Source organism: Carcharodon carcharias, chromosome 9 (assembly GCF_017639515.1).
Source record: "Carcharodon carcharias isolate sCarCar2 chromosome 9, sCarCar2.pri, whole genome shotgun sequence".
Classification (NCBI taxonomy): Eukaryota; Metazoa; Chordata; class Chondrichthyes; order Lamniformes; family Lamnidae; genus Carcharodon; species Carcharodon carcharias.
In genome coordinates, this window is record NC_054475.1 from 26,084,588 (window position 1) to 26,372,945 (window position 288,358).

At 43.0% G+C, this 288,358-nt stretch overlaps 2 protein-coding genes across 3 annotated transcripts in view; both read left to right on the forward strand.

Moving 5' to 3' along the window:
• The first annotated feature begins 2,285 nt into the window (after positions 1-2,285).
• Positions 2,286-127,657, forward strand: elapor1 (endosome-lysosome associated apoptosis and autophagy regulator 1). Its single transcript, XM_041195811.1, has 22 exons — positions 2,286-2,539; positions 29,153-29,273; positions 36,701-36,887; positions 40,033-40,180; positions 46,469-46,552; positions 56,666-56,771; positions 60,974-61,123; positions 62,229-62,317; positions 67,844-68,027; positions 72,823-72,951; positions 78,089-78,179; positions 78,973-79,078; positions 81,628-81,765; positions 87,690-87,953; positions 92,302-92,475; positions 92,580-92,760; positions 93,798-93,897; positions 95,536-95,637; positions 96,969-97,095; positions 100,481-100,659; positions 102,620-102,785; positions 123,721-127,657. The coding sequence occupies exons 1-22, from the start codon at positions 2,417-2,419 to the stop codon at positions 123,787-123,789; spliced, it is 3,018 nt and encodes a 1,005-aa protein (XP_041051745.1). The 5' UTR covers positions 2,286-2,416; the 3' UTR covers positions 123,790-127,657.
• A 34,939-nt stretch (positions 127,658-162,596) lies between these two features.
• The window catches only part of LOC121281936 (semaphorin-3D-like), a 133,421-nt gene continuing 7,659 nt past the window's right edge, over positions 162,597-288,358 (forward strand). Inside the window, exons 1-16 of one of the 2 annotated variants that reach the window (XM_041195165.1) lie at positions 162,597-162,834; positions 194,738-194,898; positions 199,061-199,120; positions 200,111-200,230; positions 217,283-217,376; positions 233,949-234,077; positions 235,624-235,766; positions 263,288-263,402; positions 264,518-264,587; positions 265,300-265,444; positions 266,526-266,748; positions 266,828-266,916; positions 279,112-279,153; positions 281,700-281,857; positions 284,515-284,579; positions 286,051-286,190. In XM_041195165.1, coding sequence (XP_041051099.1) covers positions 162,693-162,834; positions 194,738-194,898; positions 199,061-199,120; positions 200,111-200,230; positions 217,283-217,376; positions 233,949-234,077; positions 235,624-235,766; positions 263,288-263,402; positions 264,518-264,587; positions 265,300-265,444; positions 266,526-266,748; positions 266,828-266,916; positions 279,112-279,153; positions 281,700-281,857; positions 284,515-284,579; positions 286,051-286,190 — 1,896 coding nt within the window. In that variant the 5' untranslated portion in view covers positions 162,597-162,692. Of the gene's footprint in view, positions 162,835-194,737; positions 194,899-199,060; positions 199,121-200,110; positions 200,231-217,282; positions 217,377-233,948; positions 234,078-235,623; positions 235,767-263,287; positions 263,403-264,517; positions 264,588-265,299; positions 265,445-266,525; positions 266,749-266,827; positions 266,917-279,111; positions 279,154-281,699; positions 281,858-284,514; positions 284,580-286,050; positions 286,191-288,358 lie in introns of those variants that run through there. The other variant, XM_041195166.1, reaches the window with a different exon arrangement.

A 288,358-nucleotide genomic window follows, 5' to 3' on the forward strand; every position in this document is an offset into this window, starting at 1 on the left:
GCCACAGGAGAGGTGCCAGAGGACTGGAGGTCAGCCAATGTGGAACCGTTATTCAAGATGGGAGGATGGGATAAATCAGGGAACTACAGGTCAGTCAGTCTAACCTCAGCGGTGTGGATACTATTGGAAGCAATTCTGAGGGACAGAATTAATCTACACTTGGAGAGGCAGGGATTAATCAAGGACAGTCAGCATGATTTTGTTAAGGGGAGGTCATGTCTGACCAATTTGATTGAATTTTTCGAAGAGGTGACCAGGTATCTAGATGAGGCAATGCATTTGATGTAGTCTACTTGGGCTTCAGCAAGGCTCTTGATAAGGCCCCATATGGGAGACAGATAACGAAGTTAAGAGCTCATGGGATCTAAGGCAATTAATTGGATCCAGAATTGGCTGAATGGCAGGAAGCAGAGGGTGATAGTCAAGGGGTGTTTTTGTGACTGGATGCCTGTGGCCAGTGGGGTTTCACAGGGATCGGTGTTGGGTCCCTTGCTGTTTGTGGTATATATAAATGATTTAGACTTGAATGTATGAGGGTTGATCAGTAAGTTCACAGATGACATGAAAATTGGTGGGGTGGTAAATATTGAGGAAGATAGCCTTAGATTACAGGAGGATATAGATGGGCTGGTCAGATGGACTGATGGAATGGAATTTAATCTGGATAAGTGTGAGGTGATGCACTTGGGCAGGACAAACAAGGCACGGGAATACATGATGAATAGTAGGACTCTTGGAAGTACCGAAGATCAGAGGGACCTTGGTGTACATGGCCCCTTAAGGTAGTGGGACAGGTAGATAAGGTGGTTAAGAAGGCATATGGGATACTTGCCTTTATTAGCCAAGGCATAGAATATAAGAGCAGGGAGGCTATGCTGGAACTGTATAAAATGATGGTTAGTCCACAGCTAGAGTATTGCGTGCAGTTCTGGAATCCGCATTATAGGAAAGTTGTGATTGCACTAGAGTGAGTGCAGAGGAGATTTACCAGGATGTTGCCTGGGCTTGAGAGTTTTAGTTATGAGGAGAGATTGGATAGACTGGGGTTATTTTCTCTGCAGCAGAGGAAATTGAGGGGGGACATGATTGAGGTGTATAAAATTATGAGATGCATTGATAGGGTACGGAGGAAGGAACTTTTCCCCTTGGTAGAGGGATCAATAACCAGCGGGCATAGATTTAAGATAAGGGGCGGGAGGTTTAGAGGGGATGTGAGGAAGATTTTTTTCACCCAGAGGGTGGTGGGAATCTGGAACTCACTGCCTGAAAGGGTGGTAGAGGCAGAAACCCTCATAACATTTAAGAAGTATTTGAATGTGCACTTGTGATTCCATGGCATACAAGGCTATGTATGGGCCTAGTGCTGGAAAATGGGATTAGAGTAGTTAGGTACTTGTTTGACCTGCGCAGACTCGATGGGCTGAAGGACCTTTTTCTGTGCCATAGACCTCTATGACTCTATGACTCTCGTCGTTCCTCATCAACCAGCCACTAACCTATCCCATTATCTGTTTTAAGCTAATTATATGTCTTCTAAACATATTTCTCATTTCTGACACAGCCTACAGAAATTAACAAAGCAACGTGGTATAAGACTTTTGAATGAAAATGCGATTGATTTTTTTAAAATGTTAAGAATAAATGGATTTGCAAAGATGTCTGATTAAAATGCTTGCTAGAAATAATGATCCAAACAACATCCTGACTCAGAGAAGAGAGCACTGTATCCCATTGTGATGTGTAATCACTTCGAACAAGGAGGATGTGTAACTTAGGAGCAGTTCAAATCTAAGCGGACAATGTCAGAACACTCTGTCAACAATTGTTTAGTTTTACATTTGTGCTTGTTTGGAATCGAAATAGAATTTCAAAAACGATCAGTTTAGATTCAGTGCTTCGAATGCGAATTATTTAAAGTACAGAACGTCGAATTCTTATTTTAAAGATTTAAAGCATTCACTTGTCATTTCTCTCTCGTCCGCACCTATAACACAATATTAGAATGATGTAGTGCAACAGTGTTTTACGCCGTCAGGCGTTTCAAGGTTATTTCCAAAATGAAACATAACTTTGCTGCGTTTGTTGGATGGCGTGGGTCACCAACAGGGAACGTGGACGGCCTGAACTGCTCTTTCTCTCCGCCTTTATAAGGTGGCGCACCTGTCACTTGTGCTTTGTGTCTTTGTGTGTGTATGTGTGTGGCTCGTCCCCGGTCGCAGGCTTCGGGCATTTCCGTGAGTTTCCGCAAACTGACGAACAGACGTGACTCGCCGACACCAGTTCATTCCCATCGTGTCCACACTTTGACAAGTCAGAAGCACGGCGTGGTAACAAGGAAGAAAAGAGAGGGTCTGGCATCACCCAGCTTCCCTGCATTTTAATTGTCCACTGCATTCATCTCTCAAGCTAACTAGCCATGAAGGGGAACACTTCGTCTTCTCGCTTGTTCTATTGTGTTTTGCTTTTCTCAACAGGTCTTTTATTATTGCCTCGATCAAGCCAGCAAACGCATCGAAAAGATCTTCCAATGTGCAAAGAGGTAAGGTGCTTTCTTTATTGTATTCTAGTTATTCCATATTTTTCTTAATGGTGCATCTAGGGCTCAAAATTAAAAAAAAAGTGTACAATTTGCTCCCAGTATTTAGTATTTTGAATTATTCTGTAAACAAGTATGCATAAGTATCAAGTTGTATATGACCTGTGATGCACAGTTCTGCTACAATATTAGTAACACGTTGATTTTAATTATTTATGCCTTAGGTGTAATGATTATTTTAATTTGTTGTGGACAAATCACTTAAATGAGACATTTGACTTGTTTTGTACCATGGATGCAATGTGTAGATATTTGTCCATATGGAAGATTTGCTTTTGACTTAACAGCTGTCACAAGCCTTATTAAAGGCCTTTAATGATGACCCATGGAGTTGTAGGTGCTGTAAGCTGCAGGTTTTATTCTCTACATATACTGACGATTGCAAGGTCTTGTGTAAAGAAGGTATTTTCCATTACAAAAACAGAATTACCTGGAAAAACTCAGCAGGTCTGGCAGCATCGGCGGAGAAGAAAAGAGTTGACGTTTCGAGTCCTCATGACCCTTCGACAGAACTTGCGTTCGAGTCCAAGAAAGAGTTGAAATATAAGCTGGTTTAAGGTGTGTGTGTGGGGGGCGGAGAGGTAGAGAGACAAAGAGGTGGAGGGGGTGGGGGTGTGTGGTTGTAGGGACAAACAAGCAGTGATACCTCCAGGTATTTTCCATTGTTGCCTCCTAGTTGAAAGCCATAATTCTCAGAAGTGTTTCTTCCAATCAAAAAAGCTTAAGCTGTTTAGACTCCTTCGAGTTACATCTCATTCTGTCAACGTGACCTGAAAATATTGTTGGCAAAGCTACCATTTGTTAAAAATCTGCTTATGTGCAGGTAGACGTTGCGTTCTTGAAGGTTCAGTAAAGATTCCTGTTGGCACCTGCTAAAGTCCGTGTATGTCAGTCACAAAGTTGATGTAAACCACTAGGTGGTGTGTGGAATGCTATGTATTGTAGTTGAACTAGGTTTTATGGTATGAGCTAGACAAGATTGTAAACCTGTGCAAAACTTGTTTCAGAAGTTATTTTTTCCGAAATGGAAAACACAATCCTGGCTGTTTTCAATATAGCAGAGCAACAAAGCTAAGAAATATGAGATTATGAACTATGGCACTTCAGTGAGATACCAATCGTAGCCTTTCCTTCAGGGTAGACAGTTATAATATTTGTTAATTTCTGATTCCATGTATTTGGATGCACATTATCTAGAACGTATTCAAATGTTGCTTGTTTTTTTGATCGAATATTAGCTCTATTTTAACGTTGAATATTAAAATATCTGCATCTGGAGCACATTTCCTCATTTCTACTGCAAAATAACAAGTGTGTACTTATTTCAATAAAGAGTGAAAACTCAGTAAATATCACAAACTTTGCCACAGCCCTGAAAAAGATGTAACACTCGAAGTTGTTTGACAAGCCTCCAGTCTGCTTTGCATATTGAACAACAGGTGCATCAGTGTGCTTCACTGTTGATGTAGTGAAGCAGGAGACTTGAGCTGTTGTTATATCTGTTTATCATAATTTTCAAACTTGACTGTAGCTTCTGGCAACATTTATGCATATTAAAATGGCAATGGGGCAACAAAGGCATTTGAATGTTTAACGCTAGATTGTGGTGACATTTATTTAACAGAAAAGGTCAGGGGAGTAACAGTTCTAGGCAAATTCACCCACTGCCTCTCCTTTCACATCATGGGGGGAGGGGGATGGTGGATTCCTTTGATGTGATGGATTAAAACAATGGTGAGAATTTGTCCACCTGGTTCCCTGTGGCCTGTGTTCACACAAGAAATTTCTTACGGAATTCTAGTGATTAGAGCCTAGATGGCTGAAGACACAATCACCAATAGTGGAATGATGGAAACCTGGGATGCGCAAGTGGCCAGAATTGGAGGAGTGCAGAGAGTTGTAGGGGTGGAAGAGGTGACAGAAATGGGGACATGACCACAGAGAGATTGAACACAAAGATGAGAATTGTAAAATTGAAGCAGTGTGGGACAGGGAGCCAATATACATTTGCAAGCACTGAGGTGAAGGATGAGTGGAACTTGGGCCAGGATTTTACAGCCCTGCCACAGCTTGTCTCGCCCTTGCGGATGCGGTGAGCCATTTAAATCTCCATTCAGTTCGGCAGGGCTATAATATCCTGTTGGGCAGGAGGGGCCATAAAATCCTGGCCTTGGTGTCAGTTTGGATATGGGCAAAGAGTTGTGGAGAACTCAAGTTTAATCAAGAATGGTATTTATTGCAACAACTCCCTTCACTTCTAAATGCACCTTGCCTGACATCCTTATATGCTATTCCTCCAGGAAAATCCTGCACGTCTCCGAGTCAAATATGATTCAGAACTCACAGGTCCTATGAGTTTCATGTTAATGTATGGATATTACTGTCCAAAACAAGTAAAGTTGATTTCATTTTTAAGGGCACAACCCAGCAAAGCTAAATACCAAATTTATATGAAAAAATAACACTGAGTCTGCTTCTGATATGAGGCTTAAAAATGCCATACAATGTTGCAATTTCCTGAACCAGGCATTCCTCCCTATTAGAAGTAAGTAACATGTAAATTGTGGGCAGAGATTTGCATACAGCTTCTTCTGCCTATCCATACTTCTTATTGTGTCAATTAGGGCATAAGCAAACCTAAAAGGCAACCCTGAAAAGCAACCCGAGTGAGTTTTGATTTCCAGAAGTCAATCAAAGATGGGCATGAAGAGGAAATAAGATGCTAGCTCAGATAAAAGAAGAGAGAAACAAGTATGAGTATGTGTTTGGTTACAGAAAACATTGTGATTTCCTGAGAACAGGTTCCTCCAGTCCTTCCACAACTTTTCCAGAAATGTTCATGTTAATAATATCATTGCACTAGTATGCACCTGTATGTAGGGTTCATATTCTCCAAAATGAAGAGTGAAACATTATTAACATTGAATTTGCCATTAAATAAAATCAGTAGACGTGGCTGTATAGTAATACATTTTCCAAGAAAGCCATATATTATGCAACATTGTTTCTGACTGAACCAAAATAAATTTCACGTGAGAACTACAGAGGCTAAGTTTCAGTGAAAATACTTCACCTATTCTTATTAGTGCTTCCCATTTGTGTGTCGACAACTAGAACAGAAGACTCTAGTTAAGATCATCACCATATGGGCAGGTGGTGATGTAGTGGTAATGTCACTGGCCTAGTAATCCAGAGGCCCAGGCTAATGCTCTGGGGACAGGGGTTTGAATTCAGTTAATAAATCTCGAAATAGAAAGTAATAGTGAACATGAAACCATTGTCGATTGTCATAAGAACCCATCTGTTTCACTAATATCCTTTAGGGAAGGAAATCTGCTGTCCTTACCTGCCTTGGCCTACATGTGATCCAGACCCATAGCAATGTTGTTGACTCTGAAGTGGCCTCTGAAATGGCCTAGTAAGCAACACAGTTGTAACAAACCACTACAAAGCCTACAAAAAAGAATCAAACCTGATGGATCACCTGGCATCGACCTAGGCATCGGAAACTACAATGGCAAACCCAGCCCTGCCGACCTTGTAAAGTCCTCCATACTACTACCTGGGGGCTTGTGCCAAATTTTGGAGAGCTGTCCCACAGACTGGTCAAGCAACAGCCTGAAATAGTCATACTCACAGAATCATACCTTACAGACAATGTCCCAGACACCACCATCACCATCAGTGGGACAGGACATACCCACCAGAGGTATACAGTCAGGAAGGAGTTATGCTGGGAGTTCGCAACATTGACTCTGTACCCCATAAGTCTCATGACATCAGGTCAAACATGGGAAGGAAACCTCCTGCTGATTACCAACTACCATTGCCCCTCAGCTAATGAATCAGTACTCCTCCATGTTGAACACTGCTTGAAGGAAACATTGGGGGTGGCTAGGGCACAGAATGTACTGTGGGTGGAGGACTTCCATATTCATCACCAAGATTGGCTGGGTAGCACCACTATTGACCGAACTAGCCGAGTCCTAAAGGACATAACTGCTAGACTGGGTCTGCAGTAGGTGGTGAGGGAACCAACAAGAGAGAAAAACATACTTGACCTCATCCTCACCAACCCACCTGCCGCAGATGCATCTGTCCATGATCGTATTGGTAGGAGTGACCACCGCACATTCCTTGCGGAGACGAAGCCCCGTCTTCACATTGATGATACCCTCCACCGTATTACGTGGCACTACCACCGTTCTAGATGGGATAGATCTGGGCATCCATGAGGTGCTGTGGGCCATCAGCAGCAGTAGAATTGTGTATAACCACAATCTGTATCCTTATGGCCCAGCATACCACCCACTCGACCATTACCATCAAGATGGAGATCAGTCCTGGTTCAATGAAGATTGTAGGTGGATATGCCAGCAGCAGCACTATGCATACCTAAAAGTGAGGTGTCAACCTGGTGAAGCTACAACACAGGACTATTTGCATGTCAAACAGCAAAAGCGGCATGCGACAGACAGAGGTAAGCAATCCCACAATCAATGGAACGGATCTTAGCTCTGCAGTCCTGCCACATCCAGTCATGAACAGTGGTGGACAATTAAAGAACTAGCTGAAGGAGGAAGATCCACAAATATCCCCATTCTCAATATTGGGGGGGCGCCCAGCACATGAGTGCAAAAGGCAAGGCTGAAGCATTTGCAACAATCTTTAGCCAGAAGTGCTGCATGGATGATCCATCTCAGCCTCCTCCTGATGTCCCTGACATCACAGATTGTTCTTCCGCCAATTCAATTCACTCCACATGATATCAAGAAATGACTGAAGGCACTGCATACTGCAAAGGCTTTGGGCCCTGACAAGATTCCACCAATAATACTGAAGACTTATGCTCCAGAACTAGCTGTGCCCTTAGCCAAGCTATTCCAGTACAGCTACAACAATGGCATCCACCTGACAATGTGAAAAATTGCCCAGGTATGTCCTGTACACAAAGAAAACAGGACTGATCCAATCTGCCCAGTTACTACCCTCGATCATCAGCATAGTGATGGAAGGGGTCATCGACAGTGCTATCAAGCAGCACCTACTCATCAATAACCTGCTCACTGATGTTCAGTTTGGGTTTCACGAGGGCCTGGCTGCTCCTGACCTCATTACAAAGAAGAAAGAAAAGTACAGCACAGGAACAGGCCCTTTGGCCCTCCAAGCCTGCGCCGATCATATTGCCCGTAAACTAAAACATTTTGCACTTCCCGGGTCCGTATCCCTCTATTCCCATCCTATTCATGTATTTGTCAAGCTGCCTCTTAAACACCACTATCGTACCTGCTTCCACCACCTCCTCTGGCAGCGAATTCCAGACACTCACTACCCTCTGCATAAAAAAACTTGCCCCGCACATCTCCTCCCTAGTTTTCTTCTCTCACCTTAAATCTATTTCCCATGTAATTGACTCTTCCACCCTGGGAAAAAGCTTCTGACTATCTACTCTGTCCATGCCATTACAGCTTTAGTCCAAACATAGACAAAAGATGAGGCGAGAGTGACTGCTCTTGACATCAAGGCAGCACTTGACTGAGTTGGCATCAAGGGACCCTACCGAAATTGGAATCAGGGGGAAAACTCTCCACTGGTTGGAGTCATACCTAGCCCAAAGGAAGATGGTTATGGTTGATGGAGGTCAGTCATCTCAGCTCCAGGACATCACTGCAGGAGTTCCTCAGGGTAGTGTCCTCAGCCCAACCATCTTCAGCTGCTTGCTCAATGATCTTCCCTCGATCATAATGTCAGAAGTGGGGATGTTTGCTGATGATTGCACAATGTTCAGCACCATTTGCCACTCCTGATACTGAAAAGTGGCAGGTAACATTTGCGCCACATGAGTGCGAGACAATGATCATCTCCAACAAGAGAGAATGCAACCATTGCCCCCCCCCCCGGCCATGACATTCAATGCCATTGCCATTACTGCATCCCCCACTGTGTACATACTGGGAATGCCAATGACCAGAAACTGAACTGGACCAGCTCTGTGGCTACAAGAGCAGGTCAGAGGTTGGGAATTGTGCAGAGAGTAACTCCCTTCTGACTCCCCAAAGCCTGTCAACTATCTACATGGCACAAGTTAGGAATTTGATGGAATACTCTCCACTTGCCTGGATAAGTGCAGTTCCAACAACGCTCAAGAAGCTCGATACCATTCGGGACAAAGCAGCCCACTTGATTGGCACCCCACCCACTATCTTCAACATTTATTCTGTCCACCACCGACACACAATGGCAGCAGTGTGTACCATCCACAAGATGCACTGCAGGAGCTCACCAAGCTTTCTCCGACAGCACCATCCAAACTCACAACCACTACCACCTAGAAGGACAAGGGCAGCAGATGCATGGGAACACCACTACTTGCAAGTTCCTCTCCAAGTCACACACCATCTTGACTTGGAACTATATTGCCGGTTCTTCAGTGTCGCTGGGTAAAAATCTTGGAATTCCCTTCCCTACACCATTATGGATGCACCTACAAGGTTCAAAGAAGGCAGCTCATCACCACCTTGTCAGAGGCAATTAAGGATGGGCAATAAAAATTCTGGGCTGGCCAGTGATGCCAATGTTCCGGGAAAAGAATTAAAAAAATATGGAGCAGAGTAGACTGATTAAATAAAATAATCCAGAACAGAAAATGAATAGAAAAGGCACATTTTAACAGATTCCTTTCACCCTGCCCACTTCCATTTCATCTCCAGAGGAAAGCTTTCGCACAGTTCTACAAATTCTCTCAATAGGAATCAATCAGTAGTAACCTGGTGATACTGCCTCTGTCTCTGTGTGTATCTCCATGCTTGTTGTGGCTCAAATCAAAAACTTGGCTGATTGGGGATTTAACTCTAGCCTCCCAGTTTGTGCCCTCACACCTTGTTGCTGGGGTATCCCATGTATGACGTTCAAGTCTTCTAATCTGGTCCCTGAAGGCCCGGAAATGAAATCCTGCTTGTGCTTAAACTTCTATTTCATGGTTTGTCCTGTTTGTATTTTGAATCCCTGGTAGTTTGGAAAACTGTTTCAGTACTATTACCTCATTAGGTGCAAAATCTCAAATGAGGATTCCAGAATCTGTCAGCATTAGCAACTTGCGATACATGTAAATGAACGGGAAAATAGATTTGAGTTTTACATGTGGTCTCCCACACTCGAATTGTACATATCTAAACAGCCCATAGGGATGAAAGCTTGGGTGACTGACCTCATTACAAAGAACAAAGAAAAGTACAGCACAGGAACAGGCCCTTTGGCCCTCCAAGCCTGCGCCGATCATATTGCCCGTCAACTAAAACATTTTGCACTTCCGGGGTCCGTATCCCTCTATTCCCATCCTATTCATGTATTTGTCAAGCTGGACTGATGGGCTGGCCTCAGTGCTACATTACAAGCATGGGTTGTACTTTTCCAGATCAGCCTTTATTAATTAACAAACAGGGTAAGCCTCTCCCAAGACCAGTACTACTGTATTAACTTTGTCCACTAGTTTTTGATAGTGAGGATACAATGAACTTAAAACTTGTGGCATGCCATGAAAATCTCCATTGCAATAGAAATGTACGAATGGAGATTATTAGTGCATCAGTAATTCACTTCCAAGGTGATTATGAGATAGAGGTGTTTTACTCATGAAGTAAACTCCACATTCCAGCTGCTGTGCTGACAAATATATAGGTAAGTGAAAGGGTGTGTATTGTTTGCATTAATATAATATTTAACTTGGAACAAATATTTTTTTAGTTAAACCCAAATGATATTTCAGAATGGAAAGTTCATAAAAGCAATAGAAGATCTCAAAATAGTTACCAAACTGCATTGTAAAAGAATTTGTTGAAAGTCTGAAATATGTTGCAATCAATACGTTATAAATAATGCATGGTACAATAATCTGTTGTATTTTCTGAAACTTGTAATCTCCACATGTGTAATTGAGAATGCAACTGAACCATGCACTGGAAGTTTACAGGGGGAACTATGTATGCTGTCAAATCAGAACAGGGTATTTTTGGCTCGGTCAACCACAAAATCTTATGCTCCATTAAAGTCGATGAAGGATAAAACAGGTGACATATATACAACAAGAGTAGCCAATTCATACGTGTCCCTTGCCCAGCAGATTGCTTAGATTAAAATTACCCTCAAAGTGTCACAGAGTGGAAGGTTGGAGGATCAGAATATGCAGATTATTTTTCTCCAAATGTCACACTTCTGCCAAACCATGTCTTTATGTCCTCCATGACGCCTTCATAAATTTTTGGTCAGTTCACTATAAGATAGTTAGGCATTATTGGAAATGAGAACATGGGAGGGAATTTCATGTATACATTAAACAAAAGAGGAGACAGTCAGGATTTAAGTTGGAACTAGTAACTTATCTGTGGAATTGCTAAGGTCATGGAGCCCTGAAAAATATCCTGTTATTTGAGGCACCTAGGTGCTGACCTCGGAATTTGTGTCAGTCTGGTTTGAAGGATGGCAAGTTGCCTCCTGCTCCAGGTACTTGACAGTGAAGGCGAGTCAGTGAAAAAAAAACTCATAGGTGCAGCATTATGCCAATAACAACCAAAAGACCCACAAATCCACAGTGGATTTTTGTAATCATGAAAATAACTGAGAAAAGGAAGAAGGGAAGATTATGAGGCAAGCTAGGGAAGAATAAACAAGTAAAATATTTGCATATTAAGGAACTGAATGACCTGACCCTGCCCTCTCACCACTGGGCAAATTTGATTAAAAAAAAATCAGGCCTTAAAAAAGTTAAAACCAGTTTCAGATGGCAGTTTCACAAGAATTTAGCTATAGCTTTGAAATCTGACTGCGCCAGGACTGAACATAACAAGTGCAGTTATTGTAAACGTAAGACTAAAGTAATTGAATTCATACATCATTGAACAATTACAATGTGTATTAGTATATTAAAAAGTCTGTCCCAAAATCTTTTAAGTATTATCTCAATTTATCTGGTGTGAGGTTTTTATTTCTAGCACAATAGTACAGATAATTTGTTGGGTTTGTAAAGTTGGCAGTTCAAAACCTAGTAAGTAAGTATAATTCTCTAGGAGTCATGGAAAGGCACCCAAGTAGCAAACAGTAATTTTTGGAGAGGCTAACCCCGACCTTTCACCTGAGTAAATAAATCTCATGCCTTCAGTGCATACATCTCCCTTAAGAAAATTTAAGTCCACCACTGTTTTGAGTTTGAGTATACAATGATCATTTTGCTTACTAGCTTACTCAACACATTTAACATTTTTCTTCTGTTGTCATCTCCCCATACCACCCTTACCAAGAGGATGCAGCATCCTCCATTTCTGATCAACCCAAATACATCCATGAGTTATGTTTCATTTCCCTGCCTATGTTTGTGCTGATCTTTCCAAACCATCCAATTGTTAAGCTGCCGCCAGGTGTGACTTCTTGTTAAGTGCTTACCTTTTGAAGAATGCTCAAAGTTATGTAATTCTGCATAAATTACCCTTGATGGCCTTTAACCAGTAGGATTCCACCCTATTTAAGAACATTTGTCGATCCATTTTTGGAGTATCAGCAGTCATTGCAGAAGCGCTGACTGCTGACAAATAAATCTTTCTCCTCGGCTGCTGCATTTTTAAGTCAACAAATATTTATCTTTTCAATAAATTTAGCAAATTGAGGAATAATTGGGCTCCTATCTTCAAATATCTGTTACAAACAAATCTACACTTCAAAAGTACTTCATGGCTATAAAACGCATTGAGATGTCCAGTGGTTGTGAAAGATGCTATGTAATGCAAGTCTTGCTCTTTTTAGATTTGGTTTCCATAATTTGTTCAAACCATTTTGACAGAAGCAGTTTTTGAATTGTAGGCATTAGTTTTCAGAATTTTTTTCCATGTATGAGAGTAATGTTGGTTAGTGATTAAGACATTGCAAAAGTTATTGCTCAGAAATCTTTAGAACAAAATCAAAGTAATTGACACTTGTTTTTGCATCTGAATTATTCCAAGCAATATTTTCTTTTAATTCTCCACCATCTAGGAGAGCATAAAATGTGCTAATTCATGTGGATTGTATCCAATTTTTGAGGTCTAAAGTAGACTTAGAGACTTTCCCACATCTAATGACACATGAAGCAGACAAAGCATTTGTTTACGTCTGTTACCATAGCTAGTTTTTGCTGAAACAGGTTGCCAGCCTATCATCAGAGGCTATAGGTTGAGGTGCAGTACTCTCCATCAAGCATGGCCGACCAGGAGACTCGCTTGCTCTTACCACCTACCATTGGTGTATTGGAACGATTTACAGGTTGATAATCAACCTGTTTGGCTGTGTTATAAATACACCTGCTGTGACCATCAATTCCTGAAGTGGGATTCAAACCCAGAACGTCTGGCTTGGAGGCAGGAACACTACCCACTGTGCCATAAGACTTCCTACCTGAAGTAGAGATGGAAAAGGATGGTGCAAAAAATTAATAAGAACGTTTTGGTGAGTGTTTTTTTTCTGTTTTGTAGTAATCTGGGCTAATCAAAATGAAATTAGTTTGAATGTTTCAAAATTTGCACAAGTATTTTACAGTGTTCAAAGAGTCAATTGATAAAGTGAACCTTAAATGCGGCTTATTAAGAGCGGATAAATGGAACTATACGTAAGAGCTGCAGGACCAAGTAAACTGAACAATTTATTTGAGATTCTGACCCACCCAAACTTTGCCTTAGTGCCCCTTATCCAATGCACCTTCATTTAAGCTTTTCTCCGCCACCCCCATCCCCACCCCCACCCGACCCACAGTTTTCACCTCTACCCTTGGGTGTATCACTCTTGAGAAAAGGATATGCAGCTCCTTCACAAAAATGTTTCAACTTTTTCTTTCTATTGACAATCTTTCTCTAACTTTTATAAAATGTCAATTAAGATAATGCATGTCAATTCTGTCAAAATCAAATTTGCAAAAGTGCTCCCTTTTTGAAGGTACACAACCAATAGATTCTAAATTCTAAGTAAAACCTCATGTTGTTGGTGTTGACTATACATTCCAGTCCCTCCAGTACCCACCAGCAGCAGTAGGCCTCAAATAAACTGGTGGACATTGTGTGTGGCTGTTCAGTGACAGCTGGGTACAGATATTGCTGTCAAAGAAATTCAGGCAGTCAAGTTGAACAAACACCTTGGCTGCACACTGCCTGGAACTGTGGGCGGCTACCTTGGCGAATCCCAACTGCAGTCAATGAGGAGGTTCTCCAACTCACTTTCTCCTGTCCTCCACACCAGGTGGCCTAGAATCAGATGTGCGATTCCTCCATTGCAGATCTCCACTTCCACCAGATGGCAGGATTGAATGGCAAGATGTGTTCGGTTTGGAAGATAATGGGTAATGGAGTGGAGAGTGTACAGGAACTGTCCATAAATGAAACCACTCCATGTAGAGGAGAAAGGCATGGAGGGATTTTCAAGAGATAGCTCTAGTTGTGAGGCATGGGTTCATGGTGGAGGTTTTGTGCCCTTGCACCAATGAGAAATTCCACTTGAATTGAGTAAGCTCGGATGGGATCACTCCATGTACTTGAGCCTCCTCAGCACACTTGGTGAATTAGGGCCGGGTCTATCTTTTAAGACCTGGATGGCTTTGGCGGCAAGATGGACTAAGCACCAGGTAATCTTTTTCAACCTGTAACCTTAGTTATCTACAGCTTTAAGTAAGGATAATTGATCTCCATTTGACCAATTAGCTCAATAAGCCTATAAGATCTGGAAGCAAAATGTTATCCTCCTTCAGGGGGTTAAGTTAAGTAGTGACTTTCATTACAATTGGGAAGGAATGTTACAATTCACACATAGTAATCATATGGCAATGAGAGTTTTTGCTCCCTTAAGCAAAGGTAGTCACTTTAATAGCAGATTATCTTGATGGGTGCAGGATTTTCTTTTTTTTAAACAGTTGAAGTTGACAGTCTCCCTGAGGAAAAGGAGAGTAATAGTCTTTAGTATTTCAACAGAATGCCTTGGGAATGAATTCTTGTTTCTCATGGAGTTAGGTTGAACTGTGAGTAGTTTTCTTTCATTATTTTTAATCCTCAAAGTGAGTTTTGGATAGTTAAAACAGAACTTAAAAAGTAAATTAATTATTTTTTCCCCAACAATAGCTTATCCACTGAAACTGGGACATAACTTTTCCTTATATTTTAGAACAACTTATTTGGGATTGAAATTCCTTTGAGATCGCCTGCTTTAACTCCTGTGGGTGATTGGCAGAATCTCCTGGAAGATGACAGAGGACCAGTTGTACCTTCATCCTGCACCCTTTTACTTGGGTATCTATATAAGTGTGCCTGGGATGAAGATACAGACATCCAATGTTGAAAGTTCCCATCATTTGGGTCTACAAGGGACCCACTAGTACAGCAAAGGGAAAAGAACTGTGCAGGCTTACAAACCTGGCATGTGTCAGTCATGATTTAGTGGTAGCACTTTTGCCTCCTTAGTCAGAAAGTTGTAGGTTCAAATTTAATTAAAGAAAATTTAAGGCATACTGTTCAGAGACATTTTATTCAAGCCATCGAGAGGCAGAAATTTGATGGGCTGAACTTCCTGCTAATAGTACAATATTCATTTTTGAAGGTGTGCTCGATCAGTCTGTCTCTCAGCAGTCTATCAGGTGTAGCTAGCCACCGCGCGTGCTTTCTGTTGTTCATGGGCTGGGTCTTCGGCATAAACTGCCATCATTAAGCTGCTCTTTTGCATCTGGAACATATGCAAAATTGTGAAGCACACAGCATACTAATGCAATTCATGAGATAACACTGGGCACAAACTGTAAGACACCTGAAGGTTCACGTTTGGAACAAGCAATGTCACATGGGTGCCAACAATTTCCTTGACAACTCTGGGGAATTCTAAAAGATATGATGGTTCTTTCAGTCTTCTATGTTAGAATACTGCCAGGTTGTGTAAATTAAGCTGCCTTGGCAAAGCAAGCATTGGTGACTTATCTTTTAGATAAATGCATGGCAAATGAGTTGATTTAGTAAAGGTCACCTGCCACTCCCTGAAATGAGCTTATGACCATAAAGGTGGAGAGTTACGGCCACTTTCCGTGGCGTAGTGTGTGCTGTGGATCTTGGTTACAATTGGGGCTACCGCAATCACAGAGCTCCCCCAAAGCTTCATTCTTGAAACACAATCTCCTGAGAAAGCTTCAGAATGTGCCCAGGTCGAGTAGTCCTGGGATATGCTGGCTCTTCTCCAGCATTGACTGATTAATTTACAGCTCCCTGTTGATCCTATTCCAGCACATAGATCATGTAAAGTGCGATTCCTAATGGAAGTCCATTGTGTCTGCCTCAGAACCTACCTCAGTAATTGTGTTGAAGCAGAATGTAGGGAAAAGCTTCCTGAATATTTATTCAACTTCTGCAGTGATACAGCCCAAAGGGTTCACAAACAAACTTAGTTAAACATTGCCACTTTAACCCGATACTTCCACTTTGTGAACAGGTGCTGGTAAACCACATATTTTAAACAGTGGCTTCCAATCTCAAGGGCAGATGGGAAGCCAGAAGTCATAGAATTTAGGATGGGTGATACAACCCTATTGTGTGCAAATGGTTGCAGTTTTGATGGTGGATTTTTTTTTTACCTGAATGGAATTCACGCAGCAGTGCTTGATTAGTAGAATTTCAGTGTATATTGGCTCTGTCAGAAATGTTTGTTTCCACAGTGGCAGAGTTATTTACTCACACATTTCATGGTCATCAACGTTCTTCTGACAACAAGTTGCATTTATTGCGGGAACTTATAATGCATTTTAAAATCTTAATTTTTCCTCCAATATAGTCATTTTGCATATTCTAAATAAAACTTTAATTTGTGATAAGGTACATCAATTTTGGTAGTGAATAAGGAATTGGTTGGGAGAAATTTAGCTAGTTAGGGAAGTATATTGGTTGAAGTGCCTGGGAAGCCAGCCTTTAAGGATCATTTTAATTTTTCCTGCTAGACAGAAACTGGATGGTAGTGGATCAGCATCCTGGATACCAAACAGGTGTAAAATACCTGTTTGATCATCTACTACCCATTGTCTCCTCAATGTTAATATTACTCTCATAGTATATCCTTGAGTAAAAGATTGGATGGGAGGTAAAACAGGTAGCCAATCCTTTACTGCCCATTTTCCGGCCTTGGTAAAAGTAAAAAAAACTGTGCTTTTAAATGTGAATGATCTAGCCTTTGATTGTGTGTCATGGACTGCAAATAATAGGCAATCTGGTAGCTTGCTGCTGTAATTGATAATACTGTAACTTCTGACCTTGATTGACAGGTGCCAGAAACAGTTGCGTCTGCCCATTCAGCTCGCACTGCATTCTCTGGCACACCAGCCTTTTCTCCCGCCACTGACTTCATTGATGGTCACCGTCAACCTGTGCCATTCAGATTTATGCCTGCACGAGTGGTGATATTGTTGGCTCTGCTGCTCTCTCCAGCGCTGGACTGCTCTCTACAACAACGAAGACAGCTGAGTAGGCTACTGTTCTACAAAGCAGTTTACCATGAAGTTGCTTTTGATATTCTGCCCTATATTAAACAAGCATATCTGTACAGTTTCATACCAAATACCATAAGAGACAGGAATAACCTTCCCCACCAGAAATAACTAACCAAACCATTTTACAGGCATTTAAAATATACATGGAAAGGGGGAGGCAAGAACAGATAGTCTAAGGCTAACGTGCAGTATGGAAGTTGCATCACCTCTGGACAATGATGCTGCACAGCGATGTCCAGATACTATTCTAAGATTCAAACATCCCTCCGCAGGCTCCTCTTGCCTACTGTCCACTGTTGGTCCACTCACCCCACAGCCCCCTCGCTGGTCCTCTCCTGAGCATTCAGGGTCCTCTCTGCAAGAAGTCCTCTAATATTTTTGTGGCATGTTTCTTCAGATATCCAATTTAAAATGGGCTTATTTGCACCTCGCAGAAAGACATCTTGCCTCAAAGCGCTGTCACATCATATTGGTGTAAGTGTGTTGGTCTGAGGAGTGCTACAATGGAGAATGCTGAGGAATTCAGTGTTTGGGAGTTGGCACCTAAATGTGGGATGCCACTCACCTTTACATCTCTAGTGAGGACTTTGAACCTCAATATAGCTGCGAGGTACCACGCTCCTGATGCTCACTTCTCCAGCCACTTCCCAGGATGCCTGTTGGTTTGAGAGGCTAGCCTTATCCTTCAAACAATACTTCTCTGTGACCCCTTGCAGTCTGTAGCCTGAATTCCAGAGAAGCATCAGAGAACTGAGTTGTGGGGTCTAGGGAATGAAACAGTCTTCCCATGTTGCACATCCATTCTTCTGGGTGCTGCATCCTCACTGCCAAGGTTCCTCTAAATAAAAGAGCCTTTCATGAGGGGTCTAGGTTGTCATCATGCCAGTCCAGACTCTGATTGGATTGAGAAGCCCAGAAGCAGGGTAATAACGCAGTGGCTGGGTTTAACAGTCAAGGTGAAGCCCACTCTAAGAATTGGGTTCCTGACCCACTGCTCTCCCAACCGCCCCCTCCAATCCCCAACCCCTGACATTATCACATGCTGTGAGTAGTTTGGTTTCTTTATAATTCTGTCCAAAGAGATTGGAGCAACACTGCCATGTATGTGCAATGGGCATGTTGTGAATTAAATCATTAAGATACATGTTACATGAAACCTGGTTGCTTATAATATGCTTGGTTAACAGAAAGAATAACTGATTTCTAATAGGTCCAGTGTATCATCTTTGGATAATTTTATAATATTGCCTGGAAGAGATCAGAGAACTAATGAAGGTTTCAACAGTGTAGTGTCAGGTCAAATCTCTGTGTCATTGATGTTAATAAGATGAGAGACTGCAAACTGAATTAACTAAAAGCTTCAAGGCATGCTTTTGATTTATTTCAGTTGTAGCAATGCAAAGCAGAACATTCTGAATATGTATGCCCTTTAGTTGAGGCAATAACACTTTTAATACACATAAGCTTGAATGGAGTAATTGTTTGGCCATGTCTATTTGTGTCAAGGTAGCATTCACTAGCTGATATTGAATTCTAAATTGAATCATTAAATAACTTTTAGCATTTCTCAGATAACGTCCAGATATTTGAGTACTACAATTGCTGCTTTCATGCACCTATTAGTAAAACTTGGAGTAGAGAATAATGAGTATTTTTTCTATCAACCCAGCTGCTTGTCCTTAGCTTTTTCCCTTACTCAGAATTAATACATTTTCTGAAATGATAATGAAAATTAGCAAGAACACTCCAGAGTTGCCTGGTGCAGATAATTGACAATCTTTGTGAAAGTAAACATGTGCTCTTGGATTTTAGAGGGCCTTTTAGATTGTAACATTAGCATCTGGCTGAGTTCACGTAACAATGGGCGGAGTCGTCCCAGATTTGCACTAAGTGCGGTAGTGGGCAGGAAAACGGATATTTTAGCCGCTGGTTACAATGGGGGGTTTTTGCACGGTATCGTCCCATTCCCACCTAATTAATTATGCATTCTTGGGAAACATGCTGAGTCACTGGCCTTCTGATTCACCTGCCCGCTGTCAGCTCAGGCCTTCAGTAAACCGGACACCATATTTAAAGTCTGTCCCTGCACAGAGCTAGCACTCTTCAAGGGATAGCTGCTGGGAACTGATGGCTGCCAAAGGGATTTAGCGACGCTCTCCTTGAGTGCCCACTGGACACGGTGGAGGCCCACCGTGATGTCCTCTAACCTCGCTTTGGGCAAAAGACAGCAAGCACGGTCACCAATTCAGCATGGACAGTGGTGGTCAGTGCCAATGCCTTGCAAAAGAGGACAGGCACCCAGTGCAGGAAGAGGGTGAATGGTCTCCTCTGTCCACCAGGGTAAGTTACTCTTCTCATCACTCTCAACTCTCTCACTCTCAAACCCATTACACATCCACAAGGATCTCACACCTCAAGGGACAACACCACTAACTCTCTCACGCACCCTCACATCTCCATCAGGCTCATATTCTCTCGAGCTCACATCCTTATCCCATGCATGGCTCTGCTCACCATGTAAACGTTCCATACAGTGCCACGTGTCCTGCTCACACTCTCTCCATCTATTTTCATACAGGGGAAGTTGGCTCACAACAGCAGGGAGAGGTCCCATCTGAAGGGGTGGCCCACATTAGAACCCTCACTCACTGTGAGGAGCATGCCATCGTACTGACTTGAGGACATGGACTGTGCCTGCAGTGACGGTGAGGTCGGTGGCGAACGCCCACATAAGGATCCTGCATCACATCTTCCCTCTCTCAACACAATTTGCTTTTGACTCTGCTGCCATGCATTAATTATCTCTACTTTGGTTCCCAGGAAGCTCTAGCAAGCGACTGACACCCTCAGCGAGCCAGTCCCTCAGCTTCATCCAGGTACACACCTCCAGCAAAAAGGACACCTCCTCCATTGAAGAGCTGGAAATAAACAGCGTGGAAGACCCGTCACTGCGGTGGGATCTAGATCTAGAACAGGCTTTCGTTCACAATCTGGTGGTCACCGCACGTACATGTGTCCACAGCAGGAGGAGGCAGGTTCAGCCGAGCTACTCAGCACTTGGGACTGCTGGGGATCAGGGATCTGTGAGGTCTGATTTGGATGACAAGCCCCTGGATTCGGCCTTCCAACTCATCGTGGAGATTCATCAGAAGGCGGGGGATCATCACGCAGGGCTGTTGGAAGCCTTCAACAGTGGCACGCAAGTTGGAGGAGTGCGTCCATCTGCCCTCTGTGGTGGCCACATGTGTGCACATGGAGGTCTCCATAAGAAGGATGGCAGACGCCATGGAGACCCTGGTCCAGCACAACATGGAGATGCACTCCATCGTAGTAGCTATGGGTGAGTACTTGCAGTGACAATACAAGAGGGAAACGGGGCACCTTGATGTCCCTCCAGGTGTTCCTTCCCCCAAGGAGTCAGGTTGGGGCTTTCACGCACCTGAAGGGACGAGGAGTGGCAGCTAGACACCCCTGGATCATCCACTCAGGAATCTCAGAGGCTGTCCTCTGCTTCTGAGTCCCCTTTGCCTGTGACCCCCTCAACCTTATCCTTTGTCACCGCAGAGAGAGCAGCTGGCACACAGGAGGACAGCCAAAGAAAGCTGGGGCCCTTGAGGCCTTGACTGTCTAGAGGATGCATGCCAAAGTCATCAAAGGTAACAGAGCCAACCATTATACAAGCTGTCTCGCAAGACAGCACTTAGAAGAAGTGGAAGGCCTTGAAAAGTTAAGAATTTCTGATCACAAGTGGTTGCATGGGTGAACACATTTTGTCACTTTATAATCTGAAAACATGTTCACTTTTACTGAATAATGTGTAATGTTGTCTTACAGCTTCATTTACACGCTTCGCAAGTCTTCCCCCTGAATCCCCCCACCACTAGCAGTTCAGCTGCATACTGCATCATGTGTGATTCTGGAGGGAGAAGAGTGTGTGTATGTGGCAGAGCCTTTTGGAGCCTTGTGCAAGCACACTCCCATGCACGCAGAGACTTCATCCATCACACTCATCTCAGTGTTCCGAGCATTTTTAATGCTACCTTCTGGGGCTCTCTTTCAGTTGTCCAACTGAGCTGACCGGTGTCTCTGCCCACCCACTGATTGCACTCCCAAGCAACACCTGGGGTTGTTAAGTATGTCTTCAGCTTCCCGTCCATTCCCCTCCCCCAGTCACCCGTGTCCTTTGCCCCAATCACTGTTGATCCCCCTGGCATCACCTTTCACCTTCCCATCATCATCTACAACCAGAACCCTTTTCTTTCCAAGATGTCCAGGTGAATTTGCATGTTCCTACCTTCCTGAGAATCCCATCCCCATCAATATTGACCTCCTCAACCTCCTCCCTCCCGCCTCCAGGGTCCGTGTCTGCTTCCGAATCCTCACCAACCACCCTCGCCATTCCTTCTACCGCTACTGTTGCACCCTCACCCTCCCACTCTTCCAGCTCGCCCTGCCCCCTCTCATTCTCACTATTACCTCCTACCATGCACACCCTCATTACGCTCCCCAGGAGGCAGCCATCGACTCTACAGACCCCCTCCTTGCATGTTCACTTGGACATCCCGCCCATTACTCCTTCCTCCATTATTTCTCCTTCCTCCACCCAGATTCCGTCCTCCACACTTTCTCCTTCCTCCACCCGGACCCCTCCTCAGATCTCTTACCAGCGTCATCCCTTACATCTTCCTACCTTCCTTCTCCCACTTAGGTCTACCTCCTCAGTTGCCACATTCTGCCCTGTTACACCCTCCTCTCCCGTACTCCCTCCCCCTGCATTCCCAACCTCATCCACTCCCCGACACCATCATTTCCACCCCCCCCTCCACCTCACCAACTTCATGCTACCCTGGTACATCTTCCCCTCCCAATCAAATCTAGCCCTTCCTTTCCACCCCCTTGACAATCATCTCTAACAGACCATGGCCAAGACACGCATGTCCTGAAGCAGACACCAGACATCAATGGTAACCTTCCACCTTCTATGAACTGCTTTGTGGTGGAGCCATGTCCATGAGGTTCCACCCACCATGCGATGCACATGTTCCTCCAGGGTCCGGTAGCTGTAGGGCACCAGCATCTTCTAGCAGTAAGTCCCGACTTCTGCATGTCACACTTGTCAAGATGTGTTCTGGGTGGGTGTGTTTTCCCACCAACGTGGGCGGTAAATTTGACATTGGGGGGGGGATGATTCTGACGAGCAGGTCTTATAATTAGATGCAAATGTATTAAAATGATGTTCTCAATGTGCAGCGACAGGAAAGGCGGTCTGCTATTCACAGCTGCAACGAACGATCGCCAATTTTTGGCTTCGCCTGCCATGACACCCAACGCCAACCGAGACAGATAATTCCAGCCAATGTAAAGAAACGTTCTTGTTGTATAGAACTTTTATTTGTACTTTTTCAACTTCAGCATTCATAAGATTATGTACATTTCTCTGCCAGACACAACAAAAACCAGTAGAGTAGAATTGAATTTATGATTCCCTCAGATTAAAATGATTAGCTGAAGAGCTGCTGGTTCGATAAAATGATTTTTCTCTTTCCTGTTAATAACACTAATGGACTTCAAAGACTGTGACCAATATGAGATAGTGTAGTTGGTTTGAGCCCTCAGTGTAGCTACAGAATTGATTTGCAGCTAGTGATACCTGGTTTATATTGCCTGGCTGAAAGGATGTACTTTCTCAAGCCATTAAAAAATCTGTTGACGTTTATGAAGTGCTCAAGATGGTTCAATGGGCAAACAATAAAATGCCTAACCCAGTCTGAGCTGTCCTCCCTTAATATGTTTAACACCAGCATCTCCTGGATTCTGATATGAACTTGATGCTGACATCTCAACTTACACCAATCGTACAAAGTTGCACCACTCCTCCAGCTTTCTGTTAGTAATTTGAATGGAAAGAATGTTAGGGGAGTGATGTGCCTTAATTCCTGATGCACTCCATGATAGGAAAGGCTTTGCATTGGGGAAAAAAATGTGCAAAATTACCATTTGTGCTCATTTTTCAGTCATGGTAAAATGGAATCTATTGTGTAATGATGCAAAAGGGGCAGTAGATTGGCACTTTTAACCTTTTGTGTATCATGTAAGCCGTTGTCCATAACCAACATCTAGATTTAGAAACGATAATAATTATATACCTAAGGTGTGAAATTTCATTTCTACCACTACCATTCTCAATCAATATTAGAAAATTGTACCATGTCATTTTGAAATTTGTATAAAGTTCAATTTTACAATTGGAATTTTATAAACAATGTTCTTAACATGTTAAAAAGAGGGCTTGAAAGAAAGTACATTCTGGCGTTGTTATGAACGAATTTGTTAAACTATTAAGTTACAAACCTGATGCACATATATGAATTAATCCTGCATTGATAAATTTTATTGACTATTTTTGTTCAATGACTCTTGATGGACATTTGACAAATTATTTATGTTGTAAGTAAGATCATTTATCTTGAGTACATAGCTTAAATCGCTGTTCCTGGCTAACAAGCAATAATAATGCTGTACATTTGTTCCTGGTCTACTGAGCATGAAAGAAAATAAAAGACTGGTCAAACTTATGGAGCTGATCTTTACACACTGGTTATATTTTGTGTGTTGCCTCACTGGTTCTTTCTCAGGAATTATTAGAGTAGGAAGAAAAGAATTTACTAATTTGTAACAAACAATAAAAATGGTGTTTTGAAGGAATTTATTATGTTTTAGCTTCTAAGTAAAAAAATAAATGTGAAAGTTTTTGCAAAGGTACAATTTACTTGAAATCAGCCAAACCAATGCAAAAGATAAAGGAATTGCAAACACAAGTTACTTCCAGGACAAATCAAGTTTCCGGCTGTTTTAAAAGCATTGTGCTGGAAGATGGTCCCACCCACAAAATTGGCCGTGCCCCCAGTTTGAATTAATCACCACAGTGAGTTTCTCCTAATTGCCCCTTTTTTGGAGACAGATTAGTTATAGCATAACTGCAGAGATAGAAATGTTTTATCTGTACTCCCTCTATGCTGTCGTATGTAACAGGCCATACAATAGCAACTTCAAAATTGATTGTTCCGAGCTTGCCTTCTGAAACCCCCTATCCAAATTTCCTTAATATAAAGCCAGATTTTGATGTTCAAATCCTGAATATTTTATGGCAGTATGTCCCTTGAATTTAGTTAAAGGTTAGGTTTAAAATGGGGCTGGGCCCTGACCTCTCAGTTACATCTGGTTTGCAGGTTTGAATAAATCAGAAAAAAAATACACCCCAAATTTGAAGGAGAATCACACCCATAAGCCTTAAAGATAGCTAAATTTTAATAATAGCGTCGACAATTCTGATCCAAATGTAGCTGTGTTGCTGTCACATTAACCTCTGTTCAGTAACTGCCTAATGAGTAAATACTGACTAAAGAATTATCAGGGCAGATTTTTTAACTTCATTGCCTAGGTGGAAACCAGGCTGAGCAATCGTCCACCCTTTACCAGAACCTACCTGATTTTTATTCCATTGAAATCAATGGGTTAATAGTCTTTCTCTTTCATTATTTTTGGAATGTGAGTGCCGCTGGCAAGGCCAACATTGGTTGCCCATTCCCATTCCTGTTCACCCTTGAGTCGTCTTCTTGAATCGCTACAGTCCATTTGGTGCAGATACACGTACAGTGCTGTTGGTTAGGGGAGTTCCAGGATTGTGATCCAGTGACAGTGAAGGAACAGCGAATGTAGTTCCAAGTCAGGTTGTGTATAGAGGGGAACTTGCAGATGGTGGTGATCCCATGTCTGCTGTCCTTGTCCTTCTAGGTGCTGTCGAGGGAGCATTGGTGAGTTGTTACAGTGTATCTTGTATATAGTATACAGTACTGCCACTGTGCATCAGTGATGGAGGGACTGAATGTTTCAGTTGGTGGAAGGGGTGTTGATCAGGTGGACTGCTTTGTCCTGGGTGGTGTTGAGCTTCTTGAGTGTTGTTGGAGCTGCATTAATCCAGACAAGAGGAGAGTATTCCATCACAGTCCTGATATGTGCCTTGTAGATGGTGAACAGGCTTTGGGGAGTCAGGAGGTGAGTTACTCACCGCAGAATTCCCAGACTCTGACCTGCTCTTGTAGCCACAATATTCATATGGCTGCTTTAGGTCAATTTCTGGGCAACGGTAACTCTCAGGCTGTTGATAGTGGGGGATTCAGCGATGGTTATTCCAGTGAATGTCAAGGGTAGATGGTTAGTTTCTCTCTTGTTGGGTGGTCATTGCCTGGCACTTTTGTGGTGAAAATGTTTCTTGCCACTTATCAGTCCAGGCTTAAATGTTGAACAGGTCCTGCTGCATTTGGACATGGACTGCTTCAGTATCTGAGGAGTTGTTAATGGTACCGAACATTGTGCAATCACTAGCGAACATCCCCACTTTTGCCCTTATGATGGAAGGAAGGTCATTGATGAAGCAGCTGAAGATGGTTTGACCCAAGACACGACCCTGAGGAACTCTTGCAGTGATGTCCTGGGACTGAGACGATTGGCCTTCAACACCCACAACCATTTTGCTTTTTGCTAGGTATGACTCCAATCAATGGAGAGTTTTCCTCCTGATTCCTATTGACTTCAATTTTGCCAGGACTCCTTGATGTCACACTCTGTCAAATGCTGCCTTGATGACAGGGGCAGTCATCCTCACCTCCCCTCTTGAGTTCAGCTCTTTTGTTCATATTTGTACCAAGGTTGTAATAATGTCAGGAGCCAAGTATCCCTGGCAGAACCAAACTTAGCATCAGTGGGCAGGTTACTGCTGTGTAAATGCTGCTTGAAAGCACTGTTTCCAACTCCTTCCAACACGTTGCTGGTGATCGCGAGGAGGCAGATTGGTCTGATTGGATTTGTCCTGCTTTTTGTGGACAGGGCATACATTTCTGGTAGATGCCAGTGTTCTGGCTGTACTGGAACTGCTTAGTTGGCTAGTTCCGGAGAACAAGTCTTTTGTACTGTTGCTGGAACGTTGTCAGGGCCCATAGCTTTTGCAGTATCTAGTGCCTTCAGCCATTTCCTGATATCATATGGAGTAAATCAAAATGGCTGAAGATTGGCATCTATGAAGCTGGGGACCTCATGAGGAGGCCAAGGTGGATCATCCACTCTTGGCTGAAGAATGTTGCAAATGCTTCAGACTTGTGTTTTGCACAGATGTGCTGGGGCCCCCTATCATAGAATACCTGGTAGGATTTACTTAGGGTGGGAATTCACACTGTCAGATAACCACGTAGATGATGAAGCTGAAAATCTACCCCACAGCTTATTACGTATCGAATTAATGACAACAGGAAATCTTTGATAAACCTTTACCAGTGTTGATAGATTTCTTGTTTGTCACTGCTGACGGTATATTTGAAACGCTGGCAGCAGCTGTTCTGCCATATGGATGAGAATCCGTTAAGGGTGGATGGGTTCAAAAATAAATATTTGAAACAGCAGACTTTGAAGATGCAGCAGGTTGACCTTTGTCCATATTTGACTGTTTAAAACTGGCAGATTTACTCACTGCAAAACATCATAGTTAACAAATAAATTAAGACACAACTAAATTGGCTAGCCAATTTGTAAAACATGTATAACTCCTCTTGTAATTACAGTATAAAGTTCAGTAGTATGTTGATGTCTTGTGTATTCTTCAAAATGGGAATTGCGTATGTCAACAAGTAGATTTTTCTAATTGAATCAAGGCAGTAATATTTATATTCATACATATACTCAGTCATTTTTATAAATAAGGAAGAACTTGCATAAATGCTTTGTCATGTGAAGTACCTCACGACTAATGAATTTATTTTGAAGTGAATTTAATGTAGGCAAGTGCAACAGCCATTTTATGCAGAGTAAAATTTATTTTCTCTTTATTCTTTCATGGAATGTGGCATCACTGACAAGACCAGCATTTATTGCCCATCCCTCATTGCCCTCAGCCAATGAAATATTTTGAAGTGTAGTCGCTGTTGTAATGTAGGAAATACAGCAGCCAAGTTTCAGACAGCAACTCCCACAAACAGCAATGTGATAATGACCCGATAAATTGTTTTTATGCTGTTGATTGAGGGATAAATATTGGCCAGGACACCAGGATTAACTTCCCTTCTCTTCAGAACACTGCCATGGAACCTTTGTATTCACCTTAGCAAGGGCCTCAGTTTAACACCTTAGCTGAAAGACAACATCTTTGACAATGCAAAACTCCTTCACTGGAGGGTCAGTCTTGATTTTTGTGCTCAAGTTCTGGAGTGGGACTTGATATAACCTTGTGTCCTAGAGCCATAGCTGACAACTAATATAAATAACATGGAAAAAAAAGATGAATGACCAGTTAATCTATGTATTATGACGGTTGAGAGCTCACTGCTCTAATTACTGCAAGGAAACTTTTATAGCAGCAGGAGTGGGGATATAAAGGGATATAAGTTGCACTGTCTCTAGAACTGTTATCCTAAATTTTAAACTCAAGTCCTGGACTGGATTTTGAACCCATTACATTATAATATGTTATGGCACAGCTGATGGTAAATGTTGAGATGTTCAAATCCCAAAGGGAAGCTTGAAACAACTACCACAATTTGTTTTGCATTTTGTATAAATTCTGAGATGCGTGCCTTGAATTCAGTAGTAATAAGACCACCAAGTCTTATAGGTTTTACAAAACTAGATTAACGTTTATTAGTAAGAGAAATTTTTAAATGCATACATAGACCTATGAATTACTACTGTGATAACTTCTAAATCCCCTAATCAATCTAACTGCCAGTTACACTTTCATTAAGGTAACAGTAAGACACATAGATATTAAAAAAACCCAGGCAAAGAAACATGACACCCTGAACAAGTCAAATTTAAAGTGAATTTTCTTAACTTCAGTCCTTTGAAGACAGCAGCTTGAGGCATAGATGCTGAAGGCTTTTCACACTTGTAAGATCTTAAAATGCCTTCCCTTACAAACAGTCTTCTCTGCTTTTATACATATTTTCCTCTTTGAATGCAAATATCCATTGTTTCACTATGTCTTTGGACATTAGCTTCCTGATAATAAAAATGTCTCATAGCACTAAGTTTTACCAGTAATCTTTGGGAAAAGTAAACACACTCTTTCTAAACTTACCTGGCTAGGTGACACATTTTGCTCCCTCTTTTGAAAACAATCTAGTTTGGTTTATTGAAAAATGTATATGTTCCCCTGACACCTATGTTTCTGAACTTCCCCATGTTTAACTAATTAACATTTCAAACCTAACTTCTCTTCTTACATTAAGCCCCCAGACAAGCTGCCTCTAATTCAATTAAGTCCCACATACACACAGACAAATTGACACATAGTCACATCCCAATATTACTCTATTTTCCAATAAATTCCAATAACATTCAGGAAATTATTATACCTTCCTGACACATGTCCATTGCCAATGGCTTAGAAGCAGCAGGTGTGCATACTCACCTCAAACCTTTAAGCCAATTTTTTTCTCCTTTGTAACTGTTATAAATCAGCTAATGGTTTCCATAACTGGTCAGCAATATATCTTAACAAGTAGCATTTGTTGACAATGTGTATGAGCTATTTTTTTCAGAATTTATTGACAAATTGGACAATGCTTCTCATTTTAATGGCTCAATGTGCTTAAACTTTCCAACTTGAGGACATAGCCTAATAATGATTCAATGAGAGAATTAGTTGATAAAATAATGGCTGACATGACATTACTTTGTGGCACTGGTGATTGGACCAAAGTGAATGTCTTGTGCTTGCTACATTGACAATAGTTTAGTTTTTGCTACCTCTGAACTACTGTTCTTAATGAGTTTCATATAATTTTGCATGCAATTTGGTTATCTTATTTTATATCTAATGTTTAGGCATTTTTAATTTGAATGCTACTGAAGGATTGGAGCAGACCTTCAAAGTCATTGATTAAATGTTTACCAGCTATTAATTTGTATGTGTTTTAAGCACTTTTACTGTGCAATTTTGTTTTGTACTGTGTTTAATATGGGATGTTTTTCATGTATTTCAGTCAGATTACTACTATGAATACACAGAATGTGACAATCTGGGCTCAAGATGGAGAGTAGCTGTGCCTCACACTCCAGGGACCTGCATAGGACTGCCAGACCCAGTCAAGGGCACAGAGTGCTGTAAGCTACTTGTTAAATTCAAATTTTAGCTTGAACATTTGTATACTTAAGTAAAATACCCTCAGGCATATGCAGTATTTGCCATGTAGTGTTTCTCGTCCAGAATTTTGTGTTTTACAAAAAAAAACCCAATACCAATAGCATGCCAGAGCAAACTTATAATATGCACCAAAGAACAAAATGTAAGTACGTTAATAAGTCTAAGGCAGGGGCTTTCTGGCCCTGTCGAAAGTCAATGGACTTTCGGTTGGCCTGCTGCATTCCTGCAGCGGGTCCCACCATGGCAGGGCCAGAAAATCCCAGCCTAATACTCAAATCGATTGTGATAAATTGCTAAACTGCTAATTTACTAACATATGAGAAATATAACTGATAGGATTGATTCTAATATCTTGATCAAGATGCTGCTCAAAACCAATGCAGCAATTGCTCTTTATTATCCCTGTACGGATGTTGTAGTCTTCACAAAGAGCAGATGTCACCAATCCAAAGTTTTAATTATTGACCATTACTGCAAAGGGAGCTTTACGCTCGTATTCAAATGGTGATGACCTGAATTTCAACTAATGGCAGCTTGCCTGAGACCTGATTTGTGTTGTATTTAATTTACTTGTGATCTCTGCAGACTTTGGGCTAAAGCAGGATATCGCTTTGGAAATGCAGGAACCTTTCACCTTTTTACTGTAGCCCAGCAATGACATAACTGGATCTGAAAAGGGCTAAAGCCTTAACTTGTATTCTACTATTTATACTGAGAGGAGACAGTGGCGTAGTAGTAATGTCCGTGGACTACTAATTTAGAGGCCCACCTTAATGCCTTGGGGACTTGGGTTCAATTCCTATCATGGGAGCTGGAATTGAAAGCTAGCCTCAGTAATGGTGACCATGAAACTGTCATTAATTGTTGTAAAAAAAACCATCTGTCCTTGCATGTGATTTTAGATCCATAGCAATGTGCTTAACTCTGAAATGGCTGAGCAAGCCATTCATTTGAAGGGCAGCAAATGCTGGCCTTGGTAATTTGTGTGCAAGTTTAACGTAACTCAAACATATGTCAAAGTTTAATTGTGATTTATTTAATATGGGAAAGAAAGCACTAGAGGATAGTACATATCTGGTCGTATCTCCCAATACGTCTTGTGAGATTTAGTATGTTTGACAACTGTCTGATCCTATTAAATTCCAAATTCATTTTGAATATACTCTTTTAAAATGTGCAGGAGAAAAGCACCAGTCTGCCCTGTCCATTTAATATCCAAAAATACAACTCAGCACTTTCAGGGGAGATGTGGAGAAACTGATATTTCAGTGCAGTAAAATTACTTGACTTGTGTCCCTGAATCATGTTTTAAAACTCAATTGTCAACTGTGTAACCTGTATAAAGTAGCACATATATATTTGCAAGGTTTCTTTTTAAACCTCTTCAGGGCTCTATGTATATTACCTTAAATGTTTTTGTCTCTAATAAAGGTTATTAAAGTACAATTTAACTGTAAGACATTATGAGCAATACATGTGCTATAAACCTCCAATAATTGTATAACAATGTATGTTTTCTTTATTAATTTCTTTAATTCCTTTTCATAATTGATTGGAAGTTGCAATTTTGCCAAGTGCTTTGAAATTGGAGTAAGAGAATCAGTGAAACTAAAGAGAAGCTGTGGATGTGGAATCTTCCATTCTGGAAGTCCGATGGTGGCTGTGAAAGTCGGTGTGATGGCGGGACGGCTAAACACGCTTGATCTTCTGCTTTTCAGCTCATTATGAGGATCCATGAGGAGCTCACTGAATGCTGTTGCAGGGCAGGCAGGAAATTGCCCGTACCACCTTTACCTCATGGGGTAGAAGGTCCTGGCGCCATATTTAAATGGCACCCGGACAGACATTGCAGGCCAGGTGCTGTTGATAAGACATCAGCTATGCCACCCAGACGGAAGCAATCTTTGGCCCCGGCTTTCAGCAAATCCTCCCTGGGGATTCTTCTCTAGGCCACCCAGGAAAGATGGGAGGATCTCTTTCCAAGGAATGGAAGCAGACGGCCCTCCCACCTGACCACTCCAGCCTAGGAGGAGGTTGCCAGGGAGGGTAGCGCGCCCATGGGGACCAAAGGAAGGACCACCTTGCAATGCAAGAACTGGATGAATGATCTTCTGCGCTCTGCCAGAGCAAGTGCAATATTTACTCACTGCAAACTCACACTCTCATAAGGGTATCAAGCAGATTAAGGGCTAGAGTTCACAGGGATATCACACATGGTGGGACATCAACACTAAATGTGTGCCAGCCCCTTTAAGCTCACCATCTCACGTAAGTTCCTGTACCAACAGCTTCTTCATCACTTACTGGGGAGGAATCAACAGAGACAATAGGCATGCATGCTTTAGAACTGCTGGTTCATCCATTGGGATCACAGTCAATTCTTATGTCTTTCTGCAGGGCAAAATTACCCATAACGAAAGAGTGTGCCAAGACCAGAGGTGGATCCCCTGAGATCCGTACCTTTTCAAGCTTCGAAGAACAGACTGCAGAGCTTGCAGGAGAGGAGAGAGATCATTCCTGTGAGGAAGATGAGATCGGCCTTCCCCAACAACGAGTGAGGATGTATCCAGTACACATTGACAAGTTGCGAGCAATGACTGCGACTGATTTTTATTGACTGAGCCTGCCCTGTCGATCACTAATTCTCTCTTCTCCCTATTCCAGGTACCAGCAAGAAAAGGCAGAGGATGTCGTCCTCCAGATAACACAGCCCCATCCCCCAGGCCACCTCTGAGGAGGAAGCCGCAGTATCCTCCGAGGATGCATTGTCACTGCGTTCACCTGCACCCTTCACCAGTGCAAATACATACACCTCAGCGGGGCTTAGTTCTACAATGGGCTCGGGTTCACAATCTGGTGATCACCTCACAGACACGGGTCCACAGCAAGTGGAGGCAATGACAACCGAGGTCTTTGAAACTCAAAGGGCTGCTGGAGACTGGGCAGCTCCTGAGACAGAGTCTGAAGACAAGCCTCTGGACTCGACCTTAACAGATCTTTTGGAGATGCAGAGACAGGCAGGGGAACATCAAGCAGAGTTGTCAGAAGACATTTGCAGACTGCACTGAAGGATGGAGGGGTCTGTCCATGTTCTCTCCAAAGCTGTGTCTCCGGCATGCGAGCGTTATGAAATCACCATTAGAAGGGTGGCAGCTATCTTGGAGACCCATGTCCAATAGTTCCTTCCAGATATGCACACCATTGCTTTAGCTTTGCGTGCATTTCAGCATTGGCTAGGCAAAAGGGGATCAGGGCATCTTGACCTCTGTCCAGGTGCCCCTTTTCCTCAAGGAGTTAGGGAGGGGCCATCAGGACCAAAGGAAGGAGGAGTGCCAGCCAGGAACCCCAAGGCCATCCACCCAGGGCACTCCAAGTGTGTTCTGCCATTCCAACTCCTGCCGCTCCCCCTGCCAGTGTCTCCTTCAACTTCAGCAGGTCAGGCTGAGGAGGGCGTGCCTACACCTGAGCTGGAGACCCTTGGCAGGTCGGGGTCCTCAAGGTCTTGGGCTACCAGAGCATGCCCATCAAAGACATCTCATACAGCAGTGAGTAGGCTGCCTCCACCTTGCCTGTCGGGGCCACACCTAGACATAGTGGTAGGGTTAGAAAGATTTAGAAGTAGTGAATGCATACTGGTGGCACAGGTGTTCACTCGTATATATTTTTTACTTTTGTAAACATATGTTGAATCTATTCTTCTCCAAGTCTCATGGATTCCATTTCTATTTAATTGACTTCACTGTTTTGCAGTCATTTGAGGGTCCAGAATGTTGCAATGAAATCCCATCAAGATCTTAACGCATAAATTCTCACATTTTTACCACAGTGAGCAGTCTAAAACTCCACATCAGCAACATCAGGCAATGTACATCATTTGTGATACTGCTGCCTGGCCAATACACTTGTCAGCCTCTTTTACTCAGGCAACTATGCTTTGGCCTTTGGAGAAGTGTTCATCGAGGTTATTCATTTAACTGATGCAGTTGCAATGATGCCTGTTGCTTGTGGTCGTCACTACTCACTTTATATTCATATGTCCGATGTGTCGTTTAGAATGGCTCTTACTTTGAGAATCTGTTTATGAAAAAGGTACTGTAAATCCTTGAAGCCTATAGGTTTCCATGCCTCTCTGCAGGAAGATGTACTGTCTGTGTTTAAGGCTGAACATCATTCCTTGGTGATTTCTCACTCTGCACGCATGACACTGAACTAGGCAAGTGAGGATCCAACGGAAACCTTAGACTTTACTGCAAGAGAGATTAGAGTGTGTGATGTAAGAGGTGTGTGTTCATCTTGATGAAGCCACTTCCTTGCCTCACACAATCTTTATTTGGCCTTGCATCGCTGCTTAGTGGGGCTTTAATTGCCCCACGGGTAAAGGCACAGCACTCAACTCGATGTGGAACTCATTGCATGACATTGCTCTCATTGAATTAGGATATGTAAACAGGAATGACGTTTGTGAGCTGAACGGTTTCGAGGACTGTGATGCTCTCAAAGCGTTGCGTATGCAGCTCTAATAAGGCTTTAGCAAAGTCCCTGAAGGAAAAAAATTAGCCATTGGCTGTTGTGTCAATAATGACTGGTCAAGGTTTTGCCCTGATGCAAAGGTTGTCAGGCTTCTGGCGACTGCAGGGTCCACAGGTGGTTGCACCTCAGCCATTGTCCTGATGAGGCACTCTCTATGAGGTCAGTGCAAACAACCCTTGAGACTTAACTGCATGATCTAGATGTTAATGGTTGCTGTTTCATGATGTGTGACTGGCGATTGGGGGACAGTAGCAAGGTGATGCCTTAACATTCTATATTGAGGAGAGCTGGCAATGGGACATATGGAGCTCTCATGATGCTGCTCCCTGCTGAGTCGTCCATGTGGTTATGCCTGATAAAGTGAGAAGTGTGGTCGGGCTGCCTTATTGAGCAGGTATCCAACTGACATGAGTGTATCCTGTGTAATTTGGAATTGTAGCAGCTTCTAACCTGCCATCCACATTGACTTGGTGAGATCATGGGTGAAAGGACTACACTGTGGCGTTGCTTAAGTATGTGCAAGAAGGGAGTGCTGTTCAGGTTCCATAGTGGCCAGATGTTGCCAAGGCTACTCCTTCCAAGGATGATCCTATCATTAGGGCATAAGGTGAGTACTGATATTTCCATAATCATTAGAAAAGCATCGAACTTTTGGGATATTTTCTCGCTGAAATTGAAGGTGATGGGGCGTTCCATGCAGCAATGGCTGAAGAAATGAGCACTTGTGAGAATTTATCAGCACTTTACTCCTTCTGGAATCTTGTAGCTATCAGGTTGTCATGGGCACATCTTCCAAGTCGTTCTCATGCGATGGCCTCTTCATGTGGCTCAGCTACATCCTCGTCCTCTTCAAATCCATCTCCTTCAATGTCCTTCTGATCTGAGGAGAAGTCTCACTCTTCTATTTCTCCCTTAGACAACACATCCCCTTTTGCAGCACATGGTTGTCAAGGCACAGCAAACAATGATGATGCGGGACACCCCTCCCATCTGGTCCTTTTTTCCCCAGCTCTCCTAGTCCTGCCTCTGTCTCACCCTTCCCCACTGGTCCATCTTCCCCCACTCCCTCCCCCCACAACCCTGAGTCCTCCCTCCATGTCATTCTTCCCTTCTGATCCTTCCCCCACACCTTATTCTTACCTCTGTCTCACCCTTTCCCTCTGGTCATGCCTCCCATCCCCAGCCTTGGCTTGTGCCACAGGCACATGATATATTTCAGTGATGCTGCTTTCACCTCCTTTTTGCATCCTCTATTGACCTTCAAGGCATGGATGAAATGAAGCTCAGTGGGTGTATGCCACAGTCATAAAACAAAATGTTCTAATTAGCCGCTGACAGGGAACTTAATTTGGAAGGGGAACATGATTCTGGCAAGTTGGCCTTTCAGTGAGCATTCATGAGGTGCTAATGAGTGCAAATGGGGTTTCCAATATTGCTCAGCGGGGAAACCTGCCCTGCCTTGACAGTCGGGAGAAGAAACTTCCAAACTAACTTTTCATTGGTGGGAAACTGACTTTTTCGTTCATGTCAAATTAAGGGCTCCAGCCCACCAGGATTCCCACTGCTGGCAGAATTGCAAGCTTCTGCCCAATGTATGAGACTGTGGTGATCATATTATTATGCATTTACTTGGCAAGAAGGTAAAATGACTTTATTTGGCTAGGTGGTTGATTTTAACGAGTAATTGACATGAGATATTAGAAATAGCCTCATGCTGAGGTTTGCAATTTCTATTGACCCCTTTTTATTTAAAAACCTTGCAAATTACTTTGCTCTTAATGATTTTTATTTGTTGCTTTCCTTATTGGCAATGATAATATACGTTGTGTAATCAACTCCAAAACACTTTAGGCTGATGCAGGATTATGTAAATCTGTGGCAGATGATTTTAGCAGATATTTCTCAGGAGAAGTGCAAATTATTGCAAAAATCCGTGTCTGGCAATGTATGTGTGAATTTGCTGTGAGATAAATTCTTGGTGCCATAACACGTTTACACGGTAGTAATGCCAAAGCACTCCAGTGGCCTGGAATTTCATGGAGTGGTGCAACTTGTCAAATTACACCAAAATCAATGACTATTTTTGTGAATAGATATGTATGCCGAAATTTCCTGCTGCTCTCCACTTGCCAGAATGTAACAACTAGGACAAATCAACAGATATCGGCATAAACAACCAAGACCTAAGGAAAGCGCAAACTTACACCATATTCTTTCTCTAAGTCCCACTTTATATATGAAAGTTAGACTTTGAAACCAACAAACTGTCATTTGTTTCAGATTTCCAGCATCCACAGTATTTTGCTTTTATCTAAACTGTCATTTGTGTACATTTGGATCAGTACATTTAAGAAAATGTAATTAAGGGTGCTTTTCAATTTTTTAATGTTGAGTTTTCTGATCCCATAAAGTGCATTAAAATGTATGAAGAAATACAAGGCAATTAGGAGAAATAATAATCAAAGAACTAGCATAAATGCAAGATATTTGCATTCTCTGGCCTTTTGTATGGAAATGCGGCTATGTTACCGTGTGACAGAGGGCTTTGGCAGACATTTTGCCAAAAGAACGAGAACATTTGGATACAGCTTCAGTTACTGACTATGCAAATGTTCTCAATGCTTTACACTAAAAATTGGCATTACCACATTTTTATGCCATTGTTTAGGTGTACGTTTTGAGGTTACTCCAGAATTAATAGATAAACATGCAAAAGTTTTTTTTAGTCAGTTTTTAATTATGATAATTGAATAGTAACTCTTTATAGATACATACGAGCCAGTTGAACATATGTAATACATTTCCTTGAGTTTTGACTTGTTCAAATTTCTGATGTTGGCTTTGTACATTTATATAGCATTTTCCTGTGGAGCTGGTCAGTTCTTAGACATGAGGAACCAATCATGCAAAGAATGTGTTGCTGGTACTTACTCTCTCGGCACTGGCATTGAATTCAATGAGTGGGATGGGCTGCCATCAGGATTTGTCAACACGGGGACAGCTTTAGAGTCTTCAGACAACGAGTTAACTGAGAATTGCACCATGTAGGTACATTTATGTATAGATCAACAACAGTCTTTAGCAAGTTACAGAAGGAACTGATAGTTCCCTCCCGATCTGTTTTAATATTTATTCATTATAATTTTTAGCTACAATATGTTATGCATTGCATTGTTACAGTTTAATGTGCAATACACATGGTGAATTGTGCATGTTACCATGTGATACCAAGAGAGTCTTGCAGAGTGTTAAATTTTAAAAATCCTGCCAATTAGCCTAAGTTTCATTGGGCTAGATATTCAATCATTTAATTGTTACACTTAAAAAGAGTAGTTTTCTAAATGCAATCTCCCAGCATGGATTCTCAACTACTGAGGGCACATACTGAAAAATCAGACACAATTCGCAGATAAATGTTTTCACTTGTGTAAACCGAAGGAAATATGGAAAATCTAGAAGAAATAGGGGAAAAATTTAATAATCTATGGACAAAAAGTTTCATTATGATTTGGGAGCACTATAGCTGGGTGTATAGTTAGGATCCTTCCTCTTCCTGATATAGGTTAATGGCCTAGACTGTGATGTGCAGGGCATGATTTCAAAATTTGCAGATGATACGAAGATTGGAAATGTTGTCAACTGTGATGGGAGTAGTCTTAAACTTCTAAAGGACATAGACATGTTGGTGGATTGGGCAGACAAGTGGCAGATGAAGTTCAATGCAGAGAAGTGTGAGATGATTCATTTTAGCAGGAAAAATATGGTGAAATATATAAAATAAAGGGAGAGCCTCTAAAGGAGATGCAGGAACCGAGGGACATCGGTGTATACATACATAGGTCATTGAAGATGGTAGGGCATGTTGAGAGACCAGTTAATAAAGCGTATAGTATCTTAGGCTTTATTAATAGGGACATTGAGTTGCAAGAGTACGAAGGTCACGTTGAACTTGTGTAAGACACTTGTCAGGCCTTATATGGGGTACCGTGTCCAGTTCTGGGCACCATACTTGAGCTAAGATGTGAAGACATTGGAGAGATTACAGAGCAGATTCACAAGAATGATTTCAGGGATAAAAAACTATAGGTATGAGGATAGATTGTAAGGTTGTGACTCTTTTCCTTGGAGAAAAGAAGGGGGAGAGGAGACTTGATAGAGGTATCCAAGATCCTGAGGGGTATGGACAGGGTAAATAGTGAGAAACTGTTCCCACTCAAGAGAGAGCACAAAATAATTGGCTAAAGGAGTAAATGTGGTGTGAGGAAAAAAAAATTCACCCAGAAGGGAGGGTTGGAGTCTGGAACAAACTTCCTGAAAGAGTGCTGGAGGCAGGTTCGATCGAGGTATTCAAAAGGGAATTGGATTGCTACCTGAAAAGAGAGAATGTGCAAGGTCTTGGGGATAAGGCAGAGGAGTGGGACTAGGTGGAATGTTCTTTCGGAGAGCCAGTGCAAACTCAATGGGCCAAATGGCCTCCTGCACTGCAAAGATACTGTGATACTGTGTCCTTTGGTAAATGCTACCAGCAATGGCTTATAAAGCAAACAGAATACTAAAAAACGTTGACCAGTATTTGCATAGATCACACTTAGGGAATTTGGGAAAGAAAATTGTTACCAAAATATGCAGGGTGTGAAAATCTTTCTCGCTCATCAGCTCTAATATTGGTGAAAAAGCATCAGAAAGCTGAAAAAATGGCGTAAACAGCATTTGTACCATTTTCCGTGGTTTCCGTGGTCTTCCACTGAACGAACAGGAAAAAATCACAACCCTTGCAGAAGTTCACCTCCTGTAATATACTGATTGATAGACAAATACAAATAGACACAAAATGACAGACAAAAATATTACAGTAGTTCAGACTGTGTTTTTAACTTTCCCTGCACCATTGAATAAATTTCTGATACGCCATGAACACAAGGCTTTTTGTGACCTACTGAATGTGATTGACTATTATTCAAGCAAATGTCCAACCTTTCCCTGAAAAAGAGTTACTTTCTCATGAAGTGCTAAGGTAGTTGTTGATTGAAACGGAATGGATTTAAACATATTGATTATTTGGTTCATATCTGCAACTAAATTAAAAAGAAGTATCTTTTAAACAAAGTGAATATGGAAGTCTTTTAAATTACCTGATTAAGTAATTTCTGTAAATAGAAATGTGCTAATCTAGGCGGGAGAGCACATGACCTTAACTATCTCGTGCAAGAGCATTCTAATCTAGGCAGCTGGAATCATTGATCCTGTAAGAAGCAGAAGAATTCCATACTTCGGTATCCTGACAAATATATTCCGGGGAAGCAGACTAATCCTCCATCTCCTTGCTTAGCTAGTTCCCAATCTCAACCACATGTGGCATTATGAGGAAGCCAAGTACCTTTGTACAAAGAGATAAAAATTATATAAAAACCTCCACTGGGCAATCCTCACAGCTCTGCTGATAGTTATGAGTGACTGAGCCACACAGACTAGAAAGATTTGGGGCCTGATTTTAAATCTGTGTAAGTGAATGGGTTAAGAGTGAGTTAAAATCTTGCCACTGATGTTTAATCCCACAGCAATTCTCACTAAAGTGGTGGGCAAGTTGAAGTTGGTAGAGCTGGGTTAGAAAGGTAAAAATCACCCAGGGGAATTGTAGTCCTAACCTCTGCTGGAATCCATGAGCTTGGATATCAAATAAGGAAACAATTAGATTTAGTGTGATATCATGTGTAGCTAAAAAGCCATCCACATTGTTAAAACTCATTTGTGAATAATGCCCATTCAGTAAGATATTAATGAGTGACTCGTGCTGGTGGAATAATACCCCAGTAAGAGCCAACACCTTTAGTGAGAGAGAGAAAGAAGAAGGCTGGTGAAAAAGAACAAGTATTTTTATAAAATATGAGTGCCTTTCCTTATCCTCAAAAGAACCAACCATAAGGACCCCCATGGGTCGAGTATAAAGTTACACTTGCTTTAGGAATAAGCGTATCTGTTTTCTTATTTTCTCCAATAGTTTCAGCTATACTTGCCATTTATGGCAATCACTTCTATACTAACAGCCCATACATCAGTATAATTACCAGTACCTGTTTGTTTGATTGCACAGATATTGCAGCTCAAAGATTTGTCAGTTATTGCTTTCAGCACACAACAGGATAGGACTATGTTAAACTAGAAATGAACTTTCCTATGTATTTTTGACAGGTCAAAATGGACACTTAAAGGTGATTTCATAGCATCTAACAGCGATGAGTGCACAGCGACTCTGATGTATGCGGTGAATCTGAAACAATCAGGCAGCATCTCGTTTGAATATCAGTATCCAGACACCAACATATACTTTGAATTTTTTGTAAGTATTAACAGCCGACTATTGAGCTAAGTTATGGACTTTTTATTTGTGCAGTGCTAATTTCTTTGAATATACGTCTAGAACAGAAAACGAATGTCGGTGGTCTCAGAACCTGTACAACTATTTTCATTGCCCTTCAGAAGAAAATAAAAGGAAACATACAAAAAAGAAACAGCCCTAGCTAGCAAGTGTGAATCCCATAAAAGTGCAAAGAAGAAAGGAGATTGTATTTTTATTCAAAATATACTTAATTGGGAAGGGAAATTTGTGACATGTAAAAGGATATTATTGCTGCCCTAATAAAATAATACCCAGTGTTACTTATATAAGAACAGTCAAGGATGAGCAAAATCTGTTTGATCCATCAAAGCTTGACCAATATTATCTTAATTCTCCTGACCTAGCACCCAATTGCAATTTTAACAAAAAAGCTACAGAACAATCAAGTATATTCCATTGAAGCTACATCCTTCCCTTCTTTCTGGGTAGTGCATCTGTTTGGCACCAAGGAATCTTAGCAAAACTGAAGTCAATGTGGATCAGAGGTAAGTCTCTCCACTGGCTGGAGTCACGCTTAGCAAAAAGGCTATGTTAAGGCCAATCTTCTTGGCCCCAGGACATCACGGCTGGTGCGCTCGTGGCATGTTTCTGGGACCATCACAATCAGTGAATAGTAATAATTTTGCAATATCATTGCCAATTGAGAATGCAAAAGTACCACAAAAAGTTAACCGAGTTAGTTCCCATTTTTTAAACAATAGCAATCATTCCTTTTTGAGTTCTGCCTGCTTCTGTTAATTTTTAAAAAAATTATGTTTGCACGGTCTGATTTGATCTGTAAGGTACTATTTATCGCACTTAAATTTCCATCAGTTGTTACAAGTTGAGCTAATTCACAGTACTGTTTGTGCTCTGGAAAAGTTAAATTCCATAGGCAAATCTGCCCTTCCTGCTGGACTGAAGCCTGATTTCAAGTGCTTGATACCTGAGATAGTGTTGCTGCGGGGTAAACATTGAATCATTCCTAATGCTTGTGCAGGCATGAAATGATTGGCTTGGGCTTTCCACCATATACAAAATGACTTACATACCAGGTGTTATAATAAAGACTTGGCAGAAGCAAGAGTGAAGCATCTGATAAACATAATGAATGCTGCACTTAATAAAAATGTTTGCTCCCCAAACAAACAACGTGTAAAAGTCTAGTCAACTTCTTTAGAACTTTTGCACATAAACCCAATAAAAAACTTTACATGAGAAATAAATCTCATTGAACAACTGTGCAACCAACTTGTATATTGTCACATTGAAGCAGGAAACTATAGAACACGAGATACCCAGCCTGGTTCATATTTCTGCTTTTTATTTCCAAACTAATACAAAGATAAAAACTATGTACTGCACAATTAATCAAAACTGTCAGTCAAAATGGACTTCCATAAGACAGAGGAGCAGAAATTAGGCCATTCGGCCCATCGAATCTGCTCCGCCTTTCAATCATGGCTGATAAGTTTCTCTGCAAGGCACAAAACACCTAAACCAGGAGGGAGACGGTGGTGTCATGGTATTGTTACCTAGATTGGTAATCCAGCGACCCAGGGCAATTTTCTGGGGTCCCAGGTTCGAATCCCACCATAGCAGATGGTAGAATTTGAATTCAATAAAAATCTGGAATTAAAAGCTGAGTGATGATCATGAAACCATTGTCAATTGTTGTAAAAACACATCTGGTTCATTAATGTACTTTAGGGAAGAAAATCTGCCATCCTTACCTGGTCTGGCCTACAACCAATGACTCTTAAATGCCCTCAAGGCAAAAAATGCTGGCCTAGTGTCAGACCCACACCCCAAGAATGAATTTTCCCCTCCCACCATTGGTAGGGTTTATGGCGAGTGGGGTCAGACAACATAGTGAACTGGCAAATGAGGTTAAGGGATAGGTTAATAGTGGTTCAGTGGTAGAATCAGAAGATTGGAAAGAATATAAAGAACAGTAATGAATGCCAAAATGATTCATAAGGAGGGAAAAATTTGAGTATGAGAAAAAGCTAGCTAGTAACATAAAGGCAGATATAGATATTTAAATAAGAAAAGAGTTAAAGTGAGCATTGGTCCTATAGAGAGTGCGTCTGGGAAAATGATAATGGAAAGTAGGGAGATGGCGGATGAATTAAACAGGTATTTTGCTTTGGTCTTCACTATAGAGGACACAAGTAACAAGTTGATGGTAATGAGGAGAGGATGTAGGTCACGGGTGGAAGGTAGAAGGTGTTTGAGCAAGCCTGAAATGCAACGCGGATCTTTGCTGCTGAAGCACTGACCACTACTTTGGTGTCCAGTTCACAAATGCTGGACGGGAGGAGGGTCATTGGGTGGGTGGAGCTGCAGGTCAGCTGAATTAGACAACTGAAGGGGATCCCCAACATTTATTCCTGACAAAGGAAAGATGTTTGAATGGAGTAGGGCTGTGAAGGGCAAGAGAATAGCCAATGCAGGAGGCTTCTTGCACATGGCTGACAAGGGTCTTGGCAAAGATCGATGTCTCCATGTACAGGCATGATTCAGGGGGACATAGACTCTGCCTGGGTTGTCCCCTTGAATTTGGGTGTGCGACAGGCATTAACACTAACAGAAGCAATAAAAACTGAGGAGACCTCAGACACATGTAAAGTACAACAATACATGTGTGTGCAGCAATAATGAACGGTAATATTGAACCCGTGCCACCAGAGTGAACTCATAGTTCCTGAATTTTATGTTGCCTACCACTGCGTCTTGGTGCTTCCCGTCATCTGCAGCAGGGATGGAAGCTGACCACTTTGCCCTCTGGAGGGAGGTTGAAATGCCCCCTCCCGCCATCGTGTAACCAGTGCAAAAGCTCATCCATGGCTACAGTGATGGAGTGCAGGTCTGCATACATCTCCGGCAGAAACTGGGTGTTCTGCTGGACCAGGTTCTCCGTGGCATTTGCCAGCACTGCCCCCCCCCCCCCCCCCCAACCCATGGAGGCCTTGATATGTGCACATGTTGGCACCACTACATCAGAGGTCAGGCGATGGACTTCTCTGCCTCACTTTGAGGGCCTCCAAAATCTCTGCCTGATGTTTACCCCACCTCTTGCTGCATGTCCAGCATCTTCTCCATGATTGCTCCCAGAGGCTTGTCATCTGTCTCTGACTGAGCAGAAGCCTGTTCCCCAGCATTCCTCTGAGAGGCCTTGGTTTTCCCTGCCTCTTCCTGCTGCGGAGACATGCAGTGACCACTAGCGCGTGAGGCTCAACCTAAACTAAATCTAATATCCACCTTGGTGTGTGTCTCTAAGGTGGTGGAGGGTGCGAGTGACTGCCGTGGTGGCTGTATGGGCGGGATTTTCTGTACCCGCCCACCGCCAGGACCTTCCGCTCCCGCCGCAAGTCAATGGGCGTGTGGCTGCCCGGGTCGGGGCTGGAAATTGAGAATTTGTCGTCGTTATCGTCGTCATCCTCCTCAGTCCTTTGTGGGCTTGGACTGCTGCTGGACACAGTTTCAGGGTCTGGCCTTGCCCTCTTCCTGCTGGCACCTGTAATGGAAAGAGGAGAGAATGGGTGACTGGGAGGGCTGCCTCCTACATTGCACTGAGCATCACCCTTAAGTTTCTGTGTACAGAGATTAAGCATGCTTCCTCATTGGATGGCTGGGGGAGGCCTGCCTCGCTCTCACCACATGAATGGTCATGGGCCTCCCCTTCCAGCTCGGCAGCCCATTCTTCGTATTCAGAAGGGGTGTTGATTGGGCACGCCACCTCCTGTCTTCTCTCCCTCAAGCTTGTTATTTGCTAACTTGTCTTGCATAAGGAAAAAGGATGGTTAGTGAGCACTTGTGATGCAGGTGATGTTTGCATGCTGCCAATCTTCACCATCAACCCACTGGCAACTATGTACCATGTGAAAGATGCACTGCTGCTGGTCCACAAGGGTACTTCAGCAGCACCCTCCCGAGCTGTGAGTTCCAGCAGCCAGAAGGACAAGGACAACATAGGCATGGCAGCAGCAGCATCTGCAGTTGCTCTCCATGCCAACTCCCCCCCCAAAAAATAATTTGCGCCCTTGATGTGGCTGGGTCAGCGACCCACAATTGTCTCCCTACCTACAAACTACATGGGCTGAAGAGGGGCTATGAGGCCCAGCAGATGATGGCCTTGCCACTGAGGCTATGTCCCAGCTCCCATTCAATGAGGTGAGTATGGGAAGTAGAGGATGTACTTATTCTGACCATGCGGATGAGGTCATTCATTCTTTTCCTGCACTGCAGGGCAGTCCTTCTGTGCGTGGAGTTGGCACTCACCACCCTGGTGACTCCTCCCATGCAGAGGTGGTGAGATGGGTGGCCCTCCTCCTCCTGGCTGAACCTTGGTGCTGTTGCTGGTTGGACCTAGGCCCTGGAGCGGACAACTCTGCCCATACGGTCTAATCAATAATTAAAGTGCAATTTTCCCCATTAAATTGACTTTAGAAATGCCAAATCTTTCATGTTTGATCATCAGATATGGGTAGGTTGGTATAGTGGCAATTGTACTAAACTAATAATCCAGAGGTTTGAAAGGATAATCTGGAGAAATTAGTTGAAATCCCCCCATGGTAGCTGGGGAATTTAAATTAAGTAAATAGTATCAGTAATAGTGGCCATAAAGCTACCAGATTTTCATAAAAACCCGTCTGATGTGATTGACCTGCTGGGTTCACTCATGCCTTTTAAGGAAGGAAATCTAGCATCCTTGCCTATGTATGAGTCCAGACATACAGCAATGTGGTTGACTTTTAACTAGCCTCTGAAATGGCTTAGCAAGCCAATCAGTTGTATTCAAGAAAGTGGCTCACCATCACTTCCTTAAGGGCAATTAGGAATGAGCAATAAGCTTTGGCCTTATCAGTGATGTCCACATCCTGTCAATTATTTTTTAAAAAAACATACAATTTTACTGAGTTGTAAAATTTTGATTTTAATAAATGTTTCACAGGGTCTATAAAGCCAAAATAGTTGAACAGGGAGCATTATACTGACAGAGAAGAGCTTTGCCCCTCAATGAGTGGTAATGGTTTTTCCAGTATCACTGTTGGTAGTATTTCTAGAAAACCCCTTCCTCCTGTAGTTCACATTTTCTCAACAGTAGATTTTATGCCTGGTGACACGTACTTTGCTGAGCAGTTTCTGGTATGAAGAAGTTTTCTTTGTGAAAAAGGTGCAGTGTTAGTCAAGCATTTGCAAAACTGGAGTTCCTCAGTTGAAGATCAGACCCTGTGATGTGTTCATCAGCACAAAGCCCACAAAACTCAGTCAACTTACTGGGATCAGACCAGCATTCGGTGCTTAATGTTCAGTAAGAATGACATTGACAAAAAAGGAAGCTTTGATATGCCAGTCTTTTTGTTAACTGTCATGTTCCTTTCCTCAATCTTGGAGTAACTTCTTAATTCCCTATACATTCATGCTTAGGTAAGTGTGATGGTTAATGTGAAAAACAAAAATAGAAAATATTGGTCATTCTGCAGGTCAGTCAATACCTGTGGAGATAACTGCTAGATTGAAGTTTCAGGTGTGGACTACAGATGTGATTGACCTCCTGAGTGGATTCCAGGATTTTCTGCTTTTGTTTCAGATTTCCAGTAGTTCATTGCATTTCGCAATGTTTGTTGTAGGTTGTATTGACACCGCCCAGAGGCAAGATTGCCATGTTCCAGAAATTAGGTTGTTAGACAAAATAGATGAATTCCAGTGCTCTGCTGCCTAATTTTGTTCCACAAGACAAGTATTCAGTTAAATTTGCTGCTCACATCTTCATTGTGTCTGCTGTAGTGAAATATTGAATTTTATACAAAAATAGAGTGCCATTAATTTAAAAAGTCTGATGGCAGATGGATATAAATATGGTCCACTGTGAGGTCCAGTTTGAAAACCTATGAAACCTATAAAATGTAAATAGAAACACAAGGCTGTTTATATATTCAACTACAAAATAAGGTGTAATAGTGAAACAAAAATGAATGAAATTTGGGATAATGTCAAAAAGACCATTAGAAAATCCTTCAAACCAGTGTAACTCACCAAAACTTAATGGAAATGATCATATTTGTAGATAACAATTGAGGTTTGGCAGCAGAATGCCACTACTGTTTGAATGAGCATCTTTTCCCCTTTAACAACTCCCATTATATTAAAAGAGTAAAAATTGCTATTGATTAGAGAAAAAATAGTTTAAGTTATTCCTGTAGTGTACAGCCCAAACTAAATAAAATAATCCTTTTTCCCCAGGTTCAGAATGATCAGTGTCAAGCAATGGATGATGACTCAAAATGGATAAGAAGAACAGAAAGATATGAATGGGACCATCATACAGTAGGTGTTGAGATCTGAAAATTGTGCTAAAATACTTTCAGTCCCTGTTCTTAGTCTTCCCTGCGGCTTTTTAGTTTTCACAAATATTTCTTGGGTATTGAAACTCTGCTCGATGCTCTATCACAAACAAGCTGACCAGCAGCAGTGGGAGTAGTAACGTTATTGAATTATTATTTGGCGGCATGTTACACTTATACATCATCTTGCTATTTATTATATTACTCCTCTACGTCTATAGATGTTGATTGATGCGGAAAGATTTTTTGCTATAGTGTAAGGGAAATATCTGTTAATATTATAAAACATTATCCCCTGCACTAAAAATGTGAGAACTCTGTGTTCTCCCAATTCTGGCTCTTTGTGCATTCCCCAGCTCCTTCACCTTACCATTGGCAACCATGTCTTCAGTCATCTAAGCTTTGAATTTCTTCTTCAAGCCTTTTGGCCTTTCCACCTCTCTCTCCTTTTATGAGATGCTGCTAAAAACCTACTTGTTTGTCCAATGTTTGACCACCTGTCCTAACATCTCCACCTTTGGATTGGTGCCAGTTTCTGCCTGATGATGCTGCTGTTAACAACTTGGGACATTTTAAAGGCATTAACCGGTGCTATATAATGCAAGTTGTTGTTGCAGTACACACAAAAAAGATGCAGTATTGAACACACAATATTCACTTTTTGTACAGAAGGAACTGTTGTTAGCTCCAGAGCTCCAACCTTTTTCTGTGAAAGTGGCCATCCATTCAAGGCATCTTGTTGAAGTGCCACAATTGCAGAATGCAAAGGGTGCCTGGAGATAAAAAAAAATGCTTATTCAGGAGAAATTGTGCCATTAGTTACACTTAAATGTTTAATAAGGAATGTGCTTGATGCACCAGAAGATCATTATCTGAACCTCAAAAAGGCAAATAAGATCAGAAAGAGATCAAACAAAACAAGAGAATCAAATTCAGAAACCAGCAAAGCATATCTACAAGTACATGTTTGGAAATTTGGAGTCTTGTATAACGGTCACCTTCCTTTTTCTCTGATCCAAGTGTTGCGCAGCCTCTGGATTAATTCTTACTGAAATTTACAGGCTGTATTTATATTTTCAGTTCAGGAAGAATCAATATTTCTCCTCTTTCTACCTGCAAGTGTAATTTACGCTGGTTAATGGTTTGTGTTTGGAAGCAGGTCGTGCAACATTAGGAATGGATACAGTGCCTTTGTCCACTGTTTCAAACCCTTTATTTTAAATAACCTCTTGCTTAAAATATTGGATAAGAAATTATATATGGCCATGCTAAAATATTTGTTACTAACATTATATAGTGCACTTCCAACCTGATGGCTTCATATGCCTCACAGATAAATATGTGTTGGTATTTTTTGTTTTGGAATTACTAATTTTGCATTCTTATAATTTTAAGTTTAGAAAAAAAAATGAAGAAATATGGATAAAAGAAGGAAACCAGTAGCAGCTTGCATTTATATTGCTCCCGAATTGTAATAACAATGTCCCAGGCTGCTTCAGGACACTGAGGAACAGTGATAGGTGAGCATGGAGTGAGAATCCAATGCTGACTGCCACTCCGAGGAAGTTGCGGCCCATAGTCAAAGAGATTGGTCACCTCAAAAGTCTCATCAATATCTGAGTGCAAACGATAAGTATGGATCACAGTGCAGACAAAAGAGTGGCACATGTATCATTTAGCTTCAGTGATAAGAATGGAAAGCAGAGTTCAATTTTCTAGGAAGGTTGAAAGTGCAGGTAGCTTTGTAGCTGCTGAGGATGTCAAAAGTGGCAAAATGGCTGTAGTAAGCGCTAACATTAGTAAAAGTTAGTCTGAGGAGATTGAAATAGCACAATGTGGAAGTATTTAATTAATATTTCAGAATGTACGACTAAAGTAGACAAAGGTTCCGTGACCAAAGGGCTTTTGACCAATTAGCGAAAGTAGAAAGAGAGGGGATGAAAAGGAAGTTAGAAATAGAACAGCAGAGGATGCATGCTGATTTGTATGTTTGGAGGATATCTGAGATAATGTGGGACAGGGTTATGAAGAAACTTAATTTTGAATAGATTCTGTGAACAATGGACAGCAGGTGGAACTGACTGAAGGAACCATACAGAATTTGAAGGCTCTCTGAAGCCATCAGGTGTTTTAGGTGGACAGCAATCTTTGACACCCAAGATCACAAACTACGTAGCAAAGTAGTTCAAAGTGCTTACAAGGCAGTAGAAAACCGTGTCAATGTACACCAGTACTACCCCCACTTAAGTAAAACCATGTAAGATTATGTATGTCACATTGTTCTATTTCAATTCTCTTTGAAGTACCAGTTTACTTCATGCCCTAGCTGAACAGTTAAAGAAAACTTTTAAAAGAAAGACACTTTGTGAGCAAATTTGAAGAGTATAGTCAGCTGATATAGTGTCCACTCTGCACTAACTGCTGATAGCCATGATGATGGTGTGTATAGATTTTATTGGTATAGGGGGAAAGGATGTATTCAGTCCACTGCAGGCCATCACAGAGCGTGTGGCAACTCCAGGGACATCTGCAGTGGAGCCTGCACCATCAGAGGCTTTATGCTCCACCCGAATGTGATCTAGAATGTGCTTTCCTGATTTCTAGATGCTGCTAGTCTGTATTCACTGAACTGTCACAAACGGTTCTATAGCTCTAATCGCTGTTTTAAATTTGCTGCCACACAGATCTTGGGTATAGAGGTCCAAGATCCCAGAACAAGACATTGCTAGAGTTAAGGTGGATAAGGGTGTTGGCTATTGGGACAGATCCACAGTGACCTTTTTTTAGCATGCCTCTTGCACTGTACAGATGTTAGTAATTGCAGAGAATCAGGCGGTCCCTTCTGGTGTGGACTTAGTTTTGCGATCAGATAATCATAGAAGCATGTGTCTGAATTTCTCACCTGTGTTCTGCTGACAGGATGAACTCAAAGTTGTTGTATTTTGTTCCCTACCATATCATTTCAGTAGGCATGGGTGGTCCTATCACGGCAGTTCTCCTAAAATTTTCGTCATTTGTTCCCATAACTTATGAATATGGGAGCTGATAAGCTCCAACATTGCCACCTTTACCTGGACATTTCTCATGGTGCTCCTGATAGGAAGATGCCTTTGAACTTTGAAGATGGCAATCCTTCTCCATATTCTGCAGCAGCAACTCAAATGCTGCATCCCCAGATGAACAGTTCTGCTCCAATGCTCTCTGCTTTCTATTGCCAACCAAGCAATTTTGTATTTTGCAAAGATTTATTGCAGTTTCCCTTTAAGTGTGAGTAGCCTTATTTTTAAGTGCTGCTGTTCTGTCAAGTTTCCTATTCCTGGAATCAGTGAGTTTCCTGCGCCTGAGTCAATTTGCATAGAAGGAATGATAATAAATTAATCCTGAGAAATTGCAGCAATCAACTCCACAGACAAAATTTACAGCACATGAGCAAATGGCATATGGTGCTGCCTGCACTGAATCACCAGAACATGTACCTTCCTGTTACCATGGTTCCCATTTAACATTCTGTTTATGCAAGAGATTCAAAGATTTCTGGACTTTACATTTTTAAAAGGAAAGCTGTTGTGGGGGTAATTTTGCATAGAAACCAGGAGCACAGTTGGTAATTGTCATGCTGTGAAGGTGCAGTGCTTTTTAAATTGTGGGGGGAAATGTGCAGCAAACTCCCCCATGTTGTTGCCATTTTCCTCCCATCTGCTTCAAACAATAAAAATGTTTCATGAAACTTTGTACATTAATTTCCATATCTCACTGGAAATGGAAGCTTAAATAAATAGATGTCTCCACAACAGTCTGGATAAACCAGTTTAAACACAAGAGGAATTTTCTCAGCTGCTACTCACATTGACTCTGTTCTTCATTTTGATCTTAGTACAAAATAAGCAGGGTATTGCTATTGAACAGTCCTTTACCATAGGGTTGTTTTTAACCCTAGTTCTATTGAGATTGCTAAGTGCTCCCTGGCAAAAGCCATTAACCTTAAATGAGTGTTAAATGGTACAAGTTGAACGGCAGTCAATATTTACTTTTATTACAATATGGCACAGTAAGTGTTTTATTGTCTTTTGGAAAAGCTGCCAATGGAGGAAATGTTTAACATGATGCACATAAACTCATTCTCCATTTCTTTTACGCAAAACTTTTAAAGTCGTGAGCCAGTTTACAATTTAAGAGGCCAGGCAAGAGACTAACTTATGATCATATTGCAAGTACTGCTTGTAAGTTCATCACCAGGAGGGACATGAGAGTTGTTCAGGGTGAAGGCATTCTTGTTTTTAAGTCTTTACTTACCGATCATGATTATACAGCTCAGGTTGGAAAAGGAAATGATGGACATTTTAATCATTTTGGATTAAAACTGTAAAATATTTACTTTCGCAGCATTTAGCAACTTATCTTTTTAACTGGGAATTTAAGTACATTTTGAGTCAAAAGAATGGCTGAATTATTACACTTTTTAAAGAAGACCGAACATTCTACAAGTTTTGTTTACACACATGGGGCAGAATTTTCCGCTCATCAGGTGGGTGTGTGCCTGACCTGAACGAGTGTAAAATGACGTGCAATAACGTTGGGTGTGTGTCCCGGCCCCAGTCACGCAATATTTCGGTCGGTGGGCGCTCATGGGAGTCGGAGCTTCACCCGCCATTAATTAAGGGGCCAGTTAAGGCCCTTGACAACTCAACTGATGGCAATTTAATGTTGCACATGTGATTTTTCACTCGTTGCATGGCAAAATGGGCAGGCAGGCCACAAATTGCAAAACCTCATCCAGGGGCAGGATAACAAGGGTCAGCAGCATTGCCAGTGTGAGTAGTGAGAAGTTTTGGTGATAGTTTGCTGCTGGTTGCTTCTCGGCACTTGGCAGCTTCAACTCTGTTCGGGGCTTCATTCTTAGCATATCCACGAGTCTTTCAGGACTCATTGGTGAGTCCAAGGCCCCCTGAGGATTTGGACCATGTGAACCCTTCCAGGTCTCAGACAGCCTTCCCTTACCCTGGTGGAGGCACCTCCTCTGAGGAAGAAGAGAAGAGTGGAAGGGAGAGGAGGCCATGTGTCCCAGTGCAGCTTCCAGGGGAGGGACCTGTGGGGGTAGAGGTGCAGGCACAAGGGGTGCAGGGCCAGCAGGTAGCCCAAGGCAGAAGGGCTGCAGGAGATGCCACTATCTTGCTGCCAGGGTTTACAGGCAGCGATGCAGCTACCTCAATATGTCCGATGTGCAATGCCAAAGGAGGCTCCAGCTCTCCAGGGAAACAGTGACCTCCATTTGTCAGATGAGCGGGCCTGAGGTCAGCTCCAACTGTGTGGGTGGACACCCCATCCAGTGGCTCTGAAGGTCACTGGGGCCCTCAACTTCTATGCCTCCGGCTCTCTCCAGGGATCAGTGGGGGGTCTATGTGGAGTCTACCAATCAGCTGTCCATCGTTGCATCAAGCTGGTGACAGAAGCTCTGTTCAGGTGGATATTACCTTTCCTTCATTTCCATATGGACGAGGCCAGCCAGGCTGAGTGAGCCAGAGACTTTGCAGCGATTGCTGGATTCCCCAGCATCCAAGGTGCCATCGACTGCACATGTTGCCATGAAGGCACCAGTGGGTCAGCCAGATGCCTTTATCAACAGGAAGGGATTCCACTTCATGAACGTTCAGATAGTGTGTGTGACCACAAGATGCAGATTCTGCAAGTCTGTGCAAGAGACCCTGGCAGCTCCCATGATGTGTACATCCTCAGACACTCCCAGGTGCCAAAGCTCTTCAGTGCTTCAGCCCAGTTGGATGAATGACAGGGGGTGACAAGGGCTATCCCCTGAAAGGGTGGCTCATGGCGCCTCTCCGCTACCCAAGAACAGAAGCTGAGCAGCAGTACAACAGGAGCCATGCCTCCACAAGGGCGGTGGTAGAGAAACCATAGGTCTTCAAAATGCGCTTCCAATGCCAGGACAGTTCAGGGATTGCACTAAAATACCCCCCCAGATCATGTGTCATTGATTGTGGTTGTATGTTGCGCTCTCCACCATTTGGCACTGGCAAATGGGGACCCACTGGAGGAAGAGGATCTTGATGCAGCTGCACAGGCCTCAGAGGATGAATCCAGTAGTGAGTCAGAAGAGGAGCATGGTGAGGAGAATGCTGAGGGCATGGAGGCAGACCTCAGTAACCTCCAGGAAGACAGGGACACCAGGGACACCTTGAGCCAACGTTTCTTCAGCTAGGCTGTCAAATAAGCGCCACCACCTCATGCCAGGGCTGCCATCACCATCCTGGATCTCAGAAATTGCCCTTTCCTTTGCCCTCAAGACACACTCAGTGCCTGTGCTATAAAGTTTTGAGCCACCCACATCCAGCATTACACACTGGTGTACCCTGCACCTACAAAACAAACAAAGCATACTCAGGCCAATAATACAAAAGCAAATGTAATAATGTTGACACTCAGATAATGAACAGATGGTCACATGGTAAAAAAAAATGGGAGAGCAAAAGATCACCTGTGATCCGTCCCTTTTGTGCTTAAAGTGTTTTAAACTTACATTTACGGGTGCTACACCTAGGTGCTCCCCCTTCGCTGGCACCAGCATTTGAGACAGCCAGCTGACTCTGCTATCTTGTTGGCCTTGATGACCTTGGTGGTTGTCATCTGGCCAGTGGAGCCAGTGCTGACCCTGCCTGGGAAGGAGTGGCCAGTGCCATGGCTGGCATTTCTCCAGTCACCACAGCCTCATCAGATGCCACGGTCACTGGCAGAGAGGCAGAGGAGCTGCTTCCATCATCCGGAGCGCCCTGAGAGGAGCCCGCAGAGACGACAAGCAGCTTGTGTGCCAATGTGAGGTTGCTGTGGACCTTCCTGCTTGCCATTGATGGATGGGCACCTAGCTGGGATACTGGGTGCCTTATCCATCCTGAGGTCAGTGCCTGTGTGAGGACTTGAAGGCCCGAGCGCAACACCAGGACCCCCTGATTCTGTTCCTGGAGCAGCCTCTCCATGAGAGTCGCCACTCTCTCAATGGAGGAGGCAGTACGCTCGGCCATGATGGTCAATGCAGTGCTTACACTTCGCCTGGATTCCTCCATCGTGGAGACCATGGCCGCATACCCTCATGGATCTCCGCCAGACCGCACACCCTGCTGGATATCCAGCATCTGTTGCCTAATGAACAATTCCAGAGGCTCATTATCCGCCTTCAACTGAACATCGTCTTGGTTTCCAGCAGTCCTCTGACAGCCAGTGCCCTGGGCACACTCTGCCTCCACCTGTACCTCAAGCGAGTGTGAAGTGCCCTCACCAATGTGCACCAATGTACTAGCTGCTGAACTAATGCCCATCAAGGTGCTTGTACCTTCGCTGTTTCCTGCTTCAGCGGGTGTGACACAGGTGCTTCTGGAGCCTGGTGGTCCTCTGGTGTCAGGGGTAGCTCTTGAAGGTCCTGCGCTTGGCTTCTTGGTGGTAGATCTAAGGAGAAGAAGGACATGTCATTAGTTTAAGTCACCGCACAGTCACTGTGCATGCCAGGCACCCTGGTGAGACACTGGAGACCTGCATCATGGTGACATCGTCTTTCAAGGATCAATGAGGAACCCAGTCTAGAGGCTCCCATCAGTGATGAGACTGCACAGGATTGTTTGCACCATCCGAAACTCTCATCTCAGTGCACTGCACTCTTACCTTCGTCTGACACCCCAGCCTCTCCTTGGCCAGTTGACCGAGGTCCGTGGTGCCTCTCCAGCTCCAAGGCATCCTGCTCGTATCTTGTAAGTTTTGGGAGGTTTGGGGGGCCTCTGCCAATCCACAACCTCTCAATATTGTTGTGGGATGTCTTCTCCTGAAAGGACAGAGGAGCATTGATTAGTCTCCTCTCTACGGCAGTGCCATTGCAGCCGGGCCAACCCCACCTGAGGAGCACCTGGCAGGGCACATCCGAGTCGTGGCCCTCGAGACACAAGGCACTCGGTCAAAGCAGCCAGGACTCACCCCCTTGGCCAGCTCTGGAGTCATTGCCATTTGGCACTCAGACTCTGACACCCCTGAGCTCCACAGAGGGGTGGCCAGCCTAAAACACTTCTGCACACTGACCCACGCCAACACAGTACTCACCCTTCCTGAGCGCAACAGGTCATTAAACCTCTTCGGCACTGCACCCACCTGCGCCGCACCACATTCTGGATGCTCACCCGGGCTGCCACCTACTCCCATGCCCTTTTTTGTGAGGTGCGGTGGCCTCCTCCTCCCATCTCTGAGGACAAGGTTGTCCCTTCTGGCAGCCACCTCCTCCAGGAGGGCGGTGAGGCACTCATCGGAAAAATGGGACGCCAAGTTTCCAGCCGACCTCACCTCCCGCCTGGCGTCTACATCTTCGCTTACAGCCATTTCATTGCAGCAACTCCAATGTGTGCAGCCTCCCTTGGGCTGCCCACGCATTCTTGAACCGGCTGCTGGGCTGCTATTGGACCCAGCGGCCGACAGGCCCTCGCCCCTGCCTGCCCCTTCTCAAACGTTCTGCAGCCAGCGTTCATGCTGGGCAGGCCTTAATTGGCCCGCCAGCATGAAATCGCGGTCGCAGCTTGATCGCGGATGGCAGTCGGCTTCCTGTTCACCCCGCCAAGCCCGTCCAATGAGGGCAAAATTCTGCCCATGGAATCCCTACACATCAGGCCATAAGGTGCCTAACTATCTCATCCCCCTATCCATGGATGACAGTGATGATGTTGTAAGGCTGCTCTCCAACAGCCATTGCACTGTTTGCAGTTAATTTTAACATTGAAGAACGTGTGTCATCATCATCAGAACATTTTTGCACAAAAAAATTAGTTACTGAATGATTGACGTTGGAATCTGTTTTTGTAAACTTTGCTCTTCTGACTAATTTCATTTTATGTTGTCTTGAACAACAATAGGGAACTGGGTTTAGGTTAAGTGGCTCCAGTTGAAGCACCTTCCCGAATTTGACGGGTCAAACAATGGCCATCTATGCTGTCATTTGTATTAAGACTTGAGCTTTAACTGTCCTGTTTCAGAACAAGCTTTCTGTATGGCAGGATATTTGCATGTGTAAAAATAGAGAAAAATGATATGTAATTATAATTAATCATGACCATTAAACATCTCAAGGTGTTTTAATGCATGTAGACATTGTAATGTAGGTAATGCAGCAACCAATTTGTACACAGCAAAATCCCACAAACAAGTATCTGGTAACAAAATATGTGATAGCAGAACACCTGTTTTTGTGATGTTGGTTGAGGGCTAAACATTGGCCAGGACACTGGGCATAATTCCCCAACTTTTATTCAAAATGGTGCCATAAGATCTTTTATATCCACCCAAGAGGGCAGTCAGGCCTTCACTTTAATGTCTGATCCAAAAGGCTGCACCTCCAGCAGTGCAGCACTCCCATACTACTGCATTGGAGTGTCAGCCTTCATTTTTTTTTGTGCCTAAGTCCTGAAGTGGGACTTGAACCCAGAGGCAAGAGTGCTCCCCACTGACCCTTGGCTGATATATAAGAGACTCGGAAGGAAATATCCCTGCTTTGTGGACATTTAATTTGAATTCAGATAGGTCAAATTGAGCCCTGAGGTCAAAAGAAGTTGAGCATATTGTAAAGCAGGTTTGACATCTCAATAAATTTATACTCCACGTAATGTCACACTGAATTCTTATGAAACTACTGCCTCCAAAAAGTCTCACTTCATTCTACTCCTATATCAGGTTGACCTTGACATTACGATTCCACTGCAAGTTTAGCATTGGTTCAAAGTCGCAATCAATTTCCTGCAAACCCACATTTGTAGTGTAACTGTATCTTTTTATTCTATGGGATAGATTTTCAACTTGCCTTGTAAGAGTAGCACTGGCATTGTGAATCAGCTGAAATCATTGGATTGAAAATTGGGTGTTTTTTCATAACTGGAGGCTGATCCACAATGCCAGTTTTATGCCCAGGCGCCACATTGAAAATTTGCCCCAATGTATGGTTCTTCAATCACAATATCCATGGTATTGCCATCTGACCTGTATAAATCTTGTCCTTTTATATTTTCAGAATCATGTTTTGGTATTTTTTCCAGATTTTGAAATGTGTTCTTTTTCTTAAAAGGTACATTTGAATCGTGGCAATAATGTCTTGTACTGGCGGACAACAGGGTTTTCAATGAGTACGAAAGTGCTAAAGCCTGCTCTCATCAGAAACATCTTTATCACAGGTACATTGAAAGCTAGACTGAACCAATGAAATAGCCTATTTAATAATAAATGTTTCATAATGTAAACAGTTCCTTTTACTAAGTGTTATGTGGTTCTGTGGGATAATTCCTGAATTATGGTCATCCGGGAAGGAAATGGATGGAAGTAATACAACAGAAAGCAATCCGACTTGCTTCAAGCTATTTGTTCTGGTTTCCTGAAAACCTCGGTTGCATTTAATTGTCTACCTCTTGGGAATCTATTAATAATGTATTTCATATAAATTGGGTGCAATAGTTTCGTGGTTATGAACAAGAAACCCACAGGCTGTGATTCCAAAATTGGATTGAACCAAGTTTGGGTTGGTACCAGGAAAATAAAATGATCAAGAAAGCTGCCAGATTGTTCTGATTAAAAACCCCACTGGTTCACCAATGCCCTTGAGGTGTGAATCTGCCTTTTTCTTCCAGGCCAGATGGCCCACATACCAAACTATGGGATTTAATTCAATTTTGACATGCGATGCACAATGGGTAGTACATCTCGCCCCATTTTCCTTTGCTTTGAAGTCAATGGAAAGGAAAATGAAATGGGTTGAATAAAAGATGGCTGATCTGCTATTGTCCATTGTGCGCTCTCACTGAAACAGACTTTAACTCCTATCTGGTTAATGCTAATGAAGAGATATTCTTGGAAGTGCCGATCACATGGGCAAATATTGGACAACTGGGCTGGTTGGAGTACGCATCTAGAAAGGAATCCCTCTGATTTTTCAAAGTTTGCTGCAGCCAAGTGATCCAGGATATCTTGACACAGTTCCCTTTTGTTGTCTTCTACAGTGGTCTTGCAAGTCCCTCTGCTATTAATGTCACTGGAATCTCAATGGCCACCACCAACTTCTCAGAGCAATGAGAGGTGGGCAATAAAGATGGCCCTCGCAGTGTTTTCCACCTCCTGAGAATAATTTTATTTTAAAAGGAGACAAATAAAACATTAGAAATATGAAAATATTTTAGTGATTGGAGAGGTCATTGAAGTTTGTAGGCAATGGATGTAATCAAGCTCGATGGATAACCTGGCATGACACTATGTAGTTGTGTTGTGTGGGGGCTTTTCTAATGCAGACCATACCTTTTTAATCCAGCAATGACCTGCTCAAAGAGGTTTTGTACAGACATTTGCTGTGCACTGATTCCTCATACCATTTTTCAGTGCTTTGGGATCTTAATCTCCAGTCACTAGAGCTTTATTCTGTTTGAATCCAAACATGGTGCCCTTTTCCATAAACAACAAGGCCAGCAGCAGCATGACCCAAGTTCTCAGTTAAAAGCCCTGCTTCTCAGGCATTTTTGACATATGAGACCCTGTGACTAGCAGAAAGGTACTATATATTGAATACTGGGTCACCCTGTTTCTCATACAGAATAACAGATTACTGAAATATATGGATTTTATGATGTCTAGAAATGGTAGGGGGGGAGGATTAAATGACTTTGATGGAAAATATTCTTTGAGACATAAAATCCTCCCTTGTTTGAAAGGTTTTGAAAGCATTTTTATTAATCCTCTTAATAGATGGTTTCTATATTTTATATTATGATGGTGAGATGTAGCATTTGCCTGTAGCAAGTTTGAAACTTTCTGAATGACCAAGTAGAATTTTGTTGGAATGACAATGTATTACTTTTGATCAGTATTTTATTGTTAATCACATTTTTGCGTGCTTTGTGCCAGTAACTTTGTATTCTTTAATGTGGGGAAATAATTGGCATCACACCGAGTAGGTTCAACTGAATAGGTTTTATCAAATTTAAATGCTGATTATTCTACACACAATTTGTCTTGATGCAATTTTGTAATATTCGTAATAATATCAATCTTTCTGCAGTTTACCATTTTCAATCAAGATGGACTAGAACTTAGTGAAGCAAAGCTAAATGAATAGTATTAAATATAAAAGCAAAAAACTGCGGATGCTAGAAATCCAAAACAAAAACAAAAATATCTGGAAAAACTCAGCAGGTCTGGCAGCATCAGTGGAGAGGAGCACAGTTAACGTTTCGAGTCAGCATGACTCTTCAACAGAACTAAGGAAAAATAGAAAAGGGGTGAAATATAAGCTGGTTTAAGAGATGGGGGCGGGGGGGGGGAAGAGACAAGAAAAGCTGGATAGAGGACCTATGGAGATAAACAAAAGATGTCACAGACAAAAGGACAAAGAGGTGTTGAAGGTGATGATATTATCTAAAGGAATGTGCTGTAACCAAAACAACTCCCAGGCTAAATTTTTCTATACTGGAATATTTTTCATAGTTAGCATTTTTTTAATGCAGCACAGTCTGTGACAGTATAGAGAATAAAACTTATTTTAAAATGCATGGAACATGGCTTTCCCCTTCAATTCTTTGCAAGACTCTTTGGAACGTAACCATGTACACTGTTCTTCAAAATAATTAGCCTTATGAACTTTGCACGCTAGGACTAAAATAAATTATAAATATTGTAGTCATGTCAAAGCACAGCTCAGCCACATAATTATCATTTGTTTGAGTTTACGATACAATGACGTCCCTGAATTATTTTTTTTTTCTTTCTACTAGCTTATTTTCCTTCAATGGCCCCTTTAATTTCCCCCCATACCCTTTCTGTCTTGAAGGCAGTGGTTCATGCTAGAATATAATTCCATGGGTGGTTTTAGACTTCTGGGACTTAATCCAAATGGCCATTCTTCACGTGGGAGGCAAGATGGTCTGTGTTAGTACATTATTAAACTATGGTGCCATCACAACTGAAACTGATTCTATCCTCACCTGGCACAGACTTCCAAAAGCAATCAAAGGTTAATGATCAGTCGCAGAAAATCTGGCTTTCATCTTCAAGGGTTTTACAAAAAATAATTGTAGCTGCTGTATGTCATCAATAGCTGAGATTGATCAATTTGGCAATGACTTAAGGATCAAAGCCGGGCAGTTCCTGGCTTTTCTAATTTAACATGTACAAAATGATGTATTTACTCATTAAACGAAAGTAATTTAAATAAGTATTGATCAAGATTTTCATCAGGCCCAATGGTTGTTTCTCCTGCTTAGAGAAAGTCGGAAAATTATTTGTTCAGAATTTTTTTAACCCGTCCACATTGCACATTATTTTAACAATAGTCAGCAGAAAATTTAGCCACTAAGAGCAAACGTGTATGTTAGACTAGCTCAGTTGGTAGCAATCTTGCTTCTGCATCAGAAGGTTGTGGTTGGAGCCCAGATTGAGTACACAGCCCAGTTCAGGGATCAGCAACCTTAACAAGAAGAATAGCCACTTTCTAAATGTCGTCAAAAATGCAGTACCTTAAAAGCCCCAATTGCTGCTACTCAAATGCAATAATAATGAAAACAGGACAGACACATTTCGACAACGGTTTAAAGGTTTTTACAAAAATGTTGCTAATTGAACGATACTTCCTCACATGTACACTCTTAAGAAATCACTGAAAATAATAAAATAAACCGTTTAATTACCATCAAAATGGGTTTGATTGATCAAGATCTGGAGCCGCACATGAGTCCTTAATAAGGTGCATGCAGCTCTGGAGCTGTAGGTTGCAGACCCCTGGTCCAGGCTGACATTCCAGTGTGCCATTGATAGCAGTGTTCAACTTGGGATAAAATATTCAACTTAAGTTCTGACTGCCCATTTTGATAGTTGAGCTATATTAAAAATCCCATAACATGGGCCAAAGAAGAGCAACAAGATTTCTTTATGTCCTGCACAACAGTACTCTCTCAACCAATACCATGTAAAAACAGATTGACTAATTATTCATCACATTGCTGTGAATGTGATGTTGTAACAGCAGAAGAATTGTCCTGTTTGACTACACTGGATTTCCAAGGTACTTGTGCAAAGCACTTTGACACAGGTTGATGAGAAGGATACAACATAAATCCAAATATGTTATTATAGCAAACATTTTTGAAATTGGGAACATAAATTGAATACAGATAGCACCGATTATATAGTAAGTTGCTGTAGGAGAAAGTACATTATGCATAAGGATACCATGACTGGGCTTTGTGTCCAGGCTCATTTCTGCACTGAAGTAAAAATTAGCCAATTAAATTTATATGACTATGTTGTTAAACACAAAAAAGATAGACATCTTACTTAATTGATGAGCCAACTTTTATCTTCCTTTGTCATCAGTTCTCTGGTTTTATTTGATTTTAAGGAGTGGCCTATACGTCGGAATGTTTTCCTTGTAAACCAGGTACATTCAATGCAAAACCTGGATCCTCCCATTGTGACTTATGTCCAAGAAACACCTATTCTCCAAGAGGAGCGACTTCATGTGTAAACTGTGATAAAGATCAATACTCAGGTAACATAGTATTGAAGTAGTAGGTGAACTCTTTATAGATTGTATAATGAACTTGTTACATTCATATATTACTTTGGCAGTTAAGCACCACCATCAGCAAAGGAACATGATTTTCTGCAAAGATAATAATGCAGACACGGAAAACTGTTATCTAGAATTGTTCCCTCCGATGGGGGTGTTGGTCCATTTATTTCAAATAGGTGAATGGTTCTTAAAATGGCAAAGAGAGAAGTTTCACAGAAATACATTGTAACTGCCAATCTAATATCCCACAACTGAATATTAGGGCTTTGGCTCTTTGTTCATTTGATGTGAAAATAGGAAAATAAAGGATGTTATTTCATATGTAAAAGGAGATTTATCAATTGAATGCCTTTAGTTACTCCTGGCATATACTACTTCAGAGTTTGCAAAAGGGGCCAACTGAGGTTTTTCTTTCTTTCTCCTTTTTATTTCATGAATGTTCTCATATATCCACTTCCTCTCCTGGATGTGTGTAGTTTTTCTGGGGCACAGTTTAGTACGACTGGAGTGCACTATAGAACTTCATCCAAATGGAACTACTTCACTTATAAGCCCTGAAAGTGAGAGCTGGCAGGTTACTTAACAATAGGAGCTCTTCACAATCACTCTGGCCCTATCCTTGTCTGACATTCACATAAACCTCATGAGATCTGTGTCAAAAGCGCTTACTTACTTGACTAAAAGGTCAATAATCCAATGGCTTGAGAACCCTGAGCCATAGTTCTTTGAATTCACCAGCAGTTTCTTTGTGAAACTGTCCCCTTTACTACAGTAACCACGAAGGCAGAGAATAAATGGTTGCTTCTCTTGTGACTCCTTGCGGTTTCTTTGTAATGTTTTATTCCCATGTGGTGCATGAGCTAATACTCCTGCTGTTACTGCTCTAAATTTAAATCCAAAGGCGTGAGGAATAAAATGGTTCAAAATTATCTGTGTATTCGCTTGCTCACTTCTCAAGTGTACTTGTATCAAAAGTAGTTTGAGATCTATTTGCTTGGTTTTATTCATCAAGATTGGATTTAGGTCATTGTGTAAATCTTGATTCTACAGCATTTATCTCTTTGTATCTTTTTTGATTCAGAGCACGGTTCAGGGACATGCAAACCACAACCTCCATGTTCCAACAAGGACTACTTCTCTACACATACAGCATGTGATTCTGAAGGAAAGGTAATTCTCTTGCATCGAATTTGTGGGATTTAAGCTGACCTTGTTATTTTTAAATATAAAGATGGACTACATCAAACAACCCTGCATAAATACTGCAACTTACTTAAACATATGAAATTTTAAAAGGCTTGTTAAAATTATTCTCCCAGGAATACATGTCAATTGAGTGAAGCTCATAACTCAGTGTGCCTGTTACACAGTAACACAGCAAGCACAGACTATCTGCATAATCAAGTGTAATGGCCTGAGGCTTACCATATGCTCCGCAAGCCCCAATGTGACCAGAGAGTACATAACCCCTGCAAAGAATGGGGCTGCCTGGTGGTTTAACAACTCATCCCTCAGACACCCTCGGTCCTGCAGTGGAATGTCAGCCTCGATTATATGATCAAGTCCTGGATTGAGACTTGAACCCAAAAGTTTTAGACTCAGAGTAAGAGTGCTACCACTGAGCCAAGACTGATATATTGGCCCTGCCATTTATAGGAACATGGGGAGGGAATGTGGTGACTGTTAGTGACCAGAATACCCAGAAATATGATCTCTTATGATTTCCTTTTTACTCCATTTCCTGCACACCAACTTGCCAGATTTGAAAGGCTGACTGGCTCCTGGACTGGAAAGCCTGCTGTGCAGGGCCACAGCCAGGAACTGCAGAGGAGGGAGGGAGAGATCACAAGGGATGGGACATCAGATTGTGAGGCCATCGGCTGATCATGGGGGCAAAGGTGGAGGTGGGGGCGCTGGCTGATTGTGGAAGGGAGGCAGATCGTGGCAGGTAAGATTAGGGAGTCAGAGGCAAGCATTCCTTCTCCATTTGGCCCACGAGGAGTGCTGAAAAAGCCTTATCCAGCAGTTCCCACCTCCCTTCAGCTGCTGATTTTCCAAGCCCTTAGAAAACTGGCCCATGGCCTTTAAGTCCATTTGGCTGCTGGAATCTGAGCAGGTTACTCACCACAACTCCCAGAAGAAAGCGTGTTTGCGATGGGCTGGGGTTGGATTTCCCATTTTTAAGAATTTAACCCCTAGACCCTCTCCTGATCATTTTGAGAGGTCAAAACTCGCTCCATTGGGTTTCCTTTCACTTCACTTTCTCCCCATTCCCTTGCAGTCTTGGCCATAAGAATTTTGACTTTCAATGCAATAGCTTTCCTTAAAATGGTGGTGTAAGCAAAATGTTATGTATCTCCCCCAAACCCAGAATTTGACTAGCTCCCTGCACAAAACAAAAGCTGCAGTGGGAGACAATTTGAAAAAAAAATAGTATTGCACTGAAATTTGGCCAATCTGAAATGAACAAGGACAAATAAACCTGTTCTCATGTGTGAATGTGTGAGAAAGAGAGAGAGAAAAAAACACCCATGAATGGTTCACATCTGGAGTACATAAAGTTATCTCTTTTTTTACATCAATTTTAAGTTTACTATTCAAGCTATCCAAATGGTGGCGTTAATTTTGACTTCTGTGTGAACAGATTATGTTAGCCATTCACTCACATTTGAAGTGATGAGATGATCACAATTTTAAAGCTTTGGCTTCATTAACATTTATGCTGTTGAACTGCGTGTTCTATTGAAGGATAAATTGCAGCCAATCCTTACTCAGTCTTACATTTATTTACAGAGTGATTAGAAGCATACACCTCCTAACTCAACAACACCACACATTCACTAAGAGTCTCTTATACGTGCTCGTGAAACTTGAATTAATGCTCTTCATCTGCACATAATTAAACACAATGGCTGTAACTCCCAATTAGCATCGGGAAGTGCTGGCCTCCAGGAATTACAAGAAATAAATGCACACTTATCTGGCCTTGAAAATTATGCTGACCCTTCCATTTGTCGGAGCTGCTTGGGGCCTGTACGGAAAGACTCCTTGTAGGTCCCGGTGATATGTAGTTTTGGTGGATTCCACCTCATTTGCTGCTGTAAAGCAGGTAAGTTTGAAGGGCCAGGGAATTGACAGGTCAGGGAGAAACGTCTAAGGTAAATGGTTAGGATTTGTGGGGTGGGAGTGTCCAGGGAGGTAGGGATCGCTGGAGGTCCAGGGGATGTCGAAAATTTGTGGGGAGTGGGGGAGGGGGCAGTCGGAAGTGTTGGGTGGGAGGGGGTGCTCTGAGGTCCAGAGATCTGGGTTGGTGGGGAGGGGAGGGTCGGAGGGTAGGGGTGTTGGAGGGAGTCGGATGTCCAGGAGCAGTGGGGGCGGAGTTCAACCTCCTGGGGGGTTGGGGGGGTGGGATCGGTCAGAGGTCCGGAGGGGTAAGGGGAGTCCAAGGTCCGGCAGGGAGGTTGGTGGGAGGTCCAGGTGTGGGAGTGGCGGTGTGTCCAAGGTCCGAGCGGGGGCACTCTGAGGTACGGCGGAGGGGGTTGGAAGGGTCTGGGAGCAGGGGATCCAAACACCGGGGGGCGGGGAGGGTGGCTAAAAGGTTGGAGGGTGGGGTTGTCGGAGGTTGGGGAGAGGGTGGAGATTGGAGGTCAGGGTCAGATGTGGGTAGGAGATCAGGGGTTGGGCGGGTCTGGGGCTGGGGGTTTGGGTGTGGGGAGAGTCCCGTGGGGTTGCGTTTTCGGATGATTCCCAGCGCAGCACAGTTGTCCAGAGGAAGTGTGCACTTCTGGGTAATTGCCATGCAAACCCTTATCTGGCAACATCCAAGAGGGATTTCCAACACATCTTTGGGCTACCCCCCAAATCCAATGCTAGGGAGCTCCAAAATTATGGCCCAATTTATATGCAAATACCACTGCAGACCTCCCCATCTACCAGAAAAGAAAATTCCAGGGAGCAGGAGGATCTCAGTCGAAGAGGTGGGAGGTTGTCTTGCAGAGGCAAGAATCCAGATTAATTTTGTGATCCAGCAGGTCTAACAGCATCTATTGCCAGAAAGACAGAGTTAATGTTTCGAGTCCATATGACTCTTATTCAGAGCTAAAGGGAAGTAAAAATGTGATGAAATTTATACTGTTGGAGGGGGATGGAGCAGATGAAGCTGGATAGAAGTCCAGCAAAAGGTGGAGGTAAAGGAGAGATTGACAAAAATGTCATGGTCAAAGCGGGAGTTAATGGTAGTGGTACTGGCTAAAGGAGGTGCTGATGGTGGGATTAAGATCAGTAAGCAGAATGTGGTAATAGCAGGACAAGTTGTTCTCTGGAAAGAACAACATGAACAAGTGACAGGTGGCCCTAGTGGGAGTGGGGTGGAGGAGGAGATGGTGGTGGGAAAAAAGATCAAAAAATAGGATAAAAGGTGGGGATAAAACAATGAATAAAAATTAAAATTTTTATTTCTCTTTAGCTCTGAAGAAGAGCCATATGGACTCGAAACGCTAACTCTGTCTTTCTCTCCACAGAAGCTATTGGACCTGCTGAGTTTTTCCAGCATTTTCTGTTTTTGTTTCAGATTCCCAGCATCCGCTGAACCTTGCTTTTAATTTTGTGATCCTCAGAGTAGGCTAGGTCTCTTCAGCCTCGTCACTCATGAAACTGATCAGAACCTATACAGTACAGGCTTCAACCAGTTCCAGCCTAAAATAGTCTTCGGAGTTCCATTTACATCATAGGGCTCTGGTTTGCACATTGTGAGGTGAGAGTGACTGCTCTTGACATCAAGGCTGCATTTGACGGAGTGTAGCATCAAGGCACCCTAGTAAAACTGGAGTCAGTGGGAATCATGGAGGAAACTGGTTGGAGTCATACCTAGCACAAAGGATTATGGTTATGATTGTTGGAGGTCAGATATCTCAGTTCCAGCACATCACTGCAGGAGTTCCTCAGGGCGGTGTTCTAGGCCCAACCATCTTCTGCTGCTTCATCAATGACCTTCCTTCCATCATAAGGTCAGAAGGGGGGTTGTTCGCTGATGCTGTTCGGCACCACCAATGACTCCTCAGATACTGAAGCAGTCCATGTCCAAATTCAGTAAGACCTGGACAATATCCAGGTTTAGGCTAACAAGTGGCAAGTAACTTCTGCGCCACACAAGGCCAGGCAATGACCATCTCCAACAAGAGAGGACCTAGCCATTGCCCCTTGTCATTTAATGGCATTACCATTGCTGAATCCCCCACTACAGCATCCTGGGGGTTACCATTGACCAGAAACTGTACTGGACTACTCATATAATTAGTGGCTATAAAAGCAGGTCAGAGGCTAGGAATCCTGTGAATAGAAACTCACCTCCTGACTTCCCAAAGCCCGTCCACCATCTATAAAGCACAAGTCAGGCTTGTGATGGAATACTTTCCACTTCCCTTGATGAGTGCATCTCCAACAACACTCAAAAAGCTGACACTATCCAGGACAAAGCAGCCCACTTGATTGACACCACATCCACAAACATTCACTCCCTCCACCACCAACACATGGTGACAGCAGTGTATACCATCTACAAGATGCACTGCAGGAACTCACTAAGCCTCCTTGGACAGCACATTCCAAACCAAGACCACTACCATCTAGAAGGACAAGGGCAGCAAATGAATGGGAACACCACCACCTGGAAGTTCTCCTCCAAGTCACTGACCATCCTGACTTGGAAATATATCGCTGTTCCTTCCCGTCACAGGTTTAAAATCCTGGAACTTTCTCCCTAACAGCACTGTGGGTGTACCTACAACACATGGACTGCCGTTGTTCAAGAAGGCAGCTCACCATAACCTTCTCAAGGGCAACTAGGGACGAGCAATAAATGCCCCATTGCCTAGTCAGCGATGCCCAGATCCCCTGAATTAATTTTTTAAAAACTAATAAAGGGACCTATTGACTGTTACAGGGAGGAACTTCGGACACCTGGCAGTAGACACCTTTCAATGGTGGCACCTGCATCATCAGGATTAATGGAACAGTAATGCTACTAACCACATTTTAAGGCAATTGATAGTTGGTGAAAAAGTTTAAAATCGATTCTAGTATCTTTCAGGGACTTTCCAAAGTTTGTTTTCACCTTGCTGCTGCTTTACTAGGTCCATCTCCCTGGCAACCCCAGATAAAATTCTAATTCAGTCTAAATTAATGGGGTGAAAATTTCTTCCCTCTGCCTGCTGTAAATATTTTATATAAATTAAACTCTAGCATGTCTACCTAACTTGCAAAGGGCTGGGCAAACCACAACACAAGGGCAGCTACAAGTTAACAATGCTGCTCAGAAAGGCCTGAAGGACAGTTAGTAATTAGGGGAGATAATCTGATTATCATTATCACACCCAGGCAGAGTACAAGGAGTTTTAGTCTAAATCTGGGCTGTAGGTACCTGACCCGGGAGTGTTTAATGAGTGCCAGTATTGGACGGGGTTGGGGGCCAATGGTTCCATATACGGCACTAATGCACTTTGATAACTACAGCTACTTAGCAAAAAAAAACTCTCTCAAAACTGAAGTTACTGAATGTTAACAAAACTTGTTAACAAACTTTTTAACAAAACAAATTGTATCTTCAATTAACTTTACATTTTTTCTTTAGGTTGGTTAGGTTTCAAGCTAGCGACACTAAAGGTAACTTTTTTCTTCTCCCGCTCTTTGATCTTCCAGACTCAGATTATGTACAAATGGATTGAGCCCAAACTCTGTAGTGAAGATCTGAAGGGAGCAGTGAAACTTCCTGCTTCAGGAGCCAAGAAATCATGTCAGCCTTGTAACCCGGGTTTTGTCCAAGTCAATGGTACTCATGACTGTCAGCCTTGTCAATATGGCTTTTACTCAGATGGATCTAGAGGTAAAATCAGTGCATTTTTTTCTGAGGTTTTTTAATCCAAGGATGCATGAAGTGTACCTTGTGTAAAAAGACTTTGTGACATAATAAAACTTTCTAAAGAGAGTGATACAGTTAGTATATATTTATCAGTTAGAATTAATGCATTAACTGAGTTTAATAACCCATGTGATCTGACCATATTATGGTTTGGGAATTGCTGTTTAATAAAATAAATTGGATCTGTGAGAAACTGCATAGGTACTGTTTGAGCACCTTTGCCTAGGCCTCATGCTCTGAAATTCTCTAATCCCCTCCCCCCCATTCCATCTCCTCTCCTCCAATAAGATCCTTCCTAAAGCCTCTCCTCTTTGACCACATTTTTGGCCATTTCTCCAATTAGCTTTGCCTTTCACTTGGCATTTGTCTTTTTTTTTGTTTATGCCTGTATGTGAAACCTTGTTTTTTTTTCTCTGTATTAAAGTACTACATACTGATGTACAGGTGCAAAGTTTATATTTTTTCTTCTATGTCATCAGATAATATCTAGCTGGATAGAGCTGAAACAAAGTCCAATCAAATTTAAATTCCCTAATTTGTTTCATGTAAGTGGCTAGTGGTTTTGGCTCTGTACTTACCCTTGGTAATTGTCTACTTTGTGTGCATGTAGTGCCGCCTTCTTCTTATGCGGTACCTTGGGAATACTTCCATTCTGGTAGAATAGGGCTTGGAAATAGTTAAGTCCAATGGGCGATCTGCAGACTCTGCCATATATGGTAGCTGGTGCTTGAAGGGATGGGTAAATGGGCTGTTTGGGGGTTTGTACACTCCCTCTGATGCCTCAATTTTGTCTCTGCACATTCCTGATGAAGTCTCTCAATGTGCTCGGTGCCCTCCTGAACGAGCTTTTTTCAATTTGATTGGTCCCATGAGTCAATGAGTATGTTTGACCTCTTCAGGAATACTTTGAGGACATCCCTTGTAGTGCCTAATAGCACTGCTTCTTTGTGATCCACTTTGCTGATTGGGATTGTGATGAGCCTTCTTACAGGAATGTAATGCCCTCCCCTATGGCAAGTTTGGTGATGGGGGCACTTAATCAGGTGGGAGAGTGGCAAGTGGGCACCCTGCTGCCTTCTTAACTCTGCCCCGATAAAGTCCATGACGGGAAGGCCCATGTACAGCCTTCCTGCCCTACCACAAATTGCAGCCCTTAAATAGACAATTAATGCCCACTTAAGAGCTCATCCTGGGGCTGCTGGTATTAACCCAGTGGCAGGCAGGGAACTTGCCATACGTGGAGCATGACGAGCAAACCAGTGCAGAGCTCCTGGTGGTGGTGGGCAAGGAGATTTCCTCAGTGCCTGATCAAGGGACCTGGCATCAGGCAGGGAAGGGACCCCTTGAGGGCTACTCCCTGTCCTTGCTGTTGACTCCCACCTTTGCTTCAACAACACCACCGCCCCCCCCCAACCCCCACCCCACCCTCCCCCAACTCACTTGGCCTGGGGTCCAGCAACAATACTAGACCTCAGATGTGTGTTGTATCAGCAGCAGCCGCCACCTCCCCAATGTCACATCCATTCAGTAGACCTGCCGGCCGGGGTCCTTGTCCCTGGAATGGCCTGTTGTTGTCCAATTAAAAGTGCATAAATTGCACTTAACACAGCAGGTCTTCCCAAAAAGAGGTGATGTGGAGGCTCTCATACGCTCTCCAGCTTGCGGATGAGACCCCTGTTTCCTCCATTAAATAACCTGCCCTTGTTTTGGGTCACAAGATGGCCCTAACCCACTGATGCTGTGGCTGCCTCCTTGGGCCTGGCTGCTTTCTGGAGAACGTACTGACATTTGAGCTGGGTGACCAGATGTTCTGAATGTTTCATCACCCCAGCAGGCAGTAGCCTTATTTTTGCCTGCTCCATCCAGCCTTAGGGCAGGATCTTCCGGTTGGCGAGCAGGGGCGGGGCCCGCTCACCGATGCATAAAATGACGCGGGATGACATTGGGTGGAACTCCCGACAACACCCCGCGTCATTTCCATTTTCAGGTCGGCGAGGGAGCAACTGAGTCAGCTGCGCCCTCGCTGACCTGTCAACGACCTATTGAGGCCACTGAAAAACTACTAAAGTCATTAATGGACCTGCCCGTCCAACCTTAAGGTTGGAGGGCAGGCAGGGAGCCCTCACGGGCTTCAGAAAAAGCATGAAATCTCATCTACGGGCGGGATGAGATTTCATGAGGGTGTTTAAATTTTTAATAATAGTTTCAATAAAAGTTATGGACATGTCCCAACTCATGTGACAGTGTCATATGAGGGGACGTGTCAGGGAAATTTTTTTTATCATTTGTATTGCAAATTTTAATTTGGAGCCGATCTCCCTGAGACAGCACTTAGCCCCAGGGAGATTTGTGTGCTCTTTCACGTGCACATGCGCGAAAGAGCGCATTCCCGGCTGAGAGAATTCCCCCCCAGCCCGTGCACAGGGAGCGCATAGCACTTCCTGGTGGACGTCACGTAAAAGGGTGGTGCGCTCCCAATCAGGGGCACCGATCAGAGGCGCGTCCACTCCTGCACTCCCCCCCCACCCCTCCCCCAAATGGGGAGGAAAATTTTTCCCTTAGTGCATCCTGAGTAGAAGCAGACCTAAGCCAGAAATGAGGACAGTGAACCTATCCCATTCCGATCTACAGCTTCTTAAAGCCTGAATGTACAGCCTTTTTGATGATTAGAGCTCAAGGCCCCCATAGCGCAGTCACAAAGCATTCAGCAAAGATCCTTCCGCCATGGAAAGGTCCCAGCTGGTGGGAGTGGAAGTTCCTGTCTTTTCCAAAAGCAACAATTATTTTGTCACACATCTATCTTTTTCTCACTGCAGTCAAATCGGGTACAAATATCTTCAAGTATATTATATATATTTATGTGCAGCATTACAGGAGTTAACCTCTGTTGAACACTTAAGCCACAATTGTAAATATAGCAGCAAAAATACGTTTGAGCCCAATGGCTATCAGTAATTACCTCAAGCTTTCAAATTGAATGAATTTGTGTGGGTTTTCCCATTGGGGTTTTTAGAAAGTAATTAAAGGAAAGTCAGCTAGAAACAGAGAGCTCGGCAGAAAATTGTTCTATTACCGAGGGGGAAATTTGATTGCAGTTGTACTGAAGCATAGCATGCTGCTGGTAGTCCATTCTCATTGAGCTCTCTGTGTGTTTGGGATCATGTGCAATGCTTTCTTCCCTGGCCAACTCATTTTTAATAGAAGATAAGATGAATACAGCAACACCTGCCATTGCAAAAAACTTTTGGATGTGCAAAACTGATGAATCGGATCACAGAATACTTGAGTTATGATACCAATGTCTCATGCTGATTACAGCAGGTGTAATATAACTCCAGCAAAACAAAATAAGTAGGCAGTTCAACCTTGTGAGCCTGCTCCGCTATTCAATTAGATCATCACCCATCTGTGCCCATCTTTGTTCCATGTTACGTGATACCCTTACCAACAAAAATACATCTCCGTTTTGAAAGTTTCAGCTGGCACAGCATCCACAACCAACAGTGACCAGATGATCCAGCGGACCTTATGGGAATTTTATAAAAGTATCTTTGACACATTTCCTCGTTGTGAGAAGTGCTGCATCCAATTGATCTTTTACTAAAAATGAGCTGCCCAAGGAAGAAAGTATTGCACGTGATCCCAGGCATGCACTGAACTCAACGCTACTGAACTGCCGGCTGCATGCTATGCTTCAGTATAACTGCAATTTAACTTCTTCCTCAGTAATAGGATAAAACAATTTTCTACCTTGCTCTCTGTCTCTAGTGGACTTTCCCTCATATAATTACTTTCGGAAAACCCACACAAATCCATTCAAATTGAAAGCTTGAGGTAATGACGAATAGCCATTGGGCACAAATTTATTTTTGCTGCTATAATGAGCTGAAAAATAATACTTCTACATAACATCCAATCTCGATCTCTACTTTTTCATTGTTGCTTTTCTTTCTCATGACACCAACTCTTTATTAGTTTGAACAGGTGTGTCAGCCTTGACTACAACCTTGAACTTTTTGTACTGCAAGCATTGCTGCTGTTGGTCGCTATTATTTTGATAATTTCCTTCAATAATGTGAGAGTCTTGTTTAATTCATACGTTTTCTATTCCAAATGAATGTTGCAGGATTCTATCAAGAGTAAAGATTTAGAAAAGACAGAATACAATTTTCAGATGATCAAACTACAATTCTTTCAATTCTCCTCATGCTGAGACATCTTGTCGCAATTGTTCTGTTCCATGCAGACAAATCATAAAGGGCACTGCCGCTCACTGGCTTTTAAAGGATAGTTTCAAGGGCCTGTGTAGCTGCTGGGGAGCCTCACTCAGCAACAGTGCATATCGGAAACTCATGTTTCCATTTAGTATTCCATTAGTAACCAAAACTTCATGGTCAACGTGCACCAGAGTTTGTATGTGGACCTGATGCTGGGGAAGGTACCTTTTACTGCAGACTCATAAAATGATCCCTTTGGCATCAGTAACATTGTGAGAAAAGAGTACATCTTGGAAATTCCACTCCTGGAATCAAGAATTGGCAGAGTCATCAGTGCTCCTGATTGTTCTAATAATGATGGTACAAGGTCTTGGAAACCTTGCACAAATTGATTGTTGCCGAAGTACCACTCTCAAAGAAATGGAGTGTGAGCAGGCATATGTCGGTAATTTTATAGAGCACAGCTAGTTGCAGCACTGAAGAAAAGTATAACAGATATATCCGGTTGGTTAAATAACTTCCTTATATTTGATTTTGTTCAGAATGTACTAAGTGTCCTGTTGGAACTGAACCAGTATTGGGATTTGAATACAAATGGTGGAATACTTTGCCAAAAAATATGTTCAGTTCATGTTTCAGTGGAATAAATCAAGATTGTGGAGAAACAACAGGTAAACAAAATAAGTATATAAGATAATATATTATCATTTGTCAGTCATGAGATAAATAGTCTGTCCAAACCATTCATACAATATTTGCCTCGGTGATTGGTTATAGCTTTTCCATTCAATATGTACAATTATACATTTTGAATTGTTACCTAACATCTCTTCACATATCCATCACATATGTTTAAACTGTAAAACAAAAATCCAAGGATCTTTGTCCTGTGTTAGTCCTCTGGTCTTAAAATAGATTTAATTCTGCCTGGTCAGTGTTTTCTATTGTCTAGCCAACTGTGATCCTTTTACTTCCCTCCTTCGCTAAATTTATGATTCCTTACCGATGTCTTCTATAAGTTCTTCATAACCTCCCTGCTCTTGTATTATATGCCCCTATTAATGAAGCCTAGAAAACTGTATGCTTTAGAAACAGCTCTCTACCTGTCCTGCCACCTTTGTTGACTTATTTACATATATACACAGGTCTCTAAGCTCCTGCACACCTTTTAGAATAGTATCCTTTATTTTATACTGTCTCTCCACATTCTTTGTATCAAATTGTATCACCTCACCCTTCTCCACATTGAACTTCATCTGCCACCTACATGCCCACTCCACCAATGTGTCAATGTCCTTTTGAAGTTTTACACTGTCTTCCTCACAGTTTACAATTCTCCCAAGTTTTGTGCGGTCTGCAAACTTTGAAATTGTCCCCTGCACACCAAGATCTAGATGATTTATATACATAAATCAGGAAAAGCAAGGGTCCCAGTACTGACCCTGGGAACTCCACTACAAACCTTCTTCCAGCCAGAAAAAGACCCGTTAACCATTACTCTCTGTTTCCTATCCTTCAGCCAATTTGCATCCACATTGCTGCTGTCCCTTTTATTCCATGGCCTATAACTTTCCTCACAAGACTGTTGTGTGGCACTGTATTGAACACCTTTTGGAAGTCCATGTACACCACATCAATGGCCTGCCCTCATCAATCATCTGTTACCTCTTGAAAAAACTCCAGGTTAGTTAGACAAGATTTTTCTTTAACATATCCATGCTGACTCTTCCAAATCAATCCACATTTTTCCATATGACTATTAATTCTACCCCGAATAATTGTTTCTATAAGTTTCCCCACCACTGAAGTTAAACTGACTGGTCTGTAATTGCAGGGCAGATCTTTACAACCTTTCTTGAACAAGAGCATAGTGTTTGTAATTCTCCAGTCCTCTGGCACCTCCCCCGAATCCAGGGAACATTGAAAGATTATTGCCAGTGCCTCTGCAATTTCCACTCTCACTTCCTTCAATATTCTTAGATGCATCTCATCTGGTCCCAGTGCCTTATCAACTTTAAATACTGATAGCTTATCCAAGACCTCCTCCTTATCAATTTGAAACCCTTCTAGTGGCTGAATTTCCTCCTCTATCACCATGGCCTGGACAGCCTTGTAGGTGAAGACAGATACGAAGTATTTATTTAACACCTCAGCCATACTTCTTGCCTCTGTGTAAATCTCCTTTTTGGTCCCTAATCGGCCCTACTCCCCCTTTTGCCACCCTTTCACTATTGATGTGCTTACAGAATACTTTGGAATTTCCTTTTATGTTAGCTGCCAGTCTTTTCTCATCATCCCACTTTGCTTCTCATATTTGCTTTTTCACATCCCTTCTGAACCTTCTGCATTCAGCTTGGTTCTCAATTGTATTTGCTACACCTGTCATAAGCACACTTTTTCTTCCTTAACTTAATTTCTATTTCCTTTGTCATCCAGGGAGGTCTGGATTTGTTTGTCCTACTCTTCCCTTTTGAGGGAACATAGCTTGACTGTGCCCAAACCATCTCCTCTTTGAAGATGGCCCATTGTTCAGCTACTATTTTTCCCACCAGGCTTTGGTTCCAGTTTATCCAGCCCAGGTCTGTTCTTGCCCCATTGAAGAGCACTCTCTGCCAGTTGATTATTCTTAATCTGGATTGAGCAATGTCATTTTCCACCCTCGTTCTAAACCTTATGATACAATGATCACTGTGCCCCAAATGTTCCCCCACTGTCTACTTGGCCCATCTCATTCTCAAGAACCAGGTCTAGCAGTGCCTCCTTTCTTGTTAGATTGGACACATACTGCTGTAGGAAATTCTCCTGAACACAATCTAGGAACAATTGTCCCTCACTGCCCCTTAGACTACCACTATCCCAGTTTATACACGGGTAATTAAAGTCCCCCATTATAACTACTCTATGATGTTTACACATCTCTGTAATTCCCTTGCACATTTGTTCCTCCATATCCTTCCCACCAGCTGGTGGTCTATATGTTATACTAAGCAATGTAACTGCACCCTTGTTATTCCTTAGCTCTAGCCAAATCGATTCTGTCTTTGAATCCTCATACACATCCTCTTCCTCCAGTAACAGCAATACTCTCCTTAACCAAAAATGCCACCCTTCCTCCAGTTTTCCCTTTCTTAGCTTTTCTGAAAACCTTGTAACTAGGGGCAGGATTTTTGGATCTTTGGGCGGGTGCAGCAGGTGGGCCTGGGAGCAGCCGGCAAACGATTGGCCCCCGACCGCAATTTCGGGCTGGCTGGCCAATTAACGGCCAGCCAGCGTGAAAAGTGTTCTGAGTAGCTTAGTGCTGCCTGATTGAGGGTGGGAAGAGGGCGAGCGCCTAATTCTGCGAATGTGCGGAGGAGCGCACAATGAAAACTCCCTGAAGGCAGACAGCTGCCTCAGGGAGCTGAAGAATATAAAACCCTTAAATAAAGATGTGGAAAATGTGAAAAAAATGTCTCCACATAGGACTCACTCACATGAACGTCGACATAATAAAAAATCTGTCGAAACATTTTTTAAAAATTAATGTCGGAAACCTCATCCCGCCTGTGGATGAGGTTTCCTCAAAAATGAAAAGGCCGCCTGGCTGATTCACCCACATGCTAACCGTAAGGTTGGATGGGCAGTGAAAAATATAATTTAATTAATTGATTAATGGCCTAAATAGGCCTCTTAATTGTCAGTGGGCACGCTGCCAGCTCTTGAGCTCTCCTGCCAACTGAAATATCGCACACTATTTTGTGTCCGTTTGGGTCAGGCTTGTGCCCGCCTGGGGGACATAAAATTCTGCCCCAGGAATATTTACCACCCAGCTCTGCCCTTCCTTAAGCCAGGTCTCTGTTATCGCCACGACATCATAATCCCACAAGGCAATCTGTGCCTGTAACTCCCCAATTTTACTAACTATACTCCACGCATATACATACATGCAGTGTAACCCTGATTGAGACTTCATTACTTGCACCCTTACTCCGACTCCATCTATTAACCTACTGTTCTCTATTTTAGTGCTATCTGCCTCTCTCAGCATTCCATGCACCCTGGTATTATTTCTGATATTCTCTTCTGGTTCCCTCACTGCTGCTAAATTAATTTAAACCCTCCCCAACAGCACTAGCCAAACAACCCGCAAGGAACTCAGTCCTGTCTCTATTCAGATGCAACCCGTCTGGCTTGTACTGGTGCCACCTCCCCCAGAGCCAGTCCCAGTGTCCCAGAAATCTAAAGCCCCCCCCACCCCCCACCATCTTTCCAACCACGCTTTCATCTGCCTTGTCTTCCTATTCCTGTACTCACTTGCACATGGCACTGGGCGTAATCCGGAGATTACTACTTCAGTGGTCCTGCTTGTTAATTTTCTACCTAGCTCCCTAAATTCCAGTTGCAGGACCGCACCCCCCTTCCTACCTATGTCATTAGTACCAACGTGTACCACAACCTCTGGCTGTTTGCCCTCCACCAGAAGAATGTCCTGCAACCGTTCTGTGACATCCTTGACCCTAGCATCGGGGAGGTAACAAATCATCCTAGAGTCCCGTTGACGGTCGCAGAAATGCTTGTCTGCTCCCTTAACTAAAGTATCCCCTATCAGTATTGCGCTTCCCCTCTTCTTCCTCCCCTGCTAAACAGCTGGGCCAACCGTGCTGCCATGGGCTTGGCTGTTGCTCAACTCCTCCAAGGATCCATTGCCCTCCCAATATCTAGAATGGAAAACCGGTTAATGAGCGGGACCTCTAGGGACTCCTGCACTAGCTGCCCGTTTCTCTTGGACTGCCTGGCGGTTACCCATTCCCTATCTACAAGCTTACCCCTAACGCGGGGTGACCACCTCTCTGAACGTGCTAACCACATAGTTCTCTGCCTCACGGGTGTACCTCAGTGTCTCCAGCCGCTGCTCAAGCTCTGAAACGCGGAGCTCAAGCTTGTACAGCCAGTGACACTTCCTGCACATGGTCTCGTCTGGGTCACAAGAAGTGTCCATGACTCCGCACATGCCACAGGATGGGCATTCTGCTTGGCTGAGCTATCCTGCTATGCCTTAACCTTAAACTTTTAAATCACTTTTTTACTTAAACTTTAGTTACTATTACTTACTTTAACTTACTTTAACCTTATTCTTGTACTGTTAACTATAAACTGGCGATTAGCAGAAAGTAGAAATTCTTCACCCGCACTCATAAATTAGCTCCCTCTCCTGTGCCCATAAATTCTTACTTTCCATGTGCTTGTTTAGAAATTTACGTTTCTGTATTCACACTGTTTTCAATCTCCTGACTGTCTGTCCACTCGTGCTGTTTTACGCCCTAAAATCGTGCTGTTTTATCCAAGTGGAGAGTTATTTTAATTGGCCCTACTTAATAAACCTTACCAAAAAAGTACAGTTCCTACTTTGTTCTAAACCTTATGAATAGAATAAACCTTAAACACTTACTAGACACTCACCAAACAGCAAGCTTTTTCTCCAACCAATCAAATTGCTTCTTTCCTGTGATGTCACAATTTGTTATTTTTCTCCACTCTCCTTTCGAACTCAGTGCAGGCCGGTTCTGAGCAGCTGACAGGAACGCCTCTCCGACTGCTCTTCCCGAAGATTTGCAGAGAGGGCAGAAACTTGGCATCGTGAATCTCCTTTGTTCTTTGCTGCACAACGGAACTGAGGAGAGGAATGCTCATGCCGATAGCATGAATGTACCTTTTTGAGTGTTTAACTAAAAATTATGTTGGAGGGAGAAACTGGTATTTGTAAGACGTGAGTTGTTTATTCTGTGGAGAATCAACTGCAGTTCTTTTAAAGAAATACCTTTGTTTCAGGGTGGGAGGTGGCTGGAGACCATATACGTAGTTCAGTGGCAAGTGCGAGCAATAATTACTTGATGCTGATGATGCACGTTGCTGGATTTAGGTAAGAAAAGATCTTTATACCATATTACTTGTATAGCATAAACAAGGACTTCATGAAGTTCAGGATCTCTTTTGTGCTGATTTTTAATAATTAGATAGATTATTAAAATATGTATATTTCTACAGTCTCCCCTTTTTCCCTTGTATTTTCCTCACCAAGTGATACACATACATAATAGATGCTATTATCATTTGCTGTAATGCAAAATGGTTCAGTGCAGTTACTTCCAGGCAGATTGCCCAAGTGCGGCTTCTTTGTCCAAGAATCAGAAGGTGAGCAATGTTGGAGAATCCTCCGTTGATGGTGATTACTCTGTACTGTACTGCAGACATTTTGCTCAGGTCTGGCAAAAGAGCTTTAGTTTTAGGTTTAAGTGTTAGGTGAGGGTAGGGTTCACACTTAGGTTTCCTAGCTGACTGTCTATGGAAGTATGGTTGTAGGTGTGAGGGCATGAGTTCAAACAAGTCTCCTTAAATGAAAGTTCACTCGTAATAGCAAACTTCTTGATGATAAGGCCCAAATGCTCGGAAAAAATACATATTTCATTTCCTTCAACTTAATTATATTTCAAAAGGAAAATGTGTGAAAGGAATATGAATTCATGTGGTTGCTTTAAGTATGACCGCATAAAAGAGAGAACCACTTTTTAAAAAAATCTAAGTTTTATCTTTTTTCTTGTTGAGGCACGAAATTAGCCATGATCATATTGAATGGAGGAGCAGGCTCGACAGGTCGTATGGTCCTTTTCTGCTCCTATTTCTTATGCTCTTATCATGTTTGATTTATTTCACAGGCCACCAGAGTCAACAATAGAGAATTTAGACAACCCAGAAGTTGCTCGGATCACTTTTATCTTTGAGACGGTGTGCACTGCAGACTGCGAGTTATATTTCTTGGTGGTAAGCTATACTCCATTTATTTTTGGACTAAGGTTAAATGGCTTTGAGGGGTGCGGATTAATGTAAGGTGTGGAGAGGGATATAGTTAACTCATCAAGGAGCCTTGAATGAATTTGAGCTTTCTGTTGTGGAAGATCTTCAGGATACTGGTGTAACGTGCCCTTCGGAGATAGCAGCATGCCATCACTAGAAGGGAAGTGTCATGTGATCCAGTCTCAGTTTCACTTTGACCTGTGACCCAGAACATAGCACACACACAGCTCTGCTGCCGATGTCCTCAAGTTTTCTACCTTTGTATAAATGTTCTCATGTGTCTAGTCTTAGTATATGAACACAATGTGTTTACACAATCCCTTATGAGTGATTGGTGTCTTTATATTATTGTAAAAACATGGCATGGTAGTCATTCTTGGATGTTGTTCCTGGTTGGTTTTGGGATCTTGTCCTAGGTGCAGTAGAATTGCACATTGTTTGAGGAACTGGAATGGATTTGATTTGTCCTTGGTCAAACTTCACCATTGCGCCTTTGTGTGTAATGACTTCATAGGAACTTGATTCCAAATGAATCCTTGCCACCCCGGCGGGTTGCTACATACCTTCTGTGGGATCCTGGATGCAAACTTGTAGTCCCAATGTAAACTTGTCAATTCTGTACCTGTATTTTTATCGTGCACATTGGTCATCTTCTCTTATGATTTTAAAAGCTGCTGTCTAGTATCTGAGAGAGTTTTTCAGTGCACCAGTACAAAAGACAAGGTGAAGCATTTGCATCAATCTTCAGCCATGAGTGCCAAGTGGAAGATCCATCTTGGTCTGCTCCGGAGGTCCCCAGCATCACAGATGCCAGTCTCCAGGCAATTTGATTCACTCCACATGATATCAAGAAATGGCTGAATGCACTGGATACTGCAAAGGCTATGGGCCTTGACAACATTTCAGCAATAGTACTGAAGACTTATGCTCCAGAACTATCCATACCCTTAACCAAACTGTTCTAGTACAGCTACATCACTGGGATCTACCCGGCTATGTGGAAAATTGCCCAGTATGTCCTGTACACAAAAAGCAGGATAAATCCAACCTGTCCAATTACTACCCCACCAGTCTACTTTCAAACATCAGTAAAGTAATGGAAGGGGTCATCAACAGTGTTATCAAGCGGCACTTGCTTATCAATCACCTGCTCACTGACGCCCAGTTTGGGTTCCGCATGGGCCACTCAGCTCCTGACCTCATTACAGCCACAGTACAAACACGGACAAAAGAGTTGAACTCCCGAGGTGACGTGAGTATGACGGCCTTTGATATCAAGGCTGCATTTGACCAAGTGTGGTATCAAGGAACCCTAGCAAAACTGGAATCAATGGGAATCAGGGGGAAAACTCTCCATTAGTTGGAGTCATACCTTGCACAAAGGAAGGTCGTTGTGGTTGTTGGAGCTTAATTATCTCAGCTTCAGGACATCACTGCAGGAGTCCCTCAGGATAGTGTCCTAGGCCTACCATTTTCTGCTGCTTCATCAATGATCTTCCTTCCATCATAAGGTCAGAAGTGGGGATGTTCGCTGATGATTGCACAATGTCCAGCACCATTCGCAACTCCGCAGATGCTGAAGCAGTCCATGTCCAAAAGCAACGAGACCTGGATAATATCCAGGCTAACATGTGGCAAGTAACATTCACGCCACACAAATGCCAGGGCAATGACCATCTTCAACAAGGAAGAATATAACCATTGCCCCTTGACGTTCAATGGCATTTCCATCACTGAATCCCCCACTATCAACATCCTTGAGGTTACCATTGACTAGAAACTGAACTAGACTAGCCATTTAAATACTGTGGCTACAAGAGCAGGTCAGAGTTTGAAATTCTGCGACGAGTAACTTACCTCCTGATTCCCCAAAGCCTGTCCACCATCTACAAGGCACAAGTCAGGAGTGTGATGTAGCAGCTCCCACAACACTCAAGAAAATTGACACCATCCAGGACAAAACAGCCCACTTGATAGGCACCATATCCACAAACATTCACTCCCTCCACCACTGACACACAGTAGCAGCAGTGTGCACCATCTACAAGGTGCACTGCAGGAATTCACCAAGGATCCTTAGGTAGCACCTACCAAACCCATGACCGCTACCATCTATAAGGACAAGGGCAGCAGATAGAAGGGAACACCACCACCTGGAAGTTCCCCTCCAAGTCATTCACCATCCTGACTTGGAAATATATCGCTGTTCCTTCACTGTCGCTGGGTTAAAATCCTGGAATTCCCTCCCTAACAGCACTGTGGGTGTAGCTACACCATATGAACTGCAGCGGTTCAAGAAGGCAGTTCACCACCACCTTCTCCAGGGTAACCAGGGATAGGCAATGAATGCTGGCCCAGCAGCCAAACCCACATCCCATGAATGAATGAAAAAAAAAAAATCACCATGACAATGAACATTTATTATACTTCAGATCATGGATCAGTTCAATAAAATGTAACAGCTTGTTTGTAGTAATTCTTGTCACAAATCCTTAAATAATATGCAAATATTTCAGGGACCTACTAAAGAAAGTACAAGATCAGTGGAAGCTTGGAATGGCTCCAGAGAAAAACAGCCATACACGTATATTATTGAAAGAAATACATCCCTTGCTTTCGTGTGGGCATTCCAACGAACGACTTCATTTGAACAGGTACACCCTTATACTGGTACCTACATTATGTTTTCTATATTATTGATTTTTTTTTATGGCATCAGAATCTGATACATTAACAATTGCATTTTCTTAAACATGCTGTGCTTAATGTGCAGAAATGATGAGATGATGGCTTTAATCTTCAATTTTCACAGCATCAGTAAGACAAAGAAGAAAAATGGTATTTGTTCCACGCTTTCCTCAGGCTTTAGTTGTTTATCCTATTTTTCAATTATTTTACGCCTGATTTTACTTTGCTGTATGCTAATCAGATTCTCAGGAAATCTCATCATAAATTGATGTTAGTAAGATTGGTACAGAACCAGCGTAAATTTTGGTTTGAGTCATATCAAGTCAATTCCAGCCCACAGTTTCTCTTTGTTTTGGGACTCTCATCATCTCGATAACTTTCTTTCAAGTATGAGAAGTAAGCCATAGCGTCGGTTTTCACCAGATTTTATGTCTAGCGTGTGGGGGCCATGGGGGATGTCAAAACAGGCTTATCTCCTGCCAGTCTGGTGGCCCTGCACCAATTTAATGTCCGTTGGGATGGTAAATTGAGGGGAGACTTCCATCTCCGTCTGGAGAGGAAGTTCCTTCCTCCAAGCGCTGCTGACCATCATTGCTGGGTGGCCGGCAGATCTCTAGTCCCAGCAGTGCCACCGGGAGTTGTGGCCAATGCTGGGACTGCAGCCAGTCCCCAACAACGTTCATTGCTGGAGCCAGGAGAGGGGAGGGGAGTATGCTGGCTGTCCAGGTTGAGAGAAACTGGGGTGGGGGCTGGTAGTGAACAGGAATGGTTGCGGGGGAGGAGGGGAAATAGGGGCTGACTGGAAATTGGTAGGATGCCTCCAATTGAAACAGGGAGTAGAAGAGGCATCTCTCCCCAACCCCTTTCCCACCCCAAGCCTAAGCAGTGTTACCTGCCGTATTTCCGACCCATCACCAGGCTAAGTTGCCTGCCACCTGAGAAATACATGTGGAGGCAGGAAGTGGCCCTTAACTGGGCATTAATTGCCACATGGGTGAGTTGGCCACTCACCACCACTGCTGTAAAATTGTGACAGGGGCAGGGGCAGGTGGGTAGGCACCAAGAAAGGTGCCAGGCCATTTTACTCACCCTCCCCCCACCCCTCCACAACCCCGGCCACCAACACCACCTGGAAACCTACCCACAAGGGAGGGTAAAATTCTGCCCTGTATTTTAAGAAATTTTTGGATTAACAGTTTCAAAGATTCCCCTGTCTTTTTTTTCCCTAACATAATTACTGCTGTTAAGACTGTTGATCATGTTCACCCTTTCAGGATGATTGGTTAATTCTCAAAGCCTGAGGCAGGGCTTCTGTGAGTCACCCTCCTTTGTGACTGTTTCAGCAGCTGCGCTCCTCTGGCTGCAAAGTTTTGATTTAAACATTCACGTCATGGGCGGAACTTTTCACTGAGCAGGTGGGTGCGCGCCTGACCAACCCTCTCGAGCATAAAATAGCACGTGATGACATCAGGTGAACATCCCGACATCATCCCACACTCTCACCATATTTCAGTTGGCAGGCGAGGGTGGGAGTCTGAGCTGTGCCCGCCATCAATTACGAGGCCAGCTAAGGCCATTAAAAAGGCAAAGAAGCTGTAGTTTATATTGCCCGTGTGATTTCGCACTCGTCGCACAGGTAAAATGGGCAGGCGGGCAGCCGACAATCTGCTGAACCTCATCCAAATGCAGGATAAAAAGGGTCAGTAGCATTGCCAGCCTGAGTTGTGAGGAGCCTTGGAGATAGTTTACAGCTGGTTGCTTATTGGCACTTGGCACCTTAACCTTTATTTGGGGCGTCCTGCTCAAACCTGGTCAGCAGCAGCAGGTTGGGCGAGCCTCTGCCTGTATGTGACACCTCGGCTTGGTTATGGCCTGTCTTCTCCTGAAAGGACAGAGGAGCATTGATTAGTCCACTCTCTACCTGCAACACTATTGGCCAACCCCAGCTAAGGAACACCTCGCAGGGCACATCTGAGTTACGGCCCTTAAACTATAAAGCACTCAGTCTAAGCCATCTGGGCTCACCCCTTGGCCAGCCCCAGCATCAATGACAGTTAGCACTCAGACTCAAGCACCTCTGAGGTCTACAGGGGAACGGCCATACCTTAACACTTCTGCACACTGACCCATGCCAGCATGGTACTCACCCTTCCTGAGCGCAGCAGGTCATTGAACATTTTCTGGCACTGCACCCATGTGCACCGCACAATGCCATGGCTGCTAACCAACACTGCCACCTCCTCCAATGCCCTCTTTGTGAGGTGCAGTGGCCTCCTCCTCCCATCTCTGGGGACAATGGTGTCTCTCCTGGCAGCCACCTCCTCCAGGAGGACCATGAGGCACTCATCTGAAAAGCGGGGGTCCGAGTGCCCACCTGACCTTCCCTCCCACCTGGCGCCTCCAGCCGCACTCAACTCCATCACTTTGCTAATGCAGAACAGCCGTTCTTCCGTGGCAGTGTTCCTGGGGCTGCCTGGGACATTTTTAAACCAGCTGCTCCTGGGCCCACCGACCACACCCACCTGCCAATCTCAAAATTCTGCCCCAAATTTGAAATCAAGTGTAGAATTCAACTCTGCTTTGCTTACCCTGGATATAAATGTTTTCTGCAGTTGGGATAGCATGCTACCTCAGGGACATTGCTTCACTGTGTCTTCATACGCTGTATTATTATCTGTTATTCCAGCATCCAACATTCATTCCCAAGTTAACTTTCACCAGAACCAGGACAATGATAATGGTCAGGCCTATGTGACATACTGGATTGTTTCAAAGTGCATTCCTATGTAGCAGGCATGTAATATTGGCATCATCTCTTTTTTTAAACTGACATTATCCAATATTATTTAGTGTTGAACAAGTTTTACCTTGTTAATAAATGTTATTTGCTTGGAATTGCTGACATTGATACTTACAAACTCCCACAGGTGGTGCAAACAGATACCACAGGGTCCCAAGCTATTCAGTTCAACGAGTTTGAGACTTTCCCACTTACATGCCATCCATGGTGGCCTCTTAATTCCATACAATTGTTCATTGGAGAAAAACATCCATACTTTATAAAGATCATGCCCCTGAGGGACATGGACAGATCTCACACTCAGTCTATATCCAACCTATAATAAAAGACCCTGCTTTCAGTTGAAACCTACATTGGGGGTTGCTGCAGCGCAGCAGCCTCCCCATGTTAACAGACTCCATGCACAAGTTCTGGCAAGCACCAGCCTCACTTCCAGGGGCTGCTAGAGAGAGAGAGACACACACACAGATATTGGGGGAGCTGAAAAAAGAGGTACGTTGCACTTCTTAGTTCAAAGTAGCATAGATAATTTTTATTGTTTTTTTCTTCATTCTCACATTTTTACCTAACCATTTCAAAATCAGTTGTACAGGCACGTAAGGGGAAATTTTAACCTTTCATACCAGTGAAAATCTCCCAAGAGGTTTACCCTGTGATATCGCGTTCCTTTCTCGCAGTCTTCGACTTTAACCTGCTCTTCTGAGCAGGCATGAAGGATACCTGGTGGAAGCGGAGAGGTTCTTCTATAAAATATATAGATCAGACTTCAATCATACCAGAAAAAGAACAAGAGGGTGTCAGTCCGAGTGACTGTCATCCACCAGCTGAAACCCAGTTAAAGATTTTGGTCGAATCCTATGAACATATAATATTTCAGCAGGAAAATGGTAATTAAAGCTTGTGGAATATGAATTGGGCAAAGATCATTTTCATAATTGGCAATAAGAATTGTTTCAATAAGGACCAGAAATGTACTTATATGAAATACAAGCAGATCAGAGGCTGGGAATTCTGCAGTGAATAACTCACCTCCTTACTCCCCAAATGCTGTCCGCCATCTACAAGGCACAAGTCAGGATTGTGATGGAATACTCTCCACTTGCCTGGAGCAGCTCCATCAACACTCAAGAAGCTCGACACCAGCCAGGACAAAGCAGCCCTCTTGATTGGCACCCCATCCATCACCTCCAACATCCACTCCCTCCACCACCAACGCACAGTGGCAGCAGTGTGTGCCAACTACAATATGCATTGCAGCAACTTATCTCCTTCAACAGCACCTTGCAAACCCATAACGTCCAACACCTAGAAGGACAAATGCAGCAGATACATAGGAACACCACCACCTGGAGGTTGCTCTCCAAGCTGCTCACCATCCTGACTTGGAACTATAATCGCTGTTCCTTCACTGTTGCTGAGTCAAAATGCTGGACTTCCCTTCCTAACAGCCCTATGAGTGTACTTACACCACATGGACTACAGCAGTTCAAGAAGGTGGCTCACCGCCTACTTCTCAAGGGCCATTAGGGGTAGGTATTAAATGCTGGCTTAGCCAGCAATGTCCACATCCCATGAATTTTTTTTTAAAAATGAACGCAACATTAAAAGTAATTTTATGGACATTCAAATTTTTCCACTGTGTCCATTTTGAATTCCTCATGATTTTGCTCTGCCTGAAAGAACAGGCAGGTGCCATGCTTTCTGGGCTCTTTATTGAAGTAACCTATTAACCAGGCAGCGTGTGAGAGTCACCTTAACTCATTACTAACTGTGGTCTCAATTCCCCTACCACATATATGTATCACTTTGGCATTGGACCTCACCTTCAGGATTTGGCAAAGATTAGAATTCCAGTATTTGGAGAGACTCTAGTACAAAGCATATTGTATCATTATGGTAACTCACGTTGGAGATCCAGTGAGATATCAAGTATTTGGAGCAAGAGGAAACAGCTTTGACCTCAGCTACTATTTCATTTACTGTCCATGCCACATTACTATCATTGCAGTCTCAATGAATGAGGAACATTACATCTAATGAATTTGCATTTTATGCTGCCATGCATATAGGCAGCCCCAAGTGTGTGAGCGTATTAGGCAGAATTTTAGTCTTCCCCCAGGAGGTGGGCTGAGAGGCAGAGCACTTTAATCGGGCAGGAAGGTACAGTTTGGATGACTCATCACCTTCCTGACTCCCTCCAAATAAATCTGGTCTCAGGAACAGCCTTACCACCCAGAAGATAACTGAAACCCTTAAGTGGCCACTTAACCCTGACAGGTATGCCTGCAGTCTGGTGGGGGTCCCTTCTACTTGTGGAATCCAACAGAGATACCTGCCAGAGACATGGACACCCAAAGGTAAAGACCCCCATCTTCCCTAAATACTAACCCTCTCTACCTCCTCGCCTGGGCCCTCCTGACTGCCTCAGTGAGCCCGCCTTACCAGCCTTCACTTCAGTCTCTAAAGATGGTCCTACAGCCTGGGCATCCAGTAGTAGCAGCAGTGGCCACACTCCATACTCTCAATGGCACTGCCGATACTGGAGAGCTACCAGCCTCCTGATTGGCTAGCAGCTTTCAGGGGCAGGAAATTCACTACGAGGATGATGAGAACCCTGACTCCAAATAAGGTAAGTGCCTGGGTGGCACTATATCAGGTTGGTGGGGACAGGGGTGGAATGGTCGCAGGTGTCTTGTCTATCACCAGCTCTCTAAGTCAGTGAAAGGACCCACCACCATGAGCATTAAGGTGTATGTTTGTGTGTGTGTGTGTGTGTATGTACACATGCGCATGCGTGTGTGTGTGTGTGCATCTGCGTGTATAAATGCCTATTGAATGAATCAGGAGTGCTGTAGCAACTATTCCTTTGTGAAAAACCTTTTTAATGAGATGGAAATCAAGTGTGCCCTACAATGGGAATGCAATTCAATTTGCCAGATTACTTCCCAGTTTGTGAAGGTAAAAATTACTCTCTCTGTTTTATTTGAAAAGATATCCAATATTATGAAGTTTCTACACAGCAGCAAAGCATCTTGTGTTCCATTTTAATAAAGGCTAGTAGATATTTAAGTTATGGCCTCTATATTTCAGAGTCGAGTGTATTCACCTGATGTTGCCAAAATTTACTCCATCAATGTGACCAATGTCATAGGAGGGGTCTCATCATATTGTGTACCATGCGCGATGGAATTGAACTCCTCAGGATCATCTTGTGTATCATGTGCACCAGGACAGTACATAGACAAGGAGTCCAATAAATGCCTGTCATGTCCACCAATTACACACCTCAAAGCTCATCATCACTATGGAAAGGAGTCTTGCATCCCATGTGGACCTGGCACCCAAAATAATTTGGTAATCATTGTTATTTATATTTGTGGATGAAAATATGTGTGGGACATCAACATTGATGAATATGATAATACCCAATTACAGCATTAAGTATTTTCAGGTCTGGCATTGCATAGGATAGCTATTGACAGACATAGAAATAGGCCTTAACCCAATTCTCAGAAGAGCACCCCCACTTTTAAATTAATACTGTAATGTAGACGGCTTTTGTGCTGTAGAATGATGTATGTTTGGAAATATGTTGCCAGTTCTGAAACTCAAATGGCATCCATATAGAAAGGAAAAAAAAACAATGTGCCTCATTCAGTGAGTTATTGGCACCCTGAGGCCTGTTCTTTGATGATAGGAGCACCATTTTATTAGGTGTGGGGATTTGAGGTTTACCATCCACCTAGTACAATCAGTGCTTACCTATGAGGTCAGCTAGCCCATGCACTTTGTGTAAGATGCACTAAGGCCCCAGAATGATATAACTTAAAATAACTCCCTATAATTTAGCCACAGTGTTTGAACTGAAAAGGTGGCTGACTTGAAAAAAAATCATTTTAATCCTGGCTGGCTTCTGTTTCTTATAGAAGCACCTTAATTTTGCTGCTTCTCATTTTTTTTCAACGACCTCGCTGACCAATTTTTCAAATAGGGCTTCCAAATATTTCCCTTTCTGGTTGCCAAGCTACATATATATCTAACAATATCAAAGCAGTAAGTGTAGCCCCGACATTGCATGTCAGTATATTGAGCTGCAGTAACATGGAATGTCAGAGTATCCTCCACCAGTGATCTCGACTTACTCCACAGACTGAGTGAGGCGACATCCATTCCCCGAGGGAGGGGAATTTGGACATTCATTATTGTATCAAAGCAGTTTCATCTGGTGTCCAAGAACAAGTTGGCTGCACATCTTCACAGTTGGAGAAAGGGTGGAGGAGACTACTGGGGATACGAGGAGATTATGAGATTGAGAATGAGAGAGGGTAAAAATGTATGTTTAGCTACAATAACAACATTTCTGTCCAACACCTTATTTATATTGTTATGACCAGGATTGGAGGAATGTGCAGTTTATCTAGCGCCACTACTCCACAGGGTCATACCATTAGTTTACAAAATGGCCAATTATTTACGTTTGCTGCTGTTAGACCCAGAATAAAAGAGACTTTAACCAGACTTCTTTCAATAAACTCTGAATGATTGACTTATTATTAAGCAAAACTACTTCTGGAAGTATAACTATTTATCCATTTTAAAAATACCCCAGCATGCACATACACACACAGAAAAAAAGGACAAACAGATAGGGACTCTCTGCTTATATGAGCTTTAGAGGATATGCATTATAAAATAAAGGATAAAGTTTGCAGGGTCTCAATGCTGTCGATCTGAAGCTCCTTCATGTGAAGATGGGCCGCTGGTCCTGGTAGATCTCTGGAGATTCTCACCAACAGAGCTTCGGCATGGTGGAGAATACAGCCAGGTTAATCCCTCATCTCAGGCTCTCAGGTTTCCAAAAAACAGACAAGCTCCAATGAGCTGAGGATTCTTAGCTGGAGACTGACAACCACTTTATTTCAAGCAAGGCAAGAAGGCAAGCTGAGCAGCTTTTACTTTCTCAGTTTAGTCCCAACTGAACTCAAAAACGTAAGTCCAAAACTTAAAGCTGATCTCTGTCATATGGTTTCCAGTAACTCACAAGTTTTTTTAGCCTTTAAACCAGTTTTTTTACCCCATCAGTTAAAGTAATTGCAATACAAACAAACACACAGCTCTTCTACCCCACCCCTGCCCCTCAAGTAGCATGCTAATCAGGTGATTTCTTGGAAAAGGCATGCTTGTTGACAGTTCCAAGGTGAACTTATGACCTTTTTTATGAAAACTCCAGGTCAGCACCCAAAGGTCCAGATAATGCAACGTCCTTCTAAATTTTAAAGGAAAAATCCTGTTTGTGAAGATATGGATTTCCCAAAAATATAATTTCTGAAGATCAAAAATGATTTAACAATTAATCACACGGGCACAGAGTTTTCATTTTTGTGCTACAGTATGAAGTAGTAACTACAGAAACAAAGCAGTTATACTGACCCTGCTGTTTCAGGTACTTAAAAATTCAATATGTTCTGAAAAATTAAACCAAGGTGAATGCCCATGGGTTGAAGTGAGAAAATGAGGTGAATTAGGAGATAATGATGAGATAATAGATGCCGTGGGTTTTAATAGCCTGAAGGTTTCAAGAGGTAGGAAAGACAGAGAGGAATGTGTTAAAGTTTTGAAGTCTTGGGAGATTATCAAATGGGATCTGCAACAAGTCAGAATTTCAACACATTGGAGATCTGAGCAGTGGAAAGAAGGTCTAAGACTGTGCATTTGGAACTTAGAAGAAATATGAGAGGAATACTCAGGGGAAATAAAAAAAGAATTTGCATTTATAGTGCCTTTTCACATCCTCAGGATATCTTGAAGTGCTTTTAAGCTAATGAATAATTTTTGAAGTGTAGCCAGTGTTAGTTGATGTTTTTAAGGATTCTCTCTCTTCAGGCACTGTCCACCCTCCCTCCACATCTACCATCATTACCCCTTTCTATAAAACCCACCTTTGACTCCACTATCCTCGCAAACTACAGGACAATCTCCAACATCTCTTTCCTCTCCAAAGTCCTTGAATGTGTTGTTGCCTCCCAAATCCACGGCCAACTTTCCTGCAAATCGATGTTTGGACCCTTCTGGCAGAGAAAATGTTAATTTATTTTTACATCTCTGGTGACCAAAAGGTACAGAGGGACTAGTGCAAAGGTGAAGGTATATTGCTCTTCACATTTCTAAACTTGATCATTAGAACATCCTTTTCATCATACATACCATGAAAAAATGTTTTTGTTTATAAATTCCATAAACAAAGTAGTCTATGGATGTGAAAATTGGTGTGAGGAATATCTTGCATCTGGGAACAATTAGTGAGGTTAAGTGGTTTTCTCCAAGTCAGAAATTTGTGGGTTTAGGCTCCACTCCAGGGATTGGAGCACATGATTTAGCTGAGTCTTCAGTACAGTAGTGAGGGAGTAGCATATTGTAAGCACTGATGTGGTGAATCTTAACATTTTGACCAACTGGGAACTGAAGGATAGGGTAAAACGTGGGAAACACGGAAGCTAGGGTTTCTCCACTTGCAGTGGAGACCATGGGTGGAGGCCTAAGGGGAATCAGGCCAGGAAGGACAGGGGCTAGAGATCAGAGGCCTATATTTTTTTTTCATACCAGGTGCAGTGGGGTGTATGGTCAGAGGCCTTGGGTGGGAGATTGGAAGGGTACAAAGTCCAAATATGGGAGAATTGATGAGGCAGATATGCTGAATCCAGCTGGTAAGTGGACAGGCACTTACCTCTTGGATCCAGCAGTTCTTCCCTCCCTTTAGGAAGTGAGTTTTATGAAACCCAGGATACCCAGCTGCCCAGAGTTAAAACTGAATAAGAATGAGGCATGCAGCTTCATTATAATAATTAAATTTTCAACCCAACTCCTGTGTGTGAGTTGGTTACCCCCAGCCTCGGTCCTGCCTCCGTTAAAGTTGAAAGTGGGTAGGTTAAATCGGTATTCAAACCTGCCGCTTCTTTCGGTTGAAAGTCAAAAGAAGCAATGGTCCAGGTCTTGCGATCAGCAGTGAAGCGGAGGCGTTTACAGCTGACTGCATGAAAAAGTATGACCCTCCCTTTTCTGCAGGCTGCAGCAGAAACTTGCTGTCCAGGCTGCAACATTGGGCCAGTGGCAAAGTGAGTGGAGAGGTCTAGCAGCATGGCACATTGCCAGGGAAGCACTTTGAATATTACAAGCTGGAGCCATGCCCCTTGAGTCTATGTTCAGCTAAATGTCAGGTAAGGATTGTTTCTTTGCTATTTTTTCATTTGATGTAGTTTTAATTACACAACTCTCTGGGCCCCCTCCCAGATCCACCCCCCCTCCCCCCGGCTTCCCTCGACCCTTGCTCCTCAGTCTCACCAATATCCGAAACAGTACTTGATCTTCCTGTTTGGGACAATGTTGTCAATACTACACCATTATTGGAAGAAGAGCAGGGGAATTCTCCTCATATTCTGGCCAATGTTTATCCCTCAACCAGTAACACAAAAGCAAGTTACCCAGGTCAATTCATCTGATTGACATATGTGGGGCCTTGTTTCTTTTTAAGTTGGCCGTTCCATTTGCCTGTATAACAACCTGTATAACATTTTGGAAGTCATTTATTGATTGTGAAGATTTATTGAAAAAATGTGAAAGGTTTTAAATAAAATTGATTTTAATGGTTTTAAATAAAAATGAAATCTCTCTACGTTGATGTTTTTCATGGACGTCTCTTTCTCAGAACCACACTCTCTGTTACAACGATTGCAAATTTGTATATCACAAAGAACATAGGACTTGGCAGTATGACTTCAGCCTTCTCAACGACTCAACTTCGCTTACAAGTGGTCCTCATTTCACTCCAAAAGGAGTGCGATACTTCTACCATTTCAATATTGGTCTCTGTGGAAATCAGGTAGGGATGAAAACCCTTTGATGCCAGGAATGATTTTATTTTCTCACTTCTACAAAACAAATAATTGCATTCATTCATTAAATATTTGCACTGTTTTTCACAAGGGAAGGAAATTGGCCTCTTGTGTGGATAATGTAACAGTTGAAAGTGCCATCGATCGTGATGAAGGCTTTGCCAGAGTTGTCACATCTTATATCTGCCAGTCTACACTCGTTCCATCAGATGTAACAGGATTCAGGACTATCATGTCATCCCATCCCATCAATTTAGCAGATCATTTGATAGGTGAGTTTTTTCTGAAAGGCTACATTTATATCGTGCATATATATCACAATGATTTGCTGGAATGGATATGTTAATAGGAATCTTAAAGCTTTTGAAAATTATGCAGATCAGTGTGGTGGGCTACTGTCTGTTGGATTACAGATAAAATGAAAAGGTAACAATGAGCTGTAGCTATATCCTGATGTTAAATGAATAAGAACGAAGGCTTTGCTTTTAAGCTGAATAGGCATGATTTTATTTGGCAGGTTAGAATTTCAATCTATTTTATTGTGTGCTGCAGAAGACATCATATTTTTACACATTGTCATCTATAAGAGATATAAAAGTGTTGAATTACACTCTGCGGGTATTAGCCTGTTGGAACTTAAACACATGCTGATGTATGGATTTGAAATTTCTTTGCCCATTATCTAAACTCATTTATTTAATTTTAATGCCAAAGTGTCTTTTATCTTGAAATGCATAACTTCTTTAAATCTTAATTCAAATACCATGAACATTGAAATATATACTTAAATATGCATTGGATTTTCTGACACCTTGTCATTTTTATTATAAACCTATCAGGAGCCAATATCCCTACAACTGATTATGACAGGTTAAATAGCCAAAATATTTAACTGAAAGTATATTGTCTGCCTCCCAATACACTCCACACAACACTACAACATTACACAACTACTACATGAAGTATAAAAGGAAGATGTTACCCTACCTTCTTATGTTCTAATAATCAGTGTATTTATAAACCAAATATGAACTTTGACTTAGGAGCAGTATTTCTAATAAAATAATCATTTTTAGTATCTTTCATTTTATCGAGGAAAATTCAAAGTTAAAAGAATCAGGGGGCATCTTTGCAGTAAAGGGCCTGTATGGTGAATGTGTCTCAGAACTTAGCCTAGATAACTCTGAGTTAGATTTATCTTAAAAATACAAAACTTTTTTCTCTCATTAATGACAAATTAATCCCATCCAGTCGTCAGTATCTGGTACTAAAATGAATACTTTAAGGACATTTTCTTTCATAATTTCAGGAGTGACCACTCAAAAAACACTGGATAATATCACTGCTGTCGCTGATCTGTTTTCTGCTGAAAAAGATAGAATACTACCTGATATAATCTTCTTTTATAGGTAAATGATTTATGTTTACTTAGAGAATTGTTAAATTCGAGTTTCACAGAAATAATGGGGGTAGAATTGGGCATCATTGCACTCGTTTTCGGGGCAGAAGATAAGTGCAAACTCGTTCAAATTTGCTGCCAATCTTCCATGTCTGAATGTGTCCCTGTCCTCTATTGATTCACGCATTGCTGAGGCATCCTGGGCAGTCACCTTAAACAAGGGTCAGGATCTTTGAATTTGCGAATAAGGGGCCTTGCCCTTGTTTTAGAAACCAATCCAGAAACTATTTTTGCCTGAATGCAGCAGGCATTGAGCCTGCATATTCAGGATTACCTGATGTACGTATGGCCTAAACAGTAGCAGTTCTTAAAGGAGCTGTTGGAGGCTGTCGCCATTAAGGTAAGCTTTAAAAAAAAAAGTTACCTTAATGTGGTGCCAGGAGGAGCCAGAGTGCTGGTTCTGACTCATGCAGGTAAGAAAGGGCTATCTTGTTGTACTGGTCTATAGAGGCAGGTATAACCAAAGCCAATGACTTTGGCTGTTTAATCTGCTAATAGCCAAAGATCATGGATGCTTTCACTTTGGGTGACATGCTTTTCAAAACGGTGATGTGATATGAGAACAGTAACCTCAGAAGTCCAAAGGAAAATCACCTTCTTTGCTGATTTTCAGAGGAAGCAGAGAATCAAAGCATTTTACAACACAGAAGGAAGACATTCAGGCCTTTGTTAGCTTTCTGGAAGAGCTATCCACTTTGTCATACCCCATTACCAAACTCTTTTTTAAAAACAAACTTCAAATACTTATTCATTTCCCTTTAAATGCTGTTATTGTTTCTGCTTTCACCAGTATTTTCTGATGGGGAATTCCAGGTCCCAAGAAAAGACGAGAGTTAGGGGCCTCTTAACAGAGGCTTCAAAATTATGAAAGGGTTTTGTAGTATAAGAGTCTGGCACATATAGGACATGCAGGACCAGTGTACAGTACCACCCACAGAGATGTAAGAGAACACATGACCTGCACCTAGCAGTGTTGGGCAGAGCCGTGTGCACAAGCAAGTATGGAGACAGTTCCTTTACTGTACATAGTTCTTGTAGTTAACCTACTTAAGACTACAAAGATTACATTAAAACCTACCAAATAATATCCAACACCCTATAACAGGCTTGACAGGGTAAGCTTGGAGAAAATGTTTTCAGTGGTGGGGGAATCCAAAATTAGTGGTCATAAATATATGATAGTTACCACTAAATTCAGTAGGTAATTCATGATAAACTTTTTAACCCAGAGTGGTTAGAATGTGGAATTTGCTACCACACAAGAGTAATTAAGGCACATAGCATAGGTGAAGTTAAAAGGATAGCTGGATAAGCACATGAAGGAGAAATACTTTATGTACAATCACTCAAGGTTTTCTGTTCCTTTTCCGTCTACATCCGCACTTCCCACTGTGGCTGCGTACACATCTGAATATGTTGGGAGTGCAGCACTTATTGCACTGTGTAAGCTCTCTGCCAACTCCCATTCCAACTGTTAGCTTAGTGCTGCCACTGGTTCACTTCATGTTTCCAAATGACTGCTCAATCTGAGCTCATCATTAACATGTTGCAGAACAGATTTAATTGGATGAGACTTTGTATTGTGCAGGTCTACTGAATCAACACAGACTTGTAAGAATGGGAGAGCATCCACAGTAAGATTGAGATGCAGCCCTGCAAATGTTGGCTCGGGAGTCATTTCAGTGCCAAGGTAATGCCTCTGATTCTTAAATAACATTTTTAAGGTTGCTGCAAGCACCCTAACCTCAAAATCAGACATTTAATAAACATGCACTATATTGTATCTCCTGATCAAATCGGGTGTTAAATTAAAAAAAACACCAACAATAAACCATCAGTTCTCAGCTGTCCAGGTACCGATGTGTGAAAAGGGAATTTTGTTTATGAGGAATCATTCATATGTAAAAAGAGTATACCATTTACTGCTCTGTATCATAGCAACTGAAGTGCTTGCTCCAAATCACAATGAAACAGGGTTTGTATTCAGGTAGTGGATGACAACCTATCAGCCAAGAGTATTAATGATGAATCTGTGAATACTCAGATGAGATGTTTCGCCCTGGGGGAAAAACTACTACTTCACAATTGTCACTTTAATAATCAGCAACAGGAGCAGAACATTGAACAGGGAATAGGAAATTTAAAGATTGTGTTCAGTTGTATAATTAATGCACTGGAAATGATAAGATATAACTTACAAGCACAGCATCAAAAAAAATAGCTTATCAGCTTGAGACAATCACAGGTTTCAGTTAAAGTGACCTCTAGTGGCAACTTCAGAATGGAACAGGATTTTGTTTTAAATCCTGTTCAGACTGACTCAAGATTGCTAAATGCCACAGATCTAAATTCTCAAATGTGTCAACTTCAAGGAAATGTTAGGAATGAGATTTATGAACAAAAAAAAGGACAAAATATTGATCTGCTTAAATAAATGGAGCTCTATTCATCTTAGGCATTGAATATATGAAAATAGGCCACATTTGAAAACCAAACTGAGAGACTGGGTAAATCTTCAATGGCAGTGGAAACTGGCTGGTTTCTGTATTGGACAACGATCTGCAATTCAAGTTTATACCCACATGGCAGATTGGAAAATCTACTCCAATGATTCCAAATGATTGTGTGTTATAATTCAGATAGCCAGACAGTAAAGAATAGAACTGGAGTCTAATTTTTGATGCACTTACAAGCTCTCTTTTTAAAAAAGCAGAGACACAGCTTACATATTGTGCACCTCCAATCCAGCAACCACAGTTTCAACCTGCATCTATATAATTCCTGTTGAGAAAAATAACTCTTGTTGAGCCTGCATCTATATATATGAAAACAGGTGAATCCGCAGTTAATGTCCACCTCCTGAGAACAATTAAACTCCCAATTAATATATAATTAACAATGTGTTGTATGCTCTGGCGGTGTCACCATAAGCTAGCTGTTTTGCGGGTGAAAATGATCACAATTCACTTGTGTAAAATATTTTTCTTAATGTTTGCTCTAATAATTTTATCACGTTGACAGAAAATGCCTTGAAGGAACATGTGACGGATGTACCTTTCACTTCCTGTGGGAAACAGCAGAGGCCTGCCCTCTTTGTTCAAAGAGTGATTACCACAAGATAGTGGGAGCCTGTATTAATGGAATTCAGGTATCAAAGTGGAATTGCTCCGTCATTGTGGATGAATTGAAATGCTAATTGCTAAACAGTAAACATTTAATTCTTGTAGAAAAACACCAGGGTAGATTTTCCAATTGGTGATGCCCAATTAATAGGCACCAGCCATAGGAAAAATGCGTAGAGATCCATTTTGCCATATTTCCTCCCATTTAGCTCCCATGCAGTGTTCTGTTTGAATAGGGAAGTATCTGTCCTTTTGGGTAAGGAATTATCTGTCCATTTGGAGTTCGTTATATTATTTAAGTCCCCTACACCTCCATATTTTCTCAATTTTGAGCAGTCAGTCATCTACCTCCACCTCCCATATAAAATGAGCACCTCGAGCATGTGCTAGTAATGGAAGTACATTTAAAGAACCCTATGCTAACATTTGTGGCAACATTTTGATGCAATTTCAGAATGATTTTTTTGCTTTCTTTTCCTGGAGCTTCAATTGAGTTGGTCAGGAGGCTTTTCACCAGGTGTTTGTCACTGCCATATTTTAGCTGTGTCCATGATCATGGGATAGTGAATTTACTAGAGAGGATCTTTCCTCACATAGAGTTTTTAAAGGTAGAAGACTAGGCAAATCTGGCTGCACTACCTGACAATACGTGTCTACCCACATTTCCAGGCAATGCCATGCACTTCTGGCAGCGGCCTCTGGAACTGGCTACACTGGCTCTGAGTAAGTAGTCAAATGGAGAGCAGTTCCACCTTCACTGTAGAGCTGCAATTGTGAGTGACGTGATCTCTGACCCCCATCCTTAAGTAGAAACTCAATGTTACCTCCCAGAGATGCAGACTGCCATTGTGATTGGTGGCCTTGCATACGGACTCGCCTTAAATGCCCTCTTGTTGGTCAAAAGGAGGAGAGGGCAATTATTGTCTAGCCCTACCCTTCCTAGTGTGAACAGTTTGAATTCAGTCATGACAGTAAATAAGTTGCTATTTGAGAACAGGAGACAATTCTTGTTCATGGCAGTAAATGCCAACAAGACTATAAGGACCTGGCAGTGGGATTGCTTAAATGATAGTATACTCGTTGTGATCCCATCTCTAGCTGTTCACCAATGCAGTGATTGAGTCAGCCAATCAGCTCAGGAGTTTTGAATCATTTGTTTACCAGCAATTCTATTCTTCCTGGCCCTTACCTCAGGTTGAATCTGACTGTTTGCAGCCTCAGTCTCTCATTGAACCCCAAGCTGACCCTACCTCAGCCCATTTGTTGCTAAAATCCTCAATCATACCTTTGCCACCTCAAGACCTAACTATTTCAATAGTGCCCTCCCACCCTCCACTCTCTGTAAACTTTGTCTCATCCAAAATACAGCTGCCTGTATCCTATTTGAGACATCAAATCCTGTTCACCCATCATCTCTCTTTTTTTGAGGATCTATATTCGCTTGAGGTCACCCAATCACTCCAATTTGGAGTTCTCATCTTCACATTTAAATCTTTTTATAGCCTCACCAGTGCCTGTCACCTCCTCCAATCCCACAACCCTTCCCCATGCCTTCCACCCTCTCCCCACCACCCCCGCCCACACCCCCAACCTCACCAACTGAACTCTCCATTCATCTAAGTTCAGCCTTCTGTGCATTCACTTTCCCTATCATCGTAGGCTGTGGCATCAGCTGCCTTGTCTTATTCCCTCCACCACTCCACTTCATCTTTACCCCTACCTCTTTGATCAAGTTTTTGATCATCTCTCCTTGTATCTCATTCTTTTAGTGTCCATTTATTTTTATGTCTCTGCAAAACACTTAAGGGATGTTTTATATTAAATATGCTATTAAATATTGTTAATACATTTAAGGAAACATCTATTCTATCAAATTTTAATTTTCTATAAATATGTTACTTTTACACGTCAGCTATATTCTTATTCAGCAACCTATTAAGAAGGGCTTAATGGTTAAACCATTCAAATAAGCACCTTTCTACATGTGATAAGTTTGATGTTACTGTAGTTCCAGTTATAAAGTTTGACTGAAGTAAGTGCTCTTGTCTGGTGCGGCAAAAAAACTAGAGGCAGACACTGACACTTGATGGCAGAGAGTTTTAAAAGAAAAATCTTTCATTTAACTCTGAGAGGAAGAGGAGTTTCTTCTCTCAGAGGGTCAATAGTCTTTGGAATTCTCTTTAGAGAGCAGTGGAGGCTGGGTCATTGAATATATTGCAGGCTGTGTTGTACAGATTTTTGATTTAAAAGGGAGTCAAGGGTTATGGGGGATGGGGGAAGGGGGGTAGACAAGCAGAAAAGTGGAGTTAAGGCCAAAATCAGATCAGTCATGACCTCATTGAATGGGGGAGCAGGTTCAAGGGGTCGAATGGGGCCTGAAGCATAAAAAGGCAAATAACTGGTTATTTTGACAGCCACTGATAAAGCTTTCCCCTTTCTGGAAATGGCTTCTCGATCTCATTGCAGGACAGGGGAAGGTTCTGTCAGGACCTCCTTGGGGAATAGTGGTCTTCATGTGAAAATTTTGTCAGACGTATCCACTTTCATTTAGAATTGGACAGAATAATTTTGGTGTGGAGACATGCTGAGGCACTCTTGGGTCCTTTCCAGTGGCAGTTGTGGTTTATTTAGCCAGGGTATTCATTTTTTTATTTTATGTATTTTGTTTGTTTATATGAGTGTGAGTGTAAATGAAGATGAAATTACAACTGTGAAGCATGCTTCTCCTCATTCAGCACCTGCTAATTAGGAGGGATATCCAGGTCAATTGAAATGGCTCTTATAAACAATGATGGGTCCCTGGCCAAACAGTAACAGGGAGCAGATTGGGTGACCTGTATGGAAGCACAGCTGAAAGAAGCACTCACAGGGAAATAGAGCAGCCATTCGCTACAAGTATCTGAACATGAAGAACCTAGCATGGTGACCAAGCCTCCCATGAAGCACCCATTTCATATGGTTACTGAATGTCTAGTGTGCTGTCCAAACACAGACTGCAGTATCCTATTATCAGAACTTAATATTTTAAAGAGATATTGCAATGGGTTAGACATAAGCCTTTCATCTCTGGGTCCAGAGTTAAAATGATGTGTCAACTGATCAGACAAAAGGATCTGCAGGTTGAAAGAAGCCCACATGAAATGGCTTTGGGTACTTAAGTCCAATTCCTCAATGTCATACGCAAACATTTACGTCAAATTTGACACCCTTGGGTATAGTTGCCAATATTGCTCAGCAAGACCCTTGTTGACTTGCGTGATAGAAAATGTTATGCGAATGCATTGGAGAATGCTGACCTGAAGTGAGAAACATTATAGGAACCTATTTAATAAAAACTTAAATTGGTAAGTAATTGAGATGATAACATAAACACTATTTGTAATACCTGTTGCTTGCCATTTCCGCTTGCAGAAAACTACTTATGTGTGGTCGGAGCCAAAATTTTGTAAAGAAGGTGTTGCATTGCCAGAGCAAAAGGTGACAACATGCAAGTCAGTAGACTTCTTCTTGAAGATTGGAATAATCACAGGGACATTTACAGCCTGCTTATTAATTGTTACAACATGCTACTTTTATAAGAAAAATCAGAAGTGAGTAAAAAAGCATTATTCTTTAGGAAGCTTCTGTTAAATGTTTGCAGATTAACAGCATTAGAGTTAAGGAATAGGAAGAGAAAAAAACAATTCTGTGTTACAGGCTTCCAAACAATGGAGATTAGATGTTTGGGTGGCATGGGGGCAGGGTGGAATTTGTTCAGAGCACTAGGCAGGAACAGAGAAGTAATTGTGGGTGATTCTGTCTCAAGGTACATTTGAATAAAGGTAATGCAAATGCTCAAGATGGAAAATATTCCTAAGAACACATGAAAGACTTCTTCCTAGATCAGTATATTTCTAGTCCAACAAGTGCTTATCTTATTATGGGAAATAATATGGGATAAACAATTGACATGAAATTATGGGAACAATTGAGAAATCATGGTCAAAGCATAGCTAGGTTTAATGTAAAAATAAAGGAGGCTTATGAAAAGTTTATGATAAAGGTGCTAGACTGGAGAAAAGGCAATGTTCAGTGAGATAAGAAGGTGGTCCAATTTTACTTGGCTGAAAAGTTACCATACAGGATAACAGATTTAACTTGGGTATCTTCAAATTTGAAATCGATGAAGTACGAAATATTAGCCATATTTAAGGAATAGGAAGGATAGAGCTTGTAAGGAAAAATGAGGAATAGGCTTTTACATTCAAAAATGCTAAAAGATGTGGAGGACGATATAGAGCGGTGAAAAATACATATTTCTTTGAAAATGCAAATGCATGAAGATTAAGACAAAAAGTCCCAATTGCATTTTATAAATAGGGACACAGAGTACAGAGCAATAATGTGATGATAAATGTGTACCAGGCAATCATTGGGCCACTAACATAGTGTGCATTGTTTTGGATGCCCCATTAAAACCATATAATGCATACAGTGTAAATTCACCAGGATAATACCAGAAATGGGAAACTACAGTGAAAAGAAAGCTTGAGATACTGGGACTAATTCCACTGAAGCAAAGAAGACTAAAAGGTTATTAAATTAAAGCTTTTAAATGTTTTGATAGACTGAACAGGAAAAAGAAAATTCCTCTGACCTGTGGGCCAGTAATGGAAGGTCATAAATTTAAAATAATCACTGAGAGGGGTCAGAAATGAGGAAAAATCTCTTTACCCAGTAAGTTGATCGAGCATAGAATACTTTGTCATAGTGAGTGGTTTCAGCAGACACCGTTGCATTTTAAAGAAAAGTTGGGATAACAGTTGAAGCAGAGGGAATTATAAGGCTGGGAAAGTGCAGGGCAGCAGAATTAGTTTTGGAGGGCTGTAACAAAGAGCCAGTACAAATCCAATGGGTCAATTAGCTTCCTTCTGTGCTGTATATCTTAGGGTTTCTATTTGGGAATTGCTCCATGATTGATTTATTTATTTACAGACATCTAAAATGTCATAAACCCAAATCTCACAAAACATTTTAATAACAAATTTGCGCATATCTGGTAGTTGGCTTGATTTGGTTAAAGTAATGCATGGAACAGTAACATTATAAGAAAGCAATACAGATAATCAGCTACTGTAGTGGCAAAAAAATTGAATAAGCCAATTGTGTAAATGTTCTTTGGTGTGGTATAGACTATTGAACAAAGTATCTGCCAGGGGTATCAAATACTAAATATTAAATGATTTGAACAGTTAAATCACCATCTTGAGTTAGGCTCTCTTGTATACGTAATGTTATAATCAGCTGCTTTAACATAGTACAGATTTCAATAAGTAAATATCATTCAATCCAAAAATTCTAAGTAGGATAACAGAAAGATTGCATGCTGCTTGTAATTTCCTAATTTATATAAAATATTTGCCTTCAATGTTCTTAGAAAACACTGTAATGAGAGATGTCTAATTTCCAATACGACTTATGGTTAAGCATTATTGTTTGGTATAAGTTATAAAAGCTATATAAAGTATGATTTTTATATACATTCCACACTTGTACTCGAATTATGTTTAGGTTAGAGTACAAGTACTCCAAACTGGTGATGAATGCCAATGCTAAGGATGGTGAACTGCCAGCAGTGGATAGCTGTGCTATAATGGAAGGTGAAGATCTGGAAGATGATCTGATTTTTATGAGCAAAAAATCATTGTTTGGCAAGATAAAGTCAATTACTACTAAGGTATGTTGGTATTTAATGATTTAACTATAGTGGTGAGTACTTGTTTAGTAATACTAATATAAGTTTTTCATTTTACATACGAACAAGGTTCACCAGTAGACCACTTAGTCCTTCAAACCTGCTCCGCCATTCAATAAGATCATGGCTGATCTGACTGTAACTTCCCACCTAACCCCAGTAACCTTGTATCCCATTGTTTAATCAAGAATCTACCTACCTCTCCCTTGGAAACATTCAAAGATTCTGCTTCCACTGCCTTTTGAGGAAAGGAGTTCCAAAGACTCACTATCCTCAGAATTTTTTTTCCCATGTTTTAAATGGGCAACCCCTTATTTTTAAACAGTGATCCCTAGTTCTAGATTCTCCCATAAGAGGAGACATCCACTTCACAGCCAGTTGTCAAAACCCCTTAGGATCTTAAATGTTTCAACTAGGTTACCTCTTACTCTTCTAAACTCCAGCAGATACATGTCTAGCCTATCCAATCTTTCCTCATAAGACAACCTGCCCATTACTGATATTAGTAAACCTCGGAACTGCTTCTAATGCATTTATGTCCTTCCTTAAATAAGGAGATCAATACTGTACACAGTATTCCAAATGTGGTCTCACCAATACCCTGTGCAACTGAAGCATAACCTCCCTACTTTTATATTCAATTTCCCTAACAATAAATGATAACATTACTATTAGCTGTCCTAATTACTTCCTGTACCTGCATACCCACCTTTTGTGATTCATGCACTACAACACCCAAATCCCTCAATCTCAGAGCTCTGCATTTCTCACCATTTGGATGATATACTTTTTTATTCTTCCTGCCAAAATGGACAATTTCATATTTGGCCACATTATACACTATTTGTTAGATCTTTGCCCACATACTTAACCTATCTATATCCCCAGTAGCCTCCTTAAGTCCTTTTGACAACTTACTTTCCTAGCTATCTTTACATCATCAGCAAATTTAGCAACCATACTTTCAATCCCTTCATCCAAGTTATTTATCTAAATTGTAAAAAGTTGAGGGCCGAGCACTGATCCCTGTAGCATGCCATTCATCACATCCTGCCAACCAGGAAAAAGACCCATTTATGGGTACCTTGCTTACTGTTAGCCAGCCAATCTTCTATCCATGCCAATATGTTACCCCCTACACCATGAGCTTTTACTTTCAGCAGTAACCTTTGCTGTGGCACCTTATCAAATGCCTCCTGGAAACCTAAGTACAGTACATCCACTGGTTCCCTTTTATCCACAGAACCTATGACTCCTTCAAGGAACGCTAGTAGCTTGATTAAACATGATTTCCCTTTCAGAAAACCATGTTGACTCTGCCTGTGCCTTGAATTTTTCTAAGTGCCCTGCCATAACATCTTTAATAATAGCTTCCAATGTTTCCCAAATGACAGATGTTAAGCTAGCTGGCCTGTAGTTTCTTGCTTTCTGTTTCCTTCTCTTTTTGAATAAAGGAGTAATATTTGCTATTTTCCAATCTAATGGAACCTTCCCCGTATCCAGGGAATTTTGGAAAAATTAAAACCAACACATCAACTATCTTACTCGCCATTTCTTTTCAGACTCTAGGATGAAGTCCATCAGGACCCAGGGATTTGTCAGCCTGCAGCTCCAACAGTTTGCTAAGTACCACTTCCCTGGTGACTGTTATTTTCCTGAGTTCCTCCCTCCTTTCCAGTTCCTGATTACAGCTATTCCTGGGATGTTACTTGTAGCTTCTATAGTGAAGTCTGGTGCAAAATACCTGTTTATTTCATCCGCCATCTGCTTATTTTCCATTATTAGTTCCCCTGGCTCACTTTCTATAGGTCCACTCTCACTTTGTTAACTCTCCTTCTAGTATCTTTAGAAACTCTTACTATCCGAGCTTTCTCTCATACTCTAATTTTTCCCTCTTTATTAATCTTTTTGTCAATCCTCGCTATTCTTCATATTCTGTCCAACTTTCTGACCTACCCACTCGTCTTTGCGCAATTATATGCTTTTTCTTTAAGTTTGATACTGTCTTTAACTTTTTTTAGTTCACCATGGATGGTGGATTCTCCCCTTGGAATTTTTCTCTCTCATTGGAATGTATCTATTCTATATGTTCTGAAATATCCTTATAAATGTCTGTCACTGCATCTCTATTGACCTATCCCTTAACCTGATTTCCCAGCTCACTTTAGCTATCTCTGCTTTCATTCCCACATAATTGCCTTCATTTAAGTTTAAAATAAGTCTTGGATCCATTCATCTTTCCCTCAAACTGAATGTAAAATTCAATCGTATTATGATCAGTTCCAACCATGGGTGCCTTCACTTTGAGGTTCTCAATTAATCCTATCTCATTGGATAAGGCCAGGTCTAGAATAGCCTGCTCTCTATTGGCCCCAGAACGTGTTGTTCTAAGAAACTATCCCAAACACCTTCTGTGAATTCCTCATCTACGCTACCTATGCTCATCTGAGTTTTCCAGTCTGTATGTAGATCAAAATCCCCCATGATTATCACCAAACCTTTCTGACAAGCTCCCATTACCTCCTCCATTATACTCTGTCCTACCATGTAGCTACAATTAGGAATCCTATTCATCACTCCCACAAGTGACTTCTTGCCTTTATCATTTCTCACCTTGACCCAAACTGCTTCTACATCCTGAACTGAGGTCATCCCCCTTACTGCACTAATACCAAAATTAATTAGCAGAGCCACCCATCCACCTTTTCCTAACTTCCTGTCCTTCCTAAAAGTCATGTACCCTTCAATATTCAGGACCCAATCTATGTCATTCTGCAGAACTTTTCTCTAAAATGGTTATCAGATCATATTTCTTTCTTTCTATTTGTGCTATCAGTTCTTCTGTTTTGCTTCAAATGCTGTATTCATTCAGATACAGAGGCTTTAGTTTTGTCCTTTTATTATTTTTGTAAACTCTAGCTTTTACTGCCGTTTTATGCTTAGATTTGTATACTTTATCCCTTCCTGTCATATTCTGCTTATCATTTCCCATATTAATACTTTTCTCTCTTGTCTTGTCTCTACTCTTTGGTTTACCGCATCATTCCAAATTTTATCCCTTTCCCCCACTACTTAGTTTAAAACCTTCTCTACATCCGTAGTAATGCAGCTCGCTAGAACATCGGTCCCAGCAGAGTCCCAATGGTACAGATCCCACTTTCCCCAATTCTGGTGCTCCATGAACTGGAACCCACTTATCTCACACCAGGGGCTGAATTTTCCATTCATTGGGTGGGCGGAGCTGACCCAATCGTGGGTGGGCATGGACTCGATCACCGCCGGCAATCTAGGCTGCGCTGCCATCTTGTGTGGGCAGGCCAATTAAGGCCCACCCAGCGCATTTCACATTCCCGTGGAGAGCAGGATTTTTAAAGTTGTGGTGGGCGTGTACAGATCACCGGTTCCAATGGGGAACTGGCAGTCTGGAAAAAGAGGTGCCAGTCAATCTCCTTTAGGCTGATCACCATGGCCAGCTCCAGGTGCAGGGGGTCTGCACAGCAAACTCAGGTGGAGGGAAGGCCAGAGGAAGAGAGCAGGCCAGAGGAGGAGGGCAGGCTGCACGGTAGGCCAGCAGGGGGCCAATGTGCCCCTTGCTCCTCTGATGACTGCCTTGCTGCCCTTGTTGAGGAGGTGACACCACGGTGAAAGGTCCTGTTTCCCCAGGATGGGAGGAGGAGGGACCCCTATGTGATGAGGCGAGCCTGGCAGGAGGTGGCGGAGGTGGTCAGCTCCATGGATGCTGTGCAGCGATCATGGATCCAGTGCCGCAAGAGCTTCATTGATTTGTTGGGCTCCGGAAGGGTGAGGACCATGTTGGCCTTGGCCATTTAACCCAGCAGGTAGCCTTAGCCTTTGAGGCACCCCCACCCCTGTCTTCATGTTGTTACTGCTTTGGGAATTCGGCGCACGCTGGGTGGGCAAACAGATAGTGACCATGCTTACATCAGCCTGAGTGGTTGATGGGAAGATGGGTTCTCCCCGCAGTATATGTTGGTGTTTGTCACATTTGAGTAGTCTGGGGGCAACCTGCAGGGGAGGCAGCTAGACACAAACTGAGAACTCCAACACATGTCTTATTGACAGTGATGAGATGGTGGAAGGGGAGCTTCAAGGTGTCGTAGCCAAGAGCCGTCTGCTGGCCTCAGCACCGCACCTAGTTACACCTCCTTGTCATGGGCGCTAAGACCCATGTGTTGTTGAAAGTGATGGACGGCGAATGTGTCCAAGTTGGCTATTGGGGGAGGGGGTTGGGAGCATCCTTACTATCTTTTAGTGACTGATCACCAGTAGTGTGGACAGGAGCCGCTGGAGGCCTCAGATGGGCCTCTGTGGTTGGGGTGCGGTGTGCGTGCAGAGAACATGAGTGATCAGCCCCAATAAATGGTGTTCTCTGTTCTGCAGGTGAAAACTGCGCGCAACACCCATGAGTGTTTGTGCACCGGTGGTGAGAGTGCGAGTGTGCTTCACTTGGTCTCTGTGGTGGAGGAATCCAGGCAGAGTGTCAGCGATGGCATGAACCTCATGTCAGAGATTGGCGACTCTCATGGAGAGGGGCTTCCAATAGATTGAACAGCCTCTGATGGGGTTACGCTCGGACCTGCAAACCCTCACAGCGCTAATGGCCACAGGTGGTCATTGGCAATTTGGGAGATGTTCTGGGCACCTAGTGTCCCAGCTCGGTGCCCATCCATCTGCAGTGAGCAGGGAGGTCCAAAGTGACCTCACGTCAGCGCAGCAGCTGCCCGTCGTCACTGCGAGCTCCTCTCAGGGCGCTCTGCCAGTGACCATTGCATCCATTGAGGCTGCAACAATGGGGGAGGTGCCAGTTCTGGAACTGGCCATTCCTTCCCAGGCTGGGCCAGCACTGGCTCCACAGGCCAGAGGACGTCCGCCAATGTCATTGAGGCCAACAGGACACTAGAGTCAGCAGGCTGTCTCACAAGCCACTCCGAGCGATGGGGCGGCACCAAGACGAAGCACCCACAAACATAAGCATAAGGCATGTTAGGCACTCCACGGGTTTCTCACTGGTGCTTTTCTGTTGCCCCTAGATTAGGGAATTTATATTTGTCAACTTCAGAGCAACATTTTGTTCTGTTTTATGTGGCACCATCTGATGGATGGGAATAAAGTCCAAATTTGTTACCATGGCTGAGGGTGTCTCCTTTGTGCTGCATTTTTCTTTTGCACAGACATGTCATGAGTGTTTGAGTGGACATTGATGTTTATGTACTAAGCCCTTAGTTGCAGCTGATGAAGTAGAAGATGTAGCACTTAAGTGCCGCGTATGGATGCGCCAGGCAATGCTGGTCCTGCAGATCCAATTGTGTGGAGCTAGCTGAAGGTTCGTTGGATTAAAGTCTCCCGGATGTCCCTGCCTCCTTGGTGTAGTAGCGGGTCAGCGTGCTACCCCTCATCATCGCCCTATACTTCCTCATCCTCTGAACCACTGCTGGATACATCGTGTGCAGCCGCATCCATTGCGTCAAGGTCTTCATCGTCCACTGCGTCCCCCATTTTCCAGAGCAAGATTGTGCAGAGCGCAGCATGCTACCACTATCACAGACGCGATCTGAAGGGTACTGGAGTGCGCCCCCTGAGCGGTCCAGGCATTGGAAGCACACCTTGAGAAGACCGATGGCTCTCTCCACCACAGCCCTTGTGGTGCCGTGGCTCCTATTGTAGCGCTGCTCAGCTTCTGTCCTTGGATAGCGGAGAGGCATCATGAGCCACCTTCTGAGGGGATAGCCCTTGTCACCCAGCGGCCATCCATCCAGCCGGGCTGGAGCACTGAAGAGCCCCGGCACCTGGAGTATCTGAGGATGTAGGCGTTGTGGGAGCTGCCTGGGTACCTTGCACAGACTTGTAGAATCTGCATCCTGTGATCATACACTATCTGCACGTTCATGGAGTGGAAGCCCTTCCTGTTGACGAAGGCACCGGGCTCACCTGCTGGTGCCACGATGGCCACATGTGTGCAGTCTATAGCATCCTGGACGCAGGGGAAGCCAGCAATGGCCGCAAAGCGTCTGGCTTACTGTGTCTGACTTGCCTGGTCGCAGCAGAAGTGGATGAAGGTCAATGCACGTCTGATCAGAGCATCTGTAACCTGCTTGACACAAGTGTGGACAGCTGATTGGGAGACACTGCAAAGATCACCCACCGAGCCCTGGAAGAAGCCAGAGGCATAGAAGTGGAGGGCAGCTGTGACCTTCAGAGCTGCTGGCATGGGGTGTCCACCCACACAGTTAGGAGAGATCTCAGAGCCAATCATCTGTTGGATGTAGTTGACTGTTTCCTTTGACAGTTGGAGCCTCCTTTGGCACTGCACCTCAGACATATTGAGGTAGCTGCTTCGCCGCCTGTATACCCTGGCAGCAGGATCGTGACATCTTCTGTGGCCCCTTCCACCTTGGCCCTGCGGCCCTTGTGCCTGTGCCTGGCCTACAAAAGGTGGCCCCCCTGGAGGCTGATTGTCCAATCCTGGCCTCCTCCTTATTCTATCCCTCCCTTCCTCCTCAGAGGAGCTGCCTCCAGTAGAGATGTCAGAACCAATACCCAGGCTAAATGGAAGCCTCCAGAAAACTGCAGGCCCGATAAAGATTCCTGACTGCAGCGTGCTGAGCTGAAGCTTCAAAGTTCACAGAAAGCTGCTGGAATTTGTTCTGAACTGCTACAGATCACACAGGCAAGTCTAAAACACTTGCTGCAATAAATACTTCACATAAAAGATTGACAACCCCACTGGGCCCACATATCCTGCCCGTGGATGAGTTTTGTTAAGAAGTCACTGACCCGCCTGCCGGTTGTGCCCGTGTGCCGAGCCGAAGATCGTACGGACGCCTCAAAATCGGCGATTGCCGAGTTAAGGGTCTTAACAAGCCCTTTAATTAATGGCGGGCGCGCGTTGCTCATCATCGCGTGCCTGCCCAGCTAAATATCCCGATGGCGCGTGGTGACATCAGGACGCTCGCCCGTCGTCAGCGTGCGCCATTTTAAGCACTAACGTTTGGGGCCGGATCCCCGCACGTCACCCAGAAAATTCTGCCCCAGTTTTTGAGCCACGCATTGATTTCTCTGATCTTATTTGTCCTGTGCCAATTTGCACATGGCTCAGGTAATAACCCAGAACTTTTGAGCTTCTGCCTTTTAATTTAGCACCTAGCACTTTATACTGTCTCTGCAGAACCTTTTTTCTAGTTCTACCTATGTTGTTGGTACCTACGTTACACTTAAACAACAATTTAATTATTGAACAGCAGTTAACACAAGGTAATAAAACAGCATTTTTTATTCATTCACTTCATTTTTTTTATTTCTTTCATTTAAATTTCTTATCATTTGGGACAGAATAGGACTAAACCAAGTTTTGGAAGTGCTCTGAACTAATAGGATGAGATTCCTGTTTATAACTGTGACTTCGAAAATAACGGGACTCCCACAATTCAAGACAAAAACAACCAGAAGTAACTCAATTTACAAGATTAGATGTCACCACAAATTTGAACCCTGAAACTATATTAATGCCTTAAATGCAGCTACATATACCTGTTGTGATGCACAATGTGCACAAAGTATTTAATTTTCATTTTTTTACTATTTTTGTTTCTTCAATTTTTCTCCCTTGTCTTGAAGCTCCTAACTCACAATGGGATACAGTTTCACAGACATTATCCCCCAACATCCTTTCCAACAGACTTTTTCATGTTTAGTCTAGAAGCTAATGCCAGCATGCTGTTTCACTGCGCAGTGCATCATCACTGAGCCCTTACCTGATGCACACTCATGCATTTGTAGAAAAGGAGTTTTTGTACAGCAGCCATGAGCAGGCATCCTGCTTGATGTTGTTCCCTCCCTGGCTGAGGAGCTCGCAGGGCAATGGCAATATCCCTATTGCCATGCTGTTTGAGGTCAGTTAGTTCAACATAGGTCAAGATTTAAATGTAAGATCTTTCTGGTTGTCTGGCTCATCTGTACTCTAAGCAGAAAATGTTCCAGTTAGAACCAGTCACGAGCTTCATCCTGTCAATACAGAATGGTTGGCAAACTTTTAAAAGGGGAATAAAGATAAAATACTGCAGATGTTGGAAATCTGAAATAAAAACTGAGATCCACACTCAGTGCTATGCGCCACCATATGAACACATTCAACATCTCCCTCCGGCAGCACTGACTCATCCAACCTCAAACCTGTCCTTGTTCCTAGTTTCATTTTATTCTTCGTCTCATCCGTTGCCTTAACGAGAAACTTTGTCTCTTCCTTTCAGGTGCTAAGGAACATAAGCTCCAACAACTTATTGATACCAACACCCATCCAGGGTCCTCCGCTCCACCCTTCCCATCCCTCTGACCCCATCCCGTCTTCTAATCCCAGCCCTTGCTGTGTATTCACCAAACCCTCTGACCTTCCCTTCTCTGATAAACGTTCAGTACTCAGCAAAGGACTCAGTTGCATTCCCTTACGCCCTCACCTCAATGAATTCCGGGCTTGGCACAATGCTGAACTCTTCATCCGCCGCCTTGGTGTCCATGCTCACTTCTTTGGGCAGGAGTCCTCCCTCCGATCAATGGATCCTTTTACCCGCCTCCAATATTCTCTCTCCACCTGGACTCTTCCCTCTGGCCTCTTACCTGCTCTTGATCTTTTCATTGAGAACTGTCAGCGTGACATCGGCCATCTCAATTTCTCTGCTCCTCTCAACCACTATAACCTGTGTCCTTCTGAACTTGCTGCACTCTACTCTCTCAGTTCCAACCCTGATTTTGTTATCAAACCTGCCTACAAGGGTGGTGCTGTTGTTGTCTGGCGCACTGACCGCTACCTCGCAGAGCGGAACACCAACTCTCAGACATTTCCTCCTACCTCCCCCTGGACCGTGACCCCCACCACCAAACATCAACCCATTGTTTCCAGGACTGTCACTGACCTAATCTCCTCTGGAGATCTTCCCTCCACAGCTTCCAACCTCAGTCTCCCAACCCTGGACAGCACGCTTCTATCTCTTACCCAAAATCCACAAACAGGACTGTCCCGGCACACCGATTGTGTCAGCTTATTCATGACCCACGGAATTAATTTCTTCCTATCTTGACTCCATTCTCTCTCCCCTTGTCCAGTCTCTTCCCACCTACATTTGTGATTCTTCTGATGCCCTACGTCATATCAACAATTTCCAGTTCCATTGCCCTAACCGCCGCCTCTTCACCATGGACGTCCAATCCTTCTACACCTCCATCCCCCACCAGGATGGTCTGAGGGCTCTCCACTTCTTCCTTGAACAGAGGCCCAAACAATTCCCATCCACCACCATCTGGCTGAACTTGTTCTCTCACTGAACAATTTCTCCTTAAACTTGTCTCACTTCCTCCAAATGAAAGGCATGGCTATGGGTACCTGCATGGGCCCCAGTTATGCCTGAGTCTTAATGGGTATGTGGAACATGCCTTGTTCCAATCCTACTCAGGCCCCCTCCCACAGCTCTTTTCTCGGTACATCAAGGACTGTTTCGGTGCCGCTTCATGCTCTCGTCTGAACATGGAAAAATGTATCAATTTTGCTTCCAATTTCCACCCCTTCTTTATGTGATCCATCTCCGACACTTCCCTTCTCTTCCTTGACCTCTCGGGTCAATGGGGATTGTCTCTGGTGATAGACTGTCCACCAATATTCATTACAAGCCCACCGACTCCCACAGCTACCTCGACTACAGCTCCTCACACCCTGTTCCTGTAAGGACTCCGTCCCATTCTCTCAGTTCTTTCGCCTCCATCACAGTTCCGATGATGCCACTTTCCAAAATGATGCTTCTAACTGTCTTCCTTCTTCCTTAAATGAGGTTTCCCACCCACTATGGTTGACAAGGGCTTCAATTGTGTCCGGCCCATCTCCCGTGCCTCTGCCCTCACATCTTCTTCTCCCTCCCAGAACCATGGTAGGCTCCCCCTTGTCCTCACTTTTCACCCCACCAGCCTCCACATTCAAAGGATCATCCTCCGCCAACTCCAGCATGATGCCAGCACCAAACACATCTTCCCTTCACCATGCACCCCCCACCCCCCGGTCGGCATTCCGTGGGGACCGTTCCCTCCGAGACACCCTGGTCCATTCCTCCATCACCCCAAATACCTCATTCCCCTCCCACAGCATGTTCCCATGCAGCTGCAGAAGGTGCAATACCTACCCCTTTACTTCCTCCCTCCTCACTGTCCAAGGGCCCAAACATTCCTTTCAGGTGAAACAGCTCTTCACTTGCACCTCCTTCAAATTTGGTCTATAGCATTTGCTGCTCCCAATGTAGTCTCTTTTACATTGGAGAGACCAAATGTAGACTGGGTGACCACTTTGCAGAACACCTTCAGTCTGTTCGCAACATGACCCAGACCTTCCTGTCGCTTGCTATTTCAACTCATCATCCTGCTCTCATGCCCACATGTCCGTCCTTGGCCTGCTGCAATGTTCCAGTGAAGCCCAACGCAAACTGGAGGAACAGCACCTCATCTTCTGATTAGGCACTTTACAGCCTTCCAGACTTAACATTGAGTTTAACAACTTCAGACCATGAACTGTCTCCCCATCCTCACCCCATTTTTACCCCTTTTTTCAAAATTCATTTTTATTCTTTAATTTTAATTTTTTATCCACTTATTTTTATTTATTTTCATTCATTGTGTTATCCCCATCTTTTATCCTATTTTCAATCTTTCCCACCATTGTCCCCTCCCCCCACCCGCACAAGGGCCATTTGTCACTTGTTCATATTGTTCTTTGCAGAGTGCTTACCCTTGTCCTGCTATTATCACATTCTGCTTTCTGACCTAATGCCACCATCAACACCTCCATTAGTACCACTACCATTAACACCCTTTTGTTCATGACATTCTTGGCAATCTCTCCTTTGCCCCCATCCATTGCTGGCCTTCTATTTAGCTTCATCTGCCCCGCCTCCCTTAAACAGTATAAATTTCATCACGTTTTTACTCCTCTTTAGCTCTGAAGAAGAGTCATACAGACTTGAAACGTTAACTCTGTTTTTCTCTCCACAGATGCTGTTAGACCTGCTGAGTTTTACCAGCATTTTCTGTTTTTGTTTTAAAAGGGGGGCCCCGAGGGTGAATGAAACCAGGTGGTGGGGCCTGCTTTATTCCAATTTATTTTGTTGCCATTATTAATGGCATAGATCATTGTAAATATATTTTAGACTAGTATTACTTGTGGAAATAATTCATGCATTTGGATAGAAGACATAATTATCTTTACCTTCACCTTGTGTTGATGGTTGAATAATTAGATTCGGACCATGAAATTAAGTGACATTGCTAATCCATAGTATGTCTCCTGATATCTTTCTGTCTTCTCTTATCTATCGTTGTTAATGTGCATTTTTACATTGAGATTGTCTGTAATTTTTTTTAGCCTTCACATGTACATGATCCTGGTATAGAAGAATGTTTTGCCCTAGGAAACACAATCTTAGACTGAAGCTCAGTGTCCTCCACTTAGATAGCAATGGTGAGCAACAGATGAGGAAATAAATAAATAAATGCAATGGTAAAATCAAGCTAATGATTTATGATAATTTATTATAAACAGTAACAATGCAGAGGGGTAAACCAACAGATTTTCTTTGATCCTATCAGTAATTGTAATATTATAATATTTAGAATAATAGTATATTTCAACAGCATTGTTTTAAATTATTTTTCAATCCCACAAACAAGTATGTTTAAAGTTCACTTCTCACAGATACATGCATAACCTGCATCGTTAAGGTAGAAAATCTAGTTAACGCGTTTCAAAAAGGAGAGAAGGTATAGGCTTTAAAAAAACATTTTTTCAGAGCACTCGGTGGGATGACCCATATTTTGGGAAGGCTTTTAAAGGTGACAAGGGCAGGAGTTTGAAAGATGAATATCTTGGTTAATTGAAGGCCTTGCCACTAAAAATGGAGTGAAGAGAGAGAGAGAGATATGTTCGGGAAGCCAGAGTCAAGAGGATCACAAGGTAGGCAAAGTAGCATGAGCTGAGGCCATAGAGAGATTTGTAAATAAGAACTAGGGGATGTATGGTCAATAACAGACCACACACATTCATTGCAATTACCTCATAAAAAATGACTGGAGCCAAAGATTTATCACTGCTGCTATGGCTAGTTTATTTCACTAAAACATGTATGTAAATAATATGTATTGAGCAGTGCAGTGAACGTTCATTTTAAACTCTGTCATATAGCTTCCACAGTTCTAACATTACTCTTTCACAGTTCATATTCAAGTGCTTTTATAAAGAGCATTCTATCTATAGCCTATACTTACAGTAAAAAAGTTACAGTATAAGTGCTTTGCAAGTTAAAACTTCAAAGCGCATTCTCTGTGACAGTAAAATAAATTGTTTATGGACAGTATGAAAATAAGGCCAGAATTTTTCCGTCGGTGAACTGGTGGCGGGGCCCGCTCACCAACGCGAAAATGACATCGGGGGCAATCAGCTGTCCGCCCTCCGACCTGTCATTGGTCAATTGAGGCCATTGGCAGGATAATTAAGCCAATTAAAGGCTCTGCCCGTCCAACCTTAAGGTTGGCGGGCAGGCCACGAGTCCAGCGGGCTTCTGATAATACATGAAACCTCATCCACTGGCAGGATGAGGTTTCAAGTCTGTTTTAAAAAGCTTTAATAAACTTTATGTGATATTTATTAACAAGTCCCATCTCATGTAACATTGTCACATGAGGGGGACATGTTAATAATTTTTTTAATTTTCTATTTTTTAAGCTTATAAAACTTTCAGTGCACTCCCTGAGACAGCACTTAGTCTCAGGGAGCTGGACCTTAATTAGCCCGCCCACTCAAAATGGCGGCAAGGCCCCTTTTGGCGGCGGCGATTGGCTGCCCACCTGCCGCCGAGCCAGTGGGGCCCGCCCGCCCATCAAGGGCAAAATTCTGCCCTAAATATTGTTCTTGTCAGTCCTCTGGAGCTTTGGGCCTACCTTCTCTGATGATGGAGCAACCTACTACTGATTCTACTGACAGTGCTATTTTGAAATCAGAAATGCTGGAAAAGCCTTTTCCGATGTAATTTTTCCTCATGCTGTAACTTCCCATAGCAACACAGGTGAAATTTGAAATTTAGCCAAGTGAGGGACTAATTTTGTGCTGGTAATTCTATCACAATTAATGTTGTTGCTATTGGAAATCTTCTAATCCGTACAGTGAATTCAGGAAACAAATCCTGATCTTAATATTGCGACACCAAACTTTATTTTTTACTAAGATAAAAGCAAAAAACTGCGGATGCTGGAAATCCAAAACAAAAATAAAAATACCTGGAGAAACTCAGCAGGTCTGGCAGCATCTGCAGAGAGGAATACAGTTAATGTTCCGAGTCCGTTTGACTCTTCAACAGAACTAAGTAAAAATAGAAGAGAGGTGAAATATAAGCTGGGGTGGGACAGGTAGAGCTGGAAAGAGGGCCAGTGATAGGTGGAGATAACCAAAAGATGTCACAGACAAAAAGGACAAAGAGGTTTTAAAGGTGATGATATTATCTAAGGAATGTGCTAATTAAGGATAGAAAGCAGGACAAGCAAGGTACACATAGCCCTAGTGGGGGTGGGGTGGGGTGAAGGAATCGAAATAGGCTAAAAGGCAGAAATAAAATATACATACATACAAAAAATACATTTAAAAATAATGAAAATAGGTGGGATATTGGGAAAAAATTTTTACTACCTGCCTTCCATACCAGGACTTAAATCCTTATGATTTTTTTGACACTCATCTTCTGGTTCTAATCACCTCTTTTCTTTGTTGTGGAGATGAATTCTACAGGCCACGTGCAGATGGGAAAAACAGGCAGCTGGACCTGTAAATTGGGATGCTGTGCCACCAGCCCCCGTCTGCTCCTGCACTGCCACGATTTTACGAGCATCAGGTTAATCGCCCTCCATGACCCAATTGGGGCCCTTAAGTGGGCAGTTAATGCTCAATCAAGGGCCTCATTCTGTTGCCACTGTGATTTAACTAACCAGTGGAGTGAGCCAGCGCTCAATGTGTAACCGGTAGGTTTAACCTAGGAGCTGCTGGCCAGTTAAAGGGAGGGCACTGCCACTTGTTGGACATAGTGCCAACTGGAAGCCCCTCCCCACAGTTTTGTCTTTCCACATGCACTCTCTCCATCCCTGCACCCCCCTCACCGCCATGTCCAACATGTCCCCTACTACCCACCCCACCCCTATCAGCCTGGTCCCAGTAAGATCTTGATATGTCCAGCTCCATCACTGAATACCACCTCCCTCAACTACTTGCAGTACCAGTGGTGCCCACTGCACCTGTTGACGCTGCCAGTGTGCAAAGCTGCCAGCCTGCAATTGGCCAGCAGCTCGAGGAGGTGGATATTTCTTCCGGAAATGTCGCAAGTCTCGCCTCATACTAATTAAGAGAAATCACCTGAAAATTGAAGTGTGGTGAGCTGGCTAAGCAGAGGTGGGTTTGCATCCAAAATTTGTACTGCGGTGCGGGGAACCTGCCCTCAACATATAATCTAGCCCATAGAATCATTATGGCACTGACGGAGTTCATTTGGCCCATCAAATCAGTGTTGACTCTCTGCATAGCAATCCCATCAGTTCAATTCCCCAGCTTTATTCATGTCGCCCTGTAAGTTTATTTCCCTCAAGCACCCATCCAATTTCCTTTAAAAATTATTGATCGCCTCTGCTTCCACCACTCTTAGGAGTAGCAAGTTCCAGATCATCACCACACGTTGAGTAAAAAAAGTTCTTCCTCACATCTCCCCTGCATCTCTTGCCCAAAACTTTAAATTGTGTACCTTTATCAAAAACTTTAAATCTTGTGTACCTTTATCAAATCTCCTTTGCTCCTAGGAGAACAACCACAGTTCTCCAACCTGACCTAGTTAAAGTCCTTCACCCCGGAGCCATTTCTTAGTTTTCATGCCTAAAGGTTCAGTCTCTGTCATTCATATCCCAACTTTTCCATAGATTCTGCCAAGCTAAACAGCCTTCACTTTGAGTTACTTGTTCATTTCGTGCTGTTCTCTTCCTCTGTGTTCTTCCTTCATATGTCAACATCTGTCTCGCTCTGCCAAAGCTTAGTTCCTTTTGTTACACCCACCCACCATGGGAAATTACATTTCTCATTTTCCATTGCAGATAAACCCATGTAAACATGTATTGCTACTACAGCATTTCAATGTTTGGATTTTATTTCAAAAACTGGCCACATATAGACCTTACGAATGTAAGTAGAGGTATTTTCGTTTAGCTGCAGCAGAAATATAAAAAAAAACTTTGAAAGGAAACCTTTCTGCCTATACAAAGGAGAATGAGGACATAATATTGCTGTATCACTGAAGAGTTGGCATAGCTAAGAGGAATCTGGTAGTTTTTAAATAACTGGACAGTTCTAAATTAACCTGAGGCCTTTCTGAATCAGAGTGTGTATCTTAATTCTTTTTTCATTCTTTCATGGGATGTGGGCATTGCTGGCAATGCCAGCATTTATTGCCCCTCCCTAAATACCCTTTGATGACAGTTAAGAGTGGGTCAGTGGGTCTGGAGTCACATGTAGGCCAGATCAGTAAGGATGGCAGATTTATTTCCCTAATAGACATTGGTGAACCAGATGGGTTTTTAACAACAATCAAAGACTGTTTCATGGTCACCATGACTGAGACTAGCTTTCAATTCAATATTTTATTGATTGAATTTAAATTCCACCATGGTGGGATTTGAACCCATATTCCCTAGAGCATAAGCCCGAGCTTCTGGATTACTGGGCTAGTGACATTACCACTATGCCAGCTTCTCCTGAACTAACCGTGAAAACAATGTTTGTATCATACAATATTTGATAATATTAATAGTTTTCAAAATTATAAACCTTATAGCATGCTCTCTGCTTGCTTAGAACAGAAAACATGCCTATCTGCCTTTGCAAATCTCCTATGAGATACTGATTTCTCTTTTCCAATTAATGTGAAAGTGTTTTTCTTTTTAGTATAATTCTGTAAAGGAAGTTATATTTTAGCATTGAAGTGCTTAACAATTGCAGAAATATACCATAATACCCAGAATATGACCTAAATTTTTGGAGATAATGTTTACAGACAGATCTTATTCATTGTTCACTCAAATTGAGTCTGGCTTTGCCTGCAGCATGAGAAGCTTCATGAAGGATTAATTTAGGATTGACATCAGCCTTGGCTCAGTATTAGCACTCACCTCTGAGTTGCAAGGTTGTGGGTTTAAGTCCCGCTCCAGAGCCTTGATTATCTAATATACAAAACTGAAAATACTCAGCAGGTCTGGCAGCTTCTATGAAGATAGAAAGAGTTAACAGGCTGGATTTTTCTAAAAGCCTGGTAGTTCTGCTACCTGGATCAAAAGTGGGTCCCGAGCCTGCGCAGATGGACAGTGGGACCTTGGGTGGGATTATACTAGCAGAGGACAATTAAGAGGCCATTGCTGGGACATCTGTCCAATTGGGGATGGTGACTTACCTATCAGACCTGCCAGCCCAATCATAGGGCTGGCAGTGCAGCAGCCTCGATAGCACCACCAATACAGATGGCAGCTGTTGAGCCTGCAGGAGAAGGAAAGAATACCTTTGTGGTGAAGCCCCCTTGAAGGCCAGATAAGTTGTTTGTTTTACTGTTCTGGGGCCAGGCAGGCCCTGCTGATCAGAGTGCTGAACTCTCTAGAAATGGGGTTAGAGCCAAGGGGGTGATCTTTGCCACCAGCAAGACCTGTCACATACCATTAATGAAATCCCCCACCCTACTCCTCTGCAGGACCCACTGGAGAGTGCCATGCAGTCTCCTGGCAGCCACCCCACTTTTTCGGGGCCCATCCCAATGTTGGTAAAATGCCAGTGAAGAAGTGACCATTAATTGCAGAGTGGATAATGGGGATCCTGTAGATGTAGTATATCTGGACTTCCAGAAGGCATTTGATAAGGTGCCGCACAAAAGATTAATACACAAGATAAGATTACAAGGAGTTAGAGGTAATATATTAGCTTGGATAGAGGATCGGCCAACCAACGGAAAGCAGAGAGTTGGGATAAATGAGTCTTTTTCTGGATGACAAGCTGTAACTAGTGAGGTGCCACAGGGTTCGGTCCTTTGGCCCCAACTATTTACAATTTATATTAATGACTTGGATTCAGGGATAGAAGGTATTATAGCTAAATTTGCAGATGCGACCAAAATAGGTGGGAAAGTAAGTTGCAATGAATAAATAAGAAATTTACAAATGAATATGAACACGTTAGTTGAATGGGCCAAAATTTGGCAGATGGAGTTTAACGTGGATAAGTGAGGTTATCCATTTTGATCAGAAGAATAAAAAGGTGACTTGTTAGTTAAATGGAGAGAAACTTCAGAATGCTTTAGTGCAGAGGGATCTGGCTATCCTCGTGCATGAATCACTGAAAGCTAGTATGCAGGTACAGCAGGTAATAAGGAAGGCAAATGGAATTTTGGCATTTATTGCTAAAGGAATAGAATATAAAAATGGGGAAGTGTTGTTGCAACTGTACAAGGCATTGGTGAGACCGCACCTGGATTACTGTGCACAGTTTTGATCCCCTTACCTGAAGAAGGATGTAATTGCATTGGAGGCAGTTCAGAGGAGGTTCACTAGATTGATTCCAGAGATGCGGGGCTTGTCTTATGGAGGAGAGATTGAGCAGTTTAGGCCTATACTTGCTAGAGTTTAGAAGGATGAGAGGAGATCTAACTAAGTTATATAAGATGCTAAAGGGGATAGACAAAGTAAACATGGAGCAGATGTTTCCCTCTGTGGGGCATTCTAGAATGAGAGGCTATGGTTTTAGGCTAAGGGGCGGTAGATTTAAATCAGAGATGAGGAGGAATTATTTTTCTCCAAGGGTCGTGAATCTGTGGAATTCACTACCTCAGAGTGAAGTGGATGCCAGGATGCTGAATAAATTTAAAGGAGGAGATAGACAGATTTTTAATTAGTAACAGGTTGAAAGGTTATGGAGAGAGGGCAGGAAATTGGAGTTGAGACCAAAATGAGATCAGCCATGATTGTATTGAATGGCGGGGCAGGCTCGAGGGGCTGAATTGCCTACTTCTGCTCCTAGTTCTTATGTTCCCATTGCTGGTAAAATGCCAGTGGAGAAGTGACCATTAATTGGTTTAATTGGCCTCTCGCCTCTGGTCAAAGGGCAGCCACGATGCCGATGTGTCCGCTGTTGAGAATATCATGTGATGGTGGGAAGATGTTGGGCTCCCCTCCCAACACTTTTTCCACTGCTATTTTATGAGGCCTCCCACCTCCCAGCTCAGCTGCAGAGGACTGGTAAAATTCAGGCACATGTTTCAGTCTGTGACCTTTCATCAGAACTGATTATACTTAGTGCTGGTGATGGGTCACAGATCCAAAATGTTGTCCGGGATTCTAAGGGACCTCCGGGAGTGTGGTGGGAGTTGGAGGGTGTGTATGATGTGCCTGCATGCCATTGTAATGTAAAGATGCTCAGCAGAGCAAGGGTTAATGTAGGACTGGAAAATAGCACTGCCCGTGGTATGATGTATAGAGTCACATGATAATAGACTGATAACACAGTCTAGAGAGAACATTCTGGAACAAGCCTGCATGGTGGCAACAGCACCATGAATGACAGAAACCTGGGATTTGTAAATAGTTAAAGACTAATAATAAATGATTCATGTTTAAAAATACAAGTCTCAAGATCTCAACGACATCAAGAAACTTGACAACATCCAGGACAAAGCAACCCGCTCAATTGGCAGTCCTTCCACAAATATTCACTCCCTCCACCACCACTGAATAGTGGCAGCAGTGTGTACTCTCTACAAGATGCATCACAGAAACTTAACAAGACTCCTTAGGCAGTTCCTTCCAAACCCATGACTGCTACCATCCAGAAGGACAACGGCAGCAGATACATGGAAAGACCACCACCTGGAAATTCCCCTCTAGGCCACTCATCATCCTGAATTGGAAATATATTGCCATTCCTTCACTGTCACTGGGTCGAAATCATGGAACTCCTTCCCTAACAGCACCATGAGTCTACCTACACCACATGGGCAGCAGCGGTTCAAGAAGGCAGCTTACTACCACCTTACCAAGGGCAATTAGGGATGGGTAATAAATGCTTGCCTAGCCAGCAATGCACACATCCCGTAAAATGAATTTTAAAAAACTCTCATCATTGAACCCATATGAGAACATGCTTGGCAGCATTGGGATATCAGCACTATCAGCATAGTACAATGGAGGGAGGTGGTTGTAAAATAAGGTGGGATGTCAGGGAGTGATGTGCCCATCAGGGCTGGGGCAAAGGACAAGTGGCAGACTTAAGTGGCACTCTTAAGCCAATCATGGCCCATAAGTGGCCAAATTAAGGGCCACTTGCTGCTGCTGTTGGTATTCTACCAGAGGTGAGAGGGCACTTTGCCACATGGGGAGACTGCCAGCTATACCTTGGCAATCTCATTGTGGGCTCAAGGGTGGAGTCGAAGTCCTCCTGATTGAGCACTGTGGTTCATGGAAGGAACTCCCCATCTGCAAGGGCCACCCCAGCTGAAATCACTCTTCTGCCCTCACAGCTGTAGCCCAGCCCAACCCTCACTGGGGCCTGCTTGTTTGGCCCTGGCAAACCCACTCTGACTTATTTGCACTCCCAGATCTTCTCCATTTTAGCTGGTCCATAACTGGCTGCTGTCCCAGCTTTCAGTGATGCTGCTGGGACTAAAAGGCTGTCAGCCATCAGAGTTTACTGGCAGCTCAGGAACGGAAGTCACAACTGCAGGCAATTAACTATGCGATCAACATAAAATCCAGCCAGGCGGGGGCAGGGTCGACTTTCTGGCTAGTGGATGGGACCACCACCACTCTGTAGAATCACAGCTTTAACTTTGTTTCTCTCTCCACAGATGCTGCCAGATCAGCTGAGTATCTCCAGCAATTTGTGTTTTTATTTCAGATTTCCAGAATCCACAGTACTTTGCTTTTGTCTTAATTTTTCCTTGCGTAAATAATCTAAGCCGATGCTTCAGTGCGGTACTAAGGGACTGCTGCAGGGTCCAAGATGCTGACATTTAACTCTCAGGTAGACTTAAAAGATCCCCTTACACCATTCAAAGAGCAGCAGAGTAATTGCTTCCAGTGTCCTGGCTAATATTTATCTCTTAACCAACATTACGAAAAACTAGATTATATGATCGTTATCTCGTTACTGATTGTGGAACTTCTATCTTTCTTTCATTAAACTTTGGTTTCTTTTATTTTGCGTTTCCTTTTTTAAACGTTCTTTTCTCCACTTAAATTTCCTTCATACTGTTTCTTTTTTCTCTTCCTCAGCGTTGGAGTAGAGAATTTACCAAATGACAGCTGAACAATCTCAACAATGTGGGCAGTAAAGGGGAAGCATAGACCTGGGTAACAAAGAGCTAAAAATCAGGACAGCAAAGAAAGTCAAAATAAGGAATGATTTTACTTTTTAATGTTAATTTTAATATTATAGATACAATATAAAATTATTTAATATTTAAATAACAGTATTAAGATTCACTCCATATTAACAATTTTCAGTATAATTACAATAGCAGACTTGTTTTTGAGAAACACCAATGAATGCAATGTCACTTGTTATGAACCCAGCTATGAGAATACTGGACAAGCATGATAGGATCTGACTTGATAGACTGTTGTCATTTAAAGAATGTAATGCGTGGAAGAACCAAGGATAAGGAATGGCAGAAAGATGCACTTTACGAGTTTAGTGATTTGTGAATAGGGGTCAAAGTTGGCTAGTGATGAGTTTTACAAATTTTGTGTCATGTTCTAAATCGCAGGGCCTTTGTCTCACTGTCCATTTTTGCCATTTTCTTTCTAATTTCAGAGAACACCAGATGGTTTTGATTGTGTCCCACTGAAATCTTCCTCAGGATCAGCAGACATGGATGTGTAACATGATCTTTTATGTGCACTACTTTGTTAACTAACTCACTGAAGTGGCCTTTTTGAAACATATTTGAACTAAGAACAGTTTATTTAAAAAAGTTATCATCAGAATGTAAAATATAAATGAGGATCACTGTGTGAATAGTACAAACAGTGCTTCATGATGGCCTTACTACTGTTTCATTTATGTACTAAGATTTCAAAAGTATAATTTATGTTCAAATCATTAAAAGGATGGGGATTGATGACAATCATAATTTCACATTATGGGACCACTTATAATCAATTCTTCTTTGTCCCAGCATCAGGAATTAGGCAAGACTTGATTTTCGATCTCAGCTATTCATAGAATAATTAAACCTAAACAATCATCAACTTCTAGATGTCATGAGTACATATTGAAAATACTGCACTGTCAAGTATTTTTAATTTGTTAAAGAAACCCAGAAGCCACCCATGAGTCAAATACTGTTTGGGTTTTAAATTGATCACAATTTGAATAAGATTTAATGACAAGAGTTGTTAACTCTCTTCCTTAGTCTTTAGCAAACCTTCTAATGTGAACCATCTTACCTCAGTATGCTGGTGTGCCCCTTCTGAATTTTATGTGCTCTGCATCAATCATTGTACAACACTGCACACGTTTGCAGTGAAACAAAACCCAAATGCACAACAGTAGCTCTGCAGCTGCTTTAAAATCTGAAATACTCAGTGGTAGGTCACACCACCAGCCCCCCTGCCCCACCCCACCCCATTTCCCAAGAGGTTTGGCTACCTCATAATATAAAATGTCTGGAGTTAAATGATTTTGAACATCAGTAACCATGCATCAGTGAAGCTGTCAGTTGTTTTGCTGATATTAAGATTTTCAGAAGGCTAGTGTTTGGTGCTGCATAATTCTATTTTCATCATGATATAAAAAGAGTCCTTTCTGTTCTCAGAGTTTCTTCTCAGTGCCATCCCCGATGAATTATCCCATTTAGGCCATTAATATTGGGTTTTATCATTTATTTTCTTTTCACATTCCAAAGGCAGCTGACTTTGTATTTCATGTTGTCTTTGGGCACAATAAAGGGAAAAGAGTGTATGTTATAAAAATCTTGAGTTGCAGTCATGAAGATCCTATTCTGATGATGATCTGATTAAAGACGCATTGATCTTATGTGTCAATTGCTATTTAACTGTATAGGAATATTTTGCACATGGAAATTGATTTTTAAAGTGAGATTTTTTAAATTAAACATCTTAGATGGTCCATTGAATACAGCAATTATTGCAGTGGAATTTTTAAGTTAATAGGTTGCTTTTAGCCTGATGTAACGTCTCAGACTTCCAGCTGCAAAGTGCGTCAGCAGTGGCGTACTGTTCCTGAAGGAATTATATACTAATCAGGGCGAGGTAGTGGTGATTATAACCAGCACATTATTTTCTAATATTAATGGAGTTGTGTTGAGCGCAATTCAAATCTGCTCTTAGCAATATCCAAACAGCTGAATAGTTTTGAAAATATTTCACCCCCAAAAGTTTGGAGTTTTGTCCCAGTGGAACTGAACTCCAGCTCTGTTGGCTTTTTGCAATCAAGGATAAGATCTGATTTTGGGGGCTGGGAGAGGACATCCAGCCTATCCTTACCTGCGGGCCCGTTGGTTTGCAACAGCAACACATCATTAGAGCTGTTAATGTTATTAACTGCTCATTTAAACACATAAATCCAGGCCTCACTCCATACAATTCCTACTTTCATTTCCTAGAAAGGCCTAACACCTGCTGCTCTCTGACTATAGGCCCCACTGATTTTGGACTGGAAAACTTTGCCAACTAAGAATAGGAGCCGTATGCTCCCATTCACCTTCCCTCATCTTCAACCAGTTCAAAATTTGTTGATGAATCAGGCTTCATTAGCTTTATCAACTATCTGCAACCTATCAGTTTACAGTTTTTTGGTGCAAAAGGTGCAGCAATTCATGGATCTGCTTAATCGACCTTTAAGCCATCCACTGAAGGGTGCATCAATCCCTGCTGGAGAGAAAAAGAACCACTGACTGTGAATTATAAATCAAGGAAGCACCCAGACTCATGGTTGTGATTCTAGAATCGTTCTGTAAACAGCACATTTGCAAAGTGTGATCCACAAATAGAAGCTTCTCTTGATTTAAACTCTTCAACTCTGCAACTGTTGAGAAGATCATGGGACCAAAGTCCATTACTATCAAGGATGCCAATATTTTTGTGGAGTCAGGAGTTTATGTTCTCCCAAGAGAATCTGTGTTAGCAAAATAATTTACATTCTACAAGATTGCAATTGCTTAATCTTTTAGTTTGTACTTTATGTGCCCCCTATCCCCTCCTATTTGTACAGTGTTTTCCTCTTTTTCAATTGTTCTCCTCCAACATCTTTCTCTAGTCATAAAGACCGGCAGATGACTTTATGACAGACCCTGCCTGTCAGTGTTTGGATGTTATGATTTGGTTAACAAGCCCTCAGATTTTCATTCTGTCCTGTGGAACAAATCCACAGGCTAGCATTCTGTGCATTTTTTTTAATGCTATGTTTTCGCTAATTTTCATTCCATTTAAAAATTCAAAGTTTATTAAGTCAGTGAATCTAAATGTTGTATTTGTTTCAAAACTATAATCATTTGTTTCAGATCAATCTAGAGCTGCATTGCTCTCATAACTTAGTATTGCATTTGGCAGTGTTGCAACTATAGTTTCCTTTGGACAGACGGAGAAATTACTTTGAGTACCTGAACGCTGCAGATGGCCCCAACTAAAGGGGAAATTCAGTCGAAAGATAATGGAGTTTCTGCGCAGCTCCAATATGTCTCTGTACCATAACTTTGCCAACAAAAATGTTTTCACCAATGCACAATGTTATGACTGTATCTCAAGTTGTACAATGTGAAAATATCAAAGCTAAAATTTACCTTTTAAAAAAAAACTAATGTAACCTTTCAGGGATTTTTAATGATGTAATTTTATTAAATGCACAGGAACCTACATATATTTGCCACTTCGTTTTGTAGATTCATGTGGTAGATTTTTAACATATTTTCAGTCTGTTTAATGTCAGCACACCTGGTCCACTGCCAACTATTTCTAAGTTAATCCATATTTTTAATGGTTAGCAATCTTAGGAAAAGATAGCTCAATTTATATGACATTTCTCTTTCCATTAATTTGATGGCGGTGCAAATTTGCTTATAGTAAACAAATTGAAGACTATTAAAATAGCAGACAAGGCAATGCCATATGAATACTTGAGCATTCATCTGTTCGTATTGCAAAGAGCAATTTCCAGCATCGTATTGTTTAAAATAGTCTATTGTTATCGATGTTATGATGTCAAATTGAGCTAATTATGAAGGACTTCATATCATGCTTCGTTTAAAATAAAGCTCTTTTTAGTTTCATAATTTGAATTCTGACTTGCAAACTGAAAATGATGGCTTCACCTTCTGTCGGTTTCTGTATTAAATCAGCCTCCTGCGTATTTCTTCACTCGTGTGAAAAAAAGTGTTTTGTAGGCAATTCAGGGTACTGTGCAAAAAAAGAAATCAAAACATTTTTAACCCAACCATGGACTTGTTTCAAGAAAGGAAATCCACCATGATTTAATATCTTTTTTGATGTATTAGTGAGAAGGGAGAACTGGAATTGTTATGTTCATTTGATATTTTCATCCTGAGGAGCCTGAATCAGCCTGAAGCAATTTAGGGTTTAAAAAAACTGCACTGTATCAAGTAAATATAACTTCTGTTCAAAAAATATCAATTTTGACTAATATATACACATATGTGTGTGCTTAATTTGGTGGAAGACGTTGTATTTTCTGTTACCTAACTCTGTGCAAACATTAAACATTGGTATCTTCAGTGCTTTATACTTATTGGTCTGTTCTATAATCATTGTAAACCCAGTTTAAAGACTGAAGAACATATTGTATGTGGCAGGGGCTAATGTGCATCTTTGATTTTTTTTTTCCAGTTGCATTTTATCTTTCAAATTTGACTAAACAGGGGCTTTCAATTTTTTAATTATTAAATCATTTACTGTTCTCAATATTGCACTTTCAAAACCAACCGAGGCATTCATATTTTCCAAATAGTTTTGGTGATGAATATAAAGCAAACAGTCACTTGGCTGTATTCATAACTAACTTTTGAGGGTCTATTTCATGTGATGTTAACTACTTCTCCTTCATTCTGTATATAATCAAAGTGCCTCGCCATAAATCCAGTAAATCTAAGTAAATTAGCACATTGTAAAATGGAAGCTAAGAAGGACATTTTTTCCTAAAAAGAACCTTTAGAAATATGTCAGTGTAATTAGAACAGTAGATTTTGCCTGTACCAAAGTTAGGAATTAGAAAGAGAGATAGAGAGAGGCAGATTATTTGATGGGCTCAAACTGTTCTCATCCTTCAAATGAATCTTCGTGTCGTCAGTTCGGCTGGTATAGCACAAGCTGTTGTCCATCATTGCTTATCTTGTTTGCAGTGTAGCGATAACTTTTTCATAAGATATCAACAGGATTGGCAATTTGGATTTTGCTTCATAAATGTATCTTACTCCTACAAATAAACAGAGCTGTGTTCTGTAAACTGTTTCAATCTTTTTGATTACCAGGTAAGTTTCCTGATTTCAGATTGCTTCTCTGTCTTTTTTCACATTTTTAGAGTCGATGAGCTCTATCTGGTCATATTGAGTGATAATTCTTGCAAGTTTCATTTGGACGGAGTTGCAGTTGGAGGAAGAGGAGCAGTAGCGTTCAGGGTGTTTTGTTGACCCCTTTAATCACATTTTGATTTAAAGTTCGTAAGGTTCCTTTAAATTTTGTCCTTGGTTTTACAGCTGACCTGAATTAGGGGCTGTGCCTGATTTATCCCAATTTTGTTGATTTGGTTTAATTGGTTTCATTTAAAAGATTATCAATAGATGATCCTGAGGTTTGGCCTTATTGTTATTAACAAAGGTTGCTGTTCCTTATCTTATCCTTGATGCTTGTTACTGTGACTTCTGGATACCCACACCTATGCTGAGATTAGCAGAGTTGGTAACACTTTTAAGAAAAGCACTATAAAAGTCGATCACTTTGGTGAATAATTAATGGAAGTTTAACAGGCAGGTTTAACAGAAGGGCAGAACAAGAATTACTACCGCAGATGGCCTCTATGGTATAATTTTTGACGACAGGGGAATAAAGGTCACCAGAATTGCTGAGCAAAAAGCTGAACCATCATATCTCTTACTGAAAAGTATTAAGGTGGCTGTCCTCCTTATGCAGCTTCCTCGTCTTCGACTGTTATACCTGGATTGCTGCCAGGTCAATTTGGGTCAATTTACTTGCTGGCATTGCAGTGAATATTGGTTGAGGGCATCGCAAAGGCGTACATGTGCTGGCACCCTGCTCCTATAGTGGTGCAGCCACTGATGTGGGGCTGCTGAGCTGTGAGCAAGCAGACTGCATAACACAAAAGTAACTCTTGAAAGCTCCCACCCGATTTGGTCCACCAATCTATTGGAGTTAAATACCCATCTCCCCAAGGTGTCCAGAGCCTGAATTGTAGCCATTTGAGCTTCCAAAGCTGCAAAAGCTGAATTGAACAATTCACGGCAGATGACAGGACTCAATAGCAAGCAGTGGTATTACAAGTAATATATATATATATATCCACAGCTGTTATACTTTAAGCATTACCTCCCAGACTCTACTAATGTCACAGAAGTATCATTAAATTGTGATTACCAAAAATAGGCATGACAGAGAGGAGAACTCAAGAATTTTCATACATTTAAATGTGATTTATATTCATTTAGTTCTGAAAATCAATTATAGTTTGTCAGTTTGAAATACTCTATATATAATTTGTGCTGTGAAATAGCAAACATTTCAGCATCAAATCACAGAATAGTTGCAGCACAGAAGGGGTCCATCCAGTCTGTCCTGTCCATGCTAGCTCTCTGCAAGAACACATTAGCTGGTCCTACATTTCCCCATAGCCCTGTAAATTCTCTCTATATCTCTCTCTCTTTGAAAGCTATGGTTAAACCTGCCTCCATCAAACTCTCAGGACTCAAAAAAGAATAAAACTGGATGGACCACCCAGCAACGACCTAGTCACCATAAAAGAGAGTGGCACATCCAGCCTTGTCGAACCTGCACACTTCTCCTTACAAACATCTGGAGGCTAGTGCCAAAAATTGGAGAGCTGCCCCAAAGTCTAGTATAGCAACATCCTTACATAGTTATACTCACTGAATCATACCTGACAGCCAATGTCCCAGACAAGACCATAACCATCCCTGGATATGTCCTATCCCACTGGCTGGACAGACCCACCAGAGGTGGCAGCACAGTGTGGGGAGGCGGTGGCGTAGTGGTATTGTTGCTAGACTAGTAATCCAGAGACCTGGGGTAATGTTCCAGGAATTTGGGTTTGAATCCTGCCACAGGATCATTTCCAGATAAAAATCTGGAAATAAAAGTCTAACGATGGCCATGAAACCATCGTTGTAAAAACCCATCTGGTTCACAAATGTAATTTGGGGAAGGAAATCTGTCATCCTTACCTGGTCTGGCCTATATGTGACTCCAGATCTACAGCAATGTGGTTGACCCTTAGCAAGGCACTCAGTTGTATCAAACTGCTATGAAAGAATAAAACCAGATGGACCACCTGGCATCAGTTGCAGTGATTCAAGAAGGCAGCTTACCACCACCTTCTCAAGGGCAACTAGGGATGGGCAATAAATGCAGGCCCAGCCAGCGAAGCCCACATCCCGTGAATGAATTTTTAAAACTTCAGTTGGGTGGAATTTGCCATGGAAATCCTCAGTATTGCCTTCAGGCCCAATGAAGTCTCATGGCATTAAGTCAAACATGGGCAAGGAAACCTCCTGCTGGTTACAACCCACTGCACTCCCTCAGCTGATCACAGAATCAGAATTGATACGATACAGAAGGAGGCCATTCGGCCCATTGTGTCTGCACCGGCTTATAAATGAGCACTATGACTTATTGTCATTGCCCTGCCTTTTCCCCATACCCTTGCACATTGTTTATATTCAAATAATCATCTAATACCCTCCTGAATGCCTCGATTGAACTTGCCTCCATCACACTGCCAAGCAGTGCATTCCAGACTTGAACCACTCGCTGTGTGAAAAAGTTTTTTCTCGCATTGCATTTGCTTCTTTTGCAAATCACTTTAAACCTGTGCCCTTTCATTCTCGCTCCTTTTACGAGCAGGAACAGTTGCTCCCTATCCACTTTATCCAGTCCTCTCAGTTTTGAACACCTCTATCAAAACTCCTCTTAGCCTTCTCCTCTCCAAGGAGAACAGACCCAACTTCTCCAATCTATCTTCATAACTGAAGTTTCTCATCCCCAGAACCATTCTTGTAAACCTCATTCACACCCTCTCCAATGCATTCACATCCTTCCTAAAGTGTGGTGCCCAGAACTGTAAACAATACTCCAACTGAGGTCTAACCAGTGTCTTATATAAGTTCAGGATAGCCTCCTTGTTCTTGTACTCCATGCCCCTATTAAAGCCTAGGACACTGTATGCTTTATTAACTGCTTTAATGACATGCCCATATACACCAGGTCCCTCTGCTCCTGCACACCCTTTAGAGTTGTACCCCTTATTTTATATTGTCTCTCCATGTTATCCCTACCAAAATAAATCACCTCACACTTTTCCACATTGAACTCCATCTGTCTCTTATGTGCCCACTCCACCAACTTGTCAATGTCCTTTTGAAGTTCTACACTGTCCTCCTCACAGTTTACAATGCTTCCAAGTTTTGTATTATCAACAAACTTTGAAACTATCCCCTGCAGACTAAGATCTAGTTCCTTCATATATATCAGGAAAAGCAAAGGTCCCAATACCGATCCCTGGGGAACTACAGTACAAACCTTCCAAGCCCGAAAAATATACGTTAACCATTACTTGCTGTTTCATATTACTCAGCCAATTTTGTATCCACATTGCTACTGTCCTTTTTATTCCATGACTTACAACATTTCTCACAAGTCTGTTGTGTGGCACTATATCAAATGCATTTTGGAAGTTGGTGTATACCACATCAACAGCATTACCCTCATCAACTCTGTTACATCTTCAAAAAACTCCAGCAAGCTAGTTAAACATGATTTTCCCTTAAGTTCATGCTGGCTTTTCCTAATCAACCCATGTTTTTCCCTTCAACCTTTTTTTGAACAAGGACATAAACGTTTGCAATTCTCTAGTCCTCTGGCACCTCCCCAGAGTCTGGGGAAGACTGAAAGGTTATGGCCAGTGCCCCTGCAAACTCCACTCTCAATTCTTTCAATATCCTTGCATTTCATCTAGTCCCAGTGCCTTGTCAACTTTAAGTTACCGACAGTTTATCCAATACGTCCTCCCTATCAATGTTGAACACTTATAGTGACAGAGTTTCCTCCTCTATCACCATGGCCTTGATAGCATCTGCTTCCTTGGTAAAGACAGATGCAAAGTATTCATTTAACACCTCAGCCATGCCCCCAGACTCATGTGTAGATCCCCTTTTTGGCCCTTAATCATCTCTACTCCTCCTTTTACTACCCTTTTATTGTTTATATGCCTGTAGAAGACATTGGGATTCCCCTTTAAGTTGGCTGCAAGTCTTTTCTCAATCTCTCTTTGCTTCTTTTATTTGCTTTTTCACCTCCCTTCTGTACTCAGCCTGGTTCTCAATTGTATTTTCTACCTGACATATGTCAAAAGCACACTTTTACTTCTTTATCTTAACTTCTATCTCCTTTTTCATCCAGGTAGCTCTGGATTTATTTGCCCCACCTTTTCCGATTGAGGGACTGTACCTGGATTGTGCCTGAACCATTTCTTTTTTGAAGGTAGCCCATTGTTCAGCTACAGTTTTTCCTGCCAATCTTAGACTGGAACCAATCTGGCCCATCTCCTTTCTGGCCCCATTGAAGTTGGCTCTGCTGCAGTTAATTATTCTTACTCTGGATTGCCCATTGTCCTTTTTCTGCTGCCATCCTAAACCTTATGATACATTGATCACTATCTCCTAAATGTTCCCCCACTGGTCTCCTTGATCTACTTGGCCCACCCCATTTCCAAGAACCAGGTCTAGCAGTGCCTCCTTTCTTGTTGGACTGGACACATACTGCTATAGGAAATTCTCCTGAATACCATTGAGAAATGCTTGCTCTTCTCTTCCCTTTACACTACCACTATTCCAGTCTATACTCGGGTATAGAAAGTCCCCATTACAACTACTCTGTAATGTTTCTACCTCTCTAATTTCCCTGCAGATTTCTTCCTCTACATCCTTCTCACTAGTTGGTGGTCTATAGATTACACCGAGTGATACAATTGTACCCTTTTTCTTCCTTACCTGTAGCCGAATTGATTCTGTCCTTGAACCCTCTGGGACATCCTCTTCCTCCAGTACTGCAAGGTTCTCCTTAACTAATACTGCCACCCCTCTTCTTTTTCTTCCTTTCCTATCTTTTTTGAACACTTTATACTCAGGAATGTCTAGCACCCGGTCCTGCCCTTCCTTGAGCAAGGTCTCCGTTATTGCTACATCATAATTCCACATGGCAATCTGTGCCTGTAACTTAACAATCTTATTTACTGTACTCCATGTATTCACTACATGCAGCACAACCCTGATTTAAACTTCACTACTTTCTCCCTTACTCCAATTCCACCTGTTAACTGACTATTCTTTATTCTAGTTCTTACTATTCTCTATTCTAGTTCTATCTGCCTCTCCCAGTATTTTGTGCATTCCAGTATGACTCTAATATTGTCTCCTGGTTCCCACGCCCCTGCTAAGTTAATTTAACCCCTCCCCAACAGCACTAGCAAAGTGCCCCACAAGGAGCTCAGTCTCAGCTCTCTTCAGGTACAACCCGTCTGGATTATAAAGGTGCCATCTTCCCCAGATCCTGTCCCAATGTCCCTGGAATCTAATGCCCTCCCTCCTGTGCCATCTTTCCAGCCACACATTCATCTGCTTTATCCTTCTATTCCTGTACTCACTTGCACATGGTGTTGGGAGTAATCTGGAGATTACTACTTTTGAGTTTCTGCTTGCTAATTTTCTACTTCGCTCCCTAAATTCTGACTGCAGGACCACATTCCCCTTCCTACCCAAATCATTCATACCAATGTGGACCACAACCACTGGCTGTTCACCCTCCCCCAGCAGAATTTCCTGCGGCTGCTCTGTGACATCCTTGACCCTAGTACTAGGAAGGCAACAAACCATGGCTGGAGCCACGTCTATGACTGCAGAAATGCCTGGCTGCTCCCCTAACTAATGAATCCCCTATCATTATAGCTCTTCTTTCCTCCTTCCTCCCCTCGTGGTGGCACAAACATGGCTCTGACCGCAGTCCAAGGAACCAACACCCTCACCAGTATCTAAAATGGAAAACCGATTAGCAAGTGGGGCCCCAGGGCCTACATTACCTGCCTGGTTCTCTTGGACTGTCAGGCGTTCATCCATCCCCTTTCTGCCTCCAGGCTCCTAACCTGCAGTGTGCTACACACATAGTTCTCAGCCTCGTGGATGCACCACAGCGACTCCAGGCACCGCTCAAGCTCCAAAACCTGGAGCTCAAGTTTCTGTAACTGGTGACATTTCCAGCACATGTGGTTATCTCGGACACCGGTAGCCTCCATGACTTCCCACATATTACAGGACACACATTCCACACGACTGAGCTGCCCAGCAACATCTTTATTTTACTTTGGTTTACTTATATTACTTTATTTTATTGGCCATGACTTCCCCTTATTCCTAGTGTTTCTTACTCAAATCCAAGCAGCCGCTTCTTTAGAAATAATATACATTTCTAATTTACAGCTGTTTAAAGACACTCCCTCCCAGCAGTTTTTTACCAATCAATGAACTTACGGTTTTCCTGTGATGTTGCTGTTTGATTCCTTTTTCCAAACTCAGCCAACTCCGAAGGTGAGGTTTACACCCATGTTCATTTCAGCTCAGTTGCTCCTGTCCCCAACTGCAGGTGAGTGAAGGCCTCAAGCCTCAGCATGGGTTTATAGCCCCTCTTTGATCAGGTTTACACCCAGGTCCGTTTCAGCTCAGCTGCTACTGTTCCCGACCACAGGTGATGAAACAGTACTCTTCCATGTTGAACACCAATCGCAAGAAGCATTGAGGGTGGAAATGGCATAGAATGCACTAAGGGTGGGAGACTTCAATGTCCATCACCAAGGCCAGTTCAAAAGGACCACTACTGACTGAGCCCTCAAAGAAATATTTGCTAAACTGGGCCTGTGGTGAGGGAACAAACAAGAGGGAAAAACCTACTAAACCTTGTCCTTAATCGACTTGTTGCACATGCATCTATCCATGGCAGTATTGGTAGAAGTGACCACTGCACAGTGCTTATGAAGAACAAGTTCCCTCTTCACATTGAGAATACCCTCTATCATGTTGTGTGGCATTACCACCATGCTAAATGGGATAAATTCAGAACAGATATAGCAACTCAAAATTGGACATCCATGAGAGGCCATAGGCAGCAGCAGAATTGTATTCAACCACAATCTGTAACCTCATGGTCATGCATATTCCTCATTCTACCATTGCTATCAAGCCAATGGATCAATCCTGCAGGTGTCATGCCAGCCTGGTGCTAAATAGCTAAAAATGAGGCATCAACATGGTAAAGCTAAAAGACTACTTGCATGCCAAACAGTGGAAGCAACGTGTGATAGACAAAGCTAAGCAATCCAATGCTCCGACCTACACACACATTACAGGGTACGAAGATAGATTAAGCAATTTAGAGTGCAGTAAGATTAAAGGGGATACACAGCTCTTGGAGATTGTTGACTTGGCTGGCTTCAGCTGAATTCAGTGGTCCTGCTGCTTTTGGTGTTGAGGTGGTTTAAAGAGGTTAAAGGACAATTTATCTGTTCCTCTGGAGATAGCAGTGCTGGGCTGAGTTCTTCTTAAAATCTCTCCGTGACATCTGGATAGTCAAAGTCAACAGACAGGGTTCAAAATTTGCAAGTTGCAGAAAGAGAGAGAAAGAAAAAATGGAAAGAACCCATTCAGGCCCCTGCTCCTTCAGTGTCTCATTTGCTGTCTTGTTCTGCAGAGAAAGTAGGTGCTGAAACACAAAGGGTTGGCTTGTCACATGACCTTCTCACTCCAACTACCCAGTAACCAAAATATGGCCATGGCTAGTGTATTCCAGTTGTAACTTGATTAGATAATGTCTGGGAATTTCCCTCTCAGCTAGGAACCCATTGTTTAAGTGACTTTATCTAATGGTTTGTCTCCATCCAGTTGATTGTCTGGCTGCTTTGCTAATGAGATAGAAGATGGCCACCATTCATACTCTTTCAAGGCCATTGTTCCTGGTGCAGCTTTTCAGTCAGGTTGTCTCCATTTCAATGGTTTTAGAATGTAGAAGGTACAGTGCGGCAAAGTCATTCTTGACTGTGACTCCCAAGTAACTGGAGTATGGCTTTAGTCTTTTTTAAAAACAAAAATTAATTAGGAGTTTCCAGCCAGTAAATTCAAAAATCATTTTCTGATATAAGGCATGGCTTCAGAACACAAGTAACATTGACTGGCACTTGTGTGGCATCAATGACCACCTCCAGCAAAACAGAACCTAACCATCTTTCCTTAACATTGAATGGCATTAACGTCACTGAATCCTCAACTATCAAGATTCTGGGAATGTAACCAAAAACTGAACTGGATTAGCCTCAAAAGTACTGTGGCTCCAAGAGCGGGTCAGAGGTTGGGAACTCTGCAGCAAGTACCTCACTTCCTGACTCCTAAAGCCTGTTCAAACCTGTTCACCATCTACAAGACACGAGTCATACTCTCCACTTTCCTGGGTGAGTGCAGCTCCAACAACACTCAAGAAGTTCGACACCATCCAGGACAAAGCAGCCCTCTTGATTGGCACCCCGTTCACCAGCTTCAACATACACTCCCTCTCAACCCATGCACAGTGGCAGCAGTGTGTACTGTCAATGAGATACATTGCAGAATTCACCAAAGCTCCTTTGACAGCATCTTCCAAACCTGCAACATCCACCCAGAAGGACAAGGGCAGCAAACAAGGCAGCACCACCACCTGCAAGTTCCCCTCCAAGGCACACACCACCCTGACTTGGAACTATGGGTGGGATTTTCTGCACCCGCCCACTGCCGAGATCTTCCGGTCCTGCTGCAAGTCAATAGACTTCTGGTTGGAGTGCCACCTCACCTGCGGTGGGTCCTGCCCGTGACGGGGTCTGAAACTCTCAGCCTATATCACTGTTCCTTCACTGTCACAGGATCAAAATCCTGGAACTCCCTTCCTAATAGCACTGTGACTGTACCTTCACCAGTTCAGAAGGCAGCTCACCACCATCTTCTCAAGGGCAATCAGGGGTGGGCAACAAATGCTAATAAGATGTTAGCCATGCCCACATCACATGAAAGAATAAATTAAATAAATGCATTTCAGATCTTAAACATTTGCAATTCCCTCATGTCACCATTTTTCCTTTTAAACCTTCAAACAATCATTTATTACTTAGCATTTCTTCAAAGCAATGTCCCTTACATTTCTTCTACAAGGTTTGTTGTGTAGGAATTAAATGAGATGAGATTTCTTTTAGTAAGAGCTTATTTTAAATGAAGTTGATGGGGTTGAGCTTTTGCTTTGGGTGCCATCAGGAGATGACCTTCTAATGTTCATGATGGCCAAAACATGTTATATTTTGATATTTTAAGTTTGTTTTCATCACTTGACTAAATAAGTTGCATTTAAATTCAGCACTTAATAGATTTGCCTCACAATGAGACCACGGATTATTCTTGACAATTTTATGTGTGGTCATTCATTGGGTTCAATCAAATCACATGATTTAATGGCTCCCTCACAATTTTTTTTTGTTTTCACATGGAATGACTCACATGGAGAAAAGCTTTTCTTATCTTTGTGTTTTAAACTGCCTCAATTTCCCAGTTAGATAAAGGTCCTGGTGGAGTGTTGTTTTTCTCTACAACCCCCCTCCCTGTTTTTATCTCCCAGGTCCACTCCTCACTTTGTAATCTTCAGAGGCCGGGAGGTAGGATTGATTGTCTGCAGGAGAGACAAATGAGCTGTGACCTGCATACATAGCAAAGAGAAGCTGTATATGCCATGAGTGATACTGATGCTGCGTCTCTCTGGGACACCTACGTGGAGGCCCAGTTATTAAATAAGAAAACTCTGGATGTGTAAATGACAGATGCATCCCATTGGCAAACCTCACATGTTGACATTCACATGAAAACACATAACACAATACAAGGCCAGTCTGAATCTGCTCATATTTTAGAAAGGATCACATTAAAAGCAGTCCAATTGTTTGAGCTGGCAAAATTCTGTGATTTTATTTACAGGACAACAGATCAATGTATTGAAGTCATACAACAACCCTTACTGGACAAACACTATGCTACAGACATGGGCTGAATTTTGCTGCTAGAATGGTGAACCAGTGATGGGGATGAATTTCAGGTCGGGAATGCAGCAAAGCAGGTAGAAGGACATCAGGCACGATCTGCCCAGGCGCATCCAATGAAGAAACTGCCTCTAGGAGTGCTGTCCCATTAGGAATGGCAGTGGGCACCAGAGGGATGGGGGAGGCAAACTGAGCAGCTGAAAGGAGGGGTGGCTGGCAGCTCCACCAATGGTGTGTGCTGCTCAGGTGAATGGAGAAAGAGAGGGGGCGCCGCTAGATAAAGGTGTCCTATTAATGTTGGAACTGGCAGACATATTCTAGTACTTAGAGCTATCTGGTGGCCCTGACTGCAGGGGAAAAGCTTTTACTTGAAAGCAATTGCTTACGAATGTGCCGAATGAAAACCTCTGTGCTCATTTGAAGATATTACTGCATATTCATTTCATGGGGCTCCAATCTCCTGCCGTGCTCTCACCTCTTGTGAGGAAATGAGCTGCAGATGAATTGGAGATCCTGTGTGCCTCCAGAAAACTGTTATTGCCTTAGAAAAATGCCAGTTGTTTGATGGTATAATGGCCATAATTGGCTTCCCGCTGCTGCTGGGAGAGTTGCCATCCAAGGACACAGCCTGCCCATGGGAAAAGTGGCCAGAGGCGAGGAAACTTCGGGGAACCAGTCCAATGCACTTCATAAAATTTTCCTGGCCCGCCTCAACTCCAAGCCCACCTAGTTGTGGAGTTGGGAAAGTTACCCCCCATATGTCCCACTGTCTTGCTGGTTGTAATACATGGGACTCTTCAAACTGGTAAATAGCTCAAACTAATCACAGTCCTATCTTCTCCCAGGACTGTCACAAAAAAGCATTGACAAAGGAAAATTGACAGGCATTCTTGCCGAACAAATTAACACGATGTCAAAATGACAATTCAGTGCAAAAACATCATTGCACTGGCTATTAATTTCATCCATAAAGTGCTGGAGCAAACAAATGTCATCTTGTATAATTAATGATTTTACAAAGTGGGAAATGCATCCTGATTGAGTTGCATTCGAGGTGTCAAGGTGTCACATTTAACAGGTAGGGATCAGCACTGAGGTGCACTGCTCAAGTTCAAATTAAGAGGGAGTGAGTGAAAACAGTGTTTCAAGTCTGCTGTCAGAACTAAGGAACTGAGGAATCAGAAAGCAGGAAGAAACATTCCATGGTGAACGTTTGAAGGAATTGCCACAGTTCAGGTAAAGCCTTGCATGGAAGCTACAAAGGCAGGGCAAATCTTTCTATTAAGCACAATCATTGTGAGTGCCTTGAACCTCTGACAGCAGGCTGGTGAATTATTTACATGAACTAATCATAGATTTATTGTTTTGAAAGCTATAAAAGCAAAAATTGCTATTTGGTACCTTCTTACTGGTTTTGTTGCAAGTCAAATTTCAGTTTTTTCCCCCACTTGGGTCATTAAATCTAAATGTATCATTAATTTTAAAATATATCTCAGAAACACAAAATGAAAGGCAGCAGAAAGATGATAAATTGGAGGGGGCCAAAGATAGATCATTGAGACAGTAGAGATAACAATTCGGGAGTAGAAAGAGAAACTGTTGCAGGTGATTCCCTGACTTTGACTGAATAGGTAAGAGTGGAACCAGGTGAGGGAATTCCCACCCAGCTGGATGATAAAGGAGAGGCAGTGGAGGATTCTGTGGTCAATCATATCAAAGATTGCAGACAGATCAAGAAAGATGAGAAGGGATAGTTTACCACATTGGGGGCCTGGTTCTCCTGCGGGCTCAGGAAAACACTACCTGTGCACTTTTCAGAACTGCACACCTGACCCACGTGTAACTTTGCCCAGGATTTTTGTCTTTTACATGCAGGGGTCCTGGTTCACAGTGCATTTTGTGAGCCATGATGGAGATTGTGAGGAGTGTGGGTGCAGGGTGGTGGTGGGGTGGGTGGGGGGCAGTGAGAAGGCCCACCTCAGGTCTTCAACATGGCAGCTCAGCTCCCAACATCATGAAATGGCCCCCTGAATCTCACCCTTCAGCCAATGCCCACCCCCCCATGCCCCCTTGGGTGGACTATGCCACCTCATGCCCTTCAGGTAGCTCATGCCACATAATTCCCCCTCATCCCCACCCACCCCTCATGCCCCTTCAGATGCTCTATGCCCCCCATGTATCCTTCATAGTGATTATTCACTATGTACAGTCCTCAGGAGACACACAATAGCAGTGGGAATTATTTTAAACAATCATTGGAAAAAACAAACCTCAAACAATCTAATAAAACCCTGAATTCAAACATGCTAGCATTGATACTGGAAAGAAAAAGAACTAGTCCAGTGCAAAAAAAAAAGTAATCTTTTAAGTATCTATTAGGTTTGTAAGGGGTGCGTGAGAGACAGGCAACCACGCCGGAGCGAGACAAAGACCAAGTGAATAGCAAATTAGGTTCACATGGTAAGTTGTGGTAAGTCCTTTTCAGGTTTAACTATAGATTAAGAATCAGGATCTAACAGAAGTAAATTAGGCTAGCTTGTTAAATAGAGAACTGTCGGGAATGGCAGTTATCTGTCAATCACCTGAAAGCAGTTGGTTTAAGTGGTAATAATTACTATTGCAGGAAGCTTAACTAGCTAGTAACTCAGAGGGTTAATATAAAAGAGACAGACTTTTCAAACTGCACAGTCAGTAAAGGGCACACAAGGAGACAAATGACTACGTCAGAGTGAGAAGCAGACTGAGTGAGCAGTGAATTAGGCTCATGTGGGAATTCAGTGCACGAGGGAAAAGAGGTGTACAAAAATGTTTCCAGAGATGGGAAACTTCAGTTATGAAGATAGACTGGAGAATTGGGACTGTTATCCCTGGAGAGGAGAAGGCTAAGAGGAGATTTGATAGAGGTGTTCAAAATCATGACGGGGCTGGACAGAATAGGTAGGAAGAAACTGTTCTCACTCAAAAGGATCGAGAATGAGAGGGCACAGATTTGAAATGATTTGCAAAAGAAGCAAATGCGATGTGAGAAAAAGCTTTTTCACACAGTGAGTGGTTTGAGTCTGAAATGCACTGCCTGGCAGTGTGGTGGAGGCAGGTTCAATCACAGCATTCAAGAGGGCATTAGATGATTCTTTGATTAGAAACAATGTGCATGGTTACGGGGGAAAAGCAGAAGAATGGAATTGAGTCATAATTCTCAGAGAGCCGGTACAGACACAATAGGCCGAATGGCTTCCTTCTGCATCATAACAATTCTGTGAAAAAAGAAGCCACATCAAATGCATACTCTTATTCCAGCCTCTTAAAAGTTTCAATTGTTCTTGGCTCAATTGACCACCTGCTGAGCTGAGCTGAAGCTACTATTAGCATTTGTAAACTAGCCAAGCATTCATAATGGCTCCAGCTGTCATAACAAAAGTTTCCTGCTACATTGTCTGAAACTGACAGATCAGAATGCTATTTCAAAGCAGAATGCCTGTCCATCAATGGAGAGGAGCAGGAGCAGAGATTTATTTGAACTTACAGAAGCAGGTTTTTAAAAATAAAATCAGCCAGAGCTGTCAGTCAATTTAAATCACAGCACAAAACATAACAGCAGAGGCTGACAGGACATGTTATTTTTACATTTTTAATGCATTATGACATTTTCTTCAATGGAAAGAGTTCTGTAATGTATGACAACACATATACAATGGTGGTCAAGGTAAGGGTTAACCTACCTTTGCAGGACAGATTCTTATGATGAATCACAGCAATAAAAACACATCTACATTACAATACAGCATCTAATAGTGATATTGAAAGGTGCTAAAACATTTTGCACTTATGTTTCAGAATGTTCCCGTCTCCGCAGTAGGCTTTCGAACATACAAAATAGGAGCAGAAGTAAGCCAGTGGTGATGAATTCTCCAAGGAGATGCATTTTTTAAGGCTTTCAATGCTGACACAAGTGCACGAAATTTGTGTGTGGGAGGAATTTCAATTTTCCTGTGGTACTCAAAATAGGGACCCCGACCTATTTGGTACATGTGCAACTTGCACTCCAGGCTTTCCCGACCCACAGAAAGGCCACATGAAAATGGTGTGGGGTCAGACAGGCACAGGAAATTGCTTTTTGAGCAACAAAAAAACCCACAAAGTTCAGTGTTTCGAGACGTGTTTCGCACCTCCTTTGGGAGATGAAAATCTGGCCCAGAATGTCATTTGTAACTTTATGTGGCAAGGGTAGGAACCTGATCAGAGGGTTTCAAACCTGGAGCTGCAGGAAATATGGGTACAGATTTGAGAAGTGGCAGCACATTTAAGGACTTTGGAAAGGAAAGGCAGTAGATTACAAACCCAGTGAGATCAAAGGTGGGTTTTTTGGGGAGATGGATTTTTTTTAACCTATCTTCACATGTACTTTTTTTTCCCTTTAAGGAATAGTGGAAGGATTCCCAGTCTGTTTATCAGCCCCTTGAAAAGCATCATAAACACTCCTTCTGTGGCTAACAATTCCTTGCATGGGACTTGAACCCAGGGCTTCAGTCCCAGAGGTATGGGCATTACCACAAGACCTCCTGGGGAGATAGATAATGATGGCAGATTTGAAGGTGAGATGGATAGCAGCAGAGCCGAGGGAACCAGTATTAGTATCAGCTAACACGAGGGCCAGGAAGGAAAGTTGGGTGGTCTGCTAATAGTAGAGAGCAGGAAGTAGAAAACACAAGTTATTCCAAATACTGTTAGACCACTTACTGTGCTCTGTGCAACATCCCGCACAGCTGACACCAGACTGCCAGGAAATTGGACCTATACATCTTATCACGTTGGCACTGTTTTAATAGGGTCTGATGAATCCTGTTCTTTACACTAGCAGAGAATCAAGCTTCTTATGTTTTCCTTACTTGTGATGTAACCAACTGAAATCTTAATATTTTTTCGCATAAAACATCTGAATGGGAAAAATAATTCTACATTAAAAATTCAGACTTGTTATAAAGGGCTTGATTTGGGAATGTGATAAAACACTCCAGCTCCTCCTGGACCACAAAGAAACAAACGAATACCTTGCTGGGCCTCTTCCAGCCTTGGGTTCTGTTCTCAGGAGATTTAACCTGGCAGGAAGGATAGGCTCCCCCTCCGCCTCCTCCTCCCCCCATCACAGGTTAAAATAGCCAATGATCTAATTGGAATCCAGATAGATTAACAGATTGGTCCCCGATGATGTAATTGGGGTCCAATTGGAGTGTGCAGTGGATTTTTTATGTACCAATGATAATTATAGAGAAACGCATGAGTCAGGGAAGAACAGTTGTGTTTGTTTAAATTGTTCAGAACTTGAAAGCCTGGCCCCAATATTCACTCAGAGGGTGGGAGGGAACTGGGGAGCTGTTTTACTGTCAGTCGAGGTCCTGCTGAATTTAACAGCAGGGCCTGGTTAACCATCTTTGGTTTTCAATTTCCCATCTGCATTCAGCCAGATTGCGATGATGACTTGCAGACGGATGTGGCCAGTAGCACCATGTCGCAATCTGGGACTGGAGATGAAGGGGGGAGAGGTCATGGGCTGGGAGTCATGAATCGATCATGGGGGTGGTCAGGAACATTGAGGCACTAAAGCCAAATGGCGGGACCGGGGAGTTGCTGGAATGATCGGATGGGTAAGTGTTTGGGGGGGGATTGGAAGGGTCATGCTGATGGGAGGTGGTGCCTCAGAGTGGGTGTTCAATCATGGGGGTTGGGAAGGATAAAGCAGGTAATCTGGACTGAGCTGGTAAGGCTCTTACTTACCTGTTGGATCAAGCAATCCTCAACTCCCTTTCGCTGCTGGGCTTCCCAAAGCCAGGAAACCCTGATGACCCAGGTGAAATTTAAAATGGACAGGCACACAGCCTGATTATAATATTTAATTAGCCAACCTCCCTACTGGGAGTGCTCCTCCTAGTGGAGGCTGGATAGAGTTTGAGTATTCAACACTTTTATATCCCATTCAATCCAAATCCAACCATTATCGGGGGTTAAAATTCTTGGCCTCTGATCACGTGGAAGGAAGGATGTCCTTGCTATAGAGAGAGTGCAGCAAAGGTTTACCAGACTGATTCCTGAGATGGCGGGACTGACATTTGAGGGGAGATTGAGTCGGTTAGGATTATATTCGCTGGAGTTCAGAAGGAGGGGGGGGATCTCATGGAAACCTATAAAATTCTAAAAGGACCAGACAGGGTAGATGCAGGAAGGATGTTCCCAATGGTGAGGGAGTCCAGAACCAGGGGTCACAGTCTAAGGATGTGGAGTAGACCATTTAGGACTGAGATGAGGAGAAATTTCTTCACCCAGAGAGTGGTAAGCCTGTGGAATTTGCTACCACCGAAAGTAGTTGAGACCAAAACATTGTATGTTTTCAAGATGGAGTTAGATATAGCTCTTGGGGTAAAAGGGGTCAAAGGATTTGGGGAGAAAACCGGAGCAGGCTATTGAGTTGGATGATCAGCCATGATCATAATGAATGATGGAGCAGGTTCGAAGGGCCGAATGGCCTACTCCTGCTCCTATTTTCTATGTTTCTAGTGTATATCTAAATCCACCAGTCCATATTAAAACAGTGGCAACTGTGATAAGATGTACAGGTCCAGTTTCCAGGCAGTCTGGTAGTGCTGGTGTGGGAGGCTGGACAGAGCACAGTACGTTGTCTAACAAAGTTTATCGTTTATTTTTCCTGCTCTCTAATATTACTAGCATGTATATACAGTCCGGCAGCCTGCAGTATGGGAGAATAAGCTGCCGATTCTTAAGCAACTAAAAACTCTCTTATGTGCTCACCTAATTGTATTTAAAGGGACCATGCTGTCTTTTTTTTATTATTTTATGGGATGTGGGCATTGCTGGTTAGGACAGCATTGAATACCCATCCCTAATTGCCCTTGAGAAGGTGGTGGTGAGCTTCCTGAATCGCTGCAGTCCATGTAGTGTAGGTAAACCCACAGTGCTGTTAGAGAGGGATTTCCAGGATTTTGATCCAGCTGGCTTGGGACAAGTGTACCTGCTACCTGCTATTTAATATTACACCTGGCCAGATCAGCGTGTGAAAGAAAGTAAATCCTTTGCTCCATTTTAAACTGTCTTCCCACCCCTCCCAGGTCTGGTTTCTGCCAATATAATCAGGTAATGCAAGACTCCTCCCATGAATAAGTCACCAGACGCCACTTGGGCTTAGCACTGTGTTACTCCCATCCACTGTGAAATTGGATTTAGAAAGTGATCAAGTGGTGGTCTGTTCGACCTTCTGGCTACTTTATTACTTTACTGCAGATTTGAATATTGTGAGAAGGTGGACATTGCAACCAGTGTACTCCTAACACTATGAAAGAGTCAATGTGGGATTGGGTTCGGCACATGCATATATGTTATGTTTCTCTATGGGGAAAATGTATGCACAACACTACAATGCTTTGTTCATATTCCTGCAGCCTTAAAAGTTATGTTTTTTTTCAATACTTGGAAATCTTTTAGCAAAGTTTGTGCTCCTCCAATGGAAAGATGTTTCCAATCTATCCACCTAAACTCATGACGTATAGATTGATTTCTGTTTATTAAGAAATGAGAATAATAGGGTGGAAAGACTTAAACCTACATATTTAATATATTTTAATTTAGCAAAATATCAACTGAAATGAGTAACTCGGAGTTTAAGAATAATAACGAGCAATACTCCAGGAACAAATGTGCTAACCTGAAAGAGGCAGTTCACCATAGGCATTAACAAACTTTGCACAACAGCTAAAATGAATAGTATAGCATTTGCTTGTGCACATAATGAATCAGAGTATGTGTAGAGATGAGTTAATATGAAAAAATGCTTGCAGTTCAATTTGTCAGAGCAATTCCCAATCCTGGTTGTGAAGAAGACAACGAGACTAGAATGCTTTGGTGGAGACTGTTTATTGCTTGTCACAGAGCTTACTTCTCCACTCTAACCCCAGGCCCCCAGTGCTGGATGATCTTCTTTGTATATATATATATATGTGTGTATGTATGTATGTATATGTATGTATGTGTATATATATGTATATGTGTGTGTGTGTATATATATGTATGTGTATATACGTGTATGTGTGTGTGTGTATATATATATATATACATACACACGTATATATATGTATGCATATATATATATATATATATGCCTGACTATAATTAACTAATTAATACACAACACCTAATATGAACATACAAAATAGGAGCAGAAGTAGGCCATTTGGCTTCTCAAGCCTGCTCCTCCAATAAGATCTGTTTGCGTTTTGAATTCCACATACCCATCTACCTCTGATAACCTTTGATTCCCTTGCCTAACAATAATCTATTCACATCTGCCTTAAAAATATTCAATGACCCCCCACCTCCACCGCCTTCAGGGCAGAGAGTTCCAAAGTCACACAACTCTCTGAGAGAAAAAAACTTTCCTCATCTCTGTACTAAAAGGCAACCCCTAATTTTAAAACAGTGCCCCCTAGTTCTGGACTCATCCACAAGAGGAAACATCCTGTCCATTCCCACCTTGTCAATACTGTTCAGGATCTTAAATACTTCAATCAAGTTGCCCCTCACTCTTCTAAGCTCCAGCGGAAACAAGCCCAGTTTGTCTAACCTTTCCTCTTAAGACATCTTGTTCATTCCAGGTATTAATCTATTAAACCCCCTCTGTACCACCTCCACCGCATTTACATCCTTCCTTAAATAAAGAGACCAAAATTGTACACAATATTTGAGATGTGGTCTCACCATGCCCTGTGCAACTGAAGCATAGCATCCTTACTTTTATGTTCGATTCCTCTCATAACAAAGGATAGCATTCCATTAGCCTTCTTAATTACTTGCTGTACTTGCAAACTAACATTTTGTGGCTCATGCACAAGGACACTTAGATCCTTCTGCATCTCAGAATTCTGCAGCTGTTCTCTGTTTAAGTAATACTCTGCTTTTTTATTCTTCCTGCCAAAGTGAACAACTTAAAATTTTCCTACATTGTACTCCATCTGCCAGATTCTTGCCCACTCACTCAACCAATCCATATCCATCTGCAACCTCCTTATGTCCTCTTCAAAACACACTTTCCTATCTATCTGTGTCATCTGCAAATTTAGCTTCCATGCCTTCACTCTCCTCATCTAAGTCATTGATATAAATTGTAAAAAGCTGAGATCCCAATACAGACTCCTGTGGGACTCCACTCATCACATCCTGCCAATTAGAAAAAGGCCCATTTATGCATACTCTATTTTCTGCCAGTTCATCTTGCTTTAAAATACTGGGCATTTAACATCCATCAACAGAACCTATTAGATACTATTAGATATAGAACACCATTCACTGGCACAAACACATAGAGTCTATTAGCTACGGCCAAAGCCAGATAAATAAAGCTAGTATATAACTTAGCTATTGTTATAAAATCAGAAAACACTGGAAACACTCCACCCACCACCCTTATCCCTTACAACCTCCATGTCAACTCACCAGTATCCACCGGGCACACATGCCTTTCTGAAATGAAATAAAGTTCAGAGCGTGTATTGCAGACTTTATTGTTTTTAAACTCTCAATGATAAAAACCTATTCAATACATTTAAATCCCTTCAAATAATTAATCCCTCATGAAAACAAACATTTAACAAACACTTAATCTCTGATGAAAACACACATTTGGTATTCATAGCTCCCTATCAAAGACTTGGAGTTGTCAATCAAATTGTGAACTTACAAGCCATCTCCCCCCACCCATCTCCTGCCTAACTGTGATAATGTTAGGTTATGGAATCAGTCATGTAGCACTAATCCTATAATGATAACCCCCAGGCTTATGTCAACAGACAGCTAGTGAACTTGCAAGCATTGACTTTTGTCAACTGCAGAGGCTATTCTTCAAAAATTTGAAGAGTCTGGGGTTTTAAATGCCTTGACAGCTTGACAGTTCCACTGAGTCCATTTTTACACACACCAAGGTCTACATTTAACAATCCTACAGAACACCTGACCTGTCTCAAAGGGCACCTAACCTCTCCCAAAGGGTACCACACTTCTCCAAAAGGGATACTTTAACTCTACCAAAGGGGTACCTGGATCTCTCCAAAAGGGAACCCTACCTCTCCAAATAACTCCAGCAGCTTTAGACATTTTGCTCAAATGTCGAATGTCCTTGATCCCAGCTTTGCACATCCCACTAACGAAAATTGCATCTGCTTGAAGGCAGCTGCACTTTTTCATATGCAGCTGCCTTCATGAACCATGAATGTACAAACTACAACTTGCCTGCGTTCTGCCCCACTCACCGACCCCAGGCCCCAGCAAAGATGGTGGGTGCTGTGTTTGGGGACAGGGCTTCCAGAATTGAGGCTCCAGTACCATTTTGGCTAAAGAGTGGAGCCCTTCCAAAGCTGTGAAAATTCAGCCCTCTTCACCTGCGTAGGCAAATGGGACCTCAATTTAATATAAAAGCAAAATACTCACCTCCAATTTGCTCAAGTTCCTCAGCTACACTGAAATGTCAGCCTGAACTATTTGAATCATGAACCGTCTGACTCAGAGACAAGAGTGCAATTGCTGAGCCAAGGCTGACAAGACAGAAAAGATTCCTCCTCTCCTGAAGGCACTAAGTCATAGTTCCAAGTGCCTTTGACCCTCTGGTACTTTATCCAACCTCTCAATCAAACACATGCAAACTTTGATGAAGCATGCTATTCAACCATAACATGAATCACAATCAACCCAAATCTTGTTTCCACCCAATGTCTATACTATCCAGCAGGTGTCACTAGATAATGTTAAGGAGTCCCAGTGCCTGCATTAACTGAACACACAGGCTGTAGATTAAATTAGAATCTTTTCATTTGTATTGATTCAGCATTACTTAGTGCCTTGCCTTTACCTACAAGGTATTTGGGGGAACTACAAGTTACAAGAAATCAGCAATAGTTCGCAATAATTGCATTAACAAACCTTTTGATGTAGAAAATGACTGGTCATATTACAAACTAACTCATTGAATTGCGTCTGCAAATTAAAGAGTTAAATTACAAAGTGAAAATCTAATTCAAATTCAAGCATTCGGGTTAGTTGAACATGTAGAGATTAGAATTGTCACACTGCTGACTAAAGTTACTCTTATGATGGGCTCCTTTGCTTGAACTGATACCAGCAACCAAAGGGAAAATGTGTGATCTTTAAAGTAGAATTCCACTAAAACTGTTATCATTTGTCCAAGACTTCTAGTTGTCATCACTGTTAAGTGTGTTCTTATTTGCTGTTCCGTGCACCAGCAGGATGTGTCATGTTTTTTGCATTGAGTGCATTGTGAGATGAAGCTGTGTTAGAAGGTAGACATTTCCTGTTCAGCCCCATACTGGGCTTGATGCTTATACAGAGCCCATGAAAAGTCTCCTGATTGTGTGAGATTTTCACTGGAGCTCTCAGAACAAGACACAACTGATTATGTCAAAGCGTCTTTAAATGCTCCTTTGTTCATTGCTGGAAATTGTCAAATGATTTTACTGACGTTCATTTGTGTTCTTTCTAGTTCACAAGTTTTACAGAACATTGTACATATATGAAGTTTTACTTAAATCAAAAGACTGAAGTCAAAAGTGAAAATACCAAAATTCAGTTAATGCTTTCTGAAGGGAAGTTTGATCAAACCTAAATAAAGGTCCAAGTTGATGAATCCATGTGGGGATTTCCACTTTCTAAATAATCTCTTTGTAAGGCAGCAGATAGTACCTTTGTTGCAGAAACATTATCAATTTGTCAAATGTTGGAAATAAAAGGAAACATTTCTGCAAAAACACAGCTGTAAAAACACAGCAACTGGAGAAAAAAATAGGTTAAGACTTGGGGTGTAACCCTTATAAGAACATATGTGTACATATTGTTACAAAGGGAAATCCAAACACCTCATTTTAACCAATAGAACTACACAATCAAGATTTCGGTTTTATTTTAATCAAAATACAAACTTTACTGTATATAGAACAAATTTAACAAAGCAAATACGACTAAGTTAAGATTAGCTTATACCCATATATGCTAGGCCCTTAGGTTTACTTCTTACTTCCCACCAGAATTCTCCAGTACATTACAATAGCTTAAAGTTATTTGCTTCAATAGGGAACAACCATAAATCCTCTTGCACTCCAGCTTTTCTCAAAGGTAATACTTCCATTTAATATCTCTTGACTGTAATGCTTCAGTCCCTTTTCTTCCAGGCTAATCTGTTGGTTGCTTTCTTTGCCACAAGACTCAATGAAGACCATTGTAGAATCCTCCACTAGTTTCAAACTAGGCAATCTTCCAGCTTCTGTTCCATTACAAAATCTAAACTGCAATTAAGCCTCATCAGCATTCTAAATGACAAATGATGAAGTTGTTTTTTTTTCACTCTGCTTACAGTGCAGATCTGCCTAACTCATTTACTTTGGCAATCTTCTGTCAGTGAGCTGCAAACTGCAGACATCAGTTCCAAGCTGCTTGAATGGCTCTGTCCCTCTAAAGCCTCAACTAGTTCATCCTACCCAGAAAAATTGGTTTCCAAACCTCAGATTCAGTTTTTGTTTCCTTCGTAACTGAGATGGTCAGTTCCCTTTCTATGTTTCCCTTTTCTGTTTCCATTTTCAGTTTCTGTTTTTAGTTAGGTTATGCATTGTTTAAGTTTCTCCACCTGCTGTTTAATAGCTGTTGCCCTTCTATTCTGACCTTTTAAGTGTAATAATCTCCCAGCTTGTTTACATTGCATTTACCTCATTTTCTACAGTTAAAACTTTGATTCTTAAAACTACAAGTTATATTCTAAAATACTTGAACCATGAACTAGATATTCACAACAATATATACTACCCAAATTATTCTTAATGATTGCTAGCAGCCGTGCCAGGATAACACCAACAACTTGCATTTATATTATACCTTTAATGTGGTAAAACATCCCAAAACACTTCAGCCTGTTGACAAAACAGGATTACACACCTGGCCACATAAGATGATACTAGAATAGGTGAGGTAGGTTTTAAGGAGGTCTTAAAGGCGAAGAGAGTGAGGTGGGGAGGGAGTTCCAGAGTTTCGGGCCCAGGCAGCTGAAGGCTAGCGGTGGAGAGATTAAAATTCACGAGGCCAGAGTTGGAGGAGCACAGAGATTGCAGCGAGTTATAGGTCTGAAGAAGAAAGGGAGAAATGATGCCATGGAAAGATATGAAAACAAGGATGAGAATTTTATAATCCAGATGTTGCCAAACCAGGAGCCACATAGGTCAGTGAGCAGAGGGGTGTTAGTTGAATAGGACTTTGTGCCAGTTAGGATAAAAGCAGCAGAGTTTTGGATGAGAGCAAGTTTATGAAGAGTGGAAGATGTGAAGTTGGCCAAAGGATCATCGGAGTGGTCAAGTGCATAAGTTACGAAGGCATGGATGAAGGTTTTAGCAGTTGATAAGCTGAAGCAGTGAAGGAAATGCGCTATGTCACTGAGGTTGGAGCAGGCAGTCTTGGTGATGGAGCAGATAGGTGGGTAGAAGCTCATCTACGGGTTAAATAGGATGCCAAAGTTGCAAAGAGTTTGGTTTAGCCTCAGTGATCTTTATCAGGAATAGAAACAATAGCTAAGGAACAGAGTGTGTGGCAGGAATCTAAAATAATGGCTTTGGTCTTCCCCAATATTTAGTTGGAGGACAGCCGGTGATAAGTGACCCTTAGATTTTCCCCCATATGGAAGTCTTTGGTTTCCTCAAACCACCATCCAATGATATTATTTTAATCTTGTCTGGAATTCACCAGCGAATTCACCCTAACCCCCGCTGCATCCCCCTTTTTCCGGAAGTTTTTAAGATATTAAAAGTGTTAATGTCTGTATGCACTTCCTCTCTCTAAAACCTTACTTTTTTTTCAATTCTTTGTCATGCCTTTGTGAAAAAATATCTTGCTAAAAATTCCCTTGTTTGCACGCTCATAATGGAAGTCAGAATGTTTCTAAGTGAAGGAAAATGTTTAAAAGGAAACTTTTCCGACTTCCTATTCACTGCGAAAAGATAAACATATTCTTTCTCCTCACATTTTATGACTTTGCTGCAAGTAACAGAGGAATGTTTTACCTCGAGTCCAACAGAAGATTAGAAGCATGTCCAAAGCTGTAGTATGCTTGAGGGTTTGGATAATACATCTGAACCCTGAGCGCACTTTGCTATTGAAGACATTCCAGGCATGTTTTATTCTCTATAATACATAGCTTTCTGTTTTTTCCATTAGTGTGGCAAATTTATGCTTTTATGTCTGGTGAGTCTCACCAGCTATTTCTCTTAGGCTTTTGAATCTGCTTTAGATCATTTAGCAATGGTTTACCTAATGAATTTTTCAGTGAGCTTTTTTGTATTTTTATTTTCCATTTCTGATGCTAATTCTTCCCATGCCACTGAGTGTTGCTTTGTTTCCTGTGAAGACTAGTTTTACAAGATTACATGCCCGGGGTGGTTGGGAGGAGTGAAGTTAAGTGACATGCAGATTGTATTTTACTAAAATAATATCCTGCTTTGTTTGACAATAATATTCATAGGTACTGTGAGGAACTGGCTGGTTATGTTATGGATAGTATGCAGGCAGCAATGCATTAGAAGTTTGATTACATGAGAACAAAGTTCAGTTACACCAGATTATTTATTCTAGACTGGTTAAAGAGTAAATGAAAAAAAAGAAAAAAATATAATTTTTCAATTTATTTAACACTGACATTGCTATAAGGAAATGAGTGTCAGAATCTCTTCTTTTACTGAGTGGTATGTGGCAGAGTGACCCTTTCAGGTGCATAATATTTGTATACAGTACGAAAGGACAAATGAAGTTGTTTTAAAAGAAAACAGATGGGATCCTATGTATTAAAGGTTCATGACATGGACTAAAAAAAGTTAAACCTATATAAGTCACTGGTTAGGCTGCAAGTGGAACGTAGGTCAAGAATATAGCAAGGCCATGCAGAGTGTACAGAATTGATTTAGAAGGAAAGAGCTTGCGATCATGTAGCAACTTTCATAACCCCAGCACCTCCCAAAACACCTCACAGCCAATGAAGTACTTTTTGTAGTCAGTTAAAAATTCGCAAATTTAACGAGTAACTTGCACACAGCAAGATCCCACAGCAATGAGATAAATGTTCAGATAATTTGTCTTAGTAATTTTTGCTTGAGGTATAATGGTCATCTAGGACAGCTCCCCTGCTCTTTTTCAAATACAGTCATTGGACCTTTTACATTCACCTGAAGGAAGCAACTGGCAGTTCAGCATCTCATCTGAAAGATAGCATTTCTGATAGTGTCATTCTGCACTGCATTTTAGGGTCAACCTAACTCTCTCAAATTGTTGCAGGCATGGGGCATGGGGCTTGAATCCACAACATTCTGAATCAGCGGCAAGCCTGCTACTAATATAACAAGGCTGACTCCTAGACAGCCAATTTGGGTACAATGGGGTGAATAGTTTCATGTTGTACTGTAACATTCGATAATTCTCTATCATTGCGACTGTTGATGTAACATATGTTTAAAGGCATTTTTACTTCAATCCTTTATTGATGAAAATAGTTAACAAATCATCTATCTTGAGATGTATTATAGGGGGGGCTGGGATTTTGTAGGGTCAACACGGCTCTTGCCCATTAGTCGGAGGACTGTCAGGGAACCCCTGTTAGTTCCTTTGGAGGGGATGGCGGGGCTCAATTAAATAAGGTGATTAATTGGCCACCCTGAACCTTCCCTGCAAATGCAGTCCCCTGTGGTGGAAGTTCCACCCGCTGAGGGCTGCTGGCCAATCAGAGGATAACAGCTAATCATTGCCACCAGCGCTGGTGGGAGCAGTGGCAGCTGACAGCAATGTACCCACCAAAGGCCCAGGATCATCATGGGAACCCAGACCAAAAGTAAGTGAAGATGGGATGGGTGTCATGGAGTGGGGGTCATAGGAGGGTTGGGGGTGGTGCCAGGGTGGGGGTGGGGGTGGGGGGGGGCGGGCAGGGTGTGTTGGAAGCAAGGGCAGAGAGTGGCCTTCAGTGTCACCCCTTTCCTAATGCCAACTCTCTCGATTGGGCACAGAGTGCCCACCCGTTCAACTGCACCCCGTCCCACCCCTGGGAGGCAGCTGATCGGTCTGACAGGTTTTGCTGGGCAGCCTTCCAAGATCAGGGAGTACTCATTTAATCCCTGAGGTGCCACAAAATTGCGGTGGGCTCAGGGATAATGGGTGTCAATAGCTCTTTAATGAACCTAATTGACATCATGCCACCAGCAGCCAAGAATCCCATGTCAGTTCCTTCCACCCTCCAACTTAATAGGGGGATGTGTTCCCAGCACCAGGAGACAGAGTAGGGCCTCTCCCACGAATAAGTGGGCCTAGCTACAATGTTTCCCTCCGCGACAGGCTGCAGAAAATCCAACCCGGGGTGTTTTCAGCTACTACTTTAATTTGAAGGAACTTGAAAATGTAGAAGACAAATTCTCAATTTATCCATTCAAAATTACTTCTTTTAAACTTTATTTTTGAACTATTAAAAATGCAAGCGTCTGTCAAGCAATTTAAATGGAAGAAACAGACAGATTTACAAAGACATTTGGTTCATAAGCATAGACAGATAAACAAAAACTCCTCCCCTTGGCTCTTGTTTCCTGTTTCCAAATGCAATGTCACAGCCAGATTGTTAGGTATCCGTGTACTTGGAATCTGTAAATATAGAAATGACCTCAAAGAATGCAATCCTCTTATGTATACACACGCTCCAGAGTGCAGCTGGGGCCTGGACAATGACCCTGAAGAAGAATTTTACTTTAATTAAATTAGTGCTCAGCAATAAACAATATTGCGCACTCCTGGTTAACTTCATTCATAAGTTAGACATGCAAAGCTGGGCAATCCAGAATCACAGCCCATTGCTGTATCAGTGTTTTGCAATGTAATTCCCTGATATCAGCAGAGCTGCTGGCAACGCCTTTGGATGAAGGAGGTGTCCGTCGGCAGTCCTGCTGGTACCTGCCACTGCGGTTTGGCAATGATTTCTCTTAGGAGGATGATTCAGGTTTAGTAGAGAATACTATTGCAAGGTACCACATAAAGGTTCTTGAAAGTTAATAAACAAAATACAGAGAGAAATAGGTTTCAAGTTGATAGCTCCAGTTAAAAATCTAGGATGGCCTTCTTCTGAATTGCCATTTCTTCGATCCTATAGACCCCTGGGTTTGATCATTTTCCACTCTTATTTTTTGAATTATTGTGAATTGATTTGGGGGGCATTCTAAAGTTGGGAGAATGAAAAATGAGTTGCAACAATATAAAAAACTTTAAATGCAAGTGGAAATGATCAAAAGGGTTAATTTAACTCTTGGTTTATATTGAAATCCCAGCTGACAGCTGTTTGCCTTCATAATTTAACACTTGTTTGGGCTGTGAAGTCAGGTCACCTCTGTAATGACTAACAGGCGTCTTCGAATTGATACCTACCCTGTTAAACAAGCCTGAAGTCCACAAACTCTGGAAATTCATTCCCTGGTTAGTAAAATGATTAACTAGATTTCTTCAATAGTATCTTCAGCTGCCAAGTTAAACACAATGGAAGAAACATAACATTCAGGATTTGAAGCAATTATATGACAGAAAAAGGCAATTTCGATTATAATGTGAATGTTCCTGACACGTAAATTAAAATGGTGTATTAGATTTATTAAAATGGATGTGGTAGTTGAAAGTGACCAGTGGAATAATTATAGACAGTGATACATTTGTGTTTTATCTGGCTGAGTTCAGGTCAGGTACAGTGGCAGCTCAGATATGATATGTGTGTTCTTAAAATTTAAGAAGGTAAAAATACTGCTGTGGAGACCTTTAGTTCATCCCTCGGGTGTAAAAATGACGTTGTTGATCAGTCATCCAATTTAATTAGGCAGCAAGTTGTAAATCTATCCTTTCTCACACTCCCCATACACATACAGCAGAGAGTACAAAGCCATGACCTGTTTGAGTGCTAATAGAAAGGTTCTAATTAATTTGGTGATTCAGTCAGAAATAAATGCGAGGATGATCACACGTGCAGCTCTTGATCATATGAGTGTCTGTTCGGCTAGACAAATATTATTTTTGTAGCTTATTTATTGACGGAGATGCTCTGCAGCAGGAGTATGTTGATTTGCAGGTAGATTACTGAAAGCCATATATCCGAATAGTTGAATGGTATCATCATAGGGAAAAGTGTAGCTTGTTAATGGATGGTCAACAAGGATTCAAGAAAGGAAGGCCATGCCTAGCTAACCCACTGGGGGTTTCTTAGACTTTACTGGTGCTGTGGACAGGCAAAATGCATTTGATATTACTTGGATTTCAGAAAACTTCTGATAAGGTTCTACACTGGTAATTAATAGCTGTGATAAGAAGTTACAGATTATGGGATACAACATGGGGCAGATAAAAAACTAACTTGAAAAGGGGTAACAGAGGTGGCCATACACAGACAATTTTCAGGTAGAAATTCAGTCACGAGGGCACAAAGGTCAGTATGGCTGATTCATGCCATTTCTGGTTTACAGTTGATAATTTTTAATGTTTATATAAACAATAGAACCTAGGAATCAGATGTGTGCGTCTCCAAGTCTGATTATCCAACCTGCTTTCTCTTTGAGTGAGGGTCTGCATTAGGATGACAGTGGATAATTCAATTAAATCATCAGCACAAAACATGGTTACATTAAAAAGAGGCAAATGACAGAAACACCCAGTAACGGAGGGATTGAGTGCAAATGAAAAGAACTATTTTCACTGTGTATTTCAGATCAATTCCATGTGTAATGCTGCAATCCATTTTGGGCACTTAAATTTAAAACTTTGTGTAAAGGTACAGAACCTAGCAATAAAATGTTGTAATATATCTTTAAGGAATAGCAGCACGCCATCACGAGAGGGGAAATGTGTCATGTGATCCAGTCTCAGTGTCACTTTGGCCTCTGAGCAGAGCACAGCATGCATAAAGCTCTGCTGCTGATGTCTTCATGCTTTCTGTCCATGCATATGTGTTCTCAAGTGCCTCATTTAAATAAATTAACCCACAGCCTGTTTAAACAATCAGGTATGAGTGATTGGAGCCTTTTATATCATTATCAAAACACAACATGGTGTTCAATGGTGGTCAAACTGCATGGCAGCAAGATTAAGCACGGCTATGACATGGTGATCCGTCTTAGGTCATGCTACATGACATGAGATGATCCTCAACATTTTGGTCAGACTGCAATGAAGCTGCAGCTTCAGAGAATGTTGAAATTGCAATGTGGTGGCTGCACAGAAAAGCTTTGAAGATACAGTGCTTAAATAAAGAGTCGGTAAGCAGGTGGATCCCTTGTGGTGAGTGGGACAGTGTGTCAAGAGGACCAGCACCAGGTTAGCTCAGTCTGGAAAGGCAAGAGACCAGGATGTGGGCTGGATCAATAGAGAGCGAGGGAGACTCCAACAAAAAAAAAAGCAAACAAAACCATCGTAAAAATTGGATTGGAGAAGGCTGCGATTATAACGGGTGGATTTGGGAGTTGCTGAACAATAAATTGAATAAAACACGGAGGAAGGTCAAAGGGATATTGTCAGAATGTCCGCAAAGCTCCCCAGTTTGAATTGAGATGTGCAGCTGACCTACCGTCCAAATTCAGTATGTTTAAACAGTGTACAGAGCTATGGTTTCTTGATTCAGGTGTCTCAACCAGACAAACAAGCCATAAGAATTCACCTAGCAATTGGGAATGAAAGCCTATGCAAGCTGAACACATTAGGCTTAACAGCAGTAGAGCTTTTTTTTTATTCATTCATTCTGGCTAGGCTAGAGTATATTGCCCATCCCTAAATACCCTTGAGAAGGTGGTTGTGAGTTGCCTTCTTGAACTGCTGCAGCCCATGTGGTGTAGGTACACCCACAATGCTGTTAGGGAGGGAGTTCAGGATTTTGACCCAGCGACAGTGAGGGAACAGTGATATATTTCCAATTCAGGATGATGAGTGTTTTGGAGGGGAACTTCCAGGTGATAGGGTTCCCATTTATCTGCTGCCCTTGTCCTTCTAGATGGTAGTGGTCATGATGACCACTGAAGGTGCTGTCTAAGGAGCCTTGTTGAGTGTCGGTGGTGCAACTTGTAGATGGTACGCACTGCTGCCACTGTGCGTTGGTGATGGAGGGATTGAATGTGTGTGGAAGGGGTGCCAATCAAACAGGCTGCTTTGTCCTGGATGGTGTCAATCTTCTTGAATGTTGTTGGAGCTGCACTCATTCAGGCAAAGGAAGAATATTGCATCACCGTCCTGACTTGTGACTTGTCGATGGTGAACAAGCTTTGGGAGGTCGGGAGGTGAGTTACTCATTGCAGGATTCCGAGTCTCTGACCTGCTCTTGTAGGTATTTATATGGCTATTCCAGTTCAGTTTCTGGTCAATAGTAACCTCTAGGATGTTGATAGTGGGGGATTCAGTGATGCTTATGCCATTGAATGACAAGGGGTGATGGTTAGATTCTCTCTTGGAGATGGTCATTGCCTGGCACTTGTGTGGTACAAATGTTACTTGCCACTTGTCAGCCCAAACCTGGATGTTGCCCAGGCCTTGCTGCATTTGGACGTATCTGAGGAGTTGCGAGTGGTGCTGAACATTGTGCAATCATCAGCAAACATCCCCACTACTGACCTTATGATGGCAGGAAGGTCATTGATGAAGCAGCTGAAGATGGTTGGGCTAAATGATCCCCAAAATGGACTACATTGGAAGACTGCTTGGCCTAAATAGCCAAGTGGTTATGGTACTGGGTTTGTAACCCCCAGATCAAGAGTTCAAATCTCACAATGGCAAACTATGAAACAATGCAACTTCATCTGAAACAGATGGAAACGGGTTTGTACTCGAAAGAGTTACGTTGGAAGACTGATTCAGAATCAGGTTAATCTTCCTTATTCATTGACTAAAGTTCATGTCATTTCAACAATAGCCTACTGAATCCATAGACCACTTCATCAGCAGATGCAGGTAAAGGGTATTTGAAAGGGATTTTTCAAACACAGAACTAGCAGACAGAATTGTTAAGTTGGTGGTTGTGTCCACTCCCATGGAAGCATTCAAGTAAGATCTGCTTAGCGAGCCCAAACTGTATAGCATTGAAGAGCTACTCAAGGATGAATGTACGTATGAAGCGATCCTTGCAGGTCAATGAAGCTTACAAGTCCTAAGCACAACCCCAATTGTTGATGCACTCACTAGAACACCCAAACTTAGCAAGACATGTGGAATGTGTGTGTGGCCTTCTGCATGTGCCAAAGAAATTCCCAGCTTTTCGATTCTATAACACATGTGGCAGAAAGGGGCCTATGACAGTGACTGTACACTACAGCAAAGACTGATTAAGCTACAAAGACCCATGCACTGATCCAAACAGGCCATACACAATGGGAACCTTAAAGCAATAAGAATGTCCATCCGGTATCCCATCAGAAACATATACATGCGGTGATTGACTAACCAGAAAATGACAGTGACGTGCACAATTAAACAAAGAGCAATGAGCCCTTGTCTCATGCTGTCAATCTCATGAAAAACATAGACACCATCACACCATCCATAGTGTTTGCCAAGACTAAAATTATCTGTCCTAAAAAAGTTGGCAACTATTCATTATTGGCCAAGATTAACACAGGGGCAAATGCCAACATACTACCACTGTGAATTCTAAAAGACATGTATCCAAAGGCATGGAAGGTCTCGGCAAAACCCACTACTGTGCAACTTTCGGCATCCAATGGTTCACTAATTTATAGTCCTGGAGTGCAAGTACATTCAATCCACCTGGGTGTCACAGATGTTCTGTATCATAGAGGCTAAAGGCCCAGAGAATGCGGGTCTACTGGCAGCCGTGATCTTGCACTAGTGACCATCCACAGAATCAGTCAGATGTCACACAGTAGATCAAACTCAAAAAACTATTTCTGTCACTTCAATTCACAATCTAACATTGAAATATCCAGAACGTTTTGACAAAATTGGCAGTTTCAAGGGATCAGCAATGTTATGTTTGCAGGAGAATGCATGTCCATCACTTGATCTGGTACTTTGTGTGCAACACAAATGCTAGCAGCTATAAGAAAAAACAGCGAAAGATTTCACACTACTGAAAATGTGGAAAACCATCACCGAAGGATGGCCTGATTCAATTCAGCATGTGAAATCATTTTGGCCTTATCAGGATGAGCTAGACTTCTCCCAAGGAGTCATTTTTAAAGACAAGCAGGTTATCAAACCAGAATCTTTACAACCCAATATTCTTCAACAACTTTGCCACTCACACATGGGCATGAGTTGGACGAGAAGACTCATGAGAGACAGTTTTTAGGCTGGGTATGAACAATAACATTGAAGTCATGTCAAGAGCATATGCCAAGTCAGCACAAGAACCACTGATTCCACATGAAGTTCCTACCCATCCTTGGTCCAAAATTGCATCCAACCTCTTTCATGTCCATGGCACTAACTCCATTGCCATCATCGGCTACTTAACCATGTACTCCATTATTCAACAATTGCACAAGACATCAAGCACAACTGTCATGCACACTATCTTCAGTTTATTTGGTGTGCCAAAAGGGATCATTATGGATCACAGTCTACAGTTTATTGGTAAGGCATTTAAGGACATGTGTGAGAAATTGAATATCTATCACACTACTTCTTCTACTCATTATCATAAATTTAATGGCCTAGCTGAGTGAATGATTGACAAGGCAAAATCCCTAATTCTCAAATTTGGACAGACTTAGCAGGTTCTACACATTGCAATGTTGCATATAAGAGCAATACTTTTAAGTGCAACTATTACATCACTGGCAGAACCCATGACAGACCAGTGTGTACCAATTCAGCTACTCTCAGAAACTAGAGAGCAACTTTCAAAACTGCAAAAGGAGATGATCAATCAAAATGCAGTTACAGAATTGCCAAGCTTACAGTTGGGACAATAAGTTCAGATTCAGCATTCCAGACAATATATGCAACCAGCTGAGGTGACAAGGATTTGTTCAGAAGCAAGATCTTATGAAGTCATTAGACACAAAGGTGTAATAGTGAGGCGTAACCGAGGACAAATCAGATCCATTCCAGCTTCTCAACCACTGTACAGTCCTATTGCATCTAGGTCAAGGTCGCAAATGCAACCAGGAACAACATCCAAGAATGACAATCCCACAGATCACTGTGAGCAAATAAAGAAACCTCCAGAGAAGGTTACCATTACAAGATCTGGTTGTCCCAGCAGATTACCTGTATATTTTAGAGACTCATAGATTCACCAGTCCTCTATATTTACATAATGATAGCTAAATATCAACAGGTATTGTAAATAGTCATACTTATTTGGAAGGGAGGAAAGCATCTTTAAAAAGAAAGAGGGATGCTGTAATATGTCTTGAAGGGATAGCAGCATGACATCACTAGAAGGGAAGTGTGTCATGTGGCCCAGTCTCAATTTCACTTTGACCTGTGAGCAGAAAGCAGCACACACAGCTCTGCTGTTGTTATCTTCAAGTTTCCTATCCATGTATATGTGTTCTCATGTGCCTAGTTTAAATAAGTGAACCCACAACGTGTTTACACAATCCCTTATGAGTGATTGGTGCTTTATATCTTTATGAAAACACGACAAAAGTAATGCCATTGAAGCAGGTGTTTTTGGAGAGAACAGGTTGAGGGAAATTGTGAGAGGAGTGTTGAAAATATGGAAAAGGCAATGATCTTTACCTACTCTAAAAATCCTTATATTACTATTAGTGTTTCAGTTAAAATCTAATATTATGGTTTATTATTTTCAGAATAGTTTTCAGATTTTTGCTTTTTTACTGCTGTTACTTGTGTTTATTAATCTATTGTCTTCTTTGTGTCTAAATGCCCTTGTGCAAAGGTGAGAAGAAAGCAGTGTAAGTCATCATCGTCATCACCCCATATAACTTTCACCTAATCTTTTTGAAATAAATTATTGATTAAAAGATTTGCTTCAGTTAAAAAGCCTCAAGTCTACCTTTAAAAAGACCCACAATGGTTGGTGTGCATCATCACTACTTATTAATGATATGCAGCTTAAAAGTTTTCTGGTGTTCAGCTGTTGTCCTGCAGATGTGAGCACTGCTGGCTCTAATTAAAGAGTGCTTGGTTAGCCTGTGCCAAAACCACTCCTTTCTTGCCTGTTCCTTGCAGCATTTATGCAAATTGATGGAGACTGATTGGCAGGAGAATTCGCCACTCCTACAGTTAGTTTTAGAACTATTTTAGCAGTGAACTTTGAAGAATTGAATTGGTATGGACCTTGCTAGTATACAGAGGGATTGCGCTGCACTAGTGTATAGCCAAAGACTTATAACATGGAGTGTAAATTTAGGGACTGCAGAAGTAAGTTTGCTTCTGCACAGTTTACTGTTTGCTGCTGTGTTATTTTCTTCTTCCTTTTACCTGTGAATGAAGCCTGGAAACAAAGTAAACCACGCCTGAAGTTCTCGTACAAAGGTAAAAGTATAAGTGTATCACATATTTCAGGGTCTTTTTTCATCTCTCTAAGTTATTTCAAGATCAGTGTCAACCTTATAATCCTCACAGTAAAAAATATATTAACTTCTGCAAGTCAGCCGTGTCCGAGATGCAATTGGAAAGTGATTATTGTGTTTGATAGAATAGAAAGCGTTTTTGATAATAATTTCACCTAAAATCTTTTTGATTTGCCACTCAAGGTTTGATCCGACCCTCTATAAAGCTCAAAGTTTCTGCGAGGTTCTAGTAATTTATTAATGCCAAATAGTGATTTACTGATCAAGTTGTTTTCAATCTAGAAGCTTTAACAATCCGGCAAAAATCATCTAATTAGATCACTGTTGGAATAGAAAGGCAATTGCGATTAGATATTAGATCGTTGTTTGGTCAAGTGACCTGATATGTTCTGACATCCTGGAATGAATACTGCAAGTTCTACATTAATCTTATGTAGCCCAAGATGTGCATTGTTTTTGCATAAAAAGTTCCAGAAGCAGTGAAAATGCTGGTTTTCTGGTCAATGGCTCCATATCATAATGACGAATTAGAGTGTGGCCAGCCGGTATGTGAGGAGGAGGACAAGAGCTAAATGAGTGGAGATAAAGAGTGAGCCCACCAAGAGCGCTGGGGCAGAGAAAGAAGAAAGGAACGCAAGGCAAGGGTGAGCAGCGTAAAGGAGACAGAGAGACACTGACACAACCTGAGAAGCAAGCCCATTAAATTGTGCAATCACTTGTCCCACTTGAACCTGGCATACTCACGAGAACACTCAAGCCAAATTTTAACCTTTCTTTCCACATACTGCTGCTGCTGAACTTAGCTTCATTTTAAATCAAATGTACTTACTTTTATTTGCAAAATGGCCATCTAAAGTCCTGAAACAGCTTATCAATTTGTGGCAGCAAAGGTGCGCATGCATTATGTTTTTTTTAAACCTTGGAAGCAATATTTCAGTTCTTAGCTGCACCCGAGAATAAATCCCCTGTTCACATGCATGTCTTGGCATGTGTTACCTCATTACACAAACTACAACTCATACTATAATCTTCATTTTTGATTGGAAGCTAAAAGACAAGCTGTAACTTACACCTAGCATTCAATCTGGATGCATAGAATAAAAATAATCAGTTAATCAGAATTTTAGTTTGCTTCTGAGAAATGGTGATCGCTTGATAATTAACTTATGAAATATATCACACAGCTTAGCAGGCTCAATTTTATGTTTTATCTTCAAAAGGTGCTGCAACACAAGCTGTCCTCAACCTCAAATGTGAATGCCCTCTTTAGGAAGCTTATGGGGCTCTGCAACATCAGGGAACAGAAACAGAGACTGATTTGAATGTAAATGCTTTTTCCTCTTTTAAATTAAGGGAGAAGAATGGATGTATAGGTTGCAATCCTGTCAGGGTTAAGATAGGAGCCACTTTTCAAATAAAAAATCTCCTTTGAAAATTAACCTCTTTCTTGCTTTCCCTCTTTCTTTCTCTCTCTTTCTCTCTCCGACCCAAGCCAGATCCGATTAGCATTCCTTTTGTTCTTTATACTACAAATCATGATTGGAAAATAGCACTGTTGGGCATTCTTAGCATTTAGTGCCACAGTTTGTCTCAGCGACCTCCACCTCAGCAACAGATGTCACCGCAATAATTATGCCGAGGAAGCATTTGCTCTTGCTAACGCTGTCGCAGCCCTCTGACTGCACCTGAGTGTGGCACAAGTAAACTTTGTCCTTTCATAAACACTGTGCGCATTGGCTTGTGATATTGCAAACCCTAAGCACAGAAGAAAGAAATCTTTGATACTCAATTTCATGTGTGTCATTTTACTCGAAGGCTAGAGCTGCTGTAACAAATCACAGTTAATTGCAAGGCATAACAGAATTTTCTTCCTCTATCCACTATCCAGAGCAATGCAATCTCTGTATCTGTCAGATACTAGACATGTGGCATCTGTTATAGGTCGGGAGAGAGGAACAACTTTGAGGTATGTGCGTGAATTTTAAACGCACTGTTGTTACTGACAGGTCAGGGGGCACTTGTGGCCTTTCAAGGAAATAAAGAATCAGACACAACAGAAGAATTTCAGGGTTTACACTATTAGCTAATATATATATACAGCCTAATTTTTTTTTTAAAAGAGGAACGAAGATATTCATTTCATTATTTATTAGGTTGCCGAATGTAGTAATGCAATTCTGCTTTGCTGGGTTTAAGTGATCTATTTGCTCAAGAAGTGCTGCAATTTTGCTGCTGCTTCCAAAATATAGGCAACTCCTCTTTCAATGCACATCTGTAAAACATACAGCTTCCTATCATTGCTGGATATGATGGAATGTAGAATGAAATTCACTAACCACAGAATGTTTTCCTATTTCATTTCTTAAATTAACTGGGGGTAAAAAATAAACCTCTGATCTTGCCATTTTATTTACAAACATATTGAGAATTAATGTTGTTGAAGAGCTGCCAGCTATTCATTCATATTTCTTACATGACATGGTATTTCTTTCTTCATACAGAGTATGAAGGATTATGTTAATTGAGGGAAAGCCATATGTGATCTTCGATTGGCATTATTGCTTTCTGTTCACATCTGGGGAGTTGTTTATAATTTGCCTTTGTCTTATTTTTTCATCAAACATCATGGCTATTTTTAAATTCATCCAGGAAATAACCAATTACCAAAAAGATCTTATAAACTTCAATGAATTCAGAATCTAGTCTGTATTGCTTAATTAATCCTGTATTCATTACAAAGAATCTTTCACTGCCGTCTATAACAGTTTGCTGTTCCATAATTACGTATTCTGGTGACGAGTAAAAGTGCAAGAGCAGGGATATTCCTGTAGTCGAATTCTGATTACTTTTGTACAAGACTTTTTAACCAATGATTGTAGAATTTGTGGGCAGTAATTCATGAAGAATAGCTGTTTTCTTTATCTGTACCAATTGTTATAATATATCTCCTGTCACATTTTATTGTGGCTCTGGAAATGTTATTGCACAGTGTGTAAGATTTGCTGAAGATGCTCCAGCTGTTCTTAACTCCCATGAAAACAGTCCTTAAGGGCACACACATCTGTTCCTCATGTGTCTTTTCAGTAAATGCCTGAACAGAGACATATGGAAGAGAGCAAGGGTCTTGATTCCATCAAAAGGGGATTTTTATCTGACATATTGTGCTATCAAAAATATAATATAAAAACAAAATTGCAGAAAGATGCTCAGCAGCTCAGGCAGCATCTGTGGAAAGGGTAAAACAAAGATAATTTCAGGCTGGTAACCTTCCAGCAGATCTGTAAGACATTAGAGTTGAACAATTTTTAAGCAAGTACAGAGCAACAGGATAAGATGGGGATGATGGGGTGGGTGTGGGGAGGTGGAAGAACAGAATAAAGGTCTGTGATAAAATGGAGGACAGGACTGATTAAGTAATAAAAGGGATGCTTGTGCAAGCCAAAAGGAGTGATAATGGGATGAGTAAAGCAAGAAAAGATGGGTCTAGAGGAGGTACAAATTGTTACAGCAGAATAATTAACAAAGGGGGAGGGAAGCATGGAAAATCTGGCAAAATGCTAATAATGGACGATGGTTGCATCAAAGCCATTGGGAATGGCAGAGGCGTGGGCTGATGCATGAGTTGGGGATCCCTTATGGATACATGGCTAAAGGGATAGTCTGTACCCTTAGCTTGCACCACCACCCCTTCTGTCAGAATCACTTTTAAATAGCTTCCACCCTATCATAGACCCTTCTCTTTTTGTTTTTGTTTAACCCACCATTCCCTCCTTTTCGCTGGCTCTGTATTTGCTTGGAAACTATTCATCTCTAACATTCTCTAATTCTGATAAAAGCTTATCAATCCTTACCTGTTTCTACTCTCCACAGATGCTACCTGACCTGCTGAGTGATTTCAAGAAAGTTATGGTTTTATTTCAGATTTGTAGCAATATTTTGCTTTTGATGAAAATTTGTGTTTGATTATTGGTTTTGTCAGAATTGGTTGATGTGCATTTCCAAATCTAAGCATGTGATCTTCAATGATGAAACTAGTCCTGAAACGGTGACTAAGTTTTTCAAGCATTGTCGATTAAGGTAACACCTTTCCCCAACCCCTCACCTGATCCAATCTTCTGTACTGCAAATCAGAAATTGAACAAATTTCACTATCAGAAGGACTTTTGTTCCACATGTTGGAAACCAGTGGTTTACAGAGCAAAATCCACAAATAAGCAGTGCCCACATCATTTACCAGAGCCGCTGAGTTATTATGTTGGCCATGAAATGAGTATGTACTTTTAGTAAGCCACCAATTCTTGACCTGACCCCTCGTCTGTTCATATAATGGCTTTGGCGTTTTCATCTCTGATGTGTTAGTTGGTCTAAGGCAGGATGACAGCAGGGCACTATAATTAGCCCCAATCTTTGTAGAATGGGAAAGAATAATCACTTTGGACTCCTATTCCTGGTGATAAATATTGCTGATGACTGTGCGTGGAATCTTGTGCTGCTCCTGTGCAAGATGGGCGGAGGAACTTAATTGAGTGGGAAGCCAAGAATGAGCTTCCCGGCAGCAGGATGAACTTTTACAATTAAGTTCAAGGAAGTTTCAAAGCGTGTAGATCTTCCCACGAAGTGCATTTGCATACATCTGCATGTCATGCGTACTCCTTAAAGACCAGCTCGCGAGAGTGAAGTTCTCCTTCCCAATTAAGTTATCGGTTTGTGAGCAACAGGTTTACAACTGTATATAAGTGGTGTGCAGCAGGTGAAATAGTTGGTGTTGGAGTGAGTAGTCACTGCTTTTTTCCCTCTTCGGGGACTGTTGTTCAATGAGGTGGTGGCAGTCTAAGGGGCATGGGGCAGGGAGGTTAGCTGAGGGAGGAAGGAAGTCCGGGCGGGGACAGGGCCAGGGAGGGAAGGTGAGGGTGGAGGGTTGTGGGAGGGAAGGAACAGCCTTGCCTGTTGGGTGTGGGGGTCCTGTGAATGGGTGGGGGGAGATGGCGGGAGAAAGATCCTCCTAAAGTTCATGGATGGAGCTATCTATGGTGGAATCCTGGGGTTTGAACTGAGGGTACTGGGCAGTGGAGGGAACAGTCACAGTGAGAGTGGGTGGTGGGATGCATTAGGGTGACAGGTCCAAGGTCATAGTTGGGTAGCGGATGGTCTCATGGGGAGGGTCACAGAAATGGACAAAAAAGGTGGTGTAGATAATGGGAAGGGTCAAAGTGGGCATGGCAATTGTAACAACAACAGTGTGTTGATTTAAAACCTCAGTGGTGCTGGATAGATGGCCACAGCTGATAATGGGGTGGGTGGTACACCTATGATGGCAAGACAAGAATCTCTCGAATGTGCCTCAAGGGCGACGGAGGAAAGTCCAATAGTATTTGAAGGAGGGTGCACGGACATGGCTTTAATTATTCCAGTCAATGCTGCAGTCATCATGCACATGGGTGTGTGAATGAGAGGAGTTCTCTTCTGTGGTCCTCCAGGTGGGACCACCGTGGTGGGATGGGGGGAGACCAGGGTTGACAGATGTTAGCTACAGAGTTTCCCATTGGCTGAAATGCTCAGGGCCAGAGGGACAGCTTCAAAGAATAAGCTAACTAGAAGGATCACAGCAATTTGTTCATAGTTCACCTCAGTCATACATGCTACTGGCTCTAGGCAGCCCAGCACTTCCACTGGCTATGGTCCAGCTAAGGAGGAAGCGGCTGGGGCATCGACTTCCTGATTGCCCCTGCCACAAGATTCACAGTGCCCCTCACACATGTGTATCTAATGAGCTGACCAGTGTGAGATTATGTGTGGCAGCCATCCCACCCTCGATCAGAAATCACTCTCACCACCCCTGCCTCCCAACGTATACTTCAAACTGACAAGTTCCACCTTGTGTGTGTAGTTGTGAATGAAACCACAGAGGGTTGTAAATATCAGAAAGCAATGAGTCCCTAGCATAGCACACCAAGAAATTACTGCATTCAAGAGAGTTGAAGAGGGGGCAGAGGAGGGAGGGGAGGGAGAAGCAAAAGAAATGTTCCTGGACATTTATTTAACATTTCACTCAGTTTTGGGTGGTGTTTTAGCTACAGTGAACTAGTAGGACTCAAACTGAAATAGCCTTTCAGCAAATATAGGGAAACTAATTTAAATTCCTATTTCTTTAAAAAGGCAAGGAATATTTTTTCTAGGTCTCTATCAATGTCATTCAATTATCAACTACTGGGAGATTGCAACAATGGCTTAAAGTGATGTAATTATCATGGGTGATTTTAATCTACATATAGATTGAATGAATCAGATCAGCAAAGGTCACCTGGAAGATGAGTTCATAGAGTGTTTTCAGGACAATTTCTTAGAGTAGCACATTCTTGAGCAACAAAGAGCAGGTTATTCTCAACCTGGTAGTGTGCAATGAGGCAGGATTAATTAATGATCTCATAGTATAGGAGCCACTAGGCAGCAGTGCTCATAACATGATTAAATTTTGCATTCAATTTGAGGAAGAGAAGATTGGGTCTAAAACTAATGTTTTAAACTTAAATAAAAGAAATTACAAGGGTATGAACTCAGAGCTGGTTCAGGTGCACTGGGAAACTAGGTTAAGGGGTAGGTCAGTAAAAATGCAGTGGCAGACATTTAAGGAGATATTTCATAATGTTCAGCAAAGATACATTCGAGTGAGACTCCAGGAGACGATCGCACCATATGTGCCTAACATGAGGTTAAAAGCAGTATTGAATTGAAAGAAAAGGCATACAATTCTGCAAAGATTAATGGTAGGCCAGAAAATTGGACATTATTTGAAAAACAACACAGAATGACAAGAAATTTATGAGGAGGGAGGAATTAGAGTATGAGGGAAAGCTAGCTAGAATTTTTTAAAAACATAGCAAGAGTTTTTACAAGCATTTATAAATGGCATGTCTCCTAGAGAGTGAGTGACCTGGGGAATTAGTAATGGGAAGTAAGGAAATGGCAGGAGCATTGAACAGATATTTTATGTCTGTCTTCACTGTAGAAGACACAAATAAATCCCAGAAATGCTTGGTAATCAAGAGTGAAAGGGGGGAGGACGGACTTAAAGCAATTACAGTCAGCAGGGAATGGGTATTAAAAAAATATTAGAACTAAAAGCAGACAAGTCACCAGTACCTAAAGGACTCCATCTTAGTGTCCTAAAAGAAATGGCTGCAGAGATTGTAGATGCATTGGTTTTAATTTTCCAACATTCCCTTGATTCTGGAAAGGTCCCATTAGATTGGAAATTAGCAAATATAACTCCTCTATTTAAGAAAGGAGGGAGACAGAAAGCAGGTAACTACAGGCCAGTTAGCCTAACATCTGTCACAAGGAAAATGCTAAAATCTGTTACTAAGGGAGTTATAGCAGGACACTTAGAAAATCTTAATGCAATTGGGCAGGGTCAACATGGTTTTGGGAAGGCGAAATTATATTTGACTAATTTATTACAGTTCTTTGACGAAGTTACAAGTGAAGTGGATAAAGGAGAACTTAAAGTTGTGGTATATGTGGATATTCAAAAGACATTTGATAAGGTTTCCACATCAAAGGTTGCTATGAAAAATTAGAGCTCATGGTGTAGTGGGTTATATATTCGTGGCTGGAGGATTGGTTGGCTAACAGGAAACAGAGAGTAAGACAAATGGGTCATTTTTGGTTTGGCAAGCTGTAACCAGTGATGGGGCCTCAAATATTTAGAAGCTATGTAAATTGCTTGAATGAGGGAACCAAATGTGTGCTTGCTAAGTTTGCATATGACACTAAGATAGGTAGGGAAGTAACTTCTGGGGAGGACATAAAGGTCCGGAGAGGCTCTCTGTCATGGTGAAAATCCTGGAAATAGCCAAATTTCTAAGCCCTGCCCCTGAACCCAGCACTTCCTATCTTTGCAGGGGTGGGACTGGGGTCAGGCTGGGGTTTGCACATCGTGATTCGCAGAGGCAGATGGCCATTTAAATCACCAGCTGCCTCTGCTGAAGTGGGATTTTGGAAGAACAAGAGCATGGAATCCGAAGCATGCAGGTTAGAACAGGTAAGAGGAGGCCTGAACTTGGTGGATGAATTTGGATAGCCAAGGTTCCCCTTTGGAAAGGTAAGGAATCCCTTTGGGTAGGGCCCCAGACATGTTTGGGAGAGGTAAGGCACCCTTTGGGGATGGTGAGGCAACCTTTGGGATTGCTTTTACACACAAACTCATTGAAACTGTTCAAGCTGTCAAAGAGCTGTCAATCTGCAAGGAACTACCCAGCTATCAAGGAACTGTTAAAGAGCTGTCCAGCTGCCAAAGAACTGTCCGGCTGTCAAGCAACTGTTAAAGAGCTGTCCAGCTGCCAAAGAACTGTCCGGCTGTCAAGCAATTGTTAAAGAGCTGTCCAGCTGCCAAAGAACTGTCCGGCTGTCAAGTAACTGTTAAAGAGCTGTCCATCTGTCAAACCTGTCAAAGCTATCCAGGAAGTGTCAAAGCTTTCAAGGTGCTGTCCAAGGATAATAGGTGAGTTGGTATGGAGGGCTAAGGGCAAAGTGTGGTTTGTTGGGGTGCATGGGTTGGTATGAGTTGGCACTAAACTGGCATGGGTATGGGGCAATGGGCATGGGTAGAGAGGCTTTAAGTTTGTATGGGGGTAAGGGGTGGGTAGAGGAGCACTCTGTTGGCATAGGGGCATGGACTGGCATGGGTTGGCATGAATGGGGCATGGGCAGTTTGTGATGGTTAAGGGGGCAAGAGGATGTGAGCTGGAGAGATTTTTTTATTATTAATTTTTACTTATTTAAACAGTGCTGGAGCACAGAGGCAGGCCTTGTGCCAAGTCTGCCTCCGCACCCAGCAGCTGACACATTAATTCCAGGGTTGCCCACCCCAACTCCTATTCAGCCCACCCCCTCCCCCACCCAACCTAAAATCTGACTTGCAGGCAGACATTTTTAAAGGTCATGTTTGCCAATCCGGGAAATCTCCCAACATGGCAAACCCGACTCAGGGACTAAAATCTGGGCCCAAGAATTTACAGCGGCATTTAGATTAAGTGAGTGGGCAACAAAAAAACGGCAGGTGGAGTATAATGTGGGAAAACGTGAACTCTGCCACTTTATGGCAGGAAGAATACAAAAATCGTATATTATTTAAATGGAGAATGGTTGCAAAACTAACTGGAAGAGAGTGATCTGGGTGATAAAAACAGAAAATGCTGCAAAGACTCAGCATCTGTGGAGAGAGAAATGGAGTTAACATTTCGAGTCTGTATGACTCTTCTTCAGAGCTGGATATCCTGGTTCATGAATCACAAGAAGTTAGTATGCAAGTACAGCAATTGATTAGGAGGGAAAATAGAATGTTGCTTATTGTAAAGGGAATGCAATATAGAAGTAGAGAAGTTTTGCTGCAATTGTTTCGAGTATTTGTGAGACCACATCTGGAGTACTATCTAGTTTTGGTCTCCTTGCTAGATAACTTAGAGCATTAGAAGCAGTCCGGCAAAGGTTCATTCGACTAATTTGATGAAGGGGTTATCTTATGAGGAAAGGTTGAACAGGTTGGGCCTGTATCCATTGGAGTTTAGAAGAATGAGAGGCAATCTTATTGAAACGTATAAGACCATGGGGGAAATTGACAGGGTGGATGCTGAGGATGTTTCCCCTTGTGGGTGAGACTAGACCTAGGAGACATAGTTTAAAAAATAAGGGGTTTCCCATTTAAGATGGAGACGAGGAGAGATTTTTTCTCTCAAAGGGTTGTGTTCTGTGGCATTCTCTTCCTCAGAGAGCAGTGGAGGCACAGTCATTGAATAATTTTAAGGCTGAGTTAGATTCTTGATTGACAAGGGAGTCAAATGGTATAAGGGGTAGACAGGAAAGTAAGGTTGAGGCCACAATAAGATCAGCCATGATATTATCAAATGGCAGAGCAGGCTAGAGGGACCAAATGGCCTACTCCTACTACTAATTAGTAAATCCTTACTTTTGTATAATTTTATTTCCCATCAACTTCAAAAATCATGAAAACACATGACGCCTCAACCTGATACAGGTATAATATTCAAAATCAGGAATTTCCTGTCTTGGGAATTATAGATGCAGCCTTGTACCTTGCCACTCTCGGAACCCTAGTATGCTGCCCATCACCCAGGCCTATTTCATGAGCTGAGCTAACAGGAAAGGTTACTCCAGTGTCATCCCATGATGACTAAGGACACCTGAATGACAAACATATGGACCATTAATGCATTTGATTCAGAATAACATTCAAAAAGCTGTATTGTTGAATGTTATTAGATCATAAGACCATAAGACATAGGAGCAGAAATTAGGCCATTTGGCCCATCGAGTCTGCTCCGCCATTCAATCATGGCTGATAAGTTTCTCAATCCCATTCTCCCGCCTTCTCCCCATAACCTTTGATCCCCTTACCAATCAAGAACCTATCTATCTCGCTCTTAAATACACTCAATGACCTGGCCTCCACAGCCTTCTGTGGCAGTGAATTCCATAGATTCACCACTCGCTGGCTAAAGAAGTTTCTCCTCATCTCTGTTCTAAAAGGTCTTCCCTTTACTCTGAGGCTGTGCCCTCAGGTCCTAGTCTCTCCTACTAATGGAAACATCTTCCGCACGTCCACTCTATGCAGGCCTTTCAGTATTCTGTAAGTTTCAATCAGATCCCCCCTCATCCTCCTAAACTGCATCGAGTATAGACCCAGAGTCCTCAAACGTTCCTCATATGTTAAGCCTTTCATTCCTGGGATCATTCTCATGAACCTCCTTTGGACCCTCTCCAGGGCCAGAACATCCTTCCTGAGGTACGGGGCCCAAAATTGCTCACAATATTCTAAATGTGGTCTGACCAGAGCCTTATAAAGCCTCAGCAGCACATCCCTGCTTTTATATTCTAGTCCTCTCAAATAAATGCCAACATTGCATTTGCCTTCTTAACTACTGACTCAACCTTCAAGTTAACCTTAAGGGAATCCTGGACTAGGACTCCCAAGTCCCCTTGCACTCCAGATTTCTGAATTCTCTCCCCATAAGCCATACTGAAAACAAAGTGCCAGTGTGTAAGCTTCAACCTCATATATGATACCTTGGAAAAGCATGATAGGTTTTGTGCTCAAAAACGTTAATGCCACCATATGAATGTCCATGTATATTGACTTACAGCCTATAGGCCAATAACCTTGCTTTTGAGATCCACTTTATGTGATCCAATGCAGACATTGAAAACACAAATTGATTCTGTAGATAAAAATAGAATAGTTTTGGTCATGGGCTTAAGTACTTAGGGTTGAACAAAGAATTTTACACCGTTAGGAAGTAGAGATAGCTTAAGTAATTTGTATGTGTATCTGGGTGTATTCAGTGAGACCAGTTGGCTCACGGTGCGACAAAAGTCTGGGGGCAGTTGAAGAGAGAACCAGTGACTCTGTTCAGTAGCCACTCTCCATGTATCTAACAAAAAAATAAAGTTAGGATCTATCAAGCCAGGTTCCACCCTAGGATTGGGCTTGTCCAATTGTAACATGAGCTGGGATCATAACAGTGCTTGTTTTATAAAATAGGTGGTTTGGTGTCATTACTGTTCCAAAAAATGTTAGGGTATTGATTCAGGCTGTTTGAGGTGACAATTAATTCACATCAGTAGCTCAAGATTTTGACCAGGCACAAATGAACAAAGGCTGAGACGTTTCTTCTCAGAAGTAGGGAGGTAAGTCATTTACAGTGATTGTGTGTTCTGGTGGCTGGGTACAAGCCATGCAGGTCATGTTGTTCCTTACATATTTACAAGGAGAGTTAATAACTAAACAACAGAGGAGGAATTAGGACTTGTTTAAGGCAACTGTAAAATTTTGCTGCACAGCTCTGATTTATCCTTTCAATCTCAGGTGCCAAAATATGCTTTAGGCCTTCCAAGACCCAGTGGGCACTGCAAGGACAGGAGTGTTTTGTGGGCACCAAGAATCATTTATAATTTAGTCTTTTAAGTTTCACTTTGTTTTATATCCTGGCCAATATTTGTCCCATAACTAACATTACTAAAACAGATTATCTGGTCGTTATCACCTTGCAATTTGTGGGGTCCTTCAGGGTGCTAACTGGCTGCTGTGTTTCCTGCAGTGCACGAGTGGTGCCTACTTTCCAAAAACACTTCTTTGGCGGCAAAGCAAGTTGAGACATCCTGAGGTCATGAAAAGTGTTGTTTAAATGCAATTCTTACTTTTAAAGAAAAATAAAAAAATATCTGTGAACTTTGGCTGGGCAGCTCAACCAATTATTGTTGCACATGTCTAGCAACTGATTGGCTGATTGTCTTTTTGTGGTTTAATCCTGCCTGATTATGTCATTCACTCTATAATACTGAAAGCAAGTCTAAAAAAAAATCTCCTATACAGGGCACTGATCAACCTCTTGGGGATCTGGGAGTAGGAAAATAACAGACTGGTATACAGATCAGCTCCATAAAGGTATGGGATGTGAGGGAGCAACTTGTACAGTGCACTGATTGGCTGTTTAATGATCTAGGGAATGGAGAATTATAAGAGATCTATATTGCATACTTATTTTGGGGACATTGGCATAAAAGGCAGCAGTCGGTAGCATCTAGAAGTCATTGGAGTAGCACTACTTTATATGTTCTGGATTTTTGCTCAAAGTTTAAGATCAAGAAGAGTAACATAGTGAGAGAAAGAGGGGGTGGGACAGAGGCACAGCATGTGTGTAGCAGAAAGGGGTGTATACCTACTGGCTTAATAAAAATCACAAAATGAAGGTAATATTGCGTTCTGATCTGATTCAGGTCAACAAAGTCTTCTTTACTGAATTTTTTTGGAAGTTTTACCTCATGCGCTATTTAGTCCCCAAAAGAAAAAGAAAAATCAATAGATAAAACTGAGAAACACACAAAAAAAGGATGTACATTTTTACTTTAAAATAGTTACATTTATAGACTCATATTGACATCTACAGCACAGAAGGAGGCCATGTGGCCCATCTTGTCCACGCCAGTCAGCAAAGACCTGACTACACTAACTCCATTTTCCAGCACTTGGCCCATAGCACTGGAGGCCATGGCAATGCAAGTGAATATCTAAATATTTGTGATGGATATGTGCTGAGAATATCCAATCAAAGGCCACCAACCTGGGTAATAATATGTTGGTTCTGACACCCCATTCTGAAAATTAATTAGACAAAAAATCTCTAAACTGACCCTTGGGGAAATGAAAAATAGACCTTTGTTTTTAAAACATCACTTTGTAAGAACATATTGTTTCATGAATTGAACATATTTTTTAAAATGAGAACAAAATTCAAACAGTAATGTGCACCCAATCTGAATAAAATCAGCTGCAGATTGTATTAAGTTATATTAAGATCTTAATACAGACCACTTTACCAAGGGATTGGGTTCTTGCATCAAGATGTTTAGCAATTGTAGATCAAAATTATAGTACATGTTGGCAAATCTTTATAATATCACTTCTTCATAATTTATAATAATTAAATAATTGATTTAACAATTCAGTCTGGGAAAAGAGAAGCTCTTAATCAAAACATGTATTCAATACAAATGCTCTGTCTGAGGAACCAAGATTATTGCTCAATATAAAGTTTGTTATATTTCACATTTATGTGGATGGAAACTAATTTTATTATAGACAGTGGAATTCAAAAGTGAAGTCACTTGAAGTGCACTTGGGCAAGTTTGCTGATCTTTTCCAGGGGGTAGCCTAATTACAACCCAGCGTAGGGTCAAGTTTAAAGAACTCCGGTGAATCAAAAATTTGTAACATTCCATTTTTAATCTTTTAAATATTGTAGAGATGACAGTGCTGGTATCTACCTGGTGAGTGTAACTTTACACAGGTTTGTAAAGACAGCCAAGCACTGTCTCTTTCCTCTGGCCAGAGGCAGCAGTATAGGTGGAATCGTCCCAGATTTGCACTAAGTGCAGTAGCAGGTGGGTAAAACGACATTTTGCCCGTCGGCCGCGATGGTGGGTTTTCATGCCTTATCATTCCAAATCCACCTCATTATTTATGCGTTCCTGGGAAACACGCTGTTTCCATGGCAGGTGGGCTCTCATTCGCCCGCCCACCATCAGCCCGTCACTGTATCATGCCAGGCGCCATATTTAAACTCCAGCCACAAGCACACATCTCAATGCTTTAAGACCATCGCTAGCTGCACGGAAGACATGGCCCTGAAACTGAAGAAACTGCAGCCCCCAGGTTCAGCAATGCATCCCTTGAGCGCCTTTTGGATGCTGTGGAGGCCCACCGGGATGTCCTCTACTCCTGCTCTGGTCGCAGGATGGGCAGTAACAGCAATAACCCAGCTTGGGAGGCGGTGACAGTGGTGGTCAGTGCCAACGCCCTTCAAAAGAGGACAGCCACCCATTTCCGCCAGGGTAAGTCACTCTTTTCATCACTCTCAACTTGCACACTCTCAAACCCATCACACAACCATAGGGCCCTCACACACTGCTGGTTCAAGGGACTCAAAATCTCACAAACAGCACTGAAATAAATGACCAGATAATCTGTTTTTGATTATATCAGTGGAAGGATAAATGTTGGTCAGGACAATGGGAGAACTCCCTATGCTTCTTCAAAAAGTGCCATTTCACAACAGCACATAAAAGGCATACACTTGCCGACTGCACTTTGAGGGGAACTCTGAGGTGAGTACACAGTAACGTTTTGCAGCACTCACCAGAGTCGCCTGTTGGAACTCAAGCTTCAGGGGCACTGGGGTTAAGGGCAGCCCTGCCATTGAATATAGCGTACAAGCATTTGGGGTGGGGAGGGGTGGTAGGGTGGGTAGGGTGGGCGAGGGAAGTGGCGATGCATTAGAGAAACCTGTATAAAGTGACTATTCCTCTGCAACTGAGACAGTTCAGGCGCAGCCACAGTGATATGATTGGGGTTGGGCTCCTGGCTTATCTTTCCACTCAAGCAATGCAGAGGCATCAAAGTGCCACCAAGTGCTCTAGATCTTTGCCCCCTCGCTCTCCCCCCCACCACCCCCACCAGCACAGACGGCAAATTCATGAGCATTTTAGTGGACTGCAGAACAGTTGGACGACTGCGCACATTGTACAATCTCCTCACTAAAGCTGGCCACGTAGAAGTCACTGTTCGAGGAGCTTACAGCCCTTTGCAATGGCAGCATCCCAGCTTGGACCAGTCTCCCCCATGGTTCAGGCTAACAGGGCAGCCAGGCAGCGCACTAATCTCTGGCCATTCAGATGGCAGCCAGCATTCTCCGGGAAGCGTCAAGGAGCCGTCATACTTAACCAGGATAGTTTATTAGTACACCCATGCTAACCATGTGTCTCTCTTTCATCCTGGAGGAGGAGTACATCGGGACGATGGAGTCTGGTGAACTAGCTGTATGCCTGATGGGCTACCGAACGCAAAGGCGATGAAGGAGAGAGCGACAGAAGCTCCTGGCTGTGCAGAGGCAGGGGCAGCAACCTCAGGAAGAAGGGGCAGCTGGGGATCCAGCACACGCTGCCCAAGACCCACAGTGAGCCATTGCAGGCCATCACCTAGCGACACCCAAGATCTATAGACGCTGCCTTTCATTCCTGCAAATGACCGAGAACAAGTATCGCCAAAGACTTCACATGTCTAGGAAACTGGTCGGTCACATCTGCCAGCTACTGCAGGATTTGGTGCCCCGGGGACATGGAGGGCACCCACTGCCATTGGCCGTGAGTGACCATGGCGCTCAATTGTTACTTGAGTGGCTCCTTTCAGGGCTCCACAGGTGACCTGTGTGGGATCTCATGAGCCTCCACCCACAAATGCATCCGAGGTCATGGATGCCATCTTTGTGAGGGCACACAACTTTGTGCATTTCATCCAGGACCAGGGCAGCCAGGATGGAAGAGTGATTGGATTCACCTAGATCTTGTGTTTCCCACAGGTGCAGGGTGCAATCGACTGCACTTGTGGTGCTCAGATCTCCATCACAACACACGGTGGTCCACATTAATGGCAAGAGGTTTCATTCGCTGAATGTGCAGCTGGTGTGCGATCACCAGGACCTCATCCTGCAGGTGTGTGCACGGTCTCCAGGGAGCATGCAAGACACCTACATCCTCAATTAGTCTCAGATCCCTGGAGTCTTCCAGGGTCCACAGAAGCTGCAAGGAAGACTCCTCGGGACAAAGGCTATGGTTGGTGACACCCGCGCGGCAGCCTCAGATTGCAGCACTGTGTGACAGTGGCACTCTCCTCAGCCTGTGGAGCTGGAGCTGCTGAGGTCAAGGAAGAGGTGAGTTGGATGGGCCGGACACTCTCGGAGTCACCTGGATGGATGGTCCCAGTATGTGCACTTGCTGATCCTCCTCCCTATGGGTGCTCAGGGGCACCAGGCTGACTCTGTGAGCAGCAGGGGTAGCTGGAGTGAGATTGAGCTTTCCTGCACCCCTCTCGCATACACACTGTTGGAAACCAACTACAGCATCAGTGATGGAGTTGAGCCCCCGCAGCAGTGCAGGAGAGGTGTCCTGGACCAAGGTCTCCATGGCAGCTAACATCCTACCAGTGTTGACCTCGGTGCATTGCAACGCTGGCGCTATCACCTCAGCCAGAAGGCGGACAGACTCCTCCATCGTGCCTTGCAATCTGAGGAGTGCAGCGGACATCCCTTCCTGATGTTCCCGAGCTTGCCTTTGCAGCTCCAGCAACTATGACAATATCGAGTGCAGGGGCTCGTCATCCGACTCAGACTCAGAAGATTTCCGGCTTCCAGCGGGCCTCCAAGTGCCTGGCATCTGGGAAGGTCCTGCCTCCACTTGCTGTGGATCAGACAGTGCGATGTGCTCACCAGATTGTGATCCCGAGGCTATTCTAAAGCTAGGTCCCACTGAGGTATTTGTCTCTGCACTGGTGGATGGTGTGGGTGAGCTCTGTGTCGGGACTTCAGGGGAGTACCTTCAGAATCCTCTTCAGAGGTTTCTTCGGGGCTTGATTGGAGGCCATGGGTCATGGACTCTGTCAGCTGTTTTCCAGATGTGCCTGCAGAAGCAATGGGAGATAATTAGTGCATGGCCATGGCTTGTGAAAGAGGACACATCACTCACAGCATGGTTATCTGATGTACGTTGCACTGCTGGACCCTCACTTGGCATAGCACCGCCAACCTCACCATCAGCACAAGATCAGTCCAGATTGTTGCCAGCCATCTGGATAGCTCTGTTTTCAAAGTCTGCAAGGACCTGGATTTCAGGCATTCATTCACCATCTACGACCTCTCTCTCTCTTGTGTGCCAGCTTGTCCTGCATGTTTGGAGATGGAGAGAGTGTGAGCAGGACGTCTGCCAGGCCAGATGATAAGTCTGCCTGGCCTGTGTGGGTAGTGAGTGGTCCCATAGATGGGATGAGGACAATGAAGATGTGTGTGAGAGAGAGTGAATAGTGACACCTCTTGAACTGGCAGTGAGTGAGATCCATGTGGATGTATGATGGGTTTGTGAGTGTGTGAGTTGAAAGTGATGAGAAGAGTAACTTACCCTGGCGGAATGGAGGAGGTCCTCTTCCGGCAGTAGGTGGCTATCCTCTTTTGAAGGGCATTGGCGCTTCACAGCTGCCACCGCCTCCAAGCCTGGTTTGTCACACCGCTGCCCATCCTGCAGCCAGAACAGGGGTAGAGGACATTGCAGCAGGCCTCCACGGCATCCAAAAGACATCCCAGCAACGCATCGCTAAACCTGGGGGCTGCATTCTATTTGCCTTTCGATGACATCTTCCCTGCAGCAGTCTAGGGCCGGAAGCACTGGAGTGTGTGCACACGGCTGGCATTTAAACATGGCATCCAGCATGATGAAGCGGCAAGGTGATGGCGTGGCAGGTGAGTGAGATCCCGCTTGCCATGGAAACGGCATGTTTCCCGGGAATGCTTAAGTCATGCCGATTTAATAATGACATGTTAGGACAAATATTTAAACATGAGGCAAGTCAGGAAACCTGGTATAACTCTCCCTTTAGGCGCATACCCTGTATGTAAATATATTCTCAATCATCTATTTACTGCTGTGAATATATTTGAAGCAACAAGGATACAGCGTGAAAACCCGCCATCGCAGCCAGCGGGTCAAATGTCTTTTACCCACCCGCTGCCATACTTAGTGCAAATCTGGGACAATTCCATCCAGTGTCTTTGCTTGCTTTTTTAAAAAACCTTTTTGAAACAGTTCAATATATGTTTGATCAGCCAATGAAATGAAAGATTAACATCACATATGCACATATAATTATGACAATGTAAATATAAATAGCTGCAAACAGCACCTGAGGCTTGATTCTTGATAGCAGATACACAAATCTTTTCGAGTTGCAAGTATAAAGGCCCCAGAGTTGAAGATGAAACTTTTTTGCTGTAAATCTCTAAAGCTGCTCAACAAGGAATGGTCTTAATATTGCATATTGTTAGAGCAAGGTCCCACTTGGAGCACGTCTGAGAATTTGATGGTTCTAAATTGCTGGTTCTAAGTTGCCTGATATGTGTGTCTGCACTGCTATAGGGGATCATGTTGCTTACAACACAAGCAGCACCATTGAAAAATCAACTTCTCCCTATCAGAAGACTGTTTTATCTGCAAAGGAAACTTTCTTCATGGATCTGTTACTGCTTATTTATTATTTTAAGTCAGTTTGAATTGTCCCATATGAAGAAATAATTCACTGTTTTCTCTAAAGAACTGCTCCCATCAATTTTTATCTGAGCTGAGGCGTGTGACAGGATGCAAAGTCTCAGCAAGTTGCAGCAACCACTTAAGTCTACACATCTTTGAATTTTGGAGACTTGTATTATGTATGTGCAGGTTTAGCCTGTAGAACAACTGTAAAGTCAATCCTGAATGACTCCTTCAAGCCTTAACTTAATATCAATTTCATTTAGTTTCCTTACTGCAACCTTTCAATTTTTACCCAGGCGTTGCCTTTTAAAATGTATCTGGCAGCAGTGGCTGCTACGAACAGGAGATTCCATTATTGTTGAGACAAACCCGTGTCAACCATCGATTCCCTGGGTCAGTAAACCTCCGTAGCACCTGTGCACAATTTATTAAACCATTTTGAGACTTGCAACTGATGTTGGTTAATTGATTTGGAGTAATAATGCTATGCACATATGGCCAGTATTAGTTTGAGTTTGAGACTCCTGAATATCAATTTAATTCCATGAAACAGACTAAAACTTCCTATTGATTGATCTTTCTGTACCCTTTAGGATTGATGGAGAGCTTTGTATAAAAAAAGTCAATTTCTTACCTTGAAAGATGTAATCCTTTGTGATTTATAATTCACTAATTTTCTGTGCTGAAGTTTCAGTATTCATTTGAGAAATAAACTTTAGTCTCCCCCCTTCTCTTATATCCACACAAGTACAGATGTTTCAGCTCACAGACATCTTGTCATGATCCTTAGAATCAAGTGGTGTTACCATCATATCACCATGATGTAATCTTTTAAAATGTACAGGAACCATCTTAGATGTAAATCAAAGTAAAGACTAACACTTTTTATTCTAACTTTTATCCTTAAGTTCTAAGGTTAACTGTTGGCCACTTGTTTATAGCTGGTTATTACAAACTGTTGCTTCAAATATATTCACAGCAGTAAATAGATGATTGAGAATATCTTTACATACAAGGTATCCGCCTAAAGGGAGAGTTATACCAGGTTTCCTGACTTGCCTCATGTTTAAATATTTGTCCTAACATGTCATTATTAAGTCAGCATTTGATGGGAGATTGGTTAAACAGTTGAGGACATGTGTTTATTGAATGTTGAGAAAATTAAAACCAGCATCAGCCTGGGTCAGGGTTTAGGTATTGCTCCTGGTGTGAAACATCTTTTGCATCAATTGCAGATGTTTAATTGGTATTGGATTTTTTTTTTAGAAATTGCATAATTTATAATGAAATAATTTGTTGCCCAACCACCCCTGATCCATTTCCTCTTCTCTCCTAATGATGGCGAGTCCTCCTGATGTTCGATGAACAATGGAAACCCTTGAGTAACTCGCTGATCTTCATATGAGACTTGAAGGTTTTCAAACATGGTGAGGGTATCACAGCCAGTCCCAATCATGTTCTTGCCTGACATCCATTTTCTTATGTGCTTTCCCACAGGGGGCAAAGGGCAGAGATCAGAAACCTGAAACATATCTCATTTTCTTTCCCTGCTTGCCTAGGGACACTCCAATTGTCACCCTGGCTCAGATTACATAATTCAACACAAACCAGAAATCACACTTGGGAACCTCTGGATTTTTATGATTCAGTACCTCATCACACGATCCATTTTCTCACTCAACTCTTGACAATGCTTTTAAATGTTTTTATACAGCAATTCTTGCAAAAAAAAAACCTCTGGCTAGGATTTTCCAATGGTCAGGCAGGCCCGGGAGCAGTCGGGAAGCCGACCATGATCAAGCTCTGACCACGATTTCACACCGGCTGGCCAATTAATAGCCAGCCAGCTTCAAACATGCGCTGAGCGCTCAGCGCTGCCGGGGCAGGGGTGGGACGAGCACGAGCACAGAAGTTCACAGGTGCGCAAAGTCAAAGCTCCCTGAGGCACAGAGCTGCCTCGGGGAGCTGAAGATTTTTAAAATAAAAAATAATGAGATTGAAGATAATGAAAATATGTCCCCTCGTGTGACACTGCGACATGAGCAGGCACATGTTAAATATGAGTGTCAAAAGCTTTTCTTTTGTTTAAATCTCTGGTCGACACCTCATCCCACCCGTGGATGAGGCTTCACTAAAAATGCAAAGGCCACTTGGCCTTTTTGTCCGCCCGCCAAGCGAACAATTGAATGGGCGGCAAAAAATTTGAATCAATTACTTCATTTAGGGCCTTAATAGGCCGCTTAATTGTCAGTGGGCACACTGCCGACTCCTGCGTGAGTGAACGATGATGTCGGGATGCTCGCCTGACATCATTACGCATCATTTTACGCTCATTTGGGTTGGTGCACAGCCACCTGACGAGTGCAATATTCTGATCCCTATGTTGCTGTATTCCCCTCCCAATTTCCTAGATTTTTAAAAAAATGTGCTTTTTTTTCCATTTTGATTCAATTTTTCAGTATTCCCACTGCTGCATCTACTGCCAGGGTCTCTCCTCCATTCAGTTAGATAGAACTGCCCAGACTATGGACTTGATCATGGATGCTACTGATGCTAACTCAGAAAATAGATACATTTCTGCAGAGCAGCACTCCTTTCTAATTTCCAGTGAATTAATTACTGCACAATTCTCCAAATGATGGTCCCAACAGATATAGATAATAATTACCCCAAAATTACTGGCATGATCAAATTACATGTAATTGGAAGTCTTGGCCTGGATTTTTCCAAGCTGGGCCAAATCGGGAGCACTTTAAAAATGGCAGGTGGGACCCAGTTCAAATACCCCTACACCATTCCTCTTTCCAGCTATTTTTGCCAGTCTGTGATAAGGGTGCAGGTAACCCTCCCAAATGCACCACTTTTCCCAGTTCCATTGCAGGGGTGGGTAGTCCAATACCCGCAATTTTTGTGGAATCAGACCCCTTTGGTTATTATACATCGTTCTCAGTCTCTCAGAGGAGATGTTAACCATGGGGGAACCCCAGTCCCAAGTGGGAAATGAGAAAAAAAGTCATCCGGCCCTCGAATTCCTTCACTGACAGTCTTTGAAATACAGAAAGGAATATCTGTCCTTTCAGTTTCAGAAGTCAGGTGATGTATTGTAAGGTGGGTGTATTTTTACAATGATTCACTATGGGGCTCTACCCTGCAAAGGCAGTTAACCGCTACATTCACCAGCATTATGTAAACGCTGACATGCATTAAAGTCCTTTTCCCGTTGGAAAAAGTGCTCTTTTACATTCAACATTGAAGAAAACACTGCTTAGGAACTTTACGGTGATGATCTGAAATGATTTAAAAATGTCTTTTCAATTAAAAGAAAATCTTCAGCAGCTGTCTGTTAAAGAAAAAACATACACTTGCTGCTGAGGGTGCATTGAATGACAGGCCATCTTTTTTTTAAAAAAAGGTTGCCCAATTCTATGGGGATCGTAACATAAGACCACAAGGTGTAGGAGCAGAATTAGGCCATTCGGTCCATTGAGTCTGCTCCGCCATTCAATGAGATCATCGCTGATCAACTAATCCTCAACTCCATTTTCCTGCCTTTTCCCAATAACCCTTGATTCCCTTACTGATTAAAAATCTGTCTGTCACAGCCTTGAATATACATAATGACCCAACCTCTACAACCCTCTGCTGTAAAGAATTCCACAGATTCACTACCCTCTGAGAGAAGAAGTTCCTCCTCATCTCTGTCTTAAATGGGTAGCCCCTCATTCTGAAATGATGCCTTCTGGTCCTAGACTCTCCCACAAGGGGAAACAACCTCTCTGCATCTACCCTGTCAAGCCCCCTAAGAACCTAATATGTTTCAATAAGGTTGTCTCTCATTCTTCTAAACTCCAATGAGTACAGGCCCAACCTACTCAACCTCTCCTCATAAGAAAATCACTCCATACCCAGACTTAACCTAGTGAACCTTCTCTGGATTGCCTCCAATGCTGGTATACCTTTCCTTAGATAAGTGGACCAAAACTGTTCCAGTATTCTAGGTGTGCTCTAACTAGTTTTAGCAAGACTTCCCTATTTTTAATACTCCATTCCCTTTGAAATAAAGGCCAACATTCTATTTGCCTTCCCTTTTACCTGCAGATGGTGCAGCTTCAAAAGATCTTAGTCATCTGTTTCTTGCAATATCAAAAGCTTCATTATCTGTGAGTTGGAATAGTTTGTTTTGGTAACTGTGGCCATTATTAATGCTTGGCTGATTTTCAAAATGTCCACAACCACTTATCTCAGCAGGAGGGTGTACAAACATTTTGATTGCCAGTTTTAATTGATTATTAAAGGATTAACTGCCTTTGGTGTGGTCAGTGAAATAGTTGTTTGATTTTACAACAGATTGAGCACTTAAGGGGATAGAAATATTTTTGAATGGCCTTTATTGAAGGATTGGTTTATTCATTTTGATCTGTTTGAATGAGTTCAGATTGTTACAAGTCCATTTAAACAAAAATCCATTTCAAAGCAATTTTGAGATCTGCCAATAGTGGATATTGGGAGACTGGCTATGTAGGAAACATGAAGGACATGGAGGAGGCATGGGGTGGAATGGGGATCTGAGGAGTATGGGAATGAGGGGGTGAGGGTTTGGAGGCCTAACATTCATCACTAAAACTAGACTCATGTCCCAGAAGATGGAGAGGGGTGTTCTAGCCTGCCAGCCTGGCTATCCGCCTATTTCAACTTCAGGCCTACCTCTGAAGGTAGTGGGCCTGAGCCCATCTCACCCCTGCTCCCCTGGAGTGAAAATATAACAGGCGGGGACATTTTATATGGAAACGGGTCTACTATGTTGGGAAATTTCCTGACTCGACCTTCCCTTCTAGTCAGTGAAAATCTGGCCCTTATTGCTTGAATTATATTGCTTTTTCTATATTAAGAGGAAAAGAAAGCAAAGCATGGAGCGGGACCATTGAAAATAAGATCTGGTGTCAGCATTGCAATCGATGCTACATAGGCACTAAAGCTGCTGACTAAATTTCTTGCCTCAGTTTTTACCAAGGAACTGACAGTTAGCTTATTTTACCTAGAAAAGGAACTAGAGAGTGTGGCAGAAATAAGCTGTGACATTAGTCACATTACCACCAGCACAGTTGTTGAACAATTGTGCAAACTCTAAGATAAATCTCAAGGGCCAGATAAAATTCATCTGAGGATTGAGGAAATTGGTACACAAGAGCAACTGAGTGCCAACTTTTCCTTTTCCCATGTGGCAGAACATATTCTCTATTCACAATTTTCCAATCCGTTAACAGCTAAGATCAAGAACTCAATGACATGGATGAGCATTAGCCTAAATCAAGGTAGGAACTCAAAACTGATATCCAGTTTCATCTACCAATGGTAAAATAGCCAGAAGATGGATTCTAACCCTGACTACAAATGATGTGGGACGATGGTCATGTATTTTTTCCCCCACCATCTTACCTCATAACAGGCACAGCAGACTTTCCAGCAGATGCCAGGTTAAGTACTTAAATGTAACTTTTCTGAGGATTTCCTCTGGACCAGGAAGAGTTGGAGTGCATCTACTGGATATCTGCAAGCAGCCATATACTACCCAAGTTCTAGCATTGCCTCCCAGTGACTATGGCCCTCTCCGGACACCCCCTCTCACTCCCCAATCTAAAATTAACTTCAGGCTGGGGATTGCTCCTTTGGGTCTCTGATATTTTTGTGCCTCCTATCCTAATTTCTGCTCCTGTCCACCAACCCTCACACAATCCCAACTAGTTTTGACCAGGGCACAATACTGCAGTTTCCAAATGAGACCCTGGATTAAAATAGCCCAAGCCTCATGCTGAACTCCCTCTGGGGGCATCCTGCCCACCTAAATGTACCCAGAGTTAAAGCTGACTCTTGGGCTTCTCTCACAACATATGGATTTGTTCCTCAGATTCAATTTAATTCATCCTGCTACTAAAACATAATTAACATGGTGATGTTTGGGAAGGATACCCTGACCAGCAAACTGTTGCTCAATGTTCTTGCCTCAGTGAGAAGGTTGTGTTCAATTCCAGAGACAGGATTGTTCCTACTGGTCATCCAGCTTTGAGTACATGCTCCCCATCCTTAATTGGATGGTGAGCAAGTCCTCTGGTCACCAATTAGCCAATCCAGGCAAAATCTATGTTGAACAAAAACAAAAACAGAATTACCTGGAAAAACTCAGCAGGTCTGGCAGCATCGGCGGAGAAGAAAAGAGTTGACATTTCGAGTCCTCATGACCCTTCGACAGAACTTGAGTTCGAGTCCAAGAAAGAGTTGAAATATAAGCTGGTTTAAGGTGTGTGTGTGGGGGGCGGAGAGAGAGAGAGAGAGGTGGGGGGGGGGTGTGGTTGTAGGGACAAACAAGCAGTGATAGAAGCAGATCATCAAAAGATGTCAACAACAATGGTACAAAAGAACACATAGGTGTTAAAGTTAATGTTGGTGATATTATCTAAACGAATGTGCTAATTAAGAATGGATGGTAGGGCACTCAAGGTATAGCTCTAGTGGGGGTGTTTTTTTTTTAAAAATAATGGAAATAGGTGGGAAAAGGAAAATCTTTATAATTTATTGGAAAAAAAAAGGAAGGGGGAAACAGAAAGGGGGTGGGGATGGGGGAGGGAGTTCACGACCTAAAGTTGTTGAATTCAATATTCAGTCCGGAAGGCTGTAAAGTGCCTAGTCGGAAGATGAGGTGTTGTTCCTCCAGTTTGCGTTGGGCTTCACTGGAACAATGCAGCAAGCCGAGGACAGACATGTGGGCAAGAGAGCAGGGTGGAGTGTTAAAATGGCAAGCGACAGGGAGGTTTGGGTCATTCTTGCGGACAGACCGCAGGTCGCCCAGTTTACGTTTGGTCTCTCCAATGTAGAGGAGACCACATTGGGAGCAACGAATGCAGTAGACTATGTTGGGGGAAATGCAAGTGAAATGCTGCTTCACTTGAAAGGAGTGTTTGGGTCCTTGGACGGTGAGGAGAGAGGAAGTGAAGGGGCAGGTGTTGCATCTTTTGCGTGAGCATGGGGTGGTGCCATAGGAGGGGGTTGAGGAGTAGGGGGTGATGGAGGAGTGGACCAGGGTGTCCCGGAGGGAGCGATCCCTACGGAATGCCGATAGGGGGGGTGAAGGAAAGATGTGTTTGGTGGTGGCATCATGCTGGAGTTGGCGGAAATGGCGGAGGATGATCCTTTGAATGCGGAGGCTGGTGGGGTGATAAGTGAGGACAAGGGGGACCCTATCATGTTTCTGGGAGGGAGGAGAAGGTGTGAGGGCGGATGCGCGGGAGATGGGCCGGACACGGTTGAGGGCCCTGTCAACGACCGTGGGTGGAAAACCTTGGTTACGGAAGAAGGAGGACATGTCAGAGGAACTGTTTTTGAAGGTAGCATCATCGGAACAGATGCGACGGAGGCAAAGGAACTGACAGAATGGGATGGAGTCCTTACAGGAAGCGGGGTGTGAGCAGCTGTAGTCGAGATAGCTGTGGGAGTCGCTGGGTTTGTAATGGATATTGGTGGACAGTCTATCACCAGAGATTGAGACAGAGAGGTCAAGGAAGGGAAGGGAAGTGTCAGAGATGGACCACGTGAAAATGATGGAGGGGTGGAGATTGGAAGCAAAATTAATAAATTTTTCCAAGTCCCAACGAGAGCATGAAGCGGCACCGAAGTAATCATCGATGTACCGGAGAAAGAGTTGTGGAAGGGGGCCGGAGTAGGACTGGAACAAGGAATGTTCCACATACTCCATAAAGAGACAGGCATAGCTGGGGCCCATGCGGGTACCCATAGCCACACCTTTTATTTGGAGGAAGTGAGAGGAGTTGAAGGAGAAATTGTTCAGCGTGAGAATAAGTTCAGCCAGACGGAGGAGAGTAGTGGTGGATGGGGATTGTTCGGGCCTCTGTTCGAGGAAGAAGCTAAGGGCCCTCAGACCATCCTGGTGGGGGATGGAGGTGTAGAGGGATTGGACGTCCATGGTGAAGAGGAAGCGGTTGGGGCCAGGGAACTGGAAATTGTTGATGTGACGTAAGGTGTCAGAGGAATCACGGATGTAGGTGGGAAGGGACTGGACAAGGGGAGAAAGAAGGGAGTCAAGATAATGAGAAATGAGTTCTGTGGGGCAGGAGCAAGCTGAGACGATCGGTCTACCGGGGCAGTTTTGTTTGTGGATTTTGGGTAAGAGATAGAAGCGGGCCGTCCGAGGTTGGGCGACTATCAGGTTGGAAGCTGAGTTGTTGGTTCCGATACAGTGCCAGGTCAGGACCTGCTTTTGACGCCTACGTCAGGGTTCCAATCCAAAATGCAAAATCCTGCCCACGCATTTCACATGTCAAGCTAATAAACTATTTTATAATTTTTCTTGTTACAAAATCTAATGATATTTGGGCCATGCCTGCTGTGGATAAAATTGAGCGAGGAGGAAAGGAAACATCTTGAACCATTCATCTGAATATCTAGGAGGCAACAGAGTATAATGACCTGTTGGCAGAAGGATTTGATTAGTGTAATTAGCAGTTAGAGTGACATTGCCTAACAGACACTACTATGATTCACAATTGCTGAAACAATGGAGCTTGTTTGATCATTTAGTTGGCAGAGTCATTCTGATTGTAAAAATAACTGGCTCATGGAATAATTCAAAAGTAACTAACTTTTTCTCCATATTACGCATATATAATGCAAACAAAAGGCTATTGGTTTGTGTAATAGGCTGTTTTTTCTCTGAAGGTCATTAGTCTGTGGAATTCTTTTCCCCAGAGAGCAAGTGGAGGCTGGGTCATTGATTTTTTTCAAGGCCGGGTTAGACAGATTTTTGATGGACAAGGGAGTCAAGGGTTATGGGGGCAGATAAGAAAGTGGAATTGAGACTACAAACAGATCAGCCACAATCTTTTTAGCAGAGTAAGCATGAAGGGCAGGCCGAATGGCCTACTCCTGATCCTAAGTCCTATGTTCCTATATATCAGATATACGTGTTTTGTGCATGAAATGTTCCATTCTCTAGTTGAATGTGCCTGTTCAGTAATAGTTAAATGGAATTTGTGGTCATATTTTACATGTAACCTACAGAAAATATAAACTACTTGCCTGTATAAATGTATGTGGAACAGGAGTCAATTACTTTGGCAAGTGGAATAATTTGACTATTGTCACCAGAGTATGATTTTCCAATGGGATCATGCCAATTGCCAATATCTATGATGCATTTCCTCTGCAAATCAGATATGGCCCTCAGAATGGACACCAATAATCACCATGATGCACTACCTCAGTCAGGGTATCGCTGATGGTTGGATCCAGTTTGTCTTGAACTTTGATGAGCTATTTAATATTTTTCAAGGAACTCTTTGGACATTTTTACAGCTGCAGCCAGATATGTGTCATACGTTAGGCAGCTGTGGACAAGGCACATATTTAACAAGAAAAACACACATGGCTCCCATTGGATTAAAATAACAGGCCATAATATTTTGTAGCAGGGCATCTAAGAACTTTTGCCATTAGTGAGATTTGCCCTTGCATATTTAAATTTTAAATGTTTTGCGTGGCAAGCTACTGAAAGTATGAGCTCTTACCTGTGCATTGAGGGAAACAGTGCATTTGGCACCAGACTGAACAGGGCAAGCAATTGCTTAAGCAATCAGATCGAAGGATTGAGAAATTGATAGCTCAACAATGAGATGGAGTGGAAGTGGTTGAACTCATTATCAAATCCTGTACAGAAAGAGAAATAAAGAGCAGAAAGGGAAGGTTGAATTAAGGAAGAGCACAAAAAGTTTTTTTGAAAAGTTCTAAATGTTATTTTCTTAAAATCTCCAACAGCAATCAAAATCTGAAGGAATGAGACTGTTCACAGTGCCATAGAGATTATTTAGCAGTAATTAAAGGATATTAAGACTGGAATGTTTGTGGTAAATTAAGTTCATATCTATTATGCTAGTGCAGCAACTTCATGCCATTAAATTCATTTCAAAGTACAAACTAAGAAATACTAAAATGGGAATTAAATAATGTTAACATCTGTACTTATTCACTAGGCCAAATTCCTGAAACTTCCTTCCTAACAGCACTGTAGATATGCCTACACCACATGTACTGCAGTGGTTCAAGAAGGCAGCTCACCACCACCTTCTCAAGGGAAGTTAAGGATTGACAATAAATGCTGATCTAGCCAGCGATGCCCACATCCCATGAAAGAATAAAAAAAAAAATCAAATTTTCGAATCCCAGCAGTGTGCTTTCCAAATGAGAAAGAAATAGATAAATTATGAAAGGGTGAAAATGAATTGCTTGGTACTTCACACCTCTCCTCCTCCTTCCATGACTCTTGCATAACCTATGTTTAACACCATGTGTGGCGTAATTTAGGTTAGAAATGCAGATATGTAGTTAGAGCAGTCTTTCTGATACTTGATAAAACAATCTGACAAGAGACCTGTTAATGGTTACTTCCTTTTTCACTCTCGCAAAGGTGATGCAGCTAAAGCTGGGAAATCTGCTAGTTAGGGAAGATAAAACATTGCTGTCATTGGATTTGAGGTCTTTGACTCAAAGGTGTAATGCTGTTACACTGTAACCACCCCAGACGGAACTGTTTTTTATTCATTCATGAGATCTAGGCATCAGTGGCAGGGCCAGCATTTATTGCCCATCCTTAATTGCCCTTGAGAACTGAATGGCTTGCTAGGCCATCTAAGAGTCAACCACATTGCTGTGGGCTTGGAGTCACATGTAGGCCAGACCAGGCAAGGACAGCAGATTTCCTTCTCTAAAAGGCATTCGTGAACCAGATGTGTCTTTATGACAACCAACAATGGTTAGATGGTCACCATTAGACTTTTAATTCCAGGTTGCTTTTAATATGAACTCAAATTTCACCATCTGCTGTGGTGGGATTCGAACCTAGGCCCCCAGAGCATTACCCTGGGTATATGGATTTCTAGCCCAGTGACAAATCACTATGCCATTGTTAAAACTGATCCTGTTAAACCTCTGACAACCAGTTGGTAAAGGAGGAGACCAGAATTCAATCCTTACTTAGTTTTAGATTTATTCACAAAGTAAAATGTTACAAAGGTATCATTCCACAATCCATCAATAAATGCCTTTTTATAGCTCTTTTGAAGCACAAAGAGCTCATAGCTAAGATGGGGCTTGAACACATGACCCTTGGATTAAGGGCTATATCAGTTACCACTGGATCTAACCAGGCTGCATAAAAGGCAGTACCTCTGACAGTGCAGTAATCCCTTCGCACTGCATCCCTTTGCACTGCATGGAGTGTTTTCATGCTCGGGTCCTGGAGTGGGACTTGAACTCAGATCCTTGTGGCTTTGAGGCAAGAATTCAACCAACTGAGCTACATACGACAAAAAAACAGCATCACTGACAGTGCAGCAGTCCCTCCCATTTAACCTTAATGTATACAATTAAGCTCCCTCATGTCCAGTAACATACCAAGTAAACTGACTCCAGCACCAAGGCGTCTCCAGTCAAATTAGTTTCAGACATGTTCTTCATTTATGCATTTGACAATTGACAACATTTGAAGTTTGGTCTAAAGACAATGTTATATCCAACTAAGCTTGCATAAGGCAAAAGGTATTCTGTGCAATATTAACAGAATCACACCTAAGTAAGACCACAGGGTTGCCTAGTTCTTGTAATTTGAAAGTTTATGGTAGTTTTCATAGAGATAACTTTTAGATGTCCCTGCACTACTGTCACTGATTGTATTCTATTGTTATTTATCCTCACATCCTTTAATTATCTTCTTAAGTAGAGAAGTTATATACTTCTCAGTAGATGAAAAGCTGAGGCACTATTATTTTTCACATTTTGTCTGAATGTAACAAAGGAACATATGAAGTAGGAGCAGAAGTAGGCCATTCAGTCCCTCAAGCCTGCTCTGCCATTCAACAAGATCATGGCTGATCTGTTTGTGCAGATCAGGGCTTAATTTTCAAATTGGGGTTGAGAACCCGATGCCTGGAAAAGTTCTAAGTTACAACCCCGTGCTGCATCTGGAATGCTCACACAACACAATCTTCAAATATTAGTGCCCTAATTGGTGTGGAGACGGCCAATCAATGGTGCCAAGCTCTGCAAGGAGGCAGACATGCCAGTTGGCGCATGAGTGTCAAAGGCTAACAGCAGCCATGATGGCCCCTGCTGTTGCCTTGCACAAAAGAGGAGGCAGGAATTCAGGAGGCCAGAAGACTCAACGCTCATGAATTGGCCCTCACACTAAAAGCCCTGATGGCAGAATCTTTTCCACTTTAAAAAAATAAGCTTGTAGCTCCCTGCATTGAACCTGTCAGCTGTAGCATGCACTAAGCTATTTAGGTTTGGTAATTTCAATTTGAAAAATTGCCTCCTGGCTCTTTCTGGCCCATCAACAAGCTTGACCTTCTCTTGCAATTGAAAATTCAGCAAGAGAGAATAATTTCACTCACCACACTCTGTGGATCCTCACTACATCTACTATTTAGGTTACTACTGGTGAGTTTAATGTTACTCTGACTTGCTTGCTATACTTTAGAAATGATTATTATTGCAATATAACTGTAATTAGAATTGAGGTCTTTAAATAAATTTGTGTTCCTTTGTAAAGAAATGTGGCCTTGAAAGAATAATTTCCATGACTATTGTAGCTGTAAAAAATACATTATTACTGACAATTATTTTTGTCCTGAGATGTTGTATAGCATAAATATCACTGACAATAGTTCTGCCTCTATAAATGAGTAGTAAAAAGCTCCCCTGATGACTTAGTGGCACGTGGGCCATCTGAAATTTTGTTGAGTCATACAGTTCAGGAAGTCACTTGTTGTGTTCTGAGTTAGCTTGTTAGCTTTATGAAATTATTATTGGTGTCTTTTTGTCTCTAGCTCTCTCTTTAAATCATCAACTGTGGTTGACCAGCAAATACATTACTGTGCAGAATCAAGTCACGATTTTCTTCATACATTGTATAATTTTATATAAGGAGAAATTGTTACTTTTCGCAATTCTAGTCAGTTTGAATATGTTGCAGGATTTTTTCATACAACCCACTTAAAAATGTACAACAAACTTAGTGAATGCTATTTGCACAAAACTTTGGCAGTAGACTTGACCTTAAGTGACATTGTTCAAACGTGTCAATGTCTATAAAAATGTTTCTTCCACATTCTTGGTGGTGATTAATATTTTCAATTTATATTGTTTTGCTCTGACAGATACATTGATGAATGGCAGTGGTAATCCATTCCAGGGATCGGCAGAAAGTTCCAGTTTCCAGTCATTACTAATTGATGAAGAAAGAGGAAAGCTTCTGGTTGGAGCTAAAGATCTGATTTATATCTTAAATCTGGAAAATTTGAACAAGGAACCTAAGAAGGTAAATAGCGACATGAGAGCCACATATATATATATTACATCAAAACCTGCAAATTGTGTATAAATCTGATTTGAAAATAGATAACTGCAGGAATTTAATTCAAGGAAGCTTGGAAGAGCTGATTTTCACTACTTTACCTGGCATGGACATGACGACAACAACCTCAAAATAGGGTCAGTAGTCTTACCATCCCATTACCACTGATGAAAACATTGAATAAACAAATGAATTTCATTACAGACAGTGCAATGTCCTTCCTGTCGGTCATTAACCCATAACACAATCGGTTACCTTATTGTGAAAAGTCGTGCTGACATCCAGGTTGAATGTTTCCACTGACCTATCCTCAACTATAATTGAGTTGACGGGATACATTCATTGTGATATCTCTTGGTCCAGAGAGTGTTGCACAAAATAATCTCCAGCTGCACCACAGTAAAGAAACCGCAAAGGAAGTTAGTGTGCTGCTATGAACATCACAGCATTGCAATACCAAAATCCCAGCAACAAAGACTGATGCCAAATGTGTGGCTGACAGAAAAATTAAACTGAAAATGCTGGGAAAACTCAGCAGGCCTGGCAGCATCTGCGGAGAGAGAAACAAGAGTTTACGTTTCGTGTCCATATGACTCTTCTTCAGAGCTAAAGTAGAAATGTGAAATGTTTTGCTTTTATAGAAAACTAAACTGCATTTGTGTCATAAAAAATAACAGCAAGGAAGTAGAGGACTTGAGGCTGGAGTGGAATCTTTAGATTTAGATCTTCTTATCATGTCCACGGACAGTCTATACGTGGCCCAGCCAGAACTGGACACATTTTTGTGCCTTGTTGTTGAATTCGGCAAGATCTGCAACAGTGCAGGGTTCATCTAGCGATAGGCATTGCAGGAGATGTTGCATAGTCTCTGGCTCAGTTCCACATTCACAAGTTGTCAGGCTGGTTGTATATCCCTACTTGCTTAGTGACACCTTTGAATGACCTACACCAGTCCTAAGTCTGTTAAAGCACTTCCAGGTTGCCCAGTTGCAATTAGCTCCTGGGAGAAGGCTTTTATCTGGTAGAATTTCTATTGCTGGTCTTTCCACAAGGCGATGCGGCCTTCAGATGGGGTTGCTGTAATGGAACAACACTGTTCATGAAGTTCTTCCTTGACTTTAGGCAGCTGGGTGTAGGGGTATGACCATGTAGAGAGTGTCTCTCATCTTATGTTTGACAGAGTCACTCTTTCTTGCTCGCTACCGTTCTCCTTATATCAGGGGGAACGATACCCGCCAGGATATATAGGCTGTTGGTGTTTGTTGGTTTTAAACAACCTGTGATAAGTCGGCAGCTTGCATTCAGAACGGCATCCATTTTCTAAGCATGAGTAGATCTTTCCCATGCAGGGCAGGCGTATTCGGCAGTGGAATAGCAAAGAGCAAGTGCACTGGTTCGCAATGTTTTCGGGCTTGCTCCCCATTTTGTGTTGGTGAGCATATTCAGGATGTTGTTTTGTTCAGATGTTGTAGGTTCAGATGAAGCTTACGCATTATCCAGCTTCTGTCCTTATGTGCAATATATCCTAGATTAAATGATATTGCTCATTCCCAGGATTTGAAAGGTGTGAGTGACACAGATTCTGAGATTTCCAGTTCAGCTTTAAACATTAAGTGAACATTCTAATTGTTGTGCTAATATATAAGGTTTGATTTTCCATGTATCACCCAGATGGCCATGAATGCTTTCAACACCTCAGTTGAGAAGTCGCCACAAAGCTCTCTACCATGTTCACTACTAAGCTGCAGCACTATTGATCATAGATTGTTCGCTGTTCAGTTCAGTTATGTGTACTTCATTGGTCATCTGGCCCAGTCCTGTTATTGCTTGGATTGTGCCCCTCACAACAGCCTGTTCAATCAATTGAATCATAGGTTGCCAGCTCTTTCCTGAGACCAAAACTGGAAGGCCAGCAGGACAAAGGTGGGGGAAGAGGTAGAATCATGGGTTCAGTTCTGAGGTGTTGACAGTTGAAAATTGCTGGCAAGCTTCAATAACTTTGAAAATTATGTTTCAACACCCGAGGACACTGAAGTGGTTGGGGTTGGGGGGTGGGGGTGGCGGGGGAGGATTCTTATTTTAAACAGCATACTTCTAAGGGGTAAATGAAAGCAGAAAATACTGGAAATACTCAGCAGGTCTGGCAACATCTGTAGAGAGAAACAGAGTTAATGTTTCGAGTCCAATATGACTCTTCTTCAGGTTCCACAGATGCTGCCAGACCTTCTAAGTATTTCCAGCACTTTCTGTTTTTATTTCCATTCTCCAGCATCTGCAGTATTTTGCTTTTACTTTTCAGGGGTGATTTCTCTCAGAGCTGCCACTTAAAACAGTCATATTCTAATGAAGGGCCTAATGCCTGTTTTAAGGCCCATTTGGAACACTGGGCAGCACTGAGCTGGATCAAGAGTTGGGCCTGCTCCACTCAGTGTGGATAAGGACTAATAAGCAGGCAGGGCCAAAAGGGTAAGTGAAAGAAGGAACTGTTTTTGCAAATACCTGCAATGAGATTTTTAAAAATATATAATAAAATGATTGTCTTTAATCCCTGGACCCTGCCTTTTCTAGGCGCTGGGGGAATGATCCATCTCTGAGTCAATTGATAATCAAGTCATGTTGCACATGTCTCACAGTCGGAAGTGCCTGATCATGATCTGCCTGTTAAAAGCTGCAACAATAATCAGGACCGTTCCAAGATGGGGCCACTCTGAGCTGGGACCAATTCACCAGAGGGATCACTCAGCTCCGCCTGAGATTGCTGCTGCTGATGCTGCACTAGTTGAACAAGCTGCCTGTTGCTCCACCTTCCGGAATGAGGAATTTGTTGTTTGCTCCATGCTGGGGATGCTCAGGTTCCCTCATTCCGCACTGGAGACGTGTTTCTGAGGCAGCTCTGCACCGGGCACATCGTGCATGTGTGTGTGTGTGTATACGTGTGTACGAGCAGTAGCTCCATGCTGGGGACGTTGTGTCTGCTTGTGTGTGTGTGTGTGTGTGTGTCTGCGTGAGTGGCAGCTCCGTGCTGGGCATGCACTGGCAGCGAAGCTAATCCTCCTCTATCCAAAGCGGCATTAAAGAGCGAGTAAGAGCAGAGTCGGCAGGGAGAATGACTCAGCCCAGCTCGCCGGAGCAAAATGCAGCAATCCATCAATTCAGACCTTTGTTTAAAACAAAATCCTGCTGAGAATTTTGAGGGTATCATTATTTGCAGACTGTTACTCAGGGAAGTTAGTTTGTTTAAAAGAAATTGCTGCATATTATTTATTGAAGTTAGGGTTGGTGGGGTTGAGCTGGTTCATTTTCACAGTTTTGTTCATGTGGATAAAATCCCCTCTGCAGTTTCTAGTTCTCAGCATTGAAAGGACCTTTTGCAAGGATTATAGTTTCTCATTGAAATGGAGTCAGTGTGAGAGTATTACAAGAGCTGATCAATCTAATACAAAGCGGTGTAACACACTCAGGTCTGTCTTACACACTGGGAGCTGTGTGACATCCAGGGCTTTGAATACCTCATACCCAGCGACCGTGCATATGGTGCTGATACATTTGGGAGAATTTCAGTATGCCCTGTATCAGCCTTCGTTGCACAGTTGCAGCAACTGTCAGCTTAAGCACTCACTCAGCATTTTGGGGACTCCTGTCATTTGGGGGCCCTGTGCCATGACACGGAGTGCTTCATTGTAAATCCGCCCCTGCCTTGCTCCATGGCACTTTTGATAGTTGCTGCTGGCCCAAGTGGTCCTCCCTCCCATTGTCATCTCTCCCCCCTCCCCATCCCTTCATGCCTAGCTGGGTACCAGTGAGTCAAGCAGTACAACATTGGACCCAATTGGAAAATCGCATTTGGAGGAGTGACAGGCACTGGCAGTTTGCCTGACACACTAAGATGAGGCCCAAGGACCAATTTCTGGTGGTCCTTGGTTAGCCTTTCCTCACTTCCCTGCCCCACCGGCCTCAGAGACCCCAGTCTCCATGGCAGAAAACTTTAAATCTTTTCTGTTCGGTGCACTGCTTTGCACTACTTTGACGACCAGCCAAAGGCTCAATAAGAAAAAAATTGAAAACAATTAATCTAATTGTGTTTTTTTTTCCTGTAGCTTTAATATAATTTTTTTTGTCTTGTCAGATTTATTGGCCTGCAGCTAAGGAGAGAGTGGAACTGTGTAAACAGACTGGAAAAAAAGAAGTAAGAAATGCCTGGCATTATTTTGTGATTCCCAAGCATTTAGTTTTTTTTTCTTAAAAAATGCAACTTTTCATATTTGCTGACATATTTAATATGCATTGAACATATTTCTGTCATTTTACTTAATATGAAGCAAAAACTTGCATTGCACAAAATGCAGACACTGCAATTTTTAAAATATCTGAATGTTGAAGAGTAACAGTGTGTTTCTTAACATTGCATGTTAAACTGTTCTCATCTAATGCTGTAACCATATGTTATTAGTTATAGCTGCTGTTTTATCCCCAAACTTGGCTGAAGCTAGTGATACTCAAACTTTAGATGAAACCTAAAAATCTTAAGCCAGTGTTGAAAGGCAGGTCTCTAGGGCAAATTCAACAAGTGAACAGATATCTATGATATCCTACAAGCCACTTATTAATTACAATGTTTCAAAAGCCTATAATTATATAAACACAAAGTAAATTAAAGTGTGATAAAGAAACAATATGAATATTCAATTTAAATTTTAAGTTTTTTTTCTGGAAAGAAAATGAAAATTGTAAACTTCAGTTAAAACCCTGAAATGTTTCCTGATTGATAGGGCCACTTTAAAAATGTTGTCATGTTGCCATGCTGCTATGTTGAAGATTTGGACTCTTCGTGGTACCACGTTGTGAGCCTCCTAATGGTAGCCCAAAAGTGTCAATACTGCTAACTAGGGAGCAAGCAATCCAGTTCAAATCCCCACCACCAACTACAGGGAAAGTGAAGCCCAGGATGGAACAAAATAAGGAAAATAAGAACCCATATTACATCTTTTAAAAAAAGCAGTTTCCCAATTGCTCTTTTAAATGAAAATTACTTGCAATGAGACAACTCAGTAATCTCTTTATTGTCATGTTTAATACTTGTGATGATAATGTTGCATAGTTTTTTTATTAACTGAGCGTGTGGTAGAAATCCATACAGCTTTACTGTGAGACTAAACAATACTGCCATTATTATCAGACAGAATGTGCAAATTTCATCCGCCTACTACACAACTTCAATAGGACGCATGTCTATGCATGTGGTACGGGAGCTTTCCAGCCTATATGTGGATATATTGACCTGGGACCCCCTACAGAGGTAATGTACCCTGACATTGCTGAAAATAATAGTCAACAGATGTTGCTGCAGCTAAAGTATGTTCAAATTTTATTATTACCATGTCCGGGTTACCTTCACAGTGAAGTAATCTTCTCACTGAGGAGCGAGCTTTTTAATGAACGTATCAGAGATTCTGTCGAGACCTGTTTTAACCATGGAGCAGAACAAGAATTTTCAATAACAAGACTTCACAATAAACTATCATTTCATCACCAACTGCAAGTTTCTCCATGTCTGCTAATCTTTCTACATTTTCCAAATCAGAATGCCCACACAATAGATTAAAATTAGGGAAGAATATTTCCATTACCTAAAGGTAGCTATGTGTACTATACAGACTAGATGTAATTATGTTTTTGACAAACCTCCATTGCCCCATTGCACAATTACCTACCAGGATTTTCCCAGCATAAAATGACAAAATGGGAATCCCTGACATAAGCCCTAGATCCAGTTTACCTGGATTCCAGCCTGGTTTGTGGCCTTTCCCCCTGCACTCCTGCCAGAATGACAACAATGATACACTGGAAGGACTGGAGAGTTTGCCTCCATAGTGTTTATTTTGTTATGTGTGTTGTGTTTGTCTTGATTGTAACGTCCAACACAAAGCTGTATCAACTGGGAAAAAGTCGTTTGAGAGCAAGAGCCAACACTGAAACTTTAAATGCAGGAGATGATTTGTTGGAAAATTTTGGGAGTAATGCTCTTGATTTTCTGTCCATCCGAAACCAATAGATGGAAATAATGGACAGTGCACCAGTGATTTTCTGAAATGCTGCCGTGCCAGTGGTGCGGATTTTTGCAAAATTTTGCCCCACATTTATGAATATTTGCCAACACTCAAGTTATCCACCAAGTTCCATTCTTCACCAGTATGACTCACCCACGAGGAAAGGTTTTGGAGGCTCCATCGTTGTACTATTCCATCGATTTACTTGTTCTGCAATGGGGTGGAATTTTCCATGCCCGCTGGTGATAGGTGGCATGCACAGACAATAGGGCATGATTTCGCGACAGTGGGAAGGCAGGTCGCCATCAGCTCAGCTCACCGAAGGTGGGCTGCATTTCCCACCAACTGTTGTCAGGGAGCTCATTGTCATACATCAGCATATCATTAAAAGGCCATTCCGCCAGGTTCTTGGACTGGCCTTCAATTAGGGGGAGCTGGAGGTGAGTGAACACTCGGGGGAGGGGGAGGGGGTGGGGGCTGGGGGGTGTTGTCTGGGGGCAACTGCTGCCCAGCCTTGGAGGCAACTGTTGTTGAGGAGGTGAGAGACAACTGCTGCCCTGGCGTTGGATCCTGAGCACAAGAAATTGAGGTAGCGGGCAGGGTAGACGGGGGAAGGGGCCACGCAGTAGGGGCACATGTATAAACTGATCATTCCTCTACAACTGAGACAGTCCAGGCGCAGCCACAGTGATACGATTGGGGTTGGGATCCTAGACTGCCCGCCCACACAAGCAATGCAGAGGCACCAAAGGGGCACCGAGAGCTCGAGACCTTAACCAACCCACCCCACCCCCCCACCATGGCACAGACTGCAAGTCAGTGACCACTTTACTGGACAGTGGAGCAGTTGGTCTGCACACATGTACAATCTCCTCGCCAACGCTGGCCATGTAGTAGTCACTGCTGAAGGTGCTCACAGCCCCTTGCAATCTCAGCATCCTGGTATGGACCTGTGTCCCCCATGTCAAAGGTTGACAGGATAGCCATGTAGCGCACTCACCTGTGGCCATCCAAGGGGTGACCAGCACTCTCCGGGAAGCATTAAGAGGCGGTCACACAGGGCCAGGAAAGGTGCAAAGTACAGCCAAGATAATCATGTCTCTCTCTCTCTTTCATGCCGCGGAAGGACCATGTCAGGATCATGGATCCTGGTGACTTAGCTGAATGCCTGATGACCTACAGAGACCGTAGAAGACAGAGGAGAGAGAGACTGAGGCTCCTGGCTGCACAAAGGCAGGAGCAGCAACCTCAGGAAGAAGGGGCCAATGGGGCTCCCACACACACTGCCCAGGAGTGACAGTGAGCTGTGGGTTGTCAGCGCCTAGCGGCACCCAGGGTCTGTAGATGCCACCGGTCATCCCTGCAGATGACCGAGAACCAATGTCGCTGACGATTGCGCATGTCTAGGGACACTGGTCGCTCACATCTGCCACACTGCAGGATGTGGCACCAAGGGGACATAGAGGGCACTCACTACCAGTGGCTGTGAAAGTGACCATGGCACTCAATTTCTATGCCAGTGGCTCTTTTCAGTGCTCCACAAGTGATCTCTGTGGGATATGACAAGTTGCCACCCACAAATGCATCTTCTTGAGGGCACACAACTTTGTGCATTTTGCCCGGGACTAGGAAAGCCAGGATGCAAGGACCATTGAATTTTCCCATTTGCGGGATTCCACAGGTACAGGGTGTGGTTGACTGCACACGTGGTGCGCTGGTCTCTGTCACTTATACACGGTGGACCTCATCAGGTGCAAGCGATTCCACTCATTGAATGTGCACCCGATGTTTGACAACCAGAAACGTATCCTGCAGGTATATGCATAGTTTCTAGGGAGTGTGCATGATGCCTACATCCTGTGTTGGTCGCAGATCCCTGGAGTCTTCCAAGGTCCACAGAAGCTCAGGGTTGGCTCCTCGGGGACAAGGGCTACCCACAGAAGTCGTGGTTGATGACACCCGTGCAGCGGCCTCAGACTGCAGCAGAGCCACTGTATAATGAGGCTCATGCTGCACCTCGCAACTTGGTGGAGCAGACCAAAATGGGATTCTGGAGTCTGGACCAGTCTGATGGAGCCCTGCAATACAGTCCGCAGAGGGTGACAATGTACCGTCATCGTCTGCTGCGCCCTTTACAACCTGGCACTGCAATGGGGAGACGAGCTGGCTGAGGAGGAGATGGAGGAGCTGCACGCCTCCTCCGATGAGGAGGATGCCGAGGATGAGTGTGAGGAGGCCCTTGAAGGTGATGATGACAGGGATGAGGCCCTCACAGTGGCTAGACAAGGAGACATGTTCAGGAGGCCCTCATAGCTGCTAGATTTGTGGAGGATGATGACGACATGCAGTGAGGTGACCCCATAGATCCTCACATCGCATTTGTGAATGTTTGACTGGCGTCTGGCTTATGGCAGTGCACATATTCTCATTGAGAATGCTCCTGTTATGGAGATGCAGTGGAGGCCCTAATAGCCGCTTGATCGCAGGAGGATGATGATGACATGCAGTGAGGACACTCCACAAATCTTCACACAGCCTCTGAGAATGCCTGACTCCTGTCTGGCTGAGGGCAGTTCGCTTCTGCTCCATGATCAGGGTCATATCATATAGATGCAGCCATGAAACTTTAGAAGCATCTGACACTTTGTCTGCCTTCAGCACCTGAGCTCTTCAGGAGCTGGAGCACAGCATCAGTGGTCACAGATGTTGAAGACATGGGGGCCAGCCTGACCTTAAATGTGCTGAGAGCACATCAAGAGAATGAGAGAACTCTGTAACATCTGCCTAGTACATTCTGGCAGCAATGACAAGCACTGCCAAGGTGCAGGCATCAGTAATGTTTCCAGGGAGTGTGAAGCTGGACCATCACTGTGGTCTGAAGGTTGCACAGAGCACAGGGAAGAGGACCTGGACTGAGACACCTGCCTTTATCTTGTGCAGAAAGGTTTCACATCTGAGTGACAAGAACACGGCTCATAGAACAAGGAGCCATAGGCATGAAGACATTCTTGGGAGTTTATTGACAATAGTGAACAGTATGTACAAGTGATTAACACCCATGCCCAGGCTGTGTAACAAATTCTCTTTAACTGGCTGAACCCTGCCGCTGCGTCTTGGTGCTCCCTGAACATCCACAGCAGTGTTGGAGGCAGCCTGCTGACTGTGGCACCCTGTCAGTGATGACTATGGTGGACGTCCTCTAGAGGGCTGAGACTTGGAGGGCCCCGGCCTGCTTTAGGGGTCCTGCTGTGTGGCAGTGGCACCCTCCTCGGCCTGTGGAACTGGAGCTGATGAGGCCACAAGAAGAGGGGCCAGACACTCTCGGAGTCACCTGGGTGGATGGACTCGAAGGGTGCACCTGCTGACCTCCTCTCTATGGGTGCCCAGGGACCCAGGCTGACTCCTTGAGGAGCTGGAGTAGCTGGAGTGAGATTGAGGTGTCTGGCACCCCTCTCGCATACACACTGTTGGAGGCCAACTATGGCATCAGCAAAGGACTCCTCCATCGTGCCTTGCAATCTGAGGAGTGCAGTAGACATCCCTTCCTGATGTTCCTGAGCCTGCCTTTGCAGCTCCAGCAACTGTGATATGACCGAGTCCAGAGGCTCATCATCTGACTCGGACTCAGCAAAATTCAGTCCTCCGAGTGCTGGGGACCTGGGAAGTCCCTGCTGCCACCTGCTGTGGATCAGACAGTGTGACGTGCTCACCAGATTGTGATCCTCGGACTAGTCTAAAACTAGGTCCCACCGAGGTGTGTGTCTTTGCGCTGGTGGAGAATGTGGCTGAGCACTGTGACAGGACTTCAGGAAGGGTGTCTCCAGTTCCTCTTCAGAGGTTTCTTTGGGGCTTGATTGGAGGCCCTGGGTCATGGACTCTGTCGGCTGTTTGGCAGATGTGCCTGATAAAGCAAGGAGAGATCATTAGTATATGGCAGTGGCCTGTGAAAGCAGACACATCACTCACAGCATGGTTGTCTGATGGATGTTGCACTGCTGGACCCTCACTTGGTAGAGCAGAGCCAACCTCACTGTCAGCACAGAACCGGTGCAGATCGTGGCTGGCTCAGCTGGGTGTCTCTGTTTTCAAAGTCCGTGAGGACCTTGATTTCGGGCATTCCACCACTGGTCTGTGACCTCTCTCTCTTGTGTGCTAGCTTGTCCTATATGGATAGAGATGGAGGAGGTGTAAGCAGGACGCCTGCCAGGCCAGATGATAAATGTGCCCTGCCTGTATGAGTGGTGAGTGGACCCATGGACGGGATGAGGACAATGAAGGTGTGTGTGAGAGTGTGAATGGTGATGTCCCTTGAACTGGCAGTGAGTGGGGGCCCTGTGGATGTGTGATAGGCTCGTGAGTGTGTGAGTTGAGAGTGATGAAAAGAGTGACTTACCCTGGCGGAACAGAGGAGAACATTCATCCCCTTGCAGCACTGGGTGGCTATCCTCTTTTGAAGGGCATTGGTGCTGACCACTGCTGCCATTGCCTCCCAAGCTCGATTGATCACACTGCTGCCCATCCTGTGGCCAGAGTGGGGATACAGCACATCCCGGCGGGACTCCACAGCACCCAGCAGTCGCTTGAGGGACCCGTTATTGAAGTGGGGGGCTGCAGTCTTTCCCTTTGCTGGCCATGTCTCCCGAGCAGCAGTGATGAGCTGGTGGCGAGGACCACTGTGCTGGTGGCGATGACCACTGTGCTGTCGGCTGCCTTTTAAACATGGCAGCCAATGTGATGGCGGGTGGGTGAATGAGACCCCACTCACCATGGAAACAGTGCATTTCCCGGGAATGCATAAGTAATATGGCGGGCTCAGGACGATAAGGCGTGAAAACCCGCCATCGCCATTGGCGGGTGGAATGCCATTTTGCCCGCCCACTACCACACCTGGTGCAAATTTGGGAAAATTCCACCCATGGTCTCTGCATTATTTATGGCTTCTATTAACCATGCAAAGAACCATCTTCAGACACCATTCATTTTATGGATCACAAAAATTGTATTGTGAAAGAGTAAATGCAGTAGTTTTGACCAATCGTAAGAACCACTCAATCTTTGAAAGGGAATATCAGTGTAAAAGGAAATACTTGCAATATTTAATACATCTATTCTATGGGTTCACTACTGATGAGTTCCAACATTCTTTAGTTATGTTGGTTGCATTTCCTTTTTGAAATGGTTACTTTGGAGGTTGCTGGGGATTCATTCTATGGAGGCAATAAAAAAAAATCGGTAAAAGAAAGAAAGTGCACAAGGAGCAGATTCACTGTAAGATATCACAATGAGGGTTTCTCCATGTTGATCAGGAAACAATGCAAACCATTATATTAGGTTTTCCTATGTTCTCAGCTTCTAAGAGCAAGGTTAGGCCAGTAATGCTTTGAAGTACTAAAGATAACTCCTCACCGACATAAAATAATTCTAACTCGATATTCCTGCTTGGAGTGCATGTACACTCTTCCCATCTTGGCTTCACACTTCCTCCTTCATAAAATATAATATTTCTGGCAACTATGCAGCAGTTCACAGGGAAAATACACCTTTAGAACTGTACTGTAATAAATAATAAAGATCCAAACTCAGTACAGTGAAGGGGAAATATTTCATTCTATAAATAGTTCCTCCAATATTACATTTCCCATTTATCAACTGACAAAGATTTCATAGTTCAATCTCAGTCTTTGCATGTTCTCTAGCTCATGAGTTTAAACAGGTGAAGTATTTTACCTCAGTGTGAACTAAATATTTTACCTTTCACTATTGCACTGCGGCTGTTGAGATAGTGACACTGATGCCACCTGTAAAGACTATGATAACTGTATGACTTTTATGACTGCTCTTTCTGAATTCCTGAGAGAAGTACTACTTTTGTCAATATATTAATTTCAATTGTATAGAACTATAAAAGATATATGCAAAAAACATGACTGAATGTTATCAAACTTACATTAGTGCTCGCTGCTGGAATTAAAATATTTTTTTAAATTCATTCATTCATGGGATGTGGACATCACTGGCTAGGCCAGCATTTATTGCCCATCCCTAATTATCCTTGAGAAAGTGGTGGTGAACTGCCTACTTGAACCACTGCAGTCCATGTGGTGTAGGTACAGCTACAGTGTTGTTATGGATGGAGGTGAAGGAACAGCAATATATTCCCAAGTCAGGACGGTGAGTGGCTTGGAGAGAAACTTCCAGGTGGTGGTGCTCCCATGCATTTGTTGCCCTGGCCTTCTAGATGGTAGTGGTCGTGGGTTTGGAAGGTGCTGTCTAAGGAGCCTTGGTGAGTTCCTGCAATGCATCTTGTAGATGGTACATACTGCTGCCACTGTGAGTCAATGGTGGAGGGATTGTGTGTTTATGGATGGGGTGCTAATCAAGTGGGCTGCTTTGTCCTGGATGGTGTCAAGCTTCTTGAGTGTTGTGGGAGCTGCACTCATCCAGGCAAGTGGAGAGTATTTCATCACTCTCCTGACTTGTGCCTTGTAGATGGTGGACAGACTTTGGGGAGTCAGGAGGTGAGTTACTCGCCACAGGATTCCTAGCCTCTGACCTGCTCTTGTAGCCACAGTATTTAAATGGCTAATTCAGTTTCTGGTCAATGGTAACCGGCAGGATGTTGACAATGAGGGATTCAGCGATGGTAATGCAATTGAATTCAAAGGGGTGATGGTTAGGTTCTCTCTCTTGTTGCAGATGGTCATTGCCTGACACTTGTGTGGCATGAATGTTATTTGCACTTGCCACTTGTCACCCCAAGCCTGGATCTTGTCCAGGTCTTGCTGCATTTGGACATGGACTGCTTCAGCTTCTAAAGAGTCATGAATGGTGCTGAACATTGTGCAATCATCCGTGAACATCCCCATTTCTGGCCTTATGATGGAAGGAAGGTCATTGATGAAGCAGCTGAAGATGGTTGGACCTAGGACACTGACTTGAGGAACTCCTGGAGCTGAAATGATTGACCTCCAACAACCATCACTATCTTCCTTTATGCTAGGTATAACTCCAACTAGTGGAGTGTTTTCCCCTGTTTCCCATTGACTCGTTTTGCTGGGGCTCCTTGATGCCACACGCAGTCAAATGCTGCCTTGATGTCAAAGGGCAATCATTCTCACCTCACCTCTGGAGCTCAGCTCTTTTGTCCATGTTTGAACCAAAGCTGTAATGAGGTCAGAAGCTGGGTGGCCCTGGCAGAACCCAAACTGAGCATCAGTGAGCAGATTATTGATAAGCAAGTGCCACTTGATAGCACTGTTGATGACCCTTCCATCACTATACCGATGATAAAGGGTAGACTGATGGGATGGTAATTATCCGGGTTGGATTTGTCCTGCTTTTCATGTACATGGCATACCTAGACAATTTTCCACATTGCTGGGTAGTGTTGTAGCCAATTCCCCCTTTTTTGTAAAATAAAAAGCTACCTAGTAAAAATCAAGTGTTTAATTAAAGATTGCAATATTTAACTGAAAGTACAGATGTCCAAAGATAAATGAAATTATGAGGAAGTTGGATACTAAACTTTTGAGCGTATAGCAGGATTATGGACATGGGACTGTTATTGTCAGCTGATTTAGATTTATTGAAGAAAAAGTGAGAATGATATACATGAGTGTAAAATCTCATAGTCACTAAAGTACTGGGGATTTGAGAGAGAAGATACAGTTTGTCAGATGTTACACTGTGTACAGCTGCCAAGCTCTCAATAATTTGTGGAAATACGGGACAAGTGGGATAATTAATCTGACATGTCTTTCCTGTCTGCTGAATTTTGATGGTGACTGAAAAGGTTAGTACTCACTGAGGTACAAGTGAATCCAACACTAAGATGGAAAAGTGAAATCCTGAGGAGGACATGATGAAAAAGATTATTTACGAGATTAAGGAGAAAGACAGGTTCATGCTGACAGGACTAAATAATGTCACTAATGGAGGCAAAGAGAAAGATGGTCCCGAAATCAATTGTAGTGTCAAAATAAAATGTTTATCTCCTTGGGCAACTTTCACCTTGATGCTGAGGGGATTGGAGCTGAAATGAAGATCAGAAATTGCCAAGCTGTATTCTTCTTGTTTGTTGTAATTGTGCTGCCGGTCCCTTTCCAGTGTTTCAGTCTACATGTTACACAACCTCAAAAATGTATCACAGAAAATGTAGGGGCGTAAGATGCACATATCTCCTGGGCTGATTACTTTCCACCCAGGGGTATTAAAGTAGGTGAGATTTATTAGTGTTAATTTGGCAATAGTCTCTAGGTACAGGAATTGTGCCTTTAATTTGGAAAATTGCAACTGCCACTCCATTATTTAAATAGGGAGGGAGAAGGGAAACAGTGAGCTACAGGCCTATCGGTTTCATGTTAATTGCTATGAGGTTACTAGAATATATCACTAGAGACAGAGGTCAGAATTTTCCAGCCCCTCACACTGGCAGGATCTTCCAATCCTGCTGACGTGAATGGAGATTTCAATGGCTTGCTGGCCCCACTGCAAGGAAACTGCCATGGGGGGTTGGGGGGTGGGGGGGGGGGGGGGGGGGGGGGGGGGGTGTGGTGGGGGCAGTGGGGTGGTGGGGGCTGGAAAATTCCAGCTACTGTGACTGAATATTTAGACAGATATCAGCTGATTATAGAGTCAGCATGGATTTGTGAAGTGTAGACTAATTTATTTACTACACTGGCTGCTCGGAGAATGTCTGTGAATGTTGGTCAGAATTTAATGGGGCCCCACTGGCAAGTTTGCAGGCATGGGAGCCCATTAAGTTACTCAGGTGGTCTTCCTGCTGCCTGCCCACCCATCCTCGAACTGTCCTCAATTTCACGGGGGTGGACAAGGCTTAGGGTGGCCAGCCCAACCTTGCCCCTATTGAGGCACTTTAGTAGCCAGTTTTGAGGCTGGTGGGAGGAGGTCAGGGGTTGGGGGAACCCTGGCAGGTTATCCTGCTTGGGCCACCTTTCCTGATGGAGGGTCACCCCAACTAGGTTTGCCAGCCCGTGGGCTCCTTCCCCTCTATCAATACCCACACCTTCTCCTCCCAACCCCATCCCCCAGCCAGGCCTCCCCTCCCATTCCCGCTGCAACACTCCTCTGCACTTACCTCCATCCTGTCTCTGGGCCTTTGACTCTGGTGGAGCTGTCAACTCTATAAAGTGGGACTTCCTCCCAAGCAAGGGGTGAAAGTCTCATCTCCAGCCAATTAATATTCCTCAGAGCATTAAATGGCTGAGGGGCAGCCATGATTGCCCCCATCGACTCTTTGGGTGACAGGATGGGAAATCCTGCCACCTGTTAAATTCTGCCTTTTGTTTCTATGGCCTTCAGTGAGGCATTTGATTAGGTTCTGCGCAAGAGATTATTGTCAAAATTGAGATTACATAGAATTGGAGGTATTGTTGTGACAGGGGTTTATTTTGGGAATTAGGAAACAGAGAGTAGGAATAAAAGGTTCATTCTGCAACTGGTGACAAGTGGTGTTCCCCAGGCATCGATATTGAAATCTCAGTTTTTCACTATATATTTAATAACTTGGATGAAGGAGTAGAAAGCTGTTTATCAAGTTTTACAGATGACACTAAGTTAGGAGGTGCTAAGCTATGTGGGTGGGAGGCGTATGTAACAAAGAAACCTGGGTTGGAATCTTTTGGCCCTGTCGCGGCAGGAGTGGGGCCTTAAAATCCCGCTGGCATTAAATTCCACTCCTGGACAAGCTAAGTGAGTGGGCTAAACTATGGTAAATGGAGTCCCACCTGCGGAAGTGTGAGGCCATTGACTTTGGATTTAAGAAAGACCAATCAGACTATTTTCCTGTTGGTAAGAAAGTAGGAGCTGTAGAGAAGCAAAAGGATTTAGGTTTTAATTGTATACAAGTCACGAAAGCCTAATTGAACTGGTAGCAAAAGTCATTCAAAAGGCTAGTGGAATGTTGTCCTTTGACTTAAAGGGGTTGGGATTCAGGTGAGAAAATGATGTTTCAGTTGTACAGGGCCTTGGTCAGATTCCATTTAGAGTATTGTGGTCAGTTTTGGGAATAAATCTCAGTAACGTTGTATTGGCCATGGCAGAGGTATATCAAAGACGTACCAGAATGACACCAGTGCTTAAAGAGTTAAGTAATGAAGAATATGTGTTTAAAGATGGCTTTTATTGTGTTGAGCTTAGAGAGTTGAGGGGTGATCTAATCAAGGTATTTGAGGCGATTAAGTGATTCCTTAAGGCAGAAACAATGGGCGGAACCTTGTGCTGCTCCCGAGAGTGAGAAGCAAGATGGGAGGGGGAGCTGAATTTGGCGTGAGGCCAAAAATCAGCTTCCCGATGGCAGGATGAACTTCTCTAATTAAGTTCTCAGAACTTTAAAGGTGAGCTGATCTTCCCGACGGCAAGCATTGGGAAGCCCTTTCGCATGCAGTTACATGTAATGCATGCTCAGTAAAAGGCCACCTCACCAGAATTAAGCTCCCCCTCGCAATGAAGTTGTCTGCAAGCAAGAAGTACATGCCTTCAGGTTTATGACTGCAAGTAAGTGGCGTGCAGCAAGAATTAGTCAACTCGCCGGAGTTGGAGTGAGTAGCCACTGTCTTTTCCCTCTTTGGGGAACATTGTTCAGTGAGGAGATGATCAGGTGGTGGCAGTCTAAGGGGCTCAGGGCAGGGTGGCTGGCCAATGGAGGGAGGGAGTCTGGAGCAGGGAGGATGGCTGAGGGAGGGAGGAAGGCTGCCCAGGACAGGAACGGAGCCAAGAATGGAGGCAGGGTGTCCGGGGAAGGGAGGGAGGATGGCTGTCCAGGGCAGGGAGGGGGGAAGGCTGTCTGGGGAAGGGAGGGAGGCTGGAAGAGAGTCCGAGGCAGAGAGGGAAGGTGAGGGTCCAGAGACATAGGAAGGAGGGAAGAGTCTTGCATATTGGGCACGGGGGTCCTGTGAATGGGTGTGGAGAGGGGTTTCCAGGCATGGATGGAGGGAGACAGCTGGATCTAACGGGCAGGGTCAGTGCAGTCTACATGGGGTCCTTGGGGTTGAACTGAGGGTACCAGCTAGTGGAGGGAACAGTTACAGTAAGTGGGGGCGATCTGGAAAAAACAGGTGGTGCAGATAATGTGAAGGGTCGGGGTCAGGGCGGGCATGGGGACAGTAACGGATGTAGGCTCAGAGGGGAAAGAATGCATGTGAGGGCAACGGGTAATGGGGAGAAGTTCAAGGGTATCAGAGGGGATTGCAATTATTATATTGGAAGGGTCAAGATTGGAGAGGGGCAGCTGGTGGGTGATGAGCGGGATAGAAGGAGGCGGAGTGAATTTGAAAAGTGATTTTAAATTTTCTTTTAGTTTTAATTGGAGAACACAGTCTTCGGTAAGTGCGAAAGCCTCAAATTGGAAGGGGGAGGTCTCTGCAGGTGGGTGGAGTTAAAGGTGAGCACAATAAGCCAACTGAAAGCACACCTCAATAACCATGAGGCAACTGGATGACAACCATCCTCAGGTTTGTTCATCTCTCTGTGGTGAAGCCCACACAGCAGCAGGTTTGCTCCATGACTCATGGCATCTTATAACTTTGAGATTCCAACAAGGTCAGGAGCTGCAGGAAAGCCGGCACTGAAGGGTAATTCAAGTTGACCAATTGGGGCAGTGGGGGGGATGGTGGTAATGGAGGGAAGGATGGAGCAAGAGAGGCAGGGGATAGCTCTGCGGGGCCTGGGGGTTGGTGGCAACAATGTGCTGGTTTAGAACCTCGAAGGTCCCAGGTAGACGGTCATGGCTGATAATGGGGTGGGTGGTATGTCTATGATATCAAGGCAAGGGTCTCTTGAATCTGACTCAAGCGTGATGGAAGGAAGCCCAATAGCATTTGAGGGAGGGTGTGCAGACATAGCTTTCATTACCCTGTTAAATGTTGTAGTCTTCATGCACATGGATGTATGAATGACAGGAGAACCCTTCTGTGGTCCTCCAGGATGGGCTTCACCATGGTGGGGTGGGGGAAGGCCAGGATAGACCCCTGACAGTTACAGGGTTTCCACTCACACTCATCTACAATGTTACTTGCCACTTAATTAGCCAGTTTAAATCCCTTTGAGGACTTTTTGCATATTCTTCACATCTCACATCAGGACAACTGCAGCAGGAGATGCAATGACTTAGCTGCATAGTCTGCGCAGACAGCATTTTCATAGAGTCCAGAATCTGGTGAGCTGGAACTGATGGATTGTATGCTACATGCCTGGGCCGCACATTCATGAATCTTGGCCAATGCTTAAGTATCCACATGTCAGAATAATCAGTGGTTACGATGCTGATGATGTGAGACAAGTGCCTCAATTGTAAGACATAGGCCAGGATTTTACAGCCCCGCCATGGTGTGTCTCTCCCCAGCTGAAGTGGCGAGCCATTTAAATCTCCATTCAGTTCAACGGAACCATAATATTCTGCTGTGCAGGAGAGGCCATAAAATCCTTGCCATAATCAGGACTGAATTCCATGCCCTTAAATGCCTGTGACTATTGAAGCAACTAGCAGCAAAATGAGAAGACAGCAAACTTACAAACAGTGCAAGTGATATATTTACAAGTTTGAAAAATCTCTACTGTGGTTGGGTACTTGTGCCACCTATGTACCTTCAAAACTTCATCTTTCTTTGCCTATGGCTACATTTAAGTGCAGGCCCAACATCCACAGCTGAAGTGGAGGCAGCCTGCTGACTGCTATGCCCTATTGATTGTGATGCGGTAGCAGTGATGGTTGGTGCCAATGTTGCACACAAGAGGTCGGCCATCTAGTGCAGAAAAAGGATGAATGACCTCATCCGTGCCACCAGGGTAAGTCAACCATCTCATCGCTCTCAGGTCGCCCACTCACAAGCCCATCACACACTCACTGGCATCTCACTCACTGCCAGCTCAAGGGATATCATCGCCTACTCTCTCTCACACACACCTTGACATTTCCGTCTGGCCTCATCTCCTCTGGAGATCCCCTCCTCATCCTGTCCGTGGCTGCGCTCAGCACACATGCACGCCTGGCATCCTTCTCATTTGGCCTGGCATGCGCCTTGCTCACATTCTCTCTATCTGTCTTCATGCAGGACAAGATCACGCACAATCACCGGGAGAGGTCCCAGACTGGGGATTGAGTGCCGGACATCAAGGGCCTCATTCCATTCGAGAGTCGTGCGTTGTAGTTGGCCGGAGAGGATGTGGATTACTCCTGTGGCGTGATGAGGTTGGTGGCAAGCATCCACATTAGGGTCCTGCACCAGACCGTCCCTCTGTCATCGCTGCTCTGAGTCCACTGTTCTAACGTGGCTGCCAATCACTAATAATCTCCATTTTCTCTCATAGGCATATCAGCCATGTCATCCTCAGGCAAACTTGACCATCCAGAGAGTAGAAGCACTTGTGGTTGACGTAGTTGACTGCTTTTTGCATGGAGATCTAAGTGTCACGTGAGTGCAGTTGATGGTTTTCCACAGATGCAAGGTGCCAGAGATCACCATAAATCCCAGCGCTCTTGCTTCCTGGCTTTCCTGATCCTGGGTGAAATGCAATAAGTTCTGTGCCTTCGTGAAGATGGCGTCCGTGACCCATTGGATACACTTGTGCCTGGAGGCTTGCAAGATCCCACACAGGTCACCTGTGGAGCCCTAGAAGGAGCCACTGGTGTAAAAATTGAGTGCCGCAGTCACTTTCACGGCCACTGGTAATGGATGCTCTCCATGTCCCCATTGCGCCTAATCCTGCAGCAGGTGGCATATGTGACCAACCAGTTCCCTAGACATGCGCAGACTTTGGCAACACTGGTTCTTAGTCATCTGTGGGACTGAAAGCACCATCTATAGACCCTGAGTTTAGCGAGGCACCTACGAGTGGCATAGTGGAATTGTCACTGGACTGGTAACCCAGAGAGCCCAGGGTAATGGTCTGGGGACCTGGGTTTGAATCCAACCACGGCAGATGGTGGAATTTGAACTCAATAAAACTTTGGAATTATAAGCCTATTGATGACCACAAAACTATTGTCAAGTGTCGTTAAAACCCATCTGGTTCACTAATATCCTTTAGGGAAGGAAAATCTACTGTCCTTACCTGGTCTGACCTACAGCAATGTGGTTGACTCTTAAATGCCCTCTGAACAAGGGGGATCAGGGTTGGGCAATAAATGCTGGCCTAGCCATTGATGCCCACATCCCACAAATGAATGAAAAAAAAATAAGCGATGCAGCATGCGCAGAAGGCCCTGCTGCACTTTCATCTTGAGGGTGGCTCCGCCTATTAGTGAGCAAGGCACCCCCATCACAATCCTCTCCTTCTTCTCTGCTCCCTGTGAGCCATAAGGCATACCACTAGATCACCAGGCTGCATGATCCTGGTATTCTCCTCCTGCAGGATCAAAGGCAGAGAAGCGTGGGTTAGCGTATGTGTCCTAAGGACCTCTCTTGGGTAAGTTTCTGGCTCCAGATGCATCTCAAGGCCCCTTCATGCATGCCAGAGAGTGCTGGCCACTACTTGGATGGCCAGTGTGTAGTGTATGGCTGCCCAAAACCCCACCCCAGTCCACTTGACCGATTGGCAGGAGGTTCAGCCACTGGACTGCATGCTGTGCTCTCAGCTCAGGCACAGGAATTCTTCTAACCCACACTGCAAGGCTGTGCTGTTAGCTTGAACCATGAAGAACTCTGGTCAAAACCTGAATAAAGACATTGCAAGGAACTGGGAGCACCTCCACCAGTGATTGCGTCATGGCCACCTTTTGCAAGGGGATTCTGCAACTTGCCAGTCGGGTAATTGTTCTGCAGCCCCCTAAAATGCACATTAATTTGCAGCTTGTGCCTGAGAAGTGAAAGGTTCTGGAGCATTTGCTGGCACTTTCATGCTTTTGTGTTGCTTGAGTGGGCAGAAAAGCTCCAGAGGCCCAACTCCAAGCGTGTCAATAGAGCTGCTGCTGAACCATCTCAGCTGCGGAAGAATGCTCACTTTTGGCAAGTTTTTCCAAGTGCCTGGCCCCTTCCCTTACCCTGCCCCACTCCCCAGCATGTGCTTGTGTCCTTCTGTCAATCTGTGCTGCCTTGGCCACGCCCACCTGCGCTGGAGCCCTTGCCCCAGCACCGCACTGAAAGCCAGATGGGAAAAAGCGACTTGCCTATGCCCCCCAAATGCGCAATGTCTCTTCCTTGATGTCCTACGGGCAATCCTCATGAGCACTGTGTAAAGTTGTGTGCACTCACCTCCGAGTTCCACTCAAAGTTCAGCTTGCCAGGGGCACACCATTTAAAGGCAGTCATAAAGCACACTGTTCTGAAGTCTCGCCGACATGGGAGGTAAATTTGACGTGGGGGATGATTCGGCGTGTGGACACAATGTTGAGATAAAAGTGCATGAGCATTAAGTTCCCGACATTGGATGGCAGAAAACGCACCCCACGTTGACGGGCAGAGCAGATGATCACAAACTGGTTTCACGGCGGCATGAAACCGATTTTTGGCCTCCTAGGCATATTGCACGCTCACATCGCCAAGCACACAAACTGCAAACAGGAAATTTCCGGCCAGAGAGTTTTCTTCCTTCTTCCTGTATTGCAGACAGCAGTGGGAGCAACATGTGCCGTGGCTGACAGCACATTAACAATATCAAAGTGTCTTTCGCTCAAAGCAGCCTAACACATTACTCTTTTCAATTTTTGACACATTATATTCCGCAAGCTGCCAAATTTGAGTGACATGTTGCTGTTGCCAATCGATGAAACCTGAGTGATAAATGATAACATTTACTTCTCCACCCAAAATACACTGGGAAACAAAGTGGACAGCCTGTTGCGCCTGAACATTAAAAAGATTCAATAACGTAAACTATGATTTATGCTGTGATTTTGAAACATTTGACAATATTGAAGCTTGTATGTTGTGCCATTGAAGAAATGGGAACTGTTCAACAGGCCTGTTTTTAGACATGCTGTATCTAATAGTGTTCAGCACTTCTGTTCCTCCCACTCATTCAGTCAGCTATGCTGGTGATGGGATGCAGAAAATAGAAACCTGAAATGTAATGAAGATATATTAAATGATAGATAGTTAAATCTTAATAACCCTATTGGCTCTGACAGTATGTGGTTAATAGTGTGTCTCCCAATAGTTACATTCCTATCTATCCACAAATTGTCATTAAAATGTCTTAGCATTTTCCCCTGAACCAGTAAAAATTCTTGAAAATCTTCACATGTTCTTTTTTAACTTTAATTTAGTATGCTGCAAGACTCCGAAATACAAATGATTAATTCTTGGTTGTATCTGATCTCTGATTTCTTGTAACTTCACTGACAGGAGCTTTCATCGAAGATTGACCTTAAAACTCCTGAACCTGGAACATTGAAATGCCCTTATGATCCCATCCAACCTTTCACATCAGCTCTCATAGGTAAGGCAGTTATACATTGCTGAGGACTTGAACTAACGACATTGGATGAATGAATTTTAATATGGACCAAACATACAATGATTTGTCTGTAAAGATTACACAGTTACCCGGTTTATGTTCATCTTTGTCAAAATCTTACAGGTTAAGTATAGCTTATGAAATAGATTTTATGAAAAAACTAACTTTTAGAAAAAACATACATTTGTGTATGCTCTAAAGACGTAGAACGAAAATAATCTCTCATATAATGACAGTGGACAACTTAGATTATTTTCATCCATGTGTCCTCAGACATCTGTTTGTATTTTTACTCAAGTTCTTAATCTGTGGGTCAGCACAGCCATTTGCAGTGAGGTATATCATGGACTAAACGCTACATTTCACAAAGAAGTTCCATTGTAGAGTATCAAGTCTAAGGAATTCAATGTGGAGCTGCCACAAGGGCAAGACTACATGTGGTTCCACTTAATCATATGATTACCAATTGACTGACCACATTTACACCATGTTTCATTTTTTTTGCTTAGCTTATGAACTGTATCTCCTAATAAAACTTAGTCAATAGTCAATTCTCTGAAGAGAATAAAAATCATTATTTCATAACACCTAAAATAATTTGTAGATAATTGTTAAGGAGGAAAATAATAGTTTAGTCAGGCTTCTCCTAAATCACTGCCAATTCCCTAACAGGACATTTTTATAAGATCTCAGTTTTCTTACACTCTCACAATATGTCTTTGATTCTTGCAGAATGTTGAACCAGGAGCTGCTATTACACTGACCTGGAGTTTCCGCTTGTATGTGCTATTTTGGCACAATCCCCCTTTTGGAGTGTAACCAATTCCATTTGCAACTCCTCAAATAATGAAACAGTCTGTGCCAATATGCAGCAAGGCTTGGGCTAATAAGTGACAAGCAATATTGGTGCCACACAAGTGCCAGGCAATGACCATCTCCAACAAGAGAGAATCTAACCACCTCCCCTTGACATACATCTGGAACCATCGCTGAGTCCCCCGTCATTGAGTTCCTGGGCAGCCACATTAACTTTAATCTTAGCTAGTCCAACCACATAAATACTGTGGCTACAAGAGCAAGTCCAATGCTAGAAATTCTGCAGTGAGTATCTCACCTCCTGACTTCCCAAAGACTTTCTGCCATTTAGAATGTGCAAATCAAGAGTGTGATGGAATCCTCCCCACTTACCTGGCTTAGTACGGCTCCAACAACACTCAAGCTCAATGCCATCCAGGACAAAGCAGCAGCCTGATTGGCACCCCATTCACCAGCTTAAACAATCATTCCCTCCAATATTGATGCACTGCAGCAACAGTACATCATCATCTACAAGAAGCACTGCAGCAACTCACTAAGGTTTCTTAGACAGCACCTTCCAAACCCGTGACCTCTACCACCTAAAAAAACAAGGGCAGCAGACACATGGAAACACCACTACTTGCAAGTTACCCTCCAAGTCACACACCATCCTGACTTGGTAATATATCGCTGTTTCTTCATGATCAAAGGGTCAAAATCCAGAAACTCACTAACAGCACTGTTGCTGTATCTACATCACATGGACTGCAGCAGTTCAAGAAAACAGCTGACAACCACTTTCTCAATTAGAATTGGGCACTAGATGCTGGCCTTGCAAGCATCTTCCAAAATTTCATCCCTTGCCCCCACTATTTAGTTTAAAACCCTCTCTACTTCACTCATTATACAGCTTGCAAGAACACCAATCCCAGTACGATTCAGGTGTAGACCATCCCAACGGTATAGATCTCACTTTCCCCAGTACTGGTGCCAGTTCCCCACAAACCGGAACCCATTTCTCCCACACCAGTCTTTGAGCACAAATTTATTTCCCTAATCTGATTTGTCCTATGCCAATTTGCACGTGGCTCAGGTAATAAACCAGAGATTATGCCCTTTGAGGTTCTGCTTCTTAATTTGGTGCCAAGCTCCTCATACTATCTATGCAGAACCTCCTTCTTTGTCCTGCCTGCGTTGTTGATACCAACATGGACCATGACAACTGGGTCCTCTCCCTCCCACTTCAAGATCCTCTCCAGTCCTGGGCAAATGTCCCAAACCCTGGCACCAGGCAGGCAACACAGTCATCTGGACTCATGCTCTTTGCTGCAGAGAATGGTGTCAACGCCTTTGGCTATGCTGTCCCCTACTACCACTACATTCTTTGTAATTGCCCCCACTTGAATGGCTTCCTGTACCACGATTCCATGGCCCATCGGCTCATCCACCCTGAAGCCCCCACTCTCGTGCAAACAAGCTGAAAAAATCCTCAAACCTGTTGGACAATTGCAAGGGCTGAGGCTCCTGCACTCCTGCCCTCTGGGTCCCCTGACCTGCCTCACTTGCAGTCACACCCTCCTGTCCCTGACCACTGACTAAATCAGAAGATCCTATCCTAAGGGGTGTGACCGCCTCCTGGAATAAAGTGCCCAGGTAACTTTCCCCCTCCCTGGTGTGCCGCAGTGTCTCCAGCTCAATAACTCGGAACCGAAATTCCTGTAGCCACAAACACTGCAAATGTGTTTGCCCTGGATCACACTGGTATCCCAAAGCTCCCACATCCTGCAAACGCAGCACATCACCTGTGCTGCCATCAGCAATATGTGCTAATTAATAATTGCTAATTAATTATAATCAATAAAGCCTACACCTCCCAATAGGTTCCAGCACTGCCAGTAAACTTTATAATATGGATAAAACAATACAGTACTCATAATACTGATAAAATTAATAATACCAGTTACTGGTTTACCTGCTCCTGCTGCACCAAAGTGGAAATCAAATACTGGAGGCTGAAAAGGAGTAGAAGAAAAAGTGTCTCCCCACCCTTCCCCGAACTCCCCACTCAGCACACTTTACTTTTGGAGTAAACCTTAACTAAAGCACCTCTTTCCCCCTGGGCACCGAATTCTCACTTTGAACCAAATTCCCAAATATACTCACTCAATCTCTGTCTCATTCGAGCTGAAGCCTCCCCTCACTGACTGTGCACCTCTTACTCTGCACAAGTTTTTGGGCACAAGGAAACTAATAGGTCCATCTTGAAAGGATTTAAATGAGATCGGCCTTTAATTTTACTGAGGGTCTAAATACTGCACCCCAGCCTGACTGGAAAATAGTTTTGCATATTTTTATAAGTTTATCTTTCGGTAATTTAAAATTGGGTTACTGACAGGAATGCTGATTTTTTTGTGATAATGCCATTTTCAGCAGACAACTATTCAACTTTACCAAGTTACTACTCTTAAATATATCAAGAGATATTTCTGAAAGCAAACTTTAAAAATGTGCCTTTTAAAGTGCTGTCTGATTGCATTGGTTCATGGCTGATTCTGTTTTCGGCAAGACAGAAAAGAATTTCAGCAGAAACTCGGGGCGGGGGGGGAAAAACACTTTCCAACAATGGGTGCAATTTGTGCTGGTATCATGGGGCTGAATTTCAATCAAGGCTAGGGTCCAGATTTGATCCTGACCCAAGCCATTTTCACTGAGAGTAGCCAATTATCTGCAAATTAATGTAGTTAAGGCACATAAAAAGGCTGGGACTTCCAGCCAGCAGTGTGGCCCGGGCTACATTCAGATGAACAGAGTGGACTTAGTTTGGGTGGGGGTGCTGGGTGAGGGGAGCGGCAATTGTCCATGCGAGGGCCTCCCACCCGCAATAGTCATCGGGCTGCAACTGCTGGCTGTCCTCTAGAATGGTTGCCCCTCCAGGATCATGCCGAGGCAGCTAAGGCCATTTTAGAAATAAAAAAAGAACTTACCTGGCCTTCCCCCTCAGGGAGGTCTTATGGCCCAATGGGTAGCGTCCCTGCCTCTGAGCCAGAAGTTCTAGGTTGGAGTCCCACTCCAGGACTTGATGGCCACAGAAGGTGTGGCCAAACAGGTTGACTATCAACCTGCAAATCCTTCCAACACACCTATGGCAGGTGGTAAGAGTAGATGAGACTCCTAGTCAGCCATGCTCGATGCAGAGTGGCACCCCTCAAGCTGCAGTCTAGTGACCTGTTCCAAGAAAAACAAGTTACAGAAAACAGACATTAGCATGTGCTTTATCTGATTCATTTGTCTCTAGATGTGAGATGTCTTCTAAGTCTAACTCTTCTCCCTTGCTGTCTCCGTCTTCAGATCGGCAGCACCCACTTCGGCTGGCTAGGCTGCCAATTTATGAGCACTGAAAGGCCTTCCATTAGCCCTCCAGCCTCGGGAGCCTGTATGCCATCCCTGATTGGACACTGAGCTTGCTCCCTGGCCTTTAATTGGCTGGATCTCTTAAAATAGCAGTAGAAGTGCTCATGACATGCCATTGGGCTCAAAATCCAGAACTAGCACCCGTTGGATTCCTGACCCCTAAGTGACAATTCACCCCATTGATTGCACCCAAAGAAACTCTAGCCATTGTGTTTTATGTTGTTATTTGTTATAGGGAAAGTTACCTGAGTGGACAAGTTTGTATAAATTACGGTAGCTGACTTACCCTGATTTTTAAAAAAATTACCATGTGCCTGCTTAACACATTTCTATAACATTCCTGCCTCCTGTTATTATGGAAGAATTCACCTGTTTAACATTTCCTTTGAAATAGCAAAGCAAGGTTATGCAAACACATTTAGTTTCTGACTGCTATTATTGCAAACCATGATATCTCCTGATGCGCAAAGAACATGCTATTTCCATCTTAAACAGAGCTTAATAAATTTGCAAACTGAGTTGGCAAAACCTCTTTGTATCCAAATGGGCTTAAGAGAAACATGTGGTGATAATGGGAAGGAAATTCCTCACAAAACTAAGTGAATAATTGAAACATTCTGCATATGGAAAGCAGTCATATAAATTCACGAGCGAAAGGATAAAGGAAGAACTTTGTGGGATTTTGCTTTGAAAGTTCAGGGATACCATCAGGGGAAATGCAACTTTATGTTCACTGAACTCCATGTTCCATTTTTTAAGTGACAAAGAATTTCTTTGGTGCTGTTCAGCCGCTCCTCTGGCTGTTAATGTTGCTGTGTTTCTGATCTGAATATTTTTGGCTAGTCATAGCTACTTGAAGCTAATCGTTGCTGCCAGTAACAGAAATAGCTTGATACAGTGAATGGATTTATTTCAGTTCTATATATACCATCTCAGCCAATGTTCTTTGCATCTCAGCCAAGTGGTCCATTCTTTACCTATAGGTTGGGCAGTGAGTATCTGTAGGTTATTTGTTCATGGGGGTTGAAGGGAGCATCTCAGCCAAGACTTATCCTATTATAGTGCCATACAGCTGCTTGCATTTGTCTAGCACCTTTAACATAGTAAGATGTCCCAAAATGCTTCACAGGAGCGATGAGCAAACCCACCGAGGTATTAGGACAGATGAAACTGGAAAGGTTTAAGGACATCTTAGGCGAGGATAGATAGAGGTGGAGAGGTTTGGGGAGGGAACTACAGAGCTTAGAGCCGGGGCAGCTGAAGGGATGGCCACCAGTCGTGGGGTCATGAAAATTTGAAATATACAAGAAGGATACAGCACAAAAGGAGGCCATTCACCACATCACATCTTGCTGGGACCTCGTACGATTTTTCCAAATTGTCCCACTCCAACTAATGCACTTCATAGGAATGATTCTTGAACAAAGTTTGGCACCGAGCCACATAAGGAGATATTAGGACAGGTAACCAAGGCCTAGTCAAAGAGAGAGCTTTTTAAGGAACATGTTAAATGAGGAGAGCGATGCGGAGGAATGGAGATGTTAGGAAGAGAATTACAGAGCTTAAGGCTGAGACAGCTGAAGATACAGTGGAGTGAAGAAAATCAGGAATGTCCAAGAGGCCAGAATTGGAGGAGTGCAGAAATCTTGGAAGCTGAAGGAAGCTCGAGAATTGGAAGAGGTGAAGTCTTTGATAACGAGAATGAGGGTATAAAATTGGAAGTGTTGCCGCACTGGGAGCCCGTGTAGGCCAGTGAGAATACGGGTGATGGATAAACCGGACTTAGAACACAGGGAAGCGAGTTTGGGATGAGCTTAAGTTTCTGGGATGGGAGGCCAGCCGGAAGTGCTTTGGAATATTTGGATCTGGAGGTAACAAAGGCATGGATAAAGGTTTCAGCAGCAGATGGACTGACACAGGGGTGGAACCTACGATGCTAAAGAATTTGAAGCAGTGTTCCCTCTAAGCAGTGCAACCATGTGGCTGCGCAACAACCTGAAATCTCCCAAACAGGCCATACACAAGTCATCTCTTTTAAGTTACAGCATGTGCACAGCCAGGCAAAAACTTTTAAAGGAGCCGTGCACTTAACCAAATCATCCATGCATTCCAAAAGAAAAAAAAGGAAGGGCACTTGGGTGGACGTAGGCGATCTTGGTGATGCTGAGGATACAATGTCAGGAGGTCACCTCAGGGAGAAGTAGAATGCCAAGATTATAACTGGTCTGGTTTGGTGGTCTATCCCCAAGCTCTGCAAGTTTCTCCTCTTCAAGATCCATCACCTGTATTCAAATGTCTTTTCAAAGTCTCTACTACCGCCCAAATCTCTACTACCATCCTTTCAGTCACAAAAAAACTATCTCCCCATCTCCCCCCTGGCTCTTTGATCAACTATCTTAAATCTGTGTTCTCTAGCTATTAAATCTCTTATCAATGGAAACAATTTGCTTGTCCTCACCTGAATCTCACCCAGGCTAACTTTCCACTGGTTGTTATGTACAGATGAGAAGCGAAAACCTTGGCTGATTTTCTCTTTCTGAGCTCAGGGATACTGATGTTAATTGTGCACCATTAGAGTTGAGATCAATTAACTGAACAGTGTTAAGGGATCGAAGCAGTGAATTTTCTCATCTGTGTGGCTCAGTTCCAACCAAGTTACGCACTTACCAAAGGAAGCCTAGTTGACGTTTTCGGACACATATTTCAAAGGCATAAAGAAAAACTACTGTGCATGCAATCAAGTTGTATATTTTTTTTTGGATGCGCTATAATTTCTGAAGAATTAGCCTCTCTCCCAGATCACATGAAAGGGATTTTCCAGTTACCCAGACTCCAATAGTACAGTTCTGTCTTTGACCCATATAATGAGAGTGAATGTGCTTATGCCTGGTAACATTTAACACTTAATGTGCTGATTGCAAAATGTGACCTTAATTGGTACCCTTTTTTATTGCCTTGATGATAATAATCCTCATTCCATAAATTTGTAAAATTTGAGAGTGTGATGTTTACAATTATTAAATTAAATAATAATTCCTCATACTTGTAACCTGACATAAAATACAAATCGAGCAAGAAATGATCAGGACTCCTAAATTATTGGAACACTTTTCAATGGTATAATTGGATTTTCCAACATTTTTGCTGCCACACGAAAATGCCAACTTGGCAACGTAACAAAAGACTTGGGGCAGAATTTTCTCATTGGCATGCGGGAGTGGGCCTTGCACGCCCACATGTAAAATGAGGCGCTATGACATCGGGCGAGTGTCATCACGATATTTGGGAAGGCAGGCGCACTATAAGTTCAGATCCACGCCCGCCATCAATTAACAGGCCAGTTAAGACCCTTGAGGCAGCAACTGAGTTTGATTTTTTGCAGCCCATGCGATCTTCAGGATGTCGCATGGGCGCAACGGGCAGGCAGGTAGGAGACATTTGTATAAACCTCATCCATGGGCAGGATAAGGGGGCTTAGTGGGGTTGCAAATGTGATCTTTCAGGTATTTAAGTGTGAAAGTTACATATACTTGCCTGTGTGAGAAGGAAGACTTCAAAACTCATACCAGCTGCTATGACAAGAGTAAAAACCTTGGTCAGGACTCTACAGTAAAAGTCATTTCTGGGGCCTGCAGCTTTCAGGAAGCCTTCCCTTCGCCTGGAAATTGGAGTTGTGCTCTCCACTAGATGCACCTCCTCTGAGGAGGAAAGAAGGGCCAGATGAGGGAGGAGGCCAGGAGTCTACATTCAGCCTCCAGGGGAGCCACCTTTGGGAGGAGAGGCGCAGGCACAAGGGGTGCAGGGCCAAGAGGTTGTCCAAGGTGCAAGGGGCCACAGAAGATGCCAATATCCTGCTGCCAGGGTATACAGGTGGCGAAGCAGCTACCTCAATATATCTGAGGTCCAGTGCCAAAGGAGGCTCCATCTCTCAAGGAAGACAGTCACCTCCATCTGTCAGATGATAGGCCCTCAGATCTCCGCAAACTGTCTTGGGTGGGCGGCCCATGCCAGTGCCTCTAAAGGTCACAGCTGCCCTCAACTTCTATGCCTCTGGCTCTTTCCAGGAGTCGGTGAGTGATCTCTGTGGAGTCCACCAATCAGCTGTCCACACTTGTATCAAACAGGTTATGGACGATCCATTCAGGTGTGCATTGACTTTCACCCACTACCACTGGGACGATGCCAGCCAGACAGAGCGAGCCAGAGGCTTTGCGGCCATTGCTGGCTTCCCCCTTGTCCAGGGTGCTATAGATTTCACACATGTGGCCTTCATGGTGCCAACAGGTGAGCCCGGTGCCTTCGTCAACAGGAAGGGCTTCCACTGCATGAACGTGCAGATAGTGTGTGATCACAGGATGCAGATTCAGCAAATCTGTGCAAGGTACCCAGGCAGCTCCCACAACGCCTACATCCTCAGACACTCCCAGGTGCCGAGGCTCTTCAGTACTCCGGCCCGCTGGTTGGATGGCTGCTGGGTGACACCCTCAGAAGGTGGCTCATGACGCCTCTCTGCCATCCAAGAACAGAGGTTGAGCAGCAGTATAATAGGAGCCACGTCTCCACAAGGGCTGTGGTGGAGAGAACCATTGGTCTTCTCAAGATGCGCTTCGATACCTGGACCGCTCAGCGGGCACACTCCAGTACCCCCCAGATGGTGTGTTGGTGATTGTGGTTGCATGCTGCACTCTCCACAATCTGGCACTGGAAAGGGGTGATGCAGTGGACAAGGAAGATATAGATGCAGTTGCTCTGGATGCATATGAGTCCAGCAGTGAATCCGAGGATGAGCGCGCAGAGGAGCACACTGAGGGGGTAGATGCTGACTCGGGCATACTCTAGGGAGGCAGGGATACATGGGAGGCTTTAACCCAAAGAACCTTCAGCTGGTCCATCACACGCCAGGGCTGCAGGCTCCAGACTCGATACCCGAGTGCTAAATCAGCCTGGATGCTTACATTAACTAAGACCCTTGTCAATAAAGCTCAATGTCAAACAACTCACTCCTAACATCATGGCTTCCTGTTCACTTGCAGAAGTAAGGAATCACCCTGAGGCATGGCGACATGTCAAAATTTATTGAGTGAACAAATGTAACTTCATAAAGCAAAATAAAAACGGCATTGGACATGACACCAAGTCTTCCACAAAGTACGACAGGCCAACATAAAAGCATTAGTGAGAAACTCTTCGTGTGCCTAAGGTGCCTTAAATTTATGCTTATGGGTGCTATGTCTAGGTGCTGTCCCCTTGCTGGCAATGACATCTGAGACAGCCTGCTCACAATGCTGTCCTGTTGGCCTCGATGACCTTGGCGGCCGTCCTCTGGCCGGTGGAGCACTTGATGGCCCTGTCTTGGAGGGAGCGGTCAGTTCCACAGCTGGCTGCTCCTTAGTTGCTGCAACCTCATTGGATGCCACGGTCACTGGCAGAGGGGTGGAGGAGCTGCTGCTCTCATCCACAGCGCCCTGAGAGGAGCCCACAGAGACAACAGGCAGCTGCTGTGCCAGCATGAGGTTGCTTCGGACCTCCCTGCTCACCGTAGATGGATGGGCACCAGGCTGGGATATTTGGTGCCCAAACCAGCTCCCACACTGGCACTGACTAGCTGAGGTCAATGCCGCTGTGAGGGCTTGCAGGTCTGAGCGCAACACCAGGAGGCCCTGATTGTTCTCCTGGAGGAGCCTCTCCATGGGAGTCGCCACTTTTTCCATGGAGGAAGCATGGCGCTCGGCCATGAGGCTCATTGCATCAGTGATGCTCCACATGCACTGCTCCAGCACGAGCACCATGCCTTACATAGCCTCACGTATCTCTGTCAGATTGTTCCACATACCCTGCTGCACTTCCAGTGTTCACTGCCTCATGGATGACTCCAGAGGCACATCATCAGCCACCGACCAAGCATGTACCTGGTCCCCAGCAGTCCTCCAACTACCGGCATCCTGGGCACACTCTGTCTCTGCCTGCACCTCAAGCGAGTGTGAAGTGCCCTCACTGGCTGTGCCCCGGGACACTAATCAAATATCTAATTCCCACCGAGGTGCTAGTATCTGTGCTGGTGCCTGCCTGGCTGAGATGGTGTGATGCTGGTGAGTGGATTTGCTCTGGGGCTTCAGGAGTGAGAGGTGGGCCCTCTGCCTCCTCCTCCCGGTCCTGCTGCGGTGATGCTGGAAGGAAGAAAAAGGACATTTTATTAGCTATAGTGCAGAAAATGTCAATTTGCATGCCACTACCCCAGATCATAATGGGAGGCATTGTGCACAGTCTTCTCCTGAAAAGGAGGGAGGAGCATTGATTAGTCCAGCCTGTACCTGAATTCCCATCACATCCCTGCCAGCCCAGCCAGACTGGGACATTTCAGGACTCCAGTTCTTCGTTACCCTCCAGCTGTCGCACATTCCCCAAAGGAGCCAGGGCTGACCCCACCCGCCCCCGCCCCCCCCACCCTCCCCACAGCCCACATGCTGCCTCCTTCACATGTGGCACCACAAGGCGTCACTTTGCTAAATAAGAAGGCACAAGCACGTGGAATGCAAAGACCAGCAGATGGATTGGTGCCCCGCCAACTGCAAGCTCCCCTCCCAGCATGTTAGCACCCTGACTTTGTTATGCTTCCCAGTTCCAGCATTCTGCCTAGGTGCAGACCCTTGACTTTCACTCCACATTCTATACTCAGGGTGGCAGTGTCACACATGCTGCAGATGCAGAACACATCCTCATTCAACCCTCTCAGGGTGAACTGGGCATGGACAATCTCTGCTGGCACACCCAGCGAAGGATACATGCCGTGAGGGTTTCAATATCGTTAATGTACTCAGATTTGCCGGGGGTGGTGTTGGGGGGAAAGGGTGATAGCTGCATTAAGTGAGGTGAGGCAACATGGTGCTCACCCTTCCTGAGCGCAGGAGGTTGTTGAATATTTTGCGGCACTGGACCCATATGCGCCGCACCACATCACGGGAGCTCACAATGTTGGCCACCTCCTCCCATGCACGTTTGGTCAGGTGGGGAGGCCTCCGCCTCCTGTCCCTCTGAAGAAGGACCTCCCGCCGCACTGCCACCTCCTCCAGGAGGGCAGCTAGGCACTCATCAGAAAAACGAGGGGCACACTGCCCCGATGGCCTACCCTTGGGCCTGGCCTGCTCCAATGGCCTACCCTCCGGACTTGCGTTAGGCACATGGGCCCGCTGATGTGCTCTTCTCCCAGCCATTGTGAGCAGCCTTTCCAAGGCTGCCAGGCCTTCATTTAAACAGGCCGCGGGGTTGTCATTGGACCCGGCGGTCTGTGCACGCCTGCCACTGCCCGCCCACTCCCGCTCACTCCCGCTATGCACGGGCGTCGTGAACTACACTAGGCAGGCCTTAATTGGCCCACCTGCGTAAAATGGCGGCATGGACCTGATTGCGGGCGCCCACCCGTGCCTGCTCCCGCGCAGCCCGTCTGACATGGGGAAACTTCCCCCCTTGATAAATGTCAAATGATTTTGAAGGGAAGAAATAAAAGCTTTTGCAGCTTTAAAATTAAATTGTCCCACAATAAACCAAAATCTTCATAGTTCGCACAATGAGCACCAGAAGGTCAAAGTGCAAGCTTTCTGCAATGATTTTTTTATGTGAATAATGATTTAACTTTGGTTCAAGTTTAATACCCCCATAAAACCTCTTCAATGTATAATTCTGTTAGGATTGTGTTTGATGAGTAACCATTGCGGTTTTCCTGTATCCCGCTTCTCATTTTTAAAAATTCATTCTTGGGATATGAGTGTCTTTAGCAAGGCGAACATTTATTGCCCATTGCTCAGTGCCTTTGAGAAGGTGATGGTGAGCCTCTGCTTGAACTGCTGTATTCTGTATATGGTGAAGGAGTGCAAACCGTGCTGTTCGGGGATTCCTGTGGTTTGACCTAATGATGATGGAGGAATGGTGTAAACGAGGTGGTGTCTGACTAGGAGAAGAACTTGGAGTCGGTGGTTTTCTCATGCATCTACTGCCCTTAACCTCCTAGGTTGCAGACATCACAGGTTTGGGAGGTGCTTTCAAAGAAGTCTTGGCAAGTTACTGCAGCATATCCTATAGATAGTATTTATGGCAGCGACAGTGTACTGATGGTGGAGAAAGTAGGTGTTTAAGATGTTGAATAGATTCTGGATCAAGTTTACTGCTTTGTCCTCGATGTTGTTGAGATCTTGAGTGTTGTTGCAGTTGCAATCATCCAGTCAATTGTGGGAGAGAACTCCAACACTCACTTGATGTGCATTGTAGGCATGTTGCCTGGTTTTCTTGCATCTTTACTAGTAAGGCAGGACTTAGAGTAAAACTTCAACCTTCAGGTGTAAGTTTTTGTCTTTTATTTTTATTTACCTCACCTCATAGACTTGTAGAGTCTCATAGACATTTACAGCACAGAAGAAGGCCATTCAGTCCATCGTGTCCACGCTGGTCAACAAAGATCTGATTACACTAACCCAATTTCCAGCGCTTGGCCGATAGCCCTGGAGGCTATGGCAACACAAGTGAATATGTAAATACTTCTTAAATGTTACAAGAGTTTCTGACTCAATCACCCTTTCAGGCAGTGACTTCCAGACTCCCACCACCCTCTAGGTGAAAAAAATTCCCCTCAACTCCCCTCTTAGCGTCCTGCCTTTTACCTTAACTCTATGACCCCTGGTTACAGACCCCTCTACTAATGGAAAAAGTGCCTTCCTATCCACCCTATCTATGCCCCTCTTAATCGTATACACCTCCATCAGGTCCCCTCCCAACCTTTGCTGTTCCAAGGAAATCAACCCTAGTCTACGCAATCTTTCCTCATAGCTCAAACCTTCTAGCCCAGGCAGCCACCCCCCCCCCCCCCCCCCCCCCCCCCCCCCCACCTCTCTCTCTCTCTCTCTCCGCCCCCCACACACACACCTTAAACCAACTTATATTTCAACTCTTTCTTGGACTCGAACTCAAGTTCTGTCGAAGGGTCATGAGGACTCGAAACTTCAACTCTTTTCTTCTCCGCCGATGCTGCCAGACCTGCTGAGTTTTTCCAGGTAATTCTGTTTTTGTTTTTGTTTAGCATCCTGGTAAATCTCCTCTGCACCCTCTCCAGTGCAAACACATCCTTCCTATTATATGGTGACCAGAACTGCCCGCAGTACTCCAGTTGTGACCTAACCAGCATTTGTGGCCCTAACCACCTGACTCCTATACTACACAGAGAAAGGGTGAGGGGCACAGAACCAATTCCTGGGCAAATGCCTCTGCACTCCCAGTTGCCAGGAAGGGCAAGAGTCTCTTCAGTGGTGACTGTCCCCTCAGATTGTCTTCCTTCCTCCTTTTCTCAACTGCCTCCATTCCTACTGGGGAATATCTTGGTCTCTGTTTCATGGCCACCCCACTCACCACAGTTCCAATCTGTGAATAAGTGAACTGTCTCTGTTCATAATATCTTCAGTTATTTACTTCCCAGAACTCTGTATGAAAAAAGTGCATTGAAAAGTGAGCAAGTAAAATAGTTGAGAAGTTAACAGATAGAATAAAATGAGCATGGGGGCCTCTTGTCACAGCAGTAAAATTGCAGCTTGCATTTATAGAGCACCTTTAAACTAGAAAAATGTGCCAAAGTGCTCTGTATACACATATAGGAACAAGAGTAGGCCAATTAGCCCTTCGAGCCTGTTTCACCATTCAGTGCTCTGTGAGCTAACTCCATATACCCATCTTTTCTTCAAATCCCGTAATATCTTTGTTAACAAAAATCTATCAAACCCAGATTTAAAATTAACAATTATCTAAACTTAATTGCCAATTGCAGATGAAAGTTTGAAACTTCTATCACCCTGTGTGTGTAGAAGTGTTTCCTAATTTTACTCCTGACAGACCCGGCTCTAATTTTTTGACTCTGGTCCCTAGACCATCCCTTTGAATCAACTGAGATAAAAATATGAAAAGATTATACTTATATTTATAATGTCCCTTACATGTCCTTAGAATGCCTAAAGCACTTCTCACCAGTGAATAATATTTTGAAGTTCAGATATACGGATTAATTATCCAGATGTTAACTGACAGGATTGGATTGAAGATAACAGAAGCAAAATTCAGATATGCTGTAAGACAGCCAGCCAAACCTATCCTATTAGTTTCCTACCTTTCCACAAGTTTCGTGATTTGCTGAAATTACAATTTACATAGATATCAGATTTACCTGGCCTCATGTCTCACAGAAATCCTCTAAATCAGTTTTACAAAACACAAAAGCCATCGCATTTGTACAAGAAATAAATCACAGAAAGAAAGCTTGTGGACTTTCTTTCTTCTTTCCAAGTAATCATCTTACACTTTCATTCAATGGATGATTCTCTAATCCTTAGCCAATGCTGTTTTATTACTGGTGGACTGAGTGATGGTGCTGGGGGCATAGCGAACTGCCAGCCTCTAACTGGCCAGCAGCTGTCTGTGGCCTTCTTCCGCTGGGGACCTCAATCATGGGGAAGGCCCAATGATGGTCACTTAAAACTTGTAAGGCATTTGATTCCATCAGGCCTCCCCCATGGAACAGACAAGGGTTCCCCGCCAGTACTCCAACTGATGGCTGAGACCCCATTAGTTCGACAGAGTTCCAGCCCAGGTACTTGCCACAAGATGTATCATAGACATAAACTTCCATTTACTGCATATGAGCACAGTCATACTAGTCTGTCTTGGATTTTTAACAGTGCACTTCTGTTTTGAGACAATTAAAGACAAGGTATAAATAGATCATACCAAAAAATGCATTCATGGAAAAGAGTGCTTGTTTGCGAATACTGGTATACACAAGATAATATTGAAAAGTGATTGCAGGTAAAGCGACATAAGTCCAGACAATGCAACTCTTGGATTTAATGCCATAATTCAATATAAGCACAGAATGGGTATCTATTTCTAAGCCTCTTATAGGCTGTATGGAAATCTACGACACAATGGATTTAGCATATAAGAATGGTTTATGGATATCAGTGTAAAAGTTAACTTGTATCTGTTAAACAAAGTAGCTGAGTACCAAAAAACGACCTATGCCTCCAGGTTCTCGGGTCACTAAGAAATCTCCATAAAAAGTAGATATGCTACATAGATGTGTGTACATGTACTGGAGCATAAACATTAAACCAGTTGCAGAACTAGTACCAGCACAGGTGTGGTGGACTGAATGGCCCCTTGTCATCTGTGTTTTCTATGGCAAAAATTCATTCTCGGTCCAGTTCAGGTGGAGATTATGTTGGCAAAACAGGAGAGAGGAAAAAATGATGCCCAAGACTCCATTGCAAACAACATGAAAGATACCTCCTTGAGGTTTAAGTTTGAAACTAGAGTCATAGGCTGGAATTTTCCAGCCCTCCCCCCTGCCCCGCCCACCGCCCCCCACAATCCCGCGGCATAGCCAGGGAGCCATTGAAATCTCTGTCCACATCAGTGGGACCAGAAGATCCTGCCGGCATGAGGGGCTGGGAAATTCTGTCCAATTATGGCACAGAAGAAGGCCATTTGGCCCATCAAATCTATGGGCAGAATCTTCTGGTCGGCGTGCAGGGGCAGGCCCCGCATGCCAACAGGTAAAATGATGCACGGTGATGTCAGGCGTGCATCCCGACATGACCGCGTGTCATTCTGAGCTTCCATTCGGTGGGACCACACCGGAGTCAGCTGCGTGGCCTCCAAACTGTCAAAGCGCTGTTAAGGCCATTAATAGACTAATTAAAGCAATTGTCAGGGCTGCCTGTCCAACCTTCAGGTTGGTGGGCAGACGAAGAGCCAAGGCGGCCTTCGCATTTCTCATGAAACCTCATCCACGGGCGGGATGAGGTTTCATGAAGGGTTTATTAATTAAATAAAAATTTTATTAAAATTCGTAAACATGTCCCAGCTTATGTGACACTATCACATGAGGGGACATGTCTAAATAATTTTATTTTCACCATCTTTTGCACTGAACTTAATCTCCCTGAAGCATGGAGCTGCCTCAGGGAGATTTCTGCTCTCTTTCGCGTGCATGCAAGCAAGAGTGCAGGCCCCGACTCCCCCTCATCCCCCCGCCTGCCCATGAGCACTGAGCACTTCCGGGTGCATGCCACACTGGGCGGGCCTTAATCGGCCCACCCACGTAAAATGGCGGTGTGCAGACGATCTTGGGTGGCGATCGGCTCCGCGTCCGCTACTGATCAGCCCGCCCAACGGGGAGAAAATTCTCCCCTATGGCCCCCAACTAGGGTATTGCATCCAATTCTAGCCACCACACTTCAGGAACGATGTGAGGGAAACTCTGCCTTCAATGCTGAAATACTAAACTTGTCAATTTCATTTTTAAATCTTCAGATGAATATCTTTATGCTGGGACATCCTCTGACTTTCTTGGGAGAGACACAGCTCTATTTCGCTCCCCGATCCATCACCTGGAAAATCAGTATATCCGCACAGAACACAATAATCCCCTTTGGTTAAGTGGTATGTGACACTGAGGCTTGCTGTAAGTTAATAGATTCATTGTGTTTGACAAGCAGCAATAATTTCCCTTTGACAGTGAAAAAGTCCCTGGAACTTTTGAAATTGCATGGCAGGTTCTGAAACATTAGCTTTGTTTCACAGTGTGCAATAGGCTGAAGCAGACTTGCCTGGAAGAGGCCTTCCTATACTCTGCCTTGGAGCAGTAACCCCAATAGTGAGTTCTCAGTAGCTCAAGAAAATTGATTCATGCATCTCCAAAGGTAAACTGTATTTAATAATGAGCAGAGACTTAGAAGCAAGTTACTTCCCTCTTCTATTGGGTGGGCAACAGTGTGCAGTTAGGAAAACCTAAAGATTGGCAAAGTATTGGGAAATCTGGGAATGCTAGACTTTGCCCACATGTTAGTTCATCCAGTTGCTCTATTCTGATAAATTATCCATAGATGCAAATGACACATTTCAGAATGCGTTTAAACACTTTTACATTATTGTTACATTGCTTTTATTTATTGTATGCAATTCTGATCGTTAACTCTATTTATATTTATATTTTATATTTATTGTTAAAGGGAATCATCTCTTTGGAAGGTAGAAGCAACAAAGTACTCCTTGTGCATAGTTTAGATATTTGTATTTATTAGGTTTGTTGATTCTCCCGAATAAATCAAAGCCTAGAATTAAGTTTCTTTCTCTTTCTCCTCTCTTATCTCTCTTTCTTCCTTTGTTACCTAATTTCTCTTCTCTCTCTGTTCCTTCTTTTTTTGCATGCCCTGTATTATCTCCTTTTTCCTCTCACTTCCCATAAGATCTTGTGCCAGGCTTGAGCAGTAAAAATTAACTTGGCTCTCCGGGATTATACAGAAGGGAGCAGAGAGCCAGCACTTGACACTTGTGAGGAGAATTAAATGGGAGGTGGGGGAACTGACCACACAAACTTGAGAACAAGCATAGGCCCAGGGCTTGGGCTGTGAAAGAGAAACTGTGTGTAAAGGGTAGAACTGGAACATAGTACGAGATTGGGGCTTGGTACTGGGGCTGGGCAGGGGAGAAGATTTAAGACTGCACTCAGTGGGAGTGGGGAAGTCAGAATTTATAACTGCGTGCCTAGAAGAACTGGGCCTGTGGCCAAAGCTGAGTGAGAGCCAAGTTTGTAGAGATCAGTAAGCAGAATTGGCAAGTCTGATTGATGCTTAAACCTAGGGAAAATATACATCATGGGTAGTCAGGCACTGAGCCTGGAAGGAGTAAATGGGGAGCCTGAGTACCCTGGTCTGGTGCCTAGGCCCAGGAATGGTTGGGCTAGACCTAACTGCAGGGAGGCAAAGAATGTCAGTGGAGTTGAGGATGGGAATTAGTTTGTCTTGACCATATCATGCATTAATGGTCACATGACTACCAGATTGCTGAAAACCAATGGAAGAGCAACTATTTTTTCACAATCTAATTCCATTTTACATATTAAATCGATATTTTTCAAGTTTATTTTGGTATTAGACTAAATTAAGCATAATACTATCATTATACTTGTCATTTATATATTTTTCAGACCCCAAGTTTATTGGGATGTACCCCATCTCTGACACCTCTGATGAAGATGATGATAAAATATATATATTTTTAAGAGAGACAGCACTGGACACTACGAGCCCTGAGAAGGCCATTTACTCCAGAGTAGCCAGAGTTTGTAAGGTTGGTTTTTAAAAACATGTTTATCAGTGATTTTTTTCTTGTGTGTGGGGAAATGGAAGTCCAAACCTTTATCTCAGAAGAACACCCCTAGTAAAACTAATCTGAAGTCTTCCACTTCGCCATCCATGACACCTCTATAAATTCATGTTAATTTGCATCAAATCTGCTGTAAGTTAGTTATGTGAGTCATGGGCCCATTTCAACCAGAAACTGAGTAAAGCCAGCCTAAACTCATCTCATATAAAACCTCATAGTAAAGTTAGTACAGTGAGAAGACTTTCTTTCACCAGCCTTTGGTAGAGGTGAGAGGATAGTGTGTTAACATAACAACACCTAACAACCTTCCCCATACAGATATACACCTCTGGGACTTTGAAATGGGTATCAATTGCCATCACTTAACAAAAGTCACCTTAAATTTGGCATGCTGTAGTGTCAGGACATGCCTTATTTTTTGTTCTGAAGTTTTGTATATTTAGTAAAATTCTCTTCCCTCGTGGAAATGCAAAAAATGATTGTAGCTTTAGCGAAAACCTGGATGTACTGTCAATGATAGCATTGTCTTTCACTATCCATTTCTGCAGAACCATCTGCTTATCTGAATAACCTTCTTTTCAAATTTACAGTGTCATCCAAGCCCAAAAATAGGTTTAACTTCATCAGACACATATCTGTTCTCCATTATAGACTTGGGCTGCATCACACGAACAGCCACTGAGAGACTAATAACTGCATATTTTTTACTTTAGGCTCTCAGAGCCTCACTTCCATAAACTCTGCTTTGACAGGAAAGAAGAGGAAGAGTTCAGTTGAAAATTAAGAGCATAAGAGTGAAATAAATAGTACTGAAAACATAACAATAGAGGTAAAGAAACAAAGAAGACAGTTTATACGCTATCACATTCGTTCAAAGCATCCCAAAGTGCTTCAAATGCAATGCTCTGGAATTTGGGAGGTTTTTGATGGAGACCTGTCAGCATTCACCATCTGTACCCTTTTGAATCTGACCACAACTTCAAGGTTTAATACAAATGCAGCCTAACATGCAAACCGTGAAGTTGCAGCCCGTCATTCACTGCTCTGCCATATGTGGTGTCAACCCCTTCCAAACATACAATCAGTGAAAGCAATCAATTTTTCATCCCCGCCATGGCTTCCACCTGCCTTTGCGGCAGGCAGCTCCCAATCCCTAGAGGTCCTGAGATGAATCACTTAATTGGCATTGCTTGCTACCAGGACATCTGGGCCATTTGCATTTAAAAATAGAGATAAGAGGGTGATGTGGCCTGGGTGTTGGGTCCCCAACCACACATTGTAGATCCAGGGCCAGGAGTTTCCTAATCAAAAAGTAGAATATTGCAGATGCTGGAAATCTGAAATAAAAACAAAAAAATGCTGGAAATATTCAGCAGGTCAGGCAGCAACTGTGGAGAGAGAAACAGAGTCAAGGCCCAGATCTTCCAGTCAGCATTGGAGAGAGTATGCCCGTGCTGCCAGCTCCAGTGGGGATGCGGGGAAGAACAAAGTCAGGCGACGAGTTGTTGGACTTAATTACACCACAGCCAAGTCCCCTTTTCTCATCATGAACTGAAGACGCGCCCCTTAAGATCTGTCTTTAGTTCATTGACTCACATTGTTTTAAATGGAGCTGCCAATCCGAAACTGCTAACTCCCCCCTCACCCCCACCCCACCCCTCAACAATGCTCAACCACCCCCCTCACTCCTCAGTAGTGTTGACCCCCCACCACCCCCGCTGCATAGTGTGCAGGATGTGCTTCAGGACATTGACAACAACGTGAAAGAGATCTTGCAAACAATCCCTTCACTGGCGACATGGTGGTTGCAGCATTGTCCAGTCGTGTCCCTCAGGAATGTCTGGTGCTGACACTTCACAAACATCATGACAGCTTTTAAATCCAGTCTTGGATATGAAATCACCTTTAGTTGTTGAATCCTGATCCCAAATCCCACAACATTTGCTGGGATATTGAGCGGGCTGTGAATATTTACTTGCAACCCTGACTGGACAAGCTGACATTAATCATCGACTTTTCCCTGGACTATTATGCGGTTCTGGGTGAAACATCAGCCTTCGATAAGACCTCATCCAATTTTTCTCTCAATGAGGACAACTTACTCCATGTGATCTGGACCAATTTCAAATTGGAGTCCAGTGTTGCTACAAACTATCCGGTTCTAAATTTCTTTCTCTATGTCCCTGAATATTCTCGACAATGATCAGCCCTCTCCCTCACCCCACAAAAATGCTCAATCACTACCAACTGGCACCCCACCCCCCACACGCATCCCACCCCATTCCTTGACAATGTGGACTCTTCTGACATTGGCTGAATAGAAGCCAAGGATTCCAGAAGGTGAGTTTAGAGAGGGGTGTGACAGGGGTTGAACACCATACAATAGGAGTGAGGGGGTGAGCACTGTCTGGCAGGGGGTTTGATTATTGCCAGGATGGGGGTGAGCATTGCCCTGGAAGGTAGGGACAGCAAGGGTGGGGGTGGGATGGTGTTCGACATTGCTGTGGGTTCTGGAGTGCTTTGACTCTCCAGCTGATTTACCTAGTTTTATACTGGTGTTATATCTGCTATAAAAAAAACACTAAGTAAATCCATGTAAAAACCAAGGTAAGTATAGTGCAAATAGCCCAAGTCTCCATAATTCTGGTCATCTGATCGCACTGTCATTGGAATCATGGAGCAACCTAGGCAATCGGAAGTTTAAATTCCCCACATAAGTACCGTGGATATGCATACATTGGGACTTCCTCAAGGTGCCAAGAAATATCAGCGATGTAAGTTGAGTTGGAAGCCTCTCCCCATAATCGGAAGATGCGGGTCAACATTTTATAGACCTGAAACATTGACTCTGTTCTCTCTCCGCAGATGCTGCCTGACTTGCTGAGTATTTCCAGCATTTTATGTTTTTATCCCAGGAGTTTCCTGCCATCTTTATGAGGATGGAGCCTCTGCCCATCCGTTACTGATGTTAGGGCCAGATGGTGAAGTATGAAATTAGGCACAGACCCTGTCCTTGATAGTTGATTTATTTACAGAATGCAGCATTACATATATTTGCTTCTTACTTACTACCACCCAGTGTCCCACAATTCTTCCTTTTATATTCTTTAGAAAAGAAAAATCAAATAAACAGATCACTGCTTGAAGGGGCACTTTCAAATTTTGTAAAGAAAGACAAAAACTTCAATGGAAACTTATCAAATAAAAATATCATTGCCAGGGTGATGATACGCTCCCAGTCCTGCAATGCCTACCCATCATGGAAGGCCTCAAGCATACCAGTGGATAGTCTTCCTTTTCATACTCTTTTGAGTACTAATAAAAACAAACAAATGAACGAATTAACTAATTAACTCATTAACAGCCTCCTAAAGGGGCACTGCAACAGAAGACAGAACTTTTAAAGGAAACTTAGCAAATCAAATTAAACTGTTGTTTTGGGGGCTGATGATGCACTCCAGTCCCCGCTGGGCCCACTAGTCACGGAAGGTCTCTAATGTGCTTGTGGACACCATATCTTCCTCCTCCTGGGCCATATGGTCACGGATGTAGCCACAGAAGATTGCAGACAGTCAGGCCGGACGACCCCTTGATTGACCACTGCCTGGACCTGTTGATGGCCAACTTGGTCAGGAGTCTTCCTTTCATATGTACTCAAACTACTTCATCAATCAAGGCCCTTCACTGTGTACCCTTAACCTTGATAATACAATTAGCAATTGATGCCAAGGGGGTGTAATTGCCTGCAGGCCCTGTGACACCTGGCCATTTCCAGCTCAGAAGGGAGGTGGAATATTGTTGAGATACACCAAGATAGTTGAAGCACACTGGCCTTCAGATGAGCACCAAAGGGCTCCACCAGACAGGAAGGCAGAGTCGAGGCAGGAGAAATGGCTTCAACTGCTGGAAAAGGAAAATTAAAAATATGTTACACAAAAGGCTAAAGTGGAGATTGCTGAGGTCTTCAGAAGAGGGCTGGGCATCTCCCCAACAGCCCCAGTGGAAGACAGAGCTGGATTTTCCAAATGCGCATGACAAATGAGCATAAGAAATACACTCTTATGTAACTTTACACAAATGGTGTGCTGACCCGCCAAACTCTGAATAGAACTGCTGGGAGTGTAGCCAGCAAATTTTCAGGGGTCTGGGATAGGAATTTCCTCAAAGCTGCTCCTACTCTGCTGGCACCACTTAGCCAGAGGTTTGGTGGAAACCTGGTTTACGCACGCAAATGTGATGTTCACCCGACTTCCAGTGAAGTAATGACATGGAGCAGGAGCAACTCTGAGGAATTTTAGAGATGGTATTTTTCATAATGATATGGTGCTAAACCAGCAGGTATAATGGGTTGGGAAGAATAGCTTTAAATAGAAATATAACTTTCAGGATTAGTGGAGAGAAACACTCCTGTGTAAGTATTCTGAATAAACATTGTACACAAAGCACCCTGAACATTTTTTTAAGTTTGAGATGCTCTGCCAAAACAATACGAAATAGATTTCCTCTTGACCTTGAGTCACGTTTTACTTAGTAAATTGAATTCAGATTGACACTTGATTTTGTTAATTCATTTTAGTCAGGGCTTTGTCTTTGCTGACAATCTAGTAAGTTCTACGTTCTTTCAGTTTATAGAATGATGACTGTTTTCTGACGGAATTATACTCGGATTTTAGATTCTTCTTATAATAACATCCTCAGGTTAATAAAAATATATTCACAATTTAAGAACAACATCAGAATCCAAGCTAGTCTAAATTTTAAACACAAATCTTCTGCTCCCTGTTCTGTCTCTCCTTTTGGATGTCAGCTGCCCTTTTAAAAAACCGCCTGCTGTCATTGAAATGCTTCTGAGACTGATATATTGTTTCAGTAGTATGTCACAGACAAATAGATAGGAAGATGGATAATATGCACTAAACTTGGAACCGCACCAGAGGCTAGTGAGGGGTCAGTGCCATGCATGTAAGTTCTTCGTGATGTTTTAAAGTGTTTCCACATGTCAAAGGAGCCTTGCAGGATCCCATTGAAGAGACAGAATCCTACCATTGTTCAAATTCTGGAGTGCTTATTAAAATGATGAGCTTCTAGAAAACAGTAAGGAATAAATGTAAAGCTATAAAATATCGATAATAAAAACTAATTTCATATTGTTACTGGCCATTGGTCTCAGCTCTCCTGGAGGATTGTAAGAAAACCTCTCCATACATCATAGAAACATAGAAAATTTACAGCACACAGTGTGGTCCCTTGGCCCATCGAGTCTGTGCCAACCAAAGAAGAGCTATCCAACATAATCCCATTTTCAACTTTTGGTCTATAGCCCTGCAGTTTACAACACTGCAAGTGCATAATCAAATGTTTTTAAAATGTGATTAGGGTCCCTTCCTCTACCATCCTTTCAGTCAGTGGGGTAATTGCAGACCCCCACCACCCTCTGGGTGAAAAGAATTCTCAACTCCCCTCTAATCCTTCTGCAATTACTTAAAATCTATTCCATCTAGTTAATTGACCTCCTATCCATTCTATCCAGGCCCCTCATAATTTCATACAACTCAATTAAATCTCCAACACAAAAACAGAATTACCTGGAAAAACTCAGCAGGTCTGGCAGCATTGGCAGAGAAGAAAAGAGTTGACGTTTCGAGTCCTCATGACCCTTCTGTTCTGCTGAAGGGTCATTAGGACTCGAAACGTCAACTCTTTTCTTCTCCGCCGATGCTGCCAGACCTGCTGAGTTTTTCCAGGTAATTCTGTTTTTGTTTTGGATTTCCAGTATCCGCAATTTTTTGTTTTTATCAATTAAATCTCCCCTCAGCCTCCTGTGCTCCAAGGAACACAACTCCAGCCTATCTATGTTTGTGGATTGGGGGCCAACTGAAGAGAAAAAGAAAGTGTTGTCTGTGGGGAGTTATTTTTGGCACATTACCTCCTCTGTTCTTTTATCAAATTTAAGAATGCGTACCATACTGAATCAGCCTGCCTCCATTCATTTGGTAAGGGCTCAGGCAATGAACAAACAAATAAACAAAACATCACCACAATTTATTATTTTAAAATCTTAACTTTTTAACTATTAACGTGTTCTTCAGCACAAAATGTATTTAAAAGACCTTGTCTGAAATTTTAATTTAATGAGATCAGGTATGAAATTTTGATCTAAGGAAAGTAAGACAAAATATATATTGGCACCACAGTCACTGCCAGAAGGATTAATTTATCTGCAGTTAATCTGCATTTCTCAAGCAGTAAATGAATTGCAATAATATATCAGAAAGACAAAGTTTTCCCCGATTTCTGCAGAAACAAATATGTAGTCAATGAAAGCTAATTCCCTTTTGTCCTCCAATTCCTCCCCATCATTTTCTTCTCCCACAGGATTTTTGAAGACATCTGAAAATAAAAGGAAGGAGCTGCTGGAGCTCTATAGCCATAAAACAAATTGGACAAAGGGCAATGTAACGTTTCAGCTATTCTTTCCCTTGTGTGAACAATATTATAACTTATCTCTGCCTCTTTTATGCTGAGAATTGCAGATCATAAAATCATAGAACAGTTGCAGCACAGACAGAGACTATTTGCCCTGTTGTTTTCGAGCCAGCAGTTGTAAGTTGCTCAGCAAGTTCCACTCCCCCAACCCCCCACTCCAAGTCTTTTCCCCACAGCGCTGCAATTTTTCTCTCTTCAGGTGCTTACCCAATTCCCTTCTGAAAGCATGATTGAATCTCCCTCCACTACAAGCTCAGGCAGTGCATTTCAGATGCTAATCACTCACTGCTTATGAAAGTTTTTCCTCATGTCGGGCGGAAGCTTGTGAGTTTGGGGGCGTTTAATTGGATGGGAGGGTGGTGGGTGGAGAACCGCCCACCTGTCTACCTGAGTTAAATCCATGGCAGGAAGGCTCATGGACGGCATTCCTGCTCACTGCCAATTAACGCCCATTAAGGGCCTCTTCCCGCCACCTGGTTTCAATCCAGAGGCGAGCAGGTGGCTCTCCATGCAGACAGCACAACAAGCGAACCTTTGTGGGCTTCCAGGCAGGGGTCCCTTGTTCAAAGGCACTCTGTGCCTGATTGACAGACTGGCATAGTGAAGGGGATTGCCTGCCAAGAGCCACCTGCTTTCCTTGCTGTCGATTCCACCTCCCCACCTTCCCCCTCAACACCCATTTCACCACTCCCTTCTTGGCATCACACCTGGGTCCCTCCTTAATCTGAGACCTCAGCTTCTCTGCTGGCGCTACTGAGTACAAAAGAGTTGCTGACCTTTGATTTGCCGGCAGTTCTCAGCTCTCTGGAATGTTATGTACCTGAATGGTACAGGATGGATTGGCTCTTCACAAAAAGAAGGGGGTCTCACCAGCTCCAACCAATGGCTGAGGCCCCTGTCGGCGCCACGTGATTTCACCCCTTGTTTCTAGTTCTTTTGCCAATACCCTTAAATTGGTGCCCCCTGGTTTGCAACCCTTCTGCCAACGGAAACTGTTTCTCCCTGCCTACCCTATCCAGACCCCCTCATGATTTTGAACACATAGCTCTGAGGAAGCTGTAGTTAGTCATTGATGCCATTTATATAATGTTTGCTGACTGTGGGTGATCAATTAGTTTGCTATGGTTACATCAGAATTGTTAGTCATTAAGAAAAAAACAAAAAAACTGCGGATGCTGGAAATCCAAAACAAAAACAGAATTACCTGGAAAAACTCAGCAGGTCTGGCAGCATCGGCGGAGAAGAAAAGAGTTGACGTTTCGAGTCCTCATGACCCTTCGACAGAACTTGAGTTCGAGTCCAGGAAAGAGCTGAAATATAAGCTGGTTTAAGGTGTGTGTGTGGAGGGCGGAGAGATAGAGAGACAGAGAGGTGGAGGGGGTTGGTGTGGTTGTAGCGACAAACAAGCAGTGATAGAAGCAGATCATCAAAAGATGTCAACAACAATAGTACAATAGAACACATAGGTGTTAAAGTTAAAGTTGGTGATATTATCTAAACGAATGTGCTAATTAAGAATGGATGGTAGGGCACTCAAGGTATAGCTCTAGTGGTTTTTTTTTTATTTTATATAATGGAAATAGGTGGGAAAAGGAAAATCTTTATAATTTATTGGGAAAAAAAAAAGAAGGGGGAAACAGAAAGGGGGTGGGGATGGGGGAGGGGACTCACGACCTAAAGTTGTTGAATTCAATATTCAGTCCGGAAGGCTGTAAAGTCCCTAGTCGGAAGATGAGGTGTTGTTCCTCCAGTTTGCGTTGGGCTTCACTGGAACAATGCAGCAAGCCAAGGACAGACATGTGGGCAAGAGAGCAGGGTGGAGTGTTAAAATGGCAAGCGACAGGGAGGTTTGGGTCATTCTTGCGGACAGACCGCAGGTGTTCTGCAAAGCGGTCGCCCAGTTTACGTTTGGTCTCTCCAATGTAGAGGAGACCACATTGGGAGCAACGAATGCAGTAGACTAAGTTGGGGGAAATGCAAGTGAAATGCTGCTTCACTTGAAAGGAGTGTTTGGGTCCTTGGACGGTGAGGAGAGAGGAAGTGAAGGGGCAGGTGTTGCATCTTTTGCGTGGGCAAGGGGTTGTGCCATAGGAGGGGGTTGAGGAGTAGGGGGTGATGGAGGAGTGGACCAGGGTGTCCCGGAGGGAGAGATCCCTACGGAATGCCGATAAGGGGGGTGAAGGGAAGATGTGTTTGGTAGTGGCATCATGCTGGAGTTGGCGGAAATGGCGGAGGATGATCCTTTGAATGCGGAGGCTGGTGGGGTGATAAGTGAGGACAAGGGGGACCCTATCATGTTTCTGGGAGGGAGGAGAAGGAGTGAGGGCGGATGCGCGGGAGATGGGCCGGACACGGTTGAGGGCCCTGTCAACGACCGTGGGTGGAAAACCTCGGTTAAGGAAGAAGGAGGACATGTCAGAGGAACTGTTTTTGAATGTAGCATCATCGGAACAGATGCGACGGAGGCGAAGGAACTGAGAGAATGGGATGGAGTCCTTACAGGAAGTGGGGTGTGAGGAGCTGTAGTCGAGATAAAAGTCGAGATAACCCACCGACACCCACAGCTATCTCGACTACAGCTCCTCACACCCCACTTCCTGTAAGGACTCCATCCCATTCTCTCAGTTCCTTCGCCTCCGTCGCATCTGTTCCGATGATGCTACATTCAAAAACAGTTCCTCTGACATGTCCTCCTTCTTCCTTAACCGAGGTTTTCCACCCACGGTCGTTGACAGGGCCCTCAACCGTGTCCGGCCCATCTCCCGCGCATCCGCCCTCACTCCTTCTCCTCCCTCCCAGAAACATGATAGGGTCCCCCTTGTCCTCACTTATCACCCCACCAGCCTCCGCATTCAAAGGATCATCCTCCGCCATTTCCGCCAACTCCAGCATGATGCCACTACCAAACACATCTTCCCTTCACCCCCCTTATTGGCATTCCGTAGGGATCGCTCCCTCCGGGACACCCTGGTCCACTCCTCCATCACCCCCTACTCCTCAACCCCCTCCTATGGCACAACCCCTTGCCCACGCAAAAGATGCAACACCTGCCCCTTCACTTCCTCTCTCCTCACCGTCCAAGGACCCAAACACTCCTTTCAAGTGAAGCAGCATTTCACTTGCATTTCCCCCAACTTAGTCTACTGCATTCGTTGCTCCCAATGTGGTCTCCTCTACATTGGAGAGACCAAACGTAAACTGGGCGACCGCTTTGCAGAACACCTGCGGTCTGTCCGCAAGAATGACCCAAACCTCCCTGTCGCTTGCCATTTTAACACTCCACCCTGCTCTCTTGCCCACATGTCTGTCCTTGGCTTGCTGCATTGTTCCAGTGAAGCCCAACGCAAACTGGAGGAACAACACCTCATCTTCCGACTAGGGACTTTACAGCCTTCCGGACTGAATATTGAATTCAACAACTTTAGGTCGTGAGTCCCCTCCCCCATCCCCACCCCCTTTCTGTTTCCCCCTTCTTTTTTTTTTCCCAATAAATTATAAAGATTTTCCTTTTCCCACCTATTTCCATTATATAAAATAAAAAAAAACCCACTAGAGCTATACCTTGAGTGCCCTACCATCCATTCTTAATTAGCACATTCGTTTAGATAATATCACCAACTTTAACTTTAACACCTATGTGTTCTATTGTACTATTGTTGTTGACATCTTTTGATGATCTGCTTCTATCACTGCTTGTTTGTCGCTACAACCACACCAACCCCCTCCACCTCTCTGTCTCTCTATCTCTCCGCCCCCCACACACACACCTTAAACCAGCTTATATTTCAGCTCTTTCCTGGACTCGAACTCAAGTTCTGTCGAAGGGTCATGAGGACTCGAAACGTCAACTCTTTTCTTCTCCGCCGATGCTGCCAGACCTGCTGAGTTTTTCCAGGTAATTCTGTTTTTGTTTTGTTAGTCATTAATGCTGATGCATTAGTGATGTATAAAAAATGTGAGCTGTTAACATCTATAATTATGGATATTGTCAGCAAAAAAGATGGTTATGAAATAAACAGTATAGACTATAAAAAGGATAGATAATTGAGTTATTTCAGAAGGTGCCCATCAATTATAAACAGTTCAAGCTTCACTCTCACAGTTATGACTCAAGCTGTGTCAGATTCCATTAACTTCTACACTTTCTGCATCAGCACAAATTGCTACTTTTTCATAAAAGTCCTGCATGCAGTGAGAATGTTTGTTGGTATGTGGGTGGATCTGTGTATTATCAGCTCATTTGCCCTATTCTTGGTATTGTTTGAAGTCCTTTATAATTGCCCCAATATAAAATATGAAGTATTGGATTTTTGTTTAAGTGATGCTACTGAAGTATTTCACTCCCAGATGATGAACTTCATGATAGATAGAATGGACATATTGGGCCCAAGATTTTGTGGGGTGTTTAGCGATATGTAATTCCACTGGGAGACCAGAAGAACTCCCCTGAGTAAACAGTGCCAACAATCATTTCCAGCTCATTCTCTAAATAGAGTTACTGGCCTCCTGCCGGAATTACATTGAGAGGCTCATAGAAAATCCACAGAATTTCAGGAACAATTATCTATGGGGTCATAAAGTTCTGGTAAACCAGCTTGCCAAGCTATTTGACACTTGGATTGGAATTCTTAGAACCAGTTGACTGAGTGTCAAATGAGTAATGGGCTTGGGAAGCTGAAGGAAAGCTGGAGCTTGATGTAACAAAGTTAAAGCCAGATTCTTTCAGAATTACTATTTACAAAGTTAAAAACAGATTGGCAAATTCCAGAATTGTAGAAGACAGATGATAGAGGTCAAGGTAGATATTGCTCTGGTATGATACATCATCCAACACTCACCCTGACAATTGCACAGATTTGATTTGGTTACACACAATTTTACACACACTACCTTCTGTCTTTTTGAAGTAAATCTTTGGAATTGTTTACCCCAGAGGGCTGTCAAAGCTCAGTCATTAAGCATGTTCAAGAACAAATCGATAGATTTCTGGATACTAATGAAATTAGGGGATATGGGGATAGTGGGGAAAATGGCATAAGAGGCAGATGATCAGCCATGATCTGCTTCAATGACAGAGCAGGCTCGATGTGCTGAATGGGCTACTCTTGCTCCTATTTCCTTTGTTCCTGTGAAGTGCCTGAGATCAGAATTTAATCTGCCTCCACAACAGTTTTTATTTTTTGGCTCTCCATCTTCTTAACTGCCTCTCCTTTAAAGTTTAAAATTTTTGTGCTATTAAAGTTTACAGCATTTCAGTGTGTACAATCGATTCATTAAAATGAAACTTTTTATACATTATAGCCCCTTAGCCCAATCTAAAAACAAGGGGTCTGCATTTCCTCATTGGTTTTTGGCATGTTGCGGCTGTTTTTGGGGCAAGAAGGCTCGAGAGGGGGTAGAAATTGAGAGAAGCACTATTTATACCTTGTCTCGACACCATTTTGACTGTTTGTCCTGGAGTTGTAGGATACATATTTCTGACATCCACCCCCTTTGCTAGTGACATCAGATAAAGAGAGAAAGCAACAGGAGTTGTCCATTCAGCCCCTCAAGTCTATTCCACCATTCATTTAGATCATAGCAGATCTAAAGCAGTGGCATAGTAGTATTATCACCAGACTAGTATACCAGAGACCCAGGGTAATACTCTGGGAAACTGGGTTTGAATTCCACCATGGCAGATGGTGAAATTTGAGTTCAATAATAAAAGAAAATCTGGAACTAATTATGCTGATTGTTGTAAAAACCCATCTGGTTCACTAATCTGCCATCCTTGCCTAGCCTATATGTGACTCCAGACCCACAGCAACGTGGTTGACTCTTAACTGCCCTCTGAACAAGGGCAATTGGGGATGGGTAGTAAATGCTGACAAATAATAACAAAAAACACTGCCTACCTTGATAGTCTTACATGATCAGTCTTGAAAATTTTAATTGTCCCAGCATCCACAGCCCTGTGCTAGAGAGTATTCCAGATCTCCACTAAAAAAAAACTTGCATTTACATAGTGCCTTTCACAACCCCAGGACTTCCCATAGTGCTTTACAGACAATGAAGTACTGTTGATGTTTAGTCACGACCTTTTGTGTGAGAACGAATTTCCTGATTTACCTTCTGAAAGGCCTAGCTCTAAGTTTCAAATCTAAATCTGGATTCCCCCACCAGATGAAGCAGCTTCCTTTTAACATTTTAAACACCTCAACCCTGTCACCAATTAACTTTCTAAACTCAAGAGAATACAAACCAATTTATGCAACATACTCTTATAATTTAATCCTTTCAATCCATTTTGCTAAATCTTTACGGTACCCATTCTAAGACCAATACATCTTTAATGAAGTCTGGTGCCCAACTAAACGCAGGGTCTCACCAAGTCTCTATACCCTGAAACAGAGAATCTCCACTTAGGCATTCCAACCCCTCTTGAGATGAAGGCGAGTATTCTACAAGCATTTTTGATTACATTTTGTACCTTTGCACCAACTTCTAATGAATTTTGTACATGTATACCTAAATCCTTTGCTCTTTGAATGCTCCTGGACTCTCAATATTAAGAAAATATTCTGATTTGCCTTTACTGGATGGCTGCAAACTTCCCAATTTGAACTCCATTTGCCATTGTTTTGTCTTATATCTCTTTGCAAGTTTCTGCTCTCTTCCACACAATTTACTGTCCCTCCTAACGTAGTGTAATCTGGTCAATCAAAAATCTGTCTATCTCAGTTTTGAATATATTCACTAACCCAGCCTCCACTGTTCACGAGGGAAGAGAATTCCAAACACTATTGACCCTCTGAGAGAAGAATTTCCTCCTCATTTCTGTCTTATATGGGAGACCCCTTACTTTTAAATTAATTGTGGCCCCAAGTTCTAGATTCCCCCATCAAGGACGTCCTCTCAGCATCTATCCCAGCATGTCCCCTCGGAATTGTATATGTTTCAATTAGTTCACCTCTCATTCGATATTGTAGCCAAATTTGCTGATGATAGGAAGATAGTTAGGAAAGCAAGTTGTGAGGAGAATAAGAGGGGTCTGTAAAGGGATATAGATAGGTTAAGTGGGTGGAAAAAAATTGGCATATGGGGAAATGTGAAGTTGTCTACTTTGGCAGAAAGAATAGAAAACCAGAATATTATTTAAATGGAGAGAGACTGCAGAATATTGCTCTACATAGGAATTTGAGCATCCTTGTAAATCAATCACAAAAAGTCAGCATGCGGACACAGGAAGTAATTAGGATGGCAAAAGGAATTTTTTAAATTCTTTCATTGATTGTGGGCATTGCTAACTAGGCCAGCATTTATTGCCCATGTGGAGGCAACTGGTGATCTAAATGGTCAGCTGCCTCCATGAATTGCACATGCAATAACCCCGGCATGACTCCAGTCTCGACACCATGAAGATGGCTTCAGAGGCAGGACTTTGGCCATTTCCGGGATTTTTGCCACAACCAAACGGCTGTCCGTCATGGTGAAAATCCGAGCCTTTGTCTTCCACCTCCCAACTAATTACCACCTGCTGTCACCAAGTTATCTTTAGTTCTGTTTTTACTATTATTTTTACTGGTGTTTACCGCTGCAAAATCTTATCAAATGCCTTTTGGAAGCTTGTATCAATAGTATCCATAGATACTCTCTTGTATCCACTTGGTCAGTGACCCCCTCAAAAAATTAGTCAGACAAGACCTGGCCTTGACAAACCAATGCTGATTATCTTTGATCGGGTCATACATGCCCAAGTTCCTTGACTCTCTGGCTGGGATTTTCCGTGCCTCCCCTAGCATTGGGTGCGCTCACTGGTGTGAGGGGACAATGTAGCAAGAAGGCCATTGTGAAACCAGTTTGTGATCGTTTGCTCGGCCTGTTGATGACAGGCTGCGTTCCCCGCCATTGGACGTTGGGAGCCTCATTATAATACATCAGCATATCATTATAAGGCCAGCCCGCCGCACCACCCCCCACACCGCCCTCAACCACTGGATCATCCGCCCACATCAGTGGGAAAACACGCCGACGTATTTCATGACAGCATATGTAAGGCATGCACTTTACTTGGGACTTCAAGGTTTGTTTGCCTACCTTGCTTTGGTCTGCACTCACAGTCATTAGTGCCAGGCTCCACAGACAGCACCACATCACTTTTAGGGGGCTCACAGGCAGGTCTCTACATCCAAAGCAGCCATATGTGGCTTTTCGACCGCTGCAGGGCAAGGTCTTGCTTAGGGAAGGGGGATAAGTGGCCTCGGTCAAGGGAAGAGGCTGCAGGATGAGAGCTGTGCTGAGGAAGGAGGGTATCGCAGGGTGTGTGTGGGCTGTCATGCCATATACTTGAAGTCACCAGAGGTGGAACTGCCAGCAATTCCATTGGATGGTTCTGTCCAGGTAATGGAAAAAAATAACAAGACTTAAGATAGATTATTTGCCCTGCACAAGTGGCTTCAAGATGATGAGGGCTGAGGAGACAGTCTCCAGAGGAGATGGGGCAAGACAGACACGTGAGGGTATGTGTGTGAGAATGGGTGGTGATGTCTCTTGAGCTGGCGGTGAGTGAGATGCCAGTGAACCTGTGATGATCTTGAGTGTGTGAATTTAGAGTGATGAGATTATTGCCATACCCTGGCTGCACAGATGAGATCATTCATCCTCTATCTGCATTGGATGGCCAACCTCTTCTGTGCAACTTTGGCACTGATCACCACTGCCATCGCCTACCAAGCCGGAGTGGTAATGTAGCTGCCCGTCCTGTGGCCAGAACGGGGGTAGAGGACATCTCAGCGGGCCTCCATGGCATCCAAAAGGTGCTCGAGGGCTGCAGTCTTCTTGCCTTTCAAAGCCATGTCTTTGCTGCAGTCCTGGGCCGGAAGCACTGAGCATGGCTGTACTTTAAATGTGGTGCCTGGTGTGATGAAGTGGTGAGGTGACAGGCAAATCAGAGCCCACTTGTTATCGAAACAGCATGTATCCTTGGAATACATAATTATATGACAGGTTTAGGAAAATACAGCCTGAAAAGCCGTCATTGTAGCCAGTGTGTAAAACGTTGTTTTGCCCGCCCGCTACTGCACTTGGTGCAAATCTGGGACGATTCCTTCCTCTGTCCCAACTCTTTCTCTGATAAAAGCAAATTTCCAAAAGTTACGTGTAACAAATGGTTGTGTAGTTAGCTGGGTTCTCCCTTTCTCTCTTAAATAATGAAGTGATATTTCAATTTTAAACCCAAAAGCACAATTCCTTCATCTAGAAACCTTTGTAAAATTATCACTAACACCTTTGCAATTTTTTGATCTTTTATTTGACACTCTAGGGTGGAATCCGCCAGGTGCAAGAGCTTAATCTATCTTAAGTCTTGTTTTTTTTATCCATTACCTGGACAGAACCATCCAATGGAATTCCTGGCAGTTCCACCTCTGGTGACTTCAAGTATATGGCATGACAGCTGCCAGGTAGCAGAAATGGGAACCACCAAATTTGGGAATGCTGCCAGTCACTAAGAAATCAGCTGCCATGAGCTTGTGATATATTTGGAAAAAGGTTCAGTTCTCACAAGAAAGAAACATTTGTTGGCCATTCCTGCTCACATTCAACCCTGCTACTTCCCTGGCTCCCATTTCATGCTGCATCGACATTGATGTGGGCACCAATTCACTTTGTGCAAATGACCTGACCCCAGGAGTCCTGGCAGACTGTGAGTGCTTGGGGTCAGCTGGCAGAAGTATTGCCCTGACAAAGTTAAAACAGTCCTTCAGGTTCTGAGAATATTCAGACCCTCAATGCTTTACTGACATTTCATGCAAGGTCAGTTGCATTTAACATGGCAAGACTTTAAAAACTGGCAGAGAGTTTACACTTCAACCAATTTTATTTTATTTACTATATGAATCATGGAGCTAAACAGAATAGCTTGCTGCACTACATCAGGTACAAGTATATCTCAAACGGATTGCATTAAATTATAAAGAAACCTTTAAAATCTTGAGGGGTCTTGACAGTGTGGGGGTGGAGAAGATGTTTCTTCTTGTGGGAGAATCTAGGACTAGGGGTCACTGTTTAAAAATAAGGGGTCGCCCATTTAAAACAGAGATGAGGAGAATTTTTTTCTCTCTGAGGTTTGTGAGTCTTCGGAACTCTCTTCCTCAAAAGGTGGTGGAAGCAGAGTCTTTTAATATTTTTAGGGCAGAGCTAGATAGATTCTTGATTAACAAGGGGGGCGAAAGGCTGTTGGGGATAGGCAGGAATGTGGGGTTGAGGTTACATTCAGATCAGCCATGATTTTATTGAATGGCAGAGCAGGCTCGAGGGGCTGAGTGGCCTACTGCTCCTAATTCATATGTTTGTATGTATGTTTGTATTCTGCTTTATCCGCTAACCATTGTGGCATTGCTAGCTAGCCATCCTTACAGTGTAACTTTTAACATTTTGCTTTGGTTCTGTGCAGTTCACGTTGATGCAATTGGCATCCTGCTGATTAAGTAATGTCAAATGAACTTGAGCAAGCGTGATTTTAATAGTTGTTCCCGCTTCTGAGAGAGCCCAGAAAATAGCTCTGTCAAATTAATTATGCAGCCAAAAGGGCATCTTTTCAGCCTAAAGCACCCCACAGGAGTATGAAACATCCATCATTTGAAATAGGTCTGACAGTGACCTTTTAATATAGGGTGATCTCCGCTTGAGAGAAAGGTCTTGAAATTCATTTTGCTTTGTGTCACAGTAAGGAACAATTGATTCTACTGACGCATCTAAGATGGTCATAGAAGCATTGTAAGACACTTAACATGTCAGTTTGCTAGGCATAAAATTTTTGGTGCAAACAAAAGCAGTTAAAAAGTTATAATTTATGGCAGGGAGCATAGAAAAAAGATGTTAGGCATGGCTCAGTATGTAGAGCAATATTCCTCCAATCTGGATTCCATTTTGCTAACTCAAGAAGGAAAAGCTATTGAAAAGTGTCCCCTAATCATTTGTTGAACATTCTCCATTGTAATTGTTCCAAACTGCCGCTGTGTTCTGTGTTTGATTCCTCCTGCCTTGGACACTAGGTGTGGGACTTGTTTCTTAGACAGACTCTGGTATCTGCTTAACACTTCCTTATTAGTACTACATCTAAACAGGTTACAGAGTAAGCATGTAGCTCTTAGGCATGATTCCAACCTCCCTCTTGAAAGTCTAATACATGACTGACTATGGTCAGTGGAACATCATCATCTATGCCATACATTAGCATATCTGATCTGTTAACCACTTATACTACACTTCCCCTAAATATGTTATCCTACTTTTTAACAACAACATGAGACAATGGGCAGATTTGCACTAAGTGCGGTAGTACCTGTTGGTCACAATTGCAGCTTTTCACACTGTATCATCCCAAAGCCGCCACATTAATTATGCATTCCCAGGAAACATGCCGTTTCCATGGCAGCTGGGCTCTCATTCATCCACCATACCATCATCTCACTGCTTCAACACGCCGGGTGCCATATTTAAAGTGCAGCTGCACACACACCTCTGTGCTCCCAGCCCATAACTGATGCAAAGAAGCCATGGTCCTGAAAGGCAAAAGGACTGCAGCCCCCATGTTCAATGACATGTCCCTCGAGTGCCTTTTGGATGCAGTGGAGGATCACCATGATGTCCCCTACACACGCTCTGGCCGCCGGATGGGCAGCAACCTCACTAATCTGGCATGGGAGACGATGGCAGCAGCGGTCACCTCCAACGCCTTACAAAAGAGGACAGCCGCCCAGTGCCGCAGTTCCACCAAGGTAAGTCACACTTCTCATCACTCTCAACTCACATGCACACAAACCCATCACACATCCACAAGGCCCTTACTCACTGCCGGTTCAAGGGACATCACCATTCACTCTCTCACACACGCCGTCATTGTCCTCATTCTGTCTATGGGACCACTTACCACCCACACATGCCAGGCATACTTATCATCTGGCCTGGCAGGCGTCCTGCTTACACTGTCTCCATCTCTATTCATGCAGGACAAGCTGGCACACAACAAGAGGGAGAGGTTGCTTACCAGCGGATCAATGCCAAATCAAGGTCCTCATGGACTTTGAAAACACAGCCATCCAGCTGGCCAACAAGGATCAGGACCGGTCCTGTGCTGAGATTGGCACTGCTCTACCAAGTGAGGATCCAGCAGTGCAACATCTATCAGACAACCATGCTGTGAGTGATGTGTCCTGTTTCACAGGCCACTGCCATGCACTAATTATCTCTCCTTGTAAGGGGCTGTGAGCGCCTCCACCAGTGACTGCTCCATGGCCAGCTTTAGCAAGGAGATTGTGCAATGTGTACAGTTGTCCAACTGTTCTGAAGTCCACTAAAAAGGTCATGAGTTTGCAGTCTGTGCCTGAGGATCAAAAAGCTCTGGAACACTTGGTGGCACTTTGATATCTCTGCGTTGCTTGAGTGTGCAGATAAGCTAGAGGCCCGACTCCAATCCTATCAATGTGGCTGCGCCTGAACTGTCTCAGCTGCAGAGGGATGGTCACTTATACAAGGTTTCCCTGATGCATGACCACTTCCTTCGCCCAACACCTCCACCACCCACACATGCTTGTGTGCTATCTTCAACCACAGGGCAGCCTTTGCCGCCCTCTAAAGCTGCCTCAACTGCAGGGCAGGGCAGCCTTTGCACCCCAACGCCCACCCCCCAACACACCTCAACCTTGAAGTCCAACAGGCGTCCCTCGCTAGTGCTCTGCAACATTACCGTGCACTCATCTCCGAGTTCCCTTTAAAGTGCAGCCCACCAAGTGCATGCCTTTTAAATGCTTTTGTGAAACATGTTGGCATCATGGGCGGACAATCCAGCAGGGGGAGGAGGAGTCTGGTGGGCTAGCCGTACAATGATATGCTGATGCATTACAATGAGGTTCCCGTCGTCCAATGGCGGGAAAGGTGGCCCGCCATCAACAGACAGAGTGGACGATCGCAAACTGGTTTCATGGTGTGGTGGAACCGATTTTTGGCCTTCTCGCCATATCATCCATTCATGCCACTGAACATGCCTGACGCCAGGGAGCATGGATGATTCCATTCTCTCTTTAACTATTTACATTGCATTTCTGTAACTCCCTTTTTACAACTACTGATTGTACTCAGCTCTAACTCCTACTCTTCCCCTCCCCAAGTCACCATTCTCGGGGATTCATTCAAACACAGCCTTCCCAGCCCTCGGAGAAGACAGCTTGGAGACATAAAATCCTTCATTTGTATCCAGTAGAATGTCATCATCTGCAGAATAGGACAACACTTTATTAGCATTGCTGTCAGCATCTCTAGGAAACGGAGTGTAGATTTCAAGACGACTGAACTGCAAGCTCAACGAAGACTATTCAGTGAAAGACTGATTCAAAAGTGAAGACTGAAGAGGATTGAAATTTGGACCCTCTGGAACTAGAAGAGAAGAACTCAGGACACTTAAACTGGAACTAGAAGAGAAAAAAACTTGTTGCTCCCTCAAAGGACCCTGGGAAGAAGCTTCAGAAGAATGATCTTCAATTCTTGGGAAGACTATCAGAGCTGCATTATAAACTGCTGTATCAAAGACTGAAAGGGCATTGAAGATCTAAGATTGCAATGAACTCAGACGATGAAGGAAAATTTGACCAATTCCCTGTAAGACCACCAAGAAAAGAAGAAGAGATGATTTTCCAGGAGGACAGTCTACTTTCTGTTGGCTGTGGTAAGCCAGCCACACCTCTCTGTACAAGGCTGCTCCACGGTGAGGAATGGGAAGAACTGCTAAGAAAATGGAGACAAGGCATCGTCATCTTCTGTAATGAAAGGAATTTCTTGCAGACAATCAACTCTGGGGTAAGACTGATGTACAGGATTCTGCAGCTTCAGACATGCTAAAGATTCTGACGCAATGTCTGTGCTGACCATCAGCTCTGAAGGGAAGAAGACTTTCAGCTGGGACTGATGTATGGACACCAATTGACTTCCACCCTGAGAAGGTACCAGCTCTTAGGCGTGTGATCCTCTATGAACTCTAACTTGAACTCAGGCAAAGCATTCTCTGGAAGTCTCTTCATGAACAACAGGAGATAAAGTAGATAATACATCAGTAGACTCAGTGGAACTGAGATCTGAATGCTGTTCAACAACTAAAAGTCCAGCTGAATCTTCTAAGAAGACAACAGACATGTCACAAAGTGCATCCAACAATGGGAAAGATGAATCATTCTCTAGGGCCTCAATCTCCAAGAGATCACTCAGTACTGCAAGGGATTCTTCCTCATCCATCTCTACACAGAGCTAATTCAGGTCCAACAGGTCTTTATGGGGATGGTCACCAGCTGCTGCAGTATCTTCTGTATCCTCCACCTCTGGCCTTACTTCATGAAGAATTGAGAGATTCATAACTTCCTTGCCTGCCCTGGGTCTAGTGGATGGTATCTCCATGAAAGAAAGGAATTTACTGCTGAGTGTATGAACTTCCTTGGCTTCTGAAGGCTGAATTTCCGCTGCTTCTAAATAAAAGATTGAAGGCTATTACCTGAAAGATGGTAAATCATTCAAATGATGAGTATAATCTAGTTTTTCCAAGATTCCTAGAAGTATGACAACATCACTCAATAAGGATGTACGTTGATTGTGAAGAACATAATGAGAATCAATGATGCAAATGGTCACATTTTGTAGTTAACAGCAGCAACAATCCTGCCTTTGATCTATGCACCTGGACCTTGTAACTTGATGTCTGATGGATAAAGGGTCATCGGCTGAAGGGTACGAGGTACGGTCATTGTTACCTCTCTCCAGTGTGTCTCCTTCTACCACTGAAATTTCTTGAACTGCTTTCAAAGATTTCTTCACTGTGGTTGCTTCTACAACATCAATGTGTCTTTTTACATCTATGTCTCCATTGCTGCCACCATATTCCGAACTGCCACCTTGATCTGGGTTTGAGTCCTCTTCTCTTGGACTCTAGGCATGGGGCTGAGTTCTTAGAAAAACTGTAGACATACTCTGGTATCTGCTTAACCCTTCTTTATTAATACTACATCTCAACAGGTTAAAGAATAGGCACGTAGCCCTAAGGCATGATTCCAACCTCTCTCTTGAGAGTCTAACTCATGACTGACTTGTGTCAGTGGTACATCAGCATCAATGTCATAAATTAGCATATGCCATCTGTTAACCCCACAGTTAATAGTACAATAATCCTTCGCATGGTAATTTGAACCCCCTTAATTAGCTCATTTTACTTTACATCTCTGTGAAGGAAAAGATATATTTTTGGGAAGAATAAAACAGTTATTTCAACATTCTATTTGGGTTGGGAGAAATTCAGAGCTGGATTTCTTCCATACTCATTGGCCTAGAGATTCATTGACAGTGTGCCTATTATGCATCAAAATAAGCACCAAAGCATCTTAAATGGCAGGCGCACACACACATTCCATGCCACAAGTATGCCAACTGCCATATTCATAAAAAACGACAACTTGTATTTATATGGTACCTGTAACATGGCAAAAAGTCCCAAGATGTTTCACAGGAACATTATCAAATACCGAGCTGCATAAGAGATACTAGGACAGATGGAGAGAGGTTTCAAGGAGTATCTTAAAATGAGTTAAGAGATGTAGAGAGGCTGTGAGATGTTGGGGAGATGGTGGCATTGTGGTGTTGGCACTCCAACAGTAACCAAGAGCCCTAGCTAATGCTTGGGGACATGGGTTCAAATCCCAGCTGCCTACCATAGCAGCCAGTGGAATTTGAATTAAATTAATAAATCAGGAATTGAAAGCTAATTTCACTAATGGTGACCATGAAGGTAATCATTGATTTTTGTAAAAACCTATCTGGTTCAATAATGCCCTTTAGGGAAGGAAATCTGCCATCATAACTGGACTGGCACACATGTGACTCCAGACCCACAGCAATAGTGATTGATTCTTAACTGCCCAGGTCAAGGGCAATTAGGGATGAACAACAAATACTAGCCTTGTGAATAAAGGGAATCCTAGGGCCTCAGCTGAAGGAAAGCTGTGAATGGTCGAACAATTAAAATTGGGGATGCACAAGATATCAGAATTGAAGGAGCACTGGTATCTGGGAGGGTTATAAGATTGGATAGGGAGAAGTGAGGCCATGGAGGGATTTGAAAAGTGAATCTGGGTATTGGATGGCCTGCAAGTAATGGAAGGTGAGAGATGGGAGAACCAGCCAGGAGTGTATTAGAATACTTGAGGTTAGCGATAACAAAGGCATGGATGAGGGTTTCAGATGTGCTAAACTGGGGCAAGCTGGTTGCTGTTATGGAGGTGGTAGTGGGTGGTCTTAGTGTTAATGCAGAGGGTGCTCAGAAATTTATCTCAGGGCCAAATACAGCATCTCAGTTGTGAATGTTCTGTTTCAGCTTCAGATAGCTACCAGCATAAAGGCCCCAGCCTAAGGTCTGAGTGTGAAAAAGGGTTTGAATATGGGGGGCCTAACGCTTTCTTCAATTTATATTTACAAAATTCTTTAGCAGCTGAGTACACAATATATATTCTCAAATGTTATCATTGAAACCCCCAGCCGCCTTAAAGGGACCACTGGAGGTATTTTTATTTAAACTCTGTCTAATTGTAGATCTTGGAGGAGCTGACTGACAGACACTGCTCACTCCCCTTCATTTTGATTTCTTTCTCCCCCAATCCCCCGACCTTGCTTACTACCTCAACTGGTGGCCAAGCAATAGGTCCTTGTGCTTTCTGGGACTGATGCCAGCAACTTGCCGACATTAAGCCAATGAGGTCAATGGACCAATTTTCCATGGTCCTATTATCAGCCTCATTCGGTGTGCATAGAATGCGTCATACTGGAATCTTGTCCAAATATAGGCGCATTCTAACTCCTAATGAAAACCTGAATTGAATGGAATATTGAATAAGCTTAAGTAATTTTGTGCAAAAATTCAGTAGATAAAAAGTGTTTGGCTGTTTTCAACATGATAACATTGGGAAAAAAACTGCTCAGTGTTAAGGTGTGAACTAATCTTCACTGCAAGTGCTCTGTAAGAAGGTGAAAGTGGCAGCATCAAGATGTGAAAACATGTGGGAGGTCAAAATAACGGAGCAGCGGTAATGTACAGAGTTAAGATAAACAGGGTCAGAGGCGGACAACGATATACAGATGTCACAGTGGCTGACTTTCTTGCAGAAAATGTAGTGATGCTCCCTCTAGTGGTCCCTAGGAGTGTATGCCTCTGGGACAAGCTAAATCCATTCTGGCAAGAAGAGGATACAGCAAAAGTTAGGGCTCTTTCGCTATATAGATAAATTAAAATTAAAATGAGGCTTAGAAAGGAGCATTTGATAAATCCAGGACAAACAATATGAAATAAAATTACCAGGGTCCAGAGGGAAACAAAAATGATGAGACAAGCTAAGAGAGAAGGTGAAGGAAGGTTGAAAGGGAACATAAAGGATATTAGTAAGATTTTATGAACACATCAAAATAAAAGTAATTAAAGAAAGGATAGGGATAAATAAAGACAAAGACAATGTTAGAGGATAAAGGAATGGTGTAATACAAACTGAGTATTTTGCCTTTGTTTTCATAGAATAGAGTGATGGAATTGAACATGGATAAGAGGGAGACATGGAACAATTAGATAGGATAACAATATATAAGAAAGTAATATTACAAGAAGTGGTAGAATGCAAAGTAGAAAAGCCACTGAGCTCTAAAGGCCGGCTTGCTTGTCAGATCAGAAATATTAAAGGGTCTGATCACAATCTTCCTCGGTTATGGAAGTTGTGCCGGAAGGCTCAAGGATTGGCACTGTAACATTTCTATTCAGAAAAAGATAAACCATTTAACCTGATATAGTATGAAAGCAAAAAACTGTGGATTCTGGAAATCCAAAACAAAAACAAAAATAAAAATATCTGGAAAAACTCAGCAGGTCTGACAGCATCGGCGGAGAGGAACACAGTTAACGTTTCGAGTCCGTATGACTCTTCATCAGAACTAAGGAAAAATAGAAGGGAGTGAAATATAAGCTGGTTTAAGGGGGGGTGGGACAAGTAGAGCTGGATAGAGGGCCTGTGATAGGCGGAGATTGCCAAAAGATGTCATAGACAAAAGGACAAAGAGGTGTTGAAGGTGGTGATATTAGCTAAGGAATATGCTAATAGGTGACATTAAGGGTAGAAAGCAGGACGAGCAAGGTACAGATAGCCCTAGTGGGGGTGGGGTGGGGGGAAGGGATCAAAATAGGCTAAAAGGTAGAGATAAAACAATGGATGGAAATACATTTAAAAATAATGGAAATAGATGGGAAAAGAAAAATCTATATAAATTATTGGGAAAAAGGGGGATTGGAAAGGGGGTGGGGATGGAGGAGAGAGTTCATGACCTAGAGTTGTTGATCTCAATATTCAGTCCGGAAGGCTGTAAAGTGCTTGGTCGGAATATGAGGTGCTGTTCCTCCAGTTTGCGTTGAGCTTCACTGGAAAATTGCAGCAGGCCAAGGACGGACATGTGGGCATGAGTACAGGGAGGAATGTTGAAATGGCAAGTGACAGGGAGGTCTGGGTCATGCTTGCGGACAGACCATAGGTGTTCCACAAAGCGGTCACCCAGTCTGTGTTTGGTCTCTCCAATGTAGAGGAAACCGCATTGGGAGCAGCGAACGCAGTAGACTAAATTGAGGGAAGTGCAAGTGAAATGCTGCTTCAATTGAAAGGAGTGTTTGAGCCCTGGGACATTGAGGAGCTGTGGTTGACTACAGCTCCTCACACCCTGCTTCCTGTAAGGACTCCATCCTATTCTCTCAGTTCCTTTGTCTCTATCGCATCTGTTCTGATGATGCCACTTACAAAAACAGTTCCTCTGACATGTCTTCCTTCTTCTTTAACCGAGGTTTTCCACCCACTGTGGTTGACAGGGCCCTCAGCCATGTCTGGCCTATCTCTCACGCATCTGCCCTCACACCTTCCTCTCCCTCCCAGAACCATGATAGGGTCCCCCCTTGTCCTCACTTATCACCCCACCAGCCTCTGCATTCAAAAGATCATCCTCCGCCATTTCCGCCAGCTCCAGCATGATGCCACCACCAAACACATCTTCCCTTCACCCCCCCAGTGGCATTCCACAGGGACCGTTCCCTCCGGCCAAGCATTTAAAATGTATTTGATACTAAAGAGGAGGCACTTACTGTGGTGGTTGTAATGCTACATATACAACACATACTCTGAGTATCAGCTTACGGGATCTATTGCTGCTTAAACTGAGTTAACTTTGATGGTGTCAAATGAGAGTAACAAAATTAAAACTAGCCTAGTTATCTGGCCATTTGTGCTAGAAAGCGTATGTTGGCCTGCATTAAACGTATCAAATGTCTCAACTGACTTGATTCCAATGGTGAAAGTGTGCTTGTCTTATTTAAACAGATGACTGGTAAATCCTAGTTTCAAATGTAAATGCTTTTTCTTTCTCCTGCTCGCTAGGCTTGTAGTTTTAATGGAGAACTTTCATTTCTGCAATGCATTTTGGGATAGTTCTGCCTCCGGAGCACTCTCTTGTTTGCTCTTTCCTTGTAGTAAGGAAAAAAAAGTTGGGGGTGGCGTACAGAAATTTTTTAAGAAGGTTGTGTGCAATTAATCACAGCATGTAAAAAGGAAATGAGAACGGCTAAATCCAAGAGGTAAATGCCTTTATTGCATTGCATTTGAGCCAGGAGTATTTACTCCAGGCCCAACAAGCCTACCTCCACAAATAGGTTGATCTCCTCCTCTGCCAACCACAAACTCCTGCCCCAACAATGTTTGAATTCCTCCCGCCTCCACCACCTACCACCCACCTCCCAGGATGTTACACTTAACTGATATCCATTCCTCGGTTGCTTTCCCACCAAATAGACAGACAGCCTATCAATCTGGAGCCCAAGAAGACATCCTGCTGTTAAATTCTGCAGGATGTATAGGAAGCTCTTGCTTCCAGGCTTCCAGTCTGAAAACCCTTCCCCCTTCCCTCTTCCCCATTGTCTTCCCTGCTCCAAGAAAATATTGAGGCCTATGTCTCTGATTGGCTGTCTGACTCATTGATTATGAGACATTGCCCCCATAACCGTATGTTTTTGTATTGGTTTGGTGTAACTGGTAATGGAAGTTGAATTACTCTACTCTATGTTGGATATAGATTCTGCCTGGTATTGTTTTTCCTTATAAACAAGTAACATTTGCGCCACACAAGTGCCAGGCAATGATCATCTCCAACAAGAGAGAATCTATCCATCATCCCTTGACATTCAATGGTATTACCATCACCGAATCCCCCATTATCAACATCCTAGGGGTTACCATTGACAAGAAACTGAACTGGACTAGCCATATAAATACAGTGGCTACAAGAGCTGGTCAAAGGCTAGGAATCCTGTGGAGAGTAACACACCTCCTGACTTCCCAAAGCCTGTCCACAAACTACAGGGCATAAGTCAGGAGTGTGATGGAATACTGTCCACTTGCCTGGATGAGTGCAGCTCCAACAACACTCAAGAAGTTCGACACCATCCAAAACAAAGCAGCCCCCTTGTTTGGCACCCCTTCCACAAACATCCGCTCACTCCACCACTGACGAACAGTGGCAGCAGTGTACCATCTACAAGATGCACCGCAGGAACTCACCAAGGCTCCTTAGACAGCATCTTCCGAACCCACGGCCACTGCCATCTAGAAAGACGAGGGCAGCAGATGCATGGGAACACCACCACCTGGAAGTTCCCCTCCAAGCCACTCACCATCCTGGCTTGGAAATATGCCACTGTTCCCTCACTGTTGCTGGGTCAAAATCCTGGACCTCTCTCCCTAACAGCACCGTGGGTGTACCTACACCACATGGGCTGCAGCGGTTCAAGAAGGCAGCTCACCACCGCCTTCTCAAGGGTAATTAAGGATGGGCAATAAATGCTGGCCTGGCCAGTGATGCCCAGATCCTATAAGTGAATAATAAATAAATAATTGAAGTCTAAATCTTTGCAGAAAGATATTGGTGGTCAGCGGAGCTTGATCAACAAATGGACAACGTTTCTGAAAGCTCGCCTCATTTGCTCAGTCCCAGGACCTGAAGGTTATCAGACGTATTTTGATGAGCTGCGTAAGTAACAGTTCTTTTTTCCTTTTGAGGCCTGAAAAAAGGCTATTTAAACAAAGCTAACATTTATGTAAATTGTCTCCCAAAATCGCAGTATTTTGTTTTTATATTTTTGTTTTTATCCCAAAATCCACCCTGAATGGGCCAATGTTTCTGATTTCATGCAGAACAATGTTAAAATATGGGGTGGAGTGAGCTTGATTCCAGCATTCGTTTCATAAGCCTAATTGAATTACTTTCCTGTTTTCACTCTGCAAAGTCGTACTTCTGATTTTATAACTATTTTATACAAACAGTCATGCATCAGACACAGTTCGGGAAGGCTTACCAGTATTCAGAATTGAGAGGACAACATTAATATCTTAACTTTCATGTATAAATCAATATTATTGTAGGTCTTCTGCCAATAGAGCTAATTGGATCACATCAGGTGCAGTTTGGTGGTAGTTGAAATGTGGCTCCAACGATGATGGCACAAAGTAGAAGGTAGGGTCTAAGAGGTCGGATGGTGGTGTATTGATAATGCCACTGAACTAATAATCCAGTGGCCCAGAGGATTGGTTCAAATCCCACCATGGCAGCTGGTGGAATTATTCTCAGTTATGACAATTATCATCCCATCTGGATCACCAATGGGAACCAGGGAAGGAAATCAATCCACTTCAAACTCACAGTGATGTGGTTGACTTAACTGCAAGCCATTTGGCTCAAGGGCAATTTGGGCAACAAATGCTGGCCTTAGCAGCAATGCTCACATCCCATGAAAGAATAAAGGAAAAACATCATTGCCGCATCCTTCAAATATTGAGTTATGGAACTCAGTCAAGCTGTCATATGGAGCTGGTGAGCAGAGGCCAAACTGATCCCCAGAAGGAAGGAACCTCATCAGTCGATTAATCTTAGTCACACGGTTGTGATGATTATGGAGTAATGTTAGCAGAAATCTGATAGCAAGTTTATACTGGTTGACAGCTTGATTGGATGTTGTATAGCATGGGTGGATCTAGAAGCAAAAATCAAAGAGAAAAACTAATTTACTTTATCTGTATATGGTTATTTAAAAAATACACAACATAGCTAGTTTGACAAGAACTAAATTGTGTTCATTTTTTTTAAAGAGGATGTTTTTCTCTTCAACACAAACGATGACAAAGTGCCAGTGGTTTATGGAGTCTTCACATCTTCCAGGTAAATAAAAATGTTCTTGTGCTAAAGAACGAATAGTCACTTTGATCATTGTTGTAGGAATATAGAGTATCAGTATTATTTGGTTTCCCATGCAACATCAGTTAGTATAACATAACTATTGATTTTTTTAAAACAACATTTTACATTAAACATTTTTCTCCAGTTTGCATTCATTGAGCATTTATGTAACACCTTCCAAACCCGTGACCTCTACCACCTAGGAGGACAAGGGCAGCAAATACATGGGAACACCACCACCTCCAAGTTCACCTCCAAGTCACACACCATCTTGAATTGGAACTATATTGCTGTTCCTTCAGTGTCACTGGGTCAAAATCCTGGAAATACCTTCTTAACAGTACTACAACACATGGACTGCAGCCACTCAAGAAGGAAGCACATCACCACCTTCTCAACAGCTATTAGGGATGGACATAAATGCTTGCCTTGCCGGAGATGCCCACATCCCATAAACAAAAAAATACTTTTTGCCTGAAACATTCTGGCAGACTATTTGCATTTACAGAGGAAATATGCCAATGTTTCTTCCAAAAAACATCTTGTTGCCTGTCAATTGTTTATTTCATCCACTGAACTTAATCTTCTGTAGCAGTGAAACTTTAAAGTTGAACAGCACTGGAAGTCAAAATAGTTGAAATTCTCTTTGAACTATTGATAATTGAGAATGTTTCAACATTTCTTTTGCTCTCAGTTCTGTTTTCAGTGGCTCAGCAGTTTGTGCATACAGCTTGGCTGATATCCGTGCTGTATTTAATGGACCTTTCACACATAAAGATAGTCCTGACCGCCACTGGGTAGAATATCAGGGGAAGATTCCCTATCCAAGACCTGGAACAGTATGTATAATCATCTATTAACTATTAGAAAGTATACATCTTGATATAAGGTTCAATCTATTGGTATTATAACCAGCAGAAACAAGCATAGCACTCACTGGTCAATTAGACACGTGGCCCAGAGCTTAAAAAAAATGAGGTTTTGTTATCCGCAGAGCTCGTGTCTTTAAGTGCAGCAACGAACAGGACAGTAACACGAATTACTTTGCAACTTATGCCTTTGCACTCTCAGTTCCTCTCTTCAACTATGCTATTTCCCTGCCTTTTATCCTTCCAGGATGGCCCTTTCACCCAAAGGCCAATTGTGCTACTAAAGTGGCCACCTAAGGGCCTCTTCCCGCTGCCATTGGCATTTTACTTCTGCTGCATAGGTAGCCTACCTGCAGGCTCCAGGGGGTTGGTGTCCTCCTAATCAGGCTGTCTGTGACTCACAGAGGACCCCTCTGGTGGCAATGGCCACTCCTGCAGCAACACCCTCACCTTCCCTCACCAACACGCCCAACACTTTGAAGGGGCCTGCCTGACTGGCCATGGTGACCCCCGACATCACTCACCTTGTTGCAAGGGTTGGGGGGCTGGGGGCGGTGTCCATCCCTTCCTGCTCTCGGCTTGGCTGCTGTCCAGAAGTGGCCATTGCTCTCAGCGTTGCAGCTGAGACTGAAGAGCAATCAGTTCTTCAATTGGAAGGGCAGCTCTTGATGTCAGGCTTACATCTTTTCAAGCGATGGGAGCCCCAAGGACAATTAATTAACTGTTGAATGAGCCTAAAATGCGTTTGGGGTCTCCAAAGGGCCGTGTTCTGTCCCATCATCTGGCGCCCCATGTCCCCAACAAAATTTAGCCGATTTTTTTCAATTGAGGTTTGGACAAGAGTCAAGGGCAGGAACTCCTTTTAGAACCGAAGCCAGTTTAGCATTTCACTTGTAACCCAATGTCATACTTGTCTCATTTTGGTAAATGCAACTAAGTCAATGATTGTGCTCTTACAGAAGCATTGATGTTTTCACTAAAAGTGTAGAGAGATTTAAAAATGTATTGGAAGTTCATAAAATCCATATGTAAATTCCTGCCTTTTTTTTAGTGTCCTAGTAAAGCATTCGACTCCACAATCGAGACAACCAAGGATTTCTCAGACGACGTCATCAGTTTCATTAAGAATCACCCAATGATGTACAAGGCTGTGTATCCAATAAACAAGAGACCTGTTTTCATTCAAGTGAACGGTGGTTACAGAATTACACAGATTGTAGTCGACCGTGTTAACGCTAAGGATGGACAGTATGCAGTCCTGTTTTTGGGCACAGGTACAGGAGATACCCATTTAAAACAAATAAATTCCAAATATATTCATTCATTAATACATTTTTATATATATGTTTCTAGATGTTGGAACAGTAATAAAAGCTTTGAGCGTTCCCAAAGACAATTTGAATGCTGAAGAAGTTGTTCTGGAGGAATTACAAGTGTTTGAGGTACAGAAAATCAACTTGTATAACTTGATTGGAAGCTGGAACCTCTTTTAGTCGCTATAATTGAAGTAGCATGTAAGACTTGCTCTCTCCAATCAATGTCAGGAGTTACAATTTTACTAATATTAAGTTCTCACTGCAGCACTAATAGGGAGTTACAGTGATCTACCAGAATTGTGTTTTCTTATTGAAAGCAGGAATCTGAACAACACAAAAATCACCACATTGAGCTGTGCCACCATTCCCAATCCTTTATCTACTTTTTTTGGCGTACCTGCTATATTTTTTTTTAAATATGTCTGTGAATTTTGTGCTCATGGAGATGAATGTTGCTCGTGTTGGGCAACATCCATTCCTGGAATTTCTGTCATGGTTCTTCCAATCTCCCCTGCTGTAACTCTGATGAAAGATCCCAGAGTAAACAAGGGTTTACTTCAGCCTTGATGCAGATCCTCTGCCAAAGTTATGACTGGAGACTGGGAGATTTCAACAGAAATTCTACTCATCAGTGACTGCATTCTACCTTGGACACACATACTTAGAGTTTCCACAGGGTTTCTCCGATCCCCCACCATGTTTTCAGCCGAGCATCAAGAGAAGCCTTGGACAGTCAAGGTGAGATGGACAGAAACAGCTATTTAGGCCATTTCTCCATGGGTTCCCCCAATCTTTGCTGGAGTCACAGCAAGGAATTGCAGCAACGCTCCCATATAATGTCAGCATTGAAAACTCACAAGTCAGGTAAAATTTGTTTCTTTGTAATCATTTGCTGCACACGTATGAATCTTACTCATTCCCTGTATCAGCTGTCCAGTAGCCTGATTGGGTGAGATTGCCAAAAGTCAGCAAATAGCTTTAGATTGAGCAGTGTAACCAGATTTCCACTAATACTGATACAGTTAACTAATGCATGCACATATGATGGCTACACACATACATGTACACAAACAAGACAGTTTAGGTAGTACAGTTTAAAGAAACTCAACATTCATGCTATATAAGCAAAACGTGCTGGTAAAGCAGAGTCATACAGACTCGAAACATTAACTCCGTTTCTCTCTCCACAGATGCTGCCAGACTGGCTGAGTTTTACCAGTATATTTGGTTTTTATTTCAGATTTCCAGCACCCACACATAATATTTTGCTTTCATTTATGCTATAGAGTTCACATATAAGTTTACTATATTAATTATAAACCATTAACTTGATACATTTTATTTTCCACTTCTCAGTCTGGTTAAATTCATAATAAAAAATGTTGGATTTGAAAGATATTCCATTTCCAATATTTGAAAAATACATTTCAATAATATTTGTTTTCTGGCTGCCTTAAGAGGCAATTTTCCAAATTTTCAATACCAGCAATACTCCCCGTCATATACATTGAAAAATTGCGGACACTTTTCCCCATGAATCCCTATCAATTAAAATTGGCAAATTACCCCCTACAATTCAAAGTTTATCAACAAAATTTGAAAAAGCTCCTGCTGATTTCTAAATCAGTCACCAGATCTAGAATCTTAAACACATAAGACGTTAAAGCATGGCAAGGTTTGGCATCTTTAAAAAAAAGATAGACCAAACATGGGATGATTGCACAGTCTACAGAGTGCTACCAGGTTGTAGATTGCGAAGAAATCAAAACCTAGCTTCAAAACTAATTCAGATACTAATTCAGCAGCGTCAAAGAAAATACCAAATGCTACTAATCATACTTAAAAAAAGACATTGGTTAAATGGTAGAATCCATTCTTCCAGCACTAGCTTTGAAACTAGTTAAAAGCATCAGACTCTTAAACTGAGAAATTAAGCCACCCACCAAGAGTCATACACAATAAAGTAAACCAGTCAGTAAGTGCACAGTAGTTCGATTTGCATGAAGTAGATAAATTGTTAATCCAAGTAGATGAGCTGTAGCTGGTGTCTTGTCGACAAGTCACAGAATATTATTTCATGACGGCTGCTTACATGAAGTCTGACAGGTGAACAATTCATGCCTGTCCCAAACAAAGCATGAAAATTGATTCAGTGACTATATCCACCCATGATAATCACAAGAATCCATGGACTGTGAACAAAGTAAAAGGACTAGACTGTCAACTCACTTTCAAAGATAAAAGCCAAATACTTAAGATGCTGGAAATCTGAAACAAAAACAAAAATTGCTGGGAAAACTCAGCAGGTCTGACAGCATCTGTGGAGAGGAAGACAGAGTTAACGTTTCGAGTCTGTATGACTCTTCATCAGAACATGACTCTTCTGATGAAGAGTCATACAGACTCGAAATGTTAACTCTGTCTTCCTCTCCACAGATGCTGTCAGACCTGCTGAACTCACTTTCTATGTTTGATGACAATCAATCAATTTTAATATTTTTGATAAGGTATCAGATGTGGTGCGGTTGTTAACTTTCTTGCCTCTTGAGTTGGAAGGCTGTGCGTTCAAGTCCCACTCCAAGACTTAAGTACACAAATCAAGGTTGGCACTCCAGGGAATGCTGCACCGTTGGAGATGTCATCTCTTAAATGAAATGTTGGGCAGGATTTTCATTTTCAAAGCAGGTAGCATGAGTCTAGAAAATTCCTGGCTTGGCCCAGCTGCCTCAAGAGAAAGTGCCAGGAAAAGAAGATTTTCGTTAGGGGGTTAGGGGATGGGGGCAGCAGTTGCACCACTGACCCTGGACCAAGTTCGGGTACGGAGGCGGGCTGTTTAAAAGGCCCCCCTCAGTTCTATGGAACTTCAGCCCAGCTATAATAAAAACAGAAAGGCCCTCCAGCCCTCAACCCTCACACATTCCTCATTCCCCACCACTCAGGCTTCCTATGCCACCCATGCCAAGGTATGACACTATGATGTTTCAACAGTGTGATGGATTTCTGGGCTCTCAGCCAAGCCTCATTATGTATTCTTGGCTGAGAGCCCAGACATCCATTAACGTACTGAAACACCTGAGCCCTAGGGAAAACATTGGCTGATTGAGAGCTCTGACACCTTGATATCTTCTGACAATTGTTGTATTTCTATATTTGATTAATACAAACTTACAAATATCACACAAGACTGGTAAACTAAATGTAGGTTTGGTTTATTTGAGAATGTATCACAGGATTGCTCAGCAGACATATTTACATAAGATTCAACAACTATTGTTAACAGAAAAGTACAGCTGCAACTCTTTCACACCACATTGCTGCTAGCTAAACTGGAAGGTCCTTCGAACAGTGTCTGCTGGTCACATGGTTTACATGGCAACTTATTCATTAGTATATCCTCCATTAAAGTGATATCATAACATCCACTTTTTTTTCCAAAATAACATTACATACATTAGGAGTGGAAATAGATATATGTTAGGGTATTTGCAAAAACTATTTACACAAAATATAAATCTCTGTTCAAGAAATTAAGGATTTAAGTATTTAAGAGTTTGTGTCCATATAATATACAGGTGGCTTAACAATTCTCCCAGATTTCATAACAGTATGCCTTCCTGACTTGGGTTTTCTTGACTTGTGTGTGCATTGGTATCTTGTGTATTGTCAGAGTGCTGATTGTTTTCGTGGTGGTCTTCCATAATTTCATTTCATGTGTTCTAGACACATTTGGCTGGCTAGGAGTTATACAGTTGCACAATTCCCTCAGCTGATTTCTGTTCCTTCTTAACGTCACTCTGTTCGGTGTTATGACTTCATAGGATTTAGGCTCCTTGCACACTTTGGATACTTCTGCGAGTAATCAGGTTCTCCGGGTAGGATGTATGACTCGAACCTTTTGTCCTACATTCAGACTAGGCAGTTGTGCAACTGTATGTCAGTTGTCCACCTTCTTCATTCTCCCTTGTTTTTTGAGAAGCTTCTCCTGTACTTCTGGGAAATTGGACATGTCATGACTTGACCTGCCTTCTGAACATGATATCCACTGGTGGTGATAAACCCATGTCCAAAAGTCTTGTTCTTAAATTAACATGGTGATACGGAGATCTTGTTTTGTTTCCCTGCACTTCATGATTAATAACTTATCAGTGTGAATCATTTGCTTGGCGAGATCTTTGGATTGGGGATAGTGTAGCAAGGTTGTCGAATGTTTTATGCGCCAGTTAGTACACATGTCCTGAAATGGTCTGTCACTGAACTGTGGCCTGTTAGCCAATATGATCACTTCAGGCATACTGAACAAACTGAAAATTGAACACTAAAAGCAAAATACTGTGGATGCTGGAAATCTGAAATAAATACAGAAAATGCCGGAAGAACTCAGGAGTCTAGCAGCATCTGTGGACAGAGAAACAGAGTTAACGTTTCGAGTCCATATGGCTTCTTCAGAAGAGTATGAAAAAGAGTCATACAGATCGAAACGTTAACTCTGTTTCTCTCTCCACAGAAACTGTCAGACCTGCTGAGTTTATCCAGCATTTTCTATTATTGAAAATTGAACTCATTGGGTCATAACTTCTGAGCCAAAGGGCAGTGTATCTGGAGATTACCCCACAGATGTGCTGGGGAACCACCCCCAGAAGTTTCCAGATAAGGATTGCATGGCAATTGCTCGGGAAGTTCAAACTTCTGATGGGCAATTGCCCTACACTGAGAACCATTTGAAAATGTGATTTAGACCACAAACTTTGGATGATTCTGACTGCCTTACTGTAATAGTTACCTGAAAACAGTTAGAATAATTAAAACCACTTCTAACTTCTGGGTAACTATTGCACTGACTCACCCCAGCTTCCCCACGAGACTTCCCCCAACCCCCATTACGCCCCCACAGGGCACCCCAAGCCCCACTACCAACCTCAGCTTACCCCCCCCATGACCTCATATGGGACGCCCCACCACCCCCAATACTCTCAGACTACCCTTTCCACCCCCAGGCCACGACTCGACTCCTGGCTCCTCCCCTAATGACCTGACTCCCGACTTGCCCCCTCAGGCCCGAGACAACTCACGACTCCTCCCCCCGCCAGGCCCAACCTGATTCCCAAATCCCCCAACCCCAACTCAACTCCCAATTCCACCCCACCCCCTCCAGACCAGGCCTGGCCTCCATGCAATCCCCAGATCCACCCGAACTACCCCCATCACCATCACCACCACCACCCCACACCCCACCCCACCCCCCCCCCCACACCCAAATCCTACCCAGTGACCTTACGCGCTTACCTTCTCCCTGTCTTGTCACAGACTTTTAAACTTGGCTGGACCTTTAAATCTTACCTTGCTTACGGCAGCTCATGCCATTAAAAAAGGGGTCGTGGCTTACGTACATGCGACTGATCTGCCCTCAGCTGTAGACCCCGGGAGCCACTGCGCTACACAGATCTCACCCCACCTGAGACGAAAGGTCGTGCAAGATAAAAGCAGCTGGATTTCAAGGTAAGTAACTGCAACAGTAGAAATCTAACTCAATTGGCATTCCACTATGGGCCTATTACGGGCCTATTTGTCTAATTGTCTGATGATCAGAAACTTGGAAAACTAGTTATTGACTAGAAGAAAGTCAGCGCTACAGATAGTGAATAGATCTGTTGTGATTTTAGACCAAGGGTACAATGGGACTTTGTGAGGGTAAAGAGGTTCTTTGCATTGATGTGGCTGGTGTCTCTGGCATGCTTCACACATCCTCACTACCTTCTCGTATCATTGTTGATCCTTGGCCAATACACAGTATACCTTGGCAGGCACCTTGTTCACTGCATGCCCAGATGCCCTGGTGTAACTGTGACAATATGTCTGGAGAACAGCTGTGGGTACAAGCACCTGTTTTCCCTTGAAAAATCACACCTCTTGAAATACCTAATTCATCTCTGTGCTGCCAAAAACATCTGAGGAATCTGGCACTTCTAGTATTATTTCAGGCCAACCTTCTACGATGACACTCCATAATGCCTTCAATTCTGAGTCATTTGCTGTTTCCTCCCAAGGTTGATTGCACTTGTGTTGGCCAAATTCATCAAATCGACCTTGAGTATATCTTCTACGTTGATGACTACGCCGTCTACTTGTCAGTCTAGTGAGCCATTCGTAATTTTTTTTTTGGATTAGGTAACCTGCTCAGTGTGTCTGAAGTAACAATTTTTCCACCAGACTTGTAACAGACTTCAGAGTCATAGCCCTGTACTTTTATCAGAAGTTTTATAAGCCGGGTACATCTGTTGTAGGTCATGGACTGACTCAAAGTGATTACTCTTGGCCTCTTCTGCTGCAATTGGTGTCTTGGTGATCTTGTGTACGGTCACAATGTTGAGTTCCGTACACGCCGGTAACCCTGCTACTGCCCATCTGCTCATGTCCACCAGGTAGAATACTTGTGGTTTCCATGCAGACTTGCCGTAGCTACATTTCAATGTCAATGTGCCTATGCAATGAATGGGTCACCCATTGTGTGCAGTTACTTTGTCTGTCCTGAGCAGTATCATTGATTTCCAGCAATCCAGATGTCTACCCTTGGGGATTCTCGCCAAAAGATCTCTCTGGGAAGCTTCAGTTGGCAATGAAGGTTGGCCTGAAATAATACTAGAAGTGCCAGATTCCTCAGATGTTTTTGGCAGTACAGAGATGAATTAGGTATTCCAAGAGATGTGATTTATCAAGGGAAAACAGGTGCTTATACCCACAGCTGTTCTCCAGACATATTGTTACAGTTACACCAGGGTATCTGGAAAGATATTCGCCCGTGCTGACTTTGGCTGTTACCGTGAGTTTGCCATTTCTCTATGTGCATGTGATAGTCACAAAAGCTTCTAACCATTTGACTTCATCCACACATTGTGTTGCATTGACAATGTGGAAAACCAGTTCATTTTCCGGTTGAAGATCTTTCCATTTTGAATCTCAGTCCTGGTCTGTTTGGCTGCGAATCTTGTGTATGTGCTTGAGCTTATGTGGATTTCTGGTGCACTCACTGTTGTTGCTACGAGTAAGCTGCAGATACCTTTTGTTTGGCTACATCTTACTTCTGGTCATACATCTGGAACCAGGTTCCTCAAAGGTGAGCCCTATGTCCTTTTATACTGCATGATGTACAAAGATCTTGGAACACAAGACAGCTTTGCGGTGGGTGCAGCAACCTGCACTTCCCACATGTTTTGCTTGCTCTCTGCATCCTGGTTACCATGCCAATATTGGTAGTTGCACCTAATGCTTGCAGGTGTTGTTGTGCAGCTACAATGGCTTCATATATTCTGCCATCTTTTAGCAATGTCAATATTGTGATCTTTCTTTCTCTCCAAAAGATCTCTCTGGAAAGCTTCAGTTGGCATTGAAGGTCTAACCAGCTCCATTATTCATTCATGGCTCAGCTTCTGAGAAACCACAGTCACCAATATCAAAGAAAAGTACAGCAAAGGAACAGGCCCTTCGGCCCTCCAAGCCTGCACCAATTATATTGCCTGTCAAACTAAAACATTTTGCACTTCCGGGGTCTGTATCCCTCTATTCCCATCCTATTCATGTATTTGTCAAGCTGCCTCTTAAACATCACTATCGTACCTGCTTCCACCACCTCCTCTGGCAGCGAATTCCAGACACTCACTAAATTCTGTGTAAAAAAACTTGCCCCGCACATCTCCTATAAAGTTTTCTCCTCTCACCTTAAATCTATGTCCCCTAGTAATTGACTCTTCCACCCTGGGAAAAAGCTTCTGACTATCTACTCTGTCCATACCACTCATAAGTTTGTAAACCTCTATCAAGTCGTCCCTCAATCTCCGTCGCACTTGAGAACAATCTGAGTTTCTCCAACCTCTCCTCATAGCTAATAACCTCCAGACCAGGCAGCATCCTGGTAAACCTCCTCTGCACCCTCTCCAGTGCCTCCATATCCTCCTGGTAATGTGGCGACCAGAATTGCACACAATATTCCAAGTGTGGCTTAACCAAGGTTCTATACAGCTGCAGCATGACTTCCCAGCTTTTATACTCAATACCCCTGCCGATGAAGGCAAGCATGCCATATGCCTTCCTGACTACCTTATCCACCTGAGTTGCCACTTTCAGTGACCTGTGGACCTGTACACCCAGATCCCACTGCCTGTCAATGCACTTAAGGGTTCTGCCATTTACTGTATAATTCCTGCCTGTATTAGACCTTCCAAAATGCATTACCTCGCATTTATCCGGATTAAACTCCATCTGCCATTCCTCCGCCCAAGTCTCCAATCGATCTATATCCCGTTGTATCCTTTGACAATCCTCTTCACTATTTGCAACTCCTCCAACCTTAGTGTCATCTGCAAACTTACTAATTAGCCCAGTTACATTTTCCTCCAGATCATTTATATATACTACAAACGGCAAAGGTCCCAGCACTGATCCCTGCGGAACACCATGAGCCACAATTCTCCATTCAGAAAAGCACCCTTCCACTGCTACCCTCTGTCTTATATGACCAAGCCAATTCTGTATCTATCTTGCCAGCTCACCTCTGCTCCCATGTGACTTTAGGTTCTGTACCAGTCTGCTATGAAGAACCTTGTCAAAGGCCTTACTGAAATCCATGTAGATAACATCCACTGCCCTTCCATCGTTGATCATCTTTGTCACTTCCTCGAAAAACTCAATCAACTTAGTGATACACAACCTCCCCTTCACAAAAAACATGCTGCCTCTCACTAATATGCCCATTTGCTTCCAGTCCTTGCCTTTGTCACACCTGCTGTCAAACTAATTAATTCTTATGGTGCTGTCTGTAAGCTATCAGTTCCGATGATGTATTCTAAAGTTCACCTTTACACGAAGCTGATCCTCCAGCTTGTTCCACAGCTTTCTGATTTCCTCAGAGAGGCCCAAAGTGTTGATTCTGTGCAACCCCTTGTTTCCAATGACCATGTTTATTTTCATCATTTGTTTATCTGGTTCCGTGATGGATAAATTTAAAAAAGCACAGTTCCAGTCTTTATATAAAAAACCTAAGTTCAGACAGGACATCTGTAGGCCTATAGGCTTCCAATTCATGCTGAGCAATTTAATGGTTATCCTCCTGATGTTTTCTGTCTTTTACAAATGCTGCCGAGGTGCAGGGGATTTGTAACTTTTTGTTATCCATTCATGGGATGTGGGCTTCTCTAGCAGGGCCGGCATTTATTGCTCATCCCTGGTTGCCCTTGAGAAGGTGGTGGTGAGCTGCCTTCTTGAACCACTGCAGTCCATTTGATGGAGGTACACCCACAGTGCTGTTAGGGAGGGAGTTCCAGGATTCTGACCCAGTGAAAGATATATTTCCAAGTCAGGATGGTGAGTGCTGTTCCCATTCATCTGTTGTCCTTGTCCATCTAGATAGTAGTGGTCATGGGTTTGGAAGGTGCTGTCTAAGGTGAATTCCTGCAGTGCATCTTGTAGATGGTACATAATGCTGCTACTGTGCGTCGGTGGAGGAGGGAGTGAATGTTTGTGGATGTGGTGCCAATCAAGCAGGCTGCTTTGTCTGGGATGGTGTCAAGCTTCTTGAGTGTTGTAGGAGCTGCACTCATCCAGGCAAATAGGGAGTATTTCATCATACTCCTGACTTGTGCCTTGTAGATGCAGGACACTCCTTGGGGAGTCAGGAGGCGAGTTATTCATCACAGGATTCCTAGCCTCTGACCTGCTCTTGTAACCACAGTATTTATATGGCTAGTCCAGTTTAGTTTCTGGTCAATCGTAACCGCCAGGATGTTAATAGTGGGGGATTCAGTGATAGTAATGCCATTGAATGCCAAGGGGTGAAAGTTAGTTTCTCTTTCGTTGGAGATGGCCATTGCCTGGCACTGGTGTGGCATGAATGCTACTTGCCACTTGTCAATCCAAGCCTGGATACTGTCCAGGTCTTGCTGCATTTGGACATGGACTGGTTCAGTATCCGAGGAATCGCCAATGGTGCTGAAGTCTTGTGCTTCAGAACATGCCGCGACCCTAGCCAAGATGTTCCAGTACATCTACAACACTGGTATCTACCTGGGTATGTGGAAAATTGCTCAGGTACGTTCTGTAAACAAAAAGCAGGACAAATACAACTCGGTCAATTACCGTCCCATCAGTCTACTCTTGATCATCAGTAAAGTGATAGAAGAGGTCATCAACAGTGCTATCAAGCGGCACTTGCTTATCAATAACCTGACGCCTAGTTTGGTTTCTGCCAGGGCCACTCAGCTCCTGACCTCATTACAGCCTTGGTTCAAACATGGAAAAAGAGCTGAACTCCAGAGGTGAGTGACTGCCTTTGATATCAAGGCTGCATTTGACCGAGTGTGGCATCAAGGAGCCCTAGCAAAACTGCAGTCAATGGGAATCAGGGGGAAAACTCTCCACTGGCTGAGTCATACATAGCACAGCCCCAATTCTAGCCTTATGAGGGAAGGAAGGTCATTGAAGAAACAGCTGAAGATGGTTGGGCCTAGGACACTACCCTGAGGAACTCCTGCAGTGATGTCCTGGAGCTGAGATGACTGACCTCCAACAACCACAACCATCTTCCTTTGTGCTAGGGTCTCTAGATTACTAGTCTAGCGACAATACCATTACACCATTGCCTCCCCAAAGCTTCTGAGAAATGCAGCAATTACGTGTTTTTCTTGTTCTCTCCCCATCTTTGTTTTTTTTTCTTGGCTGGAGCTCAGTTTTTTTTCTATCTTGAGGGCTATCTATATTTTGCGCAGGAATGGCACCCGAGGACATCATGATGGCCTTGAAGCTTGTACTGTCTAACACGAAATGGACTGCCCAATTCACCACTGATCCAGCTGCCCACAAATCAGGTGCTTACTGCTCTTGAAACACAGTCTGCAGAGGGACTCTGCCTTCTCTGTACAGCACAAAATCCTGCCTGTGGTTTTTCTTATGATCTTCAAATCTTCATCACTTTATTTAAGAGGGACCACTGCTGCTCATCATGTTGTAGTTCTTTGTCCACTAAATATAAACTTGCCAATCTCACACAGGACTGGTAAACTAAACGTAGGTTCAGTTTAGTTGAAGATGTAGTTGAGGATTGCATAGTAGACATGTTTACTATAAAGATTCAACAGCTATTGTTAACAAGAAAGTACAGTTGCAACTTCTTCATGCCACATGCTGCTAGCTAAATTGAAAGCTCCTCTGAATACGGTTTGCTGGTTACATGCTTTACATCATGGCTACTTACTTATTAGCATATTCCCTCTTAAAGCAATATCACAAAAGCAATTGCACAATATTTATTTACACAGGATAAAGAGGTTTCAAGTGCTTGCAATTTCTGCTCTTGATACTTTAAAGGCTCTGGATGATTGACACTTTCATTGCGCTTTAGTAATAAGAGCTTGTTTTAAGAAAGTGGAATGTTATCGATGAACAACTTTTTTAAAGCGTTTGTTTACACACCTTATTATCACTATAGGGTTCATTGGTTCTATACAGTGTATAGTGAATGAATGGGCATGCAAGTTCCATAACTTGGCATGAGGGGCATGATGGGCCTTAGGGGGTCAGTGGAGGGCATATCTTGGCATGCAGGGCACAAAGGGCCATAGCAGTGGGTGGGGAGCATACCTTGGCATGGGGTGCATGAGGAGGGTCTTTCCCTCATGCATACTATGGTTCATGACACCCCTGAGGTGCTGTGAACCACAACTGTTTGAACAGTCCTCCCGACTCCATGAAAATTGTAGAGGACTAGGATATGCCTATCCCCACAATGAAGCCGGCCTTAAAAGGTCCTGTTGCAAATCAGACACCCTAGGAATGGGGTCGGGAATCCTGGAATCGGGTCCGTGAAAAACCAGCCTGTTAATCCAATGTCTCATCTGCCCCCTCACGTGGATGCAAAAGATCCCATGGCACTATTTTGAAGAGTTAGGGAGTCACCCTGGGTGTCCTACTCAATATTTATCCCTCAATCACAGAAACAAAATATCTGGTCATTATCACATTACTGTTTGTGGCAGCTGGCTGAGTGTAAATTGGCTGTCAAATTTCCTGCATTACAAAAATGACTATACTTCAAATGTATTTCACTGGCTGTAAAATGCTTTGGGATGCCTTAATGTTGTGAAAGGAACTATTCTTTCTTTTTTAACCTTTAGCTATAATCACAGCCAGTAAATGTCATTAAACAGGAAAGCAATTACTAAACAAATTAATGCCAAGCTTATTGCTACATATCATGTGGATGCCATAGTGGTTTTTCTATAATTATCAGCCTGAGTTATTAAACTGTAGTAATTGCCAATGTTTACATTTTGATAGGAACCAACTCCAATATTAACAATGGAAATATCTTCAAAGCAGGTAAGCCACCTAAGTAAACACAGTATAACTTTTTAAATCAATGGGGCTAGGTTGTATTTGGATGTGCAAAATGATTATTTTGTTCAGTAGTCACTCTGGCTTATTGGAAGTTATTTGTTCTCGTGTTTTGTGAGTTATATGTAAGAACTGCAGCTCCATAGACACCAAATTCACAAAACCATAAATATTCAGCTGCACCCAGGACAGTAATTTGGAGTGATATACATCAATGATCACTATCATTACCTTTCAAGTAGCTGACTCACAATTGCCAATTACAGAGGCCTGTGAACATATTGAACATCAGCTTTCTCAATCAGAGAATTATAGAGATGATTAATGAGCGGGGAAAAATAAAGAGAAAACAGAGCCAGAAGTGATCATATGCAGGTCTCAAGAAATAGCTAAGCTGGTAAATGCTGTCTTCTCTTGAGACATGTAGACCAAGGATGTTGCAAGTTTAATTCATGCTCTGTGCTGTTAGCTGGTCTTTATTGGAGCATGTGGGCTTTCCACTTTTGGTCTCAGCATCTCTGGACTATGGAGAGTTAAAAAACAGCCAGTGTTTCCATTCCAGGTTGCTCTCCAGTGACCTCTGCTGGAACTGTGTTGTGTTAACAAAAAGGCTGGATTGCAGTAAACTGACAGAAAGAAACAAACATTTAATTATGATTCCTGCCTGATTTGTGGAACTATAAAATAGCATTAGACAGTAGGTTTAGAACAAGAGAGGCGAGGAAAATAAAAATCCTGAGTAAGAGCAGTTGCAGACGGAGGCAGTTGTCTTTTCTGGACAAATTCAGTTAGCACAAATGCTGAAATGACCATTCGTAAAATCTCCTGTCAAGAGGCTGTAATGGTAGGCAGAGTGCCATTTTAATTGCTTCTAGTAAATAAGCATCAGAGTGTAAACAGATTGATATTGATGCTACCTTATTGCTTACAGTGCATCCATCTTATAACATCATTGTGATGCCAAAAAGATGTGATACTATGGAATAACTTGAGCTTTACCAGACAATACAAATAGTAACGCAAACAGCTATACAATGCATAGGATGATGTAGGGCCTTTAAGGCTAAGGAATTACTTCTCTCCATATAGCTAAAGATTATTTCAACAGTATTTCTTTAAATACAAGATTTCTAGTTATTCTTTCTTGAAAGACTTTCAGTCTTGAAAAACCTTCAGGGGAGATGGCAGCATAGTGCTATTGAACTAGTGATTTGGAGACCTAGGCTAATTCCCTTGGGTCATGGGTTCAAATCCCACCATGACAAATGATGGAATTTAAGTTCAGTATGAGGAGAATCTGGAATTGAAAGCTAGCTTTATTCATGGTGACCATGAAAAAATTGTTGATTGTCATTTTAAAAACTCATCTGCTTCACTAATGTCCTTTAATGAAGGAAATCTGTCATCCTTACCTGGCTTGCCCTACATAAGACTCCTGATCTACTGCAGTGGTTGAATCTTAATTGGCCTCTGAAGTGGCCTCTTCAGATGCTCAGTTCAAGGGCAATTATGGGTGGCCTTGCCAATGACGCCCACATCCCATCAAAGAATAAAGAGAAAAAGACTGTCCATATGTAAAAACAGGCCTAGGAATATAAATAAAAATTTTGTAAAAGTGTTTGGCCTTGTGATTTGTTTGTAGTCAAAGAACATTAAAGGGCTAGATGTGAATTATTTTCTCCTGAGTTGAAAATGCAGCTTGACATTTGATGGGCTCAATAATATCCAAAGAATAAAGTTTCTATTTCTTTGAAATCTGCCTGATATAATTTCAGCATCTATCATTGAAGAAAACAGCCTCCTAATACCAATCTTGTTCCATGATAAGGATTCAAGCTTCATAGCAACATTATAACTGCTCCTTACTTGAGTCTCACTGGTGTCATGCACATAGGAGTTAGACTGTAGAAACTCTGGAGTGCATAGACTGCCATCATCTCTTCATCAACAGAATCAATGCTGATTTTTTTTTAATTAATCTGACAGCTTTTCTAAAACTTTTTCCTTCAAATCTAGTGAGTGTTCATTTTTAGCACTAAGGTTAGCTCTCAAATAATAAATTGCATCAAATAATTGCCCCCCCAATTTTGTCACACTTAACCAATTCCATCATCTCATCCACCCCTCACATGCCATTCCATCCTTCCTACGCTATTCCCATTTCACACTCTCTATCCTTCCCATGGCAATCTGATCCTGCTCTTGCCATCCTAATCTCTCCTATCAATTCCATCCCATCATTCACAGAAACAATTTCTCCAGCCAGGGCAGCTTTGTTGTCAGGCTCCCTTTACCTTCCTCTGTTTCTGTTCTCCAATCCCCACCCTGGTTGCTCTCATCCTCCGAGCACCCCATGTGCCTCTGTGTGCACTAGGCACTGCCCACCAACAGAAAAGCCCTATAAACTGACCAATCAAAACAGCCTGGACAAACAACAACTGAGTATTATTATTATAGATTTTGCGCTATGCACTGAGAGGCTTGAGCCCTTAACAGAATCTGTGCTTACGTTGCTTTAATATCACTTACAGAAGCAGATTTATATTGGATCGAAGAATAGCTTGGTGCAGCTTGCTCTGCAGAGGTGTGATGCATATGGTACGGCTTGCTTTGAATGCTGCCTTGCTAGAGATCCCTATTGCGCATGGGATGGGAATTCATGTTGCAGATATGTGCCAGCACCAAAAAGGTATGCATTAAATCAAAGTTAGTGTAGGTTACTTTGAACAATTATCTTTTTGTGGGTTTTTAGATGCAGATTTTGTGCTTTATTACAAATAGTTAAGAAAGTATTTTTTCTGCAATTTATTAAGGGCCTGTTTGTGATAATGTGGAATTGGAATCAGGATGCATGCAAAAGCAGGGAAGAATTATTATGCTTTGCAAAAATCAACATTTTAAATGCATTAATGTAGTTTCCACTTGCTGAGTATTTCCAGCGAACCTTTTGAAGTTTTACAATTTTGATAGAAACACAGACCAGAGGAAAGATGCATTAACCCTGGTTCAATGAAGAGTGCAGGAGGACATGCCAGGAGCAGCACCAAGCATATCTAAAAATGAGCTGTCAATCTGGTGAAGCTGCAACACAGAACTACTTGTGTGCCAAACAGCATAAACGGCAAATGATAGACAGAGCTAAGTGATTCCACAACCAATGAATCAGATGTAAGCTCTGCAGTCCTGCAACATCCGGCCCTGAATGGTAGTGGACAACTAAAGAACTCACTGGAGGAGCAGGCATCACAAATATCCACAAGCTCAATGATGGGGGAGCCCAGCACATCAGTACAAAAGATAAGGCTGAAGCATTTGCAACTATCTTCAGCCAGAACTGTCGAGTGGATGATCCATCATGACCTCCTCCGGAGGTCCCCAGCATCACAGATGTCAGTCTTCAACCAATTCGATTCACTCTATGTGATATGAAGAAATGGCTGAAAGCACTGGATACTGCAAAGGCAATGGGCCTTGACAATATTCCAGCAATAGTACTGAGGAACTTGCTGCACCCCTAGTCAAGCTGTTCCAGTACAGATATAACACTGACACCTACCCAGCAATGTGGAAAATTGCCCAGGTACGTCCTGTACACAAAAAGCAGGACAAATCTAATCCGGACAATTACTGCCCCATCAGTCTACTCTCAGTCATCAGTTATGTGATGGAAGGAGTCACCAACAGTGCTATCAAATAGCACTTGCTTTTAATAACTTGCTCACTGATGCTCAGTTTGGATTCCACCAGCGCCACTCAGCTCCTGACCTCATTTCAACTTTGGTTTAGACATAGACAAAAGAACTCAACTCCAGAGGTGAGGTGAGAGTGACCACCCTTGACATCAAGGCAGCATTGAACCGAGTGTGGCATCAAGTAGCCTTAGCAAAACTCGAGTCAATGGGAATCAGGGGAAAACCCTCTGCTGGTTGGAGTCATGTCTAGCACAAAGGAAGGTGGTCGTGGTTGTTGGAGGTCAATCATCTCAGTTCCAGGACGTCACTGCAGGAGATCCTCAGGGTAGTGTCCTAGGCCCAACCATCTTCAGCATGTTCCTTCCATCATAGGGTCAGAAGCAGCTGATGATTGCACAATGTTCAGCACCATTCACGACTCCTCAGATACAGAGGCAGTCCATGTCCAAATGCAGCAAGTCCTGGACAATACCCAGGCTTGGGCTGACAAGTGGCAAGTAACATTAGCACCACACAAGTGCCAGGCAATGACCATCTCCAAGAAGAGAAAATCTAACCATCACACCTTGACATTCAATTTTTTTTTCATTCATTCGCGGGATGTGGGCTTCACTGGCTGGGACAGCATTTATTGCCCATACCTAGTTGCCCTTGAGAAGGTGGTGGTGAACTGCCTTCTTGAACCGCTGCTGTCCATGTGGTGTAGGTACACCCACAGTGCTGTCAGGAAGGGAGTGCCAGGATTCTGACCCAGCAACAGTGAAGGAACAGCAATACATTTCAATGGCATTACCAGCATGGAATCCCCCACCATCAACTTCCAAGGAGTTACCATTAACCAGAAACTGAACTGGATTAACCATATAAATACTGTGGCTACAAGAGCAGGTCAGAGGTTAGGAATCCCACTAGAATGCACCATTCTCCATGGCAACACCTCTACCAATCAGAGTCTTCTTGCCAACCAATCAGCGCCCTCTTCCCATGTAGTATAATTTGTCGTTCCCTTTATATGTAATATTCTTACAAATCTGTCCTGATGAGTGCAAGACAAAAAGCTTTGACAGCATGTCTCTTTTTCAGCAATACTATTAAGCAACTTTCTTTGCATATAAAGACGCTTTGTGAAACCTGCTGTAAATTTAAAGTGTGCTTGTTAAGATCATGGACTTCTCTCTGGGGATCCCATTGTTCCTGTGTTTTGAAGAATTGAATGATGAGATAATAGAAGAGAAAAGGACGGGAAGCAGGAGAGCATGGCAGCATACATGCATACAACACCTGACACACAGGTATCCGTCCCTGGGCAACTGAGTTCCTACTTATCTTGGGAATTCAGATAGGCAATGTGGAAAGGGTAATGGCAGAATTGAAAATAGCAGTAGTGGCTACATTGAAAAAGGAGTGGTGGCAGCTTTAAAAAGGGATGATGGGCCACATTATAGAACTACTCAACCATTAGCACTCATACTTGCACATGTATTAGCTCTGTGGCCCTTGTTTACATGTTCTACATGATCTTCAGCCAATTTGGTACAAGGTAAGACGTTTACCTATAATTGTTCAATAGCAATATCTGTGACTTCGGTGTACAAAGACAAAGATTTTTTGCTACTTAAATCCGATAACTAAAATGTGTTTTCTTTTCTATTAGACAGACCAGACGTCAAGATATAAAGTATGGAGATCCAATAATTCAGTGCTGGGATCAGGAGGACAGTGAGTACATAAACACAAAAAAGAGGATTATTGCATTACACCTGTGTAAATGTTAGTGCTGGCAGTATTCAGCTACAGTTGATGGTGACAATACCCCGTAGCATACAGAAATTATTTTCCTGGCTGAAGGAGGATGGGTATGGGTGGTAGAAAAAAAGTGAAAAATTAGTTGAAGCACACAAACACTAATTTGGAATTATAGAACAACAAAAATTATCCTCTTACACTATTGATCAACCAAATTATTCAGTAAATCTTTTGTCGGTTTGAATTTTCTCTTAGTTATAATCTATGGAGACTATTCTGGCTTTTTTGGGAATGGAGTTCTTTATGTACACTTTAGGTACTAACAAAAAGTTATTTCACTATATTATTTTTAACGACGATGGCAGCCCCTGCAGGTAAACAATTCTGTGCAGTCATTCAGTTGGCAAACTTTATCCCATGTGGGATTGTAAATCCAATCCAAGCTTGGAATTTAGCTTAAAGGTGATTTCTGTGTGGGGTGTGGATTCACAAATGTCCTACAGAATTGAACTACAGGACTCCTTTAAGTGGGATTCCCGCCCAAAGGCAGCCTTTTTTTCCGCCACCCATACCCATCCTCCTTCAGCCAGGAAAATAATGATGGCCAGACTGCTTCACAGGGCCAAAGCCTGTGATAGCAGATAGAGGTTTTGGGGTCCAGGGTCCCAATCGTGGGATAAGGTCCCACGGTAAGGAGCTCCTGATTGTGGAGGGAAGAATCGGATGGTAATCCAGGGCTTTTTGATCATGGGGACGAGGTTGGAGGCTCCAATGGTAGTCAGAGTGGGGTTTGACCAGAAAGACCATGGTGAAAGTTTTTATTGGGTTAGCTTGTTGAGCCTAGAGAAAACATTCCTGTTCCTCCTGGCCCAGTAGCAGTAATTAATAAAGGCACTTGCTCATGGATTCTGCGCCTCCCACGTCCTCAAAGCTGCCATGTTGCCCAAGGCACAAGACACTGATGTGCCTGGGTTACAAATAGAAGAATGATTAAAGATGGCACACAGCCTCACTATAATATTTAAATGGTCAATCCACTTCCCATGAGCAGGTTTGTCACCCACACTTTCTCTCAACTCCGTTAAAACATGAAGTTCAAGGTGGGTTCCGTTCCTGTTCCAGATTTTCTGCATTTTAACCTCTGACATGACACTTAGTAACCTGTTTTTGAGTGTTTAGATTCAGCCCAGTGTGACTTCATCAGTTATTTGAACCACATCCTGCATGGGCATGAAATCATTTAAAACATTCCTTGCAAAAATTAATGGCTTGGAACATTAGAACATCAGTAGTTGTCACAACAGCTGTTTTCATTTTGGGCCATGGAATGTTTTAATCATTAGTTGTTAAAATTTATTCTCCCTACTTTGGTGTTTACTAGCATGAAATGGTCATTATAATTCTTTTTCATGAATGCCCATAATAAACATTTCCTATTACATAGATGCAAAGAACGTGCTAACTGAGAAGAAGTTGATTTTTGGAGTGCAGTACAATTCCACATTCCTGGAATGCAGTCCAAAGTCACAGCAAACATCGGTCATCTGGTCTGTTCAGCGATCACTGGATGGCCAACAGGAGGAGGTAATTACTCTGAACGGTGCATTCTAGCTAGCTAACAGGAAGCAGAGAGTTGACATAAATGGGTCTTTTTCTGGTTGGCAGCACGTGACGAGTCAGGTGCCACAGGGATCAATTACAATTTATTTTGGTGATTACAATTTATATCAATGGCTTGGATGAAGGGACCGAATGACTAGTAGCTAAATTTGCTGACAACACATAGATAAGTAGGAAAGTCAATTGTGAAGAGGATGTAAGGAGGAAACAAAGTGACATAGATAGGTTAAGTGGGTGGGAAAATGGAGTATAATATAGGCCAATGTGAAATTGTTCATTTTGGCAGGAAGAATAAAAAAGCTTATTATCTAAATGGTGAGAGATTGCACAGCTCTGAGATGCAGAGGGATTTGGGTGTCCTAGTGGATGAATCACAAAAGGTTAGTATGCAGGTACAGCAGGCAGTTAGAAAAGCTAACAGAATGTTATCATTTATCGTGAGGGAAATTGATTACAAAAGTAGGGACATTATGCTTCAGGGCATTATACAAGGCATTGGTGAGACCACATTTGGAGTATTGTGTACAGTACTGGTCTCCTTATTTCAACAAAGATGTAAATGCGTTAGATGCAGTTCAGAGAAGGTTTAGTAGACTAATACCAGGAATGGACAGTTTGTCTTATGGGGAAAGGCTGGACAGGTTAGGCTTGTATCCATTGGAATTTAGGAGAGTAAGAGGCAACTTAAGTGAGATCCTGAGGGGTCTTGACAGGGTGGATGTGGAGAGGATGTTTTCTCTTGTAGAGGAATCTGGAACTGGGAGTCACTGTTTAAAAATAAGGAGTCACTCATTTAAGACAGAGATGAGGAGAAATTGTTTCTCTCAGAGGGTTGTGAGTTTTTGGAACTTTCTTCCTCAAAAGGTGGTGGAAGCAGAGTCTTTTAATATTTTTAAGGCAGAGCTAGATAGATTCTTGATTAACAAGGGGATGAAAGGTTATTGAGATTAGGTAGGAATGTGGGTTTGAGGTTATATTCAGATCAGCCATGATCTTATTGAATGGCGGAGCAGGCTTGAGGGGCCAAGTGGCCTACTCCTGCTCCTAATTCGTATGTTCTTAACACTGAACATTATTGGATTAGAGATGTCTCGTAAATCCTTCAGTTACATTTCAAGAGGCTTTTCTGATTATTAATCAGGCCATAAATATGTTCATGTATATTTTCACATCGTTCCTATAATTAAATCACATTAATATTCTCATGGCAAATGATTGCAGTGAAATATTACAGATCATAGTCAGTTTTCTAACATTCTTGAAAATGTGAAAATATAAATCAAGCCTTGACCATCTTCACAGCAAAATAGCACAGTTTCTGGAGCAAAATAACATACTCAGGAGCCACAGATGCATGTCACTTCTCCACTGCTAGCATGTGATGCTTGGTGGAAATGTATCTCTCAATCACAAGTGTTCTCATTGGAATAGTTTAACTGCACATTAAAGATATGTTGACCTCAAAATCCATTCCATTTATCTGTAGAGAGACATTCTGGATCTTCAGCCTCTTAAAAGACTATAGGCCTTATATGAACATTTCCTTTCTTTTCAAATGTTCCTATGATATTTTCCTGCTTTCTCCTATCTTTGCAAGTTTTCATCTTAATCATGGAAAAACTCTTGATCATGGTTTCCTCCATGTCTTATCAAACTCACAATATCTCATTCATTTAGAGTGAAGTTGATTCATTTTGTTTTGAAAGTAAACTTATTTTAATGATAAGAATTATTTTAATGATAAGAATAAATACCACCCCACGGGGTAGAATTTGGTCTGTATTCCTGTTCCAACTGGCTCCAAAGAAACATGAACATAAATAGTTAGCTTATATTTTGTTGGGGGCCATGGGGATTGCTGACAAGTCTTCAGCCACCTAATTTCTGGTTGGGGTCCTTCAAAAGGCATAGACTTCTACTTACATATTTAAGAGGCTGATTGACGGTTTTAGTCATTCCACCCAGATGCATAAAAAAAAGAGCCCCACAATGCTTGCGCAGATTGGACGCAGGTTGTCCTACTCTTGAATTAGTATGTTTTGCCAATATTTCATGCATGAAAAATGGACCCAATCCACATCAATTTATTCCCGCTTTAAAAATGCAACCTGACTTTTATTGATCAAAAATCA

Excerpts from the sequence above, each read along its gene's own strand:
- elapor1 (XM_041195811.1), top strand. The coding sequence starts at position 2,417 with ATGAAGGGGAACACTTCGTCTTCTCGCTTGTTCTATTGTGTTTTGCTT. Across the intron at positions 36,888-40,032 it reads TTAACTGAGAATTGCACCAT|GTCAAAATGGACACTTAAAG; the intron begins GTAGGTACATTT and ends TATTTTTGACAG. Across the intron at positions 78,180-78,972 it reads ATGCACGTTGCTGGATTTAG|GCCACCAGAGTCAACAATAG; the intron begins GTAAGAAAAGAT and ends TTTATTTCACAG.